The sequence below is a fragment of the Hylobates moloch genome, unplaced genomic scaffold, assembly GCF_009828535.3.
Source record: "Hylobates moloch isolate HMO894 unplaced genomic scaffold, HMol_V3 SCAFFOLD_17, whole genome shotgun sequence".
NCBI lineage: Eukaryota > Metazoa > Chordata > Mammalia > Primates > Hylobatidae > Hylobates > Hylobates moloch.
This window is the reverse complement of record NW_026652292.1, coordinates 58,807,711-59,074,151: the sequence shown is the minus strand read 5'-3', so window position 1 is coordinate 59,074,151 and position 266,441 is coordinate 58,807,711. Positions and strand designations below refer to the sequence as shown.

The 266,441-nt window shown below is 38.6% G+C and overlaps 1 protein-coding gene, 1 long non-coding RNA gene and 1 pseudogene across 4 annotated transcripts; 1 reads left to right on the top strand and 2 right to left on the bottom strand.

The window, feature by feature from the left end:
• The first annotated feature begins 80,805 nt into the window (after window positions 1-80,805).
• Window positions 80,806-259,591, top strand: STIM2 (stromal interaction molecule 2). 3 transcript variants are annotated; one of them, XM_058430140.1, is made up of 13 exons: window positions 80,806-81,364; window positions 153,659-153,789; window positions 187,085-187,199; window positions 225,111-225,222; window positions 228,928-229,043; window positions 231,912-232,089; window positions 232,617-232,794; window positions 237,247-237,414; window positions 237,697-237,720; window positions 238,143-238,243; window positions 238,479-238,717; window positions 251,384-251,657; window positions 256,326-259,591. In XM_058430140.1, the coding sequence occupies exons 1-13, from the start codon at window positions 81,304-81,306 to the stop codon at window positions 256,801-256,803; spliced, it is 2,175 nt and encodes a 724-aa protein (XP_058286123.1). In that variant the 5' UTR covers window positions 80,806-81,303; the 3' UTR covers window positions 256,804-259,591. The 3 variants fall into 3 exon arrangements, with proteins under 3 accessions (XP_058286123.1, XP_031991337.1, XP_031991338.1); XM_032135446.2 differs by lacking the exon at window positions 80,806-81,364 and adding an exon at window positions 93,319-93,889; XM_032135447.2 differs by lacking the exons at window positions 80,806-81,364; window positions 237,697-237,720 and adding an exon at window positions 93,319-93,889.
• On the bottom strand, window positions 92,335-93,038 carry LOC131381656 (uncharacterized). Its single transcript, XR_009210534.1, has 2 exons — window positions 92,870-93,038; window positions 92,335-92,564 (listed from the first exon to the last, which is right to left on the bottom strand). It is a non-coding gene; the product is annotated as an uncharacterized LOC131381656 (long non-coding RNA).
• LOC116456681 (protein PIMREG-like) lies at window positions 106,412-107,221 on the bottom strand (annotated as a pseudogene).
• Window positions 259,592-266,441: the final 6,850 nt, after the last annotated feature.

Here is a 266,441-nt window from a genome sequence, read left to right as displayed (position 1 = left end):
TTGATGAGGTCGGGATATGACAGTGAGCATTTAAAGCCAACCTCCTTCTCTCATCTTTTTCATGGAATCCAGCTGCCCACAGTGAACTTTTCTGCACTGCTCCCCTATTCCCTGAGCTTTACAGAGTCCAGATCCTACAGTATGGAATTGGGGGTGGGGGAGGAGATGGCTGTAGTTGTTCAGGAGCCTGTGTCTAACTCAGTTTTTAAAAGCTGAGGAGCCCGTGACTAACTCAGTTTTTAAAAGTCCTTGCTGTAAAACTAAGTCACATTCCTTGGGATTAACTTAGCAGTAAGAAAGATGATATATCATCTTCATCTGCTTTCATCAGCCTAGATTTTAATTTTCTCTCTCAAGTACTGCTGAACTCAGGCAGGAAGAAGAGTGCAGTTTGTTGAACTCCAAATCTCATTCAACAGAACAAAGAAGTTGAGGTTTGCAAGGAAGAACCTATAATGATGGTTCATGGAATATAAACTAGAAAAGAAGAGAAATAAAAGATAAGGAGGGTTTGGTGATGGATATGGATAAAGAGGGGTGAATGGATTAAAGGTTACAACAAAAAAGTAAAAGCACTTCTGAGAGAAGGGTAATTTTGAAGGCACATAACGTGGAAGGTTAATATTGGTAGTCAGAATGTGATATTTGCATTTGAAATTTTGGAGATGGTGCCATTTTTATTGATGTAAAAATGTAAGGCATATGGATAGCTAAAATAGGGTAGAAGAAAATATCATTGAAAGTATGAGGAAGTCAAAAAACCAGGAGTCCATGATGTTAGATGAATCATGAGCATACATGCTGAAGCCACAAAGGACAATAGGAGTAGGGTAGGGATAAAGAATAAAACTGAGTTGCAAGCTCACTTCCCTGAGAATGAGGAGGAAAGACCCAGAGACTACTAGTAGGCGACAGCAGCATGGAGGGGGAAGAGTAGTAGAACTAGATGGCATGAGCCTCAAAGGAGCAGAGGGGGTTTGCAAGAAGGAAGGAGGAATAACACTGTAAAATTGGCATTGAGGAGTAAGGTTGGTGCTGAAGCACTTTTGGGGAGGAGAGAAAAAAAGTTTGAAAGGGCTTCAGAGAAATCATGTTCCCAAGATATAGCCTTCTTTTAGTTAAGTGAGACTGTGAATAGATCTCCAGAAAAGAGACTGAAAAACCCAGGATTTTAATGAACTCATATTAGGGGTTGGGAATTCCAAAGAGTTGGGGGGGATGGTTTATTAAGGAGGGGAATTTGGGGATGAGAGAAGTGGGGAGCAAATTAGGTCAGATTAAGGGAAGAAAGTTTTTAGGTAATTGATGCCTAGAGAGTGAGTTCTGATAAGGAGTAGAATAAACGGGGATGTGTAGATGAACCGTCTCCTCAGAGGTGACTGAGCAATAAACTCTACTGCTGTGGTCTAGATCATTTGTCTCTGGGGAGGGGCACCTACTGCCTCAGGAAGCCTCATATGGTCTAATCAAAGTCAGCTGCTTCTTAGACAGCAGGAGTTGTGGTAGTCTCTGCTCTATCACTACACTAGTTTGGTGACTCACCTATTTTTTCTCATCTAGTGAATTTGGTTCTCCTCTCTTCTGACTTCTGCCTATTTGTTGTTTCTACTTACTCCGGGCATGGGGAGGGATTATCTTCAGACAAAATAATTCCTCCTTCATAAATGGAATCACTGCAAAGTTTTTTTGAAATATAAATACACAACTTAATTTGCACCCATAACACATGCACGATACACTGCCAAGACTTGGGTGATGGACTGACCCATGGTGGGGAGGTGGGGAGAGTGTATGTGAAAGACAGAGATATGGAGAGAGGCATACTATTTTTTACGTCAATGGATTTCCTCCCTTAGTGTAGGAGAAAAGTAGATGAATGAGTATTTCATGTGTGAGAGCCTAAAGAAGGTGTAAAGAAGTGAATACATGTCTGGAAAGAAAGATTTGAGTCTGAGGATGGCAAATAGAACTTCACCCTGAGAGTGCTCCCCAACTCTGTCAGAGGTCTGAATAATGCCAGGCTGGTGGCCAAATACAGAAATGTTGTAATGGAGCACTGTATGAGGAACAGGAACTACACTCTCCTCAACAGAAGGCCAACCCAGCGTTTCAGCCCTAAGACAAGTTCAGTGGCCTCAACCAGAGAATAGGAACAATACCTTGCTTGACCTTCCGGACTTCTCTTACCAATATAAATATGCAACCACTGTGTGAGGACACCTTCCAGATTCTCAGGTCTTTCTCCACTCCTAAGTAACCACCAGACACCTATGCCATGTGAGGGAGGTAGTTGAAAGAGGAGGGGAGAGTTTCTACACCCATGCTTTGTAGAGAACTATGTGTATTAGTAACACCTGGACTGGAGACAGAGGGAATAGTCACTACTGTTGCAAACAAATATTTTCACAATATACCCATATTTTTTGTTTAGATTTTACCAGGCATGGACTTGAATCCAAGCTCCACTATTTACTAACTGTGTGACCTTGGTAATATTACTTAACCTTTAAGCCTTGATTTCTTCATCTATAAAATGTAAATCAGAACCAAATAGGTCTGGGTACTCTAAAGATTAAATGAGATAATGCATATAGAATATTTAATACTAAACACTTTACGAAGAAGAAGGAATCTATTCTTATCATCAAGGGACATACAATTAATAGGTATGTAGTAATGGATAAAATAGCAAGCTCAGAACAATAAGATGCATCAGAAGTGCTCTGCCATTTTTAGGGTTTCATGAGCAATAAATCTGTGAGACTAGGCATGGAGGCTCACATCTGTAATCCTAACACTTTGAGAGGCTGAGGCAGGAGGGTTGCTTGAGCCCAGGCATTCAAGGCTGTAATGAGTCATGATCATGCCACTGCACTCCAGCCTGGGTGACAGAGTGAGACTCTATCTCAGTCAATTGATTAATAAAAAATAAATGAAATGTTTTGTGCTGTATTTTCCTCATGGAGATTTATACTGCACATTAGTCCATTATATACTCTGAGAATTCCTGCAATAAACAACCTGAATAACTCTATTTATCCCACAGTTTCTCAGCATTGCATATACACAAACTATTAATATCTTAGAGAGATAGTCTTCCTCAAAACACCATTTGAATAGATTTCCATTTCTGTCCGAGATGGACTGAGTGTTTGTGCCCCACTGCCAGAAGTCATATGTTGAAGCCCTAACCTCCAATGTGATGGTATAGAAAGCAGGGCCTTTGAGAGGTAATCAAGTCATCAAGGTACAGCCACCATGATGGAACGTAGCTCTCTCCCCTCTCACTCTTCTCACACACAAAGAAGAGGTCATGTGAGCACACAACAAGATGGCGGCACTATAAAGCAAGACTGGAGGTCTCAGAATAAATTTTACCTTGCCAGCCTCCAGACTGTGAAAAATAAATTTCTGTAGTTTAAGCCACCCACTCTGCTGCTAAATTTTGTTATAGCAGCTTGCACCGATTAAGACAATGGAGTAACCAGAATCAAATTTACCCATTTATCCTTCATCTGAAACAACTCAAAATCTAGACTATACAAAATAATAGTTCTCAAGATATGGGACATCAAGCACTAAGGACAGTGACCCTTACAGTTGCCCTAACTTGCTACCTGTGTAAAGTTTCCGTGATGTAACATAAGAAGGAGGAACCCAGGAGGAACCTGGTTTTCTTGCTGAGTTGAAGAGATGGGATTGGGACTTCCAGGAGGCCAAGACAAGAGTTCACAAGACAGAGTGCCAGAGATGAGAGAGATGCACAGAGAGGGAACTCTAAGGATCTGCAAAAGATCCCCTCAACTTTTCAGCTGGGAGCTTTCCTCAGAACATGCACGTGAGGAACCTATCCAAGGCTGAAAAAGAATTACTCAGAAGGATTAAAGGGAGTAATCTCTTGAGCTCACACAGGCCAGGAAGAGTGGCTATTCCTACCAGCATTCATGGGTAGAATACTCAAAAGGGTTTTGCCTCAGGAAGGAATATTAATCCTAAACTGGATGCTGTTCTGGTCCTACCTAGCAAAGCTTAAAAGCAAGGCTCAGGAGGATTAAATGACTGCCAAGTAACTTAACCCCATCTCAGCACAGCTCAAGACTATAAGAATACAAATATATCCAGCATTCAAACAAAGTAAATTGTACAATACTTGGCATTTGATAAAAAATTACCAGACATGCAAAGAAGCAGGAAAATTAGACTCATAATAGGAACAAAATTAATAAATCAAAAGGGACTGTAAATGACACAGATGATAGAATGTATAAGCAAGAACATTACTTTTTATAACTTTGTCCTATTTGTTAAAGAAGCCAGAGGAAAATTGGCCATGTTAAGTAGAGACATGGAAGATATTAAAAAGCTTCTAGATTTAAAAAATAGTGTCTAAGATGAAAAGGAACTGCTTATTTTAACAGCAGATTAGACAATTTAGAAGAAAAGATTAGTGAATCATGAAAATATTGCAATAGAAACTATCCAAAGTGAAATACAGAGAGATTAAAAACTAAAAATAAAATAATAAAAAGATAGTCAATTCGCTGTATGTCACCTTTAAACAACCTAATATACTTGTAACTGAAATCTCCAAAGGAAGCAGGGGAGGATATCTCAAAAAGTAATGGCAAAAATGTTCTAAATTTGATGAAAATTAGAACTCTCATATCCAAGAAGATCAACAAGCCCCAAGCAGAAGAAACATGAAGAAAGTTACGAGAAGACACATGATAATAAATTTAGCTAAAACTAATTATGAACAGAAAATCTTAAAAGCAGCCCAAGAAGTCCTATCTGTAGAGAGGAACAAGGTTAAGGATGAGAACATATTACAAGCTAGAAGACAGTAGACCAATGTCTTTAAAGTACTGGAAGAAAAATGTTGTCTATCTAGAATTCTTTATCCAGTGAAAACATCTTTCAAAAATGAATATGAAATAAAGATTTTTTTTTCACACCTACAATAGCTGAAAGAAATCTTTACCAGCAGACATGCCTCGAAAGAAATGGTAAATGAAGTCCTTCAAGCAGAAGAAAAATGGCTGTAAAAGGAAATTTGTATTTACATAAAAGAATGAAGAGCACTAGAAATAATAACTATGTGGGTAAATAGAAAGGCTTTTTTCTTATTATTTAAATCTATTTTAAAAATAAACAGTGTAAAGCAAAAATAATAAATCATAAGATTTATATAGAAGTACAAGTAAAATCTATGACAATAGCACAACAGCAAGTAGGATTAGAAATGTAAATATATAGTTTAAGTTTCTTTTTTTTTTTTTTGAGACAGGGTCTTGCTCTCACACCCAGCTTGGAGTGTAGTGGTGTGATCTCAGCTCACTGCATCTTCAACCTCCTGAACTCAAGCAATCTGCCCACCTCAGCCTCCCAGGGAGTAGCTGGGTGGGACTACAGGTGTCTGCCACCATACCTGGCTAATTTTTGTATTTTTTTTGCAGAGACTGTGTTTCACCATGTTGCCCAGGCTGGTCTCGAACTTCTGAGCTCAAGCGATCCACCCTCCTCAGCCTCCAGAAGTGCTGGGATTACAGGCATGAGACACCAAGTCCAGCCATAAGGTTCTTATTCTATATATGCATGGTATGATATCACTTGAAGGTAGACTGTGATAAGTTAAATACATATATTTTTTAAATCTTCAAACAACCACTAAAATAAAAGAACAAAGAGTTACAACTAATAGAGGAGATAGAATGGAATCATAAAAATATATTTTCAAAAGATGGTGTAAAAGGAATACAAAGGAAACAAAAAACAGATGGAGAAAATAGAAAAAAAACAACATGGTAGATTAAAACTCAACCATATCAATAATCACATTAAATAAAAAATCTACAAAAATTTCAATTAAAAGGCAAAGATTGTCAGATTGGATTAAAAAAGATGAGACCTACCTATATACTCCCTTCAAGAAACCCATTTTAATATAAAGGCACAATTAGGTTAAAAGTAAAAGGGTGAGAAAAGATCATGCTACCACTAATCAAAAGTAAACTAGAGAGATTTCAAAGCAGCAAGCATTATCATGTTAAAGGTGAATTCATCAAGAAGGCATAGTGCTAAACATTTATGCACATAATGGAGTTTCTAAATATATAGAGCAAAACTGACAGAAGTGCAAGGAAAAACAGACAAATCTACAATTAATCAGTTTTCAACAACCTTTATCAATTATTGGTGGAATGAGTAAGTAGAAAAATCTATAGTTCTTATTTCTTCTAGATTTTTCTACCTATTCCACCAATAATTGATAAAGGGGTGTTGAAATCTGACTAATTTTAGATACAGAAGAACAACATTATTAACCAACTACATCTAACTGCATTTATAGAACACCCCACCCAACAACAGCAAAATATACATTAATCTCAAGTGCAGACAGAACTCCTATGAGTATAAAATATATTTTGGGCCAAAAAACAGGTCTCAACAACTTTACAAGGATTCAAGCCATATAAAGTATGTGCTCTGATTACAATGAGTAATATTAGAAATTGATAACAAAAATATCTGGAAAAATCTTGAACTATTGAGGATACTAACAGATTGCTAAATAACCCATAGGTCAAGGAATAAATCAAAAGGGAAGCTCAAAAGTATTTTGAACTGAATGAAAATGGAAATAAAACATCAAAATTTTTGAAATTCAGTCAAAGCAGTATTTACTAGGAAATTTGTACTATAAATAACTATATTGTTATAGAAAAGGGGAAAGATCTCACATCAGTGATCTTGGATTCTATTAAAAAACTAAAAGACATACAAATGGTCAACAGACATATGAAAAGACACTCAACATCACTAATCATCAGGCAAATGCAAATTAAAACCACAATGAGATGTCACCTTCTACTTGTCAAGGTGTCTATTATCAAAAAAAAAAAAAAGATTAGTGTTCGCAATGATGTTGAGAAACTGGAACTCTTGTACACTGTTGGTGGGAACGTAAAATGGTGCAGCTGCTTGGAAAACAGTATGGAGGTTCCTCAAAAAGTTAAAATAGAACTACCATACAATCCAACAATCTCACTTCTGGATATTTATCCAAAAGAATTGAAATCAGGATCTCAAGGAGATTTGAACACATGTTCACTGCAACATTATTCCTAATAGTCAAGACATGGAAACAACCTAAATGAGTGAATAAAGAAAGGTGGTATATACATACAATGGAATATTATTCAGCCTTAAAAAAGAAGAAAATCCTGCCATCTATGACATAAGTAAACCTTGATGACATTATACTATGTGGAATAAGCCCGTCACAGAAAGACAAATACTGCATGATTCCACTTATATAAGGTATCTAAATAGTCAAATTCAGAAGCAGAGTGGCGGTTGCTAGGGGATGGGGGAGGGTGAAATGAAGAGTTGTTTTTCAATAGTATAAAGCTTCAGTTATGCAAGATAAATAAGTTCAAGAGATCTGCTTCACAACGTTGTGCTATAGTCAACAATACTGTACTATGCACTTAAAATTTTGTTCAAAGGGTATGTCTCATGTTAAGTGTTCTTATCACATTTTTCAAACTAGAAAAAAGTGAGAAAATTAAACCCAAAATAAGTAGAATAAAGGAAATAATAAAGGTCAGAACAGAAATCAATGAAATAGAAAACAAAAACAATAGTGTCATTAAAACAAAAATTTCGTTCTTCAGTGCAGTCAGTATAATTAGTAAACCTCTATCCAGACTGATTAGGGAAAAAAAGAGAAAAGATAAATATTACCAGTATCAGAAATGAAAGAGTTAATATAACTGCAGGAAATACTATGGACAACTTCATGCCTGTGAATTTGACATAAGGTAGTTTTAGCCCTCCAACTTTTTTTTTTTTTTCGAGTAATTATGGCTATTGTGGAGTCTCTGCATCTCTTTATTAAGGAGTCTGGCTCCTGGCCAAAGTCTACATGTGATTTTTCAGGTCCTACTATAGGCAATTACAAAGGCTTTACCTTGCAGGTCGCAAGGGAGGAAGCTGACTACCCCCACATCAGACTTGGTGCACAGCCAGAGCATTGCCGTCCCTGAAGGGTCTTGCAGTCACAGACTCAGGCCCATCTGGCTGACCATGCTCTTACACATGCCTGCATTCCTCACCTAAGTACCTCCATTTGGAGTCCTCTTTATTTTTTCTGGGTGAGGGGGAGTCATCTTTTTTTTCCTTCAACTTTTATTTTAAGTTCAGGGGTACATGTGCAGGATGTGATGTTTGTTACATAGGTAAACGTCTGCCATGGTGGTTTGCTGCACAGATCATCCCATCACCTAGGTTTTAAGCCCAGCATTCATTAGCTGTTCCTCCTGATGCTCTCCCTTCCTCATCCCCCACCCCCAAAAGAACCCAGTGTGTGTTGCTCCCTGCTATGTGTCTATGTGTTTTCATTGTTCAACTCCCACTTATTAGAACATGCGGTGTGTGGTTTTTTGTTCCTTTTTTAGTTTGCTGAGAATAATGGCTTCCAACTCCATTCATGTCCCTTCAAAGGACATGACCTCATTCCTTTTTATGGCTGCATAGTTTCCATGGTGTATATGTGCCACATTTTCTTTATCCAGTCTATCATTGATGGACATTGAGTTTCATTCCATGTCTTTGCTATTGTAAATAGTGCTGCAATGAACATATGCATGAATGTATCTTTATTATAGAAAGATATATATTCCTTTGGGTATATACCCAGTAATGGGATTGCTAGGTCAAATGGTATCTCTGTCTCTGGGTCTTTGAGGAATCACCACACTGTCTTCCACAATGGTTGAACTAATTTACACTGCCATCAACAGTGTAAAAGCATTCCTATTTCTCCACAACCTCACCAGCATCAGTTGCTTTTGACGTTTTAATAGTCACCATTCTGACTGGCATGAGATGGTATCTCATTGTGGTTTTGATTTGCATTTCTCTAATGATCAGTAATGTTGAGCTTTATTTCATATGTTTATTTGCCACATGTATGTCTTCTTTTGAGGAGTATCTGTTCATGTCCTTTGCCCACTTTTTAGTGGGTTTGTTTGTTTGTTGGTTTTCTTGTAAATTTGTTATGTTTCTTGTAGATTCTGGATATTAGACCTTTGTCAGATGGATAGATTGCAAAAATTTTCTCCCAATCTGTAGGATGTCTGTTCACTTTAATAATAGTTTATTTTACTGTGCAGAAGGCTTTTAGTTTAACTGGATCCTATTTGTCAATTGTTGCTTTTGTTGCAATTACTTGTGACATTTTTGTCATGAAATCTTTGCCCATGCCTATGTCCTGAATGGTATTGCTTAGATTTTCTTCTAGGGTTTTTATAGTTTTGGGTTTTACATTTAGGTCTTTAATCCATCTTGAGTTAATTTTTATATAAGGTATAAAGAAGGAGTCCAGTTTCAATTTTCTGCATATGGCTAGCCAGTTTTCCCAGCACCATTTATTAAATAGGGAATCTTTTCCCCATTCCTCGTTTTTGTCAGGATTGTCAAAGATCAGATGGTTTGTAGGTGTGTGGTCTTATTTCTGAGTTCTCTATTCTGTTCCATTGGTCTATGTGTCTGTTCTTGTACCAGTACTATGCAGTTTTGGTTACTGTAGTCTTGTAGTATAGTTTGAAGTTGGGTAGCGTGTTGCCTGGAGGCCTCTTTATTAGAAGCCTTGCACAGGGGCTTTCTGCAGAGGCCTTCCTCAGGTGCCTCTGCTAAGATCTCCTTATCTAGGTAGAAACAGGGGACACTTGATGCTTTTCTCCACACTAACCCAATACTCAGTACTTTTTTTCTCCTACTCCTTCCCTTCTCTCACCTCCTGGTCCCCAGGACCATAATACATCAGGAGCCTTTTGGGGGGCAGGGCTTCTTTTGGCATTGAGACCATTCTCCACAACTGCATTGATCCACCTGATCCTCAACCAGAGCTGTTTTACAGGGAAAATAAATGAAAGGGAGGTGGCACATTGCTTATACCATCATAGTACAGCAAGTGACTAAAGGCTTGACTGTTGTTTTCATTTTAGTTTTTTGCCTTAATCAGCTATTCTGATTCCTGGCAGATCAGCACTCTTAGTTCAGCTTTTGACATGTGATTATAGAAGCAGTTTGTCAATCTCCACAATAAAGTCTAAACCGTTTAATAATACTGAATCTTCCAATCCATGAACATGGTATATCTCTCTATTTAGATCTTTTTCCATTTCACTTGGCAATATTGTCATGGTATATCTCTGCATTTGTTGTCAATGTACTGGTCTTGAACATCTCTTGTCAGAATTTTCCCTGGGTTTCATATTTTTGATGCTATTTTAAGTGCTGTTGTTTAACTTCAATTTTGGATTGTTATACTATATGGAAATACAATTGATTTTTGTATATTGATCTTATAACCAGAAACCTTGATAAACTTACTTATTAGTTCTAGTAGCTTTTTTTGTAGATTATCTAATATTTTCTACATAAATGATAATATTGTCTGTTGATAAAGGCAGTTTTACTGCTTCCTTTCCCATATCAATACCTTTTATTTTTTTCTTGTCTTTTTGCATTGCTAAAAGTTCCAAGAAAACATTGAGTAGACATTGTAAGAGTGACATCCCTCACAAGTTCTTAATCTAAGAAGGAAAGCACTTATTCTTTCTCCATTACATATGAGCATGCTGCTCATATGTAATGGTTAAGGAATTTCCTTTCTATTCCAAGTTTGCTGAGAGTTTTTTTTATTAGGAACTAAGGTTGAATTTTGTAAAAATGACTTTTCTGTATCCATTGAGAATAACATAAGTTTTCTCTTTTAGTATGTTAGTATTGTGAACTGCTAAATTGCATTTTAATAATTTAGGGCAGTATTGCTATGATTTGAAAGCTTGTACCCTCCAACACTCATGTTGAAATTTAATTGCTAGGCCAGGTGTAGTGGCTTACACCTGTAATCCCAGCACTTTGAAAGGCTAAGGCTGGAGATACACTTGAGACCAGGAGTTTGAGACCAGCCTGGGCAACATAGTGAGACCCTGTCTCTACAAAACATTTAAAAAAATTAAGCAGATATAGTGGCACACGCCTATGGTCCTAGCTACTCAGGAGGCTAAGGTGAGAAAATCACTTGAGTCCAGGAAGTGGAGACTGCAGTGAGCTGTGATTGTGTTACCACATGCCAGCCTGGGCAACATAGCGAGACTCTGTCTCAAAAGAAAGAAATAAAGAAATTTAATTGCCAATATAATGGTATGGGAGGTGGGGACTTTGAGAGATGATTAGGCTATGAGGGCTCCAGCTTCATGTGTGCCTTACTAAAAGGGCTTTCGGGGTGGCTACTCTTTGCCCTTCCACCGTCAGATGACACAGCAAAAAGGTCCTCTCCAAATGCCAACACCTTGATATTGGATTTCCCAGCCTCCAGAACTATAACTTTCTGTTCTTTATAAATTACCCAGTCTCAGGTATCCTGTTATAGCAGAACAACATGGACTAAGACAAATACATACAGGAAAGCCAGGATTTGCTTGATCCTAACAAATAAAGGGCTTTCCCTTTATTTGTCAGTTTTCAAGGCAATGAGTTGGTATCTTATTATTTTTCAAAGGTGGTCAGTTTTTTTTAATATCATCGTGAACTTATGTAGTTAAACATGATATGTTATGGGTTTCATTCCCATGCAGTTTTTATCCTTATTGAGGTTCAAGGTTTCCCATCTTCAGTCAGTGACAGCCACTTCAAGGAGTAAAGTTTTTTTTGTCATGACTCTAGTCATCATTGAAAGCTTACTTGCCATCAGGCATGACAAGATGTTCCAAGTTTATCTTATACACTTTCTACCCAAAACCTGAAATTAGTCAATTCTCAAAGAAGTCATGTTATCTTTTAGTAGTAAACAATATTTTAAGGCCACAATCTGATCATTAGGGCTAATCATTGCTAGTAGGTTGGTCATTGTTATTAGGCCTTTTCAGGTGCTCAGAGGTAATTTCAAATTCAAATACAGACTTTGTATTTTTACTTAAGCTTTCATATATATACAATTTTTTTCTGTATACTAATAATCATAGTTTTCAAGAATACAAGAGGTGATGGGATAAAATATCTATAATCATTCATTTGTTTTATCCAATAATTCACATATAATAGTCTTAAGATAACAAAACTCACCCCAACAGAAGAGTTTGTAAATGTCTGTATTATATGTTTTTCCCATTTTTGCACTATGTCTACATTGTCAGAGCATATAGCCAGAGCAGACTATATCCTAGTCCATTTAACCCCTTAGTCTTAGTTCTACAAGTAATTATATTGAATACCCACCATCAGTACTTATGTCAATGTCATCCTAGTCATTTTGGTTGTCTGAAGCTTGTTTTCTATTTAGATACCTCAAGAAGGGCTCATGGGAGAAAATAATATCTTAAGTTTATATGTTGATAACAGCTTGTATGTACTCTTTTTCTTGAAAGTAAGTTTAGTTACATGTAAAATGCTTGGCTCACATTTTCTTTCCTTGTGTGTCTTAAATATGTTATTCTATTTTTCTCTGGCTTAAAATTAGGTGGTCATCTAATTTTCTTTCCCTTATAAATCACTTGCTGTTTTTGCCTAGATTTCCTAAGTATTTTTTTTCCTTTTCATTAAGCCAAGTAATAACTAAAATATATCTTTCTGTTTGTTGTTTTGTGTTCATATTTTGAAGTTCATCGTGTGCTCTTTCAATATGTAATTTCAAATTTTTTTATTTCAAGAACGTTTTATTGAATTATAGCTTGTAGAGCTATAGTTGTAGAATTTATTTTATTTCCTTGTTTTGGTGTTATTCTACAGGAAACGCTGGGACAGGCCACTTTATATCTTTACATAGCTCTATTAGGCATCTCTCTCTCTCTCTTTTTTTTTTTTTTTTTTTTTTTTTTTTTTACAGAGTTTTGTTCTTGTTGCCCAGGCTGGAGTGCAATGGTGCAATCTTGGCTCACTGCAACCTCTGCCTCTTGGGTTCAAGCAATTCTCCTGTCTCAGCCTCCTGAGTAGCTAGGATTACAGGCGCCCACCACCATGCCCAACTAATTTTTGTATTTTTAGTAGAGATGGGGTTTCATCATATTGGTCAGGTTGGTCTCAAACTCCTGACCTGAGGTGATCTGCCCACCTTGGCCTCCCAAAGTGCTGGGGTTACAGGCGTGAGCCACCGCGCTCTGCCTGTTTGTTTGGTTTTGGTTTTGTTTGTTTGTTTGTTTGTTTGTTTAGACAGAGTCTCTCTCTGTCCCTCAGGCTGGAGTGCAGTGGCACAATCTTGGCTCACTGTAACCTCCGCCTCCTGGGTTCAAGCGATCCTTATGCCTCAGCCTCCAGAGTAGCTGGGATTGCTGGGATTACAGGCCTGTGCCACCACAACTGGCTAATTTTTGTACTTTTTAATAGAGACAGGGTTTTGCAATGTTGGCCAGGCTGGTCTCTAACTCCTGGCCTCAAGTGATCCACCAGGCTCGGCCTCCCAAAGTGCTGGGATTACAGGTCTGAACCACTGCTCTTGGCCTCTTACCCCCATTTTTAAATTGAGGACACTGATAATCAGAAAGATTTTTTGTCTGGACATGGTGGCTCATGCCTGTAATCCCAGAACTTTGGAGGACCAAGGTGTGAGGATTACTGGAGCCCAGGAGTTCAAGACTAGCCTGGGAAACATAATGAGACTCTGTCTCTACAAAAAATTTACAGGGCATGGTGGTTCGTGCCAGTGGTCCAAGCTACTGAGGAGGCTGAGGTGGGGGGATTGCTTGAACCCATGAGGCTGAGGATGCAGTTGCGTCTCAACCTGGGCAACAGAGAAGGGCCCTGTAAGAAAAAAAAGAAGGGGAGGGGAGGGGATGGGAGGGAGAGATGGGGGGTGTGGAGGGAGAGAGAGAGAAGGAAAGGAAAGAGGCCAGGACGCAGTGGCTCACACCTGTAATCCCAGCACTTTGGGAGGCCCAGGCGGGTGGATCACAAGGTCAGGAGATCGAGACCATCCTGGCTAACACGGTGAAACCCTGTCTCTACTAAAAAAAAGAAAAAATTAGCCAGGCATGGTGGCGGGCGCCTGTAGTCCCAGCTACTCGGGAGGCTGAGGCAGGAGAATGGCATGAACCTGGGAGGTAGAGCTTGCAGTAAGCCAAGATCGTGCCACTGCACTCCAGCCTGGGCAACAGAGCGAGACTCCATCTCAAAAAAAAAAAGAAAGAAAGGAAAGAGAAGGGGAGGGAAGGGGGAAGGGAAGGGGGAAGGGAAGAAGGAAAGCAGGAAAGGAAAGATTATGTAATTTGTTGAAGATTCCACAGGTGGTAGGGGAAGAACCAGAACCGAGGGCTGCTCAACTATGAATCCTTAGGTCTTTTTTCCATATTACCCTGCCACCTGGGTCCTTTCTGAGTTTATTTCACTGCCTTTCCCTTCAGATGGTCACTCTCATATGCCTTACGGTCTTGCTTCTCAAAATCTAGCCCTTGGACCAGCATCATTGGCATTACCAGAAACCCCATTAGAACTGAAGAATCTCAGTTGCTCCAGTCCTACTGAATGAGATTCTGAATTTTTATAAGATCTCCAGGTTATTTCAGTCTCCATTACAATTTAAGAAACACTGGTCTAGAGAGAAATCTAAAGGTATTTTAGGCTATAATTCTCAAATTTTATGGCATACTGATATCCCTTGGAATAATTTTTAATTCCTGATACCCAAGCCACAACCCCTATCAATTAAATCAAATCTAAATCTCTGGGGATGGAGCATAGCATATGTTAAAACTCCCCAAGTGATCCAAAGTATAGCCATGTTTGGGAGCTGAGTCTTAAAACAGTACGGTTAGTCCTTCATGTTCCTAAGAATACTGGGAGCTTCTCATCTTCACATGCTGATGCAGTAGATCTAGTGTGGGGCCTGAGATTCTTCATTTCTAACAAGTTCTTGAGTGGTAGTTTCTGCTGCTCCTAAGAGTTTCTGGAGTAAAATGAAACTACCGGAAGCCTGCTTCAACAATGTCAATAAATACAAATAGCATCTAATCAAGGAAAGCTTCTCTAAGGCACAGTCCTGGCCTTCTAACTCCACCTGAGAGCAAAAAAGGAACTCCGGGAGAAGGGGTGGAGGTGCTGCAGGCTCTTACAAGGCTCTCCAGGTTACTTCACACCTGGTGCTGGGCAGACCCACCTAGGTGTGCCAGACAATTGGGATCAGGCTGCTGCTTGCAGCCCCAAGGCTGCAAACACATACTTTTTTCTCATTGCCTGTGCCTTCACCATCTGTCTACCTTTCTTTCCCTGGGTCCTTCTCTTTTTTTCCCTGGGTTCCTGTCTCCAGGCTTCCCAGCAGCACCTGGGGCACTTGCTTGGTCTGCTACATGCTTACTTGGGTTTTGGACTAAGTCAAAACTGAAAAATCTCAGGCCATAACACAGAGGAGCTTAAACCAGTGGAATAAGAAGGGCCCCGGGGATGAGTGCCTAAGAGATACAGCATGATGGAACTTTATTTGTTTTTCATCACAGATCCATTCATGACATGCAAGATGTGGTCTGATAGCTTGGCAGGACTGAACATGCACTATTCTCACTCCAGCTTATAATTTACATATTTTTCCCTTGGCAAGACCCAAGCAACTGTCATCAGCAGGTTGTGTGGGACTTGCCGAGTGTGGTGGCAGGCCCACTCTGGGTTCTGCTGTAGCCCAAAGTTTTGACTCATCCCCTGGCCTGTGGCAGAGTGGGAAATCTTGCTGGTGTAGCTAGGTAAGGGCTTCCCTCTGGATGTGCCAGGGCTAAGGAATCTCCAACAGCCTTAGCTGGCCATTTCTGAAATGGTGAAACACCCAGAATTCCACTGGGTCAAAAGTTAACCTCTACAGAAGAGCAAACTAATTCACTTTCTCTAGGTTTGACAGGAAAGAACAGAAAGGCAAGGGGAAAACTGAGACCTCAGGATATTCAACATGAAGGCAGCCAAGTAGAGGATTCTTAAAATCTCAGTTTCTAAATTAGGATCGTCCCACATTTATTTGGGGCTTATTCAGTGACATTTTCCTAAGCAGTACTTAACAAGGCATTTTACCACATGCCAGATAAAACTGGTCATCAGAACATAACCTTTTTACCCTCTGGAATAACACTTTTCACCAAGATTCCTGAGACTCTCTTTAATTTCCTTACAGTTTCCAACCATTTAGGGAAAGCTACTCTAGGAACTGAAAGAGGCAATGTGGCTCAGAGATTGAGCAGGTTTCTCCTCCCTACTGACAGCATCAGACGATAATTAATCCTCATTGTTTCCCAAAGGACAGCCAAGGAAAAACTTCATTTCCCAGATGAGGTGGCTCAACAAACTGCCCAAGAAACAGTGTCCCAGCTAGCAAGTAGCCAAGTACCCACAGTGCAATCTGTTTCAGCCCTTGGGACAGGCCTCTGGTCTCCTGCAACTGGTCTGAGTAGACTTAAGTTCCTCTCTTCGCTTTCCCCAGCCTTGTAACACCTCCCTTGAGAGTACTATTTCTATGTAGGCTTTTGAGGGCTGAAACGAGAGAAGACATTTCCTGGCCCTGAAGTGAGTCATTGGCCTAGTAAAACTTCACTTAAGGGGTAACTAACTAGCCAATAGAGGACAATAGAGGAAGCCTAGCACCTCTGGAGGGAAGTTCCTGATGTGTGGAGATTTGCCGTCTATGAGACAGGAAGGCTCAGTGGCTATACAGGCCCTCTGGCAGCCTTAAGCATCAAATAAATTACATAAATACTTAGGGCCTCTAGGATCCAGGTCTTGAACTATGTGCCTTGGAAAGTCCAGAGTTGAGGTTCTTGCTCTCACTCACTATTTTCAGTGTGGTCCCTGGGAAGCAGCATCAGCATCACCTGGGAACCTGTTAGAAATAATTGTCAGACACCATCCCAGACCTACTGAATCAGAATCTCTGGTGCTGGGATACAGAATTCTGTGTCTCACCAGCTCTCTAGGTGATTCTGGTGCAAGTCCAAGTTTGAGGACCATTGCTCTTATCAAATCATTATTTGTGGAGCCCCTTTAAATCAGGTTGAATTGGGGTTCTCTAGAGGTAAGAGGGGCTGGGTAACGAAGTGAGGCTCTCAAGTCAGGTTAACTGGTTCTCTGCAACTTCCTAGTGATGTGACCTTGGATGTCAGTTCTCTCACCTCTAAGATGGGGGAAATAAAACCTCTTCCACTGGGAGGTCATATGTGTCTGGCCTATATAGTTTCTGTCTTTTCGCCACCCCAATCTATCTAAAAGGAAATTTACAGAACAGGACCTACTGTTCCTAGGGTAAAAATCTGCAAGACAGGGAATGGCCACATGCAGGATGCTGACGTTAATACCTTTTTAATTAACATTTTAAGTGGTTCTAGGTTAAAATGAGTTTGGTTCAGCCTTTAAGTCCTAAGGATAATGGTATTTTTAGCAGAAATATGTTTTCCCATGCTGACTTACGTCCAAATAGTTTCAAAGATTAGATTACAACTTTACTAAAACGTGAAACTTAACTTCTACTTAGGTTTCCTTTGTTTTCTTTTTAAGAGAGAGGAAGAATAGATCATCAAGGTTGATTTTTTTTTTTGTATTTGTAATTCAGGATTAGGCAAATGTTTAAAAACTAATAAAAATGATTTGAGCATTTTAATTCTTTTCTCTTAAGGCAGAACATTTTTTACTCACTTCCATGTTACATTGATTTCTGCTTATAAAAAAAAATACACCTTTATAGCAGAAATTTTAGAAAATACAGAGAAACATGAAGAGGAAAGCAAGCACCCATATCCTAGTGCCCAGATAATCACTGTGAATGTTTTGGTGTATTTCTTTGTGGCTTTTCTTCCTGCTCACATGTGTAATGATTGATATGTATATATATTTAAGATGTTTTAATGAAATCACACTCTACTGTTTTTATCACCCTGCAGAGGCAGGATGGACTCCCCCCAACCCAAAATTTGGTTCAGATGTCAAAACCGATGATGCCACACATACATATCAAGAGGGTATGGAAAGGTTTCTTACATAATGAGGCTTTCTAGAAAGAGCAGAGTAGGATCCTAAGGAAGTCCATAAATGGCTTGAGAAAGCAGGGAAAGGAGACTAGCTTGGGGTTTTTATCACAGTTAGAGTGTGGGGCTGAGTGGAGGGCTCCTGCACACAGACTGGACACTACGTGGTTTGAACTTCTCACTGGTGCACTGGGGTTTTCTTATCAGCTTGCCCAGATGTGGAACCAAAAGGAAAGGGCAGTCATGGGGCTTGAAAGTTGTCAGCAGCCAAATGTCAAAACTGGAATTAGACTCTTAATTACATGTAGTTTTGCATCTTTGTCTTAAATTTAGCATTGTACTTTCTGTGCTGAAGAGAGAAAGCTTAAACCAAAAGCTTTACTGTCAAACTAGATTGCTTTTGACATTGGCATCTTGTGGCTATGCCAGTGTTTCTTGTAACCAATCATTTATTTATTCATATTCTAGAAGAAAAGGATGTATGGATTAAAAACAACATTGACTTATTTTTTATAAAACAAACAAAAGAGTGTGGAATAAGAAAACAGAAGCATACTATATATCCCAAAAGCAATGTATCCAAAAATTTTCCTTGAGAAAAAAAAAAAAAAACAGCTTGCTCAGGAAAGAGAATACAGATCGTTTTCTCTTTGTAAGTGTATTTGAATTTTTTATGATCAAACATGACTCTCAATTTACTGCAAAATACAACTGCAGAATGTGTGAGTCATGTATCTAATCTGCTTTTAAATATTGTTCCTAAAGAACGTAGGTACTTATAATCATGTACAATCCACAGTTGGAGTCCACACCTTGTGACAACAAAAGACAACTCAAATCAGCTTCAAGCATGGATCATAACTAACCGCGGGGCTATTTTTTCCATCTGTAATAAAGAATGTTCCAACATCTTTAATAACCGAAGATAATCCTCTGTCGTCATCTTGAGCATCTAGGTTATAAAAATACATACACCGCTTTGAAGAAAGGTTCTGGTCCACTGGTGTCACGTGAAGGTCAGATTATGGAAAACTGGCATTGTTACAACAAGAAATGAAGCCTGCTCATGTTTTCTCTGGGTATTTTGAATAAAGTATCTCGTAGTTTCCAACTTGACGATTTTTTTTTTCTTTTTTTTTTTTTGAGACAGGGTCTCAGGCTGGAGTGCAGTGGCACGATCTCGGCTCACTGCAGGCTCTGCCCCCCGGGGTTCACGCCATTCTCCTGCCTCAGCCTCCCGAGTAGCTGGGACTACAGGCGCCCGCCGCCTCGCCCGGCTAATTTTTTGTATTTTTAGTAGAGACAGGGTTTCACTGTGTTAGCCAGGATGGTCTCGATCTCCTGACCTCGTGATCCGCCCACCTCGGCCTCCCAAAGTGCTGGGATTACAGGTGTGAGCCACCGCGCCTGGCCCCAACTTGAAGATTTAATTAAAGGCATGAGGAGTGATTAATTCTAAATGCTCATCACTGACAATGACTTGCCATATGTTAGAGAAACACCTATTGGAATGAATGAGAGAAAAATGTTTGGTTTCAGATTGAAGGTCTCCTGAAAAACGTTTTGAGCATTCAAACATTTTGAACAGAATAATCAGAAAAATTTGGAATGTCTTATTCCAAGATAAAGAGCACATTTAAAAAAAAGCTATTTGGTAGAAATATTAGCCAATCCTATTTTTCCACTTTTATGCAAAAGAACTTGTCATCTCTGAGAAATAAAGGGGGTATGCATTTTGAACTGAAGCGTAAAGATTGGCAATACAGTATCAAAATAATAGCTAGATGGGGGAGATATAAGACAGGAGGATGGGGGTGACGATGAATCAGTTGAGAAGAAATGCTCTTCATGGTTTTGAATTTGGAGAAACATGTGCTGCTCATACTTCCCCTACAATGCCTGGCAACCATGCATCTTAGGCCACCATGCATCTTAGGCAACCATGCATCTTAGGCCATCATGCATCTTAGGGAAAGTATGAGCAGCACCCAAGTATGTTCTCTAAATTCAAAACATTGGGAATGGTCCGGAGGTGCCTCTGGTGGTTGCCATCTCCAGAACTCCCCCTTCAAGTTTCTTTCTTGGTCAACAGGGAACCAGGTCAGAGTTGAATTTATCCTCCATCCTCCTGGGAGCCCTGTGTGCTAATCTTGTTGAGATTTTTGGCCACTCAATGGCTTTGGCTTCAGATTGCCTCTCCAGTTTTTCACCCTTAATAAAAACTTCTTCATCCTTCCCAGGCATACAAAACAACCTGAATGAACTTGTTCACACTAAGGTAGGGGTAGAGAAACTGTGCAGGCTAAGACAAAGGCTATGGTGACTGACAGCATTAGAGCAAGGGTTACCCAGAATCCCAGGAGATTCCCCTGGGCTTCTTCCAAGTGGGTCTCCTAGTAAAGAATCTTGGAGACTGGGTCTTTACTACCATCTCTTTGTTCCATAAGTACAGTATTGAGAAGGCAGTGAGAGATTAAAAATTATTGTGTCAGCCTCTTATCTCTTAGGCCAATAGCCATCTTGTGACTGCCCAAGGCACTTGGCAGGAGCCCTGGAGCCCAACCTCAGATCTTAGGCTACCATCATCACCTTGCTTCTTCAGGCTACCAGTGTATGCTGGGCTGGTGAAACACTGGGCAATCCACCCAACTGCCCATCAGAAACCTTTGTTATGGACATTCCTAAATCTTCTCACAGTTTCTTCTCACTGTTGACATACCAAAGAGACATTTCCAAGACTGTCTACTTCTGCTTTCCTCCACCTACAAAGCTCCTAAGGCCTCCAGTGACAACATGTTTGAGTATCCTTATATCTCTTGGAGAGCAGGTTCGTGTTCTAATACTAAGCACTATCTGAATTTATGAGAAGAAAAGTAGTTCTCTGCCTTGGGGAGCATTGGCTAATAATTTTTAGATAATTAAAAACTGCCACGATGTACATTCATACTAAATCCTAGCTTATATTACTCTGCAGTATCAAAGGGTGAATGTTGACATTGAAAATAATGGTAACAATAACCACAATTTATTATTGTTTATTACTGGTGCCACACGCCATGCTAAACATTGGGCCTAGGTCCTTCCTAGTTCTCCCAATACCCACCAAAAGAAACCACTTCACATGAGTTAAAACTGAGGCTCAGAGTGGTGCGGGGACTAGCCCAAAATCACATAGCCATTTGAAATGTTAGAAGCCATTTCAGATCTAGGTCTTTTTATTTCTCCACCCAGTCTAGCTATTATTTTGACATGGCATTGGTAGTTTTTACAATCCAATTCAACAGTGTCTCTAGGATGACAAATTCAGTAAAGGGAAAAAATAGGGATAGCCTGACATTTCTCCCAAATAGTTGCTTCTTTTTCTTTTTAAAATAAAACTTTTAAAAAATTAAATAAAAGTTAAGATAGACCTTGCTGAAATATGCAAAGGACTTCAAAGAACAAAATGGCACCCAAGAACTGTAAGAGCACAGTGTTGTCTTGGCAGGATGAAGTCCAACAATGTACATAGAAAAGATAACCATGTCGATAGTTAGCAGTGACACATGTTAACTATTACTACAATGGCAATGATGACGATGATGATGACATAGTTATTCCTCTCAAGAAGTTCTCCGTCTAGTGGAGGAAGTATTCAGGTAAACAAAAGATCATAGTACAGTGTGGCAGAAATAATGCACAAAGTGTGAGCAGGACTAGAAAAAGGAGAACTCAATCTGGATGGGCAGGTGTGTGGGTGGGGACCACAGCGTCGCATGCACACACAGACGTACACTGTGTGTGTGTGTGTAGAGATGACTGTAAATACAACTGCTTGTCTTTTCATATATGTGAACAGGAACAGATTCAGGTTCAGACAACTGCTACTTTTATCATTCCTTTTCTTTGTGCCACATAGCACTGGGGTCTTTAGGAACTTTTTACAAATACCACTTTGGCTGCTATTGAAGACTATTTTGGATTTGTATTCCACTCACCAGAGGTTTCCATTGTAATACACAGGGGTAGGCAGGCAGAATGGAAAGAAAAAGAATAATGGTTTCTTAGGAAACTGAACACTACATTTCCTGTGATTACAATCTCAAGGCTAAAGCTCCATGCTTATTACAGGATTTTCTTGACAGCAGTGTGTCCCTGTCAAAAGGGTTTGAAAGAGTTTGAAATTAGGGTTTCTTTGGGTTCCAGGAGGCATTGGCTCAGGACTTTGGCAAAAGACACTTCATCTGCTGACATTTCTTGAATGGCCTCGTTTAAGCCTAGCCACCTTGCCTTTTGCTCCTGGGACGTGGCTGCCCATAAAAGCAGGGTGAGTACTCAGTCATTAGCCAGTTGCCAGTGAGCATTCAATGTCGCCAAAGTGCTGGGCTAGGCTTTGTGAGGGACACCAGATCCCAGTTCTTAGAGCTTCCAGTCTAGTTAAAGAAGTAGTACCGGCCAGGCGCGGTGGCTCACACCTGTAATCCCGGCACTTTGGAAGGCCGAGGCAGGTGGGTCACGAGGTCAGGAGATCGAGACCATCCTGGCCAACACGGTGAAACCCCGTCTCTACTAAAAATACAAAAAATTAGCCGGGCATGGTGGCCAGCGCCTGTAGTCCCAGCTACTTGGGAGGCTGAGGCAGTGCCTAAACTAGAAACGGACAAGTATTTCACTGGGCCAACATTGGGGGATGGTGCTGCAAACACTGAGTGTCAGAGGACTTTGAAGGTGGGAGAGAGCTGTCTTGCTGCATGTAGGTTTTTGGGGACAGGCAAGTAAATGGGTAGATGGCCAGTTGAAAGGATGGTAGCGTGAACAGGTGGGTGGGTGGGTGGATGGATGGATGGATGGATGGATGGATGGATGGATGGAAGGATGGCAGCCAGATGGGGCTGAATGGCCGGATGATGAATGGGTGGGTGGGTGCATGAGTGCAGCAGCATTACACAGTATCTTTGAAGTCAATTAGACAAGAATTGCTGTTCTGCCATTTACTAGCTACATGACCTCAGGAGATTTAATTAACCCTTTCAAACACAATCGCCTCGCTTACAAAATAGGAGTGATAATACTTGCCTTGCAAGCTTGTTGAGAAAATTGAATGTGATAAGGCTTGTGAAGCACCTGGCATATGGTAGACACACAATAAAGAGGAACTAGTTTTTTTTTTTTTTTGAGATGGAATCTCACTCTGTAGCCCAAGCTGGTGTGCAGTGGTGCAATCTTGGCTCACTGCAACCCCTGCATACTGGGCTCAAGCGTTCTCATGCCTCAGCCTCCCGAGTAGCTGGGACTACAGGCACGTGCCTCCAAACCCGGCTAATTTTTTTGTATTTTTTGTATTTTAATAGAGACAGGGTTTCACCATGTTGCCCAGAGTGGTCTCAAACTCCTGAGCTCAGGCAATCCACCCACCTCAGCCTCCCAAAATGCTGGGATTACAGGCGTGAGCCACAGCACCTGTCCGAAACTAGGTTTATTAATATGAGTAATGATCTAGAAAAGTTTCCAGGTGGACATGGGATTAGAGCCAGTCCTGAAGAAAGGACTGGATGGAGATGGATGGAAAAGAGGAAATGGGCAGTCTCTGACAAAAGGGCAGCACTATGAGAGTGTGTGCCTGGAAAAGCTAGAGTTGCATCTGGTGTCACTGAGGGGGCTTCCACAGCCACAAGTTTGTGGGGCTGGAAAGGCAGATTGAAGCCTAAGTGTAGAGGACTTGACATGCTTTTCGTGTCAAGTCATGAGATTTGGCTTTTCCCTGGAGATTCGTGGAGGTTACTGAAGGTTCAGAAGGAAGTAGGAACGTTCCCTCTGGACCCCCTTTCCTCTGAGCCTGACCTTGACAACATCCGGACTTCCTTTGAACTTGGAAGCTCCTGGCTTCTTACTGTATTTATAGTTCCCCTTACCTTTTACAAGAAGCTGTGGACTTCCTGTGCCCAGGACAGCTGTAGGACTCTGGCAGCCAGCACTCTCCTCCCTCCCCAGGGAGCAGCTGAAAGACTGCTGCCTACAGAAACTCTCGGCTGACAGTTAAGAAGCAAGTGATTTTTAAAGATTAGATGATACAAAGGGAAGCAAGTCCCCTTAAACCTCCTTTGTCAAATAAATGCTACCTGTGAATCAGAGGAGCGATCTACTATGACTCACCCTTTCACAAGCCTCTGCAGAGAAGTCCGGCTGCCAGCTGATTTTCAGGGCATGGTTCCAGGTGACTATGGGATCCCAGGGACCCTGGGTTCAGGGGAGGGGCTGTGCTTTATCACCAAGCAAACCACACAGGGAGGCTGACACAGGAACCAAGAGGTTGCCTAGAAGGTTTCCTTCCATAGGAGGCAGCAGAGTCAAGGGGAGCAGTTCTGTTTTGCTTTTGGAAAGCAAGAGCATTAGAGCTGAAAAGTGCCTAGAATCCACCTCTTCTTAATGGGAGGTTCTGGATACCCATCAGGAAGTTTGTAAACTGCAAAATTAGGTGGGTGTGTGCATTTTGTGCAAAGAGGGCACATAGTTTTAATCAGATACTCTTGATTCTAAGAGCCTCTCTCTGTGTTTTGACACCTAAACTCCTCATCTGGCCCACAGAGCATGATTCAGTGATTTGTTCAAAGCCACACCACCAGTGGATAACAGAGAAGAGAGAGAAAGCAAAGTCATCAGGGCCCTTTCTGCTGCCCTGGCCCCATGAGAGAACCTACAATAAGCGATCTGCTGTGACATTCTGAACATTGCCCCCTAGACAGAAATTAAATGTGTCAAGAATGACCACTTTGAAAACCTTTGTGCCACCAGCCCCTTCCCTCCTTCCAATTAGCCTACCCCCACCCCATGACCCTACCTACCTATCAAGTTGGCTTCCTGTTAAGAGGGCAACATGCTCTAGAGACAAGTTTTTGCAGTTGAAGGATCCCTGAAGCTGCCTCTCAAATCCTCAAGCACTTAGGGCGGGAGTCACTGAGCTGCTGGCCTTCTTGGCTGAACATTTCAGGGGAAACAGCAGATTGAGAGTAAGCAAGTAAACAGGAGCACCCTGGGGGTGCTGGAAGTCATTGTTACCTTTTTTTCCCTTTTTTCATTTATGTGGATGAGTTGTTGTCACCTCAAATTGACCTTAGTGTATCTTCAACATAGTTGTAATGTAAGGAACCCACAGTTTGAAGACAGCTTGGGTTTGAATCTTAGCTCCATCATTTATTGCTAATTTAACTTTGAGCAAGTTTCTTAAACTTCTATACCTTGGTGTTCCCATGTGTAATTGAGTACTTGGCCTTTGGCAGAGATTGGTAAGTGCCAATTAAAACCAATTCCTGACCAGGCAGCCAGACTGCTCTTTCTAGCCCAGCCTCCCTTGCAGTTAGACTTGCTGTGTGATTAAATTCTCTAGCCAACAGAATGTGGGGAGAGGATGATGTGTCACTTCCAGATCTGGCCCATAAAAATTTTCTGGGTTGGGCAAAGGAAATGAACAGACATTTTTCAAAAGAAGACAAACAGCCGGGCGCGGTGGCTCACGCTTGTAATCCCAGCACTTTGGGAGGCTGAGGCGGGCGGATCACGAGGTCAGGAGATCAAGACCACAGTGAAACCCCGTCTCTACCAAAAATACAAAAAATTAGCCGGGTGTAGTGGTGGGCACCTGTAGTCCCAGCTACTCGGAGAGGCTGAGGCAGGAGAATGGCATGAACCCGGGAGGCAGAGCTTGCAGTGAGCTGAGATTGCGCCACTGCACTCCAGCCTGGGGGACAGAGCAAGACTCCGTCTCAAAAAAAAAAAAAAAAAAAAAAAGAAGACAAACAAATCGCCAAAGTATTTGAAAATGTTCAACATCACTAATCATAAGAGAAAGGCAAATGAAAACCACAGTGATCTATCATCTTACACCAGTCAGAATGGCTATTATTAAAAAGTCAAATATAGCAAATGTTGGTGAGGATGCAGAGAAATGGGAATGCTTAAACAACACTGTTGATGAGAATGTAAATTAATATAACCTCATGGAAAACAGTATGGAGATGTCTCAAGGAATGAAAAATAGATCTACCATTTGATCCAGTAATCTCACTACTGGGTATCTACCCAAGGCAAAAGAAATCATTTTACCAAAAAGATTTGTTTATCACAGAACTATGCACCACAGGAAAGTCATGAGTCAAAGTGTTCATCAATGGATGACTGGACAAAGAAAATGTGGAGTATACATACCATGGAATACTATGCAGCCATAAAAAACAATGAAACCATGTCTTTTGCAGAAACATGGGTGGAATTAGATGCCATTATCTTAAGTGAAATAACCCAGAATCAAAAATTCAAATATTACATGTTCTCATTTATAAGAGGGAGCTGAATAATGTGTACACACAGACATACAGCATGAAATAGTAGACACTGGAGACTTGGAAGGGTGAGAGGGTGGAAGGAGGGTGAGGAATGAGAAATTACTTAATGAGTACAATGTAAATTATTCAGGTGATGGCTACACTAAACACCCAGACTCCACTAGGCAATATATCCATGTTAACAAAACTGCACCTGTACCTTCTAAATTTATAATAAACAAAACTTTCTGGATGATCCTGTGTACTCTTATTCCATCTGCTGGCTGAGGTTACTTCAGAGGACTCTGAGGCCCTGGGGGATGATGTTGCCATCAGATAAGAGGAGGCTTGGCCTCTCAATCACCATGTGGAAGGCTGCCTTCCAAACATCTCCGCTGAATTGTTACTTGAGTAAAAATAAATTTTATTGTGTTAAGATTCTGAGAAGTTAGGGTGAGTTTTTTACAGCAATCAACCTGCCTCATAGGTTGTTATAAGAATTAAGTGAAGTCACATATGTGACTGGAACTAGAACAGTGTCTGGAACATACCTGATGAGCTATAACCATGATTGATATTACCATGATGGATGGAAGGATGCATAAATAGATAGATATTGAGAGAAAGAGAGACAGAATTATGTTTAAGCATTGCAAAGGCAGTTAGCCACAGAGTTTTATTTCTTAGATTATCACCAAGATAATATTACATTTTACTGTACAGCTGTAAAGTTTGCATTTTGGAGGCAAGAGACGGCATTACAGAAAAATATGTTGAGCCATTTATTAGTACTTTCCTATGTTTCTTGAAGAAAAACAAAAAACTATCACTTTCCTCGAAGAGATATAGTCTGAATGAGACAGACAACTTAAACATTTTTTTCAGCCAAATGGGGTTTTATGCAAAAATATTTTCACTTTTCTATTCAAATAATTATTAAAATCATTTGCTTATATGAGAAATGATAAAGTGATACTGACATTTATTTATGGTAACTGAGTCTGCCTGTGGGGTAGAGCCTGTTCCAAATGTCGGTGCCTCTCTGGCAGTGCTTTCTGTCCCTTAAACTCCAAGGTTATCTTTAGCTCTTTTCTTGACAATTACAGTGACCTCCTACTGGTCAACCTGCCCCTGGTTTTCTCTCCATCCTCTCTGTGCACTCCCAAATCCATTCTCCACACTATCCCCAGAACAACTGCTCTAAAACTCTTTGCCACCAATCTCTTCCCTGCTCCAAACCCTGCATGGTCCTTGGCTGCCTCCCACAAAGAATCTCAGACTTTTCTAGAGAAGAGCCACCATAGTGGAGGAGAATAAACGGCACCATTCATCCTGCAATCATTGACTCAATTCATTCAAACATTTTTTGAGCATCTGCTATGAGCCAGGGGATACAATGGTGAACAAAATAGGCAAAAAGTTCCCTCACAGAGCTGACCTGTGAATGAGCAAGGAGAGTCCAGTTCAGTGAGGCCTTGAGGACCAGCTGGCTTTTCCCTGAAATGGAAGCCACTAAAGGGTTCTGAGCAGAGGCTTGGCATGATCTGATTTATGGATTGAAAGGATCACTCTGCCTGGTAGCTGGACAATAGCCTGAAATGGCAAAGGCAGAAGCCAGGAAACCATTTGGGAGCCCAACACAGTAATCTTGGCAAGAGATGATGGATGATGGCAACTTGGACCAGGGTTGCACCAGGGAAAATTCTGGATATATTTGGAACATAAAGCCAAGACAATTTTCTGACTGACTGTAGGGTGTAAGAGTAAAAGAAGAATCAATAAAGACTCATGGCTTGAAGCCTAACAATAGATAACATAGAGCTGCCATTGAATGAACTGGGACAGGAGCAGTTTTACTGAGGGAAGATGAGTTTCCTTTTTGAGTGTATTATATCTGAGATGCATATTAGACATCCAAGTGGGGATGTCAGGTATGCAGTTGGATCAGGGGAGAGGTCCAGGCTGGAGCTATCAATTTGGAAGTTGTCAGCCTATAGATGATATTTAAAGCTGTGAGACTGGCTAAGATCACAGATCAGAGCATGTGGATGCACAGAGCAGCCATCAAAGGGGACCCTCATACTAAGTGATCTGGGAATTCAGAAGAACCAGCAAAGGAGCCTGAAAAGGGGTGACCACTGTGAGACAAGACCTAGCAGAATGTAGGGTCCTGGAAGCCAATGAAGAATATTCCAGAAGAGGTTTATACATTCTTTTTTTTTTTCTAGGCTAAGAATAAACTCTTTTTTTTATCCTGGTTGTTGTATGTAACATAATTAGTTCATTTCCATTGCTGTATAATATTCCAGTATATGAATAAATCATACTTATTATAAAAAAAAAGAAGAGGTTTATACATTCTGTCAGTTTCTGCTGCTGACCAGTGAGCTGAGGGCAGATAACTGAGCATTGGATTTGGCAACGTGGAAACTACTAGGGACTTAACAGAAGTGAAATCAGAGCAAAAGACTGATCGGGTGGGTTCAAGAAAGAATAGGAGGAGAAGAAATGGCAATGGCAAATTTAGACACCACTTTTTGAGTGAGTTTTGCTATAAAGGAATCTGATGAAACAGGCCCAGCTGGAGGCGAATACGGGGTCAGGAAAAGGCCTTAAGGTGGGAAAATTATGTCTTAATTGTATATCACCAGAACATCTGGGATGCATTGGCTGTAGCACCTGCATAAGCATACAATTTCTTTGAAGTCTTAAAGATTCACGTGAATTTTTCCTTTTATTCTGAAGAATATCTGTTTTAATTTATAAGTACTCTATTCTCTCCAAGTCCTTGAGTAAAATGGATCCCCCAGAAGAAACATACTGTATTTGTCCTATTTCCCTGCAGTACTGAAAGGCTATGCATACAGTAGTCTGAGAAGCTGGGTTCCAGCCAGGCCTTCCAGGCCTCTGCTCCTGAGCACAACTCCTTCCTGTCCTCCTTCCTCTACCCTGGCCAGGCTGGGCTCTTTGTAGCCTTCCTGTTTTTCCAGAAAAATGGGCCTATTAAGGAAGTGGTTCTGTAACCAAAAAATTAAGCAATTCTGCCTTTCTCCCAAGTCAAAAGTTCAAACTGCATCCAGCTTTTAATTAAAAGTTACTTTTTTCCCCCCAATATTCTTAAAGAAATACCAACAACTAACAGACAACCAGAAGACTTGGAGAACCAAGTAATGTGGAAGTTGCAGTGCTGAAGAGGCCAAGGGATGGGCACTTCCAAGAAGGAGGAAGTCAGGAACAGTGAGGGATGCAGCTGGGAAAGCCAGAGAGGTGCGACCTGAAATGTCTGGGGTGACTAGTCCCTCTCGGCCAGGAGACCCACTTCTCATGGAAAATGGCACCAGGTCTGTGTCAGTCAAAATTCATCCTATGGTGTGTGATAGAAACCAAATTCAAACTCACTAAACAAAAGTGGGAGTTTATTTGCCCACATAACTAGAATGTTCAAAGGGATCAAATCAGCTCCAGACATGACAACCAATGGTACAATTGATGTCCTTAAGAATCCATCTCTGGCTGGGCGTGGTGGCTCACACCTGTAATCCCAGCACTTTGGGAGGCCAAGGCGGGCAGATCACTTGATGTCAGGAGTTCAAGACCAGCCTGGCCAACATGGAAACTCCATCTCTACTAAAAGTACAAAAATTAGCCGGGCATGGTGATGAGTGCCTGTAATCCCAGCTACTCAGGAGGCTGAGGTGGGAGAATCGCTTGAAACCGGGAAGTGGAAGTTGCAGTGAGCAGAGATCACACTACTGCACTGCAGCCTGGGAGAGAGTGAGACTTCGTCTTAATTAAAAAAAAAAAGAATCCATCTCTTTCTCTCCCTGTTCTATGTTGACTTTATTCTCAGACTTCATTCTCAGACTGGTTCTAATGGCAACAAAGACAGCCTCTGACAGTTCCGGATCAACTTACTTCTTAGTACTTGAAACCTCTGAAGAACAGAGGGACCATCTTTCCAATATTTCTAGCAAATGCTGGGAAGAGATTTGATTGGTCCATCTTGGGTCATGTGTCCGTTGGCTGAACCCAGAAAGATATAGAACTCTGATTAGCTAGTCCTGAGTCATAGGCCTGTACTTCGAGCTTGGAGGTGGGATCACGTAGACTGAGGATGAAGGAGAACATGTTCCCCAAAGGAAATTGACGTTCAGTTGCCAAAAACAAGGAAGATGCATATTATAGGAGCAAAAAGAAATATTGATATCTGTTCTATCCTACTAATCCCAATTTACTTTTAAAGAAAAAAAAATTTTAGCCAAGAATTGCTGTTATTTATATTTTCAGGTTTATTTCGTTAATTCTTTCAAACTTGAAATTAAATTTTTTAAAAGTAAGAAAATAAGCCAGGAGAAATTATAAGGTGAAATTAATAAGACAAAATCTAACATTACTGAAATATAAACCAATAAAATTAATGAAAGAATAAATGAAAATAAACTATTTGAAAAGATAAATAGATTAAATGAACTTCATCAAGGGTAAAAGAGGGTAAAAACATGTAAGTTTAAAAATAAAAAGGGAGATACAACCATGTTACAGAAGAAATTAAAAGTCATAAATTTATACAAAGTGAAAACAAAAAAGTATGATCTTTTAAACAATATACAAAATATCCAAATTAATCAGAAAAGAACTGGGAAATTTTTTTAAAAACATTAATTACCATAGAGAATATGGAAAAGGTGACTTTAAAACTAACATTGAAACAGAAAGTAATACCAGATGGTGTCATAGATGAGTTTTAACTTTTACAAACAGATAGTTAAAATGCTACTTAAATAATTCTAGGCCATAGAAAACTTTTTTAAAGTTCTGTAATTCAGTAGTAAAAGAAAAAAAACAGCCAATTAATTAAATGTAACTGCAAAAATAAAAAATCAGCCAATCAGTCAGAAAATTGTCTTGGCTTTACATTCCAAATATATCCAGAATTTTCCCTGGTGAGACCCTGGCCCAAGTTACTGTCATCCACCATCTCTTGTCAAGATTACTGTGTTGGGCTCCCAACCAGTCTCCTGGCTTCTGCCTTTGCCACTTTAGGCTGTTCTCCAGCTACCAGCCAGAGTGATCCTTTCAATCCGTAAGTCAGATCATGCCATGCCTCTGTTCAGAAACTTCCAGCGGCTTCCACCTCCGGAAAAAGCCAAACTCCATATGCTGGTCCTCAAGGCCTCACTTACCTGGACTCACCTTGCTCGTTCCAGCTCAGCCGCACTGGACTTCTTGCTGCCCTCACACATGCAGGCTTGCCCTTGCCCAGATTTCCTCGTCCTGGAATGCTCCTCCTGGCTCAGCACAGGCTCTGCTCCCTCACCTTCTCGTGGCTTAAATACCAATTTCCAGGGAGCCCTTTCCTGATCACCTTATTTAAAATGGCATCCCCCTACCCCAACTTGTGGTAGCTACTATTACAATTCCCTGATTCATTTTTTCCTTATATTGATCACCATTTAATGCACCATGATTTAACTTATTTATTCACTTACTCTCTATCTGCCTTCACTCTAACGTAAGCTCTGTGAGGGAGCTTTTTGCCTGTTTTGTTTACCATTGTATCCCCTGGCTCATAGCAGGTGCTCAAAAAATGTTTGAATGAATTGAGTCAATGATTACAGGATGATTGGTGCTGTTTATTCTCCTCCACCGTGATGGCTCTTCTCTAGAAAAGTCTGAGTACCTGAGGAAGTCCTGGGTACAGAGGGATGACTGTCATTTAAAACTTGATCCTCTCGGCTGGGCACGGTGGCTCACACCTGTAATGCCAGCACTTTGGGAGGCCAAGGCGGGCAGATCACGAGGTCAGGAGATCAAGACCATCCTGGCTAACACGGTGCAACCCCGTCTCTACTAAAAATACAAAAAATTAGCCGGGCACGGTGGTGGGCACCTGTAGTCCCAGCTACTCGGGAGGCTGAGGCAGGAGAATGGCGTGAACCCAGGAGGTGGAGCTTGCAGTGAGCTGAGATAGCGCCACTGCAGTCTGGCCTGGGCGACAGAGCGAGACTCTGTCTCAGAAAAAAAGACCAAAACTTGATCCTCTCAAAATTCAGATATAAGTTTAATATGATTACTATTGGAATGCCAGTAGTGTTGGGAAGGTGAGAACTGAATAAAATTGTCTTGAAAATTATGTGGAAAAGTCAATGCCTAGGATAGCTAAGAGAAAATAGGTAAATTTTTAATATAAAATTAAAATTAAGTTACAGAAACATACAGTGAACATTTTTCTTCTGTCTTTGTCCCACATCTGCCCAGTTCCATCTTACCCTCCACCATATGTATCCCTCCAGAATTTCTTTATACATAGACAAGCAGATATGAGTGCAAAAATCTTTTTTCCATTGTTTTTTACACAACGGGTAACATTGTACACATTGAATCTTGCTTCTGCTTAATATGCCTCTAAGGTATTTGTAGTACAAAAAGAGCTTTCTTGTCCTTTATTATACAGCAGCCTCATGTCTCCATCGTATGAATATACTATAATTTGACTAGTCCCCTAGGACATGGTTTCTAACATTTTGTTACAAAAAGCAATGTTCCAAAATATGTACTTTTTTTCTTAATGAAAATATATCTGTAGAATAAGCTTCCAAAAGTAGAACCGCTGGGAATATGCATTTGAAATTTGGCCAAATTGCCCAGGGCTTATGTTCTTACCAGCAATGAGTAAGAATGTGTTCACCCAAAACTCATCAACACAGTGTGTCACTAAACTTTTGGATTACTGCTGATATAAGAGGTGAAAAATGATATCTTAGCATAGTTTTCCTCTGTACTTCTTATCAGGAATGAGGGTGCATATCTTTTAAGAATAATTTGTATTTTTTTTCCCAAAAACTCTTCATGTTCTTTGCTAATATTTCTATTAAGTTGAAGAATAGACAAAAGACTCAATGGGAAAAAATAGAGAATCCTACCCAGGAGTGGTGGTTCATGCTTGTAATCTCTGCACTTTGGGAGGCTGAGGCAGGAGGATTGCCTGAGCCTAGGAGACCAAGGCTGCAGTGAGTGATGACTACACCACTGCACTTCAGCCTGGGCAACAGAGCAAGACTGCCTCAAAAATAATGAAAATAAAAGTAAACATTTAAAAAGAAAATAGCGAATCCTGAACAGATCTAATAATATATTTATGTTTCAAATAGGATGAAAATGATTTTTCATGTCTAGAAAAGGCAAATTTACAGGCACAGAAAGCATATCTGAGATTATCTAGGCTGGAAGGTAAACAGGTAAACTTTTGGGGGTGATAGAAATGTTCTAAAATTGAATTGCAATGATGGTTGTAAAACTATCAACTTCTTACTAAAATCACTTAACAAAAGTTAAATTTTATGGTATGTAAAAAAGCTACTTTTAGCTTTTTTGGTATGTAAAATTTTATGGTATGTAAAAAAGCTACTTTTAGCTTTTATGGTATGTAAAAAAGCTACTTTTAAAGAATTATTTTTGGAAGTCATAGAGCAATCAGGCAAGAGAAAGAAATAAAAGGCATCCTAATTGGAAAAGAGCAAGTGAAATTATCTCTGTTCACTGATGACATGATTGTATACCTAGAAAACCCTAAAGGCTGCTCTGAAAGATTCCTAGACTTGATAAACAACTTCAGTAATGTTTCAGGATAAAAAATCAACATATGGAAATCAGTAGCATTTCTATATATCAATAATATTCAAGCTGAGAACCAAATCAAGAACTCAATCCAAAAAAAAAAAAAAAAAACCCACAATGGCCACAAAGGAATAAAATAGGAATACATTTAACCAAAGAAGTAAAAGATCTCTACAAGGACAACTACAAAACACTGATGAAAGAAATTGTAGATGATATAAACAAGTGGAAAAACATCCCATGCTCATGGATTGGAATAATTTATATCATTAAAATGACTATACTGCCCAAGGCAATCTACAGATTCAATGCGATCCCTATTAAGTTACCAACATCATTTTTAACAGAATTAGAAGAAAACAATCTTAAAGTTCATAGGGAACCAAAAAAGAGCCTGAATAGCCAAAGTAATCCTAAGCAAAAAGAACAAATTTGGAGGCATCACACTGCCTGACTTCAAATTATGCTACCAAGCTATAGTAACTAAAACAGCATGGTGCCACTACAGAACTAGACACATAGGTTAATGGAGTAGAACAGAGAACCCAAAAATAAAGCCACATATCTACATGTAACTGATCCTTAACAAAGTCAACAAAAATAAACAACAGACAAAGGACACCCTAGTCAATGAGTGGTGCTGGGAAAACTAGCTCACCATATTCAGAAGAATGAACCTGGATCCCTGTTTCTCACCATATATACAAATTAACTCAAGGTATATTAAAGACTTAAGTATAAGACCTGAAACTATAAAAATCCTAGAAGAAAACTTAGGGAAAACTCTTCTGGATATTGGCCTAGGCAAAGAATTTGTGCTGAAGACCTTAAAAGCAAATGCAACAAAAATAAAAATAGTCAAATGGGACTTAATTGAACTAAAATGCTTTTGCATAACAAAATAAATAATCAACAGAGTAAACAGACAACCTACAGAATGGGAAAAGTATTTGCATATTATGCCTCTGACAAAGGACTAATATCCAGAATCTACAAGGAACTCAAACAACTCAACAAGAAAACAACAAACAACCCCATTAAAAATGGCAATCCTAGCCATGTCTACAGGAGCAGACATTTCTCAAAAGAAGAAATACAAGCAGTCAAAAAAAATGAAAAAATGCTCATCACTAATTGTCAGAGAAATGCTAATTAAGACCACAATGAGATACCATCTTACACCAGTCAGAATGGCTATTCTTAAAAAGTCAAAAGCAACAGATGTTGGTATGGATGTGGAGAAAAGGGAATGCTTATACACTGATGATGGGAATGTAAATTAGTTCAATCTCTATGGAAAATGGTATGGAGATTTCTTAAAGAACTAAAAACAGAACTACCAGTTTGACCCAGCAGTCTCACTAGTAGTGAGACTAAGGAAAAGAAATCACATTATAAAAAAGTCACCCGCATTCATATGTTCATTGCAGCACCATTCACAGTAGCAAAGTCATGGAACCAACCTAAGTGTCCATCAACAGTTAATGGGATAAAGAAATATATACCATAGAATACTAGATAGCCATAAAAAATGAAATCATGTCTTTTGCCGCAACATGGATAGAGCTGAAGGCCATTAACCTAAGTGAAGTAACTCAGAAAAAGAAAACCAAATACTGCACATTCTCACTTATAAGTGCGAGCTAAACAATGGATTCATATAAACACAAAGATGGAAATAATAGACTCTGGGGATTCAAAAATGGGGGAGGGTAGAAGGGGGGATGAGCATTGAAATAAAATTTACCTGGTACAATGTTCACTATTTAGGTAAGGGATACACTAGAAGCCCAATTCCCACTAGTATGCAATATGCCAGCTAACAAACATGCACATGTAACCCCTGAATCTAAAATGAAATAAAAATAAAGAGGAAAAATGATGTTTTTAATCCCATGAGGAGGAATTAGGTATTAAGTAAAGATGCTAGAATGATTATCCAGTCAGAAGAAAGTTAAAATGGACCTTTCTAGCCTGGAGAACATCAAGAGATACCCCATCTCTACAAAAAATAAAATAAAATTGACTAGGTGTGGTATTTGGTGCCTATAGTCCCAGCTACTGAAGAGGCTGAGGTGGAAGGATCATTTGAGCCTGGGAAGTTGAGGTTGCAGTGATCGAGCCACTGTACTCCATCCTGGGTGACGAAGCAAGACCCTGTCTCAAAGAGGAAAAACAAACAAACAAAAAAACTCAGGTGGGTGAGAGCTTTTTAATTAAGATTGGAAACTCAGAAGCTATAAAAGGACAGATACACATATTTGACCAGATAAATATGAAAAATTTTTGTTTGGAAAAGATACCAGAAGCTAAGTCCTACGATCTGAATTTTAAGTGTCCCCCCAAAATTAATATGTCGAAATCTAATTCTCAAGGTGATAGTATTAAAAGGTGAGGCCTTTGGGAGGTGATCAGGTTATAACAGCTCTGCCCTCATGGATGGGATTAGTGCCTTTATAAAAGAGGCTTGAGGGAGCTTGTTCATCACTTCTGCCATGTGAGGACACAGAAGTTGTCATCTATGAGGAATAGGCTCTCACCAAACACCAAAACTGCTGGCATCTTAGTTTTGCACTTTCCAGCCTCCAGAATTGTGAGCAATAAATTCCTGTTGTTTATAAATTACCCACTCTAAAATCTTTTGTTGTAGGAGCCCAACCAGACTAAGATGCTAAGTCAATAGGTAAACACTAGCTTGGGGAGCAAGGGAAGACTGTCAACTCAGAGATCAGATAGAGGGTGAATACCTATAATATACAGAGAATTCTTACAAAACAAACAAGACAGGGATAAGTACCACGACAGAAAAGTGGTACTTTTCTGGATGTGAATAGGCAATTCACAAAAAAATCCATGTGACCAACATATATGTGAAAAGAGGTTCAAATTCATGTGCAATCAGGGAGCTACCAAGTAAAGTTACAATGAGACAAGAATTTACTCTGATCAGGTGAAAAAATGAGAGAGATTGATAATCTTTACTGCTAAAGAGAATGTGGGGATTTTAGTACATTTGTGATTGGAAATACAGTATTATTATACTGTATTGGAAAGACTGTATTAATGCAATCTTTTTGGAAAGAAATCTGGCCACATTTGTTATGATTAAAATATATACACATTTATCCAGAAGTCACACTCCTGAAAATCCATCCCATAGGAACAAAAGCGTCAAAACCAAAAAGCTTAGATACACAGAAGTATACTACCTTGTAAACAGAGGCAAAAACCAAACAAACAAAAAAACAAAAAACAGGAAACAAAGTGAGTATCATCCACATGGGAATAGCTGAAGAAATTATAATAGAACTGCACCAGAGTTATATGTGGTCATTTAAAAGTATAAATTGAACCTGAACCAGGTGAATTAAGAGCGATTTCATTGGCCCAGCACGGTGACTGACACTTGTAATCCCAGCATTTTGGGAGGCCAAGGTGGGCAGATAACTTGAAGTCAGGAGTTTGAGACCAGCCTGGGCAACATGGTGAAACTCCATCTGTACTAAAAATACAAAAAATTAGCTGGGCGTGGTGGCAGGTGCCTGTAATCCCAGCTACTTGAGAGTCTGAGGCACAAGAGTCGCTTGAACCTGGGAGGCAGAGGTTGCAGTCAGCCAAGATCCCACCACTGCACTCCAGCATGGGCAACAGAGCAAGACCCTGTGTCAAAAACAAACAAACAAACAAAAACAAAAGTGACTCCATTAGGTGCTAGAGGAATAAAGCAATATACAGAAAAAATATATGAAATAATGGCATATACTTTATATATGTATCTGTATAGATGCACATTGATGTTTATAGGTGATCATATTAACATGGAGAAAAAATATTAGAATGATAATGTATTAGCTCAAACTGCTATAACAAAATACCATAGATTGGGTGGCTTAAATAACAGATACTTATTTCTCACAGTTCGAAAGACTGGAAGTCCAAGATCAAGGTGCCAGCAGATTTGGTTCTGGCGAGGCCTCTCTTCCTGGCTTGCATGTAGCTACCTTCTCACTGTATCCTCATGCGGTGGAGGCAGGAAGCTCTAGTGTCGGTTCATCTGATAAGGACACTAATCCCGTTTATGAAGGCTCTAGCCTCATGATTTCATTTTCTCCTAAAGGCCCCACCTCTTAATACCATCACATTGGAGGTTAGGGCTTCAACATATGAATTTGAGGGGAACGCATGCCGTCCCTGACAGTGTAGTACCCACTTCTCTATACAGATTTCCTGGGTGCCAAGGATGCATTGGGGGTACTACAGAATAACTGAAAGGGAAAAGGAAGAAAAAAAAAATGAACCAATATTTTATGAAGAGATTTCAGTGCACCTGACATATAGCTGTTACATGGAAGATTTCTCACTGTTTTCAAAATGGAGAAATGCAGGCTCCGGGAGGATTATTTCCTGAGCCAGGGCCCCACAACAAGGCAATTACTGAACCATAAATACCACCCAAGTCTCCTGACTTTCCCATGGCTTGAATCGGAACCATTCCCAGATAAATATAACTAAACCATCAGCGTAAAATCGATGAGCACAAACATATAAATGACAAAGGCTTGGCTTCACAGACTGGAACTGGCCCTGTGACTAGAGTTCTCAAGTGTCACTTCGCTGAGCAGAATGGAGGTGGCTGCCTCCCTGCATTTCAGAGAGAAAACAGAACAAATGAGTGTGGCTGGAGCCACATGAATCAGCCCTGAGGTCGCGCTGCCAGTTGTCTCATGCCCATTTGTGGCAAACGGTGCATTTGGAGGGATTAACAGGGAGTAGGAGGGGGTGAACAGATGCAACAGATTAGAGAGGAAATCTGTTCCTGGGTGGCTCCTGGCAAGCTAGTGGGGTTTCTGGCAGAACAAGGAGGGGAGAAGACGGCTGGGGAAAGGAGAGGGAAATGTCTCTTTTTCATTTTTGATTTTGCAAGGCCTTCTGAACAAGAATCTTTACTGCTAGTATGTCTTGGTAAACTGCAGCAAAGAGAAGGGGACGGGGGAGGGGGCATGGAGGTAGGAAAGATGGAATTTTCTGGAAACGAAATGGGATTCAATAGGCAGGCAAACTCAGCAGTCTCCCTTCCTTACTCAGACAATTTGTCTCTCAAGGATCCAGGGACCTAACTCCTTAAAAATAAAACAAAACAAAAACAAAAACAAAAAAGCAGCTAAGTCTGTGTTTTTTCTTTTAAATTTTTGTTTATTCATTATTTATTTATTGAGACGGAGTCTCGCTCTGTCCCCCAGGCTGGAGTGCAACGGTGCGATCTCGGCTCACTGCAACCTCTGCCTCCCCGGTTCTAGCGATTCTCCTGCCTCAGCCTCCCGAGTAGCTGGGATTACAGGCGCCCAGCAACACATCGGCTAATTTTTGTGTTTTTAGTAGAGACGAGGTTTCATCACATTGGCCAGGTTGGTCTTGAACTCCTGACCTCAGGTGATCCACTTGCTTCGACCTCCACAAAGTGCTGGGATTGCAGGCGTGAGGCACACGCTCGCGGCCCTGTCTGTGTTATTTAAAAGCTGGAAGTTTGGTGATGGTGACCGTGGGCCTGAAGTCAGTCTGGGACGTGGCCCCTCGCTAGCCTTTCACCTGGAGGGAGCCAGTAGGACCTCCGCTAAATGAAAAGGTCAAAGAGCCCGGAAGCGAAAGGGGTCCTCACGCTGCAGGCCCAGACCCCACCGGGCGCAGCCCAGGTCAGCGTAGCGCAGGTCCGGCGGGGGGCAGCAGCTGCGGAGGCGGCGGGCCCGACTTTGCCAGGACTCCATTGAGCGACTCTAGGCCGCAGCTGTCAGTGATTTGAGCGCTGTGTGCGATAAATGGAGCTCTCCAGTAAACGGGAAGCAGCAGACACAGTCCAGAAGGCAAGATTTATTTTTATTTAGAAAGGTTGAAGAGGGAAAATTTAAATTCGATTTAAATATTTACTCAAGGAGGAGATGGGCAGACAGCTGAGATATTGGAACCGAGCCTCAGGAGCAAGCGGAACATGGCTTTTCTGAAGTCAGCCCCGGACAATAAAGAAATCTCCGGATGGAAAGGAAGCAGCGTGAAGATTCAGGAGATGCCTGGAATCCGCTTAGGGTTTGAGATATCGTGGCCCAGCTCCTCTTCCCACAGATGCTGGAACTTGCTATGAGACTTTGAGCAAATTACCCAGCTGCCCTGAGCCTTCGTGTGTTCAGCTGCAACATGGGTGGGAACATGGACCCAGCTCGCAGAATTCTTGTGAGATTAAAAAAATCCGTAAAGGAAGTGCTTAGTAAAAGTAAGCTATTGCTACATCATTCTAGGCCTGTTGAAACTACGGATTCCTGGACCCTCGTATATTAAGTTTCGGTCTGGGATGAGGCCCAGGAATCTGTATTTTGAATATGCTCTCCAGGGGTTTCTACTGGGCAGCCAGCTTTGGGAACCCCAGCCCCCGCCATGGGTACCAGCAGGATTCTCAGCTGCAGCATCCTCATCCAGATTCAGTCCGGCGGCTTCAAGGACCACTGGGTGCCTAACAGACTTAGCCCTTGACTTAGTCCTTCCTTAGGCCATGCCTCTTGCCCCACCCCATCCTTCCCATCTTCCTCAGGGTATCCTCATCCCTCAGTCACTCAAGCCTAACGTGAGTGCTTTCTCGTTCCCTTTCACCCTTCACATCCATCAGCAAGTCCTGCTAGGGATAACCCAGACCCCATCTGGCCTCCCCACCTCCACCCTTACCCATGGTTGTCCATTCTCCATTCCCAGCCAGAGAGACTTGTGTAAAGAACAAATCGGGCCGGGCGCAGTGGCTCACACCTGTAATCCCAGCACTTTGGGAGGCTGAGGTGGGTGGATCACCTGAAGCCAGGAGTTCGAGACCAGCCTGGCCAACATGGTGAAACCCTGTCTCTACTAAAAATACAAAAATTAAATTAGCCAGGAGTGCCGGCGTGCAGGAAAATCAGTTGAACCTGGGAGGTGGTGGAGGTTGCAGTGAGCCGAGACCACACTATTGCCCTCCAGCCTGGATGACAGAGTGAGACTTGGTCTCAAAAAAAAAAAAAAAAAAGGAAAGAAAAAGCATCAGACCCAGATTCCTCACCACGGCCTCAGAGGCCCTGCTTCTCTAACCTCACCCCACTCTGCTGCCTGGCACTGGATCCAGCCACAGGTGCCTCCTTCATCTCCCTATGTCTGCTAAACTTGAGCCTGACTCAAGCTTGCCAAGCTTGGCATGGCTTTTGCCTCTGTCTGGAACACTTGCCTACCCCATCCGCCCTCCAGCCTTCCTATAGTTGTTGCTTTCTCCTGATCCAAGTCTCTACTCCAGTGTCACTTCCTCAGAAGAGCCTGCCCTGACTTCCACAGGCAGGGAGACCAGGCCTGTGACCTGTGGCAGGTACTCATCCTCCCTGGAACTCAGCCTCCTCATCTGTAAAATGGGGATAATAGTACTACATACCTCTAGGGTTGCTATGAGGATTATGAGTTTAAATGTACACTGAATAGTGCCAGGCAGTTAGTAAAAGTTCAATAAATGTAAGGTACTAGCTCATGCTAATCTCATGGAATTACAGTGACTCACTATGTGTCTGTCTCCTCAGTAACTGTCAGATTGTGGGGTCTTACTCATCTTCATATCCAGGCCAGCTGGCAGGGTGCCTAGCATGAAGAAGTCACCTGTACTGGGTTGAATAGTGTCCTCCCACGAGCCCCCTGCCAAATTCATGTCCACACAGAACCTTAGAATGTGACCTTATTTGGAAGTAGAGTCTTTGCAGATGCAATTAGGTAAGGTGAGGTAATACTCCATTAGAGTAGGCCCTAAAACCAATGACTGGTGTCCTTGCAAGAAGCCATGTGAAGACACAGAGACTGAGACACAGAGGGAAGAAACTCGTCTGATGGCAGAGGCAAGATTGAAGTTAGTAACTGCAAGCTGAGGAATGCCAAAGATGGCTGGTAAATGCCAGAAGCTAGGAAGAGGCAAGGAAGGGTCATTCCCTAGAGCCTCAGAAGGAGGCTGGTCCTGCAACTGTGAGGGAATAAATGTCTGAAGGTTTAAGCCACCCAGTTGTTACCACAGTCCTAGGAAGCTAATATAACACTCAATCACTGGTGAGAGAGTGAATAAATCAAAGACACCCCCTTCCCACGGCACTCTCTGACTCCCATGAAAAGGCAAGAGCTCTCCCTGTCCTTTCCCCTGTAGCATCACTATGGAGTGTGTTAGGGGTGTTGGCAACCTTCATTCTCTCAGGAGACGTAGCAGGGATCCAGAGTCCCCCATCCTCAACTTAGAAGTGAGGAGACCGGTGTCTGACCTGACTCAGCCAAGGTAAGCCCAACAGAACCTGAGCCTCCGTAGCCGCCACCCGCAACAAGACAATGTCCTCTGTCCAAGGAGGGAAGAAGCCCTTTCACAATGAAAGCCATTGAAACTCATCCACTGGTTGGATAGTTCTGAGTGTCCCCCATGGGCCAGGTGCTGGACCTGACACTGAGCCCCACAGCCCTTTCCCGCCCTCTCTAGGGAAATCTCTCACTTCCTCTCCCAAATGGTGGTTATTTATATAGATCGAGCTGCTTCATTTTCCCAAGGGGCTCATTTGGCAAAGACAAAAATGGCTCAGAGAAACCACAGACCAAAATATGTTTCCTACTAGAACCGCCCACCCCTCAGCGTACCACTTGCTTGGCGAGTTCATCTCTCCCATCCGCCTGTGGCATTATCAGTTTGCCCAGGCATGGAAGCACCCAGCCCCTGTAGGTCTCTCTCTAGGTCCTGGATTCTTGGCCTTTTAAGGTCACCCCCTACATTCTCTAGGCCAGGCCATGGGTTGAAGACATACTTATTTACAGAACATATCAGGTTGATAGGACGATGCAGACATAAACATCATTACAGTTGATCTTACTGAGGTGCCTATGCTATGCGAGGCACTATTAACTTCATTCAGTGTTTATTACAAGGGTAATGACTATTGGGTAAGGAGTATTATGAGCTCTAATTTGGTGACAGGGAAACTGAGGCATGGGAGATTGAATGAAGCGAGGTTACCTAGTGAAAAAGTGATAAGTCACAAGCCAGAGGCTGATGCCAGGCAGTCTGGCTCCAGAGCCCCGGCTGCCAGCCACTGCTGACTGCAAAGCTGAAGGGCACATTTTTGCAAAAGACATCATCATGCTGTCATTGAGGACCCAAAAAATGATTCCTCTGAGTGCATTTGTGCTTGTTTGTTGTGTTTCTAAAAATAACAAGCACGGGTTTTCTTAGCCATAATCCATTAGCAACCTTTATTGAAGCAGAAGAATATGGAATGTGGAGTCAGATGATACTATCCATCTGCAAAGTAATGACGTACACAAGTTCCCTGGCACGTAGTAGGCGTCTAACGATTTTAGTTCTGTGAGTCTCCCTCTGTGTAAGTAGATTTTACATAGAACTGCACAGTTATGGAATTAAGATATTCTCACTTTAGGTCACCTCTAAGATGACACATTAAATCAGATCATTATTATATTAAGAAACTTGAAGCTGGCCGGGCGCGGTGGCTTACGCCTGTAATCCCAGCACTTTGGGAGGCCGAGGTGGGCGGATCACAAGGTCAGGAAATCGAGACCATCCTGGCCCACAGGGTGAAACCCCATCTCTACTAAAATACAAAAAAAATTGGCCGGGCGTGGTGGCAGGCGCCTGTAGTCCCATCTACTCGGGAGGCTGAGGCAGGGGAATAGCTTGAACCCGGGAGACGGAGGTTGCAGTGAGCTGAGATCGCGCCACTGCACTCCAGCCTGGAGACAGAGCAAGACTCTGTCTCAAAAAAGAAAAAGAAAAAGAAATTTGTAGCTAAGAGGGACCTCTAGAAATCATGGCTTCGGTAACTGACTCCAAGTACCAACTAAGCTATTGCAAAGATGTCATACTAAAGATGAACAATGTGGCCATTGCTGAGCAGCAATGACTTCCTGTTTCTTGGGAAGACATGATGTAACAAAGAGAACGCTGGACTCTGAATCCAAAGATAAGAGTTGAACTCTTGGCTCAACAGAGGATGGATATTAGCACCTGCTCTGCCCAGCTGATCAGTTATTTTGTGGCAAAAGAAGTACAGGGTCAGTGAAAAGTGATTGTAAATGGTAAGGTGCTCACAAATAAAAGGCATTGTTGGGTAAAGTTGTGCTTTGCCATGAAGTGATGAGTTTTCTGGCAGTGTAGAAGCCGGTCTGAACAGGGTAGGTGAAAAGCTACTCTGCTGTGAGAAGGGCGTGTTGGGTCTTCTCCATCTGCCCCTCAGGTGAGCTCTCACTTCTCTCCCTGCCCTGTGCCCTGCAGACGCTTCTCTCGGGACAGATCATGTTGCCAGGGCTTCCTTGGCCTCTGTTTTTCAGTTCCTATGGCTGAGGGACTGGACAAGAGAGGGGACACTGTTTCTGCCTTCAGTTCCTGCCAACAAGCTGTAATTTGGCAGGGCTGCAGTTTTCTACTTAAGACCATACTCCCGTTGCGCAGGAGAAAGAGATTATTGGGCCACCTGTTTCCCTTTTTCCCTCAACTTCCCTCAAAAAGGTTCCCTCTTTCCCTCAACTCTGGCCCTCACCCTATTCCACCAAGTAGGTTAACTGGGAGGTGATCCCAAGAAGGACTACTTAGGGTAGTAGGGAAGCGGATCAGGAAAAGGAAGGAGCAAATGTGGCCAATACAGGGTGTGCTGATGAGCAGGTGTATGGCTGAGCAGCTCAGCTGAGACCGCTGGGCAATGGTGGGGAGCCAGCCTCAGAGTTATCCCACCTGAGTGGTGAGAAGGCCGGGTTCCCTCCTCTTGGGGCCTAGAAGGACTAGCTCCTGGTGCTTCCCCTCCCACACCTCTGTGAATCGTCCCTTCATCAAACTCTCTTCCGTTATTCCCGTGACTGTGCCACCTCTTTCCAGTCCTGACTCTCATAGCAAGAGCCAAGGAGCAAACCCTCCTTGTTTTTCCACATTATTCCATCTGAATAACCGGATGTGGCAGACGCTGAGCCCCACTGCACCCTATCACTCACTGTTCTTGTACATGGCCAGGGGCCAGGGCTTCTTCAGACACCCAGGGCTCTCTGCCTGTGGGTTCTCTGCAGCTGGCGGCTCCTTCTTGCCCTCACACAGGGCAGGCCACAGTGATGGGGAATAAACGCCCCTGAGATCAGCCCCCAAACAATGGCTCCTCCACCCTTGAGTGGGATGTCTCTGAAGCATGTCTTACAGTTTTCCAGCAATCTGAGCCAAGGTGCTCACAGCAGCAACCTACTGATCAATGCACCCTGTATCAGCTGCCTTCTTTTTCCTAACCCATTTCCCCTCACTCCCTCAGTAGTTCTTGGGATCATCTCCCAGTGAACCTACTTGCACTTGAATCTTTGTCTCCGAATCTGCTTCTGTGGGAACTCAACCTCAGATACTAGGTAATTGTATCTTGACCTGTGACATAACTGAGTGCCTCATCTATCCAGGCCACTTACAAGGCACCACGGACTAAACTGTCTAATTCTTTAGCAAGGTTTGCAAGACGCTTTATGATCAGGCCTCTGCTCCCCGTCCAGCTTGATCCTTCTCTGGTCCTATCTTTGCCACATTCTTGCTTGACCTTCATATAGCAGCCATACTCAGTTCATTGCAGTTCTTGGGACACATTCTGATCCTCCAACTGCTTGCCCCATGTCATGCTGTTCTCTGTGCCAAGAGCATCCTTCACCCACCATTCGTTAGCCCACCTTCCACTTGTCCTTGAAGATTCAGCCTTCCCTGACCACACCCTATGAGCACACACCAAGTCTGGGTCACACGTCCCTCTTCTGTGCTATCAAGCCACTCGTTCTGATGCTGCCTATTTTCTCCCACAAGACAGTAAATTCCAGAATGCAGGAACTCTATCTTCAAATCCCAAGCCTAGCACCATACTACATGGGGTAGGTTTTTAACTAAATTCCTGATGAATTAATTTTTTTGAAGTAAGTGAGTAGTGTAAATTAATTCCACCACTGTGGAAGACAGTGTGGCAATCCCTCAAAAATCTAGAACCAGAAATACCATTTGACCCAGCAATCCCATTACTGGGTATATACCCAAAGGATTATAAATCATTCTACTATAAAGACACATGCACACATATGTTTATTGCAGCACTGCTTACAATAGCAAAGACTTGGAACCAACCCAAATGACCATCAACAATAGACTGGGTAAAGAAAAGGTGGCACATATACACCATGGAATACTATGCAGCCATAAAAAAGAATGAGTTAATGTCCTTTGCAGGGACATGGGTGAAGCTGGAAGCCATCATTCTCTGCAAACTAACACAGGAACAGAAAACCAAACATTGCATGTTCTCACTCATAAGTAGGAGCTGAACAATGAGAACATATGGACACAGGGAGGGGGACATCACACACTGGGGCCTGTCATGGAGTGCTGGGTGTTATGGGTGCCAGAGTGGAGAGAAGGCAGCAGTTACTGCCTCGTGAAAGAAGTGAGCATTGACTTTGAAGGTCATGAAGGACTATATAAGTAAGCAGTGGAATTGGAGGTGACGAGGAGCAGGGAGAAGAGTAGTCCAGAGATAGTGTTACCAGAAATGGGTCCCAATCCAGACCCCTAGAGAGGGTTCTTGGATCTTATGCAAGAAAGCATTCAAGGTGAATCTATAAAGTGAAAGCAAGTTTAGTAAGAAAGTGAAGGAATAAAGAATGGCTACTCCATAAGCAGAGCAGCCCCGAGGGCTGCTGGTTGCCCGTTTTTGTGGTTATTTCTTGATGATATGGTAAACAAGGAGTGGGTTATTCATGTGTCCCATTTTTTAGACCATATGAAGTAACTTCCTGACATTGCCATGGCATTCGTACACTGTCATGTGCTGGTGGGCGTGTAGCAGTGAGGACAACCAGAGGTCACTCTCGTCGCCATCTTGGTTTTGGTGGGTTTTGGCCGGCTTCTTTACCACAAACTGTGTTATCAGCAAGGTCTTTTTGACCTGTATCTTGTGCCAACCTCCTAACTCATCCCATGACTTCGAATGCCTTAACCATCTGGGAATGCAGCCCAGTAGGTCTCAGCCTTATTTTACCCAGCTCCTATTCAAGATGGAGTTGCTGTTGTTCAAATGCCTCTAATGCTTCAGAAGCCTGAGCACAAATGTCCTGAGGAAGGACATTTCTGAGTCAACCTGAGAAATGAGGAATGATCTGGGCCAGCAGGAACACAGGGACCTAGCAGAGTCTTGGGAGGCAGCGAGGAAGATGTGAATGGGGGTGCTTCCTCTAGCCACCTAGACTTGGTCCCAAGGCACATGACTTTGCTCATTGTTTAATAGGCGGACCCTCCCCCAGCACTGCCATCTTTCCTTCCTTCCTCAGCTTCCTCTGTTAGTGGGTGAGGCTTCCTGTTAAGTCGTTCTGAGAACTGCAGTTTTCAGAGCTTTGGAGACCAGGAATGCCTGCCAACACAATTACCATGAACAATCCCCATGGAATTCCAAGAAACGATTCCTCACGCTGCTCACCTGGGCATTCCGGAGAGCGCCAACCCTTCAGATGGATGGAGCCCCAGAGATGTTCTCTTCACTTTCAGGGACCCACCCTTTATTAACATAGCAGTCAATGCCACACAGGAAAAGGAGTGTGCAACTCTGCTTTTAGTCAACAAAGCCACATTGTAACTACCAGTGTGCTTACTATTTAGAGGAATGCTGCTGTGAATCATTTCCAGGACAAATCCTCTTTTTGCAAAGTAAATTGCCATCCTCTTTTGTCTTTTAATTAATAATATTTAAAGCTATATAAGGTAAATACCCATTTTTCTGGTATTCAGAAAAGGATATGTATATATATAATACATATATACATATATAAATATACATATATGAATGTGTGTGTCTATATATACATATATATATATATATATATATACACAATTTGATAGTAAAAGAAAGACTATCCAGGGACAACCAGCATTCATAATAATGACAATAAAATGCCATAAAATCCTATAATATCAGGCCAGGTGTGTTGGCTCACATCTGTAGTCTTAGCACTTTGGGAGGCCCAAGGTGGGAGGATCCCTTGGATCCAGGAGTTTGAGACCAGCCTGGGCAACATGATTAGGCCTCATCTCTAGAAAAACTTTTTAAAAATTAGCCAGGTGTGGTGGCTCATGTCTGTAGTTCAAGCTTCTTGGGAGGCTCAGGTGGGAGGATCATTTGAGCCCGGGAGGTTGAGGTTGCAGTGAACAGCCTCACTGCAGAGGCTCGCTGCAGAGGCCTGAGATCACACAACTGCTCTCCAGCCTCGGTGACAGAGAAAGACCCTGTCTTAAACAAACAGAAAAAAAAAAAGAAAAGGAAAGGAAAGAAAAGAGAAATCCTTGACTATCTTTTGAAAAATAGAAAACTGGTCAATATTCTCTTATCCCTCCTCCACAATTCCAAAATTCTAAAAATTCTGAAATCCAATTTTTAGGGGCAAGTTTAGCACCAAAATTCATGTAATAGCAATCACTGATCTAAATTAATGAGAAGTTATTTATAGTTATTATTTATCTCACTTACAGTACATAAAGGTGAATGCGTTTTTTTATAAAGTGCTGTCTTAGACCCTGCTGGGGTGTGCTACATAATATATAGTTTATATCCATGGTTTTCTTCTTGGAATACAAAATATTACGAATTTTAGAACACATCTGGCCCACAGAGCTTCAGATAAGGTACTGTGGGCTGACTGTACAAATTATGTTTAACTGAATTCTTATGTTAGGCATTTTTTAGGGTTTTCCAGTTTTGTGAAAGCCAAAGTGCCAGCTCTTCCTTTTCACATCCCCAATCCTTCCCCACACCTCAGCTCTTCCTTTTTAGAGCCCCACTCCTTCCCCGCGCCTCTCCTGGATTCTACTCCATTGCCCAGGGAGGCAGCCCATGCGGCCAGTGGGAGGCTCTGGCTGAAGAACTGAGGGCCAGGAGAGCGGTAAGTTGGGGTGTTTCCTCCCCACTTCGGTGCCTGTCACTGGCACTGCCTGTCTCTCTCCTCATGCCAGCTCCTGCCAAGCAGCCCGACTTCACACTCCAACACTCAGCGAGTGGGGAGTATCATTAGCTCTTAGGGGTAGTAGCTCCTCCCCACTCTTGCAGGCCTCTGGGCACCTTGATCTTTGTTTGTGCTCGGTACCCAGCCCACACCTTGTAAGCAGCCCATCCATTTGAGTCTCTCCATTCGAACCAGCGACACATCCAACAACAGATACATTGGTAGACCACAGTCCCTGTAGTGCCCTGTAAAATGCACTGATTTTAGATCAAGAGGCTTGAATTGAGGATTGCCTAACTTTGGGCAAGTCACTTTACTTTTCTGTTTTTCTATCTGTAAAAAGGAGCTAATAATGCCAATTTCAGAGTGTGCGGTGATAATAAACAAATTGATATATGTGAAAATGTCTAGGAAACTCTTAAGAAATGCAAAGAATTCAAGAGCTCTTGAGAAAGTAGAATATTTGTTATTCTGATTGTCCCCCAACTCTTCTGGGTAAAAGGGTGTTTGCTTTATTTAAAGGTAAGTATAATAATGCCCTGCTCTGGGCATTGTAGCCAGATGTGGCTACAGATGACTAGGAAGGTCCTTTCTTCTTTCCAGCTGTCCTTTGCTGCCTGTGCTTAATTTCTGTCTGCCTTTTGTGAGTGCCTTGGGCAGAAGCAGAGTGCTTTAGTCTTACACTGATCAATCTACTTTTCCTTTTCAATCCTCTGCCATTCTGGAATTATCTGGGGCTTCATCTTTATGTCCTTCCAAATCTTTAGCATTTTGTCCAGTATTTTCATAGCTTTATCTGCTTTAGAATTTCATGCAGCCAGGCATGGTGGCACATGCCTATTATTCCAATGCTTTGGGAATCTGAGGTGGACAGATCACTTGAGGCCAGGAGTTCAAGACCAGCCTGAGCAACATGGCAAGAGCCTCGTCTCTACAAAAAATTCAGAAAGTTATCTGGATGTGGTGGCATGCGCCTGTTGTACCAGCTATGTGGGAGGCTGAGGTGGGAGGATCACCTGAACCCAGAAAGTTGAGGCTGCAGTGAGCTATGATTGCACCATTGCACTCCAGCCTGGGTGACAGCGTGAGACCCTGTCTCAAAAATAAACAAATAAATAAAGTCACATTCTTCCCTAGAGCATAAAGCAATAATTTTTAATAACAACTATATCACTCATTAAAATTATCTTCCCCTTCTCATCCCTACACTGTGTCAAACAGGAATCTTCTGTGGATGGCATTTGCCAATAAGAAATTGTGGCTTTGGCTTTAGAAAAATCCAGATCGGGCCGGGCGCGGTGGCTCATGCCTGTAATCCCAGCACTTTGGGAGGCCGAGGCGGGCAGATCACGAGGTCACTAGATCGAGACCATCCTGGCTAACACGGTGAAACCCCGTCTCTACTAAAAATACAAAAAATTAGCTGGGCGTGGTGGCGGGCGCCTGTAGTTCCAGCTACTAAGGGAGGCTGAGGCAGGAGAATGGCATGAACCCGGGAGGTGGAAGTTGCAGTGAGCTGAGACCGTGCCACTGCACTCCAGCCTGGGTGACAGAGCGAGACTCCCGTCTCAAAAATAAATAAATAAAAAATAAAAGAAAAATCCAGATCAACTTTTTGTGGCCAAAATTCACTAGAAATATATTTAACTCTCTCCTTTCCTTTAATCACAGAAGCTTGGCCCAAAACGCTGATCTTTCCTGGAGCTGGCCATTCTAGCATTACATGGGTGTTCCCCATAGAAGAGAACAATCAACAAGATTAAGTTACTCTGAGTTCTTAATTGATTTTCCAGAACTTCCTCTTCCTACTACAAAACACAGCTTTCTGAGCAACACATTCAGTTGAGCCTAATCCTGTTGGGAACTTTAGTGAACAAGACACATTCTGGAAATAAACACGATTTCACATGTAAATAACTGATACTCTTAACCTCCCCAGTAACCTTTACCAGCCTGGTGCCAAAACAGGTTCTGTGTTCATGTTACACACTCTGAGAATGGTTCAAATGCTTTTCCTGTCCAGAGTTTTGTTGTACAAAAGAAATAAAGAGGCCGTTCTGACAGGACTTGTCAGTGCCTTGACATAAAAAGATTTGGGTCAGGCTAATTGCGGTAATTGTATTTAGTCACTCTGACTTGGTATAATTTCCTTTCTTGTTGGTAATGTATAGTTACACCTAAACAAAACAGAGTTAATCTCTTTTAAGTAAGAGATGGCATGGCACCCTTGTAGTGTGCATATTAACCTAAATGGGAAAGCCTACATAGGACTAGGTTCTAGTTCAGGAACACTCCTGCCTTGGAATACCCCCGAGGGCCTGCAGAGCAAATGAATGCTCCCTGTGTGTGAGTTCCACAGAACTGAAGCACCATTCAGAGGAGTTCTCTCCGCAGGCCTTGTATCAAGGGTCAGGAAACTTCTTTCTAAGGGCCAGGAAGCAACCCTGTAAGGCTTTGTGAATCACGTGCCTTTGGTTATACCTCTCAACTGCATTGTAGTTCAAAGGCAGTCACAGACACTAGGTAAGTAGAAGATGGGCATGGCTGTGTTCCGACAAAACTTTGCCTATAAAAACAGGCGTTGGGCTAGATTTTACCCAGGGGCTTGTAGCTTGCCATCCCTCACTTTACTTTTTTTATGGAGCAATTGCTACATTACACCGCAATCATCTGTGATTTGCCTGTTTCCTCCACAAACCTACGAAGATTCTCCACTATGAAATATTTTCACAAAAGAAGTGCAATCATTGGGCAACCCATTGTAAAAATAACTGATTCTGGCAGACGTTTTCAGTGGATAAGAAAACAAGTGGGAGAGTTTAATGAAAAACAGGATATTTGCATAATCCCCAAATATCACCCCACAACATGCATATAAATTCCAAAGGGGGAAAATCGTAAATTTACAGTGGATAAACCTGGCAGAAATCCCCTCAATCAAATGATCAAAGTTAATATACCTGATAATGTGATAAACAAACACCAGGTACCTCTGTGGGATTCCTGCTAAAAATAAATAACATGGATTCAATCATGAGAAAACATCAAACAAACCCAGGCTGAGGGGCATTCTACATATTAGGTTGGTGCAAAAATAGTTGCAGTTTTTACCATGACTTTTCATGGCAAAAACCGCAATTACATTTGCAGCAACCTAATATACGTCAATGTCATGAAAGACAAAGAATGAGGAACTGTTCCAGATTAAAGAATGGAAAAAAAAGCTGGGTGTACTACATTTTAGTAGTATAAAAGTGGTGCATGCCTGTTCAAAAATATTCCAATCATATGAAATTTTTTTAAAATTAAAAATTAAAATCCCCACTCTCTAAGACAAAACCGCTGAAAATAACTTGAATTTTGCGCTTCCAGATTCTAGTTGCTTCTGGGTCCCTCCCTACGCTACTTTAGTAGGAGCAGAGCGATGTACTATCAGGCATTTTAACAAGTTCACCAGGTGATTCTTACGCACTTTAAAGCTTGAGAGACCTCTTGTCTTTGACCTTTCTGTTAACACAAATTGTGTGTGTATGCATATAGTTTTATACATACACTCTTGTAGAAATTAAACTCATACCCACATGCCTAAAGGGATTACTACAACCAAACTGAATGTTGCCTGGCTATCTTGACTCAACGATCAGTCACTGATACCCCCTCCCCTGCACCCTGCCGGCAGCTTAGGCAGCAACAGCTCATACTTTTATACAGCTGTTTAATATTCTCCAGAAGGGATCAACAAACGTCCTTTAACTAACCCCCACTAATAGGCATTAGTGTTCTTTTCAGTTATTTAGAGCTGGTTTTGGATCCCACCTTGCCCACTTGGTAGTCGCGTGCCCTTGGAGGAGCTGTTCAACTTTTTTGATGACTTTTTTCCTGCATCTGTGAAGCGAGGCAGTCTCCCTCAGGTTGCTGTGGGGTTTGAAAGTGTTTAGCTGAGGGAAAGTGCACAACATGGTGCCCAACACAGAATCAATCAGGGATTCAATAACAGTTGAATTTCACTCATTTTCTGACTGGTCTCATACTTTGTTTAGGATCTAAAATACGGTATTCTAGGCTGGGCGTGGTGGCACACCCCTGTAATCCCAGCACTTTGGGAGGCCAAGGTGGGTGGATCACCTGAGGTCAGGAGGTCAAGACCAGCCTGGCCAACATGGTGAAACTCCGTCTCAACTAAAAATACAAGAATTAGCCGGGCACGGTGGTGCGTGCCTGTAATCCCAGCCACTCGAAAGGCTGAGGCAGGAGAATTGCTTGAACCCAGGAGGCAGAGGTTGCAGTGAGCCAAGATCACGCCACTGCACTCCAGCCTGGGCAACAAGAGTGAAAACTCCATTTCAAAAAAAAAAAAAAAAAAAAAAAAAAAAATATATATATATATATATGTATGTATAGTATTCTAAGACAAAGTCCCAGTTCTCCAGCTGGGATACTGTGGGGGTGTGGTTTGAAGTCCAGGCACCTGCCATGTGAATAATACTTCACAATCTAGGGGCTCCGCTTGTTGTAGTGCCAACTCTGGGCCACTGTGTGTACTGCCACGACACAAAAAAACAAGTTCAAGCCTGCTTTGGAGAAGACATCTTCAAACGGTGTTGGAATTTTTTCTTTCAATTTTTATTTTTATTTACTTGTTTATTTATTTTTGAGACAGGGTCTTGCTCTGTTGACCAGGCTGGAGCGCAGTGGCACGATCAGTGCTCACCGTAGCCTTGTCCTCCTGGGCTCAAATGATTCTCCTTCCTCAGCCTCCTGAATAGCTGGAACTGCAGGCATGCACCACCATGCCTGGCTAATTTTTTGTATTTTTTGTAGAGATGGGGGTGGGAGTTGCCAGGGAGAAGGGAAGGTCTCGCCATGTTGCCCAAGCTGGTCTTGAACTCCTGGGCTCAAACAATCCGCCTGCCTTGGCCTCCCAAAGTGCTGGGATTACAGACATGAGCCACTGCACCCGGCCTCAATTTATAATTTTGACATAATTTCAGACATATAAAAGATGCAAGAACAGTACGGATTCTTTACTCGTATTCCCCAAATGTTAACATTTACAACATTTATTTTATATCTACACACACACACACATTTTTGTCCTGAACCTTTTTAGAGTCAGTTGTGGCTACAATGACCAACTCTTCTCAGTTTGTCTGGGACTTTCCTGATTTTAACATTGAAAGTACTGCATCTAGGACCCCCAGAAGTCTTGGGCAAACCAAGTCATTTGGTCACCTTAGTTGCAGTTATGATGCCCAGGTACCTGTGAATACTTCAGTGTGTGTGTACCAAAATCAAGAACATAACCAGTGGATAATTATCAAAATCTAGAAATTAGCTGTTCTGGAAACGTGCATCCTTCCTGATGTCAGGTGCAAGGTAAAGCCCAGGGCTTAGCTTATTTGTGCAAACACTGTCTATGCTTCTGGAAACAATGGTTGTGGTATCCCCAAACAAGTGGACGCCAGGGAGACCAACGCTCAACAGGCAAAAGCAGGTAGTGACTTCCTGGGGCAGCCGCTGGAAGCAAAGACAAAAGAAATCCCCAGCGACTAACTGGTTCCTAAAACAAGAGTAGCTGACCTTTTCTTTTTCCTGTTTGTGTTTGTGAGCAGCTTGCTTTCACCTGGGGTGTCTGCTTCCTCTCCCAGGGCAGTGGCCCCTGAAGTTTGGGCACCCGTGGGGTGTGAGCTATCAAGGTGGTGAAGGAAGGACGTCCCCTGGTGGGAATGACTGCAGGGCATCTGCCAGTGCTCCTGGGCTCCTGGAGTCCTGCTCCAGCTCTGGGGTGGTTTTGCATCTGTTTCCCCTCAACAGAGAGGGGAATGGTGGAGGGAGGAGGGAAGCGTCCACATGGACACAAGTAAGAACTGATGGTCTAAATGGATCCAGCATCTTGTCATTTCTCATCATCTCTACCACATATACCCTGGTCCAAGCTGCCACTGACCCTCTCCCAGATGATCGCAATAGCCACAGTCATCATCATGGCAAAAGCTATGGCTTCCCTGCCTCTGCTCTTGTCACCTTCAGTCTGTGCTCAACATCGTGACCACAATAATCTTGTTAACCTTGAAATCAGATCATGTCACACTTCTGCCTCCAAGGGCTTCCCATCTCACTCAGAGTAAATTTCAAACTCCTTACTGTGGCTCATGAGGCCCTACCCAGTCTGGCTCTCAGACACCTTTCTGATTTTATCAAATACTAGTCTCAGCCCTGGTCACCCCTCTACAACTGCCCTAGCCTCTTGCTATTCCTCAAACTACTCCAACATCTCGTGACTCAGAGCCACTGAGCTTTCCCTTCCCTTGACCTGGAATGCTCGTCCCTCAGATATCAACATGACTTTTTTACTCACCAATTTCAGTCCTTTTCTCAAATAACCCCTTCTCAGTGAGGCCTTCCCATTCCTACTCTGAAATTGCAAACTTCAACATTTTTCCCTCTGCTTTGCTTTTTAATGGACAATAATTACATATAATTGTGGGGTGCAATGTGATGTTTTTATCTATGTGTACATTGTAGAAAGATTCATTCAAGCTAATTGACATATCCATTATCTTAGTAACTTACTTTTTGGAGGATGAGAACATTAAAAATCTATGCTTCTAGCAATTAAGAAATATGTAATACATTGTTATTCACTATAGTTACCATGCACTACAACAGATCACTAAAACGTATTCTTCCAGTCTAATTGAAACTTTGTACTCTTTGATCAACATCTTTTCTTCTCCATCTCTTCCCTTCTCCACCTGCCCACCCCTATCCTCCAACCTGGGCTCTAGCTTTTGGCATCTTTCTACTCTATTTTTATGAGATTGACTTTTTTAGAGTCCACATGTAAGTTGAGATCATACAGTATTTGTCTTTCTGTGCTGGATTTATTTCACCAGGCATAACGTCCTCCAGTTCCATCATGTTGTTGTGAATGGCAGAGTTTCCTTCTTTTTAAAGGCTGTATAGTATTCCATTGTACATAAATACCACATTTAAAAAATTTATCTGTCGATGGGCACTGAGGCTCTTGTGAATCATGCTGAAATGAATGTGGTAGTGCAGATACCTCTTTGACATACCAATTTCAATTCTTTTGGATATATGCACAGAAGTGGGATTGCTGGATCATATGGTAATTCTATATGTAGTTTTTTGAGGAACCTCCATATTGCTTTCCAAAATGGTGGTACTAATTTCCCTCTCTCTGTTTACTTTTCACCATAGCACCTACTCCATAAAACATATTATGTGTTTAACTCATTTGGTGATCATCTTTACCCCCATTAGACTGTAAGCTCCATCAGTACAGGAATTTGTTTTCACAGCTGTCTTCTCAGTGCCCAGAACGTCACCTGGAATACAGTGGGCACATAAATATCTGTTGACTGGCTACCAAATGAATGGTATTCACTCGACTCAGCTTTCTATATCCCTCTGGCCCCTGCACTGCATTTAGTATAGGGATGCATGGGTCCCAATATGGCACCTGGAAGAAAGGACATTTGCAATCAAGCATGCACATGAAGAGCAGTTAGCAGTTCCAGACTGTATGAAAGCTTCTCGTGTCCTTGCCACACTTTCTTTTGAAGTTCTCACCCCACATCTTAGCAAAGATATTTAAATGCTCCTACCTTCCCCAAGAAACAGAATTTTGGCTGAGATTTTTTCAAAGGAGTATCATAGTTTTGTTTTTGAAATCATTTGGCAAGGAACAACTCATTGAATTTTCAGTTGGCTCTGATTCTCTGCAGTCATCATGCACACTTGAAGTAAAACAAAATCTACCCTTAACGTTGTTTTCAAATGTGATGAAATTTTTCTAAATAATTCAACAGTTGATGACATGGGTGTAATTCTGTGCTTTGTGGGCATTCGCGTAAACAGGTATTTATTTTAACAGGTTTTGTAGTACTCCTTGTGTGTTTTAGAGGCAGTAATTATTTTCCTTTGGGATTTAGCCACGTTTCTGGGCTGTTGAAATCTCACAGGACCTAGATCTTGGACCTGGAAAATTCAGCAGATAAAATAGTCCTGCAAGAATGAGAGACTGGAGAAAGAAGGTCTCCCTGCGCTTGCCTGCATTCGCAGGTCCTTGCCCAGCGGTTCAATGGCGGGGCTGTCCTGTAACTGTGCCAGGCAGTCAGAAGCCATGGTGGGGCTCACCGTGGTCGTGCTGGAAGTCCCTGTCCCTGTCTGCTCATCACACACAGGCCAGCAGGTACCCGTTCTTTATGTGTGGCAGACCTCTGGTGGCCAGGCGGACCACTTTTCTCCATGGCCCTTCTCTCTCCACTTCCACCTGCATGCTGTCCTGAGCCCTGGTGGCAGAAATGTTTTCCTTGACATTTTATGACACTTTAGCAGAATTCCGTTGACTCATCTAAGACAAGATGGGGAATTGTTCTGCAGCAGTCGCCACATGGGGAAACAGATCACTTAGTCACATCATCTGCCAAGTCCCGCTGTCATCTGTGCAAAGCATTTCTAATCACGGAAACTTGAAACTGTCCCTCATTTGTGATGACATTAGCCACGGTGATTTTTTACCCCTGTCTTAAGCTGTCAGTCGCTGGGGTTTTCTTGTTACTCTCTTTGGCAGAGACACATTTATTTATCACACAAGAGCCTGGCTCTGAAGGGATTTGTGCAAACTTCCTTCTGGAGATGAAAAGAAAACATCTCCTTCCTGGCCTGTGCCATCTACTGAAAAGCTTTCCAAGCCAAATGTGAGTGACTGTCCTAGTGGACAGATGTCACCCAGAGCAGGCCTGAATCATTTTGTTTGTTTTTCTTGCTAACCCAACACGACTTTGAACCCACTTCATTAATAAGAGAGACCGGAGCACAAAACTCTTTTTACTTCCTGCTTTCTTCCCACTGTACTGACATTTCCAAGCCCCATATGTTTTCCTAAATAAAGTTCCATGGAAATACATATTTTTTTGAAAAATCCTGTTTTTGGGTTATTACAGCTTAAGAGGAAAAAAGGCTGCCGGTGGACTATGTAGGGCCCTTTATGTAATGCTATGATTGTTTCGACCCCTCTTGATAACAGCAGGCTCGTTTAAATGGTTAACATTGAGATGCAGTTGAAGACCTGTAATAAATGTATACTTCTTCATTTAGGCAAGTACATTAGCTATAGTCAGTCTGCAACAGCAGGGATGCACTAAGCCACAAGCAGGAAATAGTTTGAATAAATATTTCCCATTCTAAAATGAATGACTAGATGGAGTTTAAAACATGTCAGACTCTTGTAGAGACATGATAGACATTTGCTGGTTACCTCTCCAGCAGGGGTCCAGTCCCACCCTTCCCCACCTTGATTTTCCTTGGGATCACTCTACCCTTCCAGTCTCAATAGTGGTTCAGACCAGACTGACCCTGCCCAGGAGTACACTGTACTTGACTCAAGCTGTATTAGTTTGTTTTCACGCTGCTAATAAAGACATACCCGAGACTGGGCAATTTACAAAAGAAAGAGGTTTAATGAACTTACAGTTCCACATGGCTGGGGAGGCCTCACAATCATGGCAGAAGGCAAGGAGGAGCAAGTCACATCTTACATGGATGGTGGCAGGCAAACAGAGAGAGCTTGTGCAGGAAAACTCCCATTTTAGAAATCATCGGATCTCGTGAAACTTATTCATTATTGCAAGAACAGTAGGAAAGACCTGCCCCCATGATTCAATTACCTCCCACCAGGTCCCTGCCACAACATGTGGGCATTCAAGATGAGATTTGGGTGGGGATGCAGCCAAAACATATCTCAAGCCCATCAGTGTACCTATTCCTCAGGCCACATTGATTGGTCAGGGATGGGTTTGTGATATAATTTGGGTTAATGAGAGAGGTGACAATAACAGGGTTTCTGTGGAAGATACACAGAAGAGATTCTCTGTCCCCAAACCACACCTAGAGTGAAGTGAAGATGTGGGGTGTGGAATTGCCAGAGCAATTTGTTACCATGGGGAGAGAGCCCAGAGTTGCAGGGGCCTTTGTGTGGAATCTGGAGATGGGTCTGTCACCAGTGGAGAGGTGATAAGAGCCATATCCTGGGTGGCTTTGTCCACTAGAAGCCAGCCTTACCTCTGAACTTCTCAGCTATGTGAGCCAATAAATTATCTTTGCTGCTTAAGCGTGTTCTAGATTTTCTGTCACTTGCAACCACAAGAGTCCTAAGTGATTTAAGGTTGCTAACACTCTTTCTAGCCAGACCTTAGGCAGCATCTAAAGAAACTGAAAGCTTGTTGTCAGTGTATTTTTGTTTCTTTGTTATAGTTTTTACCTCCGCAGGATTCCTCCCCTCTCCTTCTTTATACAGAACCCCACTGACTCTTAGTGAGCCACCCAGGCTGACCGTCTGACTGCTGGCTCCAGTGGTGGGCACATGGCCCAGGCATAACTAATAGGGCATTCCATTCACAGGGCTATTCGATTGGATCAGAGATGGGTGTATGATCCCAAGATGGCCAGTATAAATAAGATCCAGGAATTTATTTTAACTCTTACTGAAAAGGCAATTGGCTGGATTTGCTGAGGGAGGATTTAGACATCTTTGTGGACATGTTTGCCACCACATGGGAAGAGCATTCCTGAACATGCAGCAATAGAGAAGAAAGATGAGCGATAAAGAGATGATAAGAGAAGGACCAAGTTCTAGCAACAGTGCATGAGGCCTGGATCCAGCCATGCCGGAAGCACGTGAAGCAGTGACTTCTTATTAAGACAACTGCAGCTGGATTTTCTGTCATTTGCAGTTTCAAATGTTGACTAACACAGATATGAAGTATCTTTTCACAATAGTATATTTCTCTCTATCATAATATTCTTATTTTCCACTAGTGTAAAACTAATGAATGCTCAATGCAGAAAATCCAGAAAACGAAAATAAATAAATAAAGCAAAATTCACTTTTAGTCCTACGACTCTGAAATTACGACTGTCAGCTTCTGAGTGTATGTCCTCTGGGTCTTTTTCATATGCATATTTATGAACTTCTACAACATAGTTTCCACATTATATTACTGCACTACAATTTAGTTAATTCCTTCTTTTTAACAGTGGGGTCATTTTCTTTTCTTTCTTTTTTTCCTGCTATTATTTACTTAGTATTATGAACATCTGTGTTGATACGTCTTTGCACATATTTCTGGATATTCCTTAGAATAAATTCACATGGCCATATGCATAGTAAGTTCTTCATTAAACTTTTTCCAATTTTTTATTACATATAACATTTAAGCAAACATGTTTATGCATTTCTTTGTATAGAATAAACTTCTAGAAGTACAATTGCTGGGTACAGAGCATGCCTGTTTAAGGATATACATTACCAAACTGCTCTGCAGAAGATTATTTAAATTTATACCAAGGCAGCTCTTCCACACACTGGATATTCCTGCACCTCAATTACTAGATGAATGTTTTCTTTTTTATGTTTGTTGGCTATCTATATTGATATTTTCTTGATTTGCCTCTTCATATGCAGTAATTTAGGATTTTTTTTTTTTGAGACAGAGTCTCACACTGTCATCAGGCTAGATTGCAGCGGCACAATCTCGGCTCACTGCAACCTCCACCTCCCTGGTTCAAGCGATTCTCCTGCCTCAGTTTCCCGAGTAGCTGGGACTACAGGTGCACACCACCATGCACAGCTAATTTTTGTATTTTTAGTAGAGACGGGGTTTCACCATGTTGGCCAGGATGGTCTTGATCTCTTGACTTCATGATCCGCCTGCCTCGGCCTCCCAAAATGCTGGGATTACAGGTGTGAGCCACCGCGCCTGGCCGATTTAGGATTTTTAAACTTTTCTTTCAAGAGTAACTAGGTATATAAGGGCATGCCTCATTAGTCAGTAATTTTTATTTTTTCAATGACATTTTCTTTAATTTTTCGACATTAAGAAAAAAATCCAGGCCATAGTGAATGTATTTTGGTTGGAAACACTCATTGTTCACTGTTTTGAAGATTTGCTGCCAATTTTCTCTATCAGTGACCTGTCACAAGTTCGTTAAGTAGCATGATCTGAGAGGTGCTATTGTGTGGTCATACTAGTTAAGTAAAAGGGGTTTGGAGCCAGACTTTTGGGTTCAACTCCCAGCCCTACCACTTAGTTGTGTGACATCAGAAAAATTACTTAAAAATCTCTCTGCCTCAGGCCGGGTGCGGTGGCTCACGCTTGTAATCCCAGCACTTTGGGAGGCCGAGGCGGGCGGATCACGAGGTCAGGAGATCGAGACCACGGTGAAACCCCGTCTCTACTAAAAATACAAAAAAATTAGCCGGGCGTGGTGGCGGGCGCCTGCAGTCCCAGCCACTCGGAGAGGCTGAGGCAGGAGAATGGCGGGAACCCGGGAGGCGGAGCTTGCAGTGAGCCGAGATTGCGCCACTGCACTCTAGCCTGGGCGACAGAGCGAGACTCCGTCTCAAAAAAAAAAAAAAAAAAAAAAAAAAATCTCTCTGCCTCATTTTTCTCAACTGTAATACGGGGTTAATAGCACCTCCTTCATAGCATTGCTATAATATCAGTAGGATGGGTAAGGCCATTGAAACAGGGCCTGGTCCAAGTTAAGCCTGCAATAAACATTAACTGTTAGTAACGGCATATAAAAATAGCTAAGCTGGCCGGGCATGGTGGCTCATGCCTGTAATCCCAGCACTTTGGGAGGCTGAGGCGGATGGGTCACGAGGTCAGGAGTTCAAGACCAGACTGGCCAAGATGGTGAAACACCCATCTCTACTAAAAATACAAAAAATTAGCCAGGTGTGGTGGTGGTCACCTGTAATTGCAGCTACTCGAGAGGCTGAGGCAGAGAATTGCTTGAACCCGGGAGGAGGAGGTTGCAGTGAGCCGAGATCATGCCACTGCACTCCAGCCTGGGTGACAGAGCGAGACTCCATCCAAAAAGAAAAACAAAAAACAAACAAAAAAAACCACTAAGCCATACCGAGCATTATTTCCATTTTATTAACGAAGAAACTATTCAAATGAAGCCTCAGAGTGGTTAAACAAGTTAACCAAAGTCTCCTTGTTAATGTGTGGAAATGAGACTCAAGCCCATTTACATTACCTCTGGGAGGACGTAGAAAACAGAATATTCACATTTTTAAAAATTCAGGCCAGGTGCAGTGGCTCATGCCTGTAATCCCAGCACTTTGGGAGGCTGAGGCGGGTGAATCATTTGAGGTCAGGAGTTCATGACCAGCCTGGGCAACATGGCGAAACCCCATCTCTACTAAAAATACAAAAATTAGCCAGGCGTGGTGGCATGCACCTGTAATCCCAGCTACACAGGAGGCTGAGACAGGAGAATTGCTTGAACCCAGGAGGCAGAGGTTGCAGTGAGCTGAGATCGTGCCATTGCACTCCAGCCTCAGTGACAGAAAGAGACCTTATCTCAAAAATAAAAAGTGAAAAAAAAATTCAAAGATCATATTTTTGTAATAAAAGAACAATTTAATTTCCACTGCACATAGGACTTCACATTCTGCCTGCCCATTGTTTAACTCTAGTATCAGGGAATTCCTGTCTAGCTGCTGGATACATATTCAGTGACAGCAATAATCATGAATAGGAGGATATTTCAAACAGTTTAAAGTTGATTTATATTTGTGCCCTTACTGCCTGCTCATAGTAGGTGAACAGTATTTAGAGGGGGGAAAATAAGTGGCATTATTACTAAGTTTTAAATTCTAAACAAAGAGATCATTCGTATTAAGATATTACGGCTGTTACAAACATAAAATGCTTCTCATCTCTCTCCAATATACCTTTCAAAATTCTCTCTTTGAAAATCACTGTTATAGATGATGTCTGCATGTATTTTGTTAGATTGAGTTTAGATCAATATTCCACAACCCTAACAATGAATAGAATCCAGTAAAGTTTGGCCTAATGGCATTTCAAGGTCTATAACTGTTGGCAAGCAGGAAAGACTACTGTTTTAACTTCATGAGGGTTAGTGCCCCGGTGGCGGGTGGATGTTTATAATGATTCTGGGTGTGGGTGGTGACGTAGATTCAGAGCATGGAGGAAAGTGAAGTGCTATTAGCAATAAAAGATAAACTCTTCCAGAAATAATAACTGTTATGAAACCGGAAAGAACCTCCCAGCCGTGCAGTTCAACCCCCTACTGAGATGTGAGGCGAGGCAAGTCTCTCCCCTAAACTGGTTACATAATATTTTTTTCCTCAGGAGGTTTCACTACCTCTTTTATAAACTGTTAATGTGTTTATTGAATTGTATCATGGAGAAAGGAAACTAATGATTAACTTTTAACCATGATAGCTTGGCCTTGCCATGATACTTCCGGTGAACTGATGGAGACTGCTCTTCCATAGCCTTTCCTGGCTCCTTAACACAAATTCAATCACAGTAAGTGGCAAATGCTTATAAAGATGGAAAACGCTTTATTTTCATCTTCACTTAATTAAAACAGCCAACTTTAAAGGTATTACTGTTTCAGGAATCTCTCTTCTTCGTCACCAAATCTACCCTTTGGGTCAAAATCATCAGGCATTGGCAGGCGCAGTGACTCACGCCTGCAATCCAAGCATTTTGGGAGGCCAAGGGAGGCAGATCACTTGAGGCCAGGAGTTCAAGACCAGACTGGCCAACATGGAGAAACCTCGTCTCTACTAAAATACAAAAATTAGTTGGGCATGGTGGCAGAGACCTGGCAGTTCCAACTACGTAGGAGGCTGAGGCACGAGAATTGCTTGAATCCCGGAGGCAGAGGTTGCAGTGAGCCAAGATTGCACTACTGCACTCCAGCCTGGGCGAGAGAGCAAGACTGTCTCAAAACAAAACAAAACAAAATCAGGCTGGCACTCACCTACTCAGCCCTAACTTCAAGCAAATGTTTTTGAGGATGGAACCAATTTATTAGAGCTTTTTTTCTTTTTTTCATGGGGTCTTGTGATGACACCCAGGCTGGAATGCAGTGCCTATTTACAGGTGCAATAATGCACACTGCAGCCTTGAACTCCTGGGCTCAAGCGATCCTCCTGCCTCAGCTTCCTGGGTAGGTGTGACTACAGGCATGTGTGCCACGGTGCCCAGCTATTTTATTAGGCTTTGAGATTAATGGAGGTCACCTGACAAATCCATATCTGAAGATACTTAAAATAGCTTTGAAATGGTTCCTCTAAGATCTCGTTTGGCAGATGCTTTGACAGCTATGGGGTTAAAGGGTAGACGGAAACTGTCCAGAACTACCAGTCAGAACTCCCCAGCTCTGGCCCTGGCTCTGGCTTTCCTTAGGCGTGTAGTCCCCAGGAGGCTTATGAAGTGCTCTGAGCCTTGATTTCCCCTTCTATTAAATGGGCTTGGCAGAGGACCAACAGGCTGTGAGTCTGAATGCAAGGGATGCCCATTCTGATCACCACCCTTAGGTAGACTTAAAGTATGTCAATGAAGATCATGAATTGCAGCCTCTTAGGCTCCAGCTTCAACTGCCTTAGAAGGAGGCAACATGACCTGTGAACTCTAGCGTGGCCTAAAGGAGGCTTTTCTGGTAGCTTTGCTAGAACTCCGTTACTGGAGCAGAGCCGAAAAGAAAGTACTGAGACAACTTTGGCTGTTTCATAGAATCTTGGAGCTGGTAGTTTTGTGTTGAAAGGTTATCAAAAGGAAACCATTTTGTCATTTCCAAATCATCTTGGGACTAGCCTGTGCTTGAATGGTAAAATAGTTCACGAAATGACATTTTAAAAACTTCTGTTATAAGACACTGCTCCCCAAATGTATGCACGTCCAAGTATAGTGCAGTAAACTGGTTGAGAGTGTGGGCTTGGGAGCACCCCCATCTTCAAATCCTGCTTTTGCCACTTATTAGCTGTGTGACCTTGAACAAATGACTTGACCACTCCGTGCTTCAGTTTCTTCATTGGTAAATAGGGATAATAAAAGTACCTACCTTCTAAGACTGTAAGGAAACCCTGATAAATTAACAAATACGAAGGACTTAGCACGGTGCCTGGAATGTTGTAAGTGCTGTGTTTAACGTTAGCCCTTACACTAGGGCTTGGTCATTGGTAGGCACTGAGTACATGTTAGTTTTTACTGGACTGTTTTAGATGGTGGAGGCTGTGATGCAGGAGAATGGAAAGAACTCAGGAAGGGAGATTAGGACAAATCCATTTAGTTTATATCCCTTAGTCACTGTATTTACAACTTTTATCAAACCAATTATCTTTCTTAAGAGCTATGGACTTTGCTTGGGCATCCACAGATGCCCAGAACTCAAGATTGGAAGGAAACATGAAGCTCAAATAACAAGTAATTAGAAGGAGCTCACTTTGAAAAATATGTTTGCTTTCAAATGGAGCTTTAAATGAGCTCATGGGGAGTTTATTATAAAATGCTTTCCTGCACCAAATGCCTTAATGGGAAAAACCTTATCGCAGGTCAGTTGTTTAAATAATATACAGACCGTGTTCCTCCTGAGTCTCTGTTCTCGCTGCAGGAGTCAAAGTTTCTTTGAATGTCCCAAGGTATTCCAAAGCAATCACAAAACAGATTTCAGATTTAGAAGGTAATTTAGAAATCATCTCATCGTAAGCCCTCTATAGCTGAAGAAACATCCCCAAAGGGCTAGAATGATTTGCCCAAGGCCACTTAGCAACTGGCTAAGCTCAAATCAACACCCACTTCTTTAACTCCTAGTTCAGGGCCTTTTCCTCTAACTCATCTTCAGTCTTGGGTGGGTGTTAGGGAGGATAGGAAGCTGCTGCATGAAGATGTGGAATTTTCCCATTTTTCCCCTCTCTCACACAGAAAAAGGGATAAACTGATCACATACCTACAGAAACAATTATAGCTGAGCTGACAAAGTGTCTAGGCTAAGCAATGAATCTGCATCACCAAGTCTTCAAAGTAAAAGTTTATTAGAGGCAGGTAAGGTTTGTTTGTTTGTTTTTCACCTCACCAGGACTAAAACCTGTTGCTATGTTGAGTCCTGGCAGCTTTTTGTGATATGTGTGGACAAAGAGCATGGCTGACCATCTAGCAGTGGGGTTTTGCATTCCTGGAATGACTTTAGTAAGCAACGTAAACAGATATAGGTGTCAGCCCAGTGTGCTCTGGTGTGACAGGGTTCTCCAGTGGCGGGTGGAGGGCATCTTACCTTTGGGCAATAGCAATGGCTTCTGCACCCCTTCCATGCCTCTAAAAGAGTCCAGGAGTCATCAGGAGCTGGATTTGAGGGATTAGGGCCTTAGTGATTTGGCCATTCCATCGGGTTATGATTTCCTGACCCACAGTGACCATGGCCCATAAAAGTGTAAGAAGTTGAGTCTACCAGAGCCATACTCAACCTCACATTTGAATTTGGAGGAAGATTACATAACTGTTTACTCAACTTGACTGGCACTTGCAAATTACCCCCTCTTTTTGCCTTTGAATAAGTAATGCGTATATGCAAATAATAAACACCATTGAATGACCAGGACTCTTGAGCACTGTGGGAGACTCCCCTGGATGGTTCCCAGCTCCCATCTTTAACTCAGCTGGGTTATCTTCATATTGCTTTAGTTCCCTCTGCAGACTAGATGTTCCTGCAAAATCGCTGTCATTGCACACTACCAGTGGGGAGATGGAACAGAAAGGGATCAAGTCCTTGTAATTAGATGTGGGGCGGGGCTGGGGGTGCTCACAGAACTCTCAGAGTTATACAGTGTTTGCATATTTCTGGGATTTTTTTTTTTCCTCTGACCTCTGCAGTTATCTTCTGTTACTGGGTATCACCTAACCACCAGATTGAAGCTTCTACAATTCAGAGGCTCTCAAAGTTTTGGTTTGTGCCTATGATTACAAAGAACCAGGGCCCAAACTGGCATCTTCGACCTGAAAACTCTGTAAGGCTTCAGGTTTTATAAAATAAAGTGATTGAGATGTGATTGTATGAATGCTGGAACTGTCCTAACACATCCTGTGACCTGTCCTCAAACTGGTTAGTGCCTGGAGCTCTGCCTATAGAGACTCACCCTTCAGTAAAGGAGTAATTTGCCTGGACTGAACATGCTAGCCTCAGATCTCTGCGAGCTCTTGAAACTATACACACAGTTTGATTGAAATGTATATGCCCATTTTTAGCCCTGAGGAGAGGATATTTAGATCTTTGCAGATACCCAAACGGGTCTATAACTCACCAAAAGCTTGAGAGTGATTGCTTTTTCCAATAAATTGTTTTAAGAGATTTATTATTTAGGTTGCATGTGAACATACACGCAGACACAAATTTCATATATCACAAAGAGGGCCAACTGGAAACTTTGCCTAAGGTTTTCTCTAGGGAAAAAACCTCAGTAATCTTATTATTTTTTTCCTATTTTAATTGAAAATAAAATCTGTATACTTATGAGGGAGATGATCACACTGCAGATGCTATGTCTCCATTTCCATCTTCAAAAATAAGGAGGCCTGGTGCAGGACCGATGGGGATTCTGAAACTGACTCTGAGAAATGCAGTCTCTTAGAGCAGGGGTCATCAAACTTTTCTCAGAAGGGTTAGATAGTAAATATTTTAAGCTTTGTAGGACAGGTGATCTCTGCGGCAACTACACACCTCTGCTGTTACAGTAAAAAAAAAAAAAAAAAAAAAGGCAGCTGTAGACAATATGTAAACAGATGAGCGTGATGGGCTTTCAATAAAACCTCGTTTGCAAAAACAGGTGGAAGGCCAGATGTGACCCATGGCAGCAGTTTGCTAATCCCTTTCTTTTCCTTTTCTTTTTCCTTTTTCTTTCTTTCTTTTTTTTTTTTTTTTTTTGAGACGGTGTCTCTGTCACCCAGGCTGGAGTGCCATGGCGCAATTTCGGCTCACTGCAAGCTTGGCCTCCCGAGTTCAAGAGATTCTCCTGCCTCAGCCCCTCAAGTAGCTGGGACTACAGGCGCATAGACACATGCCACCACGCCCGGCTAATTTCTTGTATTTTTAGTAGAGATGGGGTTTTATCGTGTTAGCCAGAATGGTCTCAATCTCCTGACCTCGTGATCCGCCCACCTCGCCCTCCCAGAGTGCTGGGATTACAGGCGTGAGCCATCACGCCTGGCAGCTAATCCCTTTCTTAAAGGTTTAAGGATGCTATTAATTGAAATTAGTAAGGCTCCCATATCTGCCAGGTTCATGATGTGTACCAACTTTAAGCTGCTTTGCAAAAGCAAAATACCTGATCGTATTGTCCTGTTGGTTGTTGTGTTGAAATGAAAATAATTTCAACAAATATTTCGACATGCTGGGCAAGCTGTGGGTGATGTTAAACACCTAACAGTTAAAATCAAGAACTCCACATGCCAAATTTTCCCAGGGGATAAGATAAAAATAAAACTGTATTCTTTAAACTATGATTTGTCTTTTCATGCAACTCAAGGAAATCAGATTTTTTGGCAAATGACTGCGGTAAAATAATCCTTTTGCCCTAAGGCCTCACTCTGGGTGGGAAATCCTTCCCTGATCCTTCACAGGTAGAATTCTGTTTTTTTTTTTCTCGAAACCTGATACCTTTTAGAATCATACTCTGGCATTGCAAACACAAGCATGTTGGGCCTGCCAGGCTTCAGGCTGTGGCTTGTCAAACTGGGGAGAAAAGAAAATACAACACTCCAGAAATCTACAGCTCCTTTCCTTTTCAAGACAAAAGAGTAGAAACACCGGTCCTCTTACTACTTGTCACATTTGGAATAATTAGCCATTCTATCTTCCTGTTTAGTGTTTAGTTTTACATGCTGTCTGGTTAGAACATTTCATATGTGTACAATAACATCTAGTGAGGTTTTAACAAATGACTTCAGAGGAAAAGGGGAAGGAGCTGGACCGGACACCAAATGAATGAAAGGCTACCAAAAAGTTCATCAAAATCAAAACCACTCTTCTGGATGAAAACATACCCCCTCGCCTATAATCCCATCGCTTTTGGAGGCCGAGGCAGGCAGATCACTTGAGGTCAGGTGACCGGAGACCAGCCTGGCAAACGTGGCAAAACCCCATCTCTACTAAAAATACAAAAATTAGCCGGGCTTGGTGGCATGCGCCTGTAATCCCAGCTATTAGGGAGGCTGAGACAAGAGAATTGCTTGAGCCCAGGTGGCGGAGGTTGCAGTGAGCCGAGATTGTGCCACTGCACTCCAGCCTGGATGAGAGAGCAAGACCCTGTCTCAAAAAAACAAAAACAAAAACAAAACAAAACCAAAAACAAATATACCACATCAAAATCAGTGAGTGCTGAGTCAACAAAAGGAAAACAATAAAAATGTAAGTAAGCTCTGTCCGCTGCCATCAAGGAGGTGAAATCGTAGTTGCAGACACACACAGAGACAAGCGAAGAAAGACTTTACATTGCCAGGTAACAGATATATTTAGATTGACATGAGGAATCAGACTTCACAAGTGCCAAGCTAGAAGGCGGCACAACAGAAAAATCAGGGATGCAATGCATACACAAGAATCAGCAGGAAGAAAGGGGTTCTTTTTTGGGGAGTCTGGGTCAGCTTTTTTGAGGTATAATTCAGGAGCAGTAAAATCACCCTTTTTAGTGTATATTTCTATGAGTTTTGATAAATACATAGAGTCATGAAATCATATTTCTACCAACACAAAAAAATTCCCTTGCACTCTTCGGTAGTCAACTCCTCTGGCCACTCCCCAGCCCTTGGCAACCACTCTCTCTATAGTTTTGTCTTTTCCAGAATGTCAAATAAATGGAATCATTTAGTCAGTAGCAGTAAAGGTGAGATTTAAATCTTAAGGAAAGAGGAGCTTCTTAGAGCTGAAATGTTTCTAAAGCATCTTAAAGCAGATGGAGCTGTTGGTAAAGGAAGCTTGTGCTACAAAAGCTGCCATGGATAATGGAACTTGTGCAGGTTTGTTACTTCCACACAATGTGTCGCTAAACATTCTGTTGCCTCTTAGTGGCCAGCCAGGGAGTTCCCAAAGCCCCAGCCAGTAGGTGGATTCACAGAGATTTACTGATGACTGCCTTGTGCTAGGAATTATACTAAGTAGGCTTTAGAGCTGTGGCTGTATGTTGGGCTGTCTGCTTATACTTTTAAGCGTATACTTTTATGTAGAAATCTTCCCCACTCAGAGGTGGTGATATGGTTTGGATCTGTGTCCCTGCCCAAATCTCATGACAAATAGAAATCCCCGATGTTGGAGGAAGGGCGTGGTGGGAGGCGACTGGATCATGGAGGCAGAGTTACCCCTGTTGTTCTTGTGATAGTCAGTGAGTTCTTATCAGATCTGGTTGTTTATAAGTGTGTGGCCCCTCTCCCCCTTCCTTCTCTTCCTCCTGCTCCAGCCGTGTAGGATGTGCCTGCTTCCCCTTTGCCTTCTGCCATGATTGTAAGTTTCCTGAGGCCTCCCCAGCCATGCTTCCTGTACAGCCTGCAGAACCATGAGCCAATTAAACCTCTTTTCTTTATAAATTACTCAGTAGTTCTTTATAGCAATGTGAGAATGCACTAATACAGGTTGGTCTCCCAGAGCCATGTGTGTGCTCTATGATGATGCCTTGTGGTCATAGCTGGTTAGACCACAGGAGAATCTCTGACTTCATTAATTCAGCAAATATTCATTCATTTAACAAATACTGAGTGCCCACTATGTATCATGGACAGTGCTGGGGGTTGGATCAATGCCTAGACTCAAGCTGGGGGCATCAGATTTTCTCTCCTGGAATTTTAAATTGGGCATAAAAGACAATCGTCAATCTGGGCTGGTGGCTACAGGGGGGTACACATGCCAATATAGTGAAGGTCTGGTTTGAGGAAAAATGTGCAAAGAAGTGGAGATGGGAGACTCTGGGGTCCTGAAGAGAGACCAAAACTGCTCCTCACCCCCAGTCCTTCCTGCCTTTCTGGCTACTCATTTTCATTCTTCTTCATAGGATTCTCTCCTCATCCATTGAGGGATGATGTTTCTCAAGGTTTTTCCTCTTTTCTTTTCACTCTAACTATTTTGCCAGGGAGACCCCATCTACATCCATGTTTTCAATTCCCTCTATACTTTGATGATGCTCACATTTAGATGGTCAAGCAAATCCCACTCCCAAGGTTCAGAACCAGCTATCATGCCTTCTACTCAGCATCACCACCTGGACGTGCCATATTCACAAAGCTCTATGTGTGTAGAACTGAACTCATATTTGAGCCCTTAGCCCTTACTCCCTGTGGTAGGCAGAATAATAGCCTCCAAAGATGTCCACATCTTAATCACTGAAATTTGTGAATATGTTGTCTTATGTGGCAAAAGGGACTTACTTGGCAGATGTGAATAAGTTAAGGATCTTGATGGGAAGATAATCCTGGATTATGTGAGTGAATCCAATGTAATCACCTGTGTCCTTATAAGAGGGAGGCAGGAGTGTCAGAGTCATAGAGAGAGTTTAGAAGATGCAACTCTACTGGCTTTGAAGATGGAGGAAGGGGCCATGAGCCAAGGAATGCAGGTGGCCTGTAGAAGCTGGAGAACGCAAGGAAACGGATTCTCCCCTAGAGCCTGCAGAAGGAAGCAGCTGTTCTGACGCCTTGATTTTAGCCCAGGGAGACCCACATGGACAGCTGACATCTAGACCTATAAGATAATAAATTTGTGTTAATTCACTAAGTTTGTGATAATTTGTTACAGCAGCAATAAGAAATGAGTACACTCCCAAAACCTCAACCTCCTACATTCTCGATCTCAGCAGTGTCACTTCTGTTCATGCAGTTAATAAAGGCAAGGCAGAATTGTAGGAGCCATCCTTGACTCCCCATTTCCCAGGTGCACACATCAACTCTCCTTTCTAAACACCTCTTGAATCTACCATTTCTTTCCAATGCCATAACCTAGTCTCAGCCACTATTCTTGATTTCTCTAACACCTTCCTAAATAGTTGCCCTGCCTCCCTTCACCCTATTCTTTGCCCTGAAGTCAACATGAACTTCCTAAATGAAAACCTGATCATGTCACATTTCTACTATAAACCTTCAATGGCTTCCCATTGTCCTTAGGGTAAAGTTCAAACTTTGATGTGGCTTACCAGGCTTGTGTTCTATGATGCCGATTTTCTTCCCTAGCCATTATCTCTCCCCATTCTCTTCTTTCCCGTTCTTCCCTTCGAAATGCATATGCTGCCTACACCACGTGCATTCTGGTTGTTGCATATGAAGTGCGCTCTCTCTCTCTCTCTCTCCCTCTCTATCACTTCTGGGCCTTTGGACATGATTTTGTTTCTATCAAGAGCATTTCTCCCTGGCCCTTGCCTCTTTGGCTTCAGATTTTGGCTTCCTCTGGAAGCACTTCCTGACCCTTCCAGTTTGGTTTAAACATCATTCTTATGTGCCCTGACACTTCGACCTCCTCTGTCTTAATGCTCATCAAGCTACATTGTAATTGCTTATTTAATTGTACGTCTCCTCAACTAGACTTTAAACTCCATGAAGTTCTAGAAGAATGGCAGCCAAGTCTGTCTTACTCATAGTTGTATTTTCACCTTCTAGCACAGTGCCTGGCACAGAGGGGTTCCTCAACAAATGTATTTTAAATGAATTCAAAGAGACCCATCCACAAAATTCAGAAGAGGGAGAAGTCTTTTGAAGCTGATAGTGTCGGAGGGGCAGAGGGAGGTGGGAATCAAGAAACACTTCAGGGAATATGTAGTGTTTGTATTGGGCCATTGTCCAGCTTTTCACCTGTTGTCCTGCACCCCCAGCTGCCCTTCTATATTATGCTCTGTAGAGGTACGAACAGGTGTCTGAAAACTACATTTCCTAGGCTCTCTTGCCAGCTGGGTCCAGAGGAAAATCCAAAGGCAGCAGCAGAGAAGAGTCCTGCACCAGTTTTGAGAGTGAAGACTGCTGGAGGTTGCTGGAGCAGCAGCAGGGGTTGCAGGGAGGAAGAGAATTCCAGATTGCAGCAGCCCAGGCAGAGGCAGCACCTTTCCAGTAGTTCCAGCCATGTCCCTTTGTCTATCCAGAACTGGCAAACCCCATAGCAGCAGGTGTGAATGTAGGGACTTCAGCCCAAGGGAGTTTAGCTATGGCTTCTTTTCTTGCTCCTTTAACCCCTCTGTTTCTCCCATTTACTCTTCCAAACCTCCCAGCACCTTGGAAACCAATTCCCTGTATCAAATTCCCTGTGTTTGAAACATCTAGAGAGGGAATCTATTTTCCAGCCTGGACCCAGACCCATATTGCCTTGAAGACAGGATGGGGGAGAAGACAGAAAGTCATTCCATTGGAGAGACTGCCCCAAGCAAGTGTCCAGAAGTGGGAATGTTTGGAGGGGTTGTGGGGAATAAAAATCCACCTATTTGGCTGGGGCATAGTGATTGAATAGGAGAGTGGCAAGTCAATAAGCCACAGAGGCATAAAAGGTCTATATTATGGAGAAGCTCCAATACTGGGTGGAAAAGTTTGTACTGGTTTTGGTAAGCAGTGGAGATTCACTGAGGCCTGAGTCAAGTGCCATATTGGGAGATGGGCATGGAAAAGACCATTTTGCTTAGTGGTGAGTGTGATGAGTTGGAAAAAAAAGGAAGATGCAATAGACTGGCAAATATGTAGTACTTAGAGGCACTGGTTGGATGAGATGAATGAGAGAGGAAAATCAAAGATGGCACCACAATTTTCCCCATTTAACTAGAAGGTAGGGCCCCTAGGAGATGTCAGGAAGATATCAGGAAGAATGAAAGTGGCTTGAAAGCTATGGAAGGCAGAGAATAACATTTGGCATCTGTATAGCACTTGGAGTTTTCACATATGTGATGTCATTTGATTTAAATTCCAATCTCTTAGCTCTTTCCACTAGTCATTGATATTGATCTATAATTTGGCAAAGAAGCTGAGGCTACATAACATGATTTAGCAATCATCTGTATGGAGGAGACAAGCAAAAACAGGACACTGGATGAGATCACTAAGGGCAAGAGTAGAGAAGCCAGACCTACAAGGATGCATGTGGGGTGGGGGTGAGGCTGGGAAGGATGAAATGTTGGAGGTAAGAGAAAGGCTGGTTAGAAAGGAGGACAGTAAGTATTGATAGCAGGAGGACCAAGACAGTTGGTGCTACGTAAGCCCAGAGAGAAGGAGATTTTATAAAAAATTCGACATTTTTTCCCCCTAAAATATGACTGTCACATTCTGCAAGGTGTTAAGGAGAATAAAGGTTGAAGAAAAATCCACTGGGTTTGCAGATATCAGTTTCAATGATTAAGTGGGGACAGAATCTATATTTCTTGTGGCTAAAGAGTGGTTGAATTATGAGAAAAAAGGCAATGAGAATGGCTCATTTTCCCATTCTCTTGGCCCCTTTCCCATCCATTTCCTCTGTCTGCCACCAAGCCCTTCCCTCCTCATACCCTCAGCCTACTCACCCATGCAACTTCCGATACCACCTGCATCTGAGTGTAGAATGGGCCAGTTGTTGGACGTATGCATACAAAGCTGGCTCAATGACTTGCAAGTTTGGATTTCAAACAATAAGCTGACCAGTATCAGCTTATTGTAGAGGCTGAAAGTATTTATTAGTGTCAAAGGTTGGTACTTAAAGTTGTAGACACCAGCTCAAGGTTTTTTCTTAAAGACATCTAGCAGTTTATTAAGCAAAGGCTGGCTGACATATATGACTTCATGAAAAACGAGAATAAAAGAATTATACAATTTTCTCCCTTTAAAAAAAAAAGCATCGCTTGTCTTATGTACTTGACATCCACTAGAAGTCATAAAATCACACAAACACACTATATATGTTGAAAGCTCCATATCTCCTGAACCCCTGGCGAAGTCTGCAGAACACATTCTAAGCAGTTGGTGAGAGTAGGCCACAGCGGGAGGGAGCAGACTTCCTGTACTTTGTCAGACTAGAGGAAGTCAAAGTTAAAATCTGATTAGTTTGCAAGGATTCCAAAACCTGACCTAAATCGCCTTTCAGAATCTGTTAACATATCAAAGAGCATTTCCAGTAGCACCAAGCAAGAGGCCTTATGCCCTGATAATTCTGGTAAGTTCCACTTTTGGGATAGGGAATATTTGACCAAGTTAGAGCCTTCATAAAATGCAGAGCCTGCTAAATCCCAACCTAAATATGTTCATAATAAAATATCAGCCTTCCAAATTACATTCTATATGAACAAACAAGCCCACGAAACATCCAAACAACGGGGCAGTGGGTGGAAACAGATGTCATCATTTATTTTAAGATTCGTTTATTCAAGAATTGAATGGAGGAATGTTGCTTATTCTATACAACATCTTAGGATTTAAGTAGTTTACCTGCTATTTTGAAACATGCACAGGGCTGTCAAATAGTTCCCTGGATTTTCAGAGTAGCTCCTAAACTGTGCAACTCTGCTTTCTTTCCACGATATAAACAAAAGGGTTTTTTTCTAAAACTTGCCATAAAAACGATGTCATCATAGGATAAAAATTTTAAAGTGGCTTTAAAAAATTAAAACCTGTGAATTAGTCTCAAGCAGCCTAACTTTATTTTTCTAACCACCAATTCCAACAGTAATAAATACTTACGATTGATATCTCTGAGTATGACACTTATAATAGGGCACAGTAAAAGCCTAGTTAATTTCCACTTCTGGTCTTGAATCGATTTTTTTCTAACGTGTAAAATTTCAAACAGAGCTCTTGCTTCATTTCATGTTGCTTTCCTTCTTTATTTAGTTAAAGAAGATGTGTGGGAAGGAGCAGGAGGGAGGCATAGGGATAGCTGGGTGGGTTCAATCTCCTTTTCCATCACCCCCCCCTTTATGTCAAAAAAAATGCTGAAAAAATTAGTCTCTACCCTTGCTGGCTCAACTTCATCACCTCCCATTCACTTATCCGCCCACTGCCATCTGGCTTCCATCCCAAAACTCCATTCAGATTGTTCTCATTAAGATCACCAATGTTTTCCTCCTTTCCAGATCCAGTGGCCTATTTTTAGGTCTCCTCCTGATTGACCTTCTGCAGCATTGCACATGCAATACAGACCCAAGGCTCCAAACTCACATGCCCACAGGCTGGCTGCAGTCTGCACAGGTGAAGCTGGGTTCATCAGTGTAGGGTGAGTCACAGGAAGCCTGTCAAACTGTGGGCATGTGTCCTTTCTAAGGTAGCAGCTGCTGCTGTCTCTGGTTGATTTTGGCCATGGAGGAATGTGGACACCGCATTGATAAATATTTTGATTTTTTTTTTTTTAAAGAAAAGCTTGGTTTTTATAAGAATGTTTATAATTCTTCTTTCTTTCTCTTTTTCTTTCTTTCTTTCTTTTTGACTGAGTTATACTCTGTCACCCAGGCTGGAGTGTGGTGGTGTGATCTCAGCTCACTGCAACCTCCGCCTCCTGGGTTCAAGTGATTCTCCTGCCTCAGCCTCCTGAGTAGCTGGGATTACAGGTGCCTGCCATCATGCCCAGCCAATTTTTGTGTTTTTAGTAGAGACGGGGTCTCACCATGTTGGCCAGGGTGGTCTCAAACCCCTGACCTCAGGCAATCCGCCTGCCTTGGCCTCCCAAAGTGCTGGGATTACAGGTGTGAGCCACCGCGCCCAGCCTCTAATTTCTAACTATTGGCTCATTTTTTTTTAATGCTTGTAGGGAAAGTAGACATCACTGTAGACCTCCGAGGAGAAGACTGTACTGTAGATGAGTCTATGGTTCTCTTGGCCTCTGGGCCTGGTTCTTTATAGGTTCTGCCTATTTGTTTCTGCCCATTTTTCTGCTGTTCCCCTGGCCCCCATACCTACCTCAATCATATTGAGGCTTCCTGTGTTCCTTCTTAGTCCCCTTCTATTTTCTCCTCCTCGTGGGAAATGTCGTAGACCCAGGGCTAGCTTCCTGGGCTTGCAGTCAGTGCAGTTGCCCTGGGCCCCACATTCAGAAGAGCTCCATGCTCATGGGTTAGTGCTCTGCAGCCGCTGTCTTGAAATTCTTACAATGTTATCTCTGAATTTATGTTTTGTGAGTGAAGTATGATGGGATAACAAGCATGTGCCAGGGACTTAGTATTTCAGCTCAAGCGCTGTCCTTCTCATTGCCCTTCTTCTCATTTCTCAGCCTGAGAAGAGTTCTTGGCCACCTGTTCCTTCAACCTTCCCCCACCCAGGTCCTGCCACTCTCCTCCTCCTACGCTTCCCCCCAAGACTGCTGCTATCCTCCACCCTGGCAGGAAGCTGAGTGCAGGTGCAAGAAGAGTTGGGGTCCTTGCACCTGCATCTCTAGTCAAGGCCTGGCAACAGCGGCTGTCCTCACCCCAGCCTGAGTGCATGAGGCTGGGCACAGTGGCTCATGCCTGTAATCCCAGCACTTTGGGAGGCTGAGGTGGGCAGATTACCTGAGGTCAGGAGTTTGAGACCACCCTGGCCAACGTGGCAAAACCAAAAATACAAAATTCTCTACTAAAAATACAAAAATTAGCCAGGCATGGTGGCGTGTGCCTGTAGTCCCAGCTACTCGGGAGGCTGAGCAAGAGAAAGAGAATTGCTTGAACCTGGGAGGTAGAGGTTGCAGTGAGCTGAGATCGCATGACTGCACTCCAGGCTGGGTGACAGAGTGAGACTCTGTCTCAAAAAAAAAAAAAAAAAAAAAAAAAAAGGAATGTATGACTTGGTGGGGGTCAGCCTCTTACCACCTGTGATCCAAGTCCCTAGCACATCTTGATGCAGAGGTTGCAATATCCTTGGGATTGCCCATCTGCTATGGGCTGGGACAACTGACTCATGGAAAGTGGAGATGCCTGACTTGACTTCCCAGCCCCTCACTGAGGTGTGGTGCATGCGGGCTGGTGAGAGAGGGAAAATGGCAGCTGTCAGGCTCAAGTGCATATGGAACTTCCAAGTCCCACGGCAGGAACCAGAGCATCTGGGAGAGTCTGAATTTACCCTAGGTGTATTTTTGGATCCTTTGGGCCACTCTGTTCCTGGGAGAACCTTTTCTTTCTCCTTTTAGCTTCTCTGAGTCTGGCTTGTGTTCATTTCTTCTGACCAGCTTGAGACACCATCCGGGGTCAAGGCATAAAATATGAATGGTGTGATGTCAGTGATTCTGACAGGAGCTCAATGTTCTAATATCTACATCTAGAACTGGCATTGCACAATATAAAGATGAACAGTAAAATTCATGCCAGTAATTTAAAATCTTTATTTAGAGCAATATTAAATAGTGAATTTAAAACTCACCATGACATGTTGAGAGAGAAAGAGAAATCTTGGAGGAAAGGGAATATTTTATATTTTAGGACCTTAGTACCTTTAGTCATTTTAATGGCACTTTTTTCCTGCTCTTTGAACAAGGGCCCCCACATTTTTATTTTTTATCAGGCCCCACAGACTGTATACCTGGTTCTGCCCAGGCCTGCTTTTGCTGATGGCTCCCCACTACATCTTCAGTCTGGATTCTGCATCTCCTCTCCGGACCTGCCGTATCTTGGGGGTTTGCAGGCAACTCAAGCTCAACATGTTCTCACCTGACGTCATCCCTCAAGTGTGCTTCTCCCTTTACATTTCCTTGTTTTCCTTTTTCTTTTCTTTTCCTTTCTTTTCTTTCTTTTCTTTTTTTTTTTTTTTTTTTTTTTTGAGACAGGGTCTCACTCTGTCACCCAGACTGGAGTGCAGTGGTGCGATCACGGCTCACTGCAGCCTCCAACTCCCGGGCACAGGTGATCCCCCCCACCACAGGGTAGCTGGGACTATAGGCATGCACCACCACACCTGGCTGTCCTTCCCCTTCCTTCCCTTCCTTCCCTTCTTTCCCTTCCTTCCTTCCTTCTTTCCTTCCTTTCTTCCCTCCCTTCCCTCCCTCCCTCTTTCTTTCCTTTTCTTTTCTTTCCCCTTCCTTCCTTCCTTCCTTCCTTCCTTCCTTCCTTCCTCCCTCCCTCTCTTTCTTTCTCACTTTTCTTCTTTCTTTATTTCTTTCTTTCGTTCTTTCTTCTTTCCTTTCTTTCTCTTAATTTTTTGTAAAGATGGGGTTTCACCATGTTGCCCAGGCTGGTCTCGAACTCCTGGGCTCAAGCAATTTGCCTGCCTCAGCCTCCCCAAATGCTGGGATTATAGGCCTGAGCCACAGTGCCTGGCCTATTTCCATGTTTTCTTAATGAAATATCATCTCGACACGCATTTGTAAAAGAGTAGTTGCTAAATTGTTGAATGAATGAATGAAATGATAGGAACATTTTCATTTTTCTCTGTTCTTTCACAGAAAAAGGAAGAACTAGGTCTTCCTGGGCAATTAGGAAATGGCTCTTGGAGGAGGTAATATATGATCTGTGGTTTTAAGAATGAACAGGTCTTTCAGGCAGCATGCACGATACATTTCTATGGATTTCTGGGTGACTAGAGGTTATTTCTGAGCGCAGGCTTGTCATGGAGAAGAAAAGGGGAAGGAGAAGAAGCAGGAACAAAAATTCTTCCACTGCCAGAAACATAAAACATAATGGAAATTAATGAGTTGCAAAATAATTCCTGTATTAAAAATTTTTTGGAACGTGTTCACATGACACTTTTTAAAGCTTCATGCTTGTTTGGTTAAGGTCCATACATATCAGTGTCATATCCAAGTAAATCCATGTCTCCCCAAACTTTTTAGTCATGTAATACATTTGATTAAGACTCTTCTATATTCACATAATGCTTTTCCCAGTGTCTTATAGATAACCCATCCTTCATCTAGGTATCAGAGGTTGGGATTCAACATCTCAAATAGAGAAAGAAGAGATGGTGCTGAAGCACCCCATGAAAACAACTGGCAAAATGTAGCATTGACATCAAAGGCCATTAATGGCATATACTATATTACAATTTTATCAACAGTAAATATGACATCTGAGATAAAGTTGTTAACCCAAACTAAATTTTAAACTTTATTAATAGCAGAACAAGAGTTCTTTCCAGTTAAAAACAGAATCATATAATCTTGGTAAAGTCAAGACAGATATGATCCTTAACTACCTTTGTGTCAAGCAGTTATTTGTGTTGCTATAAAGGAGTACCCGAGACCAGGTAATTTACAAAGAAAAGAGGTTTAATTGAATCACGATTCTGCAGGCTGTAAAAGCATGGCACCAGCACCTGCTCAGCTTCTGGGGAGGCCTCAGGGAGCTTTTACTCATGACAGAAGGTGAAGCAGGAACAGGCCTGTCACATGGCAAGTGAGGGAGCAAGAGAAAGAGAGTGTGGAAGTGCCACACACTCTCAAACAACCAGATCTCGTGTGAACTCACATATCACCAAGGGGATGGCACGAAGCCTTTCATGAGGGACCCAGCCCCACGATCCAAACACCTCCTACCCTGTCCACCTCCAATGCTGGGGAAAATATTTCAACATGGGATTTGGAGGGGACATCCAAACTATATAACCTTAAAATAAAGCAGGCAACTCTCCAGCAATTCCTAAATTAAGTCTTCATGTCTTGATTCCACTATTTCAGGTCTAGGCCAAAACATCTGAAGTGTCTGTTAGAAGTGCCAGTACTTAAACGTCATCCCAGACCCACTAAATTAGAATCTTTAGGGGACAAGCTGAGAAAACTACATTTTAAATCAGCCCTCTGCCCCATCCTAGGTGACTTGTTATGTACTCCAGGTCTTAGGAAAACCCAACTTCCAACATAAATACAAGAATTTTAGATCGTCAAATAAAATAGCTTTTCATTTCTCTTGAATATTATCAGGAAAATGAGAAGTTCTAGCTAAGTGGATTTTCCAGAAGAATTTAATTTCATGAGTCCCAAAACTTTGAAATATTTAAAGCATTGTAATGGAAATCCTTCTAAACTGTGTTATATAATGCTCCATCTTCTCAAACAAAATATATTGCACAAACTGGACATTTGTATTAGTGACTCAGGATCATTATTACAAATATCCATTATTGTAAGAATAGCTGAAGAAGTTATTCAAATCTGTAAAACTGCGATCCTATGCTAAATGGCTGTAGCCAGCTGTGTTTTATAGTGATACGGTTGCTTTTTTGTGTTTTGTTTAAATAATTTTCCTGTTTCTTTCCTTTGCTGTCAGGTAACTTTTATTAATGTTACCACTATTTTTTTCTACTTTCTGCTTTTCTCCTTAATAAACTACGAGAAAGCATGAGGAACTCTTTATGAGTAAAGTTCTTGTGTGGGTGGAAGGATCCCTTGGGATGTTTTCAGGTGTTATAAATCACAGTTCAGATTGGCTGAAACAATGAGGGAATTCATTATTTCACATACCAAGAACCTCTGTTTTGTATAGTTGAAATTAAATTATACCTACAAGTCTTATCCTGTTTTTTTGCTTATTATAACAGACCATTTTCCTATCATTAAAATCCTGTATAAATATTCTCATACATAGCATTTCACCATATTAATGAAATCAACAAGTATTTGCTGAGTATCTTCCACGTGTCAAGTACAGGAAGATGGTGGAGATGAGATGGAGAGCAAGAACAGCCAAGGTCCCTGGTGTCCTGGGGCTGCCAGGTTAGTGGGAATGTGCCATCATTTATTTCACCATTATATTGTTTCTGAGAGTCGTTTTGGAATTATAAATAAAGTTCTGATAAACATCTTTACATAAATTTTGGTCTATTTCCACAAGAGTCATTTCAAAAAGTGTAATTACTGGGTTATTGTAAACTTCTATGTTTTTTCAAGGCTTTCCTTATTGTGGTAAAATATAAAATAAATAATATAATATTGACAATTTAAACTATTGTTAAGTGTACAATTTAGTGGCATTAGATACTTTCACAATGTTGGGCAACTATCACTATTATCCATCTCCAGAACCTTTTCATCATCCCAAACTGAACTTCTAACTGTTAACAATAACTTCCCATTCCCTCCTCCCCGACCTTGGCAACCACTACTCTACTTTCTTTCTCTAGAAATTTGACTATTCTAGGTACCTCATTGTACTAGTCTTTTCTCATGCTGCTAATAAAGACATACCTGATACTGGGTAATTTATAAAGAAAAAGAGATTTAATGGACTCACAGTCCCACATGGCTGGGGAAGCCTCACAATCATGGCAGAAGGTGAAGGAGCAGCAAAGGCACATCTTATATGGTGGCAGGCAAGAGGAGAATGACGACCAAGTGAAAAGGATTTCTCCTTATAAAACCATCAGATCTTGTGAGACTTATTCAGTACCATGAGAACAGTATGGGGGAACCTGCCCCCATGATTCAATTATCTCCCACCAAGTCTCTCCCACAACATGTGGGAATTATGGGAGGTACAATTTAAGATGAGATTTGGTTGGGGACACAGCCAAACCATATCACTTCTATAAGTGGAATCATATAATATTTATCCTTTTGTGTTTGGCTTTTTTCACTTACCATAATGTTCTCAAGGTTCATACATGTTGTAGCATGTATCAGAATTTTATTCCTTTTTAAGACTGAATAATATGCCACCGTGTATATATCTAAATCTATACCACATTTCGTTTATCCATTCAACTGTTGATGGACATTTGAGTGGTTTCTACCTTTTGGTTATTGTGAATATCATATTTTTTAATGGCTGTGTAAAATGGATTGTACACATATAGTTTACTGATAGTATATAAGTAATTCTGTTTCAGTTCATATGCCATAATTATATTTTTAAACCTTGTTAATAGGAGAAAAAAACTTATTGTCTTAACTGGCACTTCATTAGTCAAGTAGATCATTTTTCAACTGCTTATATTTATACTTTTGTGGAATGTTTGCTTATATTTTTACCTTTTTAGGCATCAGAATCTTAAGATTTTTCTTATTGTTAAGAGCTTTTTCAAATATAAAAAATTCTCATTGTCAAATGGATTGCACATATTTTTCCACTTTATTTTAACATTTTCATTTTGAGCTTCTTTTTGATATGGAGAATGTTTTTCATTTTAATGGAGTCAAATTTATCAGTTTGTAAATTATTTAATTTATTTTAAGCTTAGAAAATTATTTCCCATCGAGATTATATTTCTTTATCAAATTTTTGCATTCAACACTTTACCCATCTGGAGTTGGATATATGGTGTAAGATGATCTCCATTTATTTATTTATTTTCTTAAAAACTAAGCAATATCTATAGATACTTTTTAGTGCTAGTCTTAACCTTTCTGCTACACTGGACACTGCCAACCACTCTTATTGAGAGTATGTCTACCTTCTCTTTGCTCACTCTCTCCTGGTTCTCCTTCTACACTCTTGTTACTGATTTTCAGGCTCCTTCATTCTAACTTTCTCTGCCTGCTCCTAAGATGGATTTCAACCCTTTAATCTTCTTTTTGTACATTCTCCCTACTCAGTAACCTGCCACTTGATCACAATTCCAGCTTCCACCCATACACCCATATGTGAATGACACCCCCCTTTTTTTGGCAGAAACTCCTACTTGGGTTTTGAATCTATGTGTTCAGTCACTGCTGATTCGTTCAATATCCACCAAATAGTAACTGAATGCCTATGTTACCAGGCCCTCTTCTAGCCTCAGGGGATAAAATGCCTACCTTGATGGAACTCCCATTCTCGTGGGAGAGATGGACAATATTATAAGCTCAAGTAATCTATAATATTTTAGGTAGTGATAAGGACTATGGAGAAGGCCAATGCAGGCATGGAAGTTAAGCATCTGTGGGTGGATGTGAGGGTTACAATTTTAAAGTGAGTTGTCAGATAAGGCCCCACTGAGAAGGGACATCTGTGCAAAGAGCTGAAGGAGAAAGATGAGAAAGTAACTATTGTGAGTATCTGTTCAAAGAACGTTCTAGGCAGAAGGAAAAGCAAATGCAAAGTCCCCGAGGAAAGGCTGTGCCTAGTTTGTTCTAGGACCGGTGATGAGACTGAATGGCTCCAGCAGACTGAATGGGAAGGAGAGCAATAGGAAATGAGGTCAGAAAGGTAACTGGGGCCAGATCATGCAGGGGCCTGTTGATCATTATTGCTTTTACTCCAAGCTGTTTAAGGGTTTTAAAGAGAGAACATGACCTCTTGCGGATGCATCAGAAATAGACACTGGAGGGCACAGGGAAAAAGCATCTAAGAGAAAATCGCAATAACCCAGGCAAGAGTTGATGTTTGCTTGTACCAGAGTGGTACCTGTAAGGTGATAAGAAAAGATCAGATGATTTTTCTGTATCATTGATAGAGTCAACAGGATCTGGTGAATGTGAAGAAGGATAGAGCAGTCATTGACTAAGATGGGGACTATCAGGAGAAGTAGGTTTTGGGGAAAATACCAGGAGCATGGTTTTTGAGCATGTGAATTTGAGATGCTAATTATGCATCCAAGTGGAACTATCAGTATCCACTATCCGTATGAGTACAGCTCTCAGTTGCAGTAATGGATTTGGTAGTCATTAAGATACAGTGATATGGTAGTTAATTTTAATATCACTGGGCCACAAGGTGCCCAGATATTTGGTTAAACATTAGCAATGGAATTGGTAGACTGAGTAAAGCAGACTGCTCTTCCAAATATGGCTGGGCATCACTCAATCTGTTCAAGGCCTGAATAGAATGAAAAGGTGAGGAAAAGAAGATTCACTCCCTCTCTGCATGACTGCTTGAGCAGAGACATCAGTTTTCTCCTGCCCTCAGACTAAGCCATACCGCTGGCTCTCCTGGGTCTCCAGCTTGTCAACTACAGATCATGGGTGTTAGCTTCCATAATCATGTAGCAAATTTCTTACACTGAATCTCTGTCTCTCCGTATTACATTTAAATGCTTACTTTACTTTTGTTCCTGCATGTACTAAGGACATGTGCAACTAAACATAACCCAAATTCAATAGACTCTTCTTTTTTATTCTTCACTTGTATCTGTAGAACCACCATTTTCATAGAACAGGAATGAACACTGAGAAGAAAGAGTAAACTGTTACATAGGTTTAAGTTTCTACATGGTTATTAAAATTTTACAGCAAAGTTAGCTTTGAGCTCCCTGGCAGCCAAAAAATAAATGCCATTTATCAAATTCTCAGAAGCTCTTTTGCTGTTGTTACTTCTTTCTTCCATTTTATAACAGTAAGCTGCTAGCTTTTCCAAAGATCCTGTCCCACCCATTTCTTCTCCTGTTGGTACACATTAATGTAGCTTTCTTTCATCTGTCTAATCACATTGCCTATTATATAGAAATAGGCTTTTAGGCTTACATCTTTCAGATAATATGGTGTACTAGGTGTTTTCCAAGTGGTTCAGTATTAAAATACACAAACAGTCGCTGGGTGTGGTGTCTCACACCTGTAATACCAGCACTTTGGGAGGCTGAGGTAGGTAGATTGCTTGGGTCCCGGAGTTTGAGACCCTGTCTCCACAAAAAATAAACAAAAATTAGCTGGACCATCATGTCGCACGCCTGTAGTCCTGGCTACTCAGGAAGCTGAGGAGGTGGGAGGATTACTTGAGCCCAGGAGGTTGAGGCTGCAGTGAGCTGAGATTGTGCCACTGCACTCCAGCCTGGATGACAGAGCAAGACTTCGTGTCAAAATAAATGATACACACACACACACACACACACACACACACACACACACAGAGGCCTCATAATGCCAAGAAAGATCTATTATCCAATTATTCACATGAAAATGTTGAACACAATATGGCTGTTCTTCAAAGACTACATATTTACTCTTCCGTAAGAAAGTTTTCACTTTATAGATTTAAAAAGGTTCAGATATTACTTCTGATTAGGATGTCTTTCCTTCCTCTTTTTCTGGTTAGCCTTTAATTTGGTAATACCTTCTTGACCTTCAAAGTCATTTTAACTGTTATTTCCTCTAAGAAATCTTCCCTAGTGCCCCAGTTGGACTGTGGTTATGCAGCATTCTATTTTTACCCTGATTATCACATTTTTACTGTAAATACTTGTTAATCTGTCTCCATCATTAGATGGAACATATCTTGGGAGTAGGTGATCTGTCTCTTTAACCTCAGATGCCCAGCAAGTGACTGGCATTAGTAGTCACTTGATACATATATGATGAAAGATTAATGCCTTTTGCAAATGAAAGAGCTTTCATTTCAAATTACCACACAGATAAATGAAGATCCTCTTGTTGTTGGGTGAACCACTAAATCCATATTATGCCAACTTTAAATCCTAAATCCATTTCTCAAGTTCTAGGGTCACCCAAACATACTTACATCTGCAACATTTGGTTGACTCTAAGAGAAAGTAACATTTTCATTATTTTTTATAGCCAACTTATGTAGAAAGTTTTTTAGGGATTGTACTTACATTACTATTGGTGGTTAAATCATATTCTCTGCCACTCTACAGTTTGATTGGCTGCTATATGCCAGGTACAGGATCAGATACTGTAAGTATCTCATTTAAGCCTCAAGACAGTCTTGAGATTTAGGTTTATTGCTTTACTTAGGCATTTTGTGGGTTGTATTGTGCCCTCTCCCAAATTCATATGCTGAAGTCCCAATTCCCCGTACCTCAGAGTGTGACTGTATTTGGAGATAGTTTATTTACAGAGGTAATCAAGCTAAAATGAGGTCATTAGGGTTGGTCCTAATTCAGTGTGGCTAGTGTCCTTATATTTATAAAATGGGGAAATTTGGGCCTGGCGCGGTGGCTCACACCTGTAATCCCAGCACTCTGGAAGGCTGAGGCGGGTGGATTGCTTGAGCCCAGGAGTTCCAGAGAGCCTGGGCAACATGGTGAAACCTCATCTCCACAAAAAATAGAAAAATTAGCCAGGCATGGTAGCACATGCCTGTAGTCCCAGCTACTTGGGAGGCTGAGGTGGGAGGACTGCCTGAACCAAGAGGGGTTGAGGCTGCAGTGAGCCATGATCGTGCCACTACACTTTTAATCATTCTTCAAAATGATTTAACTGTACCAGAGATTGTGGAACCAGCATTTCATGGTGACAGATATTTTTAAACAATTAACAAAGCATAAATAAATAAAAGAAATATCTATCTTTTCGGTGCTATTGTATGGCTGTGAGCTCCTTGGATTCTGGACTAGAAATTAGCTTACTAATTTTTGATCTTAGCACCTAATATAGTACCTGACCCTAAAATGCATTTAATATTAGATGTATGAACACAAAGGGCTTCTCTTAGTTCACAATGCCTTGGTTCTCCTATGTCTTTGCCATTATCATAAAGTTGAGCCCAGCTTACGTGCCTCCCTGGATTTACTTGGTAATAGTTTTATGTTGAATGCTATTATTACTATCCAGGAACTTTACACCATAATAGCATCCTTACAGGTTGCAGAAGGGATGTTTCAATCTTCCTTGGAGCGTGGCTTGTTGAGCTCTGTGGCTGCGTTGAAGGTAGGAGCCAAGATGTGATGTTCCCCTTGCTCCAGGTCTCTCAGGCTGCTTTAGGGCACAACTTTAATAATGCCTGGTTAATGCCTTGAATCTCCAGCCTTTTTTTCCCCCCCTGGGCTTTCCTTTTGTTACAGAGGTGGTAGACGCTCCTGGGAAACTGCAGGCTGCAGGTGGACAGTGGGGAGTGCTCCTGGCACCCATTCACTTGCCGGCTCAGCTCATGCATGGATAATACCACTGCTGTTCAGGGATCTGGCTTCTCTGGCAGCTGCCTGGAGCGGCAGGTGGCATGACTGAAAAGTGCGGGGGAGTTTGCATCTTCTGCAGAAACCTTTGACTGATGGGAGCCAAAAGTTCCATTTTTCTCTCTTCTTGTCGCACTGTTCCAAAACAGAGTGGTCTCCACTGTGGAGGCATCGTGAGAGACTCAGCAGCCAGCTCAGTGGTGCGTTGCCTTGATATTTTTCTGCCTCCTTCTGTGCGTGGCTGATGTCTCCCTTCCCCTCACTTTTGCTTCACTGGGGTTGAAGGAATTGTTGAAGGAAATCCTACTCTCTAAGGAACGGTTATATGGGCCTTTGCATCAGGTCCTATTTTCTAGAGAACCTTTGACTGTCACTTTAGGCATATGGCCCTGTAAAGATTTCTGTGTGTGTACCTTTGTTGTATGTGCTCTTGTAGATTGTTCGTGTATTCTTTTTGTCTGCTTTCCTTTTTTGCACAATTCAACTCAAAACGAGCTCTTGTTTTTCATACCTTAAGGGTTTAAATTATAATAATAGTTAACTATGCACCAGGCACCTTTACAATCATTTTTACTTTACAACAACCCTCTATCTAGGTATTAGCATAAGGACCTGGTTTTACTGGAACAAAAATACAGGAGTTCCTCACCTTATGAAGGGTTTAGGTTTCAGATGGCCGTACTTATGGCCATTTTTTTTATACATTCAAACTTAAGGAGTTGAAATTTCCAGTCCCTGGACAGATTTTCCACAAAAGAAGAGGGAGGTGGGCAGCCCTTTGAAGCTTTTAAACAGGCCCACTTTTCTTCTCCTTGCTGATATATGTTGTGTGGCATCTTTTTCTAAAGTAGGTGTTTTGTATACTTTAAGATTGAAAGTAGGTAATTCCTTTTTAGGTAATCTCTTCAAGTGCTGTAGGGACTTCCTGCTTCATAACTCACAGACATTATGAATGTTTTTAAAATTAATTTTTAATTGACAAATATTAATTGTGTATATTTATGGGGTACAATGTTCTGAGCTATATGTACATTGTAGAACAATTCAACTGAGCTAACATATCTATTATCTCACTGACTTAACCTTTTTTGTAGTGAGAATGTTAAAAATCTATCTTTTTAGCAATTTTGAAATAGACATTAACTGTGGTTATTGTGAAGTACAATAGATCACTCAGACATATTCCTCCAGTCTAACAGTAACCTTGTACCCTTTGGTCAGCATCTTCCCTTTCCCCAACCCTCTCCCCATTCCCACTTACCAGCCTCTGGTAATCACCTTTATACTCTGTTTCTATGAGATGAACTTTTTTTAAGATTCCACATATGTGGGGTCATACAATATTTGTCGTTCTACGCCTGGCTTATTTCACTTAGCCTAATGTCCTCCAGTTCCATCCATGTTGCAGTGAATGAAGAATTTCCTTCTTTTTTAAGGCTCTATAGTATTCTACTGTGTGTATATACCCTATTTTCCTTATCCATTCATCTGTTGATGGACATTTAGTTTGCTTCCATATCTTGGCTATTGTAAATAATGCTGAAATGAACACGGGAGTGCAGATATCTCATTGACATACTGATTTCCATTCCTTTGGATATATACTCAGAAGTGGGATTGCTGGATCATACGATAATTCTATTCCTAGTTTTTTAGGAACCTCCATACTACTTTCCAAAATGGGTATACTAGTTTACATTTCCATTAACAGTATACCAGTGTTTCCTTTTCTCCACATCCTCATCAACACTTATTCGTCTTTTTGATAATAGCCATCATTTTCTCACCATTTTCAATTGTGATGATCTTTATTCAGCTCCATCACAATTCTAGTCCTCTTTTTATGGAAAATGTCAACATTCCTACTGCTTCAGCACCTGTCAGTTACCATGTGATCAATAATATTCATGTAACACCTCAAATTAAGCAGTATAGAGCAAACATATCCTATTTAATAATATAAACGACTCACCCCACATGCCCTCTGACTGCACTGGACTTTAGCGGGCAAAGTTAACTTGCTTCTGTTGAGTGGCTTTTAAAAAACTATGTTAGTTAAATCTAGAGTTTTTAACTTCCTACCCTGGATGCAAGACACTTAAAAAGACTTCCTTCCTCTGCTCCCAAAGAAAGCAACAATAAAATTTTCCATCTTCACTACACCACTTGAGGATTATCTCATGCTTTATTGGGTTTAGGGAGCAAGGGTCTTGCTAATGAGTTACTTCCACGGTGTCACTTTTATTCCTAGTGCTTTATTAAACAATTGAGGACCCCATTTTTATGCTAGGGCTTCATTGATCGAATGGAGCCATCACATTGTCTATATCACTTTAGAGGTGTTTCCAAAGTTCTCAGCACCTCGAGTCTCTTGTTAGCGTTTGTCGAGAGTCAGCGGGAAAACTCGGTACCTAACAGGGTTTCCACCAAAGGCAGCTCTCCGAGGGGCTTCACCATCAAGAGCAAGCGAACCAGGCTGGACCACCCTGCTGGGTCAGTCCCGACATTCCAGGGCCACGCGGGGAAGTCAAAGACGGGAAGGAGACGATCAGTGGGAGGGCGAGGCGCCGGAATTCCCCTCTTCTATACCTCCACCCCTACTACCGCCCCACGCCCACCGCCCTCCCCACTGACAGCCCGCCGCGCCCGCCCACGCGGTGACGTCATCTCGCGGCGGCCGGGCGCCTAGCCCGCAGAGTGGGAGCCGGAAGCCCGGCGGGCAGCGGCGCGCGGCGTCCCGGAACCCAGGAGCCTGAGAACTCGCGCACCTGGGGGAAGCCAGCAGGAGGCAGTGGGCATGCGCGGGGCTGCGGTGGCGCAGGCGCCCTGCCGCGCCCGCCGGCCGGGAACCGGTTCTCCGAGTCCGAGCTGGCGCGCGCTGTGGGCTGTGCGGGAGCGAGGGGAGAAGAGGGAGATAGGGAGCCCGACTCTTGGGAAGGGCAGGCTTGCCTCTGGGATGGGGAGGGGCCGGTGCACGGATCCCGCTGTGCGTCTGTGCAGGGCGCGCCCAGTAGTTTGGGATTTGCAAGAAAATGCAATCAAACAACATGGGCAGACAAAGTACGATGCGTTTATCCTAAGCCAAGAACACGCTTAGAATGCGCGCCCAGAGCCAGTTCTCCCCAAGGGATGGCAACGCACCTGTGTGCCGGGTTCCGCGCAAGGGCTTTCCCTGTTTATTCTCCCGCCGCCGCCAACAATCTTGTGGGGCGGGCATGGTTGGATCCCCAATTTAAGAGTAGGGAAACTGAGGACAGATTAACCTGTCTGCACGTAACACAGCTGAAAAGTGGTGGAATTGCTATTTCTTTCAGGTTTGCCTGATTCTAGAGCTCGATGCTGCCCATCAGGTGTTTGAAGTCATGATTTGGTGAAAATGGAACAGTGAAGACGTTCTGAAAAAAAAAAAAAAAAAAAAAGGCATATCATGAGGTTTGGACATTGAGAGGTATAGGCTGGCTGTAGGAGTCGGGTAGGTGCCAAGGAAAAGGGCCTCAGGGTAGATTTTGAATGGGATTTGGCGACAGGGAAGGAGAGAAAGCTTTGGGGTGGTGAGAACAAGGGAGAGGAAAGGGAAAACAAAAGCGTGGAGGTGGGAAAGGAAACCTGGGGAGAAAAGTAAGCGATTGCCTCATTTGGAGTCTTGTGTTTATGTTTGGCTTGCAAATAGAAGCATATATAATTCTAGGGTTGGGCTTTTCTTGCCAAGGAATGGATTTCCTCCTTTCTGTTCTTAGGTTTATGCTGTGATGCACAGTGACACGTACCTCTGTTCAGCAAGGTGCATTCTGGCTATTCATTTAACAGCTGGAAACTTCTATACCTGCGGCAAAGATGATCGGCGGTGGAGGGTTTATTCCTGGCCCCTGGCCTGCCTGGCCTTGGTCTTTTTAGTGCTTGCCGGATCCCTAGTTCCTTTCCGGTTCCAGTAGTGAGAGGAATAAACACTTATAACTCCAATACACTCTCAATGTCAACACCCTCCCTATCTTTAAAAGAAGAAAAAAATACTAAATCATCTTTGTTTAAAGAATCCTGGCCCCTGTGATTTGTTAATTTGTTCGTGGTTTTATACTGTTACTGCTGTAACAGTTTGCACTACACCATTTAGCAACTGATTACTACCTTGTATTAGCCTCTAATTGTTTAATGGGTGTAAATTTTATCTCCTTAAAAAGATTGTAAGATGCCTTAGTCATGGGACTGTGCTGTTTATCTCATAGCCCTGACTGCTGACTTAATTGCCTTTTTCAAGTGTCTCTTACCTAACCCTCACCACTAAGTACCCTGCCTGGCACATACTAGGTACTTAGTAAACATTTAATAAATGAAATGATGCCTCCTGGAGAGCAGGAACAAGCTTGTTATTTATATTGTTCTGGTCCCCTAGCAGAATTATCTTCTCTGGTGGGCACTCAGCACTCTGGTGTGACTTCATCGCTGTGCCTTTCAGCAGGGGAAATATAATCTCCCTGTTGCCCTATAAAGAATTGCCACCTGAACACTATGCCCACAAGAAGTCTGCTGAGAAATAATTGTTGATAGATTGACTTAGCCTCAAAGATATCCTTGATTCTTTTCTAAAGTGTGCATCTGCCCTTCCACAATAAACGATATTTGTGGTTATCTCGGCCAGGCTACCTAAGAAATACTTTAGGAGAATGTAATTTGAGTATCTTCTTGGCTTGAGAAAGCAAGCAAACAAACCAATAAGCAGAATCAAACCAACAAAACCCAATAGCAAAAGGATCTTCGTGTTTAATAACCCTATCTGTAAATTTTAAACAATTTTGTGTCCCTGGGAGAGCGAATGCCTCCTTGCGTGTGAATTTCCAGGGCTTTTAATTTATAGTGACATTACATTCAACACTTCCTTTTAAATTTGAAGGGAGGTGGCCTTAAAAATCTGCTGGCAACTAGTTTGGATGAGAAAGATTCCGGTTCTTTATTTATCCAAAGCAATGACCAGGTCTGAACAGGATTTACAACAGAGAGCAGATCTTGGGTGCACAAGAACTTTGCTTCATTCCAGGTTGGCGAAAACGAGTCAAGTCTACATCATTGTTCTGTCAGCCGGTTCAGGATACAGCACAGAATCGATGGGATGGGATGGGGGTGGGAAGGTGATGAGTTCAGGTAAATGTCTATACCTAGGAGAGTCAGAAGCTAGAGTAAATTCTCTTAAATAGGCCTTTTCAGTGGCTGCTAAATCTCGCTCATTTCCCATGAATTAGCTGTGGGATACTGGGGACAACTTCACATTTCTGGGCCTTCTTCTCCTCATTCGTAAAATGGGGATAACGATAATTTTCGAGTTATAGCATGTAAATGTGTAAAACGGTTAGAGCAATGCCTGGTACACTCACACATAGCAGGCGCTTTGTGAAATGTTTGGCAAGTAAATAAAGCGCTAAGTTATGCTAACCGCGTCTAAACAGCCACTTGTAAGCCCTACCTATATTGAAATTACGGGGATGCTGCTGTTTTCCGATTGCAAGATTTTCCTGATCCATGCAACTCCACGAGGCTGAAACGCGCCCTCAGGATGTGGGACGTCTGGACTCTTCTCTCCGCCCCCTTGTAGCCCCCACTCCCCCTCGCGGTGGTGCCGTGAATGAGGGAGAGGTACACGTCCCCCTTCTTCCCCGCCCCCTATCGTCGCGGCTCGCTAAAGCGTTAGCAACCGCCCCGCGGTACTACCTTCCGTCCAGGAACGCCTCCGGGGCGGGGCTGGGGTGCCGCGCACGCGCAGTACAGCAGCGCCGCGCCTGCGCTGTGGAGGGCCTGAGGGAGGCGGGGGATTGGTATGCGAGCGAATGTGCGAGGGGAGGGAGGCGTCCCGGCGGAGCGTGGTACTACGACCAGCGCGGGCCGGAGGGGGAGGGGGGATGCGCCGCGGCGGCGGCGGCGGCGGCGGCGCGGGCGCTGGGGCTGGTGTTTGGCGGCGCCAGAGCAGCGGTTCCCGGTCTCGCCGCAGCAGCAGCGCGGGTGTCGTGCACTGCCTGAAGACGCCGTACCTTTCTACCCCTCACCTTTTTTTTTTTTTTTAAATAACCGGAACCAATGAACGCAGCCGGGATCAGGGCTCCGGAGGCCGCCGGTGCCGACGGGACCAGGCTGGCGCCCGGCGGGAGCCAGCGTCTGAGGCGGCGGGGGCGGCCGGAGGAGTCGCCGGCAACGGTGGCGGCGCTTCGCGGAGCGGGCGAGCTGCAGGCGGCCGGGGCGCCGCTGAGCTTTCACCCGGCTCCTCCTCGGCGCCCTCATCCCGCCTCGACTCCCGGCCCAGCCTGGGGTTGGCTGCGGCGGCGGCGGCGCTGGGCTGCGTTGCTGGTGCTCGGGCTGCTGGTAGCCGGAGCGGCGGACGGATGCGAGCTTGTGCCCCGGCACCTCCGCGGGCGGCGGGCGACTGGCTCTGCCGCAACTGCCGCCTCCTCTCCCGCCGCGGCGGCCGGCGACAGCCCGGCGCTCATGACAGGTGAGGGGCCGGGAGGCGGCGGGCGGGGCTCGGCGGGCCACGGTGGGACCCCCCATTCCGTGCAGAGGCCAGCATCTCTGCCGGACGTCCGCTATTCCACGGCCCCGGCCAGGGCGCGATGCGGCGCCCTGGCTGCTGCTTCGTCGCGGTCCCCTGCACTCCGGACGTCTTCCGTTTTCACCCCGCCACGCCGCCCTCGCCGAGCCTCTCGACGGCACTGATTCCCCTTCCTTCAGTCGGGCTCTCCAATCTTCCAAGCTGAGCAATGCGGTGGTTTCTCTTTCGTGCTGCAGAAGTGCCAGCAGGGTCTGCAGGGCACTGGGCTGATTTTTTTTTTTTTTTTTTGAAGCTGCTAGAAAAAGTCAGCAGCAGCATTGCGGTATTGAGTCTACCTCTGGTGCTGCTTTTGCAAAGGCAGCTGGCAGCGAGTCTCACCGGTTCAAAGCCCCGCTTGAGCACAACGTCCCAGGGGAGCCTGCTAAAGGGAATTCTTTGAGAGCCATAATACCTAGTGATATTAGTGGTTCCGTGTTAGTATGCAGAAATGCCTAAGTTTACTGTGCATTTTTTTGTGGGGTCCGTTTTAAGTGATGGAAAGTGTTTGGTGGTGGGAGCATCACTGGGTGACAAAGGGTGCAGAAACCTCAGCAGGTAACCAGAAATTATACCTAAAATTTGCAAAGTGCAGCATACTCGGGGCTTGCAGCTAGCAGCACAGTTCTGATAGACTGCACCAGCACCTTTTTTTTTTTTTTTTTTATATAGAACGTTCTCGTAATTGAAAACTTGGAAACGTGTTTTGTAAGGTTAAGTGCAGAAATGTATCCTTTTAAAAGCCTTCCGGTGTTATGTACAACGGATCAGTTGTGGTTTAAGTAAAAGTTATGATATAAGGACCCTGAAATGATTTCTTTGGGAAAAGTAATGGAGCTAAAATAATGATTTTTTTTTTTTTTAGTATTTCGCTTATTTTTAAAGTAGGTCTGTAGATTTCCTACAATTATTGTAAGACTAAAAAGTTTAAAGTGGCACAAGATGACCCGTGATTAATTTAACCAAAATGATGGTCCAGCGGGCGTCTGGAAGTTACTAACAGCTTCTCTGACAAGTGCTCAGAAACTATATTCTTTAAAGCCAAGCAGTTTCTCTGGGTTCTATGATAGGATATTTACTATTCTAGAGAGAAGAAGGATGTTGGTAAACTTTAAAAGCTTTGGAGGATGTAGAGTATAGAACATAATGGTCAGCATGTTTAACTTTACCCTGAAGCATATCACACCTTATTAAATGGAACTTGATACATCAAACCTACCAGTCGGGTAACTGGGATAAAGTGATTATAGAATAATCAGTATTAGGAGCATAGTATAGTTTGAGTGAGAAGATAGGTCAGACAGCCTTATGCTTGAATAATATTTATTCTCCAAATAAAAATGTGGCAAGTAACAGTATAGTGAAGAATAGTGATTATTAGGAAAGTTGATAGATAAGACTATAATTTGAAGATTTAATGCCTCATGCAGGAAGGGAAGGAGCAGAAATATTTAGGCTTCTAGAAGGTGTAAGTGGTTCTAGGTTTCTGGAGTAGAAAAATTTGGTTAATACATAATTGGCTAATGCTCTGTCAAAAAGTAATTGGTAAAAAGGCAAGCAATTCATAAAATTTAGTATTTATTGACTGCTAATAAGTATATTTTATACTGTGTAGATCACATCAAGAAAATTGCTCAGATGGAACTTTAATAAGCCATTTACAATCCTTTTTAAGACTTAAATTTCTCTATACTTATTTAAGGCATTGGGGGAAAAAGGTGATTCTTATTGAAAAAAAATCCGATGTATCACACAAAATGAGTTTGTGCCATAGGGCTTTAAAATAAGTTTGCTAGAAGAATACCCAGAATTATTTCTAATGTTCTTTTGCTTTCCTTTTGTCAGAATATTGATTTTTAACAAGTTAAACATTTCCACTTAAAGTTTAAATCATAAAACTACACAATATACAAATTAAATTGTTATTTTAATAAGTTGATGTAAAAACAGTCAATAGCACCCATATAGGCACCCATATAGGCACTTGGTAAAAGTAAATTGAAAATCTATGATGAAGTTAGAAAATATTGAAAATTTCTTTGAACTGTATGGCCTCTATAGGGCTCTTTCCCATTCTTAAGATTGTATGAATAGTGCTTTCTTTTGTGGTTCTATTTGTAAATGTTATGCAAAGCCTAGAACCTAATTTATTAGCATTAGTGTACACTTCAGGAAGTAAAACCATAGACTGAATTTACAAAATACTGTGGTGTGGTGTCATATTCTAGGCAGCGTTAATGGATAGAGATGGAGTAGAGCATCAGTAATAGGAGAACTAAACCTCACGTGAATTTTGAAAATTGAAAATTTTTGAAAGCATTCTGAGAGAAGAAATGGTCTCTTTGGCTCCTGATTAAAGTTGTGATTTAGCTGTGAGTATTCTTAATAGCTCTGCAAAATGACAGCCAAAATCACTTTTCTGTTTTCCTCTCGAGATTGGCATTTTTAATACTTACCTTTAGAAGCTCCGTAAGAGTTAGCCTTTGACTAATAAAATGTGTAAAACATTCTTTTTCACTGCAGTTTGCCTCTCAAGTGTTTTACTTCAGGGATTTAGTGTACTTTAAGAGTAAATTGCCTTTAAATTATCCTGTGTTTATTTGCTCAAATAAACTGCTATTGCTCAAAACTATACAAATCATCCAAATAAACAGACCCATTGTCATAATGAATACAAGTTTATATTTTCTTTTCCTTTTTAAATATTACCTTTTCAGAGTTCACTGTACAAATGTTTTTGACGAGACGGAACCAATATTTATAACATTATATAGTAAGGGTTTTAAATTACATACACAGCACTTATTATATATTTAGGGCACTTACTTTGAAAGTGATTGAAATTTAAAGCAAGTTAGGGATAGGTGACTGAGAGCTTGGTGATTGTATTCTAAAGCAGTGCTTTAATAACTCAAAACAATACTTTTTTTTTTTTCCTTCTTTGCCTAACAGATTTAGAGTTGATGAATTGATCCCGGTAGGGAGTGACCAATCTCACCCAGATAGGGTCGCTGAGAAATAGCTTATGAAAGGGAAATAAACAAACAAAAAAATGCCAAATAATTGAAACATTACATTATTTCTTATGGAATTAATTGTTTCAGAATTTTTAATAACAAATTTTAACTGAAAATATTCGCCTCTATCCTTTTAAAGAATGAATTAAAGTACATTCTTTAGTGCCTGTATGAAGGTTTTATGTTAACTGTAATACCATTTCACTGATTTGGCATGTTATTAGAAATATACATATATAAAAACATGTATCTTAGAAGTATTAAAATCTCAGTTAAAATTTAATATATTCTTAGTTCAACATATAATACCATTTATAATGGCCACTTTCCCCATTACTGTTACACACATTTGTGTTGTGGGGCTTTCATTAATTTAGATGGAAATAAATTAGCATGACTGTCATTGGGAAAATGTTAAACTGAACTTTTAATGAAATCAGTTGTATTCCTTATTTATTTTTATTAGTAGTTGGTTTGCCTGTGGGATATGTATGTTGCTTTCAGTAATATTTTACGAATAACTTACACATGTTAATGTTTCCATTGTGTCTGTAGACTCAAAGTGGATTCAGATAGCCTGAGAGACCTTTTGTTCCTCTTGTGACGTTGCTCTTTCTGAACTTCCTAAAGCCATCATTTACTGTATCCTCTTTCTCTTTCCCTTTAAGTATCATTACCAGTTCTTTTCTTCACCAGTCTTTGGTCATTGCTGTAGTTGTATTATTGTTGCTAACTACAGGATTAAAGAATCTGTTCATATCCATTTGATCTATTTGATTCTGAACATTTAAGAATTGGTAGTAATCTAATTGGTCTGGAAACATTGCATCCCTTGGTACTCTTAAGAATACCATGGCAGGCCGGGCGCGGTGGCTCAAGCCTGTAATCCCAGCACTTTGGGAGGCCGAGGCGGGCGGATCACAAGGTCAGGAGATCGAGACCATCCTGGCTAACACGGTGAAACCCCGTCTCTACTAAAAAAAAAAAAATACAAAAAATTAGCCGGGCGTGTTGGCGGGTGCCTGTAGTCCCAGCTACTCGGGAGGCTGAGGCGGGAGAATGGAGTGAACCCGGGAGGCGGAGCTTGCAGTGAGCCTGGGGGACAGAGAAAGACTCCGTCTCAAAAAAAAAAAAAAAAAAAGAATACCATGGCAGAACTGGCCTCAGTTGGGAATCTTATAGCACAGGAAGAATTCAGAGGGCCAGTTAGAAAAGTGGATCCAAGATTTAGCTTCCTTTTATGCAAAAGGAGGACACAGGATCATTTAGCTTGCCAAAGGCTTGCTTTGTGGCTGGATACATGCTGGTGTTTTCAGATTAATTTAGGCTCTTTTCGCGTAATGATATCAAGGATTTTTGATAGTGGCCTAATCATTGATGATAATTGTGGTGTGAACACTTTCACAATGATTGTCAGAGATCTGCATTTATGTAATATGATAGTTAATGTACATATTGGCTAAGCTAATACTAAAACTAACTGCTAATAATGTGGATAGTAAGCCATTTTTGACATTTACTGGAGTTTGGCCTTTACATCATTAAGATCTACCTAGGAATTTACTTCTGAATTGATCAGATTTTATTAACTAAATAATTATTAAGTACAAGCAGAATAACACAAATGAGAAGTGGGAAAGAATTTAAAAAAAGAATAAGATGTAGGTCTCACCATTTTGGACTCAGACTAGGTAATAATAGGCACATTTATTAAACTATTCCTATGTGTTAGTATTGTGCCAAGTGCTTTTTATATTATACATCACTGTTTTTGATTCTGAGACTAATCCTGTTAGATAGCTACTGTTTTTTTTTTCCTTCCAACTTTTATTTTAAATTCGTTTTAGATTCCAACTTTTATTTTAGATTCACATGCAGGTTCATTGCCTGGGTTTATTGCATAATATTGAGATTTTAGTTACCAATGATCCCGTCACCCAGGTACTGAGCATAGTACTCAATAGTTTTTCAACCCTTACCCCTCCTCTTACCTCCCCCACAAGTAGTCCTCAGTTTCTATTGTTGCTGTCTTTATCTTCATATAGTAGATTAGGAAACATGCTGGATGATCTTAAGTAACTTGCCCAAGCTCACATCTAGTAGGTAGCAGAGTTAGAGGTTGACCAGGGTTTCTCTGGTTCCAAAGCTTGGATTCTTAGCTGGTATGTTGTATGCATCCTTATACAAACAATATGCGATGGATTGTGATTAGCACCACAAGGGACTGCAAAGTGTAGGAGAAAGGAAGAGGCTGTTAGAGATTATTACCTGGAGGAGGGCAGGATTTGAGCTGGACCTTGATGTATAGGTAGGACTTCTAGTGGAGTAAAGGGGGTAAATACTTTTCTTTAGAGTTAAGTATAAGGTATATGTAGAGTAATGGGGAATGCAAGAAGAAAGAAGGTTGGGGCCAAATTATCAAGAGCTTTACAATTCCCTAGTCTATTCAGTATGTATCAAAATGTCAGCACATTTAAAACTGGGGTACTCGGCTGTATACTGGGAAGAATGAGACACCCAGGACAAATATGATACCTTTTCTTGGCATATCCATTTTATTAGATTATTTGAGAGATATAAAACTATTTGAAGGTTTCTAAATATGCACGTTAGGGAAAATGTACATATATTTTAATTTTTAAGGTAAAAGGCATTTTGAACTTTCAGAGTGTTTTGTTAATAAACTCTTGAAGTTGCAGATCTATATCCTGTCATTAGGAGGTGAGAGGCATTGTGGTTTTTGAAGATGGGGATGACGTCCTTTGTGTTTGAGAAAGCTAATTCTGGGTGGATGGCAATGAGGAGATAACAGAGATAAGGATGCCAGTTAGGAAATTATTTAGAAGGAGAGGTCTTGAGAATTCTAATTATTGGAGTGGCTATGAAAATGTTTAGATGAAATTTTATAAAATCGGCTTTATTCTTAGCATAGAAAGGAATCTGGCTATTTATATGAAGTCTAAGAAATAAAAATTACCTTTATCATTAAGCATACAGAATTTATAGAATGATTTAAATTAGTGTAAGCCCTTGAAAAATCCAAGAAGAAACACACTATTTGTGATAGAGAATCTTCTTTATTTCAAATGTGCCCATTTCTTAATATAAAGATTAGTTTTTAAAAAAATGTAATTGGGCTTATGTGATGATTTACAAAGTTGTCAACAGAAAAACAGTTGCAAATGTATTTGCCAGTTGTTTTACAAATAAAACAAATACTTTTGATATCCAAAGACAATATATTTGCCATAAAATGCTTATATAAAGCTTTTAGAATTCCATGTATTAAAAGGATAAGTGTTTCCAGACTGAACTAAAGTTATAAGTCAAGAGTCGAAGTCTCTCCTGAACCCTTAGCTGTGAATAACAATATTTCAGACTACTGGCATATTACTTGTTTCAATATTAACTTCCAAATTTCATTGTTGTGTGAATTTCAAGCTTAATCTATAGATGATTATTTCTAATGCCAAATCTAAAAGGTTTGTTCTGTTCTTTAGCCATCTAGATCTTTATATTAGTATACATTGGATATTCAGTCTTTCTTGACACTGTCTAATTCTACCTTCTGTAACTGTTTTCCTTGACTAGTTTCATTGTTGCTGATTTTAAGGGTGGTTCCCTCTTAAGGCTCTGTTCTCAGCCTCCTGTTCCTCTAGTCTAGCTGAACGTTTCCTCCTCGGAGAACTTCATTACTAGGAAAGTTCTAAATTGGGGGTAGGGAACCCCAAGCCAATGATTGATTTGATTTTTGGCTTTATTTCCTTTGGCCCTTGGTGCGATATAGCACAAGCATCATGGCTACAGTCCCGAGAGTAATTTCCTTTCTGCTAGGCTTTGTCAGCTCTATCCTTTAAAGTGAAACAATTTCAGGATTAAGGCTAGGAGCAGTTGCAGAATGTTCAATAATGTCTATTCGGTGTTTTCATAAGATAGTGGTAACTCCCCTCCAGTACTTACAGGCTGACTGGAGCCACGGAGCCTGGCAAGCGCAGTTTACTTGAACTAACATTTCATCTCAGAGCCCAAATACCTGTATCTGTCTGAGTGTTTCTTTTTGCATATGAATTTGTTTTTATGTGTGCTTATGGATCTTGGCCTCTGTGTAACTTTTTTTTCTCTAGTCATTTTCACTTTCTCTACCTCTTTTTGATCTTCCTAAACTTGATATTATATGGAACTGAAACACCTCAAAAACTATTTTATTGAATTAAGTGCTGGGATTTTAATTCAAAAAATGCTTGAAATGAATATCTCATTTATGTGATTACAGAATACTAAACAGCCTTATTATAAGCAGCCTCATCAAAACCCCCTAGGGTAGTGAAAGTGATCTGTAGTTTCTTACAATATTCTCAATAAGTAAAAAGGCTTTTTAAGCCCTTGTTTGAAGTTTTTGTCTCCTACTCAGCACACTGCAAGTTGCACAGGCCCATGTTTTCTATTACTGTCTTTTTTTTTCTTTCTTAAAAAGTCTGATGTTGGATAACTAGATAATCTTAATCCCCCTTCTTTATTCCTATTGTCCAGCAATAAATCTCTAGCCTTTTCATTAATGACGTATATGTAATTTTTGCTCTGTTTCCCCAATGCCTTGAACCATTGTCATGTTTAGCTCTTATTTCTGCTTTGCCACACATATTCAGACTGTATTAATCCTCGCCATTTCTTTCTTCTGGGTACCATATTAAGAAAGAAAAGCTAAAGTGCAATTGTAGGTACCCATGGCTATTTTTGAATTTGCATTTGTAACTATACCCTCTGATGTTTATGCCGTGTTTGTTTGGGGTTGTACGCTGTAGTTTATGCCTGTAATCCCAGCACTTTTCGAGGCCAAGATGGGCAGATCACTTGAGCCCAGGAGTTCGAGACCAGTCTGGGCAACATGGTGAAATCCCATCTCCTCAAAACATACAAAAAAAATTAGCTGGGCGTGGTGATGTGCACCTGTATTCCTGGCTACTCAGGAGGATGAAATGGGAGAATCACCTGAGCCTGGGGGAAGTTGAGTCTGCAGCGAGCCCTGATCAGGCCACTGCACTCCGGCCTGGATGGCGGAGTGAGACCCTGTCTCCAAAAAAAAAAAAAAAGAAAAAAGTTTGTTTGGTTCTAGGTCTGTTATATATGGGTCCTAAAAAGAACTATAGAGGGTTAAAGTGAGAAAGCCAGTCGTTGGTGAATATATCTGTGTGTGCATAGAGTTTTAAACATTATTTAGTGACTATTTTGTGTCAGCTATGGTATGAATAACTGGAAGTATAAAGATGCTGAAATTGACTATTTAAAAACATTTATTTATGTATTTATTTTTGGAGATGTAGTCTCACTCTGTTGCCCAGGCTGGAGTGCAGTGACATGATCATAGCTCACTGCAGCCTCAAACTCCTGGAGTCAATCAATCTTCCCGCCTCAGCCTCCCAGGCTGTGAGGCACCACAGATGGCTAATTAAAAAAAAACTTTTTTTAATGTAAACCTGAAAATTGCCTGAGAGTGGATTGCATAATCTAAAAATATGAAAATATGTATAAATATTGTGTTTCTTAAAAGGCCACTACTGTGGTAGCTTATCTAGTATCCTTGCTACATTTACTGAAAATACCTGTTAGAGATATCTGCACTGCTGTGTTCTTTTCAGCATTTTTCACAATAGCCAAGATACGGAAACAACCTAAACGTTCATCAATGAATGCATAAAGAAAATGTGATACATATGCACATGCACCATGAAATCTTATTCAGTGTTAAAAAAGAAGAAAATCCTGCCATTTGCGGCAACATGGATGAGTGTGGAGGACATTATGCTAAGTGAAATAATGCAGACATAGAAAGACAAATACTGCATGGAATCTGAAAATATCAAATGTACAGAGTAGAGTGGTGGTTACCAGGGGCTAGGGAAATGAGTAAATGGAGAGATGTTGAAACTTCAAGTACAAAGATGCAGTTATGCAACATAAATAAGTTCGGAGATCTAATGTATAACAGTATGACTGTAGTTAATAGTATCATATACTATACTTGAAATTTGTGAAGAGGGTAGACCTTAAGAGTTCTTAACATACCAAATAAAAAAGGTAAGGATGTGATGTGATGGATTATGTGAATTAGCTTCATTGTGGTGAATATTTCATAATATATGCATATATCAAATCAAATTGTATACCTTAAATATATCTACTTTTTGTCATGCCTTACTGAAGTTATAACAAAATATATATTAGAATATTTAATGGAAGTTTTTGTTATACATTTGCAGTATTAAAAAATAAATCTCCCTTCCCCATTCTTTGGAACAAAGTATAATTATAAATAACTATAGTTAAAAAAAATTTTAACTGATATATGATAGATATACATGTTTTCAGGTATCATTCCTTTTTCACTCTTTTGTATACTTTATTAAAAAACAAGCAAGCAAACAAAAAATTTCAATGAGTCCTATGTGCCAGACACCAGTTGGGTGTTTGGAATTTCAAGATCAGTAAGATATTCACCCTACCTTGTAGTCTACTAGAAGGCATACCCGCTTAAAGGGTGATGATACATTGTGATAAGGGTAAAAGGGCCTAGGGCTATGTGCTGTATTTTACTGAATTACAAAGATGGAGTTGCTAATTTTGATGTGGAGATGCAGGTTATTAGTAGGTTATTAGTGAATCCTTTTTTTTTTTTTTCTTAAAATATCCAGAGTAGAAGTATGTGCTGAGAATGTATGAGTTTGTCAGATAGAGAAAGGCATGGTGGAAAACCATAGGTGTGAAGTGAGGAAGCTGGGTGGGGAGTGACGATTATTATAGGCATTGACATTTGAGAATGCTAAATATGGTTGTGAATTACCAAATACCCAGGATGACAGAGTCACTGCTGGGCCCGTTCGCAGTGCAGCATCATCCGTTATTTGCATGTGAGATTTAAATTTTTGCCAGGCACTTTGTATGTTTCATCCAACTTAATCCTTAGAGAATCCCTGTGAGGTTATCTCCATGAGTTAGTACATATAACAGAAATTTAGGATTGCTCTCAAATAGTTCGTACTTTAAAAATCCCCCCGTGCCAAGGATCTTTATGTTAAAGCATAAGGTATATATGGAGTTGAGTCAGGAAATGAGGCTGGAGAAGTAGCAGATACAAACATTGTGATTAATGTTACATTCTAGATCTTTATTGTCCAATGGCCTTATGAGTTTCTCCTTCATTTATTTTTGGTAAATAACAAAATTTGCTATTAAATATTCTGAAATCTTGGAATACGACTCCTAAAATATATCTGAGGCCCAATAATTTGTCCTTTTTAAAATTAAACTTTGACTCGGTTTGTTCAGTTTGACTCAGCTTTTTGATAAGTGCATAATTTCTGTTTGGGTTTTGTTTTCATAAATATAAGGACGACAGAATGTAATTTTAAAGAAGCACAGCATCTTATATCTTGAACTTTTATCTGGCCCATAAGTCTGTTTTCACCCTTTTTTTTTTTTTTTTTTGATAGAGACAGAGTCTGAGTATGTTGCCCAGGGCTGATCTCAAATTCCTGGGCTTAGGAAATCCTCCCACCTCAGCCCTGCAAAGTGCTTAGATTATGAGTGTGAGCCACCATGCCTGGCCCGTTTCCACTTTTGTATAGTGTGATGAAGAGCATAGCCTCTAGACTAGGGCAGGATTTCCTGAGTTTGAATCCCAGTCTGACAGTGGTTTTGTAATTTTGGGTAGATGATTTAGTCTGTTAGTGCCTAAATTTCCTTATCTCTAAAATGGGATGCAAAGAATAAATGAATTACTGTATGTGTGCTTAGAATAGAGCCTGGCAAGGGTAAGTATTCAGGTATTATTGACTTATCGTTATTCTTTTTATCTATTTTTATCTATAGATACAGAGGTAGGATAGTTGTAGAAATGTGCTTTGATTTATTGAGTGTTATTAAGATATTTTATGTTGCATTTAAAAAAGTATGAAGACATAGTTTGAGGCAGTTAGTTGATCTAAATAACCGGACCATGAGTGGTCCGAGATTAGTTAACACGCTGTAGAAATATGAAGCTAAGTATAGACAGTGACATTGAGAAGCAGCATGATATTAAAAAAAAATTAGTTGTATCATAAGCCTGAGTCATTTTGTACCTTTATTATTTTATATGACTTAAAGATTTAAAGCATTTTGCAGTTGAAATGTTAGACTTTAAAATCTTTAATTTCTGAGTTTAAAGGTTTACTATAAAAATTTTAGAACATACTGAAAAGTAAATATAGAAAATACATCTACTTCAACAGCTAAAAATAACAAAGATAACATCAAAATTTTTTTTACAATCTTTTATAGATATGTATGCATATTGATATATTTAATAATAGGCTCATACAGTGATTTTTTTAAATGTGAAATTACTTAATAAATATTTGAATGCCAAGTATATTACAAACATATGATAAGTATTGGGGACACCAAGATGAATGAGGTTGAGATTTTTGTTCTCATGGAGCTTGCATTTCAGTTGGGAAGATAGAAAATACAAATACTATTTTGAGTTGTGAGAAATGCAATTAAGGAACAAAAGAGACATAAAATAGAAAATAATGTGGGGCACTTTTTAATTTAGGTAGGCTAGTTAGAGAAGGCTTCTGAGAAGGTCACATTTAAGGTGGCATCTTGAAGGACAATAAAGAGCCAAGTCTGAAGAATTGGGGAATAGCATTCCACGTGGACAAAGACTTTGAGGCAAGAAAGAATTGGAATTATTTGAAGAGGGAAAGAGTATCATTTTGACCCAGCATCTTGAGGGAGGAGGAATGTTGGATGAGATCTGGCTATAGAAAAGGGAAGGGCTGGATGGTACAGAGCCTCATAGACCTTGTTACCTTGTTTGGGTTTAATTCAGAGGGTAATAGGCCGGGTGTGGTGGCTCACACCTGTAATCCCAACACTTTGGGAGGCCGAGGCGGGCGGATCACCTGAGGTCAGGAGTTGAAGCCCAGTCTGGCCAACATGGTGAAACCCCATCTCTACAAAAATACAACGATTAGTCAGACATGATGGTGGGTGCCTGTAATCCCAGCTACTCGGGAGGCTGAGGCAGGAAACTCACTTGAACCCTGGAGGTGGAGGTTGCAGTGAGCTGAGATCGTACCATTGCACTCCACTCCAGCCTGGGCGACAGAGTGAGACTCCGTCTTTAAAAAAAAAAAAAAAAAAAAAAAGGTCTTTCCATTCTCATCGCTACTGTGTTAGCTCTGAACTAAATCATTTTGGCTAGATGTGGCCAGAGCAGGGGGGCTCTGGGTGCCTTGTTAGGTTCTTGTTAGCAGTGGCCCAGGGTTACTATGACTCCTTTGTCCAGGAAGCTCATGGGGAAGCACAGACATACTTGGGTGTGAAGTTTTGGTGATCAGACAGGGCTTGTTTCCTGCAGGGCACTTCCTCAGTCATGAATGAGAGAGATGCTCATATCACCACTCTCTTCTGCCATAATGGCTTCCTCCAGCTCTTGGAACAGCTTCTGGAGATGCTGAATTTCTGCCCCCACAGGCTCTAGGTCACTGTCAGACTCACTGGGAGGGCAGAGGGGCTCTGTCAAGGGGTGTCAAGGGGTAAGGGCTCTAGAAGGCAGACTCCCGCCTCAACCACCGTAGTGAGTGGGTACGCGAACCCATCCGGGCAGAGAGGCAGTGATGCTCCTTCTCCCAGGGGTCTGCGGCTGAGTGGGCAGGGGCGCCTTCAGACAGCTGGGTGCTCTTCTGGCTCAGGCTGTGAGTCTGGGATCCACTGCTCTTCTGTGCCCCTCTCTTCCTCCTCCTGGCCTTCACCTGAGTCTCCACCAGCCATTTGGTGTCAGGATCCTGGATTCTCTGGGACTTGGCACCTGAGGCACTGTTAGCTGAGCTATCTGCAGCCTGGAGGCTCTGCTGCCCTGGCTCTGGGGTTTCCAAGTGTTGCCAGGAGGGGTCTCCCCAGAGGTTGAGGTTGACGGCTGTCAGGGGCAGCCAGCCTCCTTTGGAACTGTCTGCACAAAGAACCCAGGGCTGTGGCAGGGGTCTCCTGGATGGCTGGCCACAGGCTGCAGCTCCTTGCTGTCCTTGAGCTGCGCTTGGTACTGGAGAGATCTCCGGCGCACAGAGGCCCCTACACCCTGCCACCGAGAAGCCATCTGCCTGCCCAAGAGTCTTGCCTGAGCACTAGGCCCCAGCACCCCCAACGTCCGCCCAATGCCAAGTACTGTGAAGTACTTTTAGGAAGAACTGTGGCACATCTTTATTGGTGACTGGTAACTTCTAGTGGACAAATGTTATAGGATCAGCTTTCAGTTCTTCATTTACATAAACCGAGCAGTTATTATTAATATATTACTCATTTTGCTTAAGTATGAACTCTCCTCTTTTAATGAATAATTTCATACCTTTTCGAGTTTAGGGAAATAAAAGAATGGGATTATTTAAAAGGTTACAATTATATTTGATTTATAGTCTCACAGATTTTAAGAACATTAAAGTGCTGGTTAATATGAAATTGGAAGTAGTAAAATCAATAAGTATTAGGCATAGACTGTGAAGTTACATTGTGCCACTTAGTTGTGGAGGATATTTATTAAACAAATGTTTGAATGTCTGCTTTGTGCTAGAGAGCAGACACTTTTTAGGTGCCAGAGAAGTAGGAGAAAACTAAACTAATGAAGTTGCTGCTGTCATAATTTTACTTTTAATGCTGTGGTTATTTGTTGGGCAAATGTAGTTTTGCTACATGCAGTATGTGATCTTAGAATAAAATTGGGAGCTTCTTCGTATTATAATTGCTGCGCATTCCAGTACTCACTAGTTTGCAGGTTCCTTTAATTGAAGCTGAATGGCATATTGGTTTTATTTATTAATCTTTTGACTCATAGTATCAGTTATACAATTCACAATGATAAATCTCTTTGAGTTTTATACAAAGCATATCCATATTCTTAACTTACTATCAAGTTTAACTTAGTGTAATAGACCTAAAATTAGAACTCAGATCTATTAACTCCTAGTTTTGTGTTATTTTTGCCATATGCTATATAGTATTTTTTATGAGATCTGTTTAAAAATCTTATAGAAATATGCACGTATGCTGGTCCTCTGAATGTAACCAAACATATATGAATAATCTATGATGAGTTGTTTAAATGTGTTTATAAAATTATCTGGTAACTTTTATAGTGTACTAAAAATTTAGTTTTACATTTTGAAGTCTTTAGGTTTGTGTTCAGGCAGGTGGCTGGTAGTCATGATAGATTCATCATAAGCCCTAAATATGTTAATAATTAGGATTATTTTTTCTTTATATTCTAGATTAGTAAAGGAGTAAGAAGCCTGTATGTGTCTTAGGCCTCTAATTTATAATGTAACAACGTGAGAACAGACTGTAGGAATGAAAAGATAATAAGTCTTTGTATTTTGTCAGTCTTCAAGGTTTCTAGATAAATGGGAGCTGTTTTTAGTTAAATACAAATTCCCAAGCAAGACATCATATATTTATAGACAATTCCTTTCTAATTATTATGGTGATGTTCTTGAAAAATCTTATACTAGCAGAATTTCAAATTGAAAAACAGACCTTTGGGAAAAATAGGCTTCGGAGAGTCTGTAGCCCCACAAAAGCCCTTATTAACATTTATATTTGCTAAAAGAAAGTACCATAGTAATCATTTGCATGTTCTGAGTTAGTAATTCAGAAAAGTTAGTTTCCATTTATCATCCTTTTGTTGTTAGGAAGAGTTCAGTATTTCCTTTTGTAGCTTATGAGATGTTTGAAAACCCATTTTTGCTTGTAGTATATAGTATGTACACAAAGGAGCATATTAGTGGCTCAGTGTCCAGTCCATGGAAAAGCTAGATGTCTTGTTTTTGTTACTTGGAATTGTTGATTCACACGTCTTAGGGGTCCACACAGTCTCAGACATGTTGATTGATTTGGATGAATCAAATGGAAAAGGTTTGGGGTAAACTTATTTAAGAAGTCTTTAATTTCTCCGCTACTATGGATGAAACCACTTCAGTAACAGGGTGTTGGTAAAATTAGAATTCTTCCTATAGAGCCTTTATATTAAGACATGAGGATGTTGGACAGTCTCTCCTGGCTCTGTTCCCACCACTTAGGTAGGTCTTTGGATCGTAGCACTTCCCACTTTTGAGTCACAGGAATACATTTTTAAGGCCAAGTGGACTTTACCTAGGTTTCCTTTAACTCAGGGTTGCATTTTAAAAGTCTTAAAACTCGCTGTGCCTTGCTTTACTCTGATCAATCTCTAGATCCCTTCTTTTTCCAGTTACTCTAACATAAAAATTCTCACAATAGTGGAAATGAGAAACCATAAATAAATTTGTGGGTTTTAGAATTTTCACGAAGTGGAATTATCATCTAGAGGATTTACTAAATTTATATATAATAGTTGTTTTTGTAACTCATAACCAAATGCCTTTATTTAATGTACTTGCTGAAAATTGACGGTTTTTTGGCCAAAGCAATATAATCAATGTCTTCACTGGTTTAGTGCCTTTTGGCAGAAAACTATAGTATGTGTTTAATTATTGGATTTAATTATTGGATTTTACTTTACAGTTCAGGTTTTTTCTGTCTCTTACTGTCTTTTTTTCTATTTTAGACCATTTGAGTTTACTTTCATGTGGAGATGGTAAATAGAATGTCATCTTTTTATAGGTGATAGAAAATATTTTTACAATATCTGTTACATATGTACTTTCCAGTAGTTAATTATTTCAAGTTATATTTTTTTGTATTAACCTTTTGCTTTGACTTGCCTGATTTAAGGTAACTATAACTTAACCAATTTTAAGAGGGCTTTCTGACCTCTTTGGATCTTGGTCGTCTTTTGTTAATTTTGGAAAATCTTGGCTATTATCTTTTCAGATAATTCTTTTTTCCTTTGCGTTCTCTATTCTCTCTTTGGGACACCAATTAAGTATATGTTAGACTGATAATGGTGTTCCCTTACGGTTTCTTTATTTTAAAAAACACCTCTCCCCTTTTTTTTCTGTTTCAGTTTGGATGACTTCTGTTGACCTAAGTTCATGAAGAATCCTGTCAAAGGGATTCTCCATCTTTGATAAATTCTTATTTTTATATTTAGCATTGCCATTTGACTCTCATAGTTTTCGTATCCCTGCTAAAATTTCCTATCTGTTCTTATGTTGTCCAGATCCTTTAACATACTAATCTTCTCCTTTACCTCTTTTAACATATTTATGAATCATAGTTATTTTAGCATCTCTGATTAGTTCCAACATCTGGGTAATCTCTGTTTGGTTCTGTTGTTTGCTTTATCTCTTGACGATGGGTTGTTTTTTTTTGTTTGTTTCTTTAAATGTGTCTCATACTTTTTGAATGATAGAAGAACCTGTGTCTAGAAATGAGTATACCTCCTCTGTCACACTGTTAGTATGGTAGGTTGAGTTAGTTTTGTCACTGCTTGGGCTGGCTATGGCTCTGTTGTTACTATCATCACCTTCAGTGCACCACAGACCTAAATTTCTCTGGCGGCGAGTTGCTGTTATTTTATGCTTTGGATGGACTGCATGGTGTTCCTGCTTGCTATGGTTTGAATATTTGTTCTCTCCAAAACTCCTTTTGAAATTTAATTGCCCTTGTAACAGTACTGAGAAATGGCACCTTTAAGAGGTGCTTAGGCCATGAGGGCTCTGCCCTCATAGGTGGGATTAATGTTGTTATAAAATATAGGGCAAGTGTGGCTCCCTTTTGTGTCTCTCTCTTTGCCCATCTGCCATGTAGCGACGCAGCAAGAAGGCTGTCACTAGATGCTGGTATCTTCATCTTGGACTTCCCAGCCTCCAGAACAGTGAGGAAATATAAATAGATTGCTGTTCCTTATGAATTACACTGTCTCAGATATTCTGTTATGACTGCACAAAGGGACTAAGACACTGCTCTGTTGGCAGCTATCAGCAACATCCTGTTCTATAGTGGATTCTTTTATGTGCTAGGTTTGTGATGGGGGTGGAGAAGTTCTTGGTTTTCCTGGTCTACCCTCAGTCTTAGGTAGGGCCCGTAAGCCTGAGTCTTGAGAGTAGAACCTTTTTGGTCGTCCCTTCTCCCCCTAATCTCTCCCCTGCCATGGCAGCCAAATTTTGCCTTGTGACTGAGGTAGTACTTGGGACAGAGAGTTTTCTGTCCTTCCCCTAGCAGTAGTATACTTCTGATTAGTTTTGGTATGGGATCATGGGTCAGGAGGGTCTCTGTGTCCTTGAAGCATAGTAGGCTTTTACTTCTTTTTTTTTTTTTTTTTTGAGACGGAGTCTCGCTCTGTCGCCCAGGCTAGAGTGCAGTGGCGCGATCTCGGCTCACTGCAAGCTCCGCCTCCCGGGTTCACGCCATTCTCCTGCCTCAGCCTCTCCGAGTAGCTGGGACTACAGGCGCCCGCCACCACACCCAGCTAATTTTTTTTGCATTTTTAGTAGAGACGGGGTTTCACCGTGGTCTCGATCTCCTGACCTCGTGATCCGCCCTCCTCGGCCTCCCAAAGTGCTGGGATTACAAGCGTGAGCCACCGCGCCCGGCCTAGTAGGCTTTTACTTCTATCTCTCCCCTAGGAGCAGTGGATCTTTGCCTGGGCCTTGCGGGTGGGAGGGGTAATTACCTCCTTCTCCTAGTCTGTAATTGTCTCTCAGACTCTGACTAATCCTGATTTTTGGTATATCTCTTTTTCCTTTCCTTCCAGGTTTTGTGTTCTGTTCTCTTATTTAGCCACTCACTTGTATTCCCCGTCTGTATTAGTTCATTTTCACACTGCTATAAAGATACTACCTGAGACTGGGTAATTTATAAACAAAAGGGGTTTAATTGACTCACACTTCCACCTGGCTTGGGAGGTCTCAGGAAACTTAACAATCATGGCAGAAGGTGAAGAGGAAGCAAGGCACATCTTACATGGTGGCAGGAGAGAGAGAGAAAGAGCAAGGAAGTGCAACACTTAAAACTATCGGCTCTCATGAGAACTCCCTCACTATCATGAGAATGGCATGGGGGAAACTACCCCTGTGAGCCAGTCACCTCCCATCAGGATCCTCCCTCCACACATGAGGATTACAGTTGGAGGTCAGATTTGGGTGGGGACACAGAGCCAAACCTTATCACCGTCTAACTTTTGACTTTATTTTAATATTGTCTTGCACTTTCTCTCCCCTGTCGTGTGCTCTTTTTGTATTGCATTCAGATTGACTCATCAGCCTGTAAGTAGGCCAGTAAACTTTTCAATTACTTTTGTGACTCAGAAACTTACCTATAATTCTAGTTAATCTACTTGACTGTGTAGTTACTTAATTATGTAATCGACATGACAGCATAGATCTTCCATTTTTGTATAATTTGTACCAAAAATCTCTAATGAGGATTTCATGGTTTCACTTAGTTGATTTCACAATCTAACGGTTGTGAAACTGATAATCTTTTTTTTTACCTGCCTGTGGTGAAGAGTGCATAGTTTTGTAGAAGGATTATGGGATTGAGTCAGGTGACCTGGGATATTATACCATTTCTTTTATCTGCTTGTCTATTCAACTACAAAGCATTTATTGAATACCTTTTTTATTCTGGGTGGTGGGATATTGTTACTATGAATTCTGATAGCTTTACACAGTAATTGTGTTGTGTTTTTCATAGGTTCACGTTTAATTCTCCCAACAACTCTGAGAGCAGTAGGTATTATTTGTAGTAATTATTTGAGGAAACCAAAAGACTATATAAGTGTCATGCCCATTATCTCATAGATAGTAAAGAGAAGCAAGCCTTCCACAAACATTAGTAATATTCCATCTCATGGATACTTCATAATATGTGGAACTATTCCTTGTCATTAGAAACACACTTTAAGTTTCAGCTTTGTAAGTAATGATTCAGCCAGAGTCCTAAGAGGTATACTTTATTGTTCTGGGCCCTCATCGCCCAAATTCTGACCTCCTGCCAGTAAATACTATGGGTTCTAGCCACCACATTATGTCTTGAGTTTCTCTGCTTTTTTCTATTTTCATTGCCATCACTCTGGTCTAGGCTACCATTCCTTCTTACTGGGATTCCTGCAGTACCTTCCTAACTTCTTGTTATCGTTCTTTACCTTCTGCGGTCTAATCTCAGAAGTACACATAAGATAATTTTCTCCCCCCTGCTTTAGTGGCTTATGTAATTATGATAGAATAGAAACCTTTTACGCTGGCCTGCAAATTGCTGCATGATCTGGCCCCTGTCTACCTTTGTAGCTTCATCTGTTTTTACCATTTCCATCTACCCACCTTCCTTTCTGCTGCTGGAGTATGTGAAACTCTTTCTCTGTTTCTGGGCCCTGGCACTTGAGGTTTCCCACATCTTGATTGTTCCTTCTCATCTTTTTGCATGTCTGGATGCAGTATATTTTTGGTTTTGTATTTTTCTCAGGACTTTTTTTGGTGACTTCCTATAGGAGCAGGCTCTGTCTTTGCTGTCCCTGATAAACATACACAGTGTTTTGTTAATTTCCTTTATAATACTTATAACCAGAAATTACATTTTAATATGCTTATTAACTTGTTATCTATACATATCCACAGAAATATACACTGTAAAAGGATTGGGCCCTTGTACTCATGTAGTATCTAGGTAGTACACATTGTCTCATATGTACTCCATAAAGCTTTTTGGATGAATGCCTTGGTTCATACCTTTTGTGCATAAACCTTCATATATACATATATACATATGTATATATGTGTACATATATACATATGTATGTGTACATATATACATATATATGTGCATATGTACATATATACATATACATATATACATATGTGTACATATATACACATATGTATATATATACATATGTATATATATTCACATATGTGTATATATATATATACACATATGTATATATATACACATATGTATATATATTCACATATGTGTATATATATATATACACGCACACATATAATTTTCTTTTTTCTGAGGATAGCCAAATTAGAATTAAGCTAGAGGAAATATCGAATGCATTTTAAACCAGATACAGTAACTTAAATGTTTTAGAAGTGATTTTTTTCAAAGATCTTAGAATTCTTAAAATCGGTACTTTGTTATTTTTATTTTATTCTTCTCTTACATACATAGGTTCTCTTATTTTGAACTTGGAAAATATATACAAGTGTAGACAAGAGAATAAAACAAATTGTACTCTTCAGAAAGAACCATTTTGGTATTGTTCTTTTTTATATGTATATGTAATATTATTTTATGTAGTGGTGCTGTGTTCCAAATGTATGTGTCTCCTCAAAATTTATATGGTGAAACCTAACCCTCAAGGTGATGGTGGTACTAAGAGGTATAGCGTTTGGGAAGTGATTAGGTCATAAGGACAAAACCGTTATGAATGGGATTAGTGCCCTTATAAAAGAGGCCAGAGGGGGCTGAGCGTGGTGGCTTATGCCGGTAATCCCAGCTCTTTGGGAGGCCAAGGCAGGCGGATCATTTGAGGTCAGGAGTTTGAGACCAGCCTGGCCAATATGGTGACACCCCGTCTTTACTAAAAATACAAAAATTAGCCCGGTGTGGTGGTGCATGTCTGTAGTCCCAGCTACTTGGGAGGCTGAGGCAGAATAATGGCTTGAACTCTGGAGGCAGAGGTTGCAGTGAGCCGAGATTGCACTGCTGCACTCTAGCCTGGGCAACACAGTGAGACTCCATCTCAAAAAAAAAAAAAAAAAAAAGCCACTTTTGCCCTTCCCTTCTGCCATGTAAGGATATAGCAACAAGGTGCCACCTGTAAAGCAAGAGACCCCTCACCAGACACTGAATCTGCTGGTGCCTTTATTTTGGACTTCCCAGCCTTTAGAACTGTAAGCAAAAAAATTTCTGTTCTTTCTAAATTACCCAGTATAAAGCATTTTGTTATAGCAACCTGAGTGGACTAAGACAAGTTGCAATCCTTTTAGATGGAATTTTGCATCTTTTAAAAATCCAACGTATCCTGAGCTTTTTCTTAACTATTGAATAGAAGATATAAATTATTTCCTCATTTTTGGGTGGATTCTCATTGTTGGATAGTTTTCAGTTTTTCTTTAAAAAATATTGTTGTAGACATTTATTTGCCTAAATCTTTTCTCCACTTTGGATTTTAAGGGCAGCTTCCTAGAAGCATACTATTAAGTTAAAAGATATGAATATTTTAAGGTTTAAAAAATATCTATCTGTATGTATTTACTGACAGATTGCTTTCTGGAAGGATTGTGTTTTTGAGTGCCCAATAGTGTTTTATTAAAAAAGAATCTTTGGTATTTTCAGTGAAATGTCATGTTTTTATTTCTTTGATTATTTAGAGTATGATTGGTTTCCCTTTTCTGTGTTGTTAAATACACTGTCCCTTGTAATTGGGGGTTGAGATTGCTCTGGCAAAAGATGTGTTAAACTAATGAGAAGATGAAGACTGATTCTTTTCTGACCTCCTCTTATGGTGATTCTTGTAAAAATGTGATATCATGAAAAGGGTTGATCTTTCTATTAATAATAAGTTAATTGTGGTTTCATTTTTTCCAGTTTTGTAAAGTTTCAGTTGTTGTTAATTTTTTTCCCCCAATTGTAATTCTACACTTGATCTTAGCCAAAAGGCCAAGAAGCAATGCCCCCTTATAATTCTGGTTTTATCTAGAAACCTAGTTTCTTAAATTTCTTTCTTTTTTTTTTGAGACAGGGTCTGGCTCTGTCACCCAGTCTGGAGTGCAGTGGTGCCATTGTAGCTCACTGCAACCTCTGCCTCCCAGGCTCAAGTGATCCTCCTGCCTCAGTCTCCCTAGTAGCTGGGGGTGAACTCAGGCATGTGCCACCATACCTAGCTAATTTTTGTATTTTTTGTAGGGACAGGATCTCCCTATATTGCCCAGGTTGGTCTTGAACTCCCAGGCTCAAGCAATCCTTCTGCCTTGACCTCCCAAAGTGCTGGTATTACATGAGCCACTGTACCTGGCCCATTAGTCTCTTTTTATGGCTTGAACTATTATATGTAAATCCAGGTGCTATCTGTGTGTCTTTTCTTTTTTTTTTTTTTTTTATTGAGATTGAGTCTCGCTCTGTCACCCAGGCTGGAGTGCAGTGGTGTGATCTCGGCTCACTGCAACCTCCGCTGCCTGGGTTCAGGTGATTCTCATGCCTCAGCCTCCCGAGTAGCTGGGACTATAGGCATGCGCCACCATACCTGGCTAATTTTTTTTTTTTTTTTTTTTTGTATTTTTAGGAGAGATGGGGTTTCACCATGCTGGCCAGGCTGGTCTCGAACTCTTGACCTCCAGTGATCCACCCACCTTGGCCTCCCAAAGTGCTGGGATTACAGGCGTGAGCCACTGTACCCGGCCTTGTGTGTCTTTTCTACCATGGGGACTGATGATCAGAGAAGCCTGCCTTGAAGCATGAGAAAGAGGGGAAGGTTGGGAGGGAAACAGTGTGTGAAATAAAGGAATAAACTAGGCTTTATAAATAAACTTGCATGTAAATGGTATATTATTTACTAACTCAGAATCTCTTTGCCTCAGTTTCTCCTTGGGTTAAAAATAAAGAGATAATCACTATCTTTCAAGGTCATGGTAAGGATTAAACTGGAAACATATGTATGCACATATATACCTGTCTTATATTGTATATAATTTGGTGTTCAGTGAATTAGGTATTTTTTTCCCTTGGAAAATAGAGGGATTGGCAGTGTCTTGGAATTACTATATTATAGAAACACAGGAATGAGGTATATTAGTATATGCTAGGACATTGCCTGAGGTGCCAAGAGTGTATAATAAGTTACATTATGGTGGGCAAAGCAGTTTAACAGATCCATTCTTTGTAACACAGCTGTAGTAAAAATAGAATTGTGTAATTAAAATAAGATATGAAAAGACTCTTTGAAGGTTAATTTGAAAATGAAAATTTGCTGCTATGTTTATTAATCTCTTTCAAGGAGACTTAATGCTGTATGAAATGTTCCTTTTGTAATTGACAGAAACAAAGCACCATGTACAGTGTTAGAGTGTGTAGCTGTGCTGAGTGAGCCATGTAAATCTGCAAGGTTATGTATTTTGGTATGATGGTGATAGCTTATTTTCATATTATATAGCCATGAAATTGATCCTCAGCACTTATCTTATTCTTTGAAAAGTTACTGTGAACAGTAGTATTATCAGATTGTTACCTGGATTAATACGTCACAAATGAATGAGCCTCTCAGCAAACCAAGGAAGTTATCTCAAATGGGACTGAAATAGTGGGATTAGATACCTGAGTTCCTTATATTTCTCTGGAAAAGAAGGTGCTCACTCTAGAATTCACCCAAATGCAAGTTGGGCTTGAGAGTTACAGGCGATCATCTTTATAACGAACCGGTTCCTGCAAACAGCCCTGAGTCCTTTCAATGTGGGAGACTGTGTGTGCCTGGTGAGGAAGGTGAAAAAAATGAAATAAAATGTGTTCTCCAGTAAAAGAGACTTAGGCCATTTTAGTCAGGGTGAACAACATACCCACTTAATAGGGTTGTTTTGAGCAATAAAGACCAGTACAGGAAAATGTTTAGTACAGTGTTTGCCACATAATAACTCTTAGAAAGCATTAGCTGTTACTGTATTTTAAAATCCTACAGTTTCCTTCTATGATGATGCTCTGCTCGAAATGGTTATTTAATTCTTAAACCTGTTTGTAATAAAGGTTTAGAAAAGAACCAGGATAGAGCTGGAGTGTGACTTATTGCTTCTACTGCAACTACTTTAGGAAATTTAAATATAAAGAAAACTAACAGGAAATTGTCTCGTTGTATAGGCAGGGTAATGTACAAGCTATTTTAAGAAGGGGCTCTTTGCATTTCAGTGTTCATCTGTCAGTTGGCTGTAGTAGAAACACCCTGTTTATTTATCACCATTGGGGGATTAAGTATCCCACATGAGTGAACAGCCATTTATTGAGTACTTACATATATCAGGCAACTGTTCTGAATGCTTTACATGAAATAACTCATTTAGTCCTTACAAGCTTTTGGGGTGGATCCCTATCTTATAGGTGATGTAACACAGACCCAGAGAGGTTAAACATGAGTTCACGGAACTGGCAAGTGGGTGAGACAGAATTCTCATAACAAGATTCACATCCTTAACCAGTACTCTTGCCTCTTGAGTAATTGAACATTGACTCCTTTGAATTATAAAACTTGCTTTATTTCAAACATTTTGGAGGCAAATTATTTCTAAAACGTGTTACTTATTTCTCTACTTTCTTAATCAGAATGCAGTGGGTACAGTTAATGGGTACAATATTAGGGTTAGTACACATGCAAAAACACAGATATTCTTAAGGATTGTTGATTTGTGTTCCGCTGTTCATGTTCAACCTTCTTTTTCATGGTTTTGAATTGCTGTGATATCTAGTTTTCCAAAAGCTTTTTACTTAAATACAGTATAACAGTACAGAAAAGGGCTCAAATCATCAGTATACAGCTCATTTCAACCATTTTTAACAAAGTGAATACTCACATGTTATTAGCACCCAGATCAAGAAACATAATGTTGCCTTTACCCAGAAGTCCTTCATGTCCTCTTGAAACCACTATGTGCCTTTGCCCAAGGTTAACCACCGTCCTTACTTTAATACCATAGATTTGCTTCCCTGTTTTTGAATGTGAATAAATGGAGTCATCAGCATATGATTATATCAGCTTATTTACTGGACAGCTATCATTTTATTTTTTGGTATCTGCTAAGACTGGCAAAAAGGAGTATCAAGGCTTGAATTGTAAATCTTGATGGTATGAAGGATCCTCTTTTGAATAAAGCATGTAGGATTTTAACGTGTGATATTTGTGACATAGTTTTCATTTCTGAGTATTTTTTCAGGTTTATGTTTTGCCTGGGTGAATTCAGAATGTAACTTTCAGATATACAGATTGTTTACCTTGGTTACCAGGCTATGTAGTTTGTAAGAGCAGTAAAACTGAAAATACAGCATTCAGTGCTAGTTGCATTATGAGAATGAAGCCAAATTTAGCACCTCAGGTTATATATGTGTGTGTGTATATATATATGTGTGTGTGTGTGTGTGTATGTATATATATATGTGTGTGTATATATATACGTGTATATATATATGGTATATGTATATGTATATTCATGTAAATATGCAATGTTCATTTATCCTAATTACTGAGACATTCCATTATGGCTTATTGAAATTACATATAAACCTTATTTTAAATCTGATTCTTAGATACTTGATTTTTAAGAAGCTGATCACCATGGGCCAATTCCTCTTATTTGACAAACAAGGAAGTTGTGGCTATGTGAGCTCATAATTTGAGGTTCAGTGGAACAGAGGAGAACTGTGACGGGCAGAACATTTCCTTTCCTTTCATATTCTCTGTAAAACCAAATCAATGAGAAGGATGCAAGGAGAACTAGGACAGTATATGAACTTTTTCCTTCTTAAAGCTTTTTCTGTTTAGGAGCATATTCGTATAACTGAGAAGATTGTTTGAAATTTTAGCTTAAGGCTAATATATTATTTCAATATATACTCATTGAACACTTATAGATGTTGTAGGTATTGGAGCAATGAAGAAAACGAGCTTAATTTCACTGAGGATAAGACAGTTAACAGGTAGACAAATATTTATCAGGAGATGATAAATGCAATGAAGGAAAGTAAAAATAGGTGAGAAGGTAGAGAATGTTAGGGAAAGTATATGTGTGTTTGCTGTTATTTAAGGTGGTCAGGGAAATCTTCATAGTTGACATTTGAGAAGAGGGAAGGGAGGGACAGAGTGATGAGATACCCTTCAGGTGGAGAGAATGGCATGTGCATAGGCCCTGATGGATAGCATTGTTGGATTTTTGGAGAAACTTCCAGGAGACCACAGGGCTGGTGTAGAGTAAGCAATGGAGAGAGTAATAGAATAGATCAGAGAGATTGTCTAGGCCAGAATGGACAGAGTCTTGTAGACATCATCTACAAGATGTGAGGACATTGTCGTTATATGTCATTTACTCTGAGATGGGGAGCTACTGCAGGGTTTTTGAGAAGAGGTGTGACATGATTTATGTTTGGAAATGATCACTTCAGCTTTTTCACTGAAATGACACTCTAGAAGGTCTAGTCTTAGAGCAGGGAGACCAATTAGTAGGCTTTTGTCCAGGGAGAGAAAGTGCTAGAGCTCCCTTGTTAGCTATGGAGGTGGTAATAGGTGGTATAAGTGGAGCTATATGTGGATACTAAATACAGTGAAAGCCTTTCTGTTCTGTTGTCCTGAAAATCAAGTTCATTGTCATATGAACTTTATTGTGAAGTAAAGACATAAAAGCTTATGCCTTTATAGGATATAATTTAAAGAGCTAGGAAATTGGAATAACCCGTAGTGTTCAAATGCTGAATGTTACAAGATACAATAAGCACCAAACCAAATAAACTTTTTTTTTTTTTTTGCCTCTTGCCTTGTCCTTGATCCGTTTAAAACTTAGAATTTATTTGAGCTTTTTTTCTTTACTGTTTTGGTTGATATTGCTTTCATTTTCTACTTGGGTTAAGATGTGGCTTGCTAATAATCTAAGATCATACCATGCTGTTACAGAATTACAGACTTTGATCGAACTCAAAGAAGTGGACAAAGCCTAATGCTCAAACTGTCTGCTAATTACAGGAACTTCTCTGGTGTATCCCTTATAGATTGTCATTCATTAGCTCCTCAAATACTTTGGGTGGTTGGGAACTTATTGCTCCTGAACAACTTTTCCATTAGTAGGCAGTTCTGGTTTGTGAGAAGTTCTTTGTTACATTAAACTAAAATCTTTCAGTACTTTCTTTGGGTTCTAGATGTATCCTTTGAAGCAAAGAGTGGCTATTTTTTCTCTTAATGTTTTAAAAGACCCTGTATTAGGGTTCTTTACAGAAATAAAACCAGAAGAATGAATGTATATGTTCATTATTAAAAATTAATAATATAATTTTATATAGTGCATATCTGTAATTATATTACCAATTATTTAATTGCACTTAAAATACTCAAAGATGTAACTTAAAATAATTAATTGTTTTATACATGTATCTACATATCTACATAGATAGAGATAGGTAAAACATAGAGATTTATTTCAAGGAATTGGCTGAGGTGATTGAAGAGATCCAAATCCAAATCCAAAATCCATAGGACAGGGTGGCAGATTGGAAACCCTTGGGCAAGCGATGATGCTGCAGTCGTGGGGCAGAATATTTCTTTCTCAGAAAAGGCTTTCCTGCTGATTGGATCAGGCCCACCCAGATTTCCAAGAATAATTTCATTTGCTTAAAGTCAACTGATTGTAGATGTTAAGTGTGTTTACAAAATACCATCACAGTAGCACCCAGGTTAGTGTTTGATTGAATAACTGGATACTATAGTTTAGACAGGTTGACACATAAAACTGTCATAGTCCATCCTTGTCAACTTGGCGCCCATACACGTCTTCTTAAATGATACTTAATCTCCAAATGAACGCAATAACAAAGTCATACTTCTGCTTAACATAATATGAATATCCTTCAAACAACTGAAAACATGCCAACCCTTTCCCCAGAAGAGGATGCGGAGTCCCTGGGTAATGTTCATTCTCCCTAATAAGCTGTAACTTAAATATCATGATGTAAAGTTAGCTATTATTAATATATCTTATATCAGATGATAAAGGGATTAAAGAGCAAGAAAACAGATATTTGCTAAATATTTGAATACATTCATTACAAAATAAGGAAGACATAACAATTACAGTTTTCTGTGGCTGGTCACATGGTTGTAGCTGGTTTTTATTTATGATTACCTTCTTCCACTATCCATTCCATTTTTCCCTTTCCCTTAGCAAGCACCTTAGCTGTTTGTGGTTCTTTGCCTGTTGGGGTGATCCAAAACTTCATTCCTGAAGGGTCTGGACATACCCAATTTAAGTAGTCCTTAAATTGGGTTGTTGTAGTTTTCCATTGACTTTAATCACAGACCATGGTAGTAATTACAAGATCTCTCGTATTCCGGAGTTAGTCTTTCATACCTCCATTGTATGGTAGCAGTTGAATTTCTTCTTAGTAACCAGCAACCCTGGTAAGTACAGTAACCCTGGGTTGTCTTTGCCTGTTCATTCTGAGGCATGAGGAGTTCAAAGTGGCCAGGTGGTAGTCTTAATGTCAGTTCAGTGGAATCATTCTATCTCCCAGTGGAAACAGTCCTCTTTTTGGAACTAAGACCTCTAGATCAGCAGAGGATAAGGTTAAGGAATAGGCAACAAAAATTTTGCTAGTGAAACAATAGGGACAATAGTGAGTGGCACCACTCTTATTTCTCTCTCTTGATTCTGGGATCCATGAATCCTGGCCATGGGAGAAATAGTACCATACATTGGATGCTGATTTAGAGCATACATAGCCTCATGGAAAACATTGCACAAGTTTTTGTCACCTTGCTGACAACATAACAGTCTTCAGAAATCCATTCTACCATTCTATTAAGCCAGCTGCTTCAGGATGATGAGGAACATGGTAAGACCAGTGAATTTTATGGGTATGGATCCATTGCTACACTTCATGTGCTGTAAAGTGTGTTCCTTGATCAGAAGCAATGCTGTGTGAAACACCTAGATGGTGGATAAGGCATTCTGTGGGTTTGGCAGAATGACTGCATGCAGGGAGAGAAATCCATATCTAGAGTATCTGTTGTAATAAGAACAAAACAGTGCCCCATTCATGATGGCAGTGATCCAATATAATCAGCCTTTCATGAGATAGTTGGCTGATCATTCTGGGGAATGGTGCTGTATCAGGGACTCATTATTGGTTTCTGTAACTGGCAGATTGGGCCTCATTAGCACCCATAGCCAGATCTGCCTTGGTACATAGAAGTTCATGTTGCTGAGCCACCTTCCTCCTTCCTGTGGCCTCTTTGTTCATGACAGAAGTGGCTAGGGAAAGAAGCTGGCTGGGATCTGCAGAATGAGTTATTCTATCTACTTGATTATTAAAATCCTGCTCTGCTGAGGTCACCTTTTGGTCAGCATTCACATGGGACACAGATTCCTTCACATTTTTTGCCAAAGAGGTCTATCTACATTATTTCTCCAGATCCCCTTGTTACCATTTTCCCAATTATGTCCTTCCAATTCTGTGACCATCTAGCTAAACAGTAGGCCACATCCTATGAATTGGTGTACACGGTGGCACCTCTGGCCATTTATTTTTCCAAGCAAAATGAGAGCCAAGTGTGCCTCCCAAAGTTCTGTCCACAGGAGAGTTTTCCTTCATTACGATCCTTAAGGACTATCCCAGAAAGGCAGTTAGTGCTACAGCCATCTGCTTTGTGATGGTTTGTGCGTATTGTCCACAGTTATCTGTAAACTATGCCCACGTTTTTTTTCTTCGGTCAACTGATAGGAAACTTCCCCTGAGGTCATAGGTGTAGGCTGGGAGAGAGAAGGGAATGTGGCAGGAATGGGGACCGTGGGCATTTGTACAGCTTCTTCATGTAACTTACTTGAACCTTCAGGGCCTGCTTGATCTTGATCTATCATATACCATTTTCATTCAGTGATGGAGTACTGCCATGCATGTCCCACTTTATGAATCGTGGGGCCAGATAGCACCCAGTTCATAATGGGCAGCTCAGGTCTCATGGCAACTCCTTGGCACATTGTTCAGCATTTAGTCTCTAATAAGGCCCCGTAGCAAGCCAAAATCTGTTTCTCAAAAGCAGAGTACTTTTCCAGAGAGGATGGCAGAGCTTTGCTCTAAGATCCTAAGGGTCTTCACTCTGATTAACCTATATGAGCCTGTCAGTAGAGGCTTCACACAGAAGCTCTATCTGCCTCTGAAACTTGAAGCACTATTGGATCTACTGGATCATATGTCCCAAGTGGCACAGCAGCTTACAATGGCAGCCTAGTCTGTTGCAAAGCCTTTTCTTGTTCTGGGCCACATTCAGAACTAATAGCTTTATAGTTCAGTTTGTGTGATGGATAATTTTTTGTGTGTGTCAACTTGGCTGGTCTGTGGTGTCCAGTTGTTTGGTCAAACACTAGTCTAGATGTTGCATAAAAGTAATTTGTAGATATGATTAGTAGCTGTAGGTAGTTGATGCTGAGAGATTGCCCTTGATGTTATGAGTGGGCCTTATCCAATCAGTTGAAGGCCTTAAGAGCAGAAACTGAGGTTTCCTGAAAAAGAAGTATTTCTGCCTCAAGACTGTAACCTAGACATTTTGCCTGAGTTTCTAGCTTGCTAGCTTGCTCTTGTGACAGAACTTGGACTCAAGTAAAACATCAACTCTTGCCTGCACTACAGATTTCAGACTTGTCAGCCTGTATAATCTTGTGAACTAGTTCCTTAAAATAAATCTCTATATTTATACACATATATGTGTGTTTGTGCATGTATATATACATATAAAGATATGTGTATACATACACACACACATACACACACACCCTATTGGTTATTGGTTCTGTTTTTCTAGAAAACCCTGACTGATACACTCAGTAAATGGGCTAGTGTAGTACACCCAAATAAGGAATATGTTGCCTTCCAAATACAAAGAGGCCTACTAGACATTCTGTCTTTCTTGATTTTAGGAGGGACTAGCAAAAACAACTTTTACTTCACATTAGAAGGGATATGTCAACATGTACCACATCACTAGACTCTTAGAAATTTCACCGAGGTGGAAGCCTCTTGTCTGTTCAGGTGATATGGGTTGGCTCTGTGTCTCCACCCAAGTCTCATCTTGTGGCTCCCGTAATTCCTATGTGTTGTGGGAGGGACCCAGTGGGAGATGATTGAATCTTGGGGGTGGGTCATTCCCATGCTGTTCTCATGATAGTGAATGAGTCTTGTGAGATCTGATGGTTTTAAAATGGGATATGTGCACAAGCTCTCTCTGTCTGTTGCTATCTGTGTAAGATGTGACTTGCTCCTCCTTACCTTCTGCCATAATTGTGAGACCTCCCCAGCCATGCAGAACTGTAAGTCCAATAAACCTCTTTCTTTTGTAAATTGCCCAGTCTTGGGTATATCTTTATCAGCAGTGTGAAAATGAACTAATACATCAGGCTGTAAGAAATTACCAAAGACTGGGTGGCTTAAACAACAAACATTTATTTCTCACAGCTCTGGAGGCTGAGACATCCAAGATCAAGGTGCTGGCAGATCCAATGTCTAGTGAGGGCACTCTTCTGTTTTGCGGCCATCTTTTTGTATCTTCATGTGGTGGAGAGCAGAGAGAGCGAGTGAGCTCCTGTTTCATAAGAGCACTAATCCTATTCAAGATGGTGCCACCCTCATGACTGACAGACTTCCCAAAGGTCTCACTTCCTGTTATTACTTTGGGAGTTAGGATTTTAACATATGATTTTTTTTGTGGGGGGGACGCATATATTCAGTCCATGACACCCCTGGATTTTTGTCTTACTCATTTCTTACCTTCTGACATGCAGATGTTTTACCAATAAGCTTAGAGTAATTGCAGTTTCTTGCTCACTAAGTCCAGTTAGCATAAGGTCATGAATATAATGGGTTGTTGTGGTATCTTGTGGAAGGGAAAGTTGATCAAGGTCTCTGGATTAAATTATGACATAGGGCTGGAGAGTTGATATAACCCTGAGGTAAGACTGAAAGTGTATTGCCTTTCAATCTTGCTAGCTAAAAACAAACTACTTCTGGCAGGTTTTATTAACACACGTTGAGGAAAGAAAGGATTTTTCAGATCCATATTTGCAAACCAGTTACCAGGGTATGTGTTAGTTTGCTCAAGCAGTGAAACCACATCTGGTACAGCAATTAGAATTGGAGTTACCTAGTTAAGTTTATAATAATGCACTGTCATTCTCCAAAATTCATCTGTTTTCTGCATGAGGTAAACAGGTGAGTTGAATGGGGATGTGTTAGAATCACTACCCCTGCATCCTTCCGGTCCTTGATGGTGGCACTAATGTATGCAGTTTTAGAGTGAAATATATTTGGAGTGACATATAAAATACACAGAAGAACATTAAATGTGTATGTAGTCTAAGGAATAATAAACGGAACTGTTAAACCACCTTCAGGTCACTAAACAGAACTTCATCAGCACCCCTAGAAGTTCCCCCTCCCCATAGTCCCTCTTCTTAATCACAACCTCTCCTACTGCCAGAGTTGTCATTATTTCTGTCATGATACTTTCTTTTTACGTTTTACAATGTATGTATGTTTACCTAGATAATATTATTTAGTTTTGTCTTTTTTGAACTGTGTATTAATAAAATCATTGTATGTGCTTTTTGCCTGTCATGCTTTTGCTCAAAAAAGTGTGAGATTTGTCCATTTTGTTCTGTGTAGCTGTATTCATTTTTATTTCTGTATTCCAATTTTGAATACACTGTAGTTTATCCACTTTTCTTATGAAGATTTTGTTTCTAGTTTTGACCTTTTATGAAAAGTACTTCTGTGAATATTTCTTTGTTGCACATTTTTGTGAGTGAGTTTCTCAAGGGTGTGTAACCAAGGAGGTTGCTGGGTTAGGTGATACCAGCTTTACTTAGTAATGCCAGATTATTTGCCAAAGGGGATGTATCAGTTTACTTTCCCAGTGTCACGAACATTGGTATTAAACATTCATTTTTTTTTTTGAAGTTGAGCATCATTTCATATTACTAGTTACCTAGATTTCTCTTTTGGAGATTGTCTATTTAAGTCTTCTGTCCATTTGTTTATTGAGTTGGTGTGTTTTTTCCTTACAGATAATTCTTTTTTGAGACAGAGTCTTGTTCTGTCACCCAGGCTAGAGTACAGTGGCGTGATCTCAGCTCACTGCAACGTCTGCCTCCCGGGTTCAAGCAATTCTTCTTCCTCAGCTTCCCGAGTAGCTGGGATTACAGGCGCCCGCCACTGCACCTGGCTAATTTTTATATTTTCAGTAGAAATGGGGTTTCACCATCTTGGCCAGGCTGGGCTCGAACTCCTGACCTCGTGATCCACCCGCCTCGGCCTCCCAAAGTGCTGGGATTACAGGCGTGAGCCACCGTGCCTGGCCTAATTCTTTATATTTCTATTATATTTGATCACAATTGCAATATCTCTTCCGAATTTTTGCCTTGTCTTTTTATATACTTATGTGTATATATATATATGGTGTATTAATAAACAGAAGTTGTTAATGAGAGTACTGCCAAATTAACTGGATTTTCCCTTTATAATTAAAGCTTTTTGTGTCTTGCTGAAGTAATCCTTTTCTATTCTGTCTTTTATTGTCTTTAGTTTAACTTAGATTGTATTTCAAATTCAGGTTTTTATTCACTGAGAATTGATTTTGTGTTTTTTGAGAATCAAGTCTGATTTCCATTTTTTTCCTTCCATGTGGATGTTCAGCCAATTCCAGCAACATTTTTTTTTTTTTAAACAAGTTTGAATTTTCCCCACCAATCTGTGGTGCTAGTTGTGTCGTATAGCAAGTGTCGGTATGTGTGTGGGTCTGTTCTGGGCTCTTTATTTTTTCCACTGATCTATTTTTCTATTGCTTTGACAATACTCACAGTGTTTTTAAGTCACTGTCATCTTATATGTCTTAATATTTGGTATAGCAAGTTTTATTTGTTCTTTTTCAAGACTGGGCTATTCTTTGCCCTTTGCATATTCATATAAAGTTTGCAATTAGCTTGTGAAGCTGCATGGAAAAAAACCTATTGGAACTGCACTGGTTCTATTAAATTGATTTGGAGGCAGTTGACATGACATTCAGTCGTCAAGTCTAAAAATTTGGTAATTATTTTTGTCCGGGTGCAGAGGCTCACACCTGTAATGCCAGCACTTTGGGAGGCCAAGGTGGATGGATCACCTGAGGCCAGGAATTTGAGACCAGCCTGGCCTACATGGTGAAACTCTGTCTCTACTAAAAATACAAAAATTAGCTGGGCATGATGGCGCACGCCTGAAATCTCAGCTATCCAGGAGGCTGAGTTAGGAGAATTGCTTGAACCTGGGAGGCAGAGGTTGCAGTGAGCTGATTGCGCCACTGCACTCCAGCCTAGGCGACAGAGTGAGACTCTGTCTCCAAAATAAATTAATAAATACATAAACAAGTATTTGATAATTATTTCTATTTAAGTCTGTTTTAATGGCTCTCATAAAGTTTTATAGTTTTTCCCTAGAGGTCTTGCAGCTTGTTGTATTTATTCCTAGGTACTGTATTTATTCTTCAGTACTTCATCTTTCGATTCAAAACATAAATGTTTTTATTTTCAAAATGGTTTTGCCAGTTCCCAGTGTTTACGATAACAAATACTGTCATGGATCCATATGTTTTGAGTTTTTCTGCATGTTAGGAAGCATGAACTTGCAAATATTTTTCTCCTTTTCCTAACATTTTTTAGTATGGCCAGAGAAAGGCAAGATTTTGACCTTAAGTTGGGATGAGAAATGCAAAAAACTTTTTTTTATGTTGTTGAATTTGGCCATAACCCAGTTTCATCAGTTTTAAGTCTCCATCTTGCTCTGTCATTCATGAGAGCAAACTAGAGTTGCAGTCCCAAACCATGGAACTTCTTTGTGTAGTTTGTTCTCATGAAACATTCAGCCAGAACAGGAGGGCCTGAGTTTCAGACAAATTTTAAATTAGTTTGGAAAAGTAAGTGGATCTATTTTTGGCTTATCTACTACCTCAAAGTCATTCTCTTTGTAAGGGTGTTTGAAGAAGAGTAATAATAAACTCAGTGTGTTAGTTTTCTACTGCTGCATAATGAATTACCATACACTCAGCATCTCAAAACATCATATGCTTGTTATTTAAGAGTTTCTTTTGGTGATGAGTCTGGGCATGGTTTACCTCGATTCTCAGATTCTCACAAGGCTGAAATTGAGGTGTTGGTTGGGCCATGTCCTCATCTGGAGCATGGAGTCCTCTTCCAGGCTCATTCAGATTGTTGAGATAACTCAGTTCCTTGTTGTAGTACTGAGGTCTTCAATTGCTTGATTTGACCACTTGTTGCTCCTAGGAATAGCCTGTTGTTGCCTGATACATGACTCTCTCCACAACATGGTAGTTTGCTCCTTCCAGGCCAGCAGGTGAATCTCTTTCACGCTTTTTATCTCTGTGACTGCTTTTAAGAGCTCATTAGATAAGGTCATGCTCACCTGGGATAAATATCCTTTTGAAGTGAAGTCAATTGATTAGGGCTCTGAATTACATTTGTAAAATCCTTTCTGCCATGTAATGTAACATAATCACAGTAGTGATAATCCCATCATATTCACAAGTCCTAAATTATACAGGGTGTATCAACAGGGGACAGGAATCTTGGGAACAATTTAGAATTCTATCTTCCACACTCTCATCCACACATGAAAATTTCGTATCTTCATATGAGATGATGTCTTGACTCTTCTTGCCTGAATTGTTTTTTTAAAAAACGCTTTTATTTTGAACTAACTGTATTCTCACAAGCAGTTTTATGTATACATTGTAATATTGAATCTTCCAATTTTAAAATTGGAAGTTTTCCCCAGATGTGACATCTTACAGAAATACAGTACATTATCAAAACCGGGGAAAACTGATAGTAGCATAATACAATTAAGTAAACTACAGACTTCAACTTCACCAGTTTTTGCATGCATTGGTATGTCTTTGTGTATAATTCTTTGTATAGATTCATATAACCATCACATTTCAAGACACAGGACTGCTCTGTCATCACAAAGCAATGCCCTCATGCTTCCCCTTTATAGTCAAACCCTATTCCTAAATCCTGTTTTGCACTTTTATACTTTTGCCATATCAAGAATGTTATGTTAGTGGAATCCTAGATTATGAAATGTTCTGATGGTGGCCCTTTTCATTTAGCATAATACTCTTAAGATCCATTCAAATTGTTGAGAGTATCAATTGTTTGTTCCTTTTTATTGATGAGTAAATATTACATTGTATGGAGGTACCTCAGTTTGTTTAACCATTCACCCATGGAAGGCTATTTGAGTTGTTTTCACTATGGGCCTATTTACAAATAAAATGCTTATAAACATTCATGTCCAGGAGTGATGTTTAACTTTTTAAGAAACTACAAGACTGATCTCTAGAGTGGCAATACCATTTTACATTCCCAACAGCACAGTATGAGAGAGAGAGTTTCTCTGCATCCTCACCAGCATTTGGTACTTTCTGTATGTTTTACTTTAGTTGTAATAGGCCTATGGTGCTATCTCAATGTGGTCATAATTTGAATTTCTCTAATGGCTAGCAGTGTTAAACGTCTTTTCATATGTTTATCTGTCATCTCTGTATCCTCTTTTTCATGTCTTTCGCTGCTTTTCTAATTGGAATTTGATTGGATTTTACTATGGACATTTTCAGGTAAATACAACAGTTGACACAGTAGTATAATGAATTTCTATTATCAAGCTTCAAGAATTATAACATTTTTGTTCTTTTGTTTCTTTTGAGTATTTCAAAGCAAATCAGATATATAAATGTCATGACATTTCACTTGTAAATACCTCACTATGCATTGCTGTCTTTATTAGGACATTTGAAAACTGTAACCACCAGGATAGCATCATATTTAATTTAAAAATAATTCCTTAATATCATCTAATACTTAGTCCATATTTACATTTTCTCTTTCAAATATGTATTTTATTTATTTTTTGAGACAGAGTCTTGCTCTGTCACTTAGGCTGGAGTGCAGAGGTGTGAACATGGCTCACTGTAGCCTTGACCTTCTGGGGTCAAGCGATCTTTCTGCCTCAGCGTCCCAAATAGCTGGGACCACAGGTGCACCACCATGCCTGACTAATTTTTATAGAAATTTTTGTAGAGATGAAGTTTGCCTGTGTTGCCCAAGCTGGTCTTAAATTCTTGGGCTAAAGCTGTCTGCCCACCTTGGCTTCCCAAAGTGCTGGGATTATAGACATTAGTCACTGTGCTTGATCCCAAACATGTATTTTAAAAAATGGTTGATGGAAATGAGAATTCACATAAGATTGATTGCATTTAGTTATGTTCACTCTTCAGACAGCACTTCTTTTTTCCTCAGGCAATTGATTTGTCTTCTGCACTAATTTGGATTTGGCTGATTCCTTCCTTATTGTGTCATTTAACTTGTTCTATCTCATTTCCTCTAAACTGATAGTAAGATTTAGCAGCTTGGTTAGATTTGGTCTTAAGTTTTTAGACAAGAATACCTCATAGAAGTACTGTGTACTTCCTGTTATATTACATCAGGAGTCACACCATGTTTGGTTTTCCCACTTTTTGAATTACTAAGTTTGATCAGTGGGTTCAGGTATTGTCAACTCCATTCCTCCATTTAAAAAGTTTTCATTAATCCTTCATGTAGTGGCTGTGGTTTTCCATTAGTCTTTCATCTAATCATCACTATTGATGAGTGTTGCCTAGATCCAATATATTGGTGTTGCAAAATAGTGATTTTCTGATTTATGCTGCATTTATTAGCTGGACTGTCAAGAACTTTGATCAGTATTTTGGTTTTCATGAAATACAGTCGATAAAGAAAAGGCAGGAGAAATGCTCATTTTTTTCACCCTTATGTATCAGTTTTTAGATTAATGAGTTGGTACCCTAGCAATCTACAGAAGACACCAATGGGATATTTTTCCTTTCATTTCTTTGTGTATCATTTTGAATTTGTGAATTTTTAAAAAGGCATTTGATGCATTTTGATGACATTAAAAATTCATTTTCTGTCTGCAGGCATTTAGAAATACAATTAATTTTTATACATTTAAAAAAATTTAGCAATCTTTCTAAATTCTTGTTAATTTTATTTATAGGTTATTCCTCTGCACATGACAGTTTTTTTATCCCAAGTCTTTATACCTTGGATTTCTTTTTTTTCCTTACTGTAGTAGAATAGAACCTTAGTAAATGTTTGAATAGAAATGAAGATAATACAACTCTTCTTTTGTTCCTCACTAATGACTGTGGTTTGCTATAGATTATTTGTCAAGATTAAGGTATTCCCTTATATTTCTATACATTTTATCAAGCATTAATGTTTAATTTTATGGGCTACTGTTTTACATCTATTCCCATGATTACTTGAGTTTTCTACCTTTAACCTGTTAATGTGAATTATGTTAAATTATTTTCTAATGTTAAACCAATCTTCCGTCCCTGGAATGAGCTCAACTGTCATGATGTATTATTATCCTTTTTGTAGTTAAATTTAATTTACAAAAATTTTTAGAGCTTTACATTTATGTTCATGAGTGAGGCTGGCTTTATAATTTTCGTGTCTAGTACTGTTCTGTTGGTTTTGGTATAAGTGTTTCACTACCTTTTTAAGTAAGTTTCTTCTTTCTAATCTCTGGAAGAGTTTGTCTGAGAGTGGAATTCTTTCCTTGATTTTTGTTAGAACTCAGTAATGAAACAATCAAGGTTTAGAAGTTTCTTTGTGGGAGAAACTCCTAGATGGTTTACTTTTTAGTTCTTTGAAGAATATAGGGTAAAAGCATCTTTCTTTGATGACAGAGCTGATAATTATAAGTGAAAAATTCAGTCACTGATGAATACTTTTTCCTAAGTAGTTCGAATTGATCTGTTTTGTGTCTATTTTTTGAGGTACATGCTACATGCATTTTGTCTGTAAACAACTATTTAGCCTATTGAATAAAATTACATTTTAAAAATAGACTTTGTACTATGTATTACTTTAATACAATTGTTTAGATTTGTGTTTTAAGCTTTTCACACTTGTAAAATTTCTGAATAATGAATTTTTAAGGAATCTTTGAAGGGCTTTTGAGCTAGATTCTACTTCTGGCTCTGCCAATTACTGTCTTGAGTATGTCTCTTATTTTCTGGGCCTCATATTTTGCATGTGTAAAACAAGTATCTATTTCATATAGTTTTCATGAGGATAAACTGAGAAGTCCTTTATTAACCATAAATGGAAAGTTTTGAAATTAGGGAATGTAGGCAAAATGTTCAAAGAGAGGGAGTAGAAGGAGCCTTTGAAATCTGTGTGAGTCCCTCTAGTTTATAGGAAATAGAAGCCACAGAAGCTAGAGAAACGCCCAAGGTTATCTCTAAGTAGCTGGTGTACAGAACTGACCTTGCAACCCAGTCTTCCTGCTTTCCAAAGCAGTGGGCTTTTTCAGTTTTGCCTCTCTTCAAATGAAATACTAGGTAATTGAGAGAAGCTTTGACTTTTCCAGGTACATAGTTGAGTGTATTATCCCCAAGAGTTAAGTAGAAAAGTATACATGACATTAGGGGGAAAGAGGAATTTTAAGACTTTAGTTTCTTAAGCTACTAATAATTAAAACTGCTGTCAAAGTAATTATTGAATTTTTTTCCCGCTCAGAATCTAGACAAAGAGAGCCTTGTTATACTTTTCAGGGATTAAAATTCATGTAATACAGTAAGAAGTAAAGTCCTGTGTGGTTACTGCATGGCTTTGTACTAGAAATTCAGTTGCAATTTTACTTTAAAAACTATTACTTCAGTATAATTTTAGTAAAATCTTAATTTATAATTGGCATGAAACTTTCAAGCTAATTGTTAGAGATAGTTTCTTGGAATCCAGTTTTTCTACTTAATTCCTTATTTTCTCCAGGTCTACTCTGGAAAATTAATATTTTCTTCAAATTCTTGAAGTCGATACTACAAATGGAAGGGTTTATCATTATCTCAGCATTGAAGGCTCAATACACTGCACGGTGTTTGTAGTGTCTTATCCCCTGGAAGGGGACTTCATTCCTTTCTGTCACTGCTGTAACTTACTGAAGCCAAGAGCAGGAAAAGGAAATCCCAGGCTGCAGCCCCCTCTTCCCTCCAGCGTTGTCTTTTCTCCCCACACCCTTCAAAAGGCACAGCACATATTTCAGTTGCTGATCCTTGTCCCCTAGTCTGAGTCTGATCTCATTTAAGAATTTCCTCTTTCCTTCCCTTCTTGCGTTTCCTCTCCAGGACGTTTGCTGCCTGAGAGATGGGGAGACACCTAGGACACGCTACAAGGAGGGGCCCAAGTTTGCAGAGGCAGTTTTAAAATCCCAAGTGTGCTTGTCCGTGTAGCTTTGTAGAAAATAGGTTTTGCACATTTTCAGTAAGTTTCAAAAATTTTTACTTAGGTAATTTTCATCACACTTGTAGTTTTTTTTGGAGGTAACACCATCAAATGCTAAATTTGTCAAGTGTTTTGAATAAAAAATTTCTAAGAACTGAGGCTATGTTCTTTCTGTTTAAATACTAATTTCTATGAGGATTCAATAAACATATTAAATTCATTATACTTTTATTGACTGAAGGGAAGATTTAATGCTGGTTTAGCTGTTTTATAGGCTTGTGACTTTTTTCCTTGGAAAATCAGAACATTTTCTTTTAAAAACATTTATTACATATATCCTCATTGCGAAGGTATAACTTGTGTCTGTCACAGAGAAGAGTTTGTCCTTTAAATAAATTTTCCTTTTTGGGCCTTATAGATGTTGTTAGCGATATTAAATCTATGGTTTTCTAGAACTATTATTCTTTATTTTTAAAATTATTCACTGGAACCCATGAGGGTGAATATTTTATGCTAATTTTGCGGTGGAGGAAGCTGAGATCCAAAGATGTTAAGAAGTTTGCCGAAGATTACATCTTTAGTAAATAGTGGAATTGCGATTTGAGCTTAGGTCTGACTCCAGACTTGGTGGTCTTTGTGAAATTCTTCTTATCCCTTTGAGAGACTGATTATTTGGAGGAGGATATGGGTTGATAGGTAAACAGTTACTTGCAACTATAATAGTTATGCATAAAATGTTATTAAGAGTGCAGAGTAGGAAGCATCTGTTAGGAAGGTTAGGATGGCTTTATAGAGTGAATCAATGGCAAAGCGATTCTTCAGGGATCACAGTGTGCCTGTATTTCATGCTGTGGAGGTTGGTCTTCTTTTTGGGGGAATGGGAGGCACTGAAGGGTTTCAACAGAAGTGGTGATGTGACCAGATTCATATTCTGAAGAGATATGGTAGCTGTAAAGGGGAATACATTGTAGCATGGTGGTGCTAGAGATAGGGAGACCATTACAGGAACACTTCGGGAGAAGGGATGAGGTTGTTTCTTAGGGAAGTGGTAGAGAGATGGAGAGGAGAGAACTGGCTTTGAACTTTTAATAATTAGACAATATGCAGATGTTGTTCTCACTTATTTTCTCACACTGTCAGAAATAGTAAGAGCTAAATGTTTGTGTTTAGAAGATTGTCCTACATAGGCATGGGCAAGGACTTCATGTCTAAAACACCAAAAGCAATGGCAACAAAAGCCAGAATTGACAAATGGGATCTCATTAAACTAAAGAGCTTCTGCACAGCAAAAGAAACTACCATCAGAGTGAACAGGCAACCTACAAAATGGGAGAAAATTTTCGCAACCTACTCATCTGACAAAGGGCTAATATCCAGAATCTACAATGAACTCAAACAAATTTACAAGAAAAAAACAGACAACCCCATCAAAAAGTGGGCTAAGGACATGAACAGACACTTCTCAAAAGAAGACATTTATGCAGCCGAAAAACACATGAAAAAATGCTCATCATCACTGGCCATCAGAGAAATGCAAATCAAAACCACAATGAGATACCATCTCACACCAGTTAGAATGGCCATCATTAAAAAGTCAGGAAACAACAGGTGCTGGAGAGGATGTGGAGAAATAGGAACACTTTTACACTGTTGGTGGGACTGTAAACTAGTTCAACCATTGTGGAAGTCAGTGTGGTGATTCCTTAGGGATCTAGAACTAGAAATACCATTTGACCCAGCCATCCCATTACTGGGTATATACCCAAAGGACTATAAATCATGCTGCCATAAAGACACATGCACACGTATGTTTATTGTGGCACTATTCACAATAGGAAAGACTTGGAACCAACCCAAATGTCCAACAACGATAGACTGGATTAAGAAAATTTGGCACATGTACACTATGGAATACTATGCAGCCATAAAAAATGATGAGTTCATGTCCTTTGTAGGGACATGGATGAAACTGGAAACCATCATTCTCAGTAAACTATCACAAGGACAAAAAACCGAGCACTGCATGTTCTCACTCATAGGTGGGAACTGAACAATGAGAACACATGGACACAGGAAGGGGAACATCACACTCCGGGGACTGTTGTGGGGTGGGGGGAGGGGGAAGGGACAGCATTAGGAGATATACCTAATGCTAAATGACGAGTTAATGGGTGCAGCACACCAACATGGCACATGGATACATATGTAACAAACCTGCACATTGTGCACGTGTACCCTAAAACTTAAAAGTATAATAATAATAATAATAATAAAAGAGATATAACTAAAACAAGAAAAAGATTGTCCTGGTCTTGTGATTACCTTCAAATTACTGATCTGCAAAGAACTTTAATCCTAAGTGTTAAGAGTATAGCTACATTTAGGAGAGAAATCACGTCTTTCTTGACAAAGCCATGTCTCTAGATGGAAGCTAAATTTATGCCTGGATTATGGTAATAATGGAGTAAGACTTTTCAGTATAGGACCTACACAGTAACAGCAGTTCAGGAAGCAAAGCTAATATACTTTAAAATGATCAGCACTGTTTTATGAATGACTTCTTTCATTCTAGATCATTCAAAATCATTTCTTAGAAATTTCTGATTTGAGTTCTGCAGGCAGGAAGAATGCGGTAATTGTCAGTCTTTTGACAGTGTGTCCTCCAAGGCGCATTTCTATCCATTTGATGCCACACTGCATCTTGTCCTTTCCTCATGTCCTGAGCTGCAGGGGAACTATTGCAGAGTTCCAGTCTACTATGTGGTAGGTGGAGTTTTCTTGGATTGTCTATAAGAACACTCTTCCTGTTGTTTATGGGGCCAAAAATAAAAGTTTGTGATAGTATGTGTTTAGTTTTTAGTATCTAATCATTCAGAAATTTAGTTTAAATACCTAGATGTGTCTTTCTCTAATATTACAAAATACAAAGGGAAATGGTAGCTGTCTTTGTGCTTGATAATGAATAAGGTCTTTTCCTGTTTGGTGACATCTCTGTATTATGGAGGCTGCATACTGTAATGGAACTAGTGAGAGTTCTACGAAATAGTAAAATGTACCTTGTAAAAAAATTTTTTTGGCCTTACCTCATTAGCACAGCCTTAGTTTAGAATTTTATTGCTTGGGATAATAAAATAACTTGGCCCCCTACCTCTAGTCTGTTGTCCTTAAATCCACACTCTGCAACTGTACGAATATTTGTTACAAAATACAAATCTGACATTGTCGAACATATGTCTCCTTGCATCTCTTATTGCTAATGAGTTCTGTTAAATGCTTGGAGTTGTAACCAGAGAGGCTCCTTGGACATTTGATTTCCGTGAAGTCTCACTAGCTCAGTGGTTTTGTTTATACACACGTGCATAAATGTACTTGATTTTTGCAAAATATTTTAATGAACTAGGTATTTCTATATGCTTCAAGTACTCTTTTACTTATTTACTTGTTTCTTAATGGCATTTATTGAAGTACCTGATACTGGTAAATGTTAATTGAGACAAAAGCATAAAATTATAAAAAGATAGAAAAGAGGATATATAACTTATAATAAATAAGAAAATGGCACAAATCTCTTGACAGCTGTCTTTGTAATACTAAAGGCTAGCTCAGCTGAGGCCTGCAAAGAATACTAAGAATAATAAAAGACATTTTCAGATGTTAGGTTTGGAGAAGAAACAAAGAAGGCAGCAGGTTATTTCTGATCCTGTAATGATAATAGATGACAAAAAGAATGTCAAATTAGATACCACCCATCTGATTCTTTTTTTTTGTTAGGAAAATGATTGTTTAATTGAAAACGGTAGAGCCAAGTTATTGAGAGATAATTGGATGAGAAAGGAGCTAACTGTTCTTAGTGGCTGGGATTTTTTTTAATCTTAGGGTCTATTTAATAATTCTGTTTTCTGAGCAATCTTGGAGACTAGGAATGGCATGTACAGGCTGGCAGGTTTTTTGTTTGTTTCTTGTTTTGTTTTTTAAACAGTTTTTCAGGTAAAATTGACATACAATAAATGGTTCATACTTAAAGTGTACAATTTGCTAAGTGTTAATATATGTATATACTCATGAAGCCATCACCATAGTCAGTATAATGAACATAGTTATCATTCTCAAAAGTTTTCTCATGCCCTTTGTTAGAGGTGACTGAGAAGGAGCAGTCAGTAAGGAGAACAGGGCTATTGTGCTCTCCTGGAAATTAAATGAGGAAGAAAATGATCAGCTGTGGCAAATGCTTACTTATAGGCACAATAACATGATAAATGAGATTGTCCATTGGATTTAGTAATGTTAAGGTTATAGGTGATCTTGACCAGGCCAGTTTTGGTGGAGTGGTAAGAGCAGAGGCCTGACTGGAGTGGATTTTTAGAGAGAAAGGGAGGAGAAAAATTAGAGACAGTCAGTGAGAATATTTTTAAGATTTTCTGCAAAGGGAAGAAAGAAATGGAGAAGTAGTGAAGTGAGGTTGAGAGTGTTTTGTCTTTTTTTTTTTTTTTTTTTAAAGGATGGGAGCAAAAGCCCAGCATGTTTATATGCCAATGGCAACAATTCACTGTGAGAAAAATGTAAAGGATGAATTAATTCCTGGAATGATGCCCTTGAGGGGCTAAGAGATTTAGTTTACAAGTGTAGGGATTGGCATTATATAGAAACTTGGATAATTTATCTGTGTCAGTGGGCACAGATACAGTTTGAAAGTATAGACAATGGAAGGTGGTTGAGTGGGTTGTGGGAGTTGATGGAAGTTCTCTTCAAATAGCTTCATGAAAAATATTTTCTTTCAGTGAAGTATAGGAAGCAAAGTCTTCACTATGAAAAAGGATAGGAAGGAGGCATTGGAGTTGAGGATCAAGAAGATATGGAATAGAATGGGAGAGTGAATAGGCTAGAAAGTTATGGTATGTTTGGCTGGCAGCATTAAGGGTTCAGTTGCGGTCTGTAGTTATTAATTTAAAGCATCATGATTAGCCATATTGAGATACAGAGTAGTTGAAGAATTAGATTTAACCAGGTTATAGCTTTGCTAGCCAAGTATGATGAAATAAGAGAAGGGCAAGGAAGTAGAGGGTGTTTGTAGGTGAGTGATTATGAGTGGCCATGGGTTAAGCTGTGAAAGGAAGCAAGAGAGGACATCAAAGGGTGAGGGGCAGTAATCTATGCAAGAGATGTTGGTGGCTTAGAAAAGGGCAGAGTCTGGTTAATATTTTGAAGATAGAGCCAGATTTCCTGAAGTTGGATGGATGTGTGTGGAAAGAATAATCAAGAAACAGTTTTTGACCTGAGCAATTTTAGGAATGGTGTTGCTGTCAACTGATGTGCTTAGTCCTTTCTTACAGTCTTGGCCGTGTTTTGTTGATCCTTATAAAAAAGAGAAAATTTTGTAGCATAATTAACATAGAAAAATAGAAATCAGCTAAATCCATGGTCATGTATTAAATTTCTATACTGATTTATTTATTCAGTAAATACTTACTGGGTGCTATGTGCCAAGTGGTGTTCTGGGTGGGAATATAGCACTGAACAAAACACATACATCAAGAACTTGCATTACTTTTAGTTCACACTGAGAAAATAGCATTTTGGAAAATGTATGAGATAAAAGGGATTACTGTATCTTAAATTATATTGTTCTTGTATTTAACTGTTAATAACTGGTTTAGTTGGCTGTTTATGTGTGTGTGTGTGTGTATGTATATATATATATATGGAGCTGGAGGCTGTTACCCTAAGCGAACTATATATATATATATATATATATATACACACACACATATATATATACATAAAATATATAGACATAAAAATACATATAAGGCCAGTTTTATATCTTTAATCCAGAAATTTATGAAGTTATTTTTAAATCATCATTTTTTTTAAATTAAGGTATTATAGAATACTGTGCAGCCATAAAAAGAACAAGATCATGTCATTTGCAGCAACATGGATAGAGCTGGAGGCTGTTACCCTAAGCGAACTAATACAGACACAGAAAACCAAATACTGTATGTTCTCACTTATAAGTGGGAGCTAAACATTGAGTACATATGGACACAAAGAAGGGAACAACAGACACTGGGTCAACTTGAGAGTGGAGGGCGGGAGGGAGGTGAAGATTGAAAAACCACCTATTGGGTGCTTTGCTTATTAGCTGGGTATTATGGTAATCTGTACACCAAACCCCTGTGACACACAGTTTACCTGTGTTACAAACCTGCTGAGGTATCCATGAACCCAAAATACAAGTTTTTTTTTTTTTTTTTTTTTTTTTTAAAAGCTATTGCAGTGTTTCAGCAATAGGTAATACAATGATTGGACTAGTGCGATCATAATGAAGATGGGGTGTCATCTCAAAAAAATTTAAGATATTAATAGTATATTATAAAAAATATAAAATGTTAGTAAATTTGAGGGCTAATGAATTGGAATTTATTTTACAGTTTGTGGACCACATGAGAATACCTTTTTTTCTTTCCTAGCACGTGATACCTCATTTGGACTGGAAATGATATTCTGTAGATTGATTGCCTGAGCAGTTTCCAAAGTTTAAAGGCACACTGAATGTAAGAAATTATGCTATTATTAAGCATATGCAGTGAAACCCCGTCTCTACTAAAAATACAAAAAAACTAGGCGTGGTGGTGGGCGCCTGTAGTCCCAGCTACTCGGGAGACTGAGGCAGGAGAATGGCGTCAATCTAGGAGGTGGAGCTTGCAGTGAGCCGAGATTGCGCCACTGCACTCCAGCCTGGGCGACAGAGTGAGACTACATCTCAAAAAAAAAAAAAAAAAAAAAGCATATGCAGAAAACATTGCATGTGCTTTGGTGTAATTGTTTTGGGTAATTAGTGAGTGTCAGGCATTTGGGATAGTGGCTAAATTGTTGGAGTGAGTGTGGATATCTTCCTAAGGAGAATTTTTTGAATAGGAAGCACAATATTAACTTATATGCATATATTTTGATGTATTAATTAAATTATTTCATTATTTTTAGTGTTATTTTCAGTAAAACTGGGTGTTGAGAGAGAGTCCTTAAATCATTATCATGGAAGAGTTGAAGTAAACACTTAGAACTATATAGTTCTAACTATATGGTATAAAAACATTATGTGAAAAAGGATGGGTGGAAAGGACCATGGTGAAGAATGAAGTTAGTGATCTTGGAGTTAGCTGTCACTTCTCTCTTAAACTATTAAACAGATGCTTTGCCTGATTCAGCTTTTGCGTGAAGGCTTTTTGCAGGCTATTAACAAGTACTGAAGTCTCCATTTTCTCTCTCTTGCTTTTGGATGTCTTAAAGAGGCTATTAAAAAAAAAAACTCAGAAAATAGTTTCTTTAACATTGAGAGACACAATTACATATTCCGCTTTGGTGTTTTAATTATCAATAAAGATTTCAGTACACTTTGCAACTGTGCATTACTTTAGAGCCATGTGTGTTGGAAGCTAAATTTTCGTAACTTTAATATGGAAGGGTTTTGTAAGACTTCCCCCTCCCCAAACAAAACAAAACAAAACAAAACAAAACAGAGGCTTTCTATTTTTGGAGGTTTATTCATGAGAAAAGGGATTGGTTGGCTGTTTCTTTCCATGTTTTATAAGCAGTTCCCAACTTAAAAATACTTAATTTACAAATGTCATTGAACATCAAGTCCCTGGTCTGGCCTCATTTCCCTTGCTCTGCTGTTGGCACAGCACACATATGTCTGATTCTCCCCTCTTCCCTTATGATTGTAGCATAGCTTTGTAAATCTGTTAGTTTGGAACAGTACGCGGAAGGGGAATTATCCATTTTTGTTGCTGAGAGCAAATTGGTGGGACTCTGCTTCTCAGTTGGAAATGTTTTCACTTAGAAACATTAAGAACTTTAAAAAATAATTGTTCAAAAAAAATCCAGTAAACACATAGAAACACTTACGTCTCAAATGAACATTTCCTTTTTGAAAATAGTGCTTTGGAGGTTATACTTCTAGGAAGTGATAGCTTTAATGAACCTGCTTTTAGAGTTGGGTATTTTTTGGGTGTTTTGGAATTTACTTTCACAATATTCTTTTTTGGGTATTTTTAAAACTAGAAAACCTTTTTCTTGACAGGTCGTGAGATATAGGGAAAGATAGAGTTCTTTGGATTTGGACAGACCTGGGCTGAATTTCAGCAAAACAGTTAACCAGGTGTTTAACCTTGGACAAATTACTTTTCCTGTGAGAACCTTGGTTTAGTCATCGTGAGAAGTGGTAGTATGAGACTAACACAGCATTTGAATTAGATAGTCAAGTAAAGCACCCAGTCATTTTGTTTGTTTGTTTGTTTGTTTTGAGACAGTCTTGCTGTCGCCCAGCCTGGAGTGCAATGGTGCAATCTCGGCTCACTGCAACCTCCGCCTCTTGGGTTCAAGCGATTCTCCAGCCTCAGCCTCCCAAGTAGCTAGGATTACAGGCACATGCTACCATACCCGGCTGATTTTTGTATTTTTAGTAGAGACAGAGTTTCACCATGTTGGCGAGGCTGGTCTCAAACTCCTGACCTCAAGCGATCCACCCGTCTCAGCCTCCCAACGTGTTGGGATTAGAGGCGTGAGCCACTGCACCCGGCCACAGTCATTGTTTTATGTAATACAGTAAATGCTCTATTTCCACTTTTATCTCTCTCTTTGTATTTTAGACTATATTTGGTTTTGGAATCAGTCAAAAGATTTATAACAAAGTCTAATTTTCATTCTAAATGAAAGAATGATATTTTTGGGCCAGGCACGTTGGCTCATGCCTGTAATCCCAGCACTTTGGGAAATTGAGGCATGAGGATTGCTTGAGCCCAGGCATTTGAGGCTGCAGTGAGCTATGATTGCGCCACTGCTTCAGCCTTGGCAACAGAGTGAGACCTTGTCTCTTAGGAAAATAAAAGATATTTTTGATAACTGTTAAGGTAACAGTAATATAACAAAAAGCTAGACTTAGATTTCAGGAGACTTAGCATTGAATTCCGACTGTGTCGTTTATTAACTAATTACTGTAGGCACCTTACTCCTCTCTCTTCATGATAGTATTTAGTTATCTATTGAGTTACAAATATGTGCCATACCCTGTTAGGTGTTTTATACATTGATATATCATGTAATTCCAACAATAGCCTTGCAAGGGTGCTATTTTTCCATTCTGCAGGTGAGGAAATTAAGGCAAAGTAGTTATAACTTTCCTGAAGTTATACAGTAAGTGGCAGGGTGAGAATGAATTGAAAGTTCCTTTTTTCTCTATGGAGTATTCAACCTTTCTCATCTGTAAAATTGTGATACTTATTTTATTTTGCATGATTGTTGTTAAAAGTCCTTGTACTGAGAGAGAAGTAAAACAATGTATTGCACTTGGATCAGTGCCTGGAACTAAGAACAATATTCTCTTTATTTCTCTAGTGTTGATATAGTTAAGATAGTATTAATTATCTTTGTTCACTGTAGCTTGTGTTTGGTTGTAGCTTTTATTGTGGTAAAATATACGTAACATAAAATTGATCATTTTAACCGTTTTTGAGCATACAATTTCAGTAGCACTGCGTACGTTCATAATGTTGTGGTTGTAGCCTGGAATTATCATATTCTGCCTTCCAAAACAACACAAAATAAACAGAAATAAGCAAAGCTCTTCCACTACTCTGTGCTCATAACATTGTTAATGAAAATGTTAGTAGCATGAGCTAGGGTCTCAAAAGGGCCAGTGCTGCTTGGAATCCTGGTTCTTCATTATTTTGGTCACTTTGGTTTCACTTGTATAAGTCAATGAGATTTTTCTGATCTTTGGAGAGAAGTTGAGAACTGCCTCTGTGATTCTGTATATGTGTGCACCCACATCTTTTGCTTAAGACATTTTTCATTAAATTTTCAATAGCATCCCTGGGAACCAGGAGTCAAGAAATTTGCATGCACCTGTTTACTTTCTTTTTTTGCACCTAGTCAACTATTTTCTAAGATAATGACAGATGCTACAATGTTATATACAGAAACATCATTGTTTTCTAGGAATTTATAGTATAAAACAGTGGAGAAAATTAGAAAGCTGGCTGGGCACGGTGGCTCACGCTTATAATTCCAGCGCTTTAGGAGGCCAAGGCAGGTGGATCACTTGTGGTCAGGAGTTCAAGACCAGCCTAGCCAAACATGGTGAAATCCCATCTCTACTAAAAAAAACACAAAAATTATCTGAGCGAGCGCCTGTAATTCCAGTTAGTTGGGAGGCTGTGGCAGGAGAATTGCCTGAACTCCGGAGGCGGAGGTTGCAGTGAGCTGAGATCATGCCACTGCACTCCAGCCTGGGTGATGGAGTGAGACTCTGTCTCAAAAAAACAAGAAAACAAAAAAACAAACAAAAAGCTAAACTAAAATAAAAAAATTAGATAGCTGTCAGTGAATATAGAGATAAATACAGCTGTATGAATACACCTACTTGTATATTTAGATACACTGAACTGAAGGAACATATTGGTTAACCATGAATATAAGTGTAGATACTTTTTGGATAGAAGAGTATGTTAGTAAATGAATTGTATATTAGTAAGACAGTTGTTGAGGTTGTTGAGGTGGAGGCATTACCTTCTGGTTCCTACCTTTAGAGAGGTTCTGAGATTAGTAGGAATTTAAGTTGCTTGGTGGTGGTGTGGTGGGGTACAGATGGGGACATATGTAAGAGTGAAATAATCAGAATATGATAACTTCTTAAATGTCTCTGGAAGGTGGGAAGGGACCTAAGGAATTGAGTTTGTATGATAGTCTATTTAAAACATTTGAGGTTGGGTGCAGTGGCTCACGCCTGTAATCCCAGCACTTTGAGAGGCTGAGGCAGGCGGATTACCTGAGGTCAGGAGTTCGAGACCAGCCTGGCCAACATGGTGAAACCCCGTCTCTACTAAAAATACAAAAATGAGCCAGGCGTGGTGGCGGGTGCCTGTAGTCCCAGCTACTCAGGAGGCTGAGGCAGGAGAATCGCTTGAACCCAGGAGGTGGAAGTTGCAATGAGCTGGGATCACACCATGGCACTCTAGCCTGGGCGACAGTGTGTCTCAATAAATAAATAAATAAATAAATCGCTTGTCTCAAATAAATAAATAGTGTGTCTCAATAAATAAATAAATAAATGAAGTGAAATGAAAACATGAAATAAAACATTGGAAAGGTATAGATGAAGTTAGCAATTATTTAGGGGAACTTTTAGCTAACAATCAGGGGAAACTACTTTGTTTTTGCTAGGGTCCAGGTAAATTAGCAGGTACTTTTTATGCAAAGTGAGTGATTACAGAGATTCAGAGTTCTAAGAGGCAGTCATCAGTCAGAAGGAGTTTTCACCAAAGGTCCTGTATTTTCTGTTTAGAGTAGTACTTAAGCCATCATCAGAGAACATCTGCAGTGGTTTCTCAGCCCTCTGTTGGTAAAGTCTGTCTCCTTTAATTGTTGAACTTTTCAAAAGTCTGAATAGATAATCAGAGATTATCTAGAGTCCTCTGCTTGCATTTTTATAGCATTCCTGGTATAGCATTTGGTATACCTAATCCAGTTACAACTTTCCCTTTCTCATTTGCTGTTCTAGCATGTAGTATATGCTCTCAATAAATATTAGTATTTTTTGAATGCCTATCATCATGTAATAGGTAACATGTATAAAAGGCTGAAACTCGTTTTTCTCTAAAAAATATGCAGCAGCTTTTATTATTTATGCATTACTCTTTTTGGAGAAGTAGCCATTAGTCCTGTTATGTGCTAGGTGTTTGTAGTATGCTAGATACTGGAAATATAAGAGAATACTAGGAATATGAAATAGACTTTGCCCTGGAGAGGGTATCAGAAGAGAAGGAAGACATTCTTCACTCTCCTTTTGAGTTTGAATCAGGTCTTTGGTATATTGAAAAATGACACCTGAAAATTTTCTCGAGAATTTACTCTGAAAATACTCACGTTGAATATTTGAAGTATTGAAGTATTTGATTTGGTAAATGCTTGAGCGATTAGTGGAAGTACTAAATACAAACAATACTTATTTAAAAAGTTCTCTCTGTGGTAGTAATTAAGAAAATCCTAATCATGAGATTCATTAAATAGTTGCCAGCGTGGTAAGCCAAGTTCTCGGCGCCATATGCTGTTAAACACTGTTAGTGGGCTGCAGTCCTTAGTTTGTGATTGCGTCACCTGGCTCCCCTTCTTAGTTGTTCTTTTCTGCATGAAATTTGCTGACTTAAATAATATTATAGGAGGGAACCTAGCTCTAAAGATTTCACTTACTTTTTTCAGCTTCATTTCTTTCTTAAGCTCTTAATTTCTTAAGTTTCTGAACTGTATTCCCCACATATATCAATTGACTAGGATGGCAAAGTATAGAATATGCTATATTTATTCCTCTAGTGAAGGCAAAGGGAATAGCATTTGATGCATTTTATAATTCTGTGTTTGGTGTGGCTCAGCTAGATAGATGAAAATGTACCTTTGTTTTACCTAGGATGACTTTTAGGCCTGAAATGCCAGTCATATTTGTCTGTTTTCTCTTAATATATTTAGTACTCACTTCAGTATGATCTTTTCTTTCTATCCCCACTATCATTTCTGTAGTTCATATTCTATTACTTCTTGCCTAGACTGTTGTGATAGGCATTCTTTGGTAGCAAACATATGCTGTAGATTAAAAATGAAACTGACACATTCACCTTTGACTGCTACTTCACCTATCTTGCTGGTGTTTCTTCTTTCCATTGGGGAGTACTGTTGGTATAGCAGAGGACAGTTCTTTGTTGTGTGGGACTTGTCAGGCTTGTGCATTGCAGTTAACTCAGTATTCTTGCCCTCCACAACACCCCCGCCATCGACCGCCAGTAGCAGCTGAGAGAGGGTGAGTGAGCAGGGAGGAGGCCTTACCACTCTCAGTTGAGAACTAGCCTGCTAGCTAGTCTGTGCTTATTGTGGGTTCCAGAGCTCATCTTATTTCCTGTTTGTGTTTATTCTTGTTTTCCCTTTTTCTATTCCCAATTACCAAAATCCAGTTGAACTTTCATAAGGTCACTGAAAATGCAATTGCTTACATGTAAAAGGCAAATTATGTTATTAGATTTGGTAACATACAATAATAATTTACATATAAGATTATAACAGTAGTAATTATATATAGTAATACAGTATTATACTATGTATAGTAACTATACATAGTAATATTGTATAGTAATCAATAAAACAGACTTTATTTTTGACTTCATGGAGTTTTCACTTTATTACGAGAGTATGAGAGCCTTAAGGACTGTCTTAAATATTTTAAAGTTCCCCTTGGTTATTTTTGCATGGTATGTTGCATATTTTGTTCAATAAGTATTTAAACAATACTATTTGACAGTGAATAGAATTTATACTTTAGGCCTGGGGAATACTGAATAGTTTTAAGCAGAAGAGTAATGTTATTAGATTTCTACCAACTACTTAGGTTTAAATTCAGTGTTAAAAGGTGAGTTTTGTTAATTTCTCCATCCTGCTTTTCTAATCAGCCAAATTATTACTTGAAAAGCTTTTTTCTTTCAAACATTTTGGAAATCCAATTAGGTAAGTAATTTAGTAAACATATATTTATATTGAAAGTCCAGTTAGATAAGTAATTTAGTAAACAAATATATTTTGAGCACTTACTGTGTGCCAGATACTGGTTTAGGCACTGGGCAAAGAGGAATGATCAAAACAATGCCTGTGATCTCATGGGTGCATTATGGTGGGAGAGTTAGTAAGCAAATGAATCAACTCATATACTGCCCTGTGATAAAGCGCTATGAAGAAAAATTAAACAAGTAGAAAGAGTGAAGGAGAAGGCTATCTTACATAGGGAAATAAGACAGCTTCTGAGGAGGATCATTTAAGTTGGAATGAAAGGAGTTAACCAACCATGGATATATTTGGAAGAAAGAGCTTTGCAGATGGAGGAAAATGCAAGTTAGGGCTTTCAGTGAATAATTTATTAATGTTTTTTTCTCCTTTATTGTCACTTTAGGACTTAATCTGTAGATCTCTCCATGATCTGGCCTTCGCTTATACTTTTTCTGTTAATTATCTAATTAAATGGGAATAATGCCTACTTTGTGGGCAAAGTGAAATGTGTAACACTTAATTTTTATATAAGTATATTCTATGCAATATAAATACAAGGATGCTCCATATTGATAGTTATTATCACCCTTTTGTTATATAATAATCATTAGCTTATGTTCTTGCCTATACCTGTCTTCCTAGAGAACACTTGCTCATCTTTCAAGAATCAGTGTAAATGTCACTTTCTCTTTGAAGCCTTTCTTGCTGTGCATGTAGACATGACTATTCCCTTAGTTTTGTCACCATCATTTATTTGTATATCTGTCATTGCATCTGCCATCTTTAACTTTATTTATTTGTTTTTGCCTTTTGTGTACCCAGCTTCTAACCTAGATTCTGGCATTTAGGTATTTGCTACATAAATGAATTGTATTTAGAAGCTAATTCATTTGGCTTCTAATATTTACATATACTTAAACCATTCAACAAATATGTCACTTACTGTGGTAGATACTGAGAATAAAAAATTAATACAATGCATGCTCTCAATCAAGTTTAGGGTAAAGTTATGATACAATATAATATACTTAATATAATGGTTTGTTCAAGGGGAGTGTGAATTGAAGTGGAGATAGATTATCTAAAGGAAAAGTAAGGCAGGAAGTATAGATATGTATTCTAGATTGTGAATATTATTCTGCAAGTGTCTGATGATCTCCTTCCACGGGGCACATTTATGTTTCTTGGTGCAGTCAGCTCCTCAGCCAGGTCCTGGCAATATCCGTGATAGCGGTACTTAATTCTCATGCTGGTGGCACTCACCCATTTATGTTCGTTATACTGACACTTGAGTGTGGATTTGGAGTTGTGAATACTTAGAATCCCAGTTGTCATTTTTAGGAGTATGATCTTAAGCAAGTTACTCGTGAGTCTTATTTCCTCATCTGAAAAATAGAGATATTATCTGCCCCATACAGGGTTGCAGGGAATAAATTATGAAGATAAAATAGTATTGGTTTCTAGAATGTAGTGGATAATATTTCTTCCTTTTTTATTTTTTATTTATATATATTTTTTGAGATAGAGTCTCACTCTATCACCCAGGGTGGAGTGCAGTGGCATGATCTTGACTGACTGCAACCTTCGCCTCCAAGTTCAAGCGATTCTCCTGCCTCAGTCTCCCAAGCAGCTGGGACTACAGGAGTGTGCCACTATGCTTGGCTAATTTTTATATTTTTCGTAGAGATGGGGTTTCGCCATGTTGTCCAGGCTGGTCACGAACTCCTGACATCAGGTGATCTGCCTGCCTCAGCTTCCCAAAGTGCTGAGATTACAGGCATTGAGCCACTGTGCCCAGCCTGTAGTAGATATTTCTTAGTGGGTGAAATAATTTTAATTCATTTTACTTTCTGTAGAACCATACTGAGCGTTTGGCTCTAATTACAGGAAAACAAGGTGGAATTTAATAATGGTGTTGATAGCTGACTTGGGTTAGGTCTCATTCTGTTGCAGCTGGTTCCTTTTCCCTCAGCGCAAAATGCTGCTGTTAATCTAGAGAAAAGAGTGCTTAGCATATAATACTCAAAAGCTATATCACACTGTGTTGCATTTAACACAAGGTGAGGGCAGAGGGGAGGACATTTGTCTTAGTTGTTGCCTTGTGTGCCCAGCACCAAGCACAGAGCCTGACATATTATAGGCACTCCATATCATGTTTAAATTAGCGAATGAATTCTGTTTAGATGAGGAAGATGTTCTAGTGTGGAGTACCTGATGTCCACTGGGGCATTTTGGGTAGCTAAAGAAAGTGTCTATAAAATATAAGCAAAGGAGAACAATATTGGTAGCAATTGCCTTTGAAACCATTATAATTATAGGCACAGACCTTTTTTAGCAGGTTGTATATTTTAAAATAAGTATAGGCCCGCTAATTTGAGTTAAAATGATCACATGTGCTGAATTAACCTAGAAGGTAAACAACTAAAAATGAAAAGAGACATTAGAACAGGTAATAGAGTTCAGAATTGGCAGCTATTCTAAATTAGATTTGTAAAAGCCTTGAGTCATACTTTAAAGGAAATACAATTTTATGTGAAGAAATGGATCACTGTTGCCATAACTTCAACTCGTTTTTCCTCTGCGGCTCAAACTTGGCAAAACACCAAACCCTAGAGCAGTCTCATCATCTACCGTTTCTGTTCCTTGGAGGCATGGTCTGTTGAGTGCTGCCAGGCTGACTGTCAGCTGTGTCTCTCAGTCTTGTCACCATCCTATTCCACTGTCACCAGAGGGATCTGGTGAATTGCCATCATCCCATTCCATTGTCACCAGAGATTTTAAATGAATCTGGTTGTGTTATTCCCCTCCTTGAAATCCATTAATACAGAGCTTTTAGAGATCTGGCCTTTTAGCAATCTCTACCTGATCTTCTCTTCTCTGTATGTTGGTATCGCTGTACTACAGACATATTAAACCACTTGCATTTTTCTGAATGTTTTGTGTTTTTTTTTTTAATGTCACTGAACGTCTGATGCTGCTTCTAGGCATGCTGTTCTCTTTTCTCAAGCTTATCAACTACATGATTTAAAATTCTTCAAGTTTACCTCTAGAAAATTTTTACCTAACATATATTGTAGGAGTCTACGTGTCTTCCTTCTCACAAAACTGTGAGCTTTTTTGGGTATGGATACTCTCTTATCTCTTTAATTCCTAATGCCTGTCACTGCCTTGCACAGGATAGAAGCCTAGAAGTTTGTAATTTAGTTAATATATGAAGTAACAGAATTTATCAGAGGCTTAAAATATGTTCAGCTAAAATGGGTACTATGTGAGAAGTGGAGAAACATGGTCCCTGCCCTGTTCATAATCTTAGTTGTATGGACAAAAATGACACATAAGGCAATTAAAGCTTAATCAAGTACAGCATTAAGTGAGGACTTAGGTAGAATGATTAGAAACTGAAGATATAATCGAAAATTTCAAATCCCTTGACATTTCATATCTGCTTTTCACTTTCTCCTTAAATGTTTACCACTACTAACATGCCTATACCTTTTACTTATTTATCTTGTTAGGTTCATAGTCCCCAGTAAAATATAAGTTTTATGAGGATTTTTGTCTGTTTTGTTCACCATGGTATTTCTGGTGCCTGACATGTGGTAGGTGCTCATTAGATAGTTGTTGAGTGGATTGAATGGAGTGCAGAGAAGGAAGTGATCACTAGGAAATAGTGTTTATGAAAGACTTCATGGAGAAGTATTAACATCTTGAAGTAGACTTGAGAGAGAGTATTTTATTAGATTAGCTAGTGTTTATGAAATATGCCTGTTTAAGTAAATAATTACCAATTTTATTTTCCTATGACTTTTTCAAGTCATGTTGCTCCTAATTTCTCTTAAAGCTTCCTATGGTTATATGGTCCTCACTGTTGACTCCTCTTAGAGACTTTCACAACAAAGCCTATTTAACCAGAGTGAGAGATGCTGGCCCTTTCCTTATACACCAGTTGCAATGAACACCTTCACTGTGTTTTTTAGCAGATTAAACTACGTGTAAAAAACAGGTCTGCTGGAGGCAATTACATGTTATATTCAGATCTTTACACTATATGTCGTTTTGGTACCTGAGCTCTTATCTTCTATTTTGCATCTTTTAAATAATTGCAAATAAATTCAAACTTATGGGCATATCAGGGTCTTGATTGTTCTGTGAATTCGGGATCATAATTGACCATTATGCCTCTAAGTTCCTGGGTTTTAGCAAATCTTGACTGGCGTTTCAAATATTTGTATGTACATGTATTTATATATCACACAGAACTTATAATTGCATTTCCTACTTTTATAGTTTCCTTTCTTTTCTGTTTACTCCCCTTCTAAGACTAAAGAAATTAAAATTAGATTTTGGGCTGGGCGCGGTGGCTCACGCCTGTAATCCCAGCACTTTGGGAGGCCGAGGCGGGTGGATCACGAGGTCAGGAGATCGAGATCATCCTGGCTAACACGGTGAAACCCCGTCTCTACTAAAAATACAAAAAATTAGCCGGGCGCAGTGGCGGGCGCCTGTAATCCCAGCTACTCGGGAGGCTGAGGCAGGAGAATGGCGTGAACCCGGGAGGCGGAGCTTGCAGTGAGCCGAGATCGCGCCACTGCACTCCAGCCTGGGAGACAGAGCAAAACTCCGTCTCAAAAAAAAATAAAAAAAAATAAAAAATAAAAAAAAAAATAAAAAATAAAAAATAAAATTAGATTTTGAATTAAAACTATTAAAAATGTTAAATCACCAAAATATTTTTTCAGCTGTAATTGGAACATGTTAGGTAATATCAGTTTGAATTTTTTTTAAATTAAATTATCTGTGGGCCTCAAATATTGGCTTCTCTTCTCCCAGCTTTTTTTCCCCTAAGCACAGAATTAGATATTCTTACGCCCTTATAGCTGCAGTAGATCTTAGTAAGTATCTCTACTTGCTTTATTTTAGGGATGAGGGAACTAAGACACAAGGACAAGTGATTTGTCCACAGTTAACTAATGACAGCTAATTGATAGTAGGGCCAGATGATAGACTAACTATCGATGAGGTAACTAAGCTGTGGCTAACCTCTGTCTTATGCTAACCACTTTCAACTTTAAGGCTATACTATTTCTGGAAATATATGTGGTTCTGACGGCATTTTAAAGGAATATTATTGTAGTGACTTGGTAGAAGAGAAGTAAGTTCTTATGATTTTGTCAGTCCACCAGTCAGCCAGACTGGTGTAAGTGAAGCTTCGGCAGAACTGTCCCATTTTGATACATAGGTTGTTTGCTGGTTATGTGCACAGGAAGTAATTTCCATCAGTCTGATTTTAAGCCATTGAAAAATGTTTCATGCTTTCTGACTTAGTTTTTGACAACCTGAATGTGAGGATTCACATATATTCCACAGGGAAAGGGTTGACCAGTAAATGTATATTAAAGATAACATGAAGAACAAGATTTTAAAAAATCTGGTTAGTCTTTTTCTTTTGTTTGTTGTTGTCGTAGTTGAACCTAAGAACTTATGTATTTTGAAAAAAGCTATATGGGTAGACTCTTGGATTATCTTAAATAGAAAAATGGAAACAAAAGGGTCATGTGACTATTTTACATTTTCTTTCCCTTTTTTTGGTGATATTTTCTAGGACTCATTTTGATTAAACTGGATTGTGCAAAAATAGCACTTTGTATTCTGTGATTTTTAGTGTTTTTTTTTTTTAGTGGAAGGAGATCATCTGTTTTTTTGGTAGGGGGAATGATTAGTAAATCATGATTAGTAAATATTCAGGTTGTATAAGAAGAAATGGTTAAAGATGTAGAGATTTTAGATAACCTAAAGTTAGTACTGGCATAACTCCTGGTTGTAGTTGCCTGATGTTAATTAAATTGGATTATTTATTTTTAGTCAGTTGTGTTCATATATTATACTTTTGATGTGAAGAATATTCTGCTAGACGTTTTAAAGTCTCTTAGTTTAACTTAGTCTGAAGTTTAATTCTGTTGGTTTTCTTTTAAATTATACTCTCTAACTATAGCCTTTGTTTTGGTATGGCAAGTTAGTAATTGCCCTTTGTTCTCTTTCAGATCCCTGCATGTCACTGAGTCCACCATGCTTTACAGAAGAAGACAGATTTAGTCTGGAAGCTCTTCAAACAATACATAAACAAATGGATGATGACAAAGATGGTGGAATTGAAGTAGAGGAAAGTGATGAAGTAGGTGGAAAAATGTTTTCCTTGCTATTGTCTCAGAACAGAATGACTGCATTTCTGTTTCTAGTCTTCAATTTTCTCTTTCCTCATGTGGCTCATTGCTTTCATCTTCAACATCTTTAGTTTTTCTTTTTACATGTTAATTTTACCCTCTATAAACATTTACATGGTTTTTCTGTTTTGCCCCCATTTGGATATAAGTCTTCCAGTTTTATAAAAATTTTCCATCTCATGTTCTTGTATTTCTCAAACATGTATCCTATTCTGACCGTATTTTATCTATTGTTGCTTTACAAACCACTCCAAATGTAGTGGTTTAAAATGACAACAGTTTATTATTTCTCCTGATTCTGTGGGATCACTGGCCCCAGCTGGGCAGTTTTTCTGTACCCTTAGATATGGACTGAGTTCACTATGGAAGTTGCATTCTCTTGGGAGCTCTGTTGGGGCTGGAGTATCTAAGACAGCCTCTTATTCTGTGTAATCTCTTTCTATGTTACCTCTCATCATTCAGGAGCCTAGCCCAAACTTTATTACAGCACGGCAGCTAGTGTTCCAAGAAGGCAAGTTCCCATGTGCAAGTGTTTATCATGCCTCTGCTTGCAAATGGTTGCTAATTTATTGGCCAAAGCAAGTCATTTGGCTAAGCTCAGAATCTGTGTGGAAGAAGATTCTACAAAGATATAGATAACCAGGAAATGTGATTCATTGGAGACCACCAGCATGGTAATTTACTGTACCTACTGTCTTTAGTTTTTAAGCATTCCCATTTACCCTACCGGTCTGGTTTCTGTCTTAGTTTCTCCCTAAAAGTTGTCTTCTTTGAGTGTTGTCTCATTCTAACCAAATCCCCTGGTCATTTTTCAGGCCTCTTCAGTCACTTTGTTGGATTTGTCACTGTTGAATTGCTTCTCTTTCAGATTATATAATAGTAAATTACATTATTTTCTACATTATTGTCTCATGTGATATAACAGTGACAGTGTCTAGTAACATTGTTATCTAACGGAGACATTCTCTGAAGATCAGTTCTTGGCTTGCTATACAAAACGTTTATTTGAGAATGCCCATCCGTTTTCAGATTGCCCCAATTCCTCTATCTCTAGGCAAGTCCAGATCCCTGACCTTTTGCTTTCTTCCTGATGTTTTTAGAGGGCTCTTACTGTTGCTTTAAACTTAGTATGTGTAAAATAAAATCCCGGTTTTGCTATTTTAAATCTCTCATTGTTCAGTTGCACCTCTGGACCTATTTCTTGATTCTTCTACTTCTGAAGTAGATGTTGGCAGACTTTTTCTGTAAAGGGCCAAGATATGGGTTGAAATGTGTTCTCTAAAAACATATGTTGAAGTCCTAAACCCCAGCACCTCAGAATGTGACCTTATTTAGAAATAGCGTCATTGCGGATGTAGTTAAGATAAAGTCATACTGGAGTTGGGTGGGCTCGTAGTTCAGTATGACTGGTGTTCTGCTAAGAGAGGAGAACACCCTGTGGAGTCACAGAACAGGAGAGAAGATGACTCTGTGACAGTGGAGGCAGAGATTAGTTTTATATAACTGCAAATCAAGGAATGCTAAGGATTGCTGCCGACACCAGAAGCTGAGAGAAAGGCGTGGAACAGATTCTCCCCTAGAGCCTTTGAGACAGCATGATTCTGTGGACACATTGATTTTGAACTTCTTTCTAGCCTTCAGATCTGTAAGAGAATAAATTTCTATTGTTGTAAGCCATCCAATTTATGGTACTTTATTATGGCAGTACTATAATGACTGGAAACGAATACAGGCCAGGTGGCAAATTATTTAGCTTTAGTGGGCCATTGTAGTTGCTGTTGTAACTATTCAACTCCGCCACTATAGTGTGAAGCAGCCGTAGGCAGTACGAGAACTAATGGGCATGGCTGTTTTCCAATAAAACTTTATTTGCAAAAACAAGCAGCCAGCCATATTTGGCCTGCATGCTGTAGTTTGCCAACCCCTGCTGTAAATTAAGCTCTTGTGTTCTTAAAATATGTTCCTTTTTCTTCCTTTCCCCACTACCTTTTATCTATTCTAGTTATTTGCTTGTTCTGTTCTAATCTAGGTATTTATTATCTTGTGTCTAGATTACTGTCTCTAAGTTTTTCCTTTCTAATCCATCATGATTATCATTTTGAGAGTGTGATAGCTAAGAGACTTAGTGATTTCTAATTGCTTATTAGGTCAGATATTAAATCTTCAGTCTTATGTTTAGTGTCTCTGCATCAGTTGATTTCAGCTATTTATTGTGATTAAAATCATTCGATTAGAGCTCAGTCAGTGCCAGTGATACTAAAATCATTACTTTCGGTTCAAAGTAGATCAATTTATATATTTATTTCTAGAACCACCGACTATATGATATTCTATCTTACATAGCTTCCAACTTAAAAAGTATTTGAACTATATATTCTGTTGGTCATAAGGAAGACTGAGTGAGGTAAAATTGATGGATTATTAAGAGTTTTACTGTTATTGGAAAACAACGTAAACTAGTTGTCATTTATTGTGAGCCATTTTATTATATTGAGTGGATGATTCATTCTCTCAACATCATTATCATTACTCCTTTTCTCTCTCTATATTATATTTTTATATTTATATTTTTATAAAATAGAGGTAATTTATAGAGGTAATTTATTCTCTAAGCCAAAGAGGTTTTTTAAAGTTATTATTGTACATTTTCTTAGTCATTTACAATATGACAGGATTAGCTTTGTCAAACAAATTCCGTGTCAACTCTGAGAGTATACAGTGTTAAGTAGATGAATACTCTGTGCAGTTTTAGGTTTTAACCCAAAAACTGAGCTTCTGCAGTTTCAATGACTTGCTAAAATGGCTCACAGAACTCAGGAAAACACTTTACTGGTTTATTTTAAAGTTTACAACTCAGGAACATCCAAATAGAAGAAATGCATAAGGCAAGGTATGGGGGCGGTGTGCTCAGAGCTTCCATGTCTTCTTCATTCCACCCTCCCAGCACCTTGATATGCCCACCAGCCTGGAAGCTCTTTGAATCCTGAACCTTGTAACAGAGTTTTTGTAGAGCTCAATTTTCCTGGAGGTCAGTGGGTGGGACTTAAAGTTACAAACCTCTAATTACTTGGTCTTTCTAGTAACCAGCTTTATCCCCAAGCTATTTAGGGCCCTATCCTAAATCACTTTGTTAGCATAAACTCAGGTTGGTGAATGGGGGCAATAGTGAATAACAAAAGACTCACCTATCAGGAAATTTCCACGGTTTTAGGATCTCTGTGCCTGGAACCTGGGACAAAGACCAAATATATTTCTCATTATATATATTATATATTAACATGTCATTAATATAAATAAAATATTATATAATATACATTATGTAATTATAAAATATATTAAATATATAATTATTATATATTAATATATAATATAAATATATATTAATATATTTCTTAGTCTAGTGCTGCTATAGCAGGGTACTATAGACTGGGTAATCTATAATGAACAGAAATTTATTGACTCACAGTTGTGGAAGTTGGGAAGTCTAACATCAAGGTGCTGGCAGGTTTGGTGATTCTGATTTCAGGATGGCTCCTTGAATGCTGCGTTGCCCAGAGGGAGGACTGTTTTCTCTTTATGGGATGGAAGTAGAAGGCCCAAGAGGCAAAAGGTGTCTAACTTTCCCTTTTATAAGGGCATTAATTCCTCTCCTGAGGGTTGAGCCCTTATGGCCCTATTACCTCCCAGAACCTCCCTATTTCCTCTTACTTCCTAACACTGCCACAATGGCAAATTTCAATATGAGTTTTGGAGGGGACAAACATTCAAATCATAGCACACCACAATTACAAAAATATTTAAATATGAAAAATAGCAGAAATCCACATTTCCTGAATCATTAAAAATACCTTCAAAGGAAAGAGCAGTTAAAAGTGTGCATGATATATACACAGAGAAGGTATCAAGGAAGCTTTTGCAGATATTTGACAGCCTATTTGTAATTGATTGCATTATAATTCTTAGAAGTACAAGTTATTTTAATCTTTTTTACCTCATCAGATACACTCTTTTAATTTTTAATTATTTTTACTTTTGTAGAGATGAGAGTCTTGCTGTGTGGCTCAGGCTGGTTTCAAAAGCCTGGTCTCAAGCAATCTTCTTGCCTTGGCTTCCCAAAGTGCTTGGATTACAGGCATGCGCCAGCCTTTATCAGATATTAAATGCACATGTGCAAAGTGTTATTACCGCTCTGCAAAACAAATTAAGCATACATGGCTGTGTAATTTATATTTCAGTAGAACTCTTATTGAGTCTTTTAAATTTCAATGGAATTTTAGGCATGTTGTAATAAAAGTTAGAACTAAATAAAACTTAGGTTTAAAAAGTAGAGCTTAGAATTCTTTGATATGAGAGGTGAATTTTAATATTTAAAAACAGAAGATGATATCTTTCTATGTTTCTCTTACTATTTAAATGCAAACACAACATGCCTTTATATTTTGCTGTTACCTAAAAGAATGTAGAAATCCACTGTCCAGTGTGGTAGCCACTAGCCATATTTGGCTATTGAGCATTCGAAGTTGAGGTGTGCTATAAAGTATAAAACACACTTGAAATTTTGAAGGCTTATATGAGAAGAATAATATTAAATGTCTAATTTGAAAATATTCATTACCTGTTGGAGATATTTTAGACATATTGGGTTACATGAAATATAATATTAAAATTTACTTCCTTTGTTTTTACTCAGTGTAACTTCTAGAAAACAATTATGTATGTAGCTCACATTTTATTTCTATTAGACAGCACTGATCTAGACTCTGTGTGATGTGTTTGTATGCTTTAAAGGATGAATTATTAATTCTGCACTTGTTCTATAGTCCTTCAGTTCAATATAGGTGCATTTTGATTTGTATTTCTTGTTAAAGTATCTTTTTAAAAGAAATAAACAATAATTCTTTTATGGACCTTTATTGGCCTTCACTAGGAAACTTTATAAGTTTAATAGGAAACCTTAGCCCAAATTTTAAAGTACTTAATTTCTTGTGATTTTAGCCCAAATTTTAAAGTACTCAATTTCTTGTGATTTTTGTTTTGTTTTGAAATGTTGCTTTTCTAAAAAAAATTCAGAAAAGTATTTAGCATTTGAAAATTCTGGTTAAAAACTTATTTTTTTTTCTCTTTAGTATCCTCTATTTTGTATTTTGGTCATATGAAAAATTCTTTATTTTTATAATTTATTTAATATTGAGCTAATTAATATCTGATGGCCTATTTTATACCAGATACTCAAATAGTTGCTTGGAGTAGATTAGGAACAAGATAGACAAAATCTGTGCCTTCAAGTGAACATTCAGGTAGGGCTTGTGGGAAGGAGACTAAACAAAATAAATAAGCAGGGGCAGGGGGATCATTATCAGTTAGAGATGATGGGGGCTGTAATGTTCTATAGGGTGGCAGGTAAAGTGAGGGTAACACTTAAAGCGTATCATGTGTACAGTACTTGGACAAGTAAGAGAATAAATATCTGATAACTTTCCAGGGCTATGTTAAAACTGAATTTGGAGTACTTGGGGTGTTTCAGATGAGGAATAGGATATAAAGCTTTTGCTGTCCAGGTCATCATCTTCTGGACCAACATAAAAAAGGTTAGATGTCAATGTGTGCAGAATCTGTGACCTGTTAAGATTGAATTGTTGATTGCATTCAAGGTTGCACGTTCTGTCAATTTTAGTGAAATTTTGGAAAGTGTAGGTATTTGATCAACAAATAATTTAAATAAGAGAAATTAATGGTTTTGTTGCCCTGAGCACAGCAGTGGAGTTCACATTGTTATTGCTGATTTTGTGACTGAAAAGTTTTATCATAGATGCTAGTGTGTATGAATTTTGTTTTCTGTTCTTACCTTTCCCTCTTTTTCTTTGAATGAACATTTTTTCATTCCTTTCCTTGTTCTAGTTTTTCTTTGTTTTTTTTTGTTTTTTTTTTTTTCATTTTACCACCTGGAATAGGTAGTTTTAGAGTTTTTTTCTTATCAGTTTGTCTGATATACATATATAAAACAAAGTCAACTTTAAGACCTACTTATCTGAAAAGTCCATTGTACCTAGTATTTCAGTATTCCTTATGTTACGTATGCTGCGTTCACAATACCTTTGCCATAATTTTTATACCTCTTGGAAAGCTTAGTTAACAACACAGATGTATCTGTGGAGAGTCATTTAAGAAAATAGGCAAAATTAGGATTAGACAAAAAAGAAGGCGATGCATTTTAAAATTGAGCAGTGTGTTTTGAATTATGTTGGGTATTGTGTCCAAAAGATTAAACACATCTATTTTTTGCTGAAGTTTTCTAAGGTTAACTTCTAACTTGTGTATTAGTTTATTGCTGTGTAACAAATGACCCCAAAACTTAGTGGCTTAAAGCAACACACATTTCTCATTTCATGGTTTCTGTGAGTCAGAAATCTTAGTGCAGCTTAGGTGGGTCTTCTGGCTCTGGGTCTTTCACAGGGCTGCAATTAAGATATCGGCTGGGGTTGTGTCATCTCAAGGCCTGATTAGGGGAAGATCCACTTAAAAACCTACTCATATAGCTGTTAGTCTCACAGGTCCTCAATGGCTATTGGAGATACCAGTTTTCTGCCATATAGGTATCTCTGTAGGCAGCTTATAACATGACAATGGGATTCCTTCAGCCCATTGTCTCACTCTCTCAGAGTGAGAGGGAGCTCTGAGAGAAAGAGAAGGGGCAGTAATGTGGACGTCATAATATTTCTGTGACTAATGCTGGAAGTGACGTCCCATCACTTTTGCTGTATTCTACTCATGAGAAGTGAGTTACTAGGTCCAGCCAACCGTCATGGAGAGACAAATACAAGGATGTGGGGATCATTGGGAGCCATTTCAGAGACTGCTTACCACAGTTTATTTTGATAATTTACTAACTAGAAATATTTGATGGGAGATTCTCAAGCCATAGAAATATAGAATATAAAAGCAGTAAAGTTATAAAATTTCCTTTAAAAGGCTTTGTTTTGGAAATGTCCCACAATAAAACCCATTGTGTTCATCTTTGTAATAGGATATGTGTAGAATTTTAAAGCCTGATTAAAAGTTGTCTATTGAGTAGAGCTTTGCAGTGAATGGTGACTCTAATTACATGCACAGATGTACCAGTGTAATTTGTTTGACTGAAGGATCACTTGACATTCTTCTGAAAGAACAAGCAGGGCAAAGGGAAGGGAAGGGCATAGGTGCTAGAGAAGTCTTGCTGTCTGTTAACTTATAACTACTGAAGTACTTTCCTGTATGCTGAAATTTTCATAATTTCATGATTTGTTTAGTTAATATAACTTGATACCATAAAAATAGAGACTTTAATTCTTTCTGGAAAATAATGGCAATCAGCACACAAAGTAGCCGAGAATGTTAATAAGTGTTTTATGGGAAAATGGATTATGTGGTCAAAATTGGGAAATGCTGCATTAGTTTTGTAGGACTTCTTAAACTTAAATTTATAGATTTATATACTAAAATAACATTTATTGAGCATTTACTGTTTGTTCCATAGTATAAGCACTTTTGTATGTACTATGGTATGGACTCCTTATAACAACCCTATTAGCTAAGAATCTACCCTTATTATCTTATATGCAGATGAGGAAACAGTTTGGTAGATTAGGCAATACGCCCATAGTTACCAGCTTGTAAATGATAGAGTTGGGGTTTTGAAGCCAGGCAGACTCCAGAACCCATGTTCTTGATTTCTAGTGTTTGTCGTTTCTCTGTGTTAACGTAGATTATTAATCTTCAAAAGGATGGTAAATCTTATGTCTGTTTGACAAGGAACTTTTGTAATACAAACTGTCTCTTAAGTTTGGCATAATGTAAGTGGTCAGTCAGTTTTTGTTTAATTGAATTTTTTTCCTGAAAATTGATAATTGCTACCAAAATAACACCACACAGATTTTTCAGTGACTTTAACATAACTCGTTAATACTGACACTAAACTTACTTTAGCATCTGATCAAAGATAAAGTCATTTTAGCAAATGATAAATAGAACATCGTTTGCTAAATTTGTTGCTTTTGTTTTGCATTTATTAAATTTTTCATGGTGGTATCTCTTGGCTATAAATGTCTAAATAGTACTTAATAAGCATCTAATAAATGTTTGTTTAATGAACAAACATTTGGGAAATCAAACTTTTGGAATGGCCTGGGCCTGTAAGTGACCATGGAGAGCCCATGGTGATCATGGGTTAGGAGCACTCTCTGGAGCTAAGCAGCAGCAGCAACTGCTTAGTACTTGTCAACAACAGAACAATAATTAAGAGCTGAAGAAACAAACTTGGGTTCAGCAATCTTTTATTGAGCACCTATTGTCTGCCAGACAGTGTGCTAGATGTTGGCTTTGCAAAGATAAACAAAGACCATTTCATGGAAAAAAACACTTGTCCTGAAAGAATTGAGAAGTAATAAAGAATCAATATGTACATAAGAGACTAGAAGTGAGAAAAGACATGAGAAAGCAGCAGATTAATGCTGATATGATCTGTGGATATCCAGAAAATAAGGCAACAGTGGAAAACATAAAAGAGCTCGTGGGAGAGTGAATCTGAGGTAAGAGGTCTCTGTACCCTGATATATTTAAGTACTTAATGCAGAGGGCACACAAGTCATAGGCCAGCACTTCTAGTCTGCAGAACTGCTATTGAGAGCTCAAAAAAAAAAAAAAAGTTAGTGTCTGGAATTCTTCATTTTTTCATATCTGTTCTTATGAAAACATTTTATCTTACTTAAAGGTAAATATTAAGGGGAAGTTGGAAAGTTAACAGAAAAGTTATATGTTGAAGAAAATTATGGATTTTTATGTATAGAAGTGAGTCTTCTGCTGAACAGATTTGCAAGTTGAGGAAAGGGTGAATGATACCTAGTAGATTTGATGCAAATGTGGAGAAACCTGTGGTTCAAATACAATCCTTCAAATGGCATTGTTGAATCAATTAGCATTTCTGATAGCAGCAAAAAAGAAAATGACTTTCTATAGGTCAAAAGTGGCTCTACTGTCATGTTTTTCCAAACTGTTTCTATATTATTATCCTCATATTTTTCCAGACTGTTTTTATCATATGCTTCGGGTTTTGCAGAGGGTGGTAGCACACACTTGTAATCTCAGCCAACTCAGGAGGCTAAGGTAGGAAGATCACTTGAGCTAAGGAGTTTGAGACTAGCCTGGGCAGTATAACGAGACCTCATCTCAAAAAAAAAAAAGAAAGAAAAAAAGGTTTTTGAGTATGTGCTTCCTGATATAATTTTAAAATAAATAGCTGTATATAAGTAGTGTGTATAGATACATATATATTACATATTATATATAAACACATTCAAACTATTGTACTAATGTTACATGTTTTTAAAATACCTGCAAAAATATGGCTGGGTGCATTGGCTCATGCCTGTAATCCCAGCAATTTGGGAGGCTGAGGGGAGAGGATCACTTGAAGTCAGGCGTTTGAGACCACCCTGGCCAACTTGGTGAAACCCCATCTCTACTAAAAATACAAAAATTAGCCGGGTGTGGTGGCACGTGCCTGTAATCCCAGCTACTTGGGAGGCTGAGGCAGAAAAATCGCTTGAACCCAGGAGGCGGAGTTTGCAGTGATCTGAGATTGCACCCCTGCACTCCGGCCTGAGCAACAGAGCGAGACTGTCTCAAAAAAAGAAAAAAAAAAATACCCACAAAAATATAAATTAATAAAATGAGATAAAATTAAATGTAAATGTAAATTCTAATATTTTCTCAAAATTTCAAGTGGATTAGATTATACATCCTTTTTGGGTGTGGGCAACCCAAATTTGGAGACCACTGTGCTAATGAATTGTAAAGCAATGTCATGTTATAAGTCACAGAGATTTCATTCCGTTTTCATAAGAACAGACAATTGTGAGAATTTCTCAAGAAAGCAAGTTCTAGAGACACTTGCTAATGTTAATATTTATTCTTCTCTAATTTTCATGGTTACTGTTTGCAGGTTTCTTCATCATATAGCACATTAGTTGCTGACCTTTTAATGATATCCACTGTGCAGTTTATGATTAAAATTAGTTCTGATACTTGTGATACCTGTAAGAAGTGGTAATATAAGAATAGAACAAGGCCAGGCACAGTGGCTCATGCCTGCAGTCCGAGCACTTTGGGAGGCCGAGGTGGGTGGATCTCCTGTGGTCGGGAGTTCGAGACCAGCCTGACCAACATGGAGAAACCCCGTCTCTACACAAAATACAAAATTAGATGGGCATGGTGGCACATGCCTGCAATTAGATGGGCATATTGGCGCATGCCTGCAATCCCAGCTACTCAGGAGGCTGAGGCAGGAGAATCGCTTGAACCTGGGAGGTGGAGGTTGTGGTGAGCCGAGATCACGCCATTGCACTACAGCCTGGGCAACAAGAGCGAAACTCCATCTCAAAAAATAAAAAAGAACAAAGTTCACTTATTTATACTAGTTTAGGAAAAAAAAGCAGAGAATGAGTAAGGCAGAAAATGTAGATATCATTTTGATAAGAGAAGACATGATTAAACTTTTTTAAAAAAATATCTTTTCCTATAAATTTACCACTATGACTTTATATTTTAGCTGCAAATTCTATTTTAAAGTTTAATTTATATCTGGAGTGTGGGTATCTATTGATCCGAAGAGACCCAGGAAGTAATGATTTTGGACGCCATTAATTAGGAATCTGGAAGAAAGATTCTTAAGTAGGTGGAAGTCATCTTATAGGGTATGTGTAAGGTATTTTGATATTCAGCAACTCACCAAAGTGTGCTGAGCATTACATACTTGTTTGTCATTTTGGTTACCTCTTCTTTGTTTACCTATACGTAACTATAGTTTAAATTATTCAAAGTGAGATAGGCACTCAAAAATCTTTTAGAAGCAAGATATCAAATAGAAAAAGGTTAGGGCCACCCTAATACTTCTCATTTAGCTTACAGAGTGAGAAAGGAGGGAAAATGGAGTTGGTGTAGTTCCAAGAAATTGCTCTAAGGAGTAAATAAATTGATGCTCCCTTGACAAGCAGTATTAACTTAACATCAAAACTTGTTAGAAATGCAAATTCTTGAGCCCCACCCCAACCCTACTGAATCAGCAGCTTGGGGATGGGATCTAGCAATCCATTTTAACAAGTCCTCTGGGAGATTCTGATGAAGTTTGAGAACCACTAGACCTTCAGGACTCTGATAGTAGCTGGAAGCTCTTTATCTTGACCTTTTATGAGTACACAGTGTAGTTACAAATCTTATTTTTTTATGATTACGTCTTTGAAAATATGGTTCATGACTTACTCTTTGTACCTCGATAAATCTTATAGTTATTTGCATTATACTTTTGCAGTTTTTTTTATAATCTCAGACACAGTATTTATAAATATAAATACTACTGTGATGCTCTTCCAAGATACCTTGTTTTCTGCTCCTGTATTTTGTGACTTTACTTTTGCCAAGTGCCTTCTTAAAAATTTCTTTGTATGTTTTACAGGAAGTCATTGACATTCAGTTACTATAAAGCAGGGTTGTATTTGTCTTTTTTATGTGGGGGAGGATCTTTTGCTTTTTAAAGTAAGATGGTTCTGTAACCTAGATGGTTAAGAATCATTGTGCAAGTTATTGAGACAGATCTTAAGAAAACACCTCATGATTTTATATTATACTTAGAATATTTCTTACTTAAATTGTGAAATTTCTACCTGGTCCCAGCATTTATTTAGTTTAGTACTTATGGCCTTATGTCCTGACAATTATAGTAACCTATTTACTGGAGTTTCTTCTCTGTCTCTTGGTTTTCCAGTTCATTTACCAACTGCTGTTGAGTTATTTTTTTGTTTATGACATTTGATAAGAGCTGATTCTCCCAGAGCGTTTCTAGTCATGTATCTACTTGTCCCTCAAAGCAACCACAATAGAAACCAAAGAACTTTCTCTTATCCTACTATTTCTTACCATCCAGACTATCTAATCTCTGTGCTTGAGTTCTGATTTATTATAGACGGTTCCCTCTTCTTGAGGCTGTCTTAGTCATAGGCCATTTGAGAAACACCATTGGTTGTATATAGTTCAGTTATATACAGATTAAATAGGATTTTGTGGTGAACTAGGAAGTTAAACACCATAACATAGTTCCTGTGGAAAGATAAGCTTCACATAGTGGATACATACTCTTAAATGCAATCTACTTATAAACTGAGAATAACTGACTGTAGTATGATATCTGTGTATGAAGAGCCAAGAACTTCTGAAATCATTTCATAGTATGGAGCATCGAAACATTCAACCCAGTGCCTTTTGCCTTTTTTGTTTGAGACAGCATCTTGCTCTGTCACCCAGGCTGGAGTGCAGTGGCATGAACATGACTCACCACAGCCTTCACCTCCTGGGCTCCAGGCATCCTCCCACCTCAGCCTTCCAAGTAGCTGGGACTACAGTCATGAGCTACCATGCCTGGCTAATTTTTTTTTTTTTTTTTTTTGAGACGGAGTCTCGCTCTCTCATCCAGGCTGGAGTGCAGTGGCGCGATCTCGGCTCACTGCAAGCTCCGCCACCCGGGTTCGCGCCATTCTCCTGCCTCAGCCTCTCCGAGTAGCTGGGACTACAGGCGCCCGCCACCACGCCCGGCTAATTTTTTGTATTTTTAGTAGAGATGGGATTTCACCGTGGTCTCGATCTCCTGACCTCGTGATCCGCCCGCCTCGGCCTCCCAAAGTGCTGGGATTACAAGCGTGAGCCACTGCGCCCGGCCTCCATGCCTGGCTAATTTTTATATTTTTTGTAGAGATGGGGTTCCAGCGTGTTGCCCAGGCTGGTCTGGAACTTCTGGGCTCAAGCGATCCACTTGCCTCAACCTCTCAAAGTGTTAGAATTACAGGCGTGAGCCACTGTGCCTGGTGCCTTTTGCCTTTTTCTGGGAGTTGCCACAACCCCTGCTTCAAGTAATGACTCTTTTAGCCCCTTTACCAAATTCTTTTTGCTTTCATTAGTCAGACCATATGGTAATTATGTATTTTTTATTAAAAATTATTTCTCATTTCTGTTTCATTTTTAGTTTACCTCAACAAGACTTTCCTATTAAACTTTGTTACAGACTGGAAGGTGGCAGAGCAGTGGGAGTAGAAGTGTGAATTAGGACAGGACGATGTGTCTGTGCTTCTCTTTTTCAGTTCCAGCCTGACGGTACTGCCAGTCCTGCCATCTCCCGACTCCTTCCCTCAGCGTTTTCAGCATCACAGCATGGCATTGCATTAATCTAATATATTTTTTTGCGAGTTTAGGACACTTCACATAGTATCTCACCTTAAAAGATGTTTTGATCAGTACAGACTTATTTATTCCCATTTCACAAATGAATTAAATTGTGCCTTTACTGTAACATTAACATTATTAGCCTTGTATTATTGTTATTATAGATAGGATGGCTGTATAATTTATTATCCCAGCTAGCATTTTTTCTGAGTGAAAGAGAGTGTTATTAATAATTACATCCAGACAGAGGGTGTAAATGAGGACTGTCCTAAGCAAATGGGCCATATAATCACCTTCGCCATATGGCTTATCAGCCCGCTTCAGTTGTACTTACCTTTATCTTTGTCTTGCTCCCTCACAAAGTTGTTATTAAATTGATCTAAGTTTTGTGCCAAGATTTGTGCTACTGCTAAACCCTGGCTGTACCTCAGTTGGGTTTATCAGTCTGAGTCTTTTTGTATTGTATAGCTTGTTTTCTACTAACATGACAGAAACACTCAGCAACTTTCCATTCCTTTTTCTTTTTTGCAGGTAAGTGATTTTTTTTTTATTCTCTATAAATACATTTAAATAGCTTAAACCTTTTCTTATATTAAAATAATGTTGACTCTTTCATTGACTTTTAGAATTTTTTTTTAGTAGCACATTTCTTGGTTTTCCCAAATTTTCTTTCTTTCTTTTCTTTTTTTTTTTTTTTTTTTAAGAAGAAAATGTCCCCAGCTTTATTGAGGTATATTTGACAAATAAAGATTGTATATATTTAAGGTATATGATGTGGTGATTTGATATCTTTATACATTGTGAAATGATTATTATCGCAGTCTCATCACCTCACATGTCAAAGGGTACAAACTTTGAGTTATAAGATGAAAAGCTCTGGGGATCTAATGTGTAGCTAGTTACTGTAGTTAATAATACTGTATCATATACTTGAACTTTGCTAGGAGAGTAGATCTTTTGTGTTTTTACCACAAAAACAAAGGTAACTAAGTTTTCATATCTGAAGAATTTTATATAATAGTCTAAGTTTTCCTATGAACCCATCCAGCATTTAGCCTGCAGGAAGTTCTCCAAGGACTGACTGCTGCAGTCACTGATCACATAGTCTCAGGAGAGAGTTCTGCTCTAGAAAGCTGTTTGGGTTGTCGTAAGGTAAAGTGCTAAGCTATATCAGGGAGGTGTAAGGTAAATAGTTCTTATCCTCAGATAACCTCACATTTAATGCTGTCTCACGTTATCTTCAGCAGTACTTTTTTTGAGATGGACAGAAGTGTTCTCTTTTACAGATAAGGAGACAGAGGCTTAAGAGAAATTAAGTTATTTAAGTTACATAGTGTATGTAAGGAGCACTAGGATTAGAGTCCAACTGTTCCAACTATTGTTCATTCTTCATAACATGTTTAGGCATAATTTCCGGTTTTTTTTTTTTTTAATTTTTAGATTTTTAACTTGTATTCAGCTTTGAGCCGTGGAAGCTAAAAGAGGCTCTCTGCATACATTCTTGAACTGGGTTTCTGTTAATATTGGATGGTCTATTAATGTTGGAAACTTCCGGGTATTTAGTTCATTTACTAGGACCTCATACCCTGCTTGTTTCCTGTATTTTGGTTTGAATCTTACCATACTGAGTAAATTAGCACACTAGGGGCTTGCTTTAGTACTTTTTTCCTGTCCTGCCCCTACATCTTGGCATGTGCTTCCTGTCATCTAAACTCGTGAAAACTATTCCTATTTGAAAAGGTCCATCTTAAGGACTCTACCAAGTGTTATCTTGAGTCTTATCTTGAGCTTCGCTGGAGGATTCACCTTTCTGCTTTCCCCTGCTTATTAAATCTGTGTTAGACTTTCTATCTTGGCCTTTCTGGGTCTGGCCTGATACTGTTCTTGACTTAGCATTGGTACTACCAAATGTTGATGACATGCTTTGTACCACCCCACTGGCCTTTTAATAATCTTACTGGATCTAAAGGGCTGAATCAGATAAAGAGAACTTTTTAAAATTAAAGAATATTTTGCCTGGATCCTGAAAATGTTACAAACAATTGATAATGAATATTTAAGAGCCTTTTACTTTAATTGTCAGTCCTTGCTAACTGACCTTTAGTATTTTTTAATATCATACAAGTACCTAAAATTTCTTTTAAGTGTTAATTGGGGATATTTGAAAATTTTTATGTGTGGTTTTTGTTTTGTTCTCATTTTCCCTTTGTTTTCTTTTCTTTGGCCCCCTGAATGGCTTGGGAAAAAGGCCTAAGGGCATTGTTGACCACTTGGTTAAAAACAAAACACATGTAAGATTTTGAAGTTTCTTGTTTATATATTTAGCACTGTACTAAATATGGGTCAGATTGAAAAACTGAATATAGGCCCCATGAGTTTACTGTCTAGTAGGGCATATAATGTCATGTATGTATATACCACAAGGCATGTTACAGCAAATGATGTCCTAATGATGCCACATGAATCGTGGCATGCTCTTGTGATGCACATCTGTTAGGGGAGCATCAAACAAAGCTCTGCGTAGAGTCGTTAAGACGGACTTTGTGAAATGGGAATAGTTTTCATGGGTTTAGATGATAGGAAGCACGTGCCATGATGTAGGGGCAGGACAGGGAAGTACTAAAGCAAGCCCCTCGAGTGCTGGTTTACTCAGTAGCGAATCGTGTGGTCTGACTGGGGTCTTAATGTTGTTGAGGATAGGATTGAAAAGAACATGCTTGGTTTTCCTTCTTCCTGCTCTTGCCTACTTTTCTGATTTCTTCGTTGTTTTTGCTTTTCCTCCACCCTAAGTGTATGTTTTCAGTAAGATTTTTATCTTTGGGCCTCTTTCTTTCACTTCCTAGGACATTTTATTCAAGCCCATGGTTTTAATGATCACTTCTGCAAATATTTAGTTCTTTCTTCTATCCACAATTCCATTCTCATGTTTGGCCTGTACAGATCTCCAACTCAGTGTCCTAAGTGCTAATGAAATACATTGCTTTCTGTCTGTGCTTTTCTTTTTAGAAAGTCTCATGCTAGACCAATCACTGCCTTCCTTAAAAACACTGATTCTTATTTCTCTTTAAATGTGGTGGTGTTTTTATTAGTGGTATCACTATTTTACCTACAACTGAGGCTCAGTGCTCCAGCCTTATCTTTGTTTGCTGCTTTGTCTGCCTCTCTGAGTTGAGTTTTATTATTATTATTTGATTTCTAACTGGTCTTGTCATTGCTTATCGCTTCCTTTTTGGAAATCCATTTTGACAATTATTACTTAGTTTAAACATTTTAGAACATAATATTTTGTTATTCTCTCCCCTACTCAAAAATTTATATTAGAGCCCCATAATCCAGTGGTCTCAAATTTTAGTATGCATTAAAATTGCCAGGAGGACTTGTTAAAACACAGATGGCTGGGCCCACCCTCAGAGTTTCTGATTCCGTAGGTCTGGGATGAGACCCAAGAATTTGCATTTCTAATAGATTCCCAGGCAATGCTGATACTGCTGGTCCAGGGACCATGCTCTGAGAACTGCTGCCATAGTCTTCCAAATATGGTTTGGGCTTCTTAGTTTGACATTCATGATCTTTTACAGTCTGGTCATATTCTGCCTTTGTAGCCATGATCATTTACTGTGCAGCTTCTTCATGTGCTCTTTAGCCAAAGCGAACTACTGACAGACAGCTTTTTGTACACATCCTGTATTCTCATGAGTATACAGGCATTTCCCTTAGGATTTCGCTCAGTCTCTTCTTGTTTCATCTTGCTTGTCAAACCATCTTTTAAGATTAAAGATTTAGTTCAAGTGGAATATTTTCTCTGTTTCTTGTTTTTTGTATTTTCTTCTATCATCCTTCTTCCAAGCCAAAGTAATCTCTTGCATTGCCCTATTCCTTTATGGTATTTGTTGGTTTGTAGTTTAGCTTGACCCGTATTTTGATTTTCCATTCCTTATCCAGTTCACTCTTTGTGTTTTACCTGTCCCACATTAGTTACAGAGCATATGTGTGGTGATGGGGGAAATGAAATTCTTTCTGTAGATTATAAGCAGAAGGCCTAATAAGCCAGTATTCCCTGAATATTGCTAGAGGATTTTCATGTTCAAAGAAATGGGTTATAGTTATTACCCTGAATCTCACTGATGGCAGCAAGATTTAAATTCTTACTTTCTCCCCTTAAAAAAGGACATTTAAAAATTATACTATGTAGCAAATTAATGGGATCTGCTAAATATTGGCTTTCTTGAAGATCCTAAGAGATGAGCAGTACCTTTTAAAGGTTAAGTATCTTTCTAATGAATAAAATTGTGCCTATATAACATAATGAATTTCTTCAAATTTTTAATGGCTTAAAGTTTTTTGAGTTATATTTTATATACAATTCAATGTAGAGATTTTAGGTGTATAGTTTGATGAATTTTGAAAACTACACACTCATGTAGCCACTACCCCAATTGAGATTTGATTCTCAGATTTTAAAACTTTCACTTTCTTTTGTAGAAGACAATGAAGAGAAATCTTTGTATTACTATAAAACCTGTTGTGTATTGTTTGGTCACTAATTTAAAAATAAATTCCATTGCTAGTTTATTTCCCATACTTGGTGATATGTTTAAAATCTTATCCCAGCGATCTAACAACTAACTGTAGATGTTACGATTGGGGTTGGGAAGTTTCTTCTCTCACCATCTGTGTCAGATAACCACTGGGGGCTCACCGTCTGCATTTGTGTCCATAAGCTTTATCTTCTCTCCTACTACTGTGGATTCACTGTCTGTGTCCTTGCAAAGTGAATTTCTTTACCTGTGTACTTGATCTCATCCCCTATCCTTACTCTAGGGCAGTCCTTTTGCAATTTTTCTCTCCTCAGCAACCATATTTTCCCTTTTCTACTGTAACTTGCTCATGTGTTCAAACCTGGCATTATTTTTCTTACCTTTACACACAACAAAAGAACTTCTTGACTCTCCTCCCTTTGGTTATTCCCTCATTCTTCCCTCCTTTGATTAGAAAACAAAAACTCTCAAAAGGACTTCTGTACTGTTTCTCTCCTCTTGTTTTTTCTTGAGCTCACTTAGGCTTTTGACTTCATTACACCACCAAAATTATTGTGCTTATTAGTGATGTCCATGTGGCTATGCAGTGGTCAGTTCTCAGTCTTCATATCACTCACTAGTGTCATGATATGGTTTAATATATTTTCCTTTTTAAAGCAATTTTTTAAAAAACTTCATCTTCAGGAAACCATGCCCTCCTTATTTTATTTCTACTATATTGGTTGCTGCTTTTCAGTTTCTTTGCTTGTTTCCCCTTTATCTCCTTGAACTACAAATATTAGTCTGTATACTGCTTTGCTTATTTATACTCACCCTGTTGGCTATCTTACCTAATTTCGAGGCTTTTATATCCCCTGTAACCAAGTCCTGAGCTCTGGCTTCATATATCCAACTGCATCAACATCTCTACTTAGATATCTAGTAGTCATCTTAAATTTAAGGTTTAAAATTGAGTCCTGATTTCCTGCTTGACTCAAATCTCTTCTCCCTTGTCTTTGTTTTTTACAATGGAGTTGCTGTTTAAACAGCTGCATTATAACAATCTTTGAGTGGGCCCAAAAATTTGGCATCATCCTTGATGTTTTGTGATCTCATCTGCCATTGTTGATCATTGCTGGGATTCATTAATTTATTAATGGTTGAAAAACGCCAGTATTTTAATTCTATCCTTTTTTTCATTAATTGGAATAGTCTTTAAAGAAACATTTTAACACATCAATTATTTGGTTTCCTGTTTGTATAGGAAAGGCAAGAAAAATGATTGATTGATTCCGCTTATTTACACATATTCAAAATAATTAGGTAGTTTCCAAGGATCCTCTAAAGGCGATGAGAGGCATGCTTGTGTGTATGTTTAGTATCATGAACTCGTGATTTTAAATGAGCTTCAGGCTATGTTATTATCTTTTTTGTTGTTGTTGAAATTGCCCCAGTTTTGGCCAGTGGAAACTTACTTAGGCTCGCACCTGGATCCTTTAGGCACAACCTCGCCTTTGATAGGTTTCTTGCTTTCCACAGTGACAAAATGTTCCACGTCCAGCTTGTACATTTCTGGCCCCAGAGTTCTGCTTTCTTCAGCTGTTTTTTCAAGGAACTTTAATTTTGTTTAGTCGGAAACAGTATCTGATAGACCCCAATCCAAGTGTTAGCAGCGCTCCGTTAGTCATTGTTTCCATGTCTTCTCAGTGGATGGGGCTAAGAAATATTTTGTTGTTACTTTCTTTTTTTCAAAGATAATATACACTATGAATTCAGTCTGATATTTATGATTCAGATTTAGTACTACAGGGTTTTAATTTAACTTTATTGGTCTTACCCCTGTATTTTCCTGTAGTCACACTGAAAATTTTGATTCTTAACAATACCAGCATAACTAGTCAGGATAAGAATACTAACGTTAAAACCAGTGGTGTAATTACCAAAAACAGTTTAATTATCTTGGAGTTCTTTTTTTTTTGTTTATAAGACATATCCCTCTAGGCAAATATGATTAAAATCAGTGAGGATAGTTCCGAACTGTATGGTTATACCACTATCTAGATAATGTGGTTAGCTTCAATTGTTTTATTTTACTTGTGATTTTTAAGGATTACCTTCTAAAATTAATTTTGTTTTTATAATTATTGTTTTATACAAATATATACATGGTTCCACAGTCTAATCTATGAAACAAAGTATACGCAAAAAGTATCACTTCTGTCTTTGTCTCATATACCGTATTTTCTCCATCCCTTTAAAGATAACCTTTTCCCCCCTTATTTTATGGTTTACTTGTTCTTTAATTTTTAAAATACAAGCAAAATACTTAAGTATTTTTATTCCCTATTTCCTTAGCAGATTAACCTTACATGCTTCGCGTAACAATATACTTTTGATTGACTTGTTTTCCTAGTTTCTGGGTCTCACATGCTAGGAAGTATGCTCTCTGAGGGTAGGGATTTTTGTTTCTTTTGTCTTGCTCTATTCCCACCATTGGTCCATAATAGATACTCAGCAAATATTTTTGTGAATAATTGCGTTGTGCATTCATAGTGTTTTATCTCAATGCAAATTAAAATTTGTTAAAATAGAAGCCATTACTAAATACTCCAATTAAGAGTGACAAGATACCAAGGAGCTCACACTAGTATTGTAAAAGTTTATTTTTTCTATTGTGTAATAATCTTTTCTAGTAACTTGTGAGAAGTTTCTCACACAAAGTTACAAAATATTGTTTGTCAATTAACAATCAATGAATATCTGTTTTTCTCATCAATCACGTGAATAGTATTTTCCCCAACACTATCTGTTAACTATGCGTATGTATTCTTATGTATATGGATTTGTGAAGGTGGTTCAATAAAGATTTTAAAATCTAATAGTACTTGGTGAATGTTTAAATGAATAAAGTATGTGTTGTGGTAATAGAGAGTATTTGGGAACTTTTTTGTTTGTAACTTTTAAGTTCAGGAGTACATGTGCAGGATGTGCAGATTTGTTACATTGTTAAATGTGTGTCGTGGGGGTTTGTTGTACAGATTATTTCATCACCCAGGTATTAAGCCTAGTATCCACTAGTTACTTTTCCTGATCCTCTCCCTCTTTTTACTCCCCACCCTCTGGGAGTCTCCAGTGTGTGTTGTTCCCCTCCATGTGTCCATGTGTTCTCATCATTTAGCTCCCACTTAGAAGTGAGAACATGCAGTATTTGGTTTTCTGTTCCTGTGTTAGTTTGCTAAGGATAGTGGCCTCCAGTTTCATTTGTGTCCCTGCAAAAGACATGATCTTGTTCTTTTTATGGCTGCATAGTATTCCATGGTGTAAATGTACTGCATTTTCTTTATCCAGTCTATCATTGATGGGCGTTTAGGTTGATTCCATGTCTTTACTATTGTGAATTGTACTGCAGTGAACATACATATGCATGTATCTTTATAATGATAGATATGATTTATATTCCTTTGGGTATATACCCAGTAATGAGATACACTAGTTTGAATGGTATTTCTGCCTCTAGGTCTTTGAGGAATGGCCACACTGTCTTCCACAATGGTTGAACTAATTTACCCTCCCACCAACAGTGTAAAAGTGTTCCTTTTTCTCTACAACCTCTCCAGCATCTGTTATTTTTTGACTTTTAATAATAGCCATTCTGACTGGTGTGCGACGGTATCTCACTGTGGTTTTGATTTGCATTTCTCTTATGATCAGTGATGTTGAGCCTTTTTCATACGCTTGTTGGCTGTATGTATGTCTTATTTTGAGAAGTGTCTGTTCATGTCCTTTGCCCACTTTTTAATGGGTTTTTTTTTCTTGTAAATTTAAGTTGTATTTGGGAACTTTTCGTACTTTTCACTCAATGTTGCTGTGAACTTAACAAGCCTGTGAACCTAAAACTGCTCTAGAAAATAAAGTCTCGGAATCCATGGCATATTTACAACATTATAGTGATGTCAGTTAGATTTGTGCTACGTGTCTTGTATATAAAATTGTTGCATTTGTATATGATGTCATTAATGTTAGCTGGACATGCAAAAATCATTATTTTTCTTCTATTAGTATTAAAGTGAAAAAAGTAAATGGAATATCCCAGAAACAGAACTGTGTGTGTTTATGGTTAGGTTCAACCATAGGCAAATATTGATGTCCTACCATGTTTCAGTTGTATAAAGATAGTGTTGCAGATTATTGGGAATATTAAAGTTATTTCAATAAGTAATGCTTGAGTAATGAGTAAAGATTTAGAGAATGAAACTCAATTCTGACCTTTCACCTTATATCAAAAATAAACCAGATATATTAAAAAATTGACAAATGTGAAACTATACCAAAATTAGAAGAAAATATAGGCGATTACTTAATAGAACTTATTGGAACCTGTGATAAGAACCTGTCAGTTCCCTTAATGTAGTCTGATCAAACCTGATTCTTTAAGATTAGTAATGGAAGAAGAATCTGGTGAGAGGAACTGCTCAAGTCATAGCTTTGACTCTTACTTCCAGATATCTTTCTTCTCTGTGTGAGGGGCCTAATTATTTGCTGCTGTAGTCGCCTGACTAGTGTGTGTGTGTGTGTGTGTGTGTGTGTGTGTGTGTGCGCGCGCGCGCGCGCGCGCGTGCGCACATGCTCCTGTGTGCTTGCACTTCTGTGCACTCTTATTTTCTGACTTTCTGATGGCATATCCCTTTCCTTTTGCTTCCTACAAAGCTGAAACAAATTTTGAATGGCTTTATATCCCTTAATCTTTAGAAAAAGGATGCATAGACATAAAAATATGCAGTTGGATAATCTGGTTTATTACATCAGTTTACCAGTTTGGTTTTGTGGTTTCTTATAATTCTCAGTCTAGTGTGTTATTTCCCTGTGTCAAAAACCATCTTCGCTTACTACTGGTCATTAAATGATTCCAGACCCTGTATACTAGACCTAAGAGATGAGGACTAGCAAGCTAGAGTTTTATTTGACTGTATTTTAGGATGATTTTGGCTGCAAGTAAAAGAATACCTGAATTCAAGTGGCTTGAACAATAGGAGTTTAATATTTGAAAATGCATTATCATAAGTCAGGGGCTCAATGGTTTTAAGGTTAGTACAGAGGCTCAGTGATATGTTGGTCTCTGTGTTAGCTTTTCTTTCATTGGCTTTCTACTCATGGTTGGACGTGGCTGCAGTAGCTCCAAGTGTTGTATTCTCCCATGATAACATCAGAACTTAGATTGGAGGGATGCTGTTCTTCTTTCATCTCTGTCTCTTTCTCTGTTTTATTAGAGAGGACACTGACAGATTCCCATACTAAAATAAGTATGGAATAAACATTTTACATACGAAATACAAATAGTTAATATAAGTTTGAGAATTTATAATCTTAAAATTATAAATTCCTATCGAAACATACTACATTTTATTTTTCAAATGGTACAAATATATATAAAAATGATAAAGCTTGTGAAAATATCTTGATTTAGGTACTCATAATACCAGTGTGGGGAGCGGGGGAAATTGGCTGGGCCAGGGCTCTCTTTGCTGATTATCTGCAGTCAGAAGTGTGGGACTTGGAGGAGGGGGCTGAGGCCACAGCCGCATCTTGATCAGGCTTTCTCCAGCCCTCCATCAGCCTCACCAGATCTCCATTCTTTGCCACGAGGGCCAACATGTGAGACCCCATCTCCCTGCTCGCCAGCCCTAGACCTGTTGGAGCATAAAGCGCTTCCTCCCCAGGTCTGAGTGTGTGGGGCTCTGCTTTGGCACTGCCCCACGGAAGCCACAGCCTCTTCATTCTGTTTCTGTTGTTTTGTTTTTAACAGCTGTACTTTGCACACATGAAAAAAAATAATAAATAAAAGTTGTTCCAGAAGGCAACTTGACTGTATGTATCAAAAGCCTTATAATTGTATGTCCATCTTTTTCTAAGAACCTATCCAAAGTAAATCATCAGAAGTTGGCAAAAATATATATACAGGGATCTTTCTTTATAATCAGAAAAATTTTTACGTGCTGTAAACATTCCATAATAGGGATATTGCAGGTGAAAATTCCATTCTAATTTACAAAAGCAAAAAGGAAATGTATTGGGTCACATAGCTGAACAATCTAGAATTGTTCAGGCATGATTGGATTCTTGTGCTTGAACACCTGTCATCAAAACTCTGCCACTTTCTCTCAGCTTTGCTTTCTTTACTGGCCATATTCTCAGGCTCGTTTTCCCTGTGTATCTCTCAACAGCTCTAGGTCAAATCCTGCTAGTTTTCTGTGGCCACAGCAGAGAGAGCTTATTTTTTCCAGGTGTTCCAATGAAAGTGCTGAGTGGGATTCATATTGGTTCTAATAGTTCTGACATGGTCATATGCCTACCTCCAGCCCCTCCCTGTGGAATAGGGATAGTCTTATTGGCTAGGCTTCCTCAATGCAAACATTCATCTCCACAGAGGGGACGAACTGGCAGACCGTGACATGATTGCAAAAAGTAGTGCTCAAAATGATGGCCTTGTATTTGGTCAGGAACAGTGGCGTAGGCCTGAAATGCTAGTATTTCGGGAGGCTGAGTTGGGAGGATTGTTTGATCTCAGGAGTTCGAGACCAGCCTAGGCAATATAGTGAGACGTTGTCTCTATAAAAAAAATTTTTAACCCCTCCCCAAAACTTCATATGATAAGGCAGTTTATTTTAGAATGTTTTCCACTAAAATTGCTTAAAATTAGAATGTTTTGGTGCTAAAAGAGGCAGTCTTCAGTATTCTGGAAATGCCTTCATTTTCTGATATTGTGGGATAAATTACATATTACTAATTCTATGGTTTTTTTTTAAAGGAAATTATAATTAATATTGCAGTGAACATTACTAGTCTTGGGATTATTGGGTAACAAAGGGCTAGTGACTTCTCAGAAACCAAGTCTTTGGTTGTTAGAAGATTCTTTTTAGCTTCCTTGAGAAGTAAAAATGAGAACTACAGAATAATGAATATTAAGTGGTGATGATAGGTAAGGCACACCCTAGTGAATTGACACAGTACATACAATGTATTCATTTTGTTTCTTTGTAGAATATTATTTTTTCTTCAATCTTAATCTTCCAATATCACTTTTTACGGACTTAGGATAGAATTGCTTTTCTTTTTGTTTAGATAGTCTCTTATTTTTCCATATCCTATTACATAGTAAATCTTGACAAATTAATTTTGATACATTATATTTTGGGTTTTATTAATATTATCCATATTTATAGCCAGAGTTATTCTCTGAATGCTGAGTGCCACAAAGCTTTCTCATAATTATCAATGTCTGTGTTCATTCAAAATACTTCTAAAAGTAGCAACTCCAGAATTTACTTTGGTATGATCGGTATTATGGTCTAAATTATTGACCTTTATTTTATCTCACAGTCCTGTATGTATTTTAACATAGTTAAGTAGTAAAATTCTTTTATCAGTGACTAGAGGAACTATATAACTCATCATTAAAATGATAAGTACTAATGTAAAGTTTCTTTTTGAATGAGAACTATGTGTGGTTTATTGTATTTATGTATAATGAAATAAAGGCCCTATAGTGGTTATGAAATTGGTATCCAGCTTCTCTTTCCAAAGAAAGTGGTAATAACCTTTAATCAGTGTGCTTGAGGAACAGTTCTGATACAGTTTTAGGTCTGCTTCCTGTGTCTCACTCTGAAATGCCTCCGTCTTACTTCAAGGTCTTTATTGTTGAATTTGCGTATGTGTGTGTTAACTTAAGCAGGTGCTCACAGTTTAATGTGTAAATATTGTATTTCCTCCTTGGCTCCTCCTCTTATCTTCCTGATAGCCCATCCCATCCCCCATTCATTATCAGTGTTACTGCTTGTGATTTTTCTCCTGTAACAATCTTTATGTTCATAAACTCATATGTAAATACATACATAAGTTTTTGAATTTTTGCTTTATAAAAATATTAATCAAGTTGAATACTTAAGATATTTTAAAGAAGAATATTTCTAAATTGTATTTTATAAATACAATATAGCTTTCTTTTAAGTGCTTATAGGTACTCACTAAACAGTGAAAGTAAGTGTAGCACATGGTATTCTCAGTGATGGATACTAGAAATAATTACCTGGCCTTCCATATAACACATAATCTTATCTGCAGTATATTTCCACTGTTAGTGCTCTGCAACTTAATTAGAGCTCTAGTATCAAAAAGAACCAGTGACAGCTATTTCATGTTTTAAGCATTCAGACTAATTGTAGTCTTTATGTTTTTATGACACAAAACAGCTTTCAGTTGATTTCTGTTGAAATTAAAAGCTTCTTCAATATGTAATTTTTGTCTTGTTGGTATTCTCTTATCTACAAAAACTGCATACCTATGGTACAATCTACACACTCCTGTTATAGATAGAAATTTTGATTCTCTCTTAAACCATGAATTCAGATTGGAAGAAGCATTATGGCTTGAATGTGTTCCCCAAAATTTATGTGTTGGAAGCTTAATCCACAATGCAACAGTGTTGGGTGGTGGGGCCTCATGGGAGGTGCTTAGGCTATGAGGGGACTAGTGCCACAATAAAAAGGGCCTGTGGGAGTGGGTGCTCTCTCAAGCCCTTTAGCCTTGTGCTATATTAGGATGTAGTAAAAAGGCACTCACCAGATGATACTGGTGCCTTGATTTGGACTTCCCAGCCTCCAGAACTGTGAGAAAAATGAACTTATGTTCTTTATAAATAATCACCCAGTCTCAGTTATTCTGTGATAACAGCACAAAATGGACTAAGACAAAGCTGTTCTTTTGATAGAATGCCTCCTCTTATGTTACCCTATGACTCTGGGAATGCTTGTTCCAGTTCTGTGTTGTTCTTGGGAATTATCAAGCAGTGCCTTGGTGGATCCAAGTAACATTAGGCTAGAAGTTAAGGGAGAGTATGAAGATGTACATTAGAAGCTTTTATAGGTTTGTTGTTCTTTTTTTTAATGTATCAGATCAGCCATCATAGCTTCTAATCAGCATGAAAAATATTCCAGAGTGATCAAACTCAACCGATGTAATTTTATTAAATATCAGATAGCTATATTGTAAGCTTTTCTTTTTTATTAAGGGTAAACGGATATACCTGCTTTTACATTTTGCCCTGATGGTGTCATAATTTGTCAAATGTTTCTTACTGGTAGGCAGTTTGGATAGTCATAAAATTTTTATTCATAATATTGCAATGAAAACTCTTGAACTTTTTATACTGTTATGTGAGCGTTACTATAGAATAAATTCTGAAAAGTGGAAATTCTTGGTTAAAGGCAATGAGCATTTAACATTTTAATTGATATTGCTAGAATTTGCCCCCCACAAAGGTTACACTAGTTTGTACTCCCGCAGATGTATGAATATGCCATTTCCCACACAAAGTCCCGTCTTTTCAACTCAGGGGAACTGCCTGGCACTGTTGAGTTCCCTCTTCTTGCACCTTTTCCTAGAAATTCTCTCCAGGAACTCATTTAGGGCAGTCATATGGCACAGTTGTTTGTTACTGGTCTCTCAGGGATCACTGTTCTTTGTGTTCAGTGCCTTGTGTTCAGTGTCTTGAAAACTGTTGTTTGTATATTGTGTCTGTTTTTTAGTTGTTTTTTGAGGGCCTGTGGGTATGGTAAATCTGGTCCCTGTAACCTCATCTTTGCTGGTAATGCAAATTCTGACTTACTAAATTTTAGCAAATAAAACACAGAAGGAGATTTTTTTCATTTGTTAAATCTGAAATACTTACCTCCTCTACTTAAAGTGAATATTAACATGAATATTAATGTTAATTCCAAATGACTTGCTATATATATTTTTGATGTAATGGTGATTGGATATAATGTTAACTTATGTGATTGTGTGAGTATTGATCATGCATAAGTAATGGATGGCAAGAAGCACTCAAGTGGGTATTTAGGTATGCAGAGTTCTGGCATCAGAGGCCAAAGTCTAATGGTAGATTTTGGCTGGATCATGGTGGGTGGTGAAAGGACTTCTTACATGGCGGCAGCAAGAGAAAATGAGGAAGATTCAAAAGCAGACACCCCTGATAAGACCAAGACCATCAGATCTTGTGAGACTTACTGCCATGAGAACAGTATGGGGAAAACTGCCCCCATGATAGAAATTATCTCCCACCGGGTCCCTCTCACAACAGGTGGGAATTACAGGAGTACAATTCAAGATGAGATTTGGGTGGGTACACATCCAAACCATATCAGAGGATAAGATCAAGGTTATTAAAACGAGGAATGTCTTAGTAGTAACCTCTATCTCTGTACATATTACAGTGTGTTGGGTTGTGAGTCTCGGTCAAGATTTGGTATTGCTGTTCTTTGTAGATTTAATTCTTAGATCAGTGATTATCAGCTGGTTTTTGTAGTACCTCACACTGTCTTCATTCGTGTCCAGTAAATCATACAGAATATGCAAATCAAGGTAAAAATTCAGCTCATTATTTTGAAAAATAAATGATTTGCAATAAAATTAAAATAGTTGACATTGAGTGTCAACTATGTACCAAGCACTTTTTTTTTTTGCACTTCATGTGAAATAAAGAACTTAATCCTCATAACCCTTTGAAGGTGACCATTTTGCAGGTGAGAAAACTGAAGCACAGAGAGTCAAGTAACTTACTACAGTCATAAAACAAGTAGGAGATTTGGGATATCTGTGTAGTCTAGACCAAGTCTGTGCTCTCAAACACTATGCTATCTGTTTGCTAGAACAGTTTTAAGATGAAGAGAGAAACATGGGCAGCTCATGCTCTATTAACATGTTATCACATCTAAGAGTTTAGGAATCCATGCATTTATACAGAACATCCAGGTGAGCATGGTGGTGAAGAACTCAGACTTTAGAATTCTTTAAAACTTACTTCAGGAATTGGGTCTCCTTTTAAATAGCTATATGAAATAGAATACATTGCTGACTCTCTCTTAGCCTTACTTTTTTCATCTTTAAAAGTGGGAATAATAGTAGTACTTTTCTTGTGGATTTTTTCCTCTGAGACATTATACTAAGCTATTTTAGTAGTATTTTCAAGACCTTGCAATTGTTTATGAAGAACCCATCTGTTTTACTGACTCACATATCAGACCTTGGACATTGCGTTGTTTTGATGACAGGTGTGATTTGGGAAAGTCTCTGCTTACATTGTCAGTAAAGAAACTGGTTTTCTGCTGCATCCCTGTTATGTATTTTGTTTCAGGATATCTGAAATGGGTGTATTGGGCAACCTTACGTAAATGTCTGATATTCCCCAAAACATGTATTAAACCTTCCAATGTAATCAGAGTGATGCTCATTTATTCATGTTTTAAACTTTGACTGTAATTCAACACTGACATATAAAAACCACTCAAAATATTTTGTCTAACACTTTTGCATACACTATGTATGCATTTTAATTTAATCTTTGTAACCTTATGTAGTAGACAATTTTATTTTCCTCATTCTACAGAAGAGAAAAATGGGGCTAATGAGCAGTTAAATGCTTGCAAATGTCTTATAGTAAGTAGCGGAGTCAGGTTTTGAGTATATGTCAGACTCGAGTCTGCATGCCTAACTATGATGATAAATCACCTCTCTTGAGTATTGAGGTCTTAAAATTATGTATTTAAAAATAGAAGGTGAAACAGACTTATGCGAATCAGGACATAAATTGTGCAAAACAGGCCTCCCGAGGAACTAAAAGTAGAAAGTCACCAAGAATGGAGGCTGTTCTTGATGCTGTGTCTTTCCCTGTGGTCACCTCTGTTCTCTTTCATTATTTTCTCTTTCTGCATATTTATTGGCTTCATCTGTTTGCCTTACCACCTAGACCGTCCCGACTACTCATAAAATGGTACATTCAACATCAGTGTGTTTATCACCCTAAAAGTCCAGAGCCATGGCCAAGTGGTCCAGTTTTTCATGATCTCAGTTATAATTTCCTGTGAGAAGAATCCTGCCATCCGGGCACAGGCTCAGGGTTGTTCCCCTCTAGGTGAGGTGTCTGTCAGTCCTTTGATCAGATAGCTGTGGTTGTGGATGATAGATTGAGAGGGGGTGACTAGACACACAAAGGGATCTACACTAATATTGGTGAGTATTTGTCTGGGAAAAGGGTATGGCCTGAATACAGCCCCAGAATATGTCTATAATAACATATATCAGATTTTATTAAGGTGGTGTCATAAAAATAACAGCACAAATACAACATTTAAGTTACAGGTATGAGAAACTGAAATCAGTTTATTATATGAAAACTAACTTCCCCAAACTGGATATGTAAAGCATTAACTTTCAGTGGTACTGGAAGAGTTTATTTAAAAGAATCGTCTGAGCGAATCTTTTAAAAAGAATATTCAGTCATCATTTATTTGCTGAGCACTCCCTTATGTACCTTGTCAATTTAGGATTCCCTATAGTAGGTTTGCATATAACTGGATGTATTTACCAGGGAACTCTACATTATTTGCCATACATTGTTTGAAGACTCACTTCGTTGAATTTCAGATCCTATTTTCAGATTTCTCAATTCATGAATTCCAAATAAGAAGTATTTGTCTTTTGACAAATGAATACAAAGAAGAAATATTTGTCTTTTTTGTATGCATTTTCAGTTATTGGTGACTTTTAAAATTTCTCTAGTTACCCTACTTCATTGCTAAAATGGGAGGGGTTTTTAATAAGGTTTTTGAAAAGTCTGAACAGTCAGAATTATATGCCTTTTTCTTTAGGATACTGGGAAAAGGTTCCATAGAACTTGATGATTTTTAGTGTGTTTGGTTCATTTAAACATTTTCCAAACAAAAATATTTCTAATTATACTGGTTTCTAGTCACATTCTGTGATCAGCCTGTTGAAGATCTGTAAGATACAGAATATACTTTTATTTCATGTGGTTTATTATGAGTTATTGTGATATCCTGGAGTCATACTTCTGTTTTAAAACAAGTATTTTTAGATGGTAATTCCAGGGAAAATACAATTCATTGTGTTTATTCAATTTTCACCCAACTTGCTTAGGAATAGATAGTTCTTTTATACCAGATGAGCTATAGGTATCTTCAAAAGCTTTAAAAAATTAAAAAAATCTTTTATTTTGTTAAGTATGTTTGGCATATATCCATAAGCTCATTCTGGCTTTTCTAAAATAGTTAAGTGGCTAGAATACCATATCTAGTCATGTGGAAATTTGCTTATTTTCTGAAATATCTTGATCCTGAAATCACAGAACTCCACGTTTAGATTGTTTGTGTTCGTGTAGTAAAGATAATTTTTTAGGACATTGTTTTTAATATATATTACATAAATGAAACAGTTGCCATTTGTTCCAACTGATTGGACCATTTCCAAGACAGATTTCCTCCCCGCTGTGTCCATCATTATGATTTTCAGTCTAGAATTTCTTTCCAGCTCTTGGACCTTTTCCAAGATAGAGACAATTTCTGAGCATCTCTTTGGTAGTCTCTACTGGATTTTGAAGGTGTCAGTCAAGAAGAGTTGGATGACAGGAGGACTTGGAGCATTCAGGCAGGCTCCCTTAAATATAACTAACTTAAGGCACTATTTAGAGCAGACAACAGATTACATAGAATTTTTTAGTTTAGTACTTTTCAAACGTTTGATGACGAAGGACCAGATTTTTAATTTCCAATATATATGTACAGGGTGGACAAGGTGAGCATATTATATGCTTGGCCCATATGCTGTGGAAGTGTTTTCTAATTACCATAATGCTGACACTACTCTGCTGAATGACCACATGTTCAACAGTGTTGTTGATCCTAGAACATTGTTTCTTTATTTTGCTCCCAAGGTTGTTGAGCCTCAGAAAAGTTAAATGGTTTGCTCAATGTTATACAGTTGTTAAAATTTTCTTGTTTAGTTTCAGTAGAGAACAACTCTACTCAGGCAGAATTTGGTCTTTTTTCTGAAGGTGATGTTCATTGCCAGTTCTGACTTTTACAGTCAGAAAAAAATGCCTCTGGCATTTGTAGCTGTGGGGGAATTTTCAGTTTCTGCATTGTGGACTTCTGAAATCTTTTACGTGATCTTATAGTTTTGGAGCAATAGAAAAAAAAGATACCACATAAAATAACAAAGCAAGAAAAATAAAAAATATTGAGGTAGAAAAAGCATAAACAATTTAAAAACTATTAGTTTCACATAATTAGAGTAATGGGTACATATATGAGGAAAGTATCAAGAGATAAGGCCTAAAAGATTCTCAGAGATAAGATTAATAAGTGGTATTAAGCCATAAAATGGAGTTTGCTTTTTATTGTTAGACAATGGGAAACGGTTTAAAAAGTAATATAGAACAGGTTAGTTTTTAGCAAAGATAATTTTAATGCCTTTTTTTTTTTTTTTTTAAGAGACAGGTTCTTGCCTTGTTGCCCAGGTTGGAGTGCAGTGGTGTAATCATAGCTCACTGCAACCTCAAATTCCTGGGCTCAAGCAGTTCTCCTGCCTCAGCCTATCTCTCTCTATATTTTAAAGTAAGATTAATAGAAGGTATACTTCAGTTTTGTAAAGTATACTTTAGCTCTAAACACCATAATCAAATGTCTTTGAATTAAAAGTGGTAGCTTTAAAAAGGCAGAACATAGAAATATGATGCAGTAATTGAAAAGATTATCATCTATTATGTTTTGAAACATCTCTGTCACCAAGTATTTGGTAAAAATGAATGCAGTGATATTGAGGCAGTATATTATGCTGTTGAATATAACCAAATGGCTTGTGTTGGAATTTCAGCTCTGATATTCATTATTTTTTGAACCTTGGGCAAATTACTTAGCCTCTTTGGGCCTTGGTTTCTCATCTATTGAACGAAGATAAATAATACTTTCTTATAGGACTGTTGTAAAGGCAAATGACTTTCTCTGTATGGATAGATATACAGTGGTCCCTTGGTGTCTGTGGGGGATTAGTTTCAGGACTCCCTCTTCCTCACGGATACCAAAATTCATGGATACTCAAATCCCTTATATAAAAATGATGCAGTATTTGGATATAACCTACAGACATCCTCCCATATACTTTAAATTGTCTCTAGATTACTTATAGTACTTAATACAGTATAAATGCTGTGTAAATAGTTGTTGTATTGTTTAGGGAATAATGATTTTTAAAACTCTGTACATGTTCAGTACAGACACAGCCATCTATTTTCCCCCAAATATTCTCAATCCCACGAATACTGAACCCACAGATACGGAGGGGGTGACTGTATACACCTATTTGTTATATAACTTAGAATAATACCTGGTAAATAATAAACATTGAATAAGTACTTTTACTGCTGTTGCTGGTGGTGGTGGCATTATGATTAGTAGCAGAAGACATTTCATTAAATACATTTTACAAACATGTAAGAATAATGTGACTACAATACCAAAAATTTACCAGTTACTCTTTGAAAATAGTCACCCACTGGATGTCAGATTTTATCTTTTTCTCCAGTTATCAAGAGTAAGGTAATGAATTTATATTTAACTTAGTGTTTTCTCTTCTATAGTTCATCAGAGAAGATATGAAATATAAAGATGCTACCAATAAACACAGCCATCTGCACAGAGAAGATAAACATATAACAATTGAGGATTTATGGAAACGATGGAAAACATCAGAAGGTAAGACTGCCTTCGTGATCTGGCTCCCTCCCCGTCTGCACATCTAGCCTGCTTAGTTGTTCTTAACTCACTTATAGTATGCTTTTACCAAAAAAATCAAAATAACATTTCTGTGAGGATATTTATATTTTAGTAAATAATTTTCCCTTCTTGTTTTTGAAAGATGATTTTTATCTTTCTGAGAGTCATTAAGCAGCAGGCTGTTCTCATATAATTATAGTAGAATAAATAAGATAATGCATGTCTGAGAGCCTAAAGTTGTAAAGCATTATTTCAGCTATTACATGACATTATTATAAAAGGTTTAGCAAATAAACATACGGAAACACCAAGTTTTCCTTTTAGTTGTGGAGAATAGTTCCTAATGTTTTTAGGAGGCTATTACTGTTAAGCTTTTTCTTAAGTAAATCCTTTATGATGTCTCGTAATAGTTGTATGATAAAATTGGATAATTAGTGTTTTATTCGCTTTTCTACTGTTAAGTTCTCAAGCTGTATTATGGACAGTAAGTGTTTAGTACAGGAAAAGTCTGTGATCTAAAAATCTCAACTTGGTTCCTAATACTAGGAAGTTACTAAAATTAAAAAAATTTTACAAGTCCACTAAACTTACATTTTGTTTTCAGTAACTCAACTAAAATTCCTTGTTTCTAATGCTTCTGTTCTTTCATGAAAGTCAGCAATTATTTTGTAAGCATATATTTTTCTCTGAAAAATTAAATGAAATTAAAGGGACCGATTACCAATTAAGAGTGTAAAGAAATAATAAAGTTTACTTGAGTCATTATAATAACATTTAGAAGCAGGAAAATAAATAAAACTGTCCCACCAATGCTCAGTATTTTTCTTAGTGTAGAAGATGGTAGATAGCTTGCTTACATGTGTTTCTGTTGAAATACACTTGGATTGGGGGAAGAAAGAAGAAAACAATTATGGACTTCAAAGAAAAATATATAGACTTTAAAAAAACCTCTCCATTTCTCTTCCCTACACCATTTAAAAATAACATGAGCTTGTATAGGAATAGAAATAAACAAATATCAGTTTCATGAGGAAAAGTGAAAATGGTGGGGAACTCAGCAACAAACTTATTTTACTGACATGATACAGCTCCGCAATCCATAGATACTAAGAAGGGAGGTGGAGATCCATTACAAAGTCTATTGCTATTAGTATTTTTTTAAGGATTAAAATATGTAGTATATTGATTGGAACCCACCTGACTATGTTTGAATGAAGAAAAAAATATTTGACCACTTAGCTCTTGTACTACCTTTGTTCAGCCACTATCATCTCTTGCCTGGATAATTGTGGCAGCCTAATTCATCTCCCTTTGTTTATGCTCTGCTGTAGTCTCTTCTTCACCTAGCAGAGTACTCTAAAATGTAAATTAGATCTGCTCATTACTCTATAGTGGCTCAGAGTAATCGTCCAAATCTTTACAAAGGCCTGTAAGCCTCTACATGTCCTGCCTTCTATTTCCACCTCTCTCTCATCTCTTACCTCTTCTATTCCATCCATCTCTCTCACTCACTGTGCTCCATTCATTCTGGACCTGTTGCTATTCCACAAATGCAGGAATGCACACGTCCTCATGGCTAACTCCATCACCTCCTTTGTTAAAGTCTTTATCAAGGGCTCTGCTCTCAGTGAAACCACTCTGGCCACCCTGTTTAACATTGCTAACCTCCCCTTTTACTCATTTTTTTTTTCAGGTACTCTTGGTCTTTCTTACTCAGCTTCACACTTTCCTTTTCCCCATCATGTATCACCTTCTAAGATACTATATAATTGACTTATTCATTATATATATCTCCCTTCTCTCTCTGCCTCACCCCCAAGAATGTAAGTGTTATAGGGCAGGGGAACTTTGTGTGTTTTATTTATTAATGTGTCCTAAATAAAGAGGACTCTATTCTTAAACTCCTTTTTGTTTTCCCACCCTAGTGACTTTCGTGAGATCTTTTGTGATCTATGAGAATGTTTGTTTGCTTGATTTTTTTTTTTTTTTTTTTAAGCTAAGGCCTTTTCAAGTTGAATGACCTCTTAAACCTCTTTTTCCCTAGGCTTTCACCTTAATCTGAGATCTAACCATTATGATAATGAGGGATTTCCCCAGTTCAAACAGTTGACCTAAGTTATCTCCTCTCTGCTTCCTTTTCTCTAAGCCCCAGTTGGCTATATAACCTTACAGAGCCTGGGAGAAGTAGTCTCAGGATTCCTAGTAATGCAGCTGTATGGGATGAAAGAGAGAGGAGTCAAGTGATAGTAAACTTTCACTAGAAGCTTTGTAATGACCTAATTGATTTTTCTCAATCCATGTCAGACTCTGTTTATTAAAGGGGTCATGGAAGGGTGGGGTATTGTTGCTAGAGCACTGGTTTTTAAAACATTCAGGCTCCAGGAGGAGTCCCAGAGACAGGGCATGTTGAGTGTGCAGGGCTCTGCTTTTATCTGTTATATTTTGTTTCTGTTTAAAATTTCTCTGGAGAAATGAAAAGTAGTTCTTCTGAAAAAGTTTGAAAACTGCTGAAGTAGAGATTAGAATATACCCCTAACAATAACATGTAATTCAAGATTGTTTGCTTGAATATATACAAAAATGTGTGGGGGTGTGTGTATATGTGTATTTATACACAAAGTGTGTATGTGTATATATACATATATATAAAAAACGCACTCACACACATACATACACGTGCAAATATATGCATTCATTCTTTGCTCATCATTGTTGTGTCTCCTGTGCCTAGCGCAGTGCATTCACTTTGTATTTAGTAGTGAATGTTCACTTCGATATTCAGTAAATAATTGTTGAATGAATGAAAGTGTAATGCCTGATGAGTACTGGATGCTTAGTAATTAAGTTGGTCAAATGTTTTGAGTACAGGCATTTCTGTTATTAGACATTACGTGTATTTCTTAAAAACTTACGTTTTTTAAAATTGTGAACTTAAAAATGACAGTTTATGGGAAAAATGGGACTGAAGGAGACTACTCAAAACCTATACAACTTATTAGCCATGGCATTAACAGTATTAGTAAAAGTACTAGTACAGGCTGGGCGCGGTGGTTCATGCCTGTAATCCCAGCACTTTGGGAGGCCGAGGTGAGCAGACCACCTGAGATCAGGAGTTCAAGACCAGCCCAGCCAACATGGCAAAACCCTGTCTCTACTAAAAATACAAAAATTAACCAGGCTTGGTGGCATGCTCCTGTAATCCCAGCTACTAGGGAGGCTTAGGCAGCAGAATCACTTGAACCTGGGAGTGTGCTCTACTGCACTCCATCTCAAAAAAAAAAAAAAAAAAATACTTGTACTGCTAAAAAGAATTTTAAATTCCTAATCAATACATACTATATAGTAGATATAGGAATTTACATTAAAAATAATGAAGATAACTTTATAGAAGGATAGATGGGGGGTTCTAGTAGAGTTGAGGTTGCTAAAAAATGAAGACAAGGGCAAAGTGCATGAAGATGAGAACTGAGCAACAAGCATTTCCAAGACTGAGGCTCTGGCCAAATTGAGCAAAGATGAAGAAGGAGGGTAAGTGGAAGCTCCTGTTTGTAGCTTGCTGTATTGGCAGTTAGTATACCTTGCATCCATTTGATATTACTTGGCGATGTGAAATGATACCATGTTTGGAAAAGTCACATACGAAATGATGTGACTTTTGCATTGACGTGACCCCTAATTACTAGTGGCACATAAACTAATTCATGTTACAGAAGCACATGCAGCAAAATAGACTGTATCTATTAGGTGCTAAACAAGCATTGCATTGGATCCTGGGGATTAATGATGACTTAAACATGGATCTGGGGTATACAGAGCAAATTGCTGAGTAGGAAAGACAAAGAAAACAAATAATTACACTATAAGGTGATAAGTACAATAATAGGAGTAAGTTTAGGGTATGGAGATAGCTCACTGGAGGGAGTGATTAGCTCACTATTATACACAGAAAGTGGTGTTTGGGTTGACCCAGGAGTTCTAGAAGGAGACAAGAAGTAGAACATAAATAGTAGCTCCCCCATGACATCTTTTTTTTTTCTTGAAATAGACAGCATTTTGCTCTGTCACCCAGGCCGGAGTGCAGTGGTATGATCATACCTCACTGCAGCCTCAAATTCCTGGGCTCAAGTGAGCCACTGGAGTAGTTGAGACTATGGGCGTGCACCACCACGACTGGCTTATTTTTGATTTTTTGTTGGGACGGGATCTTACTATGTTGCCCAGTCGTGTCTCCAGCTCCTGGCCTCAAGCAGTCCTCTTGTCTTGGCTTCCTAAAGCACTAGGATTACAGGTGGGAGTCACCACACCCAGCCTCCTTCTTTAGTTACCTGAAAATTTGCTAGAAGTGAAAGTGGAGGTGGCATGCTATAGGAAGTATGTAGGCTTTCAAACTATACAGCTTTAAATTCTGGCTCTTCTATTTATGAACAGTGAGACATTGGACAGATTTGGAAAATTCACTTATAAGATGTAATTCTTGTGTGACATAAATCAGTAATGTAATAAAAGTACCTGACATAATTTATGGCAACACCTGTTAGGCACTTAGTAAAGGTTGATTCTCTCATTCACTAATAATGCGAAATAAACTAAAAAGTTCAGCCATATTCAAAGTTTTATACTGTTTTTGACTTAGTCTCACAATATTTATTGATAAAATGAACAGACTAAGCTATATATATACCATGATTGTGTGCAAACTCTGGACAGTGAAATGTACCCAAGATCTTTCTGGAATGTTGTCAACTGCGGAAAAGTAAGATTGTTTTATGCAGAAGTTGATCCTGACCTCAAATAGAATTTCAGCAATGACTTTAATGCAGTGTGTGTGTGTGTGTGTGTGTGTGTGTGTGTGTGTAGAGAGAATGCTTGGTCAAGTTGCACATGGCAACTGTCTAATGCAAATGAAAGCCATTTAAAAACTAGTGTTAGATTTCAGATAGATTTTGATAAACTGGAAACGTTGTGAGAATTACTGATTGTATTTAAATAGTAGCCAGATACCTAATGCAGGAAAATGTAGATGGAAAATTATTGGTTATATACAAGATTTAGAGACTATAGTAGATAAAAAACTGATTAAGTAATACACTGTTTTTAAAATGAAAACTCACTGGGTTAGTTATTATAACATGTGACAACCATGAGGTAATCTTTCCATCATGTTCAGCGCAAGTCTTAACTTACCTAAGGTCACTGTTTAATTTTGGGCTTTACAAATTGAATAGACATTTGGAAATTTAAGATAATGTTTATCTATTTTAAGGATTAAAAATTTAAAGCAACTGAAATAGTCTGAGAGAAGAAAGATACAGGCACTTAATAATGGTTATTTTCAAGTATACTTAAAGGCTAGCCAGAGACTAAATGACCAAGAGTATTTTCTTTCTGTTTAGGACATCGAAAATATAAATATTTTATAAAAGGAAATATAAAGAAAAAAATTTCTGACCATGGGTATAAAATTCCTAAAAGTAAGGGAAGTTATAAATATTTTAAAAATATATAGAACCTTTATAGCCATGATTTTTCTTCTGGGTATGAAAGTATAAAGGGATTTCTAAATGTTGATAAAATCCACCAGCTCTTTAAAGTGTATGATGTTGGTTACAATGAGACTAGAATAAAAAAACTGTAAGTAGAAAAGTGTGTATTGTTTAGCATTATCAGAAGAGTAACTTAAAACGTAAGCCTTGCAGATAATAAGGTAGTGTTATCTTTGTGGCATCCATCAACAAAATATTTATTTGTATATTTACAATATGCATCACACTCATTAGTAGAAAATAAGGAAGTATGAGAGACAACCTTTCTCCTCCAGGAGCTTAACGATGTTTTGCATGTATGCAGATGAAATGTTAAATAGCAATTCAAGAAGGTTTGATTAAATACTATATAAATGACAAGATTGTAGGAATCTAAGAGAATGGACAGATTTATTACAGGGAAGACTTCATTAGGGAGATGGCTCTTCAACAAGACTTTGGAAGGTAAAATTTTCATAGAAATAAGAAAGAGAGGGATATACAAGTTAGCACATTAAAATGAGTCCAGATCTAAATGCTAAATCCTTCAATTAAGCATAATTTACACAAGAGATAATACATTTTTAGTGTATGTGAGATAATAATAAACACTTTAAAAATTTTGTCTTTTGCTCTTACCACGTAGTGCGTAACCATCTTGTGTCTTAGTTCTGTCATCTTTTAAATGGGAGTAAAAGTTGTCTACCACATAGTAAGTGATGAACAGATATCTATTATTACTGTTTTTGTAAGGTAAATCTGACCATGGCACATTTATGGGATATTGCAGACTCATATTGCTGGAAGAGGCACTGAGTTGGAGAATACTGGGAGATTGGGTCAGAGGAGACCAGACTGTATTGAGTCTCTGTGTAAATCTGATGAGCAGCTCCAAGAGTGGCAAGTATGATTCCACTCATACTCCAGTGCTTACCAATCCATAGTGATTTGCTGGAGCACTGTATTAAGGAAGTTTGGTCTGTATCTGTCTTGGTAGCAAAAAAGGATATTATTTTAGCAATTATCTATTAGCAATATTTACTGTGTGGGAGGTGGTAGTGTATTTTAGCATTTTATCATCATTGTACTAAGTATTAAGAGCTACTATAGCTTTTTGCTTTAGAAGGCTTGGTAATGTAGAAGAGTTATAAAAAGACAAATTCACTATTGGCAGGAACATTAGCATTGAGTTGAATATAATGTGGCTTTGAGTGGGAAGAATGAAACATGAATTCTGAGCAGTGTTTTAAAGGAAGATTTGGGTTAACTTTTCCCCTGTGTTTAGAATGAATTCCAGTTTTTTTCTCCCTGTGATTTTTGGATCTACTGGGCCTGGAGGGGGGTTTATTTAACTGATTCATACATGAAAAATTTTCTAGTAAATGCTTATTATGAGAAAGCCCTTGTCCTAGGTACAAAAGATACACACATGAAGAATGTGTTCTCTGTCCTCCACTTGTCTACAGTCTGTTGGAGAAAGATCTTTTAACAAGTAATTAAGGGATGTGCTATGATCTGTAACTGAGATTATGTAGAAGGCACTGTGGGATAATAAAAGGAAAAGCATGTCCATCCACCTACAGAACTTAAGTAAAGCCAGACGAGCTGCATTAAGGAACATTTACTTTTCATCTCTTGTCACTCCTTCAGTGAGAGACACTGTGCTAGATTAATAGATAGGAGGATATTTGTATTTAATATAACGCATTGAAAAAACACAAGGCTGTTAATATGCCACAAATACCTGTGCTCTTTTAGTAAATCAGGTTTTAACACTTTTCTGCTTTCCTACAATGCTTTTAGCTTTAGGAGAAGTTCTTGTTATAGACACAGTGGAGGGACTGAGTTTTAATTGTTCACAGAAAGCACCTTATGCAAGGGAAGGTCCATTCTTGAGGTAGAGTGTAGTTTCAGAGTAACAGGTGTCATCATTTCTACCACTAACAAAAGGTCTTTAATAGTCCAGGTTTCTTCTGTGAAGAGAATAGGTGACAACAGTATGTTGCTCATTCACTCTGTCAACCAACATTTAAGGGAGTTTAACGTGGGTTTGCTAGAAAAATAGTGTAAGTCTTTCTTGATTAATTTACAAATTTGGCAAACATTGTTTTGTATTAATCATTAGTTAGAATTGATTTTTGTACTTCATACAGCGTTTGCCCCCTTTTCCCTTTATTATCAAATAGCTTTCTTTTTATAAAATTATCCAAATAAGTTCATAGCACTCACAGTAAGTTGCTGATTGCTCTTAATCATGACCTTATGTTAGCATTTTAATGTCTCTATTCCCTTCACTTCAAATCTACCCATCAGGGCTGTTTTGGTTTTATTAATTTTCTTCTTTTTCTCTTTCTCTTTCTGTTTTATTATTGTCCGTTCTTCCGCTTTTACTTAAGTACACTTGAGTTTTGGAGATTTTGGATCATTGCATATGCTGATTTACTGGGATTAATTCTGTCTTTTTAGTTTGTGGAAGATACTTTGAGACAATCCTGCCTTCTTTACATAGATTGTTCTTGGTTTTATTCTGAAATAGAGACCCCCTCTCAGAAGAAGATGCAGAGACCAACTACCTATCATATCTCTCTGTCCTGTAGAAAACTTGACAATTCTATTCTGTAGGAACACGTGAAATAAATGTTTTGAGCCTTGTTTTTTCTCACATAACAAGTTTTCCAGTATATAATTCAACATATGAAGCTTTTCTTATGATTTAAGGAGGTACTATTCTAAGATTGTTTGTGAGTTTGCCTTATGGTTTTCTGTACACCTGAATTATTCTACATTTCTCCTCTGCTATGTTCACAGACTCAAGGGATACCTCAAGGTTGGAGTACAGTAACAGAACCTTCTGCAGAAGGTAAAAATGAGGGCTGTCCACTTTTCACTGTGACGGACTATCTAGAAAACAGTAGCCTTTTTTGGACATCATATTGTCCTTTCTACCCTTTTCCTAGTAATTGGAAATCAGTTGCATATGAGTGTGTGTTACATTTTCCTTTATCCGTCTTTGTTTTGGGAAAGAGGTGGGAAGGAGGGACTCAGGAAATAGTTTTAGATTTTCAAATGTATGTTATTGCAGGAGAGTCACTATATTATATTCTACTTTATGTAGAACAAATATTCCTGTTGCTTTTGAATAAAGGACTTGTTTGTTGAGAATGACATTGTCTTCAAAGATGGTCAGTTAATTTTTTTTTCTTTTCAGACAAGTCTTATGCTTACTTGAGTCTTTTCCCCCCATTTAACTGAATGTTACTTAGCATTTTAGTAGCGACTGTAATAGAAATAATGTAAATTACAAATATTAATACAATGAAAACTAAAACTTTCCAAGGTATTAGCCAGCCTTTTGAATTTGAATATGACCTTTGATCTTTCTAAAAATTCTAAACATTTCTATGATTCTGATATGTATATTTATGTATATATTACATATATAAATATGTAGCTCAGAGGAAATGAATGATAAAAAATAGAATAAATCACTCAGCATGTTTTTATATCTTATAATTAAAAACCATTTCACTCTCTGGATGGTTACCCTGCATAGAATAGAACAACTAAAGCTTATATCTTTCTATCTTTCTCATCTCATCTGGTTTTATATTTTAAAGATAAGAACCTCTTCAATAAAAGGTCCTCAGTAAGCATTCTTCTAACCCTTGGATAATCTTCTGTTTCTCACTCTCTTTGCATCAACATTAATTCTTTCAGGATGTTGAAAATAATAGACCATTTAGATACTTTTGATTTCAGTGTTTTAATCAGATAATTACTTAATAGTTTGAAATTAAGAATCTAGATCAGTCTGACAAAATGAACCAGAATGGCAGTTTTCATAGAAGGAAATTTATCGTTTTTATTTCCAGCAACTTTTCTTACCAAATAATCAGCTAAAAAAAATGCAAAGCAGGTGTTTATCACTAGGAGATTATAGTTGCATAAGGGCAATGTTCTAAAAGCAAACAAAGAGATTTGTGATTCACTCACATAAAGGTATAATAATTCAAGTCATATAAATTGAGAGTTCACCAAAAGAAGGAAAGGGAGAGAGTAGCCTTGGGGAAGATTGGCATTAAGGCAAAGGCAAAGAATTGATGAATGAAATCAGTAATGGCCATCAGAGACATGGAGGGAGAATCAGGAAGGCACAGTGTCATGAGCATCTAGAGAGGGGAGTGTTTTCAGGAAGGGATAGATGGTAATGTAGTAGGGCGCATAGACTTGCCATATTGCAAAGTGTCTGCCAAGAGTCCTCCTGAATAATTCTTCATTTAGGTCTCAGTAATAAGAATAGATGTACTGCTGAGCAGACATTTTGTGTTTATATTGTGAATCCTGTGACTGATTTTGCTTCCTTGTCTGCCTTTTGTAACTGTTATTAAGGATCTCATATATTTTGTAAGTGCCTTTAACAGCTTCATTTCATCTTCCTGGTCCAGCGACATCTTTCATCTTTTATTCTGTTTGCATTGTATGCATCTTCGTAAGTGATTTCTTTTCTCCCCTTTCCTCCTCCCCCCACCTCTCCTCCAACAGTGGGGGTTAGAGAGAGGAAAGATGAAAAGTGGCCAGTAGCTTGACACAGAGAAATATGATATATGTGAAAAAACCCATTAGATTTGGCAAGAATAAAATCATTATTAACAGGCAGGAAGATCAGTAGTTTGAGACTAGCCTGGCCAACAAAGTGAGACCCCATCTCAACAAAAAATAAAAAAAATTAGCCAGGCTTGGTAGTATGCACCTGTGGTCCCTGCTACACAGGAGGCTGAGGCAGGAGGATCACATGTACTCAGGAGGTCAAGGCTGCAGTGAGCCATGTTTGTGCCACTGCACTTACAGCCTGGATGACAGACTGAGACCCTGTATCAAAAAAAAAATCATTAACCTTCAGGAAATTTAAATATTGATATGGGGAATGGAGTGACACACATGCACACTCACACACACTCAAATCTTGAGCAAGATTTAAGTGGAAGCAACCCAAGTATCCATCGATGAATGAATGGATAAGCAAAATGTGGAATATGCATACAATGGAATAGTAAGAAAATTCTGACATATGCACAACATGGATAAACCTTGAGAACATTATGCTAAGTGGAAAAAGCCAGTCACGTAAAAAATATTGCGAGATTCCACTTCCGTGAGGTACTTAGAGTAGTCAGAATCACAGAGACAGAAAGTAGAATGTTGGTTCTACAGGGTCTGTGGGGAGGAGAGAACAGGGAGTTGTTGAATGGATACAGAATTTCAGTTTTGTGTAATAAGATGAAAAGAGTTCTGGAGATGGATTGTGATGATGGTTGCACAACAATATGAATATACTTAATACCACTGAATTGTATACTTAAAATTGGTTAGGATGGTAAATTTTATGTTGTGGGTATTTCACCACAATGAAAGGATTTAAGAGAATGAGTAGATACAAAGTAGAAACAGTGGGTGACCCCCTGTTTAAGGAATAGGCAAGAAAGTAGAGGGAAATGTAATGGTAGTTTTAAATGGGTAGTCTGATCAAGTAGAAGGTTTTTTTAAGAACTGGTAGATCTGGGTTACTTAAAAGACAAAAGGGAAGCACTGGGCTGATATTTTTAAAGTTGAACATTAAAAAATAATTCAGCAATTACTTTTTGAACACCTACTATGTGTTAGAAGTAGTCTTATTATACATTTTGTTTTATGTCAGCCTTATTACATATTTTGTTTCATGTCAGCTTTCTTTTTCTTCATGGATAATTGTGTCAGTTTATGGACTGAAAAGATTTTGTTAGGCTAATAAGAAAATAATGTAAGCTCAGACAGGCAAGAAACTTGTTGACAGAATAATTCTCCATTGCTGGATGGCAGTGACTCACAGGCATATCACTAACAATTTTTAAATCCTTCTTAGAATTCATTTTCTGTGATGAATTTGAGTGACAATCCTTGTTGAACAATGTCTTGAACTTTGTAGAAGGGGATGGAGGCGGGATGGGGAAAGCGGCAATGGAGGGGCAAGTAATTAGAGAAGGGAGGCCCAAGAGATTCCTTAACTTTTAAATTGGCTTATGCATTTGCTTAGTTTCTGAATTATATATTGTAAGCATATAGAATTCTAACATCATTATTTTCCCTGTTTTGACCAGTACCAAATATTTTGTGGGAGACTTTTAATGATAGTGCTACAGCTCTACTGCAATGAATAATAATAGGTTTCTGTGTGCTAGCTGCATTCCCACTGATCCAGAGCCTGTGACCTTAGCAAAGGTAAGCATATCCCAGATTGCAGTGTGAGACAGTTGAAGATTGATCTGCTTTGGCAGTTGTCTAAATTTCTCTCATCTGTTTTTAATGAGCATGCTCAACTGCATGAATCTGTTGATGACCTTAGACTGCATTATCTTTTAGATGTGTAAATCGGAAACTTTTGAATGAGGGAAGGTGAAGTTTTAAGTTAGTGAATATATGCTTTAGGACTGTGTCTGGATTCTTTGAGTGGTTTTCAAGAATGCCCAAAAGAGTAATCACTCTAGATTCTAATGGAACTGCAGTATATTAAGTATGGGAGGCTGAATTTATGACAAAACTAAACGCTTAATAAATTCCTCTGCATAACTGATTGTTCAACAGGCTTTGTTGAGTGGCTTGAAATTACAGTATAGTATATCTTCTTTTTTACTACAAAGTTTCATTTTAAAATTTGAGCAGTTTGTCTAAGTCTTTTTTAAATATATAAATAATCTTTTTACTTAAAATAAATTATATTTTCCAAAATAAAAATAATGAGAAGACTAACATTGTCTTGCATTTTTGCAAACCTCTTCAATGTCTGACTTCTTAGAGGGTAGTTAGATTCTTATAGCTGCTTCTATATCCAATCTGTTTTAGGATATTGTTTTGGTTTTAGTATATATATATATATATATATGTATGTATGTATGTTTTTTATTATACTTTAAGTTCTAGGGTACATGTGCACAATGTGCAGGTTTGATACCTAGGTATACGTGTGCCATGTTTGTTTGCTGCACCCATTAACTTATTTACATTAGGTATTTCTCCTAATGCTATCTCTCCCCCAGTACCCTGCCCCCTGACAGGCCCCTGTGTGTGATGTACCCTGCCCTGTGTCCAAGTGATGTCATTGTTCAATTCCCACCTATGAGTGAGAACATGCGGTGTTTGGTTTTCTGTCCTTGCGATAGTTTACTGAGAATGATGGTTTCCAGCTGTATCCATGTCCCTGCAAAGGACATGAACTCATCCTTTTTTATGGCTGCATAGTATTCCATGGTGTACATGTGCCACATTTTCTTAATCCAGTCTATCATTGATGGACCTTTGGGTTGGTTCCAAGTCTTTGCTATTGTCAATAGTGCTGCAATAAACATACGTGTGCATGTGTCTTTATGGCAGCATGATTTATAGTCCTTTGGGTATATACCCAGTAATGGGATGGCTGGGTCAAATGGTATTTCTAGTTCTAGATCCCTGAGGAATCGCCACACTGACTTCCACAATGGTTGAACTAGTTTACACTCCCACCAACAGTATAAAAGCATTCCTATTTCTCCACATCCTCTCCAACACCTGTTGTTTCCTGACTTTTTAATGATTGCTATTCGAACTGGTGTGAGATGGTATCTCATTGTGGTTTTGATTTGCATTTCTTTGATGACCAGTGATGATGAACATTTTTTCATGTGTCTGTTGGCTGCATAGATATCTTCTTTTGAGAAGTGTCCATATCCTTTGCCCACTTTTTGATGGGGTTGTTTGCTTTTTTCTTGTAAATTTGTTTGTGTTCTTTGTAGATTCTGGATATTAGCCTTTCGTCACATGGCTAGATTGCAAAAATTTTCTCTCATTTTGTAGGTTGCCCGTTCGCTCTGATGGTAGTTTCTTTTGCTGTGCAGAAGCTCTTTAGTTTAATTAGATCCCATTTGTCTATTTTGGCTTTTGCTGCCATTGCTTTTGGTGTTTTCGACATGAAGTTCTTGACCATGCCTATGTCCTGAATGGTATTGCCTAGGTTTTCTTCCAGGGTTTTTATGGTTTTAGGTCTAACATTTAAGTCTTTAATCCATCTGGAATTAATTTTTGTATAAGGTGTAAGGAAGGGATCCAGTTTCAGCTTTCTACATATGGCTAGCCAGTTTTCCCAGCAGCATTTATTTTATTTTATTTTATTTTTTATTATTATACTTTAGGTTTTAGGGTACATGTGCACAATGTGCAGGTTTGTTACATATGTATCCATGTGCCATGTTGTTTTGCTGCACCCATTAACTCATCATTTAGCATTAGGTATATCTCCTAATGCTGTCCCTCCGCCTCCCCCCCACCCCACAACAGTCCCCGGAGTGTGATGTTCCCCTTCCTGTGTCCATGAGTTCTCATTGTTCAATTCCCACCTATGAGTGAGAACATGCGGTGTTTGGTTTTTTGTCCTTGCGAATGGTTTACTAAGAATGATGTTTTCCAGTTTCATCCGTGTCCCTACAAAGGATATGAGCTCATCATTTTTTATGGCTCCAGCAGCATTTATTAAATAGGGAATCCTTTCTCCATTTCTTGTTTTTGTCAGGTTTGTCAAAGATCAGATGGTTGTAGATGTGTGGTGTTATTTCTGAGGCTTCTGTTCTGTTCCATTGGTCTATATATCTGCTTTGGTACCAGTACCCTGCTGTTTTGGCTACTGTAGCCTTGTAGTATAGTTTGAAGTCAGGTAGTGTGATGCCTCCAGCTTTGTTCTTTTTGCTTAGGATTGTCTTGGCAATGTGCTCTTTTTTGGTTCCATATGAACAGTAGTTTTTTCCAATACTGTGAAGAAAGTCATTGGTAGCTTGATGGGGATAGCATTGAATCTATAAATTACCTTGGGCAGTATGGCCATTTCATGATTTTGATTCTTCCTACCCATCAGCATGGAATGTTCTTCCATTTCTTTGTATCCTCTTTCATTACATTGAGCAGTGGTTTGTAGTTCTCCTTGAAGAGGTCCTTCACATCCCTTGTAAGTTGGATTCCTAGGTATTTTATTCTCTTTGAAGCAATTGTGAATGGGAATTCCCTCATGATTTGGCTTTCTGTTTATCTGTTATTGGTGTATAAGAATGCTTGTGATTTTTGCACATTGATTTTGTATCATGACATTTGACTGAAGTTGCTTATCAGCTTAAGGAGATTTGGGGCTGAGACGATGGGATTTTCTAAATATACAATCATGTCATCTACAAACAGGGACAATTTGACTTCCTCCTTTCCTAATTGAATACCCTTTATTTCTTTCTTTTGCCTGATTACCCTGGCCAGAACTCCCAACACTATGTTGAATAGGAGTGGTGAGAGAGGGCATCCTTGTCTTGTGCTGGTTTTCAAAGGGAATGATTCCAGTTTTTGCCCATTCAGTATGATATTGGCTGTGGGTTTGTCATAAATAGCTCTTATTATTTTGAGATACGTTCCATTAATACCTAGTTTGTTGAGAGTTTTTAGCATGAAGGGCTGTTGAATTTTTTGAAGGCCTTTTCTTCATCTATTGAGATAATCATGTGGTTTTTGTCTTTGGTTCTATTTATGTGATGGATTACGTTTACTGATTTGTGTATGTTGAACCAGCCTTACATCCCAGGGATGAAGCTGACTGCTTGGTGGATAAGCTTTTTGATGTGCTCCTGGATTCGGTTTGCCAATATTTTATTGAGGATTTTCGCATCAATGTTCATCAGGGATATTGGTCTAAAATGCTCTTTTTTTGTTGTGTCTCTGCCAGGCTTTGGTATCAGGTTGATGCTGGCCTCATAAAATGAGTTAGGGAAGATTCCCTGTTTTTCTATTGATTGGAATAGTTTCAGAAGGAATGGTACCAGCTCCTCTTTGTACCTCTGGTAGAATTCGGCTGTGAATCCCTCTGGTCTTGGACTTCTTTTGGTTGGTAGGCTGTTAATTATTGCCTCAGTTTCAGTGCCTGTTATTGTTCCATTCATAGATTCAACTTCTTCCTGGTTTAGTCTTGGGAGAGTGTATGCATCCAGGAATTTATCCATTTCTTCTAGATTTTCTAGTTTATTTGCATAGAGGTGTTTATAGTATTCTCTGATGGTAGTTTGTATTTCTGTGGGATTGGTGGTGATATCCCCTTTATCATTTTTTATTGTGTGTATTTGATTCTTCTCTTTTCTTTTTAAAATCTTGCTAGAGGTCTATCAATTTTGTTGATCTTTTCAAAAAACTCGCTCCTGGATTGATTGATTTTTTGAAGGGTTTTTTGTGTCTCTATCTCTTTCAGTTCTGCTCTGATCTTAGTTATTTCTTGCCTTCTGCTAGCTTTTGAACGTGTTTGCTCTTGCTTCTCTAGTTCTTTTAATTGTGATGTTAGGGTGTCGATTTTAGATCTTTCCTGCTTTCTCTTGTGGGCATTTAGTGCTATAAATTTCCCTTTACACACTACTTTAAATGTGTCCCAGAGGTCCTAGTATGTTGTGTCTTTGTTCTCATTGGTTTCAAAGAACATCTTTATTTCTGCCTTCATTTCGTTATTTACCCAGTAGTCATTCAGGAGCAAGTTGTTCAGTTTCCATGTAGTTGTGCGGTTTTGAGTGACTTTCTTAATCCTGAGTTCTAATTTGATCGCACTATGATCTGAGAGATAGTTTGTTGTGATTTCCGTTCTTTACATTTGCTGAGGAGTGCTTTACTTCCAATTACGTGGTCAATTTTAGAATAAGTGCAGTGTGGTGCTGAGAAGAATGTATATTCTGTTGATTTGGGGTGGAGAGTTCTGTAGATGTCTATTACGTCCGCTTGGTGCAGAGCTGAGTTCAAGTCCTGGATATCCTTGTTAACTTTCTGTCTCGTTGATCTGTCTAATATTGACAGTGGGGTGTTAAAGTCTCCCATTATTATTGTGTGGGAGTCTAAGTCTCTTTGTAGCTCTCTGAGGACTTGCTTTGTGAATCTGGGTGCTCCTGTATTGGGTGCATATATATTTAGGATAGTTAGCACTTCTTGTTGAATTGATCCCTTTACCATTATGTAACAGCTTTCTTTGTTTCTTTTGATTTTTCTTGGTTTAAAGTCTGTTGTATCAGAGACTAGGATTGCAACCCCTGCTTTTTTTTTTGCTTTCCGTTTGCTTGGTGGATCTTCCTCCATCCCTTTATTTTGAGCCTATGTGAGTCTTTGCACGTGATGTGAGTCTCCTGAATACAGCACACTGATGGGTCTTGACTCTTTATCCAATTTGCCAGTCTGTGTCTTTTAATTAGGGCATTTAGCCCTTTTACATTTAAGGTTAATATTGTTATGTGGGAATTTGATCCTTTCATTATGATGTTTGCTGGTTATTTTGCCCATTAATTAATGCAGTTTCTTCCTATCCTTGATGGTCTTTACAATTTGGCATGTTTTTGCAGTGGCTGGTACCGGTTTTTTCTTTCCATGTTTAGTGCTTCCTTCAGGAGCTCTTGTAAGTCAGGCCTGGTGGTGACAGAATCTCCAGCATTTGCTTGTCTCTAAAGGATTTTATTTCTCCTTCACTTATGAAGCTTAGTTTGTCTGGATATGAAATTCTGGGTTCAAAATTCTTGTCTTTAAGAATGTTGAATATCGACCTCCAGTCTCTTGTGGCTTGTAGGGTTTCTGCTAAGAGATTCACTGTTAGTCTGATGGGCTTCCCTTTGTGGGTAACCCGAACTTTCTCTCTGGCTGCCTTAACATTTTTTCCTTCATTTCAACCTTGGTGAATCTGACAATTATGCGTCTTGGTGTTGCTCTTCTCAAGGAGTATCTTTGTGGTATTCTCTGTATTTCCTGAATTTGAATGTTGGCCTATCTTGCTAGGTTGGGGGTGTTCTCCTGGTTAATATCCTGAAGAGTGTTTTCCAACTTGGGCCCATTCCCCCCATCACTTTCAGGTACACCAATCAAATGTAGATTTGGTCTCTTCACATAGTTCCATATTTCTTGGAGGCTTTGTTCATTTCTTTTTACTCTTTTTTCTCTAACCTTGTCTTCTCACTTTATTTCATTAATTTGATCTTCAATCACTGATACCCTTTCTTCCACTTGATCAAATTGGCTATTGAAGCTTGTGCATGCGTCATGAAGTTCTTGTGCCATAGTTTTCAGCTCCATCAGGTCATTTAAGGTCTTCTCTGCACTGTTTATTCTAGTTAGCCATTCATCTAATCTTTTTTCAAGGTTTTTAGCTTCCTTGTGATGGGTTCGAACATCCTCCGTTAGCTCCGAGAAGTTTGTTATTACCGACCTTCTGAAGCCTACTTCTGTCAACTTGTCAAAGTCATTCTCTGTCCTGCTTTGTTCCATTGCTGGCAAGAAACTGCAATTCTTTGGAGGAGAAGGGGCGCTCTGGTTTTTAGAATTTTCAGCTTTTCTGCTCTGGTTTCTCCTCATCTTTGTGGTTTTATCTACCTTTGGTCTTTGATGTTAGTGACCTACAGATGGGGTTTTGGTGTAGATGACCTTTTTGTTGATGTTGATGCTATTCCATTCTGTTTGTTAGTTTTCCTTCTAACAGTCAGTTGCAGGTCTGTTGGAGTTTGCTGGAGTTCCACTCCAGACCCTGTTTGCCTGGGTATCACCAGTGGAGGCTGCAGAACAGCAAATATTGCTGCCTGATCCTTTCTCTGGAAGCTTTGTCCCACAGGAGCAGCCACTTATATGAGGTGTCTGTTGGCCCCTACTAGGTGGTGTCTCCCAGTTAGGCTACACAGGGGTCAGGTTCCCACTTGAGGAGGCAATCTGTCCATTCTCAGAGCTCAAACGCTGTGCTGGGAGAACCACTGCTCTCTGCAGAGCTGTCAGACAGGGACATTTAAATCTGCAGAAGTTGTTTGCTGCCTTTTGTTCAGCTATGCCATGCCCACAGAGGTGGAGTCTAGAGGCAGTAGGCCTTGTTGAGCTGTGGTGGCTCTGCCCAGTTCCAGCTTCCAGCCTGCTTTGTTTACCTATTCAAGCCTCAGCAATGGCAGACACCCCTCCCCCAGCCAGGCCGCCACCTCGCAGTTAGATCTCAGATTGCTGCACTAGCAGTGAGCAAGGCTTCATGGGTGTGGGACCGCCGAACCAGGCACGGGAGAGAATCTCCTTGTCTGCTGGTTGCTAAGACCTTGGGGAAAGCACAGTATTTGGGCGGGAGTGTTCCGTTTTTCCAGGTAGTCTGTCATGGCTTCCCTTGGCTAGGAAAGGGAAATCCCCCAACCCCTTGCGCTTCCTGGGTGAGGCGATGCCCTGCCCTGCTTCAGCTTGCCCTCTGAGGGCTGCACGCGTTGTCCAACCAGTCCCAATGAGATGAACCAGGTACCTATTGGAAATGCAGAAATCACCTGTCTTCTGCATTGATCACACTGGGAGCTGCAGATTGGAGCTGTTCCTATTCGGCCATCTTGGGAGTCTTTTTTTTTTTTTTTTAGTGGCAAGAGATGGAGACTCAAATTACCTCAAGTAATGAGAAGTTCGTTGTAAAGATGCTTGATCAGCAATGATTTGATTGATTGCAAGTTACAAAAATCAGACTCACCTGCTTTCTTTATGTATAATCAAAAATTTATGCTGTGATCCCAGCAGTTTGGGAGGTCTAGGCAGGTGGATCACTTGAGGTCAAGAGTTTGAGACCAGCCTGGCCAACATGATGAAACCCTGTCCTACTAAAAATACAAAAATTAGCCGGGCGTGGTGCACCTGTAATTCCAGCTACTCGAGAGGCTGAGGCACAAGGATTGTTTCAACCTGGGTTGCATAGGTTGCAGTGAGCCGAGATCATAACACTGCACTCCAGCCTGGGTGACAGAGTGAGGCTGTGTCTCAAAAAAAAAATTATTTTTCCTGTGAGACAGGACAGGCATTATTCTAGGCTTTGGGGATACAGCATTGAACAAAATAGATATTCTACCCTGATGGAGTTAACGCTCTTTTAGAGAGACAGTGAAGAAGTTTGCATGTATGTATGTGTGTAGCTACGTATACACTCACACAACTGCTGGTACAGGTTATTTATGTGAAAAAATAAAGCAGGGTAACAGTATAGTTAGTGAGCAGATGGAACAAGGGCTAGTTAGATAATGTGGTCAGGGAAGAAGTCCCCCAAGAAGAGGCTTTTGGTTATAGATCTGAGTGGCACTAGAGAGTGAGCCAGGGGACAATCTGGGTGAAGTATATTCCAGGTTTAGGGACCAGCCAGGCCAAGGCTTATGGCTGGCACAACCTTAAAGTGTTTAGGAAACTGTTGGAAGGTTCATGTAGCTAGAAAGTAGTAAGGAATGGGGACAGTGGTGGGAGACAAATTAAATTGATCAGGGAGACAGACAGGGACAGATCTCATAGGACGTGGTAGGGCCAGTAAGGAATTTGAGATTTACTATATGGATAATGTAAGTATATTGCAAGTATAACTCCATTTAGGAGTTTTGAGCAAAGTAGTGATGTGATTTATCTTTCAAAATGATTATTGTAATTACTGTGTGAATATTAGACTCTTGAGGAGAAGGGGTCAGGAGTATAAATAGAAGACCTGTTGATGCTTCGCGTGAACTGGTGAGAGGTGATGGTAATCTGGTGAGAAGGAAATGGCTGGGAAGTCTGATTTCATGATATATTTTGAAGAAATAGCTGGCAGGATATGCTGTGGAATTGAATTCAGGATACGAGTGGGGGACATGGACAGGAATAAAAGTTCATTCCTAGGTTTTATGTGGCATTGAAATTTCTTGGGAATAGGAGTAATTAGGAAAAAACCCAGAAATCTGAACAGTCTCATGGGGAGGTTGTTAATAATGGGGGCAAGCATTGAAAAATACTGGTTGAGATCATGATGCAAAGAGTGAAGGACTGAGTGCTGTGAGGTCAAGAAGTAGAGGAGGACCCTGGAGAGAAGGCTGGGAAGAAATGGCCGGTGAGATAGGAGGAGAGCCAGGAGAATGTGGGGACCTAGACGCTTACTGAAGAAAGCATTTTAAGAAAAAGCAATATCACATGTTCCAGAAATCTAAATAAGATGACAGCAGAGACTTGACAATTGGATTGGCAAAGTCGAAGTTAAGGTTATTGATCTTAACAGAGACAGATTCACTGTAGGGGTGGAAGTAAAAGTCTAATTGGAATGGATTAAACAGGAAGTAATGACAATAAATATTGTTGACTTTAAAAAGGAAGAGTCAAGAAATGGGACTCTGATACATGAAGGCAGATAATGTTGTGAATAATTTTTTTAAATGATAGGAGATTTTAATCATATATACATATACACACATATATACATATATATATTTAAATCATATGTATATTCATATATATATATGGAATGACCCACTTAAGAAATAATTGATACAGGAGAAGATCAAACTATCTTAATTTAAAAACTATCCCTATTTAATAGGAGAGTGCTGGTGTATAGTCAGAGGCTTAATCCACCCTGGCCCAGGTCCTGTCTTTTCTCTGTTTCTTTCTGGATTTTGGTGTTATTTTCTCCTCCTGTGTTTCCTAGAGGCTAGTTCTGTGGCTGGTGGTAGTTGCAGGCTTATGTTTCTTAGGATTGTGGCCAAAGAGAACTAGGAGTCTTCCCTGCCTGTTCTATTTAGAGAAATGCCGGAAAATAACTGGCTTAGGTCTTGTGGCCAAATCTAGATCTGTTGCTGTGACCTCCAGAATGGGGTCCTGTGACTACTTCTTTCCCCATCTGCCTACCCCAGGTGATTAGGAGTCTTGTCTCCAAAGAAGGAAGAGAGAGAGGGAGTAACCTAGCAGCCAGCCAGCCAACCATTACAGATTAATGACCAAGAATCACTAGACTTTGAGAAGAGCAGGTGGAAGAAAACTTTGAAAGGATGCAGGGTTGGGTGGGTGGTGTCTGGCAGCATGGGTCATGTGATATAAAATATAGCTACTCTTTCAGAACATCTCTAAGTTCCTGAAACTTGCAGTTCAAAACTTTTGGACCATAAATGGATTTTCTCAAAGGCCTCTTTTGGTCCCACTCTGAATTTTACGGTAACTGAGTGTATCACTTCCTAAATAGAGCCATTTTATTAAATCCCATTTTGGTATTTTAATGAAATGAGCTAATATAACTCTCACCACTGGAAACTTCCAAAATCTTCCTGGCTATTACAGATTTTTACTACTGCCTGGTACTTTTTACTTTGAAACCCTAGGTGAGTTTACCTAGAATCTCCAAACATGTCTGTATTGTTAAAGATGAAACACAGGTATTTTTAAAAGCATCATTGGAGGAGGAGAAAAGTGAATTTGAGGCAGCAAAATGTAGGCGCTGTCTGTGTTGAGTTAGTTTGGAAATCTTGAGAAAGAGATGCTTTCTGAATACTGGTAAATTTGAGGAGTAGATGATTCTTCATGACCTAGCCACTCTCAAAAGAGAAATAGTGTTTGTCACACTTTTGTAATATCTAAGAATACCAACTACTGTTATACTTTACAATAAAGCTTAAGAATGTGGAAGGTTTTTGCAGTGCCATGTCTTCATACTGTACTAGAGCTCTTGTCGTTTGGGTTACTGGTGAATTTTTGCCAAATGAGGCCTTCTCAAGAGGAAAAGGAACAACTATAAAATTGAGAGAGCATATTTAAGTGAGAATATTTAAATATACTCATTTAAAGCAAATACAATTAAAACATAGGAAGGCATCCAGATAATTATCTAGGAGGGCATGCCTTTATGGAATTACAAAGAGTTTTATTAAATTTTAAGTAGTTATTGGTAATAATTTGCTGTTATCAAATATAGGAAAAGCAGTACTTTTATGACTTCACCTGCTATAAGAAATGATAGTTTTATAGTTTATTGTGCTGTCTTCATTTTCTGTATTTGTTAATGAAAGATTTGGTAGTATGTTTCTGAAAATTCATTTGATGTTATTATGAACATTTTCCATTTTTCTTTTTTATTTTACTTTTATAGAGATGGGGGTCTCACTGTGTTGGCTAGACTGGTCTCGAACTCCTGGCCTCAAGAGATCCTCCCATCTTGGCCTCCCAAAGTGCCAGGATTACAGGTGTGAGCCACTGGGCCCAGCCCCACTTTTCTTTAAATTAATAGAATGCAAGGATCATAATTATCTAAAATGCCAAATGGGTACAGTATTTAGTGTAGACTAAAGGCATGTATAAATTACAAATAGGTCTTATATTTGTCTTATAGAATATAAGAATTTGCTTATTTTGCAAGTAAATTGTTTAGGCAGGATTTAGAGATCATTTATAGTTTGTCAACACTTCTGTTAAAACAAATAATCATTACTTCCTAGATAATAAATATTTTGTTTGCATATAACATCAAATATAAGAAAGGGCAATTTATGATTTAAGAAGGACTCTGAATTTAATTATTTGTTAGTAACTTGTTGGTTTGTCTCCAACACTGTTAGACCAGAGTAAGTAGAATACTTTCTTCCTCACTGGCATAGCTGGGAGCCTGGGGAAAAAAAAAAAAAAAAGGAAAAAGTCAAAACCAGATAATGCCTCTGGATCTGGGAAATCAATCAGTTGCCAGAGAACAAAGAGTTACCAAGGAATATAAATGGGAATTATTGAATAGGCAATTAGAAAAAAGAAAAATAATCTGAAGCAGGTTGAGGGAAGACTGTTACAAATTCTAGCCCATAAAAGTTGAGAAATGGAAAAGTTTAAGTGTTAGTAATTTAAACTAATGTAATCACTGTGTTTCTAAAAAGACTACTAAAATTTCAGATTATTTCCAAATGCAAACAGAGTCAAGAAAGGAATCGGTTTTCCTTTAAAGGCTAGTTTTCAAAAGGTATCATAAATATTTTTATAGTGCTTTATTAATTTTTTTGCTAGATAAACATCTTAAATCCATATTAGAAGCTTTTTCAATATTGTGGGTTGACGAGATTACATATTAGAAGCTTTACTTCTAATATTGTGCATAAGGAGCCCTTCCTTACTTTCTGGCACGAAAAGATGTTTGAACTATCCAGCAACAAGTAAACTTAGGGATTCTGAGGCTTCTTAAATACTCATACCTATAGAAACCCCAAGGTACAGCTATTCTTTCCCAGATAGACAAAATCCAAAAGTGAGTAAGAACACAGAGCTTAACTGCCTGTATTCAAGTCTCTACATAACACTTACCAGATTTGTGACGTCGGACAAATAACTTGATCTCTCTGTCCCTGGCTTTCCCTATTTGTGAAATCTCGCTAATAAGTACCCACCCCCCACCTTAGAGGGTTGTGCTGAGGATTAAATGAGTCAACAAGTATATAGAGTTTAGAACAGTATTTGATAGCTAATAAAGCCTAATGTTTGCTGTTATTAATATTGTTAAAAGGCTACCATACTTTCTTGGAGAAAATCACAAGCTACAAAGTAATGGAGAAGCTCGCAATTAGTAGAATTCTCTACCTGCATAATTGAAGAAGAACTAAAAGATTTCTTTTTAAAATTTTAATTTCTTAAATGAAAGTGATTTCAAATTTAGAGAAAAGTTGCAGGACCAGAGCAAAGAACTCCCATATACACTTGTGTCTAGATATCCTCCCCTCCCCTTCCAATGCCACCATTTTCCCTAATAATGGCCTTTTATAGCCAAAGGATGCAGGATAATGCATTGTACCTAGTTGTCCTGTCTCTCTAGTCGTCTTCAGTAAGGAAAAATTCCATAATACTGCCTGGACTTTCACGACGTTGGCCAGGAGTCTTCAAAAACGTCACTTTTGTAGTAAATAACTAAATTAGGATTTGTTTGATATTTTTACATTGTTAGACCCAGGTATGCATTTTGGGCTGGACTATCAGAGGAGTGATTCTTTTTATTATATCATTTTGGGTGGCACTTGGTATCATTTGCCTTATTACCAATGGTGTTATCTTTGTCATTTGATGAATATAGTGTCTGCTGTGTTTCCGCAACTAAAGGCATTTCCCCCACACCAAACAAATGTGTAATTAATACTTTTTCTTTTTTTTTGGTGGAGAGATACTTGAGGACTATTTAAAATCACATTCCTCATTTCACTTTTTAGTTCTAGCATCTATAAATGTTTTTTGCCTGACTTAATTATTGCTCACATGGTTGCTAAGTGGTAACTTTTTGAATTCCATTATTTCTTCTACTTATTATTTATTTGGCGTTCTACTATGAGGAAGAGATTTAAACAGAGTGTATATCAACATCTTGTCCGTGAAGATGGTGGGAGATAACAGACATATTTTGAAACCAGGAATTGGAGAAAGACTGATTCTCAAAGACTTATGAATGTTTTGAAGATTGATCTTCTGCATTTATTTATTTATATCCTATTTTATTCAGTTAGTTTTGAGTTTGTTACTATTATGATTTTGATGCTCAAATTGTCCCAAATTTAGTTAATGGGAGGCCTTTCTAACTGGCTTCTATGTCTTTTTATATCCTTTCTAACTGGCTTCTATATTCTTCTATATCCTTTTTTAAGGATTAAGGATATCCTTTATTCTTTTATATATCCTTGATATCCGTCATTTTTTGAGCTCTTCCCTACTTATTGGCACAAAAAGGCATCCAGACTCATTGTGTTATTTCTTAACCTCAATCCTGGAAACAGCCATTTCTCCAAGGAACCCTGGTTATTTTTAGCTAAAGTGCTATTTAGAAACCAAGATTTGGACACTAGGTATGTTCATTGCTGCTGAGATATTGTTGTTCCCAGACCTCAGTGGACAGAGTTAAGAAACATGCACACACCTTATATTTCTTTTTTATACTGAAAATCATGAATTCACACTGATACCTGATAAACTCCAATTTTAGTCCAACACTTTGGGTTAATTCTAGCTTAACTCCTTTTTCTATTTGTACTTCCCTTCACTGACAGTGAAAGCTTGGCCCTGTTATCTTAATATGTTTACTTAGTTGCTCAGTCCCTCTGTACATAGGCAGGGTCCTGATCCCACGGGCTGCTACCTCGTTCAGGGGCCTGCCTTATGTGGGCCTCGGCCTTCACAAGGCTGCCACCGTATTGTCCGCCTTATAGAGATACTAGCTACTATTAGCCTGTCTCATCCCCATGTGGGACCAGATTACTTCTGGGCAATTGAAAGACACTAAAATGAATTTGAAAATTGAAAAAAAACTTGGGAGAAAAATCAGAATGAACACTATCCAGTAACTTGGTGTAAATGAATCAATCTTTGTGAGTTTATTTTGATTACTGAAGCACATTATTCACATTTTGCCTTTCTCATATGATTCTCTGGCTGTCGACAAAGGTCCCCTATGAATGGGGAGCCTATTTAGTAATTTAATCCTTTAACCATTGTGTCAGTACTACAATTAAACAAACTTTTCCTAAAAGTTATTTTTGCCACTAATAGTATTAGTTAAACCACTGCTATGTATACCAGCTGAAGCCCAAGTTGGAAAATGTTATATACTAGGTAAATGTAGCTAATAATATTTGTGAATTATTAGGTTTTTAAATGCTAAATGCACTAGGAAAAAATCATATGTAATTGAAGATCAAACAAATTTCTGACTACAGTTGCCTTGAAAATATTTCTACCATTGGAATTGGCTAATTTTTCTATTATTGAAGAAACCACAGTTTACAAGTTTTGAATGTATTGTGTCTTCTTACCTGGAAATTGTTTGGCAACTAGCAGTGAAAGCTCAATTTTTAGCTGGCCTTTGATATAATATAGAAGGTATTTATTAACTAGGCTTTTGTATTCATTTTTTGTTGAACTCCCTGTAAAAGTTAACGCATTTGTTACATCATGCTTTCTGGTAGTCTTGGTAATAATTCCTTGACTCTAATGTTTTATTTATTTAATCCAGTGCCCAAAGTAATTACTGTGCAGTCAGTAAATATTTGCTGGATGAAGGAATTCCAAGTTGCGTACAGAAAATCTTTTGAAGAAACTTTCAAATTCTAAGAGAAAAAAGAGTTAATAGCAGAAAATTAAAGCAAACAGTTGTAAAGCTATAATTGAAAAACTATAATTGAAATGTTTCTTTATTGTCATTATTTGGAAAATAGCACCCTCTTTGTTTTATGAAGCTTAGTCACACTTTTGAAAGTTTGTTGTTTTATCTAGAAATGATTCTAAAAAGAATCAATGAAAGTGACATTTTCCTTGGCAGTCTTGGTTAACAGAATCATTTTGTCATCCATTGACTCGTCCAGTAAATACTAATTGAGTTCCAACTATGTACCTGCCATTCCATGTTTAAGTGCCTGCTGTATTTTTGGCGTTGTATAACATGTTGGGGATATAGAATGAACAAGAAACACTGTCTGCAGAACAGCCATACGATTTTGGGACCCACTATTTCTCCAATTTTTTTTATTTTTTTGGAGATGGAGTCTCACTCACTCTGTTGCCCAGGCTGGAGTGCAGTAGCACGATCTCGGCTCACTGCAACCTCCACATCCCAGGCTTAAGTGATTCTCCTGCTTCAGCCTCCTGAGTAGCTGGGATTACAGGTGCATGCCACCACAGCTGGCTAATTTTGTTTTGTATTTTTAGTAGAGATAAGGTTTCGCCATATTGGCCAGGCTGGTCTCGAGCTCCTGGCCTCAAGTGATCTGCCCGCCTCTGGCTCCCAAAGTGCTGGGATTACAGGTGTGAACCACTTGCACACAGCCTTCAATTTCTAATTTTAAGATATACCTTTGTTATTTCTCAGCATCTTCATAGAACTAGGTATTGATAGTACACTTAGTTTCACTGATAATAAGATTGGAGTTTCTAATAGGAAAGGTAATAAAGCCTTCCCTCAGTGTCCCCTGTACCACTGTTGGGAACAAAACCCCTTGGTAATTTTTAAGTTCTGAATGTTCAAACATTTTCCAGCATTTACCTAGTGTCTCTAAAAATTACATGTAATTCTTGCATAATTAAAGAAAAGGAGCTCATGAGCAAAAGTGTGTATTTCTCTTTGGTCCAGTTACTAATATCTGAACTCAAGTTCAGGGTGTGGCTTTAGGTATCCAAATATAGCATGTTGCAGGAATTTATTCCATGTTACAAAGACATGCCCTGCTGACCACTGTGCAAATGAGGAGCTCACATTCTGGCACTGTTCTAAACATAAGCCTGTCTTGACTGTGCTGAGCAGCTGAGCATCTAAAGTCTCGTTCAGAAGTGACCCCAGGAAGTCTATAAAACCAACTGAGTTAGGATGAAATGTGAAAGGCCTGAAAATTATTCAACTTTTAGATTTTAAAAGTTTTCATTTTCTTTCTTTTATATTAGTTTAAAAAATCTAATTTTTAAATCCCTGCAATATTGAACCGTAGGTTAATTCAGTTTTCCTGTGATAAATTATGTGTATCAGTGTAAAGAGAAACTGAGATTTTTGTAACTTGTAACACTCAATTGAAATTGGATTTAAAAGTAGTGAATACTGGTGTACACCTGTGTTGTTTTAGAATATGGTATTTTATATAAACATTGCAATAACACGAATATTTTTCAAACTGCTAATAAGTTTTTAGCTTCTATCAACATTTCCTATAGCCAACTTTAAATATAGTTACTTTTATTAATAATGTTTAGTCTTTCTTCTTCCTGACCCCCTTGCCAAACCTTTTGGTAGATGTAAAGATGTTTTCATGCTTTAAGAGAAGGCAGTGTATGTTTGTAACACATACTGTTTGTAACAGTCTATACTGTTTTTAACTCTACTCTCCTGTCTCAGGATATCAGAAGTTGATTTCCCTAAAATACATTAATTTTCCCAAAGAAACTTTTATGCCAGTTGCTTTTTTTTAATTAAAAAAATTCTTAACAAGCCAGTTGCTTTCTTAACATTAAGAAAGACTTTACAAATGTTTTTAAAATCATAAATTTAGGACATAGCAGTTTTTAAAAAGTAGTATGAAAGCTATTAAAAAATAAAAAGCAGAATACATGTAATGTGCATCTTTGTTATATCCAAGGTCTGCCACAGCTGATGGTGAATTCGGCTGTATCTTGAGCTTTGAGGTTTCCTCAGAACGAAGGAGATGGTTAAGAGTTGGCCTTTGAACTCAGTGGGCGTAGTTCTAAATCCTGTTTCCACTACTTACTTGGTGTGTGAATTTGAGCAAGGGGCTTAAATTCTGAGCTTCAGCTTCCTAATCTGTAAGCCAAGGATTATAATATTACATCTGATACCTACTTCATAGGGTTTTTGAGTTTTGTGAGATGATGCATGTAAAGCACGCAGCACAGTTTCTGGAAATTGCCAAGTGCTCACAAAATGTTTGGTACTACTATTATTAACATGTCTCTACATACACAAAAATACTTTATTATTAGAAGTTAAGTTTTCCCCCACAGTATTTAGGTGATTTCACAGATCATCTTTAAAGATATTTTGGATAGTATATACTTACATTAAATATAACAAATGAAAAGTTATATGGTAGTACTTCACTAAAAGGCTGTTTTGTGTTTTTAGGCTTGTAACATAATACACGCATATGGCTAAGTGCTTTGGGTGCATTGGTTTTATAAGATTGCCTTTTACAGATGAAAGGAACAAGTAAATACATATATTTTAATCTTTTAAAATTCATCTTTTATACTGATCTGTTTATATCAGGTTTGCTTAAAGCAAGGCACACAAATTCTCTTCTGATACCACTGTCGACCACACAACTTTAAATTGCTACCTCCACTATGTTATAAGTCTCTTTGGTTCTGTTCTGGAGCCAAGGATTCACCAGTGCTGCTTTAAAGTGAGATATCAGGCAGACAGTGTTGTTTATCTTTCACACAACTATGGGATAGCAAATTGATAAAAACAAAACAAAACAAAACAGGTTCTTTTATTTAAGGAAGACAAAAATTCAGTTATACATTCAGCTAATACTTAGATGGCAACTTGATGTGTTTACTGCAGTCCTTGTCTTATAGCAGCTTGCAATATAGTAGGAACGTAAGATATAAGCAAACAGTTACAAAGTAAGGCAGCCCATATGATATGCCATTTGGTAGAAATAGTTAAGCAGTATAGAAATTCAGGGGAGGAAGAGATTGCTTTCAGCTAGAGTATTTCATTCACTTAAACCTAGTTGTACAACTGGGATGTACCTATGCATGACTCGTGTCTTTTTTGGAAGGCTGCTTCAGCTGGGTGGCCACAGCCAGTTGCTGTTCTTCTCTATTGGTGACTATTTTCACCCCTTACAATCTCTTCATTCTCCCTGTGATTAGGACCCCGCTGCTGTCAAAAAGCTTTCTGCTCTTAGGCACAGTTTTCATCCCTTTTTAAGTGCTGGTCCAAAATAGTGACATGGTGGTGGGACCGAAGGTAACAAATAGATGGGGAGAAGAAAGGGAAACTGTTTGGGTGCAGAATCAGGAACTTCATTCTCTGTTGTAGAAGTTGCCCTTTTGATAGCAGCATGGGTGAGGAGTAATGAAAAGGAGAACCCTCTTTTCCTGTGAAAATCCACAAATGTATAGTCCCGCCCTTCCCCATATTCTACCTCCCCATACCCTCTCATCTCCTGGAATTTTGGTTCCACATACCATCCTGTCCCCACTCTCCCATCCCCTACCATCTCCTTTGTTCCAGAGCCGTGCTGCAGTTCTGAATCTCCTGGCTGTTTGAAATCTTGTCTTTCAGGCTGTTAGAGCCGCTCTTCCAAATTGTAGGAATCACCTCCATGATGAAGACATAGCTCCATTGAGCTTTTCTGTTACTCCCTCCAGTCCTTTAGTAGGCCCCAATGTATACTTGATGTCTCTAGGAGAATCTTGAGTCCATTAATGTAATTGCCTGTGGCAGATTGCTCATATGTAACATTTAACTTTGGCATTACTGTTAGTACTATGTGTCTGAAAGATTTGTTTCTAAGAGAAAATATGTTTCAAATTTTAAACAGTGAGCTGTTCTAAATCAGCTATCTATAGTAGTAGTGGACTTACAGTCAGAAGGTTAGAGTTCAGTTCTAGCTCTCTCAGTTATTATGTGTGACCGTGTGTGATCACTTGGCCTCTCTTGGCCTAGATTGTTTGTATAGAATGTGGAGATAACCGATATCTTTCAAAGGTAGTTGTTGGGGATTAAATGAGAATGTATGTAAAAATGTATAGTAAAATATAAAGCCCCATAGTCCCAAAGGAATGTGGCATTTTTGTGTGCGTTAATCTTGACTGTGTTAGGTAAAATAACAAGTTTCTGCCCTCTAAGAACTCATCATCCAGAGGATAAGATGAACATGGACAATTACGTTATGATATAAATCCTATGGCAGATATAAGTATAGGTGACCAAGGAGCACAAAGAAGAGCAACTCTAATCTGGAAATGAGTGGATAGAGAAAACTTCATGAAGGAGGGTGTTTCTTATCTGAGTCTTAAAGGAGAGCGAGCCTGGCAAAGAAGGAAGAAAGGAAAAACATTCCACATTGAAGGAGAGGCAGTGGGGCCTGGGGGAACATTGTACAGAAAGCTGCAAGTATGGCTGCAAGTACGACTAGACCATAAACTATCTGTGGTACCTAATCTGATTATTAGAACCACTTAGCTTATTTTGAAGATGCAGTGTTACTGCACAGTGTTTAACAACTGTAGAAACGGGTTTGGTCTGTAACTTGGTTTGACCATTTACGAATCTTTTATACCTAATTAAGAACCTCGCCTCCATACACTTTTAGACTCAATATGATGATAAAAGTATCTACTTAAAAGGCTTATTGCAATGATCATTTGAAATAATGTTTGCAAATCTCCTGGTATTTAATGAACACTTAATAAATGTTAGCAGTTTTCATGGCTATCCTGAAAGTTTTTAGGGCCATTCTTTCCCTCTCAGTATTCTGTAATCTACTATTCTAGGCTAACACTTTAGCAATGTTTCATTAATAAATACCAACTCTTGTTTATTATAATGGAATCATAGAAACAGTTTAAATGAAATTTTTCTTAGGAGTCGGGGACGGAGTCTCACTCTGTCTCCCAGGCTGGGGTACAGTAGCGCAGTCTTGGCTCACTGCAGCCTCTGTCTCCTGGGTTCAAGAGATTCTCCTGCCTCAGCCTCCCAAATAGTTGGGATTACAGGCGTGTACCACCATGCCTGGCTAATTTTTGTATTTATAGTAGAGACAGGGTTTTGCCATGTTGGCCAGGCTGGTCTCGAACTCCTGACCTCAAATGATCCGCCCACCCTGGTCTCCCAAAGTGCTAGGATCACAGACATGAGCCACCACACACAGCCCAGTTTAAATGAATTTTAAAGGTGTTCTAGATCAATTTTATTATTTTGCATGTTAAGATGCAAGTACTGTTCAACACACAAATCAATAAATGCGCTACCTCACATCAATAGAATCAAGGTCAAAAACCATATGATCTTTTTAATAGATGCTAAAAAGCATTTAATAAATTCAGCATCCCTTCATGATAAAAACCTTCAACAAACTGGGTATATAAGGAGCATACCTCAACACAATGAAGGCCATATATGACAAGCCCAAAAGCTGTGTGTTTCGTGCCGAATGGGGAAAAATTGAAAGCCTTTCCACTAAGATCTGAAATAAGACAAGGATGCCCACTTTCACCATTTTTATTCAGCGTAATACCAGAAATCCTAGCCAGAATAATTAAGCAAAAGAAATAAATAAAAGGCATTCAAATTGAAAAGGAAGAAGTCATATTATCCTTGGTTGAAGAGGACATGATCTTATATTTAGAAAAACCTAGACTTCACCAGAAAACTCGTAGAACTGATAAATGAATTTAGTAAAGTTGCAGGATACAAAATCAACCTACAAAAGTCAGTACCATCTCTATACATTAGCAGCAATCTCTCTGAAAAAGAAATCAAGAAAGCAATCTTCTTTATAATAGGTACCAAAAAATATACCTAGAAATGAATTTAACCAAGGAAGTGAAAAATCTCTACAAAGAATATTATAAAACACTGATTAAAGAAATTGAAGAGGATTCACAAAAAAGGAAAGACATGCTTATGGATTGGAAGAATTCATCTTGTTAAAATGTCTTTACTACCTAAAGCGATCTACAGATTTAATGCAATCCCTATCAAAATACCAATTATATCCTTCACAAAAATAGAAAAAAAATCCTAAAATTTGTATGGAACCACAAAAGACCATGAATATCTATAGCAATCTTGAGCAAAAAGAACAAAGCTGGAGGCATCATACTACCTGAATTCAAATAATATTACAAAGCTATAATAACCAAAACATCATGGTACCGGCATAAAAACAGACACATATACCAGTGAAACAGAATAGAGAACCCAGAAATAAATACATACACTTTCAGCCAACTCATTTCCAACAAAGTCACCCAAAATGTACATTGGGGAAAGAATTGTCTCTTTAATAAATGGTGCTAGGAAAACTGGATATCTCTATACAGAAGAATGAATCTAGATCTCTACCATATGCAAAAATCAACTAAAAATGGATTAAAGACTTAAATGTAAGATCTGAAACTATTAGAAAACATTGAGGAAAGGCTTCAGGACATTAGTCTGGACAAGAAGCTTTTTGGGTTAAGATCTCAAAAGCATAGGCAAAAAAGCAAAAACAGACGAATGGGATTGTATGAAGCTAAAAAGCTTCTGCATGGCAAAGGAAACAATGAACAAAGTGAAGAGACAACCTGTGGGATGGGAGAAAATTTGCAAACTATCCTTCTGACAAGAGATTAATAACCAGAATATATAAGGAACTAAAACAGCTCAATAGCAGAAAAACAAATAATCTGTATAAAAAATGGGCAAAAGACCTGAGTAGGCATAAAGACATACCAGTGGCGCACAGGTATACGAAAAAATGTTCAGCATCACTAATCATCAGGGAAATGCAAATCCAAACTACAGTGAGATATCATCACACCCCAGTTTGAATGGCTGTTATCAAAAAGACAAAATTTTACAAATGCTATCGAAGGTGGGGAGAAAGGGGAACTCTTTATATACTATTTGTGGGAATGTAAAATAGTACAGTTATTAAGGAAAACAGTATGGAGATTTCTCAAAAAAACTAAAAATAGAGCTAGCATATGATTCAGCAGTTTCACTGCTGAATATACATCTAAAAGAAAGGAAATCATTGTTCCAAATGATACCTGCGCTCTGATGTTTACTGCAGCACTATTCACAATAGGCAAGCACTATTCACAATAGGCAAGATGTGGAATCAACCTAAGTGTCCATCATCAGGTGGGTGGATAAAGAAAATGTGGTGCATATACACAATGGAATATTATTCAGCCTTAAAAAAGAATAAAATCCCGTTATTTACAGCAAAATGGAACTGAAGATCATTATGGTAAGTGAAATAAATCAGGCACAGAAAGACAAATATCACATGTTCTCACTCAGATGTAGGAGCTAAAAAAGTGGATTTTATGGAAGTAGAGAGTAGAATGGTGGTTACCAGAGACTGGGAAGCGAAGAGGGGAATGAAGAGAAGTTGGTTAATAGGTACAAAAATGCAGTTAGGTAGAAGGAATAATAAGTTCTAGTATTTGATACTAACGTAGGGAAATTAAAGTTAACAGTAATTTATTGTGTATTTCCAAATAGCTGGAAGATAATTATAATGGTCCCAAGATAGAGAAAAGATAAATGTTTGAGGTGATGGATAGCTCAGTTACCCTGATTTGATCATCACACATTGTATACGTGTATCAAAATACCATATGTACTCCCAAAATATGTATAACATCAATTTAAAAAAGAGAATCTGAGCTGTAGTTAAATAATGTGGCTATGATATTATCCTGAATCAGTGGCACAGCTGGGAGTAAAATCAGGTCTGTTTCCATTCCAGAGTTCTTTTCATTAGTCTTAGAATAAATTACCAAAAATCGCTTTGAGACACTGACCTATAGCACTGGCCACAATTTCAAGCAGAAACAATATAAGTTAACATTTTAGAAGTTGGCATTTCTGTAGCTCTGCAGATTGGGAAAGATACCTTAAAAGGAATGGTGTATCGCTCTCTCCTTGCCCTCTGATGGAAGTGTTGTTTAACAACAGCATGTATAAAAGACCAGTGAGAGGCAGGTAATAAGGAACCAGGTAATTCTTAAATGAGTAATTCTTTTACCATCAAGAATTTCTTATGTAACCAAAAATCACTTGTACCCCAAAAGCTATTGAAATTTAGAAAATGTTAAAAAAGAATTTCTTATGCATACAAATCCCTGTTTCTGTTTGTCTCACCACTAAAATGTAAAAATAGATTTTCATTAGACTTATTAATTAAACATGTTCTACTTCATTCAACAGCATCCCACAAATAATTTGTTGAGTGCCTTTATACCAAGTGCTAGGGTTAGAGTGATGAGCAGAAGACTTATACTTTACTGAAATAAACAGTTGTTGAAGTAATAATCATACAAATAAGTAGTTATAGTTATTTAAATACCATGCATAAAAGCTACTAAGGGGTTAATAATCAGGGGCCGGGTGTGGTGGCTCATACCTGTAATCTCAGCACTTTGAGAGGCCGAGGAGTTCAAGAGATCAGCCTATGCAACATAGCAAGACCCTATCTCTACAAAAAAAGGGAAAAAAAAGGTTATATAGTAATGTTCAGAAAGGTTCACTTGAAGAATTAAAGTTTTAGCTGAGATATGAACGTTTAATGAAACAAAAAGGTGGAGGGATAGCGAAAAGGAGCTTATACTCAGCAAACAGCACATACAGAGGCCCTGAAGAAGGACATAGTATGATCTGTCTTAAGAATTGAAAGACAACTAGAGTATTTGGAACAGAGAAAGCTAATGTAAAATGCAAGTCCTGGTCATGAGAAGAGAAGTGAAGGTGTTTACTAAGTATCACCAAGGAAACCACGGCAAAAGGAGAAGTGAATCTCCCCCTAAAATAAACGGTTCTGTTATAATGTTGTTTTAAAGATTCGTTGTCAAGACCACTGCAATTTTCAATTTGCTAAGTATTACTAAGATTTGGGCAGTTTTAATATGTTCTTTTTCATTTGATTTTTCTTCATTTCTATACTTACTTACTGGAAATTGTGGGATGACTTTGATGTGCTGAAGTGTTTAGATCAGGAATTTTCACTGTTGAACAGTCATAGAAAGAGAGAATCTTATCTTGTTTTCTTGGCTGGGGATTTTGTGTGGGTGTGTGAGGTGCAGCTGCACCATGAGTTTCTTGGCAGTCAGGACAGGGCAATTCTCAATGCAGTTCATCTTGAATAGGAAGAAACTTAAGAGTAAAAAGTCTACTTTGAATGCACTAAATTCAGTGGAAAACACCCAGGGCCTGAACCTTCAGCTGACATCCTGTTACTTGGTTAAATGGATACAGCAGCCTCAGGCCCATGTCCAGGTTTTATGGTAGGAACACATGAAGGGGAGAACAGTCAAGGCTTTGTTTCAGTATAAAACCATCAGTTACCACATCTAGTTTTAAATGTTTTTGGTTTTTGTGGTTTATATAAGTTTTTTCTCTAAAGAACACTTAATAAAAAAGGCAGATTGATGGAAACCTAGCTTTGCTTGCAAGTATGAATTCATATTTTATGTAGCTTATCAGAAAGATTTTTTCAGATTTATTTATATACAGATGGATTCCCAGATCTGCTTTTATTGCTCACGTTTTCTTCACTCTCCCTTGATCTCTTCTGTAGTCTATAAGCATCGTGTTTTCCCAAACCCTCAAATTAAATGCAGACAGTATAGAACTATTCATTTTTAAGCACACTTAATCCTTCCCTTTGCATAAACTCATCATTACTCTTCATAAGCAGAAACCTCTGAACTGCATCCAGTGCTCAACTGCTTGTTTATATCTTTGCTGTTATTTAGTATTACTACTTTTAGAGTAGTATAAAGTTTTGTTCTGTGGACAGTTTGCCTGAGTTCAAATCCAGTCCTCCTGCTTACTTTGTTGGTTCCATTAGCTTTTTAGTTTTTAACTTCCAAAATAAAGATAATTATGTTAGAACCTCATAAGTTTTTTTTAAGACCTAAGAAAGTGCATACAAAGGACTTAATTTAAAATAAATATCCAGGAGAAGAGATGCTAGTTGTTTTATTCTTGATTTAGGTCCAATCTTCTAGAATCTATTAATAGCTGTCTTTTCTGGTTGATGTCATTTAGTCTAAAGATCATCTGTATGTTGATGACTTCCCACCAATACCTCTGTTCCTAACCTCACTTTTTGCTAAGCTCCAGACTTGCGGATCTGACTGCTACTCTATTATCTACACTTAAATGTCAAATGCATACTTCAAACACAACGTGTCTTAAAACAACTTTTGATCTCTATCACCAGCCCCTGCTCGTTTCCCCAATCTTTTCCTCCCCATTCTTTTCTATCTCAGTTAATGGTAGCACCCTCTGTACGTTTGACTTTTGTTTAGCTACCAGCCCCTGTCCATTTCATCAGCACATCTTAATAGCATTATCCCCAGAATATATCCTGAATCTGACTCCTTGTTGTCATCTTATCTACTACTATCATAGTCCTAAGACGATAACTCTTTCCTGTCTAGGCAATTTTGTAAGGAATGGTCTTCTTATTTCTCCGCATTTCATGATAAGACTGGACCACTTTTAGTCTTACTGTGAACAATCTATTCTCCACATTGAAGAACAATATTCTAAAAAAAGATTATTCCCCTTCTTTTTATTGAAATTGGAAAACTATCCAGAGTTCTTGAAAGCCTTTCATGACCTAGCTCCTCTCTGACTTTCTGCCAGTCTCTCAAACACTGCTAGTTCATTCCATCTGAAGGCTTTTTTTTTTTTTTTTACTAGCCTTTTCCTCTCTTTGGGATATTTTTCACCCATATCTTCACAGTGTGGCTCCTTGCAATTTTTAGGTCTCAGATGTCAACTCCTTAGAGAGGCTTACCCTGTGACATCTTTCCTGCTTTTCTTAAGTTAATCACTATCCGAAATTTCCCTTCCTCTTCTTCCTTCTTTCCTAAAGTGCCCCTCCCCAAACCCAAAGGAATTTAAGTTCCATACAAGGACTTTATCCGTTTTATTCACTGCCATATGCCCCGTGCTTAGAATGGAATCTGGTATTCAGAATGTTTTCAGTATTACAGTACTATATGGGTGGATGGCTAGATGAAAGAATGAACAGGTATGTATCTGGTAATTTTTCTACAACCAGAGGAATGATAGATTATTTCATTCTTACAAACTTTGTATAGGTGTTTGTTTTAGAATTAATCATGCTAATCTTTGTCCTAATTGCTTTTATCTGTCACTTCTGTTTTTGATTGTAAGGCTTTCTTCTTCTCATAGAGTGCTAGATACAGTTGTAGTACTTAATGTTGATTAAATTGAAAATGCAATCTAACATCTTTATATTCTCTGAAATTATAGAATATGTATTTCTGAAAGCAGGTGTGTTTAAAATACGCATTCCCCTTTTATCTCCTGCAGTTCATAATTGGACCCTTGAAGACACTCTTCAGTGGTTGGTAGAGTTTGTTGAACTACCCCAATATGAGAAGAATTTTAGAGACAACAATGTCAAAGGAACGACGCTTCCCAGGTGAGTCTTTGTTATGCAAATGTATTTTCCATTGAGGGAGAATTATATGTTTTCCCATACTGAATCTACAAATTACTTCCGTGCCTGAGGGCACAAAGGAAATATAAATGTGTCCATTCTTTGGTCTTTCTAAATTATGCATTTTCAAGTTTTAATCAATTTTTCTTGTCTAAATAATCAGGCTCTTGGAAAAATTACTTCCAAGGAACATGATTTTGAGTTTCAGAAGATGGGTCAACTATATCATTTGTAAATAACATCAAGGGTCAACTTTTGACTAATCTAAGAAAAACATTTTTATTTAATACTGATTCATTTTTATGAACACATCTACTTGAATGGATTAATGTGCATCTCTTTCTTGTGACATTTTAAATGACAATAACCATCGAAATATGGTGTCTATACGTTATACCTGAATTTTAAAAATGAAATTAATAAAAAATAGCAACCATTTAAAAATGTATGCTACATACAAGTATTTTATATTATCTCATTTAACCCTCATGGTTAAAATGAGGTATATATTGTCTTTCCCATTTTAGAGGTTAAAAAAACCAAGTCAGAGACAAGTTAAACATTTCGCCCAAGGCAGCATTTAAACCCAGATAGATTTGATAGCAAAGTCCAGGTTGCCAATTTATCCCTTAGATGTCTGAATCCAGTTTTCTAAATTTTATTATCTAAATTATATCTAAATTGTATCATTTGCCAATACCAAATGATATAATTTAGAAATTATAGTTTCTAATTAATTTAATTAACTTAATAATCTTGAAGGATTTAAATGTCAAAATTTGCAATGATTTTACCAGAATTTTTTACTCTTACAAGATTGCTTCTTAAGTTTTATTTTTCCCTGGATGATTTCCTACATGAAAAAAGATTCTAATCAGTTACTACAATCTAATCATTATATGTAATGAAATATATATATTGTGTCCCTAGTCAACTTCCTTACATGCCCTATTTAGATAAGTATCCATTGTTGCTTTGAGGTTTGTATTTGGGATCAAGTTGAAAGTTTTCAAATCTCTCTTAAATGTATTCTGAACATCAACATTAGTATTTCTGATTTTATTATACACATGACTAGAATGATGAAATTATGGGGATAAGAGTCAATTCGATAAGTACTTACTGAATATCTTTTATGTTCATGGTACAACTAGATGCTCGAAAGAAGACAAAAATCAAATAAAATACAGTTATTTTAATTAAAACAAGTTCTTAAATTAAAACAGAGTCGAACATTAAAATGAGATTAGAATTTTTTAATTTATATATGTTGCCCTGGGTATGAGGAACAATAGGAATTTTCTTGTTGCCTTTTGAGAAACTTCTTTATATGACAACCACATGAAATAAAATAGGCTAATCTGTGTTTTGACAATCGGTGTTATAGCTACTCATTTCTTTTGGTTAAGTAAAGATGATCAGAGATGCTTCCAATTCTGGTAAAATTGTGACATCACACACTTGTCAAGATCAGCTCCTTAAATAGTGAACATGTTACTATAGAAAAACATTATAAGTTCAGTTTTCAGGTCAGCCCATTGGAATCTTTTTTAGTGGAGGAGAAAGGAAAACAGTAAACTCTTCCCTAAGCCCCTGTTATATAGTAATGGAAATTAGATGAGTCAACTTAAAGGGGCAATATCAATTAATTTCAATTATTATGTAAAGTTCCAGAGCTCTTTATATGGTATCTGTAGACATAAGAGCTAGTTACAAGAATGTATAAGAAAATGTATTACATATTCTAGATGGTTGGCCTACAACAGTCCATTATGATGTTTCTTTTCTGTGACATTAAAACCCTTTACATCTACCAAAGGTAGCCAAAACTATGTTTTCTGTTGGCTGTAGTGGTTATCTTAAACCTTTCACTGTGTTTTCTATACTCGGTAATTCTTACTACCAAACATTATACTAAGGCTCTCTTCACCCAACACATACCACCTCATTTCTTTCAGGCCTATGTGGCCTTCCCTGACACCCTTACCCACTCAGGTGGAATCATTTTTATCTCTGGACTCATACTGAATCTTGCATAAAATTTTGTTATATATTTTTTACTACATCTCATTGTCTTTCTTAGTCTATTGACAGTTTGCTATTCATGCATCCATCCATGCATACGTTCGTTCAGCTATTACACAAACATTTATCAAGCTTCTACTTTTGGCAAGTACTACATTAGGCTTTGGGGATACGGAGATAAGACATAGTCTTTGCCTTCATGCATTTTGATAAGTGTCATGTTAAAGGTGTAAGGGAAGCATTATAGGAAAGTACCTGTGGAGAAGATAAAGGAAGGCATTTTAGAGAGGGAATGTTAGAGTTCTTCGCTCTTTAAGGTTTTATAGATGCCTCATAGGAGTTCCTGTAATTTCTCCATACTTAGAGAGTACTGATATCTTTCTATACAAAATGTAGTGTTTCAGAGTAGTCTTTGGAATCGTACATATTTGGGTTTGAATCGTTGCCTTACCTATTACTAATTATGTAACCTTAGTCAAGTTACTCAACCTCTCACAAGTATCTTCACCTATAAAATGGAAACACTATTACAAGGTTTTCTTGAGTATTAAGTCATTGGTACAGGACCCAGCATGTATTATATGCCTGTATTTATTGTCATTGTTATTATTATTAGACTTTGTGTAATGAAATCTTCACTAGCATCATACTTGGTTGTTAAGAAATCTTAGTTGAATACTGGGCTGCTTGTATTTACAGTCCATACTAAAGTGATTTTATTTCCTTATTTTACCTGTGCCTCCTACATGCTTTCTTCATAGCTAATAAAATGGTTTAGTACTTCTTATATAAATTCCTCTACCTACCTACCTCAATCCATGAAGGCTTTTTATTTCCCACTTGTGACTTCAGTGTACTTTGTTCAATTTTTAAACAGTTAAACGTGAGAATGTTAAAGGTACAGATTTTTTGATACTTTTAAAGAAAATCAGTATGATCTAAATTGAAAACTAAATTGTTTTTTAAGGTCTGCTATAGATGTTACTTATGGTTTTATTATCCTTTGTGAAAGGATAATAAATGACAGAAGCAATTAATGATTATAAAATATTTTCAACTTTAGGCTGGGCATGGTGGCTCATGCCTGTAATCTCAGCACTTTGGGAAGCCGAGGCAGGCAGATCATGAGGTCAGGAGATCGAGACCATCCTGGCCAACATGGTGAAACCCCATCTCTACTAAAAATACAAAAAATTACCCAGGCATGGTGGCATGTGCCCGTAGTCCCAGCTACTCGGGAGGCTGAGGCAGGAGAATTGCTTGAACCCGGGAGGCAGAGGTTGCAGAGAGCTGAGATCGAACCACTGCACTCCAGCCTGGGTGACAGAGTGAGACTCTGTCTCAAAAAAAAAAAAAAATTTTTTTTTTCAACTTTATAAATTTCTAAATTATAGTAAGTCATAACAGAAAGTAACCTTAGAAAACCAAAGCTTTTTCAATGTAGCTACTAAATTATTAACATACAGGAGTCTTCCTACAGCTAAGTTTGCACTGAAGAAGTTTTTGAAACATGTAACAAATTATTAAATCATACATGGATGAGGCCCAACAGTGATCATCAGTAATATGTAAAGTATTAAATGTGTTGCTCAAATATTTAAATTTGTATACTAGAAATATTTTCATTTAATATATATATGTGTGTGTTTTTCAAATAAACAGGATAGCAGTGCACGAGCCTTCATTTATGATCTCCCAGTTGAAAATCAGTGACCGGAGTCACAGACAAAAGCTTCAGCTCAAGGCATTGGATGTGGTTTTGTTTGGACCTCTAACACGTTAGTATTCTCTCTCACTCAGAGGATGATGTAAAAGAATATCCTGATTATCTCTGTGTTATTTAAGGAAAGAGAAAAATAAGATAGTAGGCCTCTAAGAAGAATCATCTATTACCTGTGAAAGAAGTATAATAATATCTTAAAAGATTTATAGGATGGGATTTTCTGTCACTGAAACATGAGTGTGAAATTTTCAAAGCTGGTTACTAATGTAAGAAGTTATATATAAAAAACTATATTTAGCTGTTAATTTAGGATTTTTAGATTTAAAACTATGGATCTTTGGAGGAGTTTTAATGTTGATGTTACTGTAATGGGATATTCACTGAGGAATCTCTTAAAAAATAATACAGTCTAACCATCTTGATGGCGTGAAGCAGTAGAGCCTAAAATTTCACTAAACAGCAAGAAAAGGGTTTTTTAGCTATAGATGGAAAGCAAAGACTCACTTGAAGCTTTGTAAATTAACAAACTCTACTGGCAGGAGCAAGAAGTAGAAAATGTTATTTGATTGTTTTGAAGAGAAACATTTGGGAAAGTGTTATGCAATATCTGTAAAGAAAATAAACCTTGTATTTATTTACTTTGACAGGAATATTTTTTCCCAAGAAGAGAAGTTTAATGTGTTTGTTTTATTTAATTTCAAATTTTTCAGAAAGCTTTGGGAGAAAGTGTTTGAAAAGTACACTTTTTAAAGGAATTATGTTTTTTTTTTTAGTCAAAAAAGAATAACAAAATTAATACAAGAAAAGTGGCTTCCACAAGTTATAAAGTAGGAAACTAATGTTTATTCTGCCTGTATTCTTGGAGTTAGGAGATTTTCAGGTTTCTATGATACCATCTTGGGAATGGCCCTTCTAAAAAAGGGTAACTAGAATTGGTTGAATAGATTTCATGACTTTACTGGTGATTCTTTTTTGGCTTGGGCTAAAAGAGCAGCTGGTGAAACAGCTGGAACTCCCCATATGAGAGTTGGTGGAAATGCACTGTTGGTGGAAATTACAAACCCTAGGAAATAGAACACTGCTGAAATGCCGAGCGTTCCATAGAGATGATGCCCTTTCCAACCTTTTCCTTGTCCTCACTTCCAGACTGAATCCATTGGGGGATTATCTTCTGTGGGATTCTGTCCAATTTTTCTCATGTGAGTGATTGGTAAAAATAGGAATTAAAGTATAGAATTTGTTTCTATTTACAACTTGATCAGGAATACTCATATTTTATTAATCTTGGAACTAACCCCTTTCTAAGCCCCCAAAATTATATTGCCAAGTCATTTGAAAAGAAATCAAACTAGTCTTAAAAAAGATTGTAAACAAATATTTAAATAAACCAATTAAAAAGTTAATGATTTTAAATATGTTTGTCTTAGAATGATTGAGTGAATGTGCCCCATAGTCAGAACACTTATGTAGATTTATTTTAAAAACCAGCATTGTCAAATGAACAGAGATACATTTTAAAGGAGTTTTTTTTAAATCTTTTCCAGTCTGTAGTGCTTATTATTGAGTGTGGGACCTTATTTATCTATTTATTGTTATTTATGGTCAGAGAATAGGGCTCACAGTTGAAGGAGAACGTGAATTGAACATCTCAGTGTGAGGCAGAAATAAAAAATGCTTTTGAGATTGTAGCTTTCAGCAGTACATTTCTTCCACTACAGGTGGAAGGATGAGGGTGTACACTCTGGCAATATGGAGAACTGAGAGTCACTGACATAGGGCATGCTACATATCACACTACACAAACATAGCCAAACCCCAGACTTGTCAGCCTAGGAACTTCTGTAGAACTCTTTATGTCACCAAACTTCAAAATATGTTTCTGTTGGAGGCCTGGGTATTTAGGCAGTTTTTCACTGTGAGCTGTATCTCTGTGGAGCATTAAAATAATATATTAGCTATCATTGTGTCTCTGTTCCAGAGAGCCCCGTGAAAATTAGTGTGTACTGACTGGGCTAAATCAAGAAATCTGAATAGTGATTTCTGTGTTTTGTATCACTGAAGGCAGTAGGCCCTGGCTCCTCACTCTTTGTTTCAGACATAAGGCTGGGGGTTAACATCATGCCAGTAACCCCCATATCTCTGGCATATAGACACCTAAAATTGAATAATCGTTATTACTATTTAACGCAGGCTTTGTCAGCCTTGGCACTAGTCACTCTTTGGGCTGGAGGATAGTTCCTGGATAGGTCTTTGTTTTCAGCAGGGGGGACACAGGGAGGAGGTTGTGTTGCGCACTGTAGGGTGTTGAGCAATACTTCTGGCGTCTGCCCACTAGGTGCCAGTAACCACTCCCCCAAGTAGAGACAACCCAAAATTGTCAAATGTCTGCTAGGGGTGGGTGAGGAATTATCACCAGCCTTGAGAATCACTGATTAACCTAACCTAATTAGTTATATAGCTGCCTCCTTGGGGAAAATACATTTTGGTGAGTGATCAGGTTTGTAAGTGTGACAGAAACGTGACAGCTGCCTGGCTTGACTGAAGGAAGGGAGTTGGGATGATGGTGGTGATACTTTTTATGACTCCCTTCACCCCACAGAGGACCATTCTGGCAGCATATGATTGGAGGTGCTGTTGCTTTTTCAAGGGTCCCCATGACTTTGGCCACTCCTTCTCCCACCAGCAGGGGCATGGTGTGTCTATATGGGTTTACCTCTGCCCTTCTATAAGTCTAGTATATCAAAGAGTTACAAGAAGCACAGTCATTATTTGAAGAAAGAATTTTAAAAGGCTAGAGCTTGTGCATGGGAAAGAGATCTCCAATTTTTGGTTTTGTTTTAGATACTACTTAAAAAGTGCCTTTTTGTATTGAGGCACTGTCATACTCAAAGATTAATTTAATCATCTGTAATTCTCTTAATAGGCCCACCTCATAACTGGATGAAAGATTTTATCCTCACAGTTTCTATAGTAATTGGTGTTGGAGGGTGCTGGTTTGCTTATACGCAGAATAAGACATCAAAAGAACATGTTGCAAAAATGATGAAAGATTTAGAGAGCTTACAAACTGCAGAGCAAAGTCTAATGGACTTACAAGAGAGGTAAGTTCAGAAAAATCATAACTCATTTATGTAGGCAAATACAATTTGTAAAAAAAGTAATATGGGCATATGCTTAAACACATTTAGGTTATTATACACATCAGGAATATATGCATATTTGATTTCACATTTTTAGAAAACTATACTTTTATAATTACAGATTTATTATAAATGTGTATACTTGAGAATAAATGAGTAGAAGAACAGTGGAGGTAAGTCAAATATAGTGGAATTAGATGTGTAGTTAAGTTTTATTTTTAACTTGATTTAAATAATTAGGAATTTTTGAAAAGCTTTTTGCGGAAGAGTATTTCCCTGCTTTCCCTGTCATTTGAGCCCAGGATAACCAAAATAGCTGTATAGTAAGTTGCCTGATATTTTTATTAACCAAATTTAAGGCTAATGAAAAATGCTATGATTTCTGATTGAAATATGTATTTAATTGCTTGACACAGTATTCATTATTTTGTAAAAAAAATAAAACTGGAAATTTTTGTGAGGAATTTTTATTTTTATTGTTCTATAAGGCTTGAAAAGGCACAGGAAGAAAACAGAAATGTTGCTGTAGAAAAGCAAAATTTAGAGCGCAAAATGATGGATGAAATCAATTATGCAAAGGAGGAGGCTTGTCGGCTGAGAGAGCTAAGGGAGGGAGCTGAATGTGAATTGAGTAGACGTCAGTATGCAGAACAGGAATTGGAACAGGTATTTACATTAAAAAAAAAATCACTTGTAAAGATATTAACATTGCCACTCTGAGGAGCCAGGTCCTGTTTTTCTTCAGTTTCCTACATTTAGTTCCATTGTGTACTGTTCCTCAGTTGATAAAAGAATCATTTGTTTATGTTGTTAGCATTGATCAAAGTTCATATAGCAAAATAACACAGTAGTAACTGAAAGATAGTTACCATCATGTTCACTCATTCGTGAAATCTTACCTTGCCATCTTCATTGTCTTGAGTAAATTTAAGGTATTTGTTTAACATCTGTAATATGTTTAAGTTTCTGACTATAATGTAGTAAGATAAAGTATATCTAATTTTGAACTTCTCTGCAGAGGTAAAGGATTTCTATTAAACATTCATTTCAATCCTGTTAAATAGTTTTAGAACATAATCTGCTGAAAGTTCTGAAGCTCCTCTCCAATACCTGTTTCTCCTGTTCAGTTACTTAAGATAGAATATAGGCATTTAGGCATTGCACAGAGTCCTTTGGAGAAGGTGAGGTGCTGGCAGAATTTAATTATAGACAGATGCATTAGTTTCCTGTTCCCACTGTAAAAAAAAAAAAAAAAAAAAAAAGGCACAAACTTAGTGGTTTAAATAAATAGAAATTTATCATCGTAAAGTTCTGGAGGTCAGAGTGAGTTGAGGCGAGCCTGCAGGACTGTGTTCCCTCTGCAGGCCGTAGGGGAGGACGTCTTTCCTTTCCTTGCCTCCTCCACTGGTAAAGGCCACCCACGTTTCTCAGCTCATGGCCCCTTCGTCTGTCTTCAAAGCGCATCATTCCAGCCTCTACTTCTGTGGTCTCATCTCCTCCTTCTGACTTTGATGCTTTCTTTACTGATAATGAAACCGAAGAACAAAATGAGGATCATAAAACTTGCTCAAAATTAGAGGTGACTCAGTTATAAAGCAGGGGCAAGAACTTAGATGTTCTGCCTCCACTTCATTTTATGCGCTGTTGCTTCCTTCTTAATAGAGTGCTAAATAAGAAATGCAAATTAAGTGATGAATGACTTAAGATCAACTCATGAGAAAATATGCACTGTGCATTACTGTTTCCTTCAAGATTGTCATTTTATGAGAATGTGTCTGACTGAACACAGCCATCTTTTTTGTAACTGTTAACCACTCCTTCTCTCACACCCCCAGATGTCTGTTTTTTGGAGCTCTTCCGTCTAAGGACTCTTAGATGTATTTTACAGTCATGCCCCATTCAACTAACAAACCATATCAGCACAGAATGTAGCAAAGAATCAGGGAGTTGACAAAAAAGGCCTAGTCGAAATCATACTGTATCCGAGAAGTGGGTACTATGCCCTTTGCACTCCTGTAAGAACTCCCTGCCTTTTTCCACCAAGACGTCCAACTCTCGGTTTGTTCTGGTATATTTCTGTCTTTCTAAACTTTGTACATAAAAAGGAGCGAATCAGAAAACAGTAGTTTGGAATTCTTCTACAGAGATATAAACTGATGGTAGTACTTCACAGGTGACTGCCTCACAGTGAGGGAGAAGAGACAATATAAAAAAAGGGCCCAAGAATTATGGACATTCTAACTTGAAGCTTTGGGAGAGAGACCATGCACACCTCAGTAGACCCCGAAGTTACCAAAATATGATGTATTGGTATTATTGGTATGAATAATCTTATTAGATCCTGGGTCAATAAAAGGTGGCTTAAAGGAAGGAAATTGGTATTTTAAAAAGAACACTGTCTGGCATGATTACATTAATAAGAAACACAATTTTCTGAGGGCTTACTGTGTGCCAGCAGTGTATGCTACACACATTGCCAGTGGTTTGCTCATAAATTTTAATCCTCACAACACATAGGTATTATCTTCATTTACAAATGAGCTGTGTAGAGAGGCCAGATAAGTTATTTGCCTTGGGTTACACAGCTATTAACTGGTAAAGGCAAGATTTTGCATGTCATATTCCAAAGTCTGTGTCTTCTTATACTGCTATTAAAAGCTTTGCTTGTAGAAATAAGTTTAACTGAGAAATGATGTATAATATGACATAACCCACAATTCCACGTAGTTCAAGGAATTACTGTATTTTGTTTGGAGAATAATCAACATAAATTTAGAAGTCAGGAAAATCTGGTATGTTTTCTATGTAGTGTTATTTTTCCTAGAACAGAGACTTTGGGTGACTAATAGTACTGCTTTATATTTTGTGTGATTTAAGTAGTTTTCACAAATTAGTTTCTTAGAAAAAGTCTCAGGAAGCCTTTAATCAGGGCAAGTGATAATACCCTTATTATACGTGAGACAATAAGCCTTAGGAACTTACTGAAGGTTACAGAGATGATAAATAATACACTTGGGTCTAAAAACCAAGTTTTCAGATGTTTAGGCTGTTTTTGTGACATCATGTTTTTACTTACTGTTGTTTTATTCCTAAGATACAAAAATCATGTAAATAACTATTACATTTTTAAACAGTTATATATTGTTTGCAAAAGCTGTTTATTACTCAGTTTTTTTCTGTGTTCATTCCCCTATAAACAACAATGTGATTTAAACTAAGGATTGGGATTTAGATCAAATGAAACATTTATGAGTAATAGCAGAGAAAACAGTTAAATAGTTGCCACTATTGGAAGGTCAGACTTTCCACAAGTTTGAGTCATTGTTTGGCAATCAATCTAAACATTGTTCAGCTTCAATTTATGCTAAAAATATATAAGTAGTTTTTATGTTAAATGTGTTTCCTTTGAGCTCTTTTAGGGGAAATACACTTATGGAAATATTAAGAAAAATCTATGATTAAAGAGAGTAACTTGAATGAATTTTGAGATTCTCTGTATAATTCCTTGAACGTGAAAATTGTATAGAAATTTTAGTTTTAAAATCTTCTGAGAAGAAGGGCTTGCGGACTTACATTTTGTGGTATTATGCAGGTCTGCATGAAGCTGAGCTTAAATTTTATCTCCCTGAGAGATTAGCAGGGACGCCACACAGCTTACCCGACTGACTTATTAAACACAGTATTGTCCCAAGCCATTGCAGTTAGTTATGTAGGCAGATGTTGCTTGGGATTCGTTTGCAGTGAGTTAGTGCTCTTCCCCTTACTTTAATGTGTCTTTTTGAACTGTCACCTAGTGTTGCATTGTGAATTTTGTTTTTAATTTTGGAATCTTAAAATACATTTTTCTACACAATTGTTTGTTTTCACACTAACTGACAGCTGTTCTATTTCTTTATCAGAAGTTTGTGTATAGTACTCTTGTTGGTTTATTCTGGCACACTATAAAGTTTATTCAAATAAGTTGGGTTTGTTCAGATCAAACATTCCTTTGGTCTTCAGTGTCCTTAGTTAGCTTTGGGGAAAATTAATCTGTGGGGTGGTGCTCGACACGCAGGATGCTCCGTAGTCGCTCGTAGCTTTGCCTCAAGGTCTTGAGTGTGAGTGTATGTGTACAGTTTCATAATTACATCCTGTATCTTTATACATCTTTAGTTTGAAAGCTCTTGCTAGTTTTTAAGTAAATCATTCCAAGAATGAATTATCTATTCGTTCTGTGTCTTTCCTTAGTGAAGCTTTCCTTATGGTACTTTTTCTTAGCACTTATCAACTAACCACCAAGCATTTTTGTTTTTTCTCTACTTATTGTCTGTCTCCATTAAAGGGCAGGTGGAAGAAATGCTATGACATGCTTATAGTGAAGACTATGCATAGTTTCTCATGAGAAAAATCAAGTAGACTCTCACTCAGAATCTGTTTTCTCAAAATCTGTACATGCTCTGCAGATGTTCACTTAGCTACTTTCTGGTGTATTCAAAGCAGTGAATTATGTAGCAGAAGTGGTAAAACAGACAATAATAGGCAGATATACTTGGAAACAGTAAGAAGTAACTGGCCATAAAGAAGATGTCATGAAAAACTACAGAAAAATACAAATTTTAAAAAATGAGTATATAGTGAAGGAGCTACAGTAGGCTCTTCTGGAAACATTAGGAGTAGAACGTGTACCCACTCAATTTTGGACACTTCTTTATATAATACTTCATAAATGAAATATGCATTATGGGAAAATGTGATCAGTTTTAATTTGTATATACCCTTGATTTTTTTTCTCCCTCAGTGGAGTCTGGTTTTCGTAACGTACAAAACTAAATATTGCAGCTTAAGATATAAATAAGCCCTCTCTACCCTCCTTGACTTCACAATTTTGCTTAGTGGATTTAAGATGCACTTGAAGCTCAGCCTTAATTTTTTTATTTTTTTTTGAGATGGAGTCTCGCTCTGTTGTTAGCCTTAATTTTAATGCTAGAAATCTATTGTATTTAGACTTTGCAGTTTAAAACGATGTTTACAAAGAGCATAATTAAAATAGCTTTTTCTTTTAGTTTGGGTTCTAAAAAATATTTTAATCCATCCTTCCTCCCTCTCTCCTTTCCTGCCTCCTTCCTTTCCTTCTTCCAGGTTCGCATGGCTCTGAAAAAGGCCGAAAAAGAATTTGAACTGAGAAGCAGTTGGTCTGTTCCAGATGCACTTCAGAAATGGCTTCAGTTAACACATGAAGTAGAAGTGCAATACTACAATATTAAAAGACAAAACGCTGAAATGCAGCTAGCTATTGCTAAAGATGAGGTACTCTCTTGTATTTCAAAGTTTACTAAATTTGTTTCTTAGGCTGCATTCTTAGAGGGATTACTCAACTGGGATGCACAGATCTGAATAAAAGTTTTATTATTACAGATTCTTTTTTCAAACTGGAATTTATTGTGTAAATAGACTCTAGTAATCATAAGCTTTAAATTAAAATTACTGCATTTGGAGAAGTGTATACTTTTCAAAGTGACCTTAGTGTTTTAAACATTATTCTTTTTTATCATTATCATAAAAGTTTTATACAGAGCTTTTTTCCTCTAGGTTGCTGCTTCATATCTGATTCAGGTTAGTAGTTACTGGAAATTAATTTTGACACTTAAATTGTGTGGAATGAGAATAAGTCGTAATCTGAATTCTAGCAAAAAAATTTAAAAGCTTAGTTCACTCACTAGCACCATTGTAGTATGATATAGTTAATGTTTTTCTGTTACTTTTAGTACAAGATTCGGGCCTTCCTGAACCATAGAAATAAGAGAAAAATTCTCCAGAATAAAGTTTTGAATTACATCGATTGGCTTAGGAAAGCACGTTTTCTCCCTCGTCTGTTTTCTTTTTTGGAATGCAGGGATATCTTGGCTAGTAATTCTCTACTGGTTTTATGATTGCTAATATATTCAAAACCAAAATAAGCTTTATTATGTTATATATACAAAAATTTCTGTATTTTTTTCAAACCTAGCCCTTATTTAGTCCTTTTCGGTTTCTAGGCAGAAAAAATTAAAAAGAAGAGAAGCACAGTCTTTGGGACTCTGCACGTCGCACACAGCTCCTCCCTGGATGAGGTAGACCACAAAATTCTGGAAGCAAAGTAAGAATGTTGTTTTCGCTTTTATTTGCTTTATTGTTTATTGTGTTAAAATGGGTAATTTGTAAACAATTTATATTTATCATTTATATAATTACATAATTTACATTAGTTTTAAGAGTGGGTATTTCTTCTTGAAATTAGTTAATTGCCATGGTCTGTTCATGTATTGCCTTTTTTCAGTGCCATATTAAAGACCTTTTGATGCAGTAAGTAATTTCTTTATTGGCTTTTCCAGGAAAGCTCTCTCTGAGTTGACAACTTGTTTACGAGAACGACTTTTTCGCTGGCAACAAATTGAGAAGATCTGTGGCTTTCAGATAGCCCATAACTCAGGACTCCCCAGCCTGACCTCTTCCCTTTATTCTGATCACAGCTGGGTGGTGATGCCCAGAGTCTCCATTCCACCCTATCCAATTGCTGGAGGAGTTGATGACTTAGATGAAGACACACCTCCAATAGTGTCACAATTTCCTGGTAAGTGGCAAGTTCAACAAAAGGTGTTGGTACAGGTTTCAAAGTAATTTTCTCCCATGTCCTTTTAGGAATCATGTGCTTCGAAATCTATGAGAAAAAATTTGGTTTATCCTTCATTTTCTCTTTCCTTTTGTTAGTAATTTAAATATTTACTATTTGAGAATACCATATGAAATGCATATATAAATACTTTGTCTATGTATATTTATATTATATATTTATACACACACTTTAAAGAAAGCTGAATGCTTTATAAATTTGATTATTAAATGTTTATTTGGGCAACTGTTACATCTAACATTATATTGTTGAATATAAGACTTTTTTTTAAAACATTGCTTGTAATTAAATTGAAATGAGGAGTCACATAAAAACATAATTGACATTAAAGATAGCACACTATAAATGCCAAATCAGTGTAGGAGTGAAGTGCTGAGCTTTCAGGGAAAATATCCTTTCAAATGGCCGCTTAATGTATAGTAGAAATAAAAATTAGGGGAAGATCTTGGAAACAGGGATTTGAATCCTAGCTCTACCACTAACTAACTCTAGGTATGTACTTGTATTATTTTGCTGGTTTTACTTCTCTGGTTTGACGGCAGTTAATGCAAGGAGAGTGAGGCGGCACTCAACTCTTAAAGGAGGCAGGAAGAGTGGACAGATTGTAAATACAGCAAAACTAGAAGTGTTTGACTGCATTCATTTCACTTGCTCCACACTGCAAGGTCGTGATGGTTGCAAAGTTATGTCTAGATCTGGGCCTGCTCTGCAGTTAGAATATTGTCAGTTTGTATTTGTTTATTTGCATTATATGCCCTTAAGCTTGCCAGTTGCAACACTGATTCATAAGTACATGCTTTTGTTTGAAAACTATAGCTTTTAAAAGTTGAATTTCCTCCTTAAAATCCATGTTTAATATCTGAATTGTGCAAGAAGGTGCATTATCTAGATTAACTAGTTTTTTTCTTTGCTTTTTAAAAAACACTTTTTGGGTTGGGGGCGGAAGTATTGGATATCCGTATGTCCATTAAAAGGAAACAATTGTACTAAATGTGAATAATTATTCTGGTTTTAAGTGATTGTGGAATACAGGCAAATTTAAACTTTTAAATCAGAAAAAAGTACAAGAGTTGATTTTAAATTTAATGTTTTAGAAATGTTGTGATCAGGCCAGGCGCGGTGGCTCATGCCTGTAATCCCAGCACTTTGGGAGGCTGAGGCAGGCAGATCACTAGGTCAGGAGTTCAAGACCAGCCTAGCCAATATGATGAAATCCTCTCTCTACGAAAAATACAAAAATTAGCTGGGCATGGTGGCGTGCGCCTGTAATCTTAGCTACTCAGGAGGCTGAGGCAGGAGAAATGCTTGAACCCTGGAGGCAGAGGCTGCAGTGAGCCGAGATTGTGCCACTGCACTCCAGCCTGGGCGACAGAGCAAGACTCAGTCTCAAAAAAGAAAAAAAAGAAAGAAATGCTGTGATCAAATTTATTATCTCTAAAAAGTAACTCATGCCAAAGATTACAACTTGAGAGCTCTGCCTCCACCCAGTGGCACCACAGAGGTACTCCACTCTGCTTAGTTAGAAAAGCCTAATTTCTGGACCTGATAAATGGGAAACTCTCGGCACTGGAAGTCTAGGGAAGGACGAAGGCTCTTCATTTCTATACCCTCCTGAGCAGTTAAAAAATTTTTTTTACCATGGCTATGTGTAAATTTTACTAGTTTAAAATAATGACAAGGAAACATGCCTGTAGTATGTTAAGAACAAAGTAAAAGGTTGTAACAATATACACAGAATAATACTATGTTTAATTATATGGAAAGAAAAAACAGAAAATATCAATGGTTAGCTCTGTGTAGATAGGGGAATGGGTGATTGTTGTTTTCCTATTACTTTTTAAAATATCTTTTCCTATTACTTTTTAAGTATCTGCTAAATGAGTTCCTCGGTGAGAATGTGATAACAATTTATTTAAACTTTCTTATAAAGCCGTCCACACACACTTAAAGTGACTGAAAATAATATGCCCGCCTACCAAAAAGATAAACAGATTTTAACATTTTTCTTTATCTTTTTGTCTGAAATAAACTATTACAAATACACCTAAACCACATTGCCTCCCCTTCCCCACTGTTTTAAAGTTGTGACTTATGCTAAAGCCTTTTGTACTTTTATTACATACATATATATCCATAACATTATATACAATTGTTGCGTGTTTAGAAATGTATATAAATGTTATCAAACTAGGTGATATTTTACAACTCTTTTTGCTCAAAAGTTATGTTTCAAAATTTTTTCCTGTTTATGTAGAGATGAATTAAAGTCACTGCTTAATGAGTTAACCATAATTTATATGTTTATTTACTGTATTTAAAAATCCATAGTTTATCCGTTTTTCTACTTTCTACTTTCTTGGCCCTTACAAACAATGTGCAACAAGCATCTTTACCTGTATTTCCTTGTGCATAACTTTGAGAGTTTCTCTGTGTGGACACCTAGAAATGGACTGCTGGGTCATTGGGAAGGCACCTTTTACTAGTCATTGTCAAGTTGCTCTCAAAATAGTTTACATACCGACTGTTTTATAAGAGTGCCTGTGTGCCTGTATCCTCATCAGTACTTGGAATAATCTGATTTACTTGTTTTGCAACTCGAGTGGGTATGAAATGACACCTCACAATTACGAAAACTTTTATTTCCTTGATGACTGTTGAGGTTGAGTACCATTTCCTTTATTGGCATTTGTTGTTCAGATTTCTTCGTCTCTGAGTTGCTTGTTCTTGCTGTGGAATCCCTGCAGGATTCCATACTGATGTGGAAGTGTACTTTCTATTTTCCGGTTATTTGAGGGTTGCAAATATCTTCTAGACTGGCTTTTTTAATGGCAAATTGTGAATCTGATTTGTGTTTTTTATGTCTTTTTCAGAAGATTATAGGTTGTTTGCTCTCCTTAGAGTTTGTAAGTTTTTCTTTAATCCATTAGTCCTTTAATCCACCTAGAAGTTATTTTTGTTCATAGTGTGAAGTTGGAATCTAAATATATCTCTTGATGTATGGGTAAACAGTTGTCTCAGCTTCATTCCTGTTCTATCCTTGCTGACTTATAATACCACTTCTCTCCATAGATACATAAGTGCTCCCAGCTCTCCCATTTTGTTTCACTGGCCCTGTTCTAGAGTTTTATAAAAAGTATTGATATTTGATAAGACCAAGGCTTCTTTTATTGTTCAAATTCAGAATTTCTGCTCTTAACTAATCTGAATTTTAAGATCAGCTTATGAAATTCCATGAACGGTTCCATTGGATTTAAAAAATTTTTTTTTGAATTTGTGAATTTGTGGAGAATTATTAATAAATTCCATTTATCGAGATCTTTTATATCTTTAAATAAAATTGATAATTTATTTTCTCTGTGCAGGTCTTGCTTTTTTAAAAAAATATTAATTTCTAGGTACCTTAATAAATTTTTGGTAGTTATATATGTTACCTTTCTTATAAAACTGTATTTCAGATTACTTGTTGCTGATGAGGAAATGCCGTTGGATTGGTGTGCTGAATACAGAATACCAAATACAGAAACATACATTTAAGTATTTTATGGTAGTGTTGGATTTTTCAGGTTAATACTAGTAGGTTTTTTCCTCTTTATTGCCCAAGCTAAGACCTCCAGTAAAATATTGAATGAAAGTGGTGACTGCAGGCAATAGGGATTGCCATTTCTGACTTTAAAGAGAATGCTGCCAGAATTTCACCACGAAGTATTTTTTTGTGTGTTTTTGGTAGATTACTTTTAAGTTAAGGAAAGTCATTTCTCTTTCTGTCTTGCTAAGAATGATTTTTTTGTTAATCAATGGATATTAAATTTTACCAAATTATTTTTCTGCATAATTTGAGGTGATCATTCGTTTTTTATTCTGCTGAATTTTAATCTGTTTAAATAAATCCTTTAAATGTCAGTGAAACTATGTTTGTCACAATGTACTATTTTTAGAACGAGTTGGGTTTGGTTTGTTATTTAGGATTTTTGCATCTTTAATCACCCATTGGATTAGCCAGTAATTTTTCTTCCTGACACTATCTTGGATTTTGGTATCAAGATTATATTAGCATCATAAAATAAATCAAAGAGTAGTCCCCCTCTGCCCATATATGTGGTTTTGCTTTTCTTTTCTTTTTTTTTTTTTTTTTTTTTTTGAGACGGAGTCTCGCTCTGTCGCCCAGGCTGGAGTGCAGTGGCGCAATCTCTGCTCACTGCAAGCTCCGCCTCCCGGGTTCACGCCATTCTCCTGCCTCAGCCTCTCCGAGTAGCTGGGACTACAGGCGCCCACCACGACGCCCGGCTAATTTTTTGTATTTTTAGTAGAGACGGGGTTTCACCGTGGTCTCGATCTCCTGACCTCGTGATTCGCCCACCTCGGCCTCCCAAAGTGCTGGGATTACAAGCTTGAGCCACCGCGCCCGGCCGGTTTTGCTTTTCATGGTTTCTAGTTACCTGTAGTCAACTGTGGTCTGAAAATAGTGAGTAGAGTACAATAAGATATTTCGAGGTGGGGGTGGGGGAAAACCACATTTACATAACTTTTATTACAGTATATTATTATAATTGTTCTTTTTTATTATCAGTTATTGTTAATCTCTCGCTGTGCTTAATTTATAAATTAAACTTTATTATAGGTATGTATGCCTAGGAGAAACAGTGTGTATAGAGTTTGGGACTATCCATGGTTTCAGGCATCCACTGGGGTCTTAGAATGTATCTGCCAAGGATAAGGGGGAATACTATACTCCTTATTCTTTCATTCCATTCTTTTCTACTTTTAGAGAGGCAGCAATATAAAGTAGGGTTAAGATGTGGAATTCTGGAACAAGACTGCTTGGGTTTCATTCTTTGCTTCACCTTATAGTAATTGTATTACCTTTTACTCAGGGCACTGAGTGGGAGGCACTGTCCTGAGTTTCAGTTTCCTTTTCTGTAAAATGTAGCCTACCTTGTGGAGATATGTCAAAATTTAAATTAAGTAATACCTGTAAAACACTTGGTATTGGAACCAGTCCCTGGGCTACAATAATCACCCAACAAATGGTATGATTTTTATTCTATACCTTGAAATAGTCTAACGTATGGATTATTTGTTCTTTGAGGATTTTAAATACATTGCCTATGAATTGACCTTGATGTATATATGTTTTGGCAAGGAACAGATTTTTAAACTATAGTATTAATTTAATTTCTTTAATGATTAAAAGTGTAGATTTGTGAAGTTACATGTTTCTAGAATATTGTGTTTTATCTGAGTTTTAAAATTTATTGGCTTTAAGTTGTTTATACTATTTTATATGATTTTAAAAATCTGTTATACCTTTAAATTTTTTTTTTTATTATACTTTAGGTTTTAGGGTACATGTGCACAATGTGCAGGTTTGTTACATATGTATCCATGTGCCATGTTGATTTCCTGCACCCATTAACTCGTCATTTAGCATTAGGTATATCTCCTTTTGTTCCTAATAATTACTTATCTACATCTTCTTTTGTCTCCTTTATCAGGCTGACAGTTTGTCTATTTTATTTCACTCTTGTTGAAAGCCTGTTTGTTTTGTTAATATTGTCTGTTTATTTCTGCTATTTTATTTCCTTTCTTGGGGTTTACTTTGTTACTTGTTTGTTTTAATATTTATGCACCTGCCACATGAATTTTGAGTCTTTGTTTTCTCTCATATTATTTTAAGGCTATGAATTTTCTAAGAACCACCTTAGCCACCTGCACAAGTTTTGATATATTAATTTGATTATGATCATCAAATATTAAAAGGTTTTAATTACTAATATGTCACTTCCTTGAAATATGAATTATCTAGAAGCATATGTTTTAATTTCCAAATATGTATGTATGGTTTTTTTTTTGTTGTCTATTGGTTTTTAAAAACATCTTTGCCTATTGATTTCTACTTGTGCGTGATTAGAGAATAGGCCAATATGACTTTTTTTGTATTTCCTGATACTTGCCTTGTGACTTAGTATTTATTGGTCATATATTTTAATGGTTCTGTCTATATCTGGAAATTACATTTTCTTGTTAGTTACAGGGTACTATACAGTCTGTTAAATCAGGTGTTATGAAAAAATCTTCTGTATACTTATACATTTTTGTCTGTTCTTCTATCAGTTGCAGAGAGATGTTTGTTAAAATCTCCCATGGTGGTCAGTTTCTCTTTACAATTCTGCCCATTTCTGTTTTATATAGTTTGTACTAAGTTATTTGGTGACTACAAGTTCAGGTATAATATCTTCTTTACAGATTAACTGTTCCTTTTATAGTTATGTGGACACTGCTTTATGGCTAATACTTTTTGCCTTTAAGTTTATGCTACCGGATATTGAAATATCTATAATAGCTTTCTTTTGATTAATATTTGCCTAGTATATCTTTTTCACTTTCTTCTAAATTTTTCCATTATTAGACACTAGATATATCTCTGTAAGAAAATAGCAGTAACTGGTTTTATTTTGTATCCTATTTGAGAATATGTTTCTGGCTAAGTCAAATTTAATCCAAATATATTTACTCTCCTTGCTGATCTGTTCGAATTTTATCTCTGGAATCTTGTTTTGTGGTTTCTGTTTTTCACACCTTTTATCTTCTCTCATTCTCTTGAACAATTCAGGATCTTCAGAGGCTTTAATTTTAGCCACTGCTCTCCCATCTTAAATTATGTGTTAACGTTGTCTGGTATTTTGTTTTGTTTCAAATGTCTCTCAAAACAGTCACTGTTTTTGTTGTTTCAGTCATAATTTAGATATACTTATGTGTTTATTTCTCTGTTTATCATTGCATTTTGCTTGTTATTCATTTCTTTTTTTCTTTCTTAAAAATATGTTCTCCAGTAAAAGCTACTTCAGTGAGCAACTGGGAATGATAAATTCTCTTAGTCTTTGCCTGAAAATATCTTTATTTTCAGTCTTACTTGAGAGTAATAATGTAACTGGATATAAAATTCCAGATTAACAATTAGTTTTCAATAATTATTTCTCAGTTATTTTGAGGTTGTCGTTGTTGCTGTTGAGAAGTTTGTAGTCCGTCAACTTGGTTCGGGTTCTTTTTAGATAAGCTACCATTTCTCTGATTGCTTGAAAAACGTTCTCATTGTCTTTGTTGTCCTGTGGTTTCCCTATAATATGATTGGGTGTGGATTTAAACGGTTTTTTTTTTTTTTGCTAATATTTGGTGTGTTTCTTGAATGTGAAGGATGTGTCTTTTATCAGTTATGAAAAAAACACTAGCCATTATCTCTTTGAATATTATTTTTTCTTCTATTCATGCCTTCTGGAATATTAGTTATGTAGAAATATTAGTACTAGTATTAGTTTATTAGTTATATATTGCATCTTATCTTCCACATTTCTTAACCTTTCTTTTTATAGTCTTTTTATCTATCTATGCTGCATTTAGAGACATTTCCTCAGATCTGCCTTCTAGCTTACTAATTATTTCTTCAGTTCTAGTTTTAACTCATCCTTTGAATTTTTAACTCTAATTACTGTTTTCATTTCTATTAGTTCTCTTTGATTCTTCATCAAATCTATGTTTTAATGCTTTCTTTTCTCATATTTTCAATTTATTGTTGTATAGTTTCATGATGTAAAAAAAAATCCCTATTTTTTAGTTTCCATTTGATAATCCTCTTATTTGATATTCTTGACCAATTGTTATAGCAGTTTCTTGTGTTTGCATGGCGGGTTGCTTTCTCTCTCCTGTTTTATAATTTTTTACTTAGCTATTGTTAAGGAGATTGGCATTATTCCACCCTGGAAAATACTGTGTAAGTGGTAAAGTGCCCCTCAGAATGCCTTTCTTTGCTTCTGGCAGTAGTTTCAAGGATATCACCAAGGTAGGACCAGTTTTTTATGTGAACTCTTTGGAATACAGTTTCATAGACCCTCTGGGAGTATGAACTTGCTCTCCAATCTAATATGAGATATAGGCTCAGAGTATTGAGTTTTTCACAGAAGCCCTTTAAAATCCCTATATTTAGAGATCTTGAAATAAAAGAAATTTGCTTGCTCATTGGTTAGAATTTTACCCTTTCACTGAGTAATGTAGCCCTTCTAGGTCCAGGCTTTTATCCAGAATACTGAGTCACTATTCCAATACCTAACATGGGCCCAAAGCCTAATCTTATGTCCCCAAATTAAACCACAAACCCATAGATTGCTGAGACCGATAACCTCCCATAACAGTTGCATGTCACTCGCAGGCCCATTCGCATATACTTTTAGTCTTTGTTTTGACCTCTGAGAGTTTTCTGTTCTCCTTACAAACTCAGCTATGTGTTTAAAACAATTGTTATATTTTATCCATTATATCAGAATGTTTGAGGATATTTAAACTGTGTTGATGGGAGTTGGGATATAGTTGTCAGGTTACCTTTGACTGCCATGTTGTCAGAACTAGAAGTATATACATTGCTTATTTTTGGTTCTTGTTAGGAGGGGAATCCCTTATTGAAAACAAAATTTTATCCTCTTCAACATAAGAAACATCTAAAATATAGTTTATAAATATAAGGTCATATTAAACTGCTCTGCTTCTATAGGTAATTATCAATATTAGAATGAAAAGTTATCCCAGAAATAGATTCCTATACAGTGACCTTTAATGTGTCATTTACCTACTGTGATAAATCACAGACGTGAATGAATGTTTATCTTCATTAGGAATGATTAATGGCCTGGAAGTATTATAAGACATTCATATTTGCGTTCTGTAAAAGATAACTTGTTACAAGGCCAAAGTGCACTACTTTTTAATGTTCCATAAATTTTGTGATGTTGCAAATGTTTTCAGCCCTATATAGACTTCTTCAAGCAACAAGGAGGAAGGACAACCCTCAACTCTAAGTGTACATAACTCTAACAGACAGATTTTTTAAGGCAAAAGAGATGGCAATATACGTAAGAAGATATTTTTGGAAAAGATTGTGAAGTTGTAAAAAACTTACAGATGTGACAAGTTTACTGACTCTTATCTTTATTATGTTCTTTATTGCATTACTTAGAATTTTTCTTACATAAACTATTTCCTTCTTAAAACTTGCTTATGCAATATTTTTTTTTTTATCTGTGTGGATAGTATTCATTTTTCCAAGCAGTGAATCCTGATTCCTCTCAGACGATTCCTCTCCCACCATACTTACAGTCATGACTGAATCTTGCTGGTTTTACTGTATATCCCAAGTAATGGGTGATTGCTCAGATGACTGCAGTATATGCCAAGAATTGTAGAATTTCATTATCTGTGTGACATTGGACACTTCTTTTTTAGTATTTACAAGACATATTTTCTTCTTTGGCAAAGTGAAAACATCAGTCTAAAGATTTACAGGAGCCCTATAGTTCTCTTATCTATGAATCCTTATAAATAAGTGAGAGAAAATTGTTTGCCAGCTAAATTACAAATATTTCCATATTATATTTATTTGTGTTTGGAAAAAGCCTTTTAATTATACTTTATTTTACTTTTAATTTTACTTTATTTTTCTTTGTTTCAATTCATCATGTTATTTCAGTGGCTATTTCTGTTTGTATTATTCATTGATTTACTGAGCAGATACTTATTGAGCATCTACTTTTTACTCAGCACTATGATAGATTGGTGTTGTGATGCAAAGTTGAACATGATACATAGTGACTTTTTTTTTTTTTTTGAGACAGAGTCTTGCTCTGTCGCCCAGGCCCGAGTACAGTGGCGCGATCTCAGCTCACTGCAAGCTCCGCCTCCCAGGTTCACGCCATTCTCCTGCCTCAGCCTCCCAAGTAGCTGGACTACAGGCACCCACCACCGCACCTGGCTAATTTTTTGTATTTTTAGTAGAGACGGGGTTTCACCGTGTTAGCCAAGATGGTCTCGATCTCCTGACCTCGTGATCCGCCCGCCTCGGCCTCCCAAAGTGCTGGGATTACAGGTGTGAGCCACCATGCCTGGCCCATAGTGATTGTTTTTATGGAACTTAGAGTCTAATGGAGCAGTGCATTGAGACAAATGATGCGATAGGGAAATATACTATGGTATTGCTGAGCAGACACAAGGGAAAACACTGACCTTAAACTTGGAGGGATTGGGAACCTTCCTGGAGGAAATGCCACTTAAGCAAAGACCTGAAATTGGAGGTCAAGGGAGAGTTGGAGAAAGGAGGCGTGGAGGTGGGAGAGAATGTGATACTTCTGAGGAGCTGAGAAAGATATACTGCTCCTAATATTCCTGTAACAGAACAAAGGGACACCAGCTTCAAAACAGAGGCTGAGTAAGGAGGGCAGTCTGATCCATGGTCAGGGGTTTCACTTCAAGAGTTTTAAGCAATACACCTTCATTTCCTCTCCCATTTTAGAGTGAACTTGCAGGTGCAATTTGGAGAATAAATTGGAGGGGGGAAATCAGGATTTCATAATACAATACAGGTACAATAGTCCAATATAATCCATCAGCAGTAAGGGTGTAGGAGAGCAGACAGATTTGAAAGAGATTAGAGAGGTAGAAACCCTGTGGGTAACTAGATGTGGATTATGGTGTAGGAAGAAGAGTCAAGAATATCTGTGTTTACAATTCTGATGACTGGGTAGGTGGTGATAATATTTACTGAGCTAAGGAACACAGGAGGAGGAGCAAGTTTGGGAAGGAAAATGCTGAATTCAGTTTGGGCACATGTGGCACATTCATGTGTCCATTGGGCAGTTGGATATAAGGGTTCAGGAGAAAGATTAAACCTGGAATTACAGATTTGGGCCTCTGTAGACTACAAATGATCATTGAAGTCGTGCGAGTAGATGAACTTGCTCAGGAAGATTAAGTGGAACAAGAACAGAACGAGGCTTAGAACAGAACTTTGAAGAAGACCAGCAGTCAAGGGGTGGGTAAAAGAGGAGATGAGAATATGTTCAGAGAAGACAAGCAGAGGACACAGTAATAATCACTGTTAGATGCTGGTCAGATGTCAAGGAAGGATGGAAGTACTGATTGAATTTAGCAACTGTGAGGTAGATCATGATCTGGTTGAGAATAGTTTCAGTGAAATTGTGAATATGTAAGTAAGCACTGTACAGTTTCTTTGGTGAATGGGTGAAGATGAAGTAGTAGAGACAGTAACATAGATAATTCTTCATAAACAGGAAAGATATCAGCTGAAAATCAGTCTGGGGTAGAGGAGTTTTTTGTTGCTGTTATTGTCATTTGCTCATTCTTTATGTTTGTCTTTTCAGAATTTGCTTTTAAATGCTGTGGGAAGGGGAAAGGCAGACAATGACAATTAAGGCAAGAGAAGGAATAATTAGTAGAGTAAGGTCCTTGAGCTTGGGTTGACAGTAGGATAGATAAGTGGAAGGAACACAGTGTATGAACTGGAAAGGTGGACCATGGTCAGAATCTAAATGTCTAATGTCTTAATTTATTATTTTATTTTTATTTTTTGGTAGAGACAGGATCTCAGTATGTTGCCCAAGCTGGTTTCTAACTCCTGGCTTCAAGTGATTCTCCCTGCTTGGCCTTCCCAAGTGTTGGGATTACAGGTGTGAACCACCATGCCCAGCCTGACTTACATTCAAAGATAGAACAGTTCTGAATGATGGTGGGATAAGGCGTGAGAGTGTGTGGTGGAGTAGAAGTGAAGGTCAGGGGAGAAGAGATGAAAACCTTGATTGGTCAAGGTGTTGGCTAGGTCTTACAAGTGAAGTTGCCCACGCTGATGATGGGTTGTAAGGACCAGTAAGAGAGAGAATGTCTAGGAAGTGACTAGTGAAGTGAAGGTGGAAGACTCAGTAATGTCCCTTAATAGCATTCGCTTCAGCAGGAATGCATTTGTATAAAAGGATGTAGAAGTAAGGGTGTGCAGACAATACTGGGGAGCGAAGCCACCCACCTTTTGTCCTGATGCTATAGCATCTGAACCATGCAGGAGCGAACAGCTTCAGCTTGAGAAGGTTGTTATTAGGTGAATTATGTTTGTTCAGTTAAGAGTAAGAAATGGAATGCCCATTTAGTGAGGACACTGAAGATGTAGGGGAAGTTTGTTTACTCACCTGCATGAGTCTCAACTGAGACTGGTAGCAGAAACAGTTGGATCTAAGACTTCTGTTTAGTTCCACAGTAGTGGGTGTTCAAGAAACAAGTTTTGCTCTGAACTCTGCCTAACCAGCTGTGAGACTGTGCATACAGTAGTTAAGTGATTTCCTTGATTTAAAACTGATTGAGTTCAAAGAACTTGTGATATTTCAAGAGATATCCATTGCAGCCTACTTTATTCTGTTGTCCTGTCTTTATGTTAACAGTCATAAAAAGTTTGTGATACAATACATGTTTTTAAATTTAAAGATTTGTTGTCTTAGGTAAATTTTTAAGCCTTTTTGGTTAGTACATTTAAATTTTCTGTTAAAGCCTCATGTTTATGTTCACTTCTGTTTGTTTTTTAAACCTGTTTTTTTTGTTGTTTCTATTTCTTAACTTTCCTCGTGTAGGTAGTAGAGAATGGTAATAACTGTACAGTAACTTCAATAAAGGGAGATGAAACAGTGACATATTAGTGACATCAGTTCTTTTGTGTGTATTTATTTGTGGTGACTGTAGAGGGAACCCTGGACTTCGTGAGCATGTTTCTTTCTTGGTGTTTTTCAGGGACCATGGCTAAACCTCCTGGATCATTAGCCAGAAGCAGCAGCCTGTGCCGTTCGCGCCGCAGCATTGTGCCGTCCTCGCCTCAGCCTCAGCGAGCGCAGCTTGCTCCACACGCCCCCCACCCGTCACACCCTCGGCACCCTCACCACCCCCAGCACACACCACACTCCTTGCCTTCCCCTGATCCAGATATCCTCTCAGTGTCAAGTTGCCCTGCGCTTTATCGAAGTGAAGAGGAGGAAGAGGCCATTTACTTCTCTGCTGAAAAGCAATGGTATTGGCAGTGAATAATCTACAGGGCATGTTGGGGCTGGGTTGGGGGTAAGGTGTGAGGAGGGGGTGGGAGGAGTGGTGCATGTTTCCATTTTCTGTTGCTACATATCAAGGTACCACAGACTTTGCAGCCTCAGACATCACCCATTTTTTAGCTCTTAGTTCTGTACATCAGAATTCCAAGCCTGGTGTGACTGGGGTTTTTGCTCCGGGCTTACAAGCTTAAAATCATGGTGTTGGCCAGGCTCCATTCTCATCTGGAGCTTGCAGTTCTCAACGTTCATGTGTTGTGGCGAACCTCATTTCCTGTGGCTCCAGGACAGAGGTCCCCGTGTCTGTGCTTTCTGTCAGCTGCGTGGCGGCTGCTCTCTGTTCCTGGAGGCTGTCCACTGTTCCTTGCCACAGGATCTCCATCTTCAAAGCCAGCAATAGAGGATTTCTCTGCTGTAGATTCCTCCTTTGCTTTGAGTCTCCAGCTTCCATCTCTCTGATCTCTAGACTAAAATTTAAAAGGCTCCCCTGGATAATAATCTCTCTATATTAAGATCAACTAGTTTGGGGCCTTAATTTTATCTTCAAAATCCCTTTACAGCAGCATCCATTTTTATGTTTGATTGGAAAACTGGAAGAAGGTGTGTGTACACCAGGGGCTGGGAATTTGGGAGCCATCTTAGAATTCTGCCTACCACAGACATGTAGGTAGATATTTTGAGATGTAACTGCTCAGAGGTCACTGGACATAATTGACTCAGATCTCAGAGCATAAACTTGTCATGAACAATTTTATATGTAAAATAGAAAAGCATGAGCTTGAATATACTTGAACACGAAGAAATATCAGATATGACTGACTTAAAAATATTTGTTGTCACTTAATGATTTATTCTGTTATGTGCTGGTACTTGCTAACACATAAGCAGTATCATATGCCAGAGGTTTAAGACAATGTCAGGAACTTAGAAAAGTAAATTAGTAACTTAACAAAATGGGCATAGCAGCAGTGTATTTCAGTCCAACTTAATGACATCAGTGCTGCATGAAACTCTTAATTTGAGGACATCCGTTCTTAAACCACATTCCTCTTTAAAAGCAGTATGGTATTGAGTGTTAGTTTCAGGTATTGCCAGAGTAGCTATGTGTCCCCAAAGGCATTACCCTCTTCTATGAGAAGCAAAAGGGAGTGGTCCACACTCTTTATCATGTGACTCTTTAGGTGACATTATCATCAATAATCATTTTTCGTTCATAATTATCTGGTAGTAAAGGAAAATTTTATGATTTGCAAGTGATCAGTGCAGCATATTCCTAAGGAAATAATGCAGGTTTTATATCTTCATTGCAGTTGGAGAATCTGATGCGACTTTGCTTGGTTAACATTTTATGACTAGCTTTCGTCTGTCTTTGCGGTATGATCATAGTCACCAGCAAGGTGACTTTACTGACAGAACTGGTCTTGTGTGGTTTCTGGAAATCAGAAGGAATACTGGAGAGCTGTGCTGTCTAATAAAACTTTCTGCATTGATGGAACGTTCAGTTCTCATTTCAATAGCAATGTCAAAATTTCATAGCTAGCTCTCATAAATAAGAGAATAATTTGAATTTGGAAAACTTTTCTTACTCTTCATTTTCAGTCTCTCCTCTATTGAACCACCAGAATCCTTACAAAATAATAATTTTGAGTATTTACTGATTTTTTTTTTTTTGTGAGACAGAGTCTCGCTCTGTTGGAATATTTACTGATTTTTTAATGTTCTGTGCCTTATGCACATATATGCTCATTTAAACCTCATTGTGAGTTTTCTTATATAAGTGTGAATTCAGCTCCATGTCACTCTGGGGAAAAAAAGAAATAGAAAAAAATAGCATAAGTGGTACACATAGTTAAGTTCAACATTCCAAAGAATATGGACTCTGCAAGAAAATAAAATTTGAAGTTGTAGTAGATCTTATTATCCAAGTCAGATTAGTTATGCAGAAGAAGCAACACTTTGGATTATTGTCATTACGGAATTCAAATGTTAGAACTAGAAGGTAACATTAGTGATTAATCAAATTTTCTTACTTTAACAGATAGGAAAATTGAGACCTCAAGAGATCAAGTGATTTGCTGAGGCTTTTACAACTGATTAATGGTAGGACCATCTTAGGAACCCGTCTCCTGACTTAAATCAGTATTCTTTTCACACATTGTTTAGAGTTTAGAGGCTAGTTTTTAAAATATTTTTAGCCTAACTTAGAATTTCACATACAACACAGCCAAGCCACATAGCAGAAGAGAAAATAAATTCATAAAATTATAACTAAATCAGCTTCTGACTCTGGAAGCATCTAGGGAACAGTGATATATTCTGTTCAATTAATGGACAGCCATTCCAAAAAAAGGCTTTGCAGAAATGCCTCTACCAATGATTGATTTCCGAGTCTGATCATTTCCTCATATCTGAACTGCTTCTTGCTTTCTGTTAGCACTACCCATTATTGAATTATAAAAGCATTTGAGAATTGAATTATAAAATTCATTTTATAATGTATATATATAATGTATATATAATGTATAATTATATATAAATTATAAATAAATTAAAAATATATATAATGTATAATTATATATAATGTATGTATAATTATAATTATATAATGCACACATAGACATATTATATGAAACCATTAGGTCTTTATTTAGGGGATTTTGTACCTTTTAAGAGCTTGTAATGTAGTAAAGACAATCTTCATAGACATGTGAGTTAAGTATATAGAAATGACTAAATTCAGCAATCAATATGTATCTAAAATGTGGTATTAACATAGAATATTCATCAAAAGTAAGTGCCAGACTTCCAGTAAATGTGTACATCAGTAACATGAAAATGACAGTAATCATAGGCCATCTAAGGTAAGAGATCATTTAGTTTATTCATTTTGTAAATATGAATTTAGTCCTTGCTATGAGAGGTGCATTTGCCAATAACATGAGCTGCCAAGACAAGTGAGACAAGGACCTGGCCTAGTTCCAGCTGCTGGGTTATAATCATATGTGCTCTTGCCTTTCTGTTCTACCTTCAGCTCTGTTCCCTTCTCACACTGTATTTCTTTGGCCACTTTTTACCTTGACTCTCCCTTTTATTTCTCAATCATTTCCTTTCATGAAGTGAACAGTATTCACCTTGGGCTCAGTGCGTGCAAAAGTGAATGAGACTAAGTAGTAAAGCTCTCAAAAAAAAAAAAGTGAGTAAGATGTGATCCCTGTTCTTTAATATCTCATTCTGTTCATTCATTCATTCACTCACCCTTCCATTCATTCATCCAACACATTTTTATGAAGTACCTACCGTAAGCTTGCCACTCTTCTAGTGCAGAGAAGACAGAAGTTAATAAGGCTCCTTGTCCTTATTTATTTCTTTTTTTTCTGGGATTCTGCCTATAAACAAGTTAATATAAAATATCATTTTAGGTTTTGGTAAATTTTGGGTTTGCAAACAAACAGGTAAAAGGAAAGAGAATGCTGTTTCAGATAAGGTGGTTGGGGGAGGCAGCAGTAACCTGCATACCCTGGAGAAGTAAGCCACGTGGAGATGGAGAGTAGATAACACCAAGCAGAGGGAACAGCAAGTGCAGGGCCCTGAGGGGTCTCGAGGTTGGCATGTTACAGGAACACAAGGGAGTGTGCAGTTGGAGACAGCCAGGGACCACAGTACACGGCCTGGTACACTTTGACAAGGACTTTGGATCTTACTCTGAGTATGAGAGAAAGCACTGGGAAGTTTCGAGTAAGTGAATGATATGTTTTGCTCGAGTTTTTAAAAATCACTTTAATGGCTGTGTAGAGAAGTAACTGGGAGGGAAGAATGAGAATGAAAGCAGGGAGACCAATTAGGAAGCCGTTGGAATCATTTAGGTGAGTTCCTGGCTGTTCCAGAGGAAGGATGGGTGCAGGGGGCATAATAAGGAATGGTGGATTTGAGAGAGATTTGAAGGAATGGGTGATGGCATTTACTATATGTTGGTGGTGGGGTTACAAAATTTATTTTTCCACTGTGGAGAAAAGGAGGAAAACATTCAAAAGTAATAATGCTGTGAGAATTTACCGAATGTCTGGTTTTTTAAAAAATAGCATCATATGTTTGCCCCTCCCCTCCACTGCCATACTCTGATGTGCCTCGATTCCCTGCCCCCCTTTTAAATTTGGTGGAACTTAAATTTTAGTGTAATTCCTTTCATGTATATTTCTTCCTTCCTAACAAAGCTATAGTTCATCAAGTTAATGACAAAGGGAGAGGCAGTGACTAAAATTCATCTTTTAAAATAGCATCAACTCTGATTTAGAAAAAAAAATAGTATTGAAACAAAACATAAAAGTAGCTGAGATGATAGCTGAATCACCCGTAAAATTTAACATTTTAATTTATTTGACAAAAAGAAGGTGTAACTTATATTGTCTGTAGTTTGTAAGATTTCATTATTATGGTTTATGTTAAAAATCCAACATTGAGTTTTGAGAAGCCATATTATTTAAAGAAGTAATGTTCTAATTTTGCTGAAATGTATATAGAATCGTATCATTTCCCCCTTTTAAATTTCAAAAAGCAATGAAAGTTGTTTTAGTTAGAATGTCTGCCAGTACTCTTAAGAACATACTGATTTAAAATTTGTACCTTTGTGTTTCGTTCAGGGAAGTGCCAGACACAGCTTCAGAATGTGACTCCTTAAATTCTTCCATTGGAAGGAAACAGTCTCCTCCTTTAAGCCTCGAGATATACCAAACATTATCTCCGCGAAAGATATCAAGAGATGAGGTGTCCCTAGAGGATTCCTCCCGAGGGGATTCGCCTGTAACTGTAGATGTGTCTTGGGGTTCTCCCGACTGTGTAGGTCTGACAGAAACTAAGAGTATGATCTTCAGTCCTGCAAGCAAAGTGTACAATGGCATTTTGGAGAAATCCTGTAGCATGAACCAGCTTTCCAGTGGCATCCCGGTGCCTAAGCCTCGCCACACATCATGTTCCTCAGCTGGCAATGACAGTAAACCAGTTCAGGAAGCCCCAAGTGTTGCCAGAATAAGCAGCATCCCACATGACCTTTGTCATAATGGAGAGAAAAGCAAAAAGCCATCAAAAATCAAAAGCCTTTTTAAGAAGAAATCTAAGTGAACTGGCTGACTTGATGGAATCCTGTTCAAGTGGCATCTGTAAACTATTATCCCCCACCCTCCACTCCCCACCTTTTTTTTTGGTTTCTTTTAATTTTAGGAATGTAACTCCATTGGGGCTTTCCAGGCCAGATGCCATAGTGGAACGTCCAGAAGGGCAACTGTCTACTGTCTGCTTATTTAAGTGACTATATATAATCAATTCATCAAGCCAGTTATTACTGAAAAATCATTGAAATGAGACAGTTTACAGTCATTTCTGCCTATTTATTTCTGCTTTGTTCTTAGTGATGTATATGCAACATTTTGTTGAAAGCCACTATGGACTTACAAGCTTTAATGGACTCGTAAGCCAGCATGGGCTTGCAAAAATTTCTTGTTTACCAGAGCATCTTCTTATCTTTCCACAGAGCTATTTACATCCTGGACTAAATAACTTAAAAGAAGTAAAACTAATTGCACTACTGTTTTCCAGACTGGAAAAAAAAAAAATCTCTGCAAGTGAAACTGTATAGAGTTTATAAAATGACTATGGATAGGGGACTGTTTTCACTTTTAGATCAAAATGGGTTTTTAAGTAGAACCTAGGGTTTCTAATTGACTTGATTTGTGGAAATGAAAACCCACACTTTTATCATGGGAAGCTTCTTTAACTGCATTTACTATTGTGAAGTTTCAAGTCCCGCTGTAAAGATCATGTTGTTTTGTTTTCCCCAGGGCTTTCACTGTGATTTACTGCATTGCAGGCTGTATGATAAAATATACATAATTTAAAGAGAGAAGGCTCTTGATTGCTTATGCAAGTGGAAGAGTTGAAACTTGATTGAAGGACTTAAAACATTCACAACCTTAAGCCGAGGTGGGGGATATGGGGATTCAGGCAATTGTTTACACACTTTGAATAACTGCAAAGGATTTATGGTTTGTGAAAAATGTGTACTGTGGAAAAGATAATAAATTGGAGACATTACTGTGTGGGATTGTGCTGATTTTTGTTGATAACACTCCACAAAAAACACTATATGTTTTCTGGAGAGCTGTGTAAGCTGTCTTGTTGCTTAGTTGCAATATAAGAAATAGTGATGTTTTGGACGTAAGTTGTCAACAAATTTCTATTTTATATTGTTTGTCATATTTTTATGTAGTTTGAAATGTATAAATGTTCTAATATCAAGATTAACAAATATAAATTTATGGTGCGTTTAGATTGTGTTGTATTAATTTATAAAGTATGGTGTTCATTAAATTGGTGGGTTGTATAAGGGTAGCTTTTATTGTTAAAAAAACAGTAGAGAGTTAAGTTCCATATAGCGACAAAGTATGTTAACATCTAGGGAGTTTCTGCTTATACTGCTTTAAAAATATTCAATCATAAATGATTTGGTTACTGCAATGCAGATGGATGTTTGGATGAACAACTGATACATTTTAGTTAGAATGCTTTTTCAGCATTATGGCTAAAATATATGTCTAACCCAGTGCTATTTAGGTGAAAATGCTAATTGATAAACCAGAAGTTTCTTTTGAGATTTGCTTTAAAGAAATACTTTAGTAAGAATATGAACAATTTCTTGATGTCTCCTGTAAATTGTGATTGTTTATTCTCCTTATTACTATTGTGTTAAAAACTTGAATGGTATTTATATTGGCTGATATTTATATACTTAATAGATTGAGTTCTGTAAGGGCAAAAACGGATTGAAATGAACGTAGTGTTTTGCAGTAATGAGAAGGTAAGATAACCTGAGAGGTAGGGTTGAGGAACACAGGGTTGAAAGCTGTTGAAGAGGGGAAAAGTTGTGCATAAAGAACTGAAAAGGGTTCTGGAGTGTTCATTCAGAGTGAAGGGAAAACCTTATCCTGCTTTTTCTTATAACCAGACAGGAGGAGTTCTTCTCTTTGAAAATTGCAAAAGGAATGAGAACTTTACAGTTGGATGAATAGAGTAGGGAAAAGTTGCCGGAGCACGGAGTGAAGATGGGAGGAGCTGCCAGCAAGTCCCACTGCTGCTCCTGGGTTAGAAGGGAGCTCTGGAGCAGGACGAGCTGGGGGCCGGCACTGCTGCTTAGAGTGGAGGAGGCTGGCCAAAGGGACTGTGGGCTGTTTTCAGTCAGGGAGCGTGTGCATTGTTTGTGCTCGATTTCAGACACTCATTTATAAACAAATTCCAGCAAGGGATATTTACTGCTTTATGTTGCTTGTGATAATTACTTTGCATTAATACAGTATACACATTTGTAAATTCAACAGGAAATTATTGAGTTTTGGAAAGCTACAGTAATTTCTGTATTACGTCATTTACATGTGAAAAGTTGGGCATTTCTGTAAGTTTTTAAAATTATCCATTTGTTACTTTAACATTTTAAAATTATGGTGTTTTCCTGATTTTAAAAGCAATATTTTCCTTACTGTAAAAAAAAAAAAAATCGATGATAGAAAAGTATAAAGAAGAAAATAGCAAGCAGGTCAAATACTACTACCCAAAATAATCACTTTTAATATTTTAGTATGCTTTCTGCTAGATCTTTTTCTACATATTGATGTATATTTTACATAATTGAAATCATACTATATATTCAATTTTATATCATGCTTTTTCACTTAATATAAGCATTATCCCAACATCATTAAAAAACTCTCCATGAGCAACATTTTAATGACTGTATAATAATATGCTATTGTATGGATTTACCATAATCTTCTGAAGTATTCTGTCATTAAACATTTGGCTGTTTCTAAATTTCTGATATGTGGAGTAAGAGCATTTCACATTTATTGAGCACTCTATATGCCAGGCACTGTTCTACACTCTAATTTATATTCTCATTTAATCTTTACACCAACTCTGTCAGGTAGATACTTTTATTATTATTACCATTTTACTGATGAAACTAAGCCCAAAACGTCAACTTGCTGATGGTCATATAGCTAGTTAGTGATAGAGCCATGTTCTTAATTTCTAAGTCATACTGCATAAAGTCTAATCAACACTTTGGTTTCCTAGGGCATATAGTTTTAGAAGTTTACAGAAAAATATAAGGATTTTTAGTTTACATTTTAATATATATGTACATGTATATGTATATATGCACACATGTAGTCTCACATGCCTTGGACATAACTGTTTTTAAGGTTTCTTATTCATATAACCATGTTGGTAACCACCCTCCATTCAGCGTTTGAATGTGTGTGAGTGCCCTTTGACTTCACGCTACCTTTTCCGAATGGTTAAAACTTTGTTAATTTAATAGGTAAATAATGTCTAATAAGGTTGGCAAGTTTTTTCATGTTTTAGCCTTGTGTATTTTTTATTTTAGTGAGTTGTTTTTGTGCCTATTAAGTTCTTGGTGTCCTACTGTTTTTCTAAGTCTTTGGCACAGTTAGCTAGTCTTTGAAATATAGCTATTCTTGTATTCTTCATTTACTAACTAATCAGTGATTTCAAAAAATGATACATGTATTTTTCATAGTGATTTTAGAAGTAAATGAAAGAAAACCTAGATTTAGGTTTTAGTCTTATTGATCTCCGGATTTGGGGTCTTGAATGGGAGAGTTTCACCTTGTTTATATGGTCAAGGTGGATTTTCCCCAAAAAATTACAGGCAAGAGACAATATAGGATCTGCTTAACTCATTCAACAAATGTTTAATAGCCTACCACATACCAAGCACCGTGATAAATTCTGAAGGTATAACGACTAAGATGACAGGTCCCTTCTTTAAAGGAACTTGGTATCTTACAGAGGAGACAGGTCAGTCAAAAGTCCTTGTAATGAGTGGAGTGATAGAAATGAAAAGTGAATACTGGGGAGGTGGGGCCCAGTGGGGAGAGGGATTGTATAGTTCAAAAGTATTTATTAAATCAAGGATAATTTAATGGTGCTGTTTTATTGAGGACATGGAGAGACTGGCTGTGACAGAAGCATACGGGACCAATGGCAAGTTAGTGTTAGGGTTTCTACTCACTAGCGGCCTGGTTCTGGCAAATGAGCTTGCAGTTGCTGAGCTCCAGGGAAGCACCTGCTACTAGCTGTGGGGGGGCTTATTTTAGAGCAAAGTGTTTGCCAGAAACACTGCATTTGAGCAATCTCATGTAAGCCCAGAGAGTACAGATTAAAGACAGTTCATCCCCTCTCAAACAGGGTAGACTTTGTTGAAAGACACTGTCCTTCAGATTTGTCAGGGTAGCCCTGATGCTGTCTTCAATCAGCTGATGTCAAGTGAGCTTCTGGCCAAGTTTCAGAATTTGACCTCAGTCCCGTGGTTGGGCTTTTCTGGGTATCTACAAAGTCTCTGAAGTGGCTCTCAAAGGGTCCTCTCTAGGGCAGTGTTCCACATAGGCCCAGACAGGAGATCATGGAGAAGCCTCAATCCACATCTTGATTTCCTGTTAGTGGGATGGGATTGAGACAAACGCCTCACAGTCTTTCATGAGTTGCAGCATTTTGATGGCCAGAGTCTCCAGCATCCAGGTGATTCAATTTTTATTGGATATGTTACAGTATCTTCATTAACCTCCAAAAGTGAGGGAGAGCAGCTATCTGAAGGGAAGGAGGGCAGTTCACCTCCTCCTTTTGAGAGCTGCTCTGCCCCAGGAAGTCACAGTGGCTCAGGTCACCAGACCTTGAAGCAACAGCCAAGCATCCGCTTCCCACATGGTGCTGTTTTGCCCTGCCAGGTTCTAGTTCCCTATAAAAGTAGATCTCTAAGAAATCTTATATGGGTCAAAATAGTTCATCTCTTGCTACAGATGTACTCAGTTTGATAGGGGTTTTACTGCTAGCAGCCATCCAGTGTTGCAATTCTCATTCTTAAGAACATCCTCTGTGTACTCCTAAGCCGGGCGTGGTGGCTCACGCTTGTAATCCCAGCACTTTGGGAGGCCGAGGCGGGCGGATCACGAGGTCAGGAGATCGAGACCACGGTGAAACCCCGTCTCTACTAAAAATACAAAAAAATTAGCTGGGCGTGGTGGCGGGCGCTTGTAGTCCCAGCTACTCGGAGAGGCTGAGGCAGGAGAATGGCGTGAACCCGGGAGGCGGAGCTTGCAGTGAGCCGAGATTGCCCACTGCACTCCAGCCTGGGCGACAGAGCGAGACTCCGTCTCAAAAAAAAAAAAAAGAACATCCTCTGTGTACTCCTTAAGCACCACCTCTTTAATGGAGGCATCTTAGCTCTAAAATATCTACATAGGCTAATTTTCCCATGTGTGAAAACAACTGCTGAAATATTTCTACAGACCTCTGGCTTCTAGGGTGTGGTGGCATCAGATTTTAGGGAAATTTAAGGTCACCAGCTCTAAGGTACTGGAAAACGTTTGCGGAATAAGAAATGTGGCTTTGTTGCTTGATTATTCTCCACTAAAAAGCTTTCTGTTATCATTTAAGATGTGTATGTGTAGCAAAAAGTACAATGACAAGAAATTAAAAGGGGTGTTGGGTGTGTGGGGCATAAAACGGAGCCTGGGTGCAACAGTGAACTGCTCTACTAGAGGTTGCCTTTGACTTAAAGGTAAGAAAATGAACCTGTAAATAGGCCTGGGCATGAGACCTTGGGAAGGAGAGAGGAGGGGAAGGGTGCATTTGTTGTCAACTCACCAAATCTTGTCCATTTCATTCCCCGAATATCTCAGTGAATGCCCCACTTCTTTATCTACTGCCCTGGGTCTTTGCTTCTTCATTTCTCATATTATTCAAAAAGCAAACTAAACCCAGCCTCACTACCCGCTTCATCCTTTCATTGGTGAGCTCTCTAAGTTGCACAGTGGATTTTCTCTGAATAAAATTTTTCTATGCCTTTGTTGCCTGTGGGATAAAATATAAACCAAGACTAGCAAAGGTCCTTGATGTTCTGTGCCCTGCTTACTCATCTGGCCTCATGGCTTTTGTGGACATAACCTGATCAGTCACACAGAACTTCATGCAATTTCTGAAGTAAGGCAAGCTGCCGCTTTTGCCTGGAACATCCCCTTCCATCTTGGGCAACTAGCTAAACCTTTAACTCCGATATCTCTAGGAAGACTTCCATGCATGCCCCCAACCTGGGTGAGATACCACTTCTGTGATGTGCAGAATTTTCTTTCCTTTTTTTTTTTTTTTTTTAAGACAGGGTCTTACTCTTGCCTAGGCTGGAGTGCAATGGTGCGATCATGACGCACTGCCGCCTCAACTTCCCCGGGGTGCTCAGGTGATCCTCACACCTCAGCCTCTAAGTAGCTGGGACTTCGGGTGTGCGCCATCACACCGGGATTCTTCTTTTTTATTTTTATTTTTTTGAGACAGTGTCTCACTCTGTCTCCCAAGCTGGAGTGCAGTGGTGCAATCTTGGCTCACTGCAACCTCTGCCTCCAAGGCTCAAGCGATTCTCCTGCCTCAGCCTCCCAAGTAGCTGGGACTACAGGCACGCACCACCATGCCCAGCTATTTTTATTTTTTTTTTTGTATTTTAGTAGAGACGGGGTTTCACCCTGTTGCCCAAGGTGGTCTCGAACTCCTGAACTCAGGTGATCTGCCCACCTCGGCCTCCCAAAATGCTGGGATTACAGGCATGAGCCACCGCACCCAGCCCCCCAGCTTTTGTTTTTCTTTTTTGTAGAGACGTTTCTCCATGCCGTCCAGGCTAGTCTTGAACTCCTGTGCTGAAGCCATTAAATGTGCGGAATTTTCTGTATTTATTTCGGCACTTGACACATCATATTGCAATGACCTGTTTACTTGTTTGCCCAACAGACTGAATTACATAAGAGCAGATACTTTGCTTTGTGTAGCTTCGAACTCCCAAGAACTGGCACTTTAGGCACGGAATACATTGCCTGCCTGATGAGTGAATAAATGAACAGCAGACACTATTGCTGCCTTCCAGCTCCAGGTTGGTAAAGGCCATTGCAAATGGAATGACCAGAAAACAGTTCAAGAGTATTACCCAATACAAGTGAGTGTTATTTGCACTTGTATATACTCTATTTTCATTGTCTTACAGGAGGATTCCAAGAAAAGAGGAGATCAAAGTGGCATAAAGTGACTAGTACGTCCAGTATGTTTTCTTGGAGAAACATTTTTAGAGCTGAACTCGGAAGGTTGAGTGATACCTGAATAGACTCAATAGGAGGAACACATTCTTTCCTTTCAGGTTTTTGCTTAGTAAAGTGATTTCGCCCATCCGCTCTTGGTCTCTACCGCCTCTCCTGCACTCAGCATTTAATGGCTATACTACATATCTGATAATTAATGTGATTTCTTATATTATTCAATCTTATTTCAATAATTATACAGTGAGAGAATACAATGTGCTGTGTGCAGGGCAAACAATACAAGAAGCACAGCCCTTTCCTACTTTGTTGAACAAATCCATAAGTAAATTACCACGATTGTTATTAGTGCTATGAAAAAAGGGTTCACAGGGCTGTGAGACTACTTGAAGGAGGCCTAACAACTTGAAGGCAGGGACGGGCTTTGCTGAGGAAGTGGCGTTTTTGCTAAAGAGAGAAGAGTGGAAAGCACAACTTTGACCTCAGGGTTTTTGACAGGATCGCATTCAGCTGCAAGTCACAGAAAACTAAGCAGACTTACCCATCCTGAATTGCCTGATGGCCCAAGGTAACCGCTGACATCACATTCACATGGCAGGAAGAAGAAGGGCAAAGGCAGGATGGTGTGTGCCAGTGGATGCTACTCCCTTGTAAAGAGCTTTCTGGGAAGCCTCACCCGACAACCTCACTTTTCAGCTTGTTGGCCAGAACTGAGATGCCATCGTCATCGTCATCTAGAGAAGTCATCGTCAGCTAGAGAAGCTGATAAATGTAGCGGGTTAGCACTGATTCATTGATTGACTGATTGTATGCTTCTGCCCTCAAACACAATTGGGGTTCTACTGATAAGAAAGAAGGACGGAGTGGATTTTGAGTAGAGTTAGAAATGTATGCCACAGGCACAAGCCGAGTTCTCATGTTTAGCTTTACCTGGGAACTCTGCTCTTCAGGACAAGTGTGTGTGCATGTGTGTGAATGCAGGGGTGTCAATGGACACTTGCTTGACCTGGAGATAAATTTTAAAATATTTGCATTTCTATCATGGGCTAGAAATCTTTCCAGATGCCAGGAGTATAGCAGTAAACAAAACAGACAAAAAGTCCTGCACCCATGGGGCTTACATGCCAGTGGTGCAGACAGTAAACAAATAAAATATGCAATATGTTAGATGAAGGTACTAGGGAGTGCCCAAGTAGTGACGGTGGAGATAGTGGGTCTCACTTTTAACCTGGGTGGTCAGGGAAGACCTGTGTTAAGTAGATGGTGGCATCTGAGTAATGAAATGAAGTGAGGGACAGTCATGGAAATACCTAGAAAAGAACATCCCAGGCAGAGATGGAACAGTCAGGAACAACAGGTACAAAGGCTTTGGGTTTCCTTTGTATTCCTGGTGTATGTTTGTTTAATGGATTCTCAATTTTTGAAAACATTATTTCTTCCTGTGGACACGGGTACAGTTTTACTACGTGTAGAAGGGCACCTGTGTCGTGGTACCTAGGGCTTTTCTCCTCCTAGGAAAAAACAAAGTGCCTGAATGCTTATCTTGATAAATTGATAAATTTAAATTGATAAATTATTGAGTGCCTTTTCCCACTTCTCTCCCTCTCCTGAATCCTGTTTCCTTATTTTGGGGGGATTATGTGCTGTAGTAATTATGAAAATAGACTTTGGAGTCTGATAGTTCTGAGCACGAGACCCCTGGCATTTCTTACCTATGACATGGGACAAATAACTTACCTCTCAGAGCCTGTTTTCTCATGGATGAAGCAGGGATGCTAATAATGCTGCTTCATTATTGCTGTGGGTATTACACGAGATGATGCCTGAGAAAGGCTTACCACAGTGCTGGGTCCCTCTCAAGTGAGTCCTTTGCAAGACTGAACCCTTCTCCCCTTTCCTGTGATCTTCAGCCCTGCCTCACATGGAATGTCTTGGAGGTAGGTCAAACGCTGACTGTATGAAAAAAGAACCTCTTACTCCTCACCAGTGTGTGAAAGCTCTATGTCACACTGATGTTCTTCAATGAAGCCATATTTCCCAGCCTGTCCCTGCATCCCATCCCAAAGTCTTTTGAGAGGTTGAGATGAGACCTTTGTATTACTTGAGTGACAGACACCAATGATACTCACATGGAAATCTTGTCATCTTCTGGAACTGTCTACCTGTGGACTCATTATACCCAACCTCTTCCTGTGCCTTTTTGGCCAAAACTGCCTACTCTAACAGGGGGCCAACTCCTTTGCTTCCACTTCTCCTTTTCAGCCTTGTCATGGATCCTATGCTTCATATCAGCCACGTTTTCTGTGTCCATTTGCCACATGCTGGCTTTCCTTCCTCCGTTGACCTACCCGAATCCAATAGCACATCACTGCAATCACCCGAGCTTTTCCTGCACATCCCTGATTTCCCGCCACAGATGAGTACAGCCAACTCCCTTTTTACCGCTGACTCCCCGGTTGTTCCAATAAGGTCTCTTTCCTGTTTCCATCAGTGAATATTCAAATCCATATGATCTCTTCACATCATCTGCTGGACCACCCAATCCTGACTCTCAGTAAGACTGTTCATTTGGTATGAACGTCTTCAAATTCTTGCCCTTAACTTACAAAATTG

Bases quoted from the DNA above. Each gene is read 5' to 3' on its own strand.
- STIM2 (XM_032135446.2), top strand. From the start codon at position 93,478: ATGAACGCAGCCGGGATCAGGGCTCCGGAGGCCGCCGGTGCCGACGGG. The intron at 238,244-238,478 runs GTAAGAATGTTG...TGGCTTTTCCAG, and splicing joins CACAAAATTCTGGAAGCAAA to GAAAGCTCTCTCTGAGTTGA. The intron at 251,658-256,325 runs GTATTGGCAGTG...TGTTTCGTTCAG, and splicing joins TTCTCTGCTGAAAAGCAATG to GGAAGTGCCAGACACAGCTT.